General features: G+C 43.0%; 1 protein-coding gene, 1 long non-coding RNA gene, 2 other non-coding genes and 1 pseudogene across 4 annotated transcripts; 1 reads left to right on the top strand and 4 right to left on the bottom strand.

Moving 5' to 3' along the window:
- Positions 1–89,608: 89,608 nt before the first annotated feature.
- On the bottom strand, positions 89,609–89,750 carry LOC128574426 (U4 spliceosomal RNA). Its single transcript, XR_008376780.1, has one exon. It is a non-coding gene; the product is annotated as a U4 spliceosomal RNA (small nuclear RNA).
- Positions 89,751–117,828: 28,078 nt separating this feature from the next.
- On the bottom strand, positions 117,829–119,594 carry LOC128573308 (septin-2-like; annotated as a pseudogene).
- A 22,782-nt stretch (positions 119,595–142,376) lies between these two features.
- SHLD1 (shieldin complex subunit 1) lies at positions 142,377–264,706 on the top strand. The gene is made up of 4 exons (XM_053573399.1): positions 142,377–142,411; positions 155,700–155,881; positions 251,645–262,584; positions 262,783–264,706. The coding sequence occupies exons 2-3, from the start codon at positions 155,704–155,706 to the stop codon at positions 252,082–252,084; spliced, it is 618 nt and encodes a 205-aa protein (XP_053429374.1). The 5' UTR covers positions 142,377–142,411; positions 155,700–155,703; the 3' UTR covers positions 252,085–262,584; positions 262,783–264,706.
- LOC128574410 (small nucleolar RNA U13) lies at positions 151,478–151,581 on the bottom strand. Its single transcript, XR_008376773.1, has one exon. It is a non-coding gene; the product is annotated as a small nucleolar RNA U13 (small nucleolar RNA).
- Positions 206,156–212,347, bottom strand: LOC128573309 (uncharacterized). The gene is made up of 4 exons (XR_008376430.1): positions 212,272–212,347; positions 210,124–210,329; positions 209,546–209,611; positions 206,156–208,004 (listed from the first exon to the last, which is right to left on the bottom strand). It is a non-coding gene; the product is annotated as an uncharacterized LOC128573309 (long non-coding RNA).
- Positions 264,707–287,284: the final 22,578 nt, after the last annotated feature.

The raw sequence follows: 287,284 nt of genomic DNA, 5'->3' as shown, positions 1-287,284 counted from the left end.
GGCTGGTCTTGAACCATGCCCAAGGACATTCTTTTAAAAAGCAGTATTAGGCCATAAGCCAGGCACGGTGGCTCACACCTTTAATCCTAGCACTCTGGGAGGCTGAGGCAGGTGGATTGCCTAAACTCATGAGTTTGAGACCAGTCTGAGCAAAATGAGACACTGTCTCTACGAAAAATAGAAAAATTAGCTGGGCCTAATGATACATGCCTGTAGTTATAGCTACTTGGGAGGCTGACACAAGAGGATCACTTGAGCCCAAGGATTTGAAGTTGCTGTGAGCTATGATGCCACCATATTCAATCCAGGGCAACTGAGTGAGACTCTATAAAAATAATAATAAAATAAAATAAAAATAAAGAGGCTCAGTGCCCATAGCTTAGTGAGTAGGGCGCCAGCCACATAGACCAAGGCTGGCGGGTTCAAGTCTTGGTGTCATTGCTGCTAAACAACAATGACAACTGAGGCCAAAAAAATAGCTGGGTGTTATGACAGGCACCTGTAATCCCAGCTACTTGGGAGGCTGAGGCAAGAAAATCACTTAAGCCCAAGAGATGGAGGTTGCTGTGAGCTGTGATGCTATGCACTCTACCGTGGGCAACATAGTGAAACTCTACCTCAAAAATAAATAAATAAATAAAAAGATCATCAGTAGTATTGATTTCAAAAGCCCTAGACTTAGAAGCCAGACCTACACCTGAATCCTATCCCTCATAATCTGTAACATTTTAAATATAAATGTTTAGTAAACATTTTACTGTTATTCATGAATTTTGAGACTTTATTTCTTTTTTTTATTCATTTAATATTTATTAAGTGCTTATAATCATTGAGACATAGTTCTAAATGCTGGGGACTCAAAAATCTATTAAATACTTCAACATTTCTGTAAAAAAAGGAAAAATTGCTGAAAATATGACAATTTGCGAAAGAAAAGATGGAAGTGGCTAATACACACATAAAAAAAAAATACCCCTGGCTTCACACCACAATTCTATCAAACCTTCAAGGAAAAGCTTATTCCTGTACTGCAGAAATTATTCCAAAAAACTGAGGAAGAAGGAATCTTCCCCAACACATTTTTTTTTTTTTTTTGTAGAGACAGAGTCTCACTGTACCACCCTCGGGTAGAGTGCAGTGGCGTCACACGGCTCACAGCAACCTCTAACTCTTGGGCTTACGCGATTCTCTTGCCTCAGCCTCCCAAGCAGCTGGGACTACAGGCGCCCGCCACAACGCCTGGCTATTTTTTTGTTGCAGTTTGGCCAGGGCTGGGCCTGAACCCGCCACCCTCGGCATATGGGGCCGGCGCCCTACTCACTGAGCCACAGGCGCCGCCCAATTCCCCAACACATTTTATGAAGCAAACATCATCTTGATACCAAAACCAGGAAAAGACCCTACCAAAAAGGAGAATTTCAGACCAATCTCACTCATGAATATAGATGCAAAAATTCTCAACAAAATCCTAGCCAACAGATTACAGCTTATTATCAAAAAAGTCATACATCACGATCAAGTAGGTTTCATCCTAGAGATGCAAGGCTGGTTTAACATACGCAAGTCCATAAAGGTTATCCACCATATTAATAGAGGCAAAAATAAAGACCATATGATCCTCTCAATAAATGCAGAAAAAGCATTTGATAAAATCCAGCATCCTTTTCTAATTAGAACACTGAAGAGTATAGGCATAGTTGGCACATTTCTAAAACTGATTGAAGCTATCTATGACAAACCCACAGCCAATATTTTACTGAATGGAGTAAAACTGAAAGCTTTTTCTCTTAGAACTGGAACCAGACAAGGTTGTCCTCTGTCACCTTTACTTTTCAACGTAGTGCTGGAAGTTCTAGCCAATACAATTAGGCAAGACAAGGAAATAAAGGGAATCCAAATGGGAGCAGAGGAGGTCAAACTCTCCCTCTTTGCTGACGACATGATCTTATACTTAGATAACCCCAAAGACTCAACCACAAGACTCCTAGAAGTCATCAAAAAATACAGTAATGTTTCAGGATATAAAATCAATGTCGACAGTCAGTAGTCTTTGCATATGCCAATAACAGTGAAGATGAGAAGCTAATTAAGGACACAACTCCCTTCACCATAGTTTCAAAGAAAATGAAATACCTAGGAATATAACTAACGAAGGAGGTGAAGGACCTCTATAAAGAAAATTATGAAATCCTCAGAAAGGAAATAGCAGAGGATATTAACAAATGGAAGAATATACCATGCTCATGGATGGGAAGAATCAACATTGTTACTTCCCAAAGCAATCTACCTATTCAATGCCATTCCTATTAAAATACCAACATCATACTTTCAAGATTTGGAAAAAATGATTCTGCATTTTGTATGGAACCAGAAAAAAACCCATATAGCTAAGGCAGTTCTTAGTAATAAAAATAAAGCTGGGGGCATCAGCATACCAGATTTTAGTCTGTACTACAAAGCCACAGTGGTCAAGACAGCATGGTACTGGCACAAAAACAGAGACATAGACACTTGGAATTGAATAGAAAACCAGGAAATTAAACTAACGTCTTACAATCACCTAATCTTCGATAAACCAAATAAGAACATACCTTGGAGAATACCTTTACCTATTCAATAAATGGTGTTGGGAGAACTGGATATCCACATGTAAAAGACTGAAACTGCACCTACACCTTTCCCACTCACAAAAATTGATTCAAGATGGATAAAGGACTTAAATTTAAGGCATGAAACAATAAAAATCCTCCAAGAAAGCATAGGAAAAACACTGGAAGATTTTGGCCTGGGGAAAGACTTCATGAAGAAGACTGCCATGGCAATTGCAACAACAACAAAAATAAACAAATGGGACTTCATTAAACTGAAAAGCTTCTGTACAGCTAAGGAGACAATAACAAAAGCAAAGAGACAACCTACACAATGGGAAAGGATATTTGCATATTTTCAATCAGACAAAAGCTTGATAAGTAGGATCTATAGAGAATTCAAATTAATCCACATGAAAAAAGCCAACAGTCCCATATTTCAATGGGCAAGAGACATGAATAGAACCTTCTCTAAAGAAGACAGATGAATGGCTAACAAACATATGAAAAAATGTTCATCATCCCTATTTATTAGAGAAATGCAAATCAAAACCACCCTGAGATACCATCTAACCCCAGCGAGAATGGCCCACATCACAAAATCTCAAAACTGCAGATGCTGGTATGGATGTGGAGAGAAGGGAACACTTTTACACTGCTGGTGAGACTGCAAACTAGTACAACCTTTTTGGAAGGAAGTATGGAGAAACCTCAAAGCACTCAAGCTAGACCTCCCATTTGATCCTGCAATCCCATTACTGGGCATCTACCCAGAAGGAAAAAAATCCTTTTATCATAAGGACACTTGTACTAGATTGTTTATTGCAGCTCAATTTACAATCGCCAAAACGTGGAAACAGCCTAAATGCCTACCAACCCAGGAATGGATTAACAAGCTGTGGTATATGTATACCATGGAATACTATTCAGCCATTAAAAAAAATGGAGACTTTACATTCTTTGTATTAACCTGGATGGAAGTGGAAGACATTATTCTTAGTAAAGCATCACAAGAATGTAGAAGCATGAATCCTATGTACTCAATTTTGATATGAGGACAATTAATGACAATTAAGGTCATGGTGGGGTGTGGGGTAAGGGGAGAGCAGAGAGAGAAGGAGGGAGGGGTGAGGAAAGGAAGAGCAGAGAGAGGGAAGGAGGGAGGGGTGGGGCCTTGGTGTGTGCCACACCTTCTGGGGCAAGACATGATTGCAAGAGGGACTTTACCTAACAAATGCAATCACTGTAACCTGGCTTATTGTACCCTCAATGAATCCCCAACAATAAAAAAAAACAAAACCCTAACCTCTGAAATAATAACTAACATGCAAACGAGTTCAACAATGAGAAATAATGTTTTACTCTAAAATACTTAAAATGTTTAGGCCAATTGAACTGAATTTTGACCAGTTGAAGGGTAAATGGTGAAAACATTTTGGAGACATCTTAATAACAGTTTTTTTTTTTGTTTTTTTTTTTTAGCATTTTGCTGTATTTCCTTTTTATTCTGAATTATTTGAGAATTAATTGCAGATGTCACTGGACTTTCAACTTTCAATATTTTAGCATGTATCACCCAAGAACAAGGGCATTCTTCTATATCATCTTTGAATCACACTTGGAGAGTTTAACATTAATAAAATCCTGTTATTATTATTATTTTTTGAGACAGACTCTCACTTTGTCACCCTTGGTAGAATGCCGTGGCATTATACTTCATAGCAACCTCAAACTCTTGGGCTCAAGAGATCTGAGACTTTATTTCTTGAGAAAACACTGTTGAAACCATTTAATTTCTTAATTTTTCTGAGAGGTGTAACATGGCATCCACCTCTCCTCCCATAGATATGGAGGTTTAACAGTGGGGAATATGTAACAGAGGGAATGTCCTGGGGCGAGGAAAGTGACAAAAATGTTTTCTGTGTCTTTAAAACATTTCCCACTCTTTGGAAACTGAAATCTGCATACCTGCTTTGGGCAGTGGTAAAGAGGAGTGAGGGAGTGTTTTTGTTATTGTTGTTGTTTTCACTACAGAAGAGAGGGGTCTGGAGTGGTGAAGGTGCTGGTGGGCCTCCCTTGTCTTCCTCTGAGTGGGGAAGATTGAAATTATTTTATTTTTCTTTTTTTTTGTAGAGACAGAGTCTCACTTTATGGCCCTCGGTAGAGTGCCGTGGCCTCACACAGCTCACAGCAACCTCCAACTCCTGGGCTTAAGCGATTCTCTTGTCTCAGCCTCCCGAGTAGCTGGGACTACAGGCGCCCGCCACAACGCCCGGCTATTTTTTGGTTGCAGTTCAGTGGGGGCCGGGTTTGAACCCGCCACCCTCGGTATATGGGGCCGGCTCCTTACCAACTGAGCCACAGGCGCCGCCTGAAGATTGAAATTATTAACTGTAGTTGAAGGACAATAGGCCCTCCCCTTTAAAAGCTCTGTGTTTCTACTTATGTTCAGGAAAATTGGTATTTTAAGACAAAAGTTCTGGCATTTTTCCTCCTTTGCCAGTAAACTAATGAATTTTCTTTTTCTTCTTCTCAAAAACCACTTGTTCTAGGTTGGGAACAATGGTTCACATGTGTAATCCTAGCACTCTTGGGAGGTCAAGGCAGGTGGATCACCTGAGCTCACGAGTTTGAGACAACCCTGAGCCAGAGCAAAACCCCATCTCTAAAAATAGCCAGGCATTGTGGTGGGTGCCTGCAGTTCCAGCTACTCAGAAGGCTGAGGTAAGAGAATTACTTGAGCCTAAGAGTTTGAGGTTACTGTGAACTATGATACCATAGCACTCTAGTGAGTGGGGGATGACAAAGGGAGAATCTGTCTCAAAAAAAAAAGAAAAACCATTTGTTCTTGTTTTTCTGATGTAAGCTGTAGAACAAGTGCCGAACTTTCAATAACAGAAGTTTAGTTAAGTTTTTGCTAATTTGTTCCATTTTTTTACTAAAATTATTTTTATTAGATTAAATGTTTTTCATATGCATTTTACCACCAAAAAACTCCCTTATGTTGATACAATGATGTTTTAAACAAATTACTAACTATATCTTCTACCCTTGTGAGTTTCCTTTTGTGTTCGTTATCTTACCCAAGTCTAATTTTGCAAGTCTGTGTTGTATCACAAAATGTTGATTCTTCCAACAATGTTCAGATAATAACACTGTTCACCTTTGTGGTTTTAGCTATAATCAGCTTTGTTTTGCGCTGATTCTTCTCCCAGAAATATTCATTATGAGTTGAATAAAAGACTGATCACTTATACTTTATCTCTTCACCAATCCATGAAAATATTGTGACTATTCTCAGATAATTCCAAGATCTTTTATCAGACTCAAACACTATCAATTTTATGTGTTTTATGCACATCATTGGTGGTCTTGCTCAAAAGGACTGTCCATGCCTTTCATTCCCTTTGTTTGAGTCCATGGACAGTTTCCCAAATTATAGAACGAACTACTTATGCTTCATGTTGGTGAGGAAGTTGTTAGTGTTTGTTATTGATAGTTATTTTATTTTATTTTATTTTTTATTTTTTAGACAGAGTCTTACTTTGTCACCACAGGATAGAGCGCTTGTGGTGTCAGAGCTTATGGCAACCTCAGACTCTTAGGCTCAAGTGATCCTCTTGCCTCAGCCTCCTGAGTAGCTAGGACTACAATCACCGGCCACAACGCTGGGCTAGTTTTTTCTTTTTTTTTTTTTTTTTTTTTTTTTTGCAGTTTTTGGCCGGGGCTGGGTTTGAACCCACAACCTCCAGCATATGGGACCGGCGCCCTACTCTGTTGAGCCACAGGCGCCGCCTGGGCTAGTTTTTTCTATTTTTTTTTTTTTTTTTTTGTAGAGACAGAGTCTCACTGTACCGCCCCCGGGTAGAGTGCCGTGGCGTCACATGGCTCACAGCAACCTCTAACTCTTGGGCTTACGCGATTCTCTTGCCTCAGCCTCCCGAGCAGCTGGGACTACAGGCGCCTGCCACAACGCCCGGCTATTTTTGTTGTTGTTGTTGCAGTTTGGCCGGGGCTGGGTTCGAACCCGCCACCCTCGGCACATGGGGCCGGCGCCCTACTCACTGAGCCACAGGCGTCGCCCAGTTTTTTCTATTTTTAATAGAGACAGGGTCTCTCACTCTTGCTCAGGCTGGTCTAACTCCTGAATTTAAGCAATCCACCTGTCTCAGATTGCTAAGATTAGAAGTGTGAGCCACCCCCCAGGCCTTGATAGTTCTTTTAGATAAAGATCAATCCTACATGGAGAAAACCAAAGAAATTGCTAATTTCCAAAGCAATTTAGGTGCCTCACATGTGAACCGTTAAACCAATTTCAACTTAGCTGTAGATTTTTTGGTATATCCCTTTCCAAATTCTCGAATGCATTGTAACATCCAAATGTCTGGAACAAGAAAGGTTCAAATGATAAGGTCAAAATGTATCCTTTGCCTTATCTCTCTGCTGGTGAAATGGAAATTTAAAAACTACAGGGCATCTCAGATGAAGTTTAAGAAGGCTCCTGAACCTAGCACAGTGTCTACTGCTCCCTAAGGCTGATAGCCCTCTCAGGCCTTCTCTGAACCTCACTTCTATGAAGAAACTACCAATTTCATCATACTTAAGAAAGTCATTATGGCTCGGGCCCTGTAACACAGTGGTTATGGTGCTGGCCCTGGCCTAGGCCTGCTAAACAACGACAACTGCAACAAAAAAATAGCCAGGAGTTATGGTGGGCACCTATTGTCCCAGCTACTTGGGAGGCTGAGGCAAGAGAATCACTTAAGTCTAAGAGTTTGAGGTTGCTGTGAGCTGTGACATCACAGCACTCCACTGCGGGCAACTTAGTGAGACTCTGTCTAAAAAAAAAAAAATTATATACTGATTATAATACTAAGAATCAAGAAATGTTGTCTTTCATACTATGCCATAATACTTTTTTTTTTTTTTTGTGGATAGCCTTACTCTGTTCCCCTGATTAGAATGCTATAGTATCAGCCTAGCTCACAGCAACCTCAAATTCTTGGGCTCAAGTGATCCTCTTATCTCAGACTCCCGAGTAGGGAGACTACTGGTGCCTGCCACATTGTTGGCCTAGTTTTTCTATTTTTAGTAGAGAAACAGTGTCTCTCTCTTGTTCAGGCTGCTTTCAAATTCCTTAGCCCAAAGGATCCACCTGCCTCGGCCTCCCAGAATGGTGAGGTAAGCCACCACAGCTGGCTGATGCCATGATACTCTTAATTTAAAATTTTTAGTTTTACTTATTCTTTTCTTTTCTTTTTTGAGACAGAGCCTCAAGCTGTTGCCCTGGGTAGAGTGCCGTGGCGTCACAGCTCATAGCAACCTCCAACAGCTGGGCTTAAGCGATTCTCTTGCCTCAGCCTCCCAAGTAGCTGGGACTACAGGCACCCGCCACAATGCCCAGCTATTTTTTGGTTGCAGCTGTCATTGTTGTTTGGTGGGTCCAGGCTGGATTCAAACCCGCCAGCTCAGGTGTATGTGGCTGGCGCCTTAGCTACTTGAGCCACAGGCCCGAGCCTAGTTTTACTTATTAAAAGTGGTTTTTTGACCTATTTAGAGGTCAGTTTTACTATATGAGCATACCTAATTTTATTGTGCTTCACTTTATCTCACTTGATGGGTCTTGCATTGTTTTACAGATTGAAGATTTGTGGCCACTCTACATCCAGCAAGTCTGTTGGCAGCATTCTTCTAATACACAGGCTCATTTCCTGTCTCTATGTCACATTTTGGTCATTCTCCCAGTACCTGTATTTCAAACCTTTTCATTATTATTATGTCTCTTATGGTGATCTGTGATCTTTAATATTACTATTGTAATTGTTGGGGGTGTCATGAGCCATGCCCAAATAAGACAATGAACTTGATAAATGTGTGTTTTGCCAGCTCTACCATCCAGTTAATCCCCTGTCTCTCCCTCTTCCCAGGCTTCCCTATTCCCTGAGACATAACAATTTTGAAATTAGCTCAGTTAGTAACCTACAATGGCCTCTAAATGTACAGTTGAAAGAGAGAGATACACATCATTCACTTCACATCAAAAGCTAGAAAGGTTCAAAAGTTCAATGAGCAAGGCAAGTCAAAAACCAAGACGGGCTGAAAGCTAGGCCTCTCAGCCAAACAGTTAGCCAAATTGTGAATGCAAAGGAAATGTTCTTAAAGAAAATTTAAAGTGCTACCCCAGTGATCATGTCAATGATAAGAAAGTAAAACAGCCTCCTTGGTAATATGGAGAAAATTTTTATGGTCTGGATAGAAGCTGAAACCAGCCACAACATTCCCTTAAGCTAAAGCCTAATCCAGAGCAAGGCTCTAACTGTCTTCAATTCTATCAAGCTGGGGAGGAGCAAGAAAGCTGCAGAAGAAATATCTGCAACTAGCAGAGACTGGTTCATGAGGCTTAGAAAAAGAAGCCATCTCCATAACCTAAAAATGTAAGGTGAAGCAGCAAGTGCTGATTCAGAAGCTATAGCAAGTAATCCAGAAAATCTAGCTAAGGTAATTCATTAAGGTGGCTACACCAAATGACTTATTTGCAAGGCAGATGCAAAAGGAGATACCATGTAGGCATCTAGGACTTCCATATAGCTAGAGAGATGTCAAATACCTCATTTTATTGTGCCTGACTTGATTTCACTTCATGGGTATTACATTTTTTACAGATTGCAAGGATAGGTCAACACCTGACTTTAAAGGGAGAAACTTCAAGGGAGAAATTGACTCTCTTGTTAGAGGCTAATGCAACTGGTGACTTTAAAACAGTCGCATACCAACGGTGGGAGGGAGGAACACATGAGAACACACATACACACAAGCATACACACACCTTGTTGGTACGGAAGCCAGAGCTCATTTACCATTCCAAAATTCCTAGGACCCTTAAGAATGATGCTAAGTCTACTCTTCTTGTACTCTGTCAATAAAACAACGAAGGCTAGATTAGACCACATCTATTTACAGTATGGTTTACTAAGTATTTTTTTTTGTAAAGACAGAGTGTCTCTGTACCACCCTCGGGTAGAGTGCCGTGGCGTCACACGGCTCACAGCAACCTCTAACTCTTGGGCTTATGCGATTCTCTGGCCTCAGCATCCCGAGCAGCTGGGACTACAGGCGCCCACCACAACGCCCAGCTATTTTTTTGTTGCAGTTTGGCCGGGGCTGGGTTTGAACCCACCACCCTTGGCATATGGGGCCGGCGCCCTACTCACTGAGCCACAGGCGCCGCCCGGTTTACTAAGTATTTTAAGCCCACTGTGAAGATGCTAAGAAAAAAGTTTCCTTTCAAAATATTATTTTTGCAGAATATTATTCTCCCTTGACAATGCACCTCGACACCCAGGAGATGGGCAAGTACATTAATGTTGGTTGCATGCCTGCTGATGCAACATGCATTCTGCAGCCCATGGATCAAGAAGTCATTTCAACCTTCAAGTCTTATCATTTAAGGGCTGTGTTTTGTAAAGCTCTAGCTACCGCAGGTAGTGATGCCTCTAATGAATCTAGACAAAGTACATTGAAAACGTGTTGGATGGCTTGGCACCCGTATAGCATAGGAATTACGGCGCTGGTCACATGCACTGAGGCAGGCAGGTTGGAATCTGGCCCGGGCCCGCTAAACAACAATGACAACTGCAACAACAACAACAAAAATAGCCAGGCACTGTGGCAGGTGCCTGTAATTCCAGCTACTTGGGAGGCTGAGGCAAGAAAATTGCTTAAGTCCATAAGTTGGAGGTTGCTGTGAGCTGTGACGTAACAGTACTCTACCCAGGGCCACAGCTTGAGACTGTAAAAAAAAAAAAAAATGTTTTGGAAAGGAGTCTCCCTTCTAGATGTCACTTAGGACATTCATGATTCATGGAAGGAGGTCACCCTCATAGATGACATTGAGGAGTCCAAGAGTTAAATAGAGGAAACCACCACCACTGCAGATGTGGTGGAAACAGCAAGATAACTAAAATTAGAAGTGGAGCTTGAAAATATGAGTGAGTTGCTGCAGTCTCATGCTAAAAGTTAAGTAGATGTGGAGGGGCTTCTTACAAATGAGCAAAGAAAGGGGTTTCAAGAGATAAAATCTCTTGGGGAAGATGCTGTGAACACTGTTGAAATGACAACAAAGGACTTAGAATTATATACAATTAGTTGATAAAGCAGCAGCAGAGTTTAAGGAAATTAACTTCAATTTTGAAAGAAGTTGGTCTACTGTGAACAGAATGCTGTCAAACAGCATTAGATGCTACAAAGAAAATTTTTGTGTAAGAAAGAGTCAATCAAGGTGAACTTCACTGTTACTCTGCTTTCAGAAATTGCCACAGCCACCCCAGCCTTCAACAAACACCACCCTGATCAGTCAGCAGCCATCGACATCAAGGCAAGATCTTCTACTAGCAAAAAGATGATGACCTGCTGAAGGTTCAGATGATCGTTAGTACTTTTTTACCAATAAAATATTTTAAAATTGAAATTGTGCACAAAAAATTTAAAAATTTTTAAAAGGTATATATAGTATATTCATTCTTACAGACATGATGCTATTGCTCACGTAAGAGACTACAGTGTGGTATAAACACAAATGTCTGTTCTTTTATCAATATATAGCATCAGAAATATTTATGGGGTACTAGTGATGGTTTCATGCACAACATGCATAGTGATTGCATCAGAGTATTTAGGGCATCTGTTACCTTGAATATTTGTCTTTTTCTTTTTTTTAGAGACAGAGTCTCACTTTATTTCTCTCGGTAGAGTGCCATGGTGTCACAGCTCACAGCAACCTCCAACTCCTGGGCTTAGGCAATTCTCTTGCCTCTTCCTGAGGTGATACTCTTCCTGGGACTACAGATGCCTGCCACAATGCCCAGCTATTTTTTTGTTGTTGTTGCAGTTTGGCCAGGGTCAGGTTCGAACCCACCACCCTTGGTATATGGGGCCAGTGTTCTATTCACTGAGCCACAGGTGCCGCCCGTTTTAAGTATTTTCTATAAATTAATTTTTAAGATCTTTTTTAAAAAATCTGAGCTAGCTATGGTGGTTCACACCTATAATCCTAGCACTGTAGGAGGCCAACGCAGGTGACTTGCTTGAGCTCAGGAGTTCAAGATGAGCCTGAGCAAGAGCAAGACCTTGTCTCTAAAAAATAAATAAATAAATAAAAATAAATCTGATTTTTTTCTAAGCTACCAATACTATTGTGTGAGCTTTGGTAACATTACTATTTTTGATCCTAAGAGAAACTCTCAACAAAGGCTGACTAACAATAAGACTCCAGCTTTATCCTCCAGTGGTCCTCAAAGGGTTTGTTCATTCAAGTACCCCAGGGCTGTGGCTATTGTTCGTGGTACTAGGAAAAACAAACATATTCACAGTATGACCAGGGGATGACAACTATGTCAGGACTGCTGGTTGGCCATCAGTGATTTCAGAGAGGTTGAGTTTTTAAAGAAAGCCCTAAGAATAGATGAAATAATGTAATGCCCACTCTAATGCACAGAATTATGGCAGTAAAGCTGCTTGCTGAGAAAGAAAGACAGCAAGACAGAGAGAGAGGATCTCCAGTATTATTTACTCACTACATTTTCTTATCATATTTTAAAATCTATGTAGTAAAAAATGGAGAGCATCAGAGAACCAGGAGCAGTGGCACACATCTACAGTTACATACAGCTAAAGGAGGCTGAAGTGGGAGAGTCCCTTGAGTTCAGGAGTTCCAGACCAGTTTGAGCAACAGCGAGACCCTATGTCTATTAAAAATAGAAAAATTAGCCAGGCATCACAGCAGGTACCTACAAACCCAGCTACGTGGTAAGCAGAGGCAAGAGGATTAGGACACTGAGGCAGGATAGGGAGGCTGAGGCGGGACGATGGCTTGGACCCAGGAGTTTGAGGTTGCTGTGAGCTATGTTGGCCAGTGCTGTCTAGAGTAGACAACAGAGTGAGACTCTGTCTCAAAAGAGAGAGAGAGAGAGAAAGTCTCAGTTACTATACAAAGTCTCCTTTCCCATCAAAAGAGAAAGTGGCATAACTATCTTTTTGTTTTTTTTGAGACAACATCTCACTCAGAGTGTCCTGGCATCATAGCTCACAGCAATCTAAACTCTTGGGCTCAAGAGGTCCTTTTGCTTCAGCCTCCTGAGTAGGTGGAACTACAGGTGCCCGCCATGCCACCTGGATCATTTTTTTCTATTTTTTAGTAGAAAAGGTCTCTCTCTTGCTCAGGCTGGTCTGGAACTCTTGAGCTCAAGCATCCACTTGCCTCAGCCTCCCAGAGTGCTAGGATTACAGATGTGAGCCACAGGGCCCAGCTGGGGATAACTATTTTTCACAATCTTTTGGGAGAACCTTCCATTTAATTTTGACTAAAGTAACATTTCATCATTGTGTAGTACCTGCCCCACACAAGTATTAGTTGGAGTTTTCATGTTTTGTTAGTGTAGCATCGTAGAAACATCTTGCATAATAAGATACCACTTGACTATTATGTAGGCAAATCCAGATATCATGCAGCTTTAAAGAAAAATTACCATGTGTAACATAATTTGACATAATTGCAATATAAACTCTTTAGAAATCAAGACTTGATAAAACTAAGAAGCAAAAGTTACTTAAGAAAACACTAAACTGGGCAGCACCTATGGCTCAGTGAGTAGGGTGCTGGCCCCATATATCGAGGGTGGTGGGTTCAAACCCGGCCCCGGCCAAACTGCAACAAAAAAATGACCAGGCGTTGTAGTGGGCACCTGTAGTCCCAGCTACTCGTGAGGCTGAGACAAGAGAATCGCCTAAGCCCAAGAGCTGGTGGTTCCTGTGAGCTGTGATGTCATAGCACTCTACCAAGGGTGATAAAGTGAGACTCTGTCTCTTAAAAAAAAAAAAATAAAGAGGGCGGCGCCTGTGGCTCAAGCAGTAGGGCGCCGGTCCCATATGCCGGAGGTGGCGGGTTCAAACCCTGCCCCGGCCAAAGAAAAAAAAAAAAAGAAAGAAAGAAAAAAAAGAAAACACTAAACTGGCTCAGCGCCTATAGGTCAGTGGTTAGGGCTCCACTAAGGCAGGTGGGTTCAAACCTAGCCCGGGTCAGCTAAACAATGACAACTGCAACAAAAAATAGCCAGGCCTTGTGGCAGGAAACTGTAGTCCCAGCTACTTGGGAGGCTGAGGCAAGAGAATTGCATAAGCCCAAGAGCTGGACGTTGCTGTGAGCTGTGATGGCACAGCACTCTACTAAAGGTGACATAGTGAGACTCTGTCTCAAGAAAAAAAAACAAACAAACACAAAACTGAGCTGTTTTGTTTCCAGCCTGCTCCATTTATTATTGTTGTTGTTATCGTTTGTATCTTTCCAAATGCCTCTCAGTTTTCCTGGGGAATGTAATGCAGAAATAGATACCCCAAGAAAATTCTTTTTTCTGCTTCAATGTAGCAACAATTTACTGGCTACCATTTTATCATTTTAGTGAAAATATTGATGGCTATCTGTTGAATTAGGTGCTATTTTCAGGGAATATCCTTCCTGTGAACAAAAGTACTCGAACAGTGCAGTTACCAAGCAGCAGGCTCAAAAGCCCAGCTGCCAAGTCCAGGCTGGCTGCCAGCCCAGGGAGCTGGAACCAGAGTCAGGAAGGCAGGGTTTTTGGCAATGACACACAACTAATTATGTGCGCTATTTAGATAGGGCTGTTAAGAGTCCCTGAGTCTGCTCACTGTTTCTTTCCTGACTTCTGCCTCTCACTACCCCTTCATTATTTACCTATAAAATGAAAATGAGTGTCAGAATTAACCCTTCCTTAACTTCCTTAACTTCATCTGTTATGTCTCTATGTTACTTTCCTATGATCAGGTTGTCAAGGGCGAGAACCATGTTTCATCAATTTTCACACCTCAGCACAGTTCTTGGCACATAGTGGTCTAAAATGTTTACAGAGAACACTGAAAATTTCAGGAGAAAGGGTTACACTTGTCAATTCTAGATGTCAATGTTTTATTTATTCATAAAACAGGCTTGATGTGGTGATTCATGCCTGTAATCATGGCACTTTGAGAAGTCTCAGCAGGACAATCTCTTAAAGCCAGGAGTTTGAGACCAGTCTGGGCAACAGCAAGATATTCATCTCCAAAAAGATTTTCTTTTTTCTTTTTTCTTGTAGAGACAGAGTTTCACTTTATGGCCCTAGATAGAGTGCCATGGCATCACATAGCTCACAGCAACCTCCAACTCCTGGGCTTAAGCGATTCTCTTGCCTCAGCCTCCCAAGTAGCTGGGACTACAGGCGCCCACCACAACACCTGGCTATCTTTTTGTTGCAGTTTGGCCGGGGCCAGGTTTGAACCTACCACCCTCGGTATATGGGGCCGGCACCTTACCGACTGAGCCACAGGTGCCGCCCTCCAAAAAGATTTTCTAAGAATTAGCTGGGCATAGTGGTGTTTGTAGTCCTAGCTACCTGGAAGGCTGAGGTGGGACGGTTACTTGAACCTAGAAATTTAAGATTATATTGAGCTATGATCGTACCACTGTACTCCAGCCTAGGTTACAGAGCAAGACCTTATTTCTAAAATAATAATAATAATCCAATGTTGTGTGTCCCCACTGAAAAGATTTCTTTTTTAAATAAATAAATAATTATTTATTAAAATAAATTTAAAAATAAATAATTTATTTATTTTGAGACAGTCTCACTCTGTAACCTGGGCTAGAGTGCCGTAGCCTCAGCCTCATTGGTAGCAACCTCCAATTTCTGGGCTTAAGCCGTCCTCCTGCCTCAGCCTCCTGAGCAGCTAGGAGTACAGGTGTGCACCATCACACCCAGGTAATTAAAATATATTTATTTGTTTGTTTTATGATATAAAATTATAAGTTTATTCTATCTTAGATAGAAAGGGAATAAGAGAGTGAGAGAGGAAAAGACAGTTGGAGAAGAGAGAGAAGGAGGAGGAGGCAGATGGTGTGGCATCCCAACACAAGCCCCCAGATAGTAGAGATGGGGCCTTGCTGGGTTTTCCAGGCTGGTCTCAAACTCCTGGCCCTGTTACTCACCCACTGTCTTAATCATACATACTTTATTTCTCCAAGACCCACATAGACCTCAGTCTGGATCACAGGCTAACAGAACAAACCACTATTTATCTCAGTCCTGCTGAGTAAAGAGAACTTTACTTCCTTTCATGAAAATGGGAGGGCACCATGATTCCTTACTGTGTTTTCCTGCTAAAAGTGCAAATTAATTCCAAACCCATGGCACATGGAGGGAAGTTGGGTATTCATCAATGTTATCATACAATCAATTAATGTGACTAGATATAAAAATGCTAGATCAAAAATAATCAAAATATTTTCCTGAAGAAAATAGCAAAGACCTGTAAAAGTCATGACATTCAGAATTCTAAGGCCATTTATTTTTTCTCTAGATTTAACTAACTACAGGGCATCATTTATTTATTTATTCATTCATTCATTTTTGAAACAGATTCTCATTTGGTTGCCTGGGTTAGAGTGCCATAGTGTCAGCCTAGGTCAAAGCAACTTCAAATTCCTGGGTTCAAGCAATCCTCCTGCCTCAGCCTCTGAAGTACCTGGGACTACAGGCATCTGCCTGCCACAATGCCTGGCTGATTTTTCTTTTTCTTTTCTTTTTTTCTTCCCAGGGCCTCATTCTGCAAGAGACCCAGACAGAAGAATCACTTGAAGCCAGCAGTTTGAGACCAGCCTATTTCAAACAAGTCGCCCTGGGAAGAAAAACTAAGTCACCCTGGGAAGAGTGATGTGGTGTCATAGCTCACAGCAACTTCAAATTCCTAGGCTCAAGAGATCCTTTAGCCTTGGCCTCCAGAGTAGCTAGGACTATAGGTGCTGCCAGCTAGTTTTTTTATTTTTAGTAGAGACAAGGTCTCACTTTGCTCTGGCTGATCTCCAACTCCTGAGCTCAGGTGATTTACCTACCTCAGCCTCCTAGAGTGCTAGGATTACAGCAGTGAGCCACCATACTGGCATAATGTTTCCGACTATTAGTAGGTATGGGGTCTCACTCTTTCTCTGGCTGGTTTTGAACTCCTGAGCTCAAGGGATCCTCCCACCTGGGTCTCCAAGAGTACATGCATCAGCCACCCCACCAGGTGTGGACATTTTTTAGAGAGATCAAAATAAGTGGTCTTCTTTTATTTAATACAAAAATTTTTACCTATTATTCATGTTTAGAAGACTAAATTATAGCATGCGTAGTCAACCAACACTCATTAGAAATGAAAACTGTCAAGTTATTTTATTACCAAGCCAAGTACAGAAATGAGCATTGAGAAATTCCATTATTAGTTGATTTTAGAGACATTTATTTTACTGGATTGATCAGAGAAATTCCAGGTAGAGAGTTTTGTTTTGATTTTATTGAGATAGGGCGTGCTCCCTAGCCCAGGCTGGAGTGCAATAGCACCATCATAGCTCATTATAGGCTGGAACTCCTGGGATCAAGTGGTATTCCTGCCTCATCCTCCCAAAGCGCAGCGATTACAGATGTGAGCCACCATGCCTGGAGCCATGTGGAGAGTTTATTAAAATAAAAAGCTTCTATAGAGACTGGGTACAGTGGTTCACAAGAGCAGAGACTCAGACAGAAGAACCACTTGAAGCCAGCAGTTTGAGACCAGCCTATTTCAAACAATGTGGTGAGAATCCTGTCTCTACAAGAAATAATAAATCCAAGCAGAGAGTGACCTGGGGTATCAAGGGATGTGCAGAAAATCGAAAGGAAGATAAAGACATTATATCCATCAAGAAAATAAGAACCTGGCTTGGTGCCTGTAGCTCAGTAGCTAGGGCGCCAGCCACATACACAAGAGTTAGTGGGTTCGAATCCAGCCTGGGCTTGCCAAACAACAATGACAACTACAACCAAAAAATAGCTGGGTGTCATGGCAGGCGCCTGTAGTCCCAGCTACTTGGGAGGCTGAGGTAAGAGAATTGCTTAAGCCCAAGAGTTTGAGGTTGCCATGAGCTGTGACACCACAGCACTCTACCAAGGGCAACATAGTGAGCCTCTGTCTCAAAAAAAAAAAAAAATTCCAGGCAAGGTGGCATATGCCTGTAGTCCCAGCTACTTAGAAGCTAAGGCAGGAAAATTGCTTGAGCCCAGCTGTTTGAGGTTGATGTGAGCTATGCTCATCTGAATGTACTCCAGCGTGGGTGACACAGTATGAGAGTAGCTTGCCTCTTAAGAAATGGGAAAAAGAGGCAAGATGACCAACTGGAGCCAGCTTTCCATAGAGGCTCCCATCCAGAAGGAGATTTAAAGGACAGAAGTTTAGCAAGTAAGCTGATGGTTTGGAGCTGAGCCAAGAGAGAAGGTTGAAGAGCGCACATCAACCCTGCTGAGGCGAGCTGTGACCACAAGGAAACAAATAATAGGTACAAAATCCATTACCAAGCAGAAGGGAGTCCCCTCCTCCATGAGAACGCTTGCAGTATACTTTATACAAATAAGTGAACAGAGTTCAGGTCCCCTCCTAAGTCATGGAAGAAGCCCACGAATGGCTCAATAAATCGTGGTATATGCATACCATGGAATATTATGCAGCCTCTCCAAAAAGATGGAGATTTTACCTCTTTCATATTTACATGGATGGAGCTGGAACATAATCTTCTTAGCAAAGTATCTCAAGAATGGAAGAAAAAATATCCAATGTACTCAGCCCTACTATGAAACCAAGTTATAGCTTTCATATGAATATGAATTATATAGCCCAAAATATGGGGAAAGGGGGTGGGGGGAAGTATGGGTGGAGGGAGAGTAATTGGTGGGACCACACCTAAGGTGCATTTTACATGGGTACATGTGAAATTTACTAAACAGAGAACATAAATGTCTTAACACAATAACTAAGAAAATCTCGTGAAGGCTATGTTAACCAGTTTGATGAAAATATTTCCAATTCGGGCGGCGCCTGTGGCTCAAAGGGGTAGAGCGCCGGTCCCGTATGCCGAAGGTGGCGGGTTCAAACCCAGCCCCGGCCAAAAAAAAAAAAAAAGAAAATATTTCCAATTGTATATAAAACCACATTGTACCCCACAATTGCATTAATGCACACAGCTATGATTTAAAAAAAAAAGAAAGAAACTAACAAGACATTTTCAAGAAAAAAAAGACAAAAAGAGAAAAGAAAAGGTAGAAAAAAAGAGAATGATTCTATAGAAAAATAGCATAAAACTCACCATTACAATAAGTGATTATATCCTTAAGTTTTAGAGAAGCCATTTTCTGTCACCAACTATTCAACTCATAGAATTATGACCAAAGTAAGGACCTATTCTATAAGGAAAACAGCATTATAATGTAGACGATCAAAACTATCTTGGAAATTTTAAGGAATTTGAAGACCTAAGAATCTTGTAATACCCAGAAATCTCTATTTGTCTTCGAAATAGTGCTGATTCTGCAGTCTGCCATCAGGCTCAGTCAATCCAAGATTCTCACACTGATGTGTCTTTTTAAAAACTCTTGATGAGGGCGGCGCCTGTGGCTCAGTGAGTAGGGCGCCGGCCCCATATGCCAAGGGTGTCAGGTTCAAACCCAGCCCCGGCCAAACTGCAACAAAAAAATAGCCGGACGTTGTGGCGGGTGCCTGTAGTCCCAGCTACTCGGGAGGCTGAGGCAAGAGAATCGCGTAAGCCCAAGAGTTAGAGGTTGCTGTGAGCCGTGTGACGCCACGGCACTCTACCCGAGGGCAGTACAATGAGACTGTGTCTCTACAAAAAAAAAAAACTCTTGATGAGGGACAGTGCCTGTGGCTCAGTGGGTAGGACGCCAGCCCCATACACCAAGGGTGGTGGGTTTGAACCTGGCCCCGGCCAAACTGCAACAACAAAAATAGTGGGGCGTTGTGGTGGGCGCCTATAGTCCCAGCTACTCGGGTGGCTGAGGCAAGAGAATCACCTAAGCCCAGGAGTTGGAGGTTGCTGTGAGCTGTGATGCCCACAGCACTCTACTCAGGGTGACAGAATGAGACTCTATCTCTAAAAAAAAATAATAATAATAATAAAAACTCTTGATGTAAGTTCTATGTACCAAGGTCATGTCATAAACTATATTATGAATTTATAGTTTCAGAACGTTTCCTTTTTGCTTGCTTCAAGTCATTCTCCACTTTTACGACCCCAATACAGTGTGAGGAGGAGGAGGAAGAAAGTGGAAGGGGAGGAGGAAGAAGAGGATGATGAACACACAGTTCTAGTATCTGCGGAATCCCTGAAGAAGAGGCTTGGTGGTCCTTTTTAACACAACGCTCCCGGGAGCACCTACCAATAGGCTGGCCTGGGAAGAAACACATTTGCTTTCCCTGTCTAGCTGTGAATTTGTTCAATTCAGTTCTCGGTTTCTGTCTGTCTTGTGGAACTCATGAGAAATATCATTAACAGACACTGCTGAGTTCCCCCTGGTGTCTCATCCACAGGTGTTAAATGCTTGGGACCTTGACTGCTTCTCCTTTCTTAGTACTCCCATTCCAGAGAGAATATCACAGCACGAGTGAGTGACAACATTTTAATTCCTGCTCTAATTTAGTTTTTTAAAGTAATTCGCATTCATCAGTATACAACCTAAGCTTCCATTATGATTCAAACAGAATTGTATTCAGCAATTGTTCAAATGCTTAATCCTTGATCTTTTTTTTTTGTGTGTGTGTGTGTGTGTGTGGTTTTTTTGGCCGGTGCTGGGTTTGAACCCACCACCTTCAGCATATGGGACTGACGCCCTATCCCTTTGAGCCACAGGCACGGCCAAATGCTTAATCCTTGAAGAAACATTTTGTATGCTGGGATTAAGCTTCATCAGTATTGTAAAGCAGAACAGAATCTGCACCAAGATTGTTAGCAGTTAATAGTATTTAAGTTTTTTTTTTTTTTTGGCATACTGGTATTTTCTATAATGAACATTTATTGCATTTCAAAATATAGCAATGTGCTAAGAATTTTACATGCATTTTTATTTTAAGACACAGTCTCACTTTGTCACCCTCAGTAGAGTGCTGTAGTGTCATAGCTCACAGCAACTTCAAACTCTTGGGCTCAAGTGATTGTTGATTCTCTTGCTTCAGTCTCCCGAGTAGCTGGGACTACAGGCAACCACCACAACTCCCAGTTATTTTTAGACACCAGGTCTTACTCTTGCTCAGGCTGGTCTTGAACTCCTAAGCTCAGGCAATCCAGCTGTCTCTGGCTCCCAGAGTGCTAGGATTACAGGCGTGAACCACTGCACCTGGCCTACATGTATTATTTTATTAAATTTTCTCAGCCATCCTTGAGGAACTATTGTTAATCCTTTTTTACAAAAAAGAAAACAAAGGCCATTGAGGTTAAATAACTTACCCTGCTTAGTTTGGCTGCCTAGCTTTATATGAACTGCTAATTCTCTTAAGTTCTCAGTTTTATGGCTTATAAAACGGAGATAGTATCTCCCTCATCAAATGTAAAGATTAAAAAAAGAATGCCAAACACTAAGGCGTGCTTATGTGAAACACCTGGTCAAGAGAAAAAAAATGCACTTTTTCAAAGAGTATTTTTAAGTGTTCTTTACAGATGTCAAGTGCTATTAAAATAGATTCCTCAGCAATAGTGTTCTGGAGCTAGTTCAAATGCTAGCCATGTCTTCCCAACTTCAAATTCACTGTCTCAGCATAGGGACTTGAAATTGGCCATGATGCGAATTAGAAACCAGTAGTAAACATTATAAATCAGGGCCTTTCTCCTTGGAGAGACAGTTGTTCAATATGTACCAGCACATGTAGTTTCTAGATTGAAAGATGAAGGACTTACAAGTCTGGCTCAAATTCAGGCTTTATTTATTTATTTAGGTAGAATGATTCATAACTTGGCTCTGCACATTATGAGGCCTATTCTCAGCTGTATTGTAAAGGAATTCTAAGAATGGCAAAACAAATCAAAAAAAGTCTGCAGAAAAGGTTTTTTCCCCCCAATTTTAGCTGTTTCAATCTGATTAGAGAAACACAATAAGCTACATACAACATCTTTGAGTGGTGATGTGGGCTTCATTTTTTTTTTTTTCTTAATCTCTAGGCTGGCTGTTGGCACCATAAAGGGCTAGCTTAATAATTTTTATGAATAGCCCATTTTGTTTGGCATATTTTGCACATTGGAGTAGATATTTCATTAAGCAGAAAGTATTTCTTCTCTTAAGGGACCCTATCTTGTAAGAACTCTTGGCATAGAGAAATTAAGATATTTTGTCAAAATTAGGAGGCATTGGTCAACATTATTTCATTCAATCCTGAAAAGCTTCTCTTTTCTCCTCAATAAAATATCGAGATTCCCTCATTATGGCTGAAGAAATGGGGTTCTTTGTTAGTTCATTGTTCCCTCCTGAAACTCAAGCTTCAGTTAAATAGGAGAATCTGCTGCTTCCCCCACCCACCACATGTCTTCACTTACTGGCCGTAGCCACTGCGGTGGTATCCTGTGGGCCCTAGCCTGCCCACTTTTCTGTGGGCCGCACTGCTCCACCCTTGGGTACCTTGCTAGGAAGCAAAGCTAAGCGGGCCGCTGATTGGACCAGAGATAAACACCTGACTAGAAGGAAGCCAATCAGCTCATCTCAGCTACTTCACTTAGGATACTGGATTTGTTTCCTCGGACTCCTGTAACAAAGCACTGCAAACATAACAGTTTAAAACGAAATGTATCCTGTCACTGTTCTGGAGGTCAGATATCCAAAATCAAGGTGTCAGCAGAGCCATCTTCTCTGAGAAGGCTCTGGAGAAGAATCTATTCCATACCGTTCTCTCAGCTTCTGGTGTTGCTAGCAATCCTTGGCATTTCTTGATTTATAGAGGCATCGCTTTGTTGTGCCCATATCTTGAAATCCCCCACAAAGACCACCGACGAGCCAAAACCGATGCAAAAGCAAAAGAAGCCGTTTTATTGCAAGTCCGAACTTGGACTCCTGGGGTCTCTGTTACAACGGATCCAAGCCGGGAGCCCAGAGTTGTGGAGCAAGGGGTTTTTATGGTCCCGCGCAGCGGGTGGGTGTGCACAGCTTGAAACAAAGGGGGCGCTTCTGGATTGGTTAGGTGGGGTGGGCAGTTGTCTCATGATGCCTGGTCTTGCCTGGGCATGCCTGGAAAGTGAAACTAAATGGCGGGGGGTGGGGGTGAAGGGCCGAAACTTAACTCCTAAGATGGCGCTGGTTTGGTTCTTTCAGCTTCAGTCCTCTGCCTCTGACTTACCGAGGGTTCTCCCTGTGTATCTATCTTTCTCTTTTCTTTTCTGTGTGAGTGTCTGTCTATCTGTTTTTTCTTCTCTTTTTACAAGGACTCCAGTATGATGAGGGCTAGCCCTAATAACCTCATCTTAACTTGATTACAAAGTTACATCTGCAAAGACTCTTTCTAAATAATTAGGCCACCTTCACAGGTATGGGAGTTTGGGCTAAACCTATTTTGTTGAGGAGCGAGATTCATTCCATAACAGATACTGAGATAGAAGTTCTCAGTAAATGCTAAACATTTAGGGCAAAGGGTTGATTATTTAATCAGGTCAAGTTCAAAGTGAGTAAACCAAAGGAGAGATAGACAGAACAGATGTATAGAGGAAAGCTGAGAGAAAATAACCCCTGAAAGATTGAGAGGGTGGTCTCCCCTATATCCCTTCCCTTTAATATGGTTTGGGTGTTTGGCTCCTCCCAACATCAAGTTGAAATTTGATCCCCAGTGTTGAATGTGGGACCTAGTGGATCTGCCACCAGTGGCTTGGTACTCTTCCCACAATGCATGAGTTCTCTCAGGAAAGAGCTGATTGTTTTTGTTTTGTTTTGTTTGAGAGAGGGTCTCACTCTGTCACCTGGGCTAAAAGAGCCAATGAAGTGTCATCAAAGCTCATAGCAACCTCATACGCTTGGGCTCAAGGGATCCACCTGGGAGAAATAGCTGGGATTACAGGCCGTGTGCCCCATCACCTACCTAATTTTTCTATTTTTTGTAGGTACAAGGTCTCTCTGTACTGTTCAGGCTGGTCTCCAACAGCTTCCAGTGTACTGAGACCTCCCAAAGCGCTGAGATTGGTGACCTACCGCAGCTGGCCAGAGTGCTGATTGTTTACAAGAGCCTGGCACCTCCCCTCTTTCTTGCTGCTTCTCACCCTGTGTAATGTACCTGCTCGCCTTCATTTTCCACCTTGACTGGAAGCTGCCTGAGGCCCTCACCAGAAGCAAAAGCTTGTACAATGCTTCTTTTTTATTTTTTTTTATTTTGTAGAGACAGAGTGTCACTTTATGCCCTTCAGGTAGAGTGCCGTGGCATCACACAGCTCACAGCAACCTCCAACTCTGGGCTTAAGCGATTCTCTTGCCTCAGCCTCCCGAGTAGCTGGGACTACAGGCGCCCGCCACCATGCCCAACTATTTTTTGGTTGCAGTTGATCCGGGGCCGGGATTGAACCCGCCACCCTCGGTATATGGGGCCGGCGCCTTACCGACTGAGCCATAGGCGCCGCCCATTAATTTTTTTTTTTTTTGAGACAGAGTCTCACTCATTCATTCTGGGTAGAGTGATATGGAGTCATAACTCACAGCAACCTCACACTCTTGTGCTCAAGAGATGCCTCCGCCTCCCAAGTAGCTGGGACTACAGGAACCCATTACTAAGCCCAGCTAGTTTTTCTATCTGCAGTAGAGATGAGGTCCCCCTTTGCTCAGGCTGAACTCCTGAGCTCAGACCCTCCCCACACTTCGGCCTCCCTGAGTGCTAGGATCACAGGCATGAGCCACGGCACCCAGTCTGGCACAATGCTTCTTGTACAGCCTGTAGAACCATGAGCCAAATAAACCTCTTTTCTCTATAAAGTACCCAGCCTCAGATACTTCTTTATCTGAAGATAAAGCAACACAAAGGGGACCAACACACCTTTCTTCATTTTTGTTCACCTGAAAGACTTTCTCTTCTATACAGTAAAACCATTAGTACCTTGACCAGAAGAGTCGTTTTCCCAGGGTCACTGGAATGAGTAATGATTCTTGGAGGCATGCTTGAAGAAAAATGATAAATACAAAAGAAATGTAATAAAATTGTCCACAAAGAAAACTTTAGCCCATAAAAAGCTATCCTTTGATAAATACTCTTTGTTTCTACTTTTATTTATTTAATTTGTTTTGAGACGGCATCTCACTCTGTGTCCTGGGTGGAGTGCCGTAGAGGCCTAGCTCACGGAAACCTGAAATTCTTAGGTTTAAGTGATCCCCTTCTCTCAGTTCTCAGAGTAGCTGGAACTACAGGTACCTGCCACAATGCCCTGCTAGTTTTTCTATTTTTAGCAGAGATGGGGTCTCCCTCTGGCTCAGGCTGTTCTCAAACTCCTGAGCTTGGGTGATCCACCTGCCTTGGCCTCCCATAGTGCTAGGATTATAAGCATGAACCACAGTGCCTGGCCTATTTCTACCTTTTAAGTCAAAATATATGTTAAAATGGAAATAATAGGAGTTTGTTTTATTTATTTATTTTTTTTTTTCAGACGACTGTGTTTCTGTTTTTTTTTTTTTTTTTTTTTTTTATTGTTGGGGATTCATTGAGGGTACAATAAGCCAGTTACACTGATTGCAATTGTTAGGTAAAGTCCCTCTTGGGAGTTTGTTTTATTTTACAGTGTTCTCTGTGGCAAAATTAAAACTGGCAATGCTGTGTCTAGAACCAGAAATATTAAAAATTCAAAATGTCTGATCAAAATTCCTGAATATCTGATAACTACCAGCCTAAAGCTTTACTGAGTAAAGATGACATTCCTTTTTCTCCCAGAGCTTCTATCCTCTCCCATGTCTCTTTTCATATAAATTTTCACCAGCCTGAGAGTGCAGGACTCACAACAAACATTGATTGTTCAGAAGCCATCACTCTGTGGAGTGGATGCCCAGTGGCTAGCTCAGTACTAAGAGACACAGCCTCCCAGGCTGTACACAGTTGATCCAGGGATGAGCAACAGTGTTAACATGAACCAACCAGGTTTCTCACTCCTGGTATTTTGGTTTGCCTTGCCCAAAAGCAAACTCCAAGACAAAGATTTCTGTGCAAATAGTTCATTAATGCTGGGTGCTGTGGCTCATGCCTGTACTCACACTCCAGGAGGCCGAGGCAGGAGAATCCCTCGAGCTCAGGAGTTCCAGGACAGCCTGAGCAAGAATGAGACCCCATCTCTACCGAAAATAGAAAAATTAGCTGGGCATTATGGCAAGTGCCGATAGTCCCAGATGCTTAGGAGGCTGAAGCAGGAGTATTGCTTGGACCCAGGAGTTTGAGGTTACTTTGAGCTAGGCTGATACCACTCTGCTGCCTGGGCAGCAGAGTAAGACTCTGTCTCCCCAAAATCAAAACAAAATAAAAATAGTTGATTAATGATGTGACCTCAGGAAATATTGTATGGGAGTAGGGAAGGGGTCAGGGAAAGGAAAACAAAAACTAATAAAGAATGTGGTACAATGGTAAATATTTAACAATTGGCTCTCCAGAAGAAAAAAATATTTGCAGCACTTGCCAATTTCCATGGTGTAAATTCTCACATTGTGGCCATTTTCCAGCCATCAGTGTGACCTCACTGAATGCTGAATTAAAACAAGAGGTGCAGTTGCATACCATTATATAATATTTCCACCATACAAACACAATAGATGTAAAAAACTTTAAGAGCAATTAAAGGAAGTGATTGGCTTGAGTATTTATTACCTTTGTTTTTAATATAATTTATTTTGACCTGTGTGCAGTGGCTCACACTTGTAATCCCAGCACTTTGGGAGGGCAAGACAGGAATATTGCTTAAGGTCACAAGTTGTAGACCAGCCTATGCAACATAGTGAGACCTGTGTCTCTACAATATATTTATATTTTAAAATTTACCTGAGTGTAGTGTCATGCACTTGTAGTCCTAGCTATTCCAGAAGCTGAGACAAGAGGAACACTTGAGCCTAGGAGTTTGAGGTATGATCCATCACATCACTACACTACACTACAGCCTCAGTGACAGAGTATGATCCTGTCTCTAAATATAGATATCAGCTCTGTGCCTGTGGCTCAAGTGGCTAAGGTGCTAGCCACATACACCTGAGCTGGTGGGTTCGAATCCAGCCGGGATCCGCCAAACAACAATGACGGCTGCAACCAAAAAATAACTGGGTGTTGTGGCAGACACCTGTAGTCCCAACTACTTGGGAGGTGGAGGCAGGAGAATTGTTTAAGCCCAAGAGTTGGAGGTTGCTGTGAGCTGTGATGCCACAGCACTCTACCCAGGTTGACAGCTTGAGGCTGTCTCTCAAAAAATATATAGATATAGATATCGATATCGATATCTAGCAGATGCAGAGGGTGCCAAAAATATATGCATATTTTAAGAAAGGAAAAAACTGTATAAAAGTTGTGATACTCAAGTCACATTTGACTTCTGAAATTACAAGAGATACAAGATAACGACCATTACGAGAATGTATTGAGTATTACAAGTTTAATACATTGTTTTCCTTTCTTAAAATGTGTATACATTTTCTGACACTCACTATATATGTATTAGTGTCTATATATAACTGGCTTGCAAAATTTCTGAAAATTTAATAATTGGCTCTTGTAAATTAGTACAAACCAGACAAGAGACAGTCACTGCTGTGGGAAACTGGGATTCAATTCTCCTGGGTCCTGCCAAGAAACTATATAGACTGCATTGCTATCCAACTCCACCTCTTATTGTTTAAGGGCTGCGTGTATGGGCATGAACTTTGCATGCCTGGTGGTTTCCTCTATGCCAGGTGGTGGCCAGAGAGCACTTCTGGGCCAAGAAAGGGCTCAGGAAGCCATAAACATACAGGTGACTTGTATACAGGTGATCTCCAAAGCAGGCTGGGAATGATTGGCAGGACACTGACAGAATGTGCTTCATTGGCAACTGGGAATTTTGTACAGGAGACCTCAGCTGGGAAATAAATGTGCTGAGTTCCGTTAACAGTGAGCTGTCACAGGAAGGGCTGTGAACACCTGCAGTTGCTCCTACAGCTCCCAACCTGCCCTGGCTCTTGTGCTTCTCAAGGCTCAGTTTGCAGCTATTTCTCTGCAGTTATTTCCAGTTCATTTGGGTACCCCCATCTCCTTCACCCATGTTAATGAATTCAGGCTGGATAGAACAGATAGCTTATAAACAGCAGGAATTTATTTCTCACAGGTCTGGAGCCTGGGAAGTCTGAGATCAAGGCACCTGCAGATTCACATCTGCTTTTTGGGCATAGATGATGCCTTCTTGCTGTGCCCCCACAGTGCATAGTAAAAGGACAGGGCATTAACCCCATTCTTGCGGGTGCAGTGTTTTTGTTTGTTTGTTTTTTAGAGACAGAGTCTCACTTTATCACCCTCGGTAGAGTGCCATGGGGTTACAGCTCACAGCAACCTCCAACTCCTGGGCTTAGGCGATTCTCTTGCCTCAGCCTCCTGAGTAGCTGGGACTACAGGTGCCTGCCACAATGCTCCGCTGTTTTTTGTTGCAGTTTGGGTTCGAACCCGCCACCCTCGGTATATGGGACCAGCGCCCCATCCACTGAGCCACAGGTGCTGCCCAAGGGTGCAGTCTTATTGGCAAGACTCTTTCAACCACATGGAGTTTATGTCAATGAGCCTTGGAAAGACCCCTGATAACCACCAAATGGGGAACTAGTTGCCCTAACCAAGTAGTCAGAGGGTTAGAACTCACAGCCCCACTCCACCTCCAGAGGAGTGAGAGAGGCTGGAGGTTTTAGATGATCAACATCAGCCAATGATTTAATTAGTTGTACCTGTAAGGAAGTCTCCACAAAACCTAAAAGGACCATTTGGTGGTGGTGGGGTTTTCAGGAAGATAAATAAGAACACATCTGCATGCTAAGAGAGCGATACACCCATCTTAACTCCACGGGGACAGAAACTGCTAAGCGTAGGACCCCTCTGGACCTTGCTGCCATATTTCTCTTCATCTGGTTATTCATTTGCAGCCTTTAAAATACCAGTTATAATAAAACAGTAAGCCTAAGTGTTTTCCAGAGTTTTGTAAGCTGCCAAGGAGGGAACCCTGATCTATAGTCACCTGTCTGAAGCAGAGGTGAAACAACATAGAACTTGTTGACATTGACAAAGGAGGTGGGGGACAGTCCTGTGGGACTGAGCCCTCAACCTGTGAGATCTGACACTATGCGTGAAAGTGCATTAGTGAGAATCAGGGCTGGTCTGGCCGGTTTAGGTCCCATGTTACCTTCACCATATGTCTCCCATTCTTGTTGTTTTGTAAATTGAGCTATGATCTAAATATGCCTTGAGGAATTTAGGGCTATTGATTTTGGGGATTAACTTTTGAATTAGAAATGTTGTTTTGAGTCATGGGTTATGTCAATTATTGTTGTTTAAGATAAAGATTAAAGGCTGGGCATGGTGGATCACACCTATAATCCTAGCACTCTGAGACAGTCTGAGGTGGGTGGATTGCTTGAGCTCAGGAGTTTGAGACCAGCCTGAGCAAGAGTGAGACCTTGTCTTTAAAAATAGCTGGGCATTGGCTGGGTGCGTTGGCTCACGCCTGTAATGAGAGCTAGAGCTCACCAGTTCGAAACCAGTCTGAGCAAAAAGTGAGACCCCCATCTCTACTAAAAAAAATAGAAAAACTGAGTCAAGAGGATCACCTGAGCCCAATAGTTGGAGGTTGCTGTGAGCTATGACACCGTGGCACCCTATCCAGGGCGACAACATGACACTCTGTCTCAAAAAACAAACAAACAAACAAACAAACAAAACTAGCCAGGCATTGTGGCAGGCACCTGTAGTCCCAGCTACCTGGGAGGCTGAGGCAAGAGGATCGCTTGAGCCCAAGAGTTTAAGGTTGCTGTGAGCTGTGATGTCATTGGTATGGTATCCAGGGCACTATACCCAGAGTGAGACTCTTATCTTCAAAAAATATATAAATATATAAAGATTAATTATTGTTGTTTAAGATAAAGGTTAACATTGTTTTTGCTTTGAACATTTATGTATAAAACTGTGGTTTTGGAAATGGAAGAACATAATACTCTCGGAGAGGCTACTCTCCTGTTCTCCAGAATCCTGGCCTTCTGACAAATGAAATTTGGTGGACCTATCCCTGCCTCTGCATATTGGCTGACAGTGACATAATGGCCAGACCCTCTTTTTCCGGTAACATCCCCAGGTAGATAGTGTCAGAATAGAATTGAATGAGTGGACACTCTGCTTATGTTTACTGGAGAATTGCTTGCTTGGTGTTTGAGAAAAACACTACACATATCTGGGGTCACAGAAGCATTGTGCTGTTGTGAGAATTTAGTAGGAGAACAAACTATTTTTTCCACAGGTATTTATATTTATTTATTTATTTTTAAAGTAAATTTGTTTCTGGTTAATGTGAGACTACAAACAACCAGGTCAAAATATTTGATTTTGTTAGGTAGGTAATGTCCCACACACAAAAGGTGTGCTGTACACCCCTACACCATGCCCATTCAGTGAGAGCACCCCAACCTTTGCCCCTTCCCTCATTACTGCTCCCCACAATTTGAAATGAAATGACTTTTCACCCATGTTGTCATGAATCAGATCTACTAGCTTCATATCAGTATCGATTACATCAGATAATTGCTTTTCTATTCTCATGATACTTTACTAAGAAGATTGTTTGTCAACTCCATCCAGGATATTACAAAAGATGTGAAGTCACCATCTTTTTTCTGACTAAATAGTATTCCATGATGTGCATGTACCACAATTAGTTAATCTATTACAGATATTTATATTTAAATATATATAATTTGCCGGGCATAGTGGCTCACACTTGCAATCCTAGCACTCTGGGAGGCTGAGGAGGGTGGATTGCCTCAGCTCAGGAGTTCAAGACCATCCTGAGCAAGAGCAAGACTCCATCTCTATTAAAAATAGAAAAACTAGCAGGGTGTTGTGGTGGGTGCTTATAGTCCCAGCTACTTGGGAGGCTGAGGCAAGAGGATGGCTTATTGTGATCTATGAGGCCACGGCACTCTACCCCAGAGCTTTTGAATGAGACTCTGTCTCAAAAAAAGTTATATATGTAAAATCATAGTGTTACATGGTTAGCTAGGATTCTTGCTCTCCTTGGGAAGAAGGACAAGAAGGGTGCTCTGCCTTGGTGCTGCCCCAAGCAATTGTCCCACCTGGGAAGAAGGACAAGGGAAGGCCCAGTCTCAGAGCTGCCCCCATCTTAAGCTCATCCCCCTCAGACAACCCAGGCATAATAGGATTTAGCAAGTAACCCAGAGTACTTCAGACTGATTACCAAGACCTTAACTGTCCATCAGAGTGGTTCCATGGTAATGTGTGAACCACAAGGAGGACCCCACCTAGATGTTACAAAATGGGGCCCCAGACCATAACCAAAGCCTTTTTATCACAACAAGGGGGGCCCTGATTATTGTATATAGGAAACATATCTTGCTCTTGCTCCATAAACCCATTTTTCTCTTCCTCAATAAAATGTGTTGAATGCACTGCTTTTGGTGGATCTGGTCATTCTTTGACCAAGAGGACCCCAAGAACTGAGAATGCAGACAATAGCTTAAACCCCCAAAATAGCTTAGAATGTAAACATTTGCAATGTGATTTTTTTTTCGTATTTCAGATTGATATGAGGGTACAGATGTTTAGGTTTGAAGTTCTTTTCATTTCTAAGGTAAAGTTCAAGTTGTAGTTGAGCCCTTCATGCAGAGAGTATGCTGTATACCCTTAACCTTATGCCTATTAGGTGAGAACTTGCTAATCAGCAATGTAATGTATTAAAAATGTTGGGCGGTGCCTGTGGCTCAGTCAGTGGGGCGCCGGCCCCATATACCGAGGGTGGCAGGTTCAAACCTGGCCCCGGCCAAACTGCAACCAAAAACTAGCCGGGCGTTGTGGCAGGCGCCTGTAGTCCCAGCTACTCGGGAGGCTGAGGCCCAGGAGTTGGAGGTTGCTGTGAGCTGTGTGAGGCCACGGCACTCTACCGAGGGCCATAAAGTGAGACTCTGTCTCTACAAAAAAAAAAAAAAATGTTACTTAGGCCAGGTGAGGTGGTTCACACCTGTAATCCTAGCACTCTGGGAGTCTGAGGTAGGTGGAACACTTGAGCTCAGGAGTTTGAGACCAGCCTAAACAAGAGTGAGACCCGCCTCCCTATTAAAAATAGAAAAACTAGCCAGCCTTCAGAGCAGGTGCCTATAGTCCCAGCTACTTCAGAGACTGAGGCAAGAAGATCACTTGAGCCCAAAAGTTTGAGGTTGTTGTGAGCTATGATGATGTCATGGGACTCTACCCAGAGCAGCAAAGTGAGAGTCTGTCTCCAAAAAAAAAAAAAAAAAAAAAGTTATTCAAATAGATGGAGAGAGGTTGAAAGTTAATTTGAACTCCTAGATTTTATTTATTTTCTATTTTTATTTTATTGTATTTTATTTTTGAAACAGTTTTACTCTGTTGCATAGGCTATAGTGCCATGACCTTATCCTAGTTCATGGCAATGAACTCCTGAGTTCAAGCAATCCTCCTGCCTCAGCCTCCTAAGTCCCTAAGCTGGGACTACAGGTATGCACCACACCAGCTAAATTTTTTTTTGCTTTTTTGTAGAGAACAGGGGTTTCATCTTGCTCAAGCTGGTTTCAAACTCCTGGGCTTAAGCAATCTTCCCACCTTGGTTTCCCAAAGTGCTAGGATGACAAACATGAACTACTGTGCCCAGCCATATTTATCCCTCTTTAAAATGTTCTTTAAATGAAAAAAAAAAAAAAAAAAAGTTTTCCAAGTTGAATGACAGATTCACAAAATATCCTGCACATTTATTTCCTTCAATACAATGAGATTATAGAATTATGGCTTAAAAAAGGAATTCTAAAATATAGCTGCTGCTTTGGTTTTCAGGGTATTAAGTCATTCAGATTTATTTTTTTAGATGTGAGGAGCATAAACTTTCTTTACTTTTTCAGAGAAATGAAAGCCAATGTTTCGGGCGGCGCCTGTGGCTCAGTCAGTAAGGCGCCGGCCCCATATACCGAGGGTGGCGGGTTCAAACCCGGCCCCGGCCAAACTGCAGCCAAAAAATAGCCGGGCATTGTGGCGGGTGCCTGTAGTCCCAGCTACTGGGGAGGCTGAGGCAAGAGAATCGCTTAAGCCCAGGAGTTGGAGGTTGCTGTGAGCTGTGTGAGGCCACGGCACTCTACCAAGGGCCAGAAAGTGAGACTCTGTCTCTACAAAAAAAAAAAAAAAAAAAAGAAAGCCAATGTTTCCTGCCCAGTGCTCTGGCTTTGGTGTGGTAGGGTATTTACCTTTGATTTGTCTTCTGTTGAAGAGTTTCCAGATACTTAATGAGATGAAAAAAATTCAGCTTTGTAGACATCTGCCTGTTTCTTGTCTAGTCAACAAAGTTTTTGGGAAGAAAGCTTGGGCTCTTTTAGCATTTACTTGTCTCACTTTGTTTTGTGAAGTTGTAGCTATTTATCAGAAAGGATGGGTTTAGGCTTGTTTTAATGGCCTGGGAGTGGTTGCTGTGGAGTTAGCAACTTTCAGCAAACATTGGGATTGTGCCTTTGGAAACCAAACAATAATTCCCACTCTTTATTCTCCAATTAGAACAGACTCAGAAAAGTGGGTAGCATAAACCAAGAGAATAAACTTGAACCCTCCTGATGCCCTTAATAGTATGTCCTGCTTTCTGAGAGTAAATCTTTAATTCTTGCCCATCTAGTAGAAACATCCACCCAAGCTTTTTCTTCAATCTCTCAAATGCCATCTCTTTGCTAGAAGGAGGACTTTGCAAAGCCTCATTTTAGAAAAAAATTTTTGGTGTGTTCCTACATTTATGAAGATTAAGATTTTTCATTATTGGGCGGCGCCTGTGGCTCAGTGAGCAGGGTGCCGGCCCCATATACCGAGGGTGGCAGGTTCAAACCCAGCCCCGGCCAAACTGCAACAAAAAAATAGCCAGGCATTGTGGTGGGCGCCTGTAGTCCCAGCTACTTGGGAGGCTGAGGCAGGAGAATCACCTAAGCCCAGGAGTTGGAGGTTGCTGTGAGCTGTGTGATGCCACGGCACTCTACCGAGGGCAATAAAGTGAAACTCTGTCTCTACAAAAAAAAAAAAAAAAAGATTTTTAATTATTAAATGATACACATCCCAGTCCAAAATAGTTGCCATTGGAAATCTTCACCAAAGTCAAGAGCTACTCCGAGAATGAGGAGGTTGCCCTAACCAAGAGGATTCCTCCAAGTGAGCAAAGACAGTGGTGGGAAGCTTGTTCCCAGAGGTTTTAAAAGCTTCCAGTACTCTGCTTCATAATCAAGAACATTTCTTTTTATTAAAATGTCAAGATCTAGCAGCGTTACAAACTTGTTAGGCCTGCCTAAAGCATTAAGCGAGCTCTGTGCTGCAGGAATACTGAAGAATAAGTGAGCCCCGCCCCACTGGACGTCAGCAAGTGCCTAAGCAATTACAACAGAAGACACAAAATTATAAGCAAGGTGGCCAAAAGTTCACGACAGGAGATGCTAATGGTTAACTATTAGCTTTGGTTTGTTTGTTTTATTGTTTTTTTTTTACAACTTAATTATTTGGCCCTAGACGACAAGTCTTTTAGAACCACACCATCATTTTTTGGACTCCTTTTCTCCTTTCATAATCAAACCCAATTATTTTTTCTTTCTTTCTTTTTTTTTTTGGAGACAGATTCTCCCTCTGTTTTTATGGCATTTGCCTAGCTCACAGCAGCCTCAAACTCTTTCTGCCTCAGCCTCCCAAGTAGCTGGGACTAGAGGCCCCTGCTACCACACCCAGACAACTTCTCTATTTTTAGTAGAGATGGATGGGATTTCAATGTTGTTCAGGCTGGTGTTCAGCTCTTGAACTGAAATGATCCTCCTGCCTTGGCCTCCCAGAGTGCTATGATTATAGTATAAGCCACCACACTCAGCCATCCCCAAGGTGTTTGATGGCTCTTCAAGTCCTATGGTAAAATGAAAATCTTGCCTAAATCTTATGCTTCATACCTTCTGCTCCTGAACCTGATTGCCTGAGCTGGAGGAAGTCACACAGCTAGACAAATGGCTCCATTACAAACTAATGTTCATCAGTCTTTTTTTTTTTTTTTTTTAAAGAATAAGATTTATTTATTTATTTTTTTTGTAGAGACAGAGTCTCACTGTACCGCCCTCAGGTTGAGTGCTGTGGCGTCACACGGCTCACAGCAACCTCTAACTCTTGGTCTTACACAATTCTCTTGCCTCAGCCTCCCGAGCAGCTGGGACTACAGGCGCCCACCACAACGCCCGGCTATTTTATTTTTTGTTGCAGTTTGGCCGGGGCTGGGTTTGAACCCGCCACCCTCGGCATATGGGGCCGGCGCCCTACTCACTGAGCCACAGGCGCCGCCCTAATGTTCATCAGTCTTAACAAGGATCCCTAGCATTTTTCTGATCAATTCCTTCTTTCATTGTTCTGATCATTTTTGCTGCAAAATAAACTACTCTAAAACTTAGTGGTTTAAAACAGCCATTTTAGGCCAGTCATGGTGAGTCATGTCTATAATCCCAGCTTGAGACCAACCAGGGCAACACAGGGAGATTCCCAACCCTAAAAAAAAAAAAAAAAAAGCGACCATTTTATTATCTTTCTCAATTTGGTTGGCTTAGGACTTAAGTGGGAGGTTCTTGTTTAGGGTTTTGTAACTGGCTCCTTGAACAAATTTCAAGGACCCCTATATATTTTTTTTATAACCTTAACTTACTACTTAATCTTTGAGTTGTTTCACAGAAGGGATGAATTTTCTGCATGAGGAAGAAGTTGAGATTCTGAAGGCCCCAGGGCAGACTTCCAGAGGCCAGGACATATCATCTGTCTCTACCTACCCCAGGACATGTGGCCCTCCTTAAAAAGCCCATGATCTTGTCACAGAGGAGTAGTTGAGGCAATTTCTCCCATTCTCCAAACAAGATGTTTTCCATGTTAAAAATCCCTTTCTTCCTTAGCAATCCTCATTGTTTCAATAATTGGATCTTTGTACAAGGAGCAAATGGACCTTAGGACTGAAACCCCCTTGTTGTCTGAACAATAGTTTCTTTCTTTCTTTCTTTCTTTCAGTCAGGGCTGGGTTTGAACCCACCACCTCCAGTATATGGGGCCAGGGTCCTGCTCCTTTGAACCACAGGCGCTGTCCTGAACAACAACAACGCTGTTCTTATGCAGTTGCAGTCAAATGGCAGCTGGGGCTAGAATTAACAAAAGTGACTGAACCAGATGTCCAGATGTCCAAGATGGCTTCTTTTCTGACATATCTGGCACCTCAACTGGGGTGGGTGAAACAGCTGAGGCTGGCCGGGCATCTCTCCCTTTTCAAGTTCCTCTCCACATGGCTAACTTGGGCTTCCTCACAGCATGGTGGGCTAAAGAGAGTTAGATTTCCCACATGGTGAGTGGCTTCCCCTAGAGTGGTTATTTTTAATTAACCCTGATAACATAGTTTAATGTAAGATTGTTTTAAAAGTGTAATGAGAAAGAAAACTTCGATAAATATAAAGTAGAAAGAGTCTGATCTGAAAGGAAGCTCTCTGGACCTACTTAACTACATGTTAGATTCTTCTTCTCTTTCCTACATCTTAAAAGATATATATGCACAGGAAAAAAAAGTTCTCTTCTCCTTACTCCCTGCCTTTGATCTTTCATACCACTTTTTCTTTTTTCTGAAATTTATCAGTTACACATCTGAGTTTAAAACAACCCTCTTAAAAATGTGTAAGCTTTTCTTAGAGATTGTGGATCTGCTCTTTTGTAATTGAATCTCAGTGATATATTATCTATCTAGTGCTACATAAATTTTATCCCCAAAGGTAGTGACTTACAACAACACATTTTTTTTTCGAGACAGAGTCTCTTTCTGTTACCTTGAGTAGAACGCCATGACACCATAGCTCACAGCAACCTCAAACTCCTGGGCTCAAGTGAAATAAGTGTACTTATTTTCAGTTTCAGATGCTGATTGCCTTGTCAGATTTTAGCTATGGGTGCTACTGCGATGACCAGTGCATTTAGAGAAAAGCACTTCTTCTTCTTCTTTTTTTTTTTTTTTTTTGCAGTTTTTGCAATTTTTGGTCAGGGCTGGGTTGAAACCTACCACCTCCAGCATATGGAGCCAGAGCCCTGCTCCTTTGAGCCACAGGCACCACCCGAAAAGCATTTTTTATGTTGCTCTCAATTAGTCTCAAATTTAACAAGTTCCCTAAAAGTCTTCTAATTATCTCCTTTGTGGAAAAATTGGGCTGGCATTCTGACCATGAGAATAACTGTGATGATGGAAAGAAGCTAAGGCCAGGGGCAGTGGCTCATGTCTGTAATCCTAGCAGATTGTAATCCTTGAATTCAGTAGTTTGAGACCAGCCCGAGCAAGGGTAAGACCCCTATCTCTATTAAAAATAGAAAAATTAGCCAAGCCTGGTGGCACATCCCTGGTGGCATATCCCTGCAGCTACTCAGGAGGCGGAGGCAAGAGAATCATGTGAGCCCAAGAGTTTGAGGTTGCTGTGAGCTATGACACCAGAGCACTCTAACCTACGGCGACAGACTGAGACTCTCTCTCAAAAAACAACAACAACAATAACAAAAAAGGAGCTAAGAGAATAAGGGGAAAAAAGAGGATGGCCTGGAGGGTCAAGATGGCAGCCGAGTAACAGGGCACAGTGAGTATGGGGAGACAAGACTCCAGGCATCTCTGGCTGGTGGGATCTGCCCAGAAAAATCCCTTTGGGGACACAGAGAGTCAGTGTGAGACTTCTGGACCCCAGGAGGAGGACAAAAGCAGTGGAGAACTGGTGATTGATTGCGTGTGTTCGTTAGATCTGATCCTGCTAGCAGCTATAAGTAGAGCAGCACTGAGATTGCAAACTGGAAAGGCCTTACCCATGAGCTGTTTTGGTTTTTTTGGACTTGGCACTCAGTTGAATTAACTTGGGAGAATTTGGGTAAGAATGCAGAGGACTTTAAGCATTGTCTAGGGACCCAGACTGAGCCGCTGAGCCAGATGGAGCTAATAGTGTTCAGCTCTGGGCAGTGTGGAGCCATTGTGGGAGAAGTGCCCCAGCAAGCTCTGCCCTCAGGGTTGCAGAGCAAGGATGGGGCAGGAGCTAGTAACCTAGTGACTGAGCAGCCTAAAGGCAGGGACTGAAATGCCTTCCAGCCTTAGCCCTCAGGGGCATAGGGTGAGACTGGTTTTGGCATGCTGGGTCAGTGGATAGCCACTTCAGGAGTGATCGAAGTGACAAGTGCTTCCCTAGGAAAGCTTCTGCTTAGCCAAGGTTAGCAGTTTAAAGTGCCTTTTAAACGGGCTGAGGAGAGATTTAAGCTCTCCACTCTGCAGGGTTTGAGAAATCAGCAGAGGCATCCAGTCTCCATCTCATACAGTTGTATCAGTATTGTGATTAACATCTCATACCCCAAACCAGCGCATGGTGCCCCATGATTGCATTAACGTACACAGTTAAGATTTAATAACAACAACAACAAAAATCTTCTCATACCCCAGATCACCTGTTGCCCACACAATATCCAGCAACATATCAACATATCTATCTATATATATATACTGCTTTGTTTTTTGCTTTTTTTTAACATTTCCCTATAAACTTTTCTTTTCTTTTTTTCTCTTTCTTTTCTTTCTTCATTTTTCTAGTTTAAACACAATTTTCCATTGTTGCCTTTTTTAATAATTGGAACTTCATTTTTGCTAGTGTTTCTACCCCTATTATTTGGTTTTCCCCCCAATTTTATCCCATAAAGTTTTCTGTTTGCTTCTTTTGGTTTGATTTATAGCATTTTTGCATTTCCTCTCTACTTGGTGGAGGTGGAGTTCTGTGTCAGAACAGGTTAGCAAAGAGCTACTGACCTCAAGGGAACCACCCAAACCAGCACACCCAGAGGTTGGGGTTTTTAAGGTTGGGTCAAAGTACCCTACTCTATACCTATATTGCTCCTGTCTCCCTCTTTCTGTGCCTCTCTTCTTCTTGTCAATATTCCCTTTTATCCACCCCCTCTCCTTTCTCTCTCTTCTTTTTTTCTTTCTTTTTTCCCTTCTTGCTCTTCAATCTTCTCATCCATCTGGTCCTGTAACAAAAATACTCATTGAAACCCTAGTCCAGAGGCACAGCAACTTAAAGATCAAGAGGAAGTGAAAGGGGGGCGGTGCCTGTGGCTCAGTGAGCAGGGCACCGGCCCCATATGGAGAGGGTGGTGGGTTCAAACCCAGCCCCAGCCAAACTGCAACAACAAAAAAAAATAGCCGGGCGTTGTGGCGGGTGCCTGTAGTCCCAGCTACTCGGGAGGCTGAGGCAGGAGAATCGCCTAAGCCCAGGAGTTGGAGGTTGCTGTGAGCTGTGTGATGCCACGGCACTCTACCGAGGGCAATAAAGTGAGACTCTGTCTCTACAAAAAAAAAAAAAAGAGGAAGAGAAAGGAAAATTAGGGCAAGGGAATAGATAAAAGAAATTACTCATGAGGAAGAATCAGCAGAGAACTCCTGGCAACATGAAAAACCAGTCCAGAGCAACCCCTACAAGGGACTGTGAGGTAGCTACTGCAGAGGATTCCACCTATAAAGAAATGTTAGATATGACTGAAAGGGAATTTAGAATACAGATGATGAAAATAATGAAGGAAATGATGGAAACAATGAAGAAACTGCTGATAAAGTGGAAAATAACCAAAAGGAAATCCAAAAACAGAATCCAATAAGAGGTATTTGATTGATATGAAAAATATAGAAAGGATATAGCAGAGCTGAAGGAACTGAAGCAGTCAATTAGGGAACTTAAAGATGCAATAGAAAGTATCAACAACAGATTAGACCATGCAGAAGAAAGAATCTCAGAGGTAGAGGACAAAGCTCTTGAGATAATTCAGATAGTTAAAGAGGCAGAAAAGAAGAGAGAGAAAGCAGAACATTCACTGACAGAATTAGGAGGCTTTATGAAGCATTCAAACATACGAGTTATAGGTATCCCAGAAGGGAAAGAAGAATGCCCCAGGGGAATAGAAGCCATACTAGAGAATATTATAAATAAAAATTTCCCAAGTATCACCAAAGATTCTGACACACTCCTTTCAGAGGGATATCAGACCCCAGGTTGCCTCAATTCTAACTGAGCTTCTCCAAGACACATTGTGATGAACCTGTCCAAAGTCAAGACAAAAGAAAAGATTCTTAAAGCTGCCAGGAGTAAGCCCCAGTTGACCTACAGGGGCAAATCCATCAGGGTGACTGCAGACTTCTCTAATGAAACTTTCCAAGCAAGAAGACAATGGTCATCTATCTTTAATCTACTTAAACAGAACAATTTCCAGCCCAGAATTCTATATCCTGCTAAGCTAAGCTTTAAAATTGATGGAGAAATCAAATCATTTACTGATATACAAACATTAAGGAAATTTGCCACAGCAAGACCAGCTTTACAGGAAATACTTCAACCTGTTCTACACACTGACCATCACAATCGATCAACATCAAAGTAAGAACTCAGCAATTAAAGGACAGAACCTATCTGCCTACTTCTTTCCCTTCTGCTTCATATGTACCGCAAAATAGTCGTTGCACACGATGGTGAGTTCTGCAATTAGGGAAAAAAAGCTCTGGAAGCCCACTTTGCCATCTTGGCACTAGTCCAGGTCCTTCATTACTTTGTTCAAGGCCAGAGGGTCTTTTGATTTTCAAAAAATCCTAGAAATGCCTTTTCCATGAGTACTCAGGTCCTCCTTTGTTAAGTTGCTTTTATCCCCAGCAAACCTGTGAAACGTAAACATCATGGTTTCCATGGCATTTTCCATTTGAGATAGCATTTGGCTGGTGTGGTCTACTGAAGTCTGGGCCAAGAGGTGTGGTGGATGCTGGCGAGCTGGGGCACAGGGCAGCCAGCAGAGCCTGGTTAATTTCTTAATAACTGCCTATGAATCTGTAATTATCTCAATAAACTTCCCTTAAAAAGAAAAAAAAATAGAACAGAACCTAGCTTCCACATTGATGCAAAAGATGAAACTAAGCAATGGACTGTCACAAAATAAGATGAATAGAACAATACCACATTTATTGGTTACCTCAATAAATGGTTTTTTGTTTTTCTTGAATTAAATTGGTACTTTGTTTTTTATTTTATTTTATTTTTTTTCATTGTTGGGGATTCATTGAGGGTACAATAAGCCAGGTTACACTGATTGCATTTTTTAGGTAAAGTCCCTCTTGCAATAGTGTCTTGCCCCCAGAAGGTGTGGCACACACCAAGGCCCCACCCCATCCCTCCTTCCCTCTCTCTGGTCTTCTTTTCCCCACCTATCCCTCCTTCTTTCTCTCTCTGCTCTCCCCTTCCCCCACTGCCACCATGACCTTAATTGTCATTGATTGTCCTCATATCAAAATTGAGTACATAGGATTCATGCTTCTCCATTCTTGTGATGCTTTACTAAGAATAATGTCTTCCACTTCCATCCAGGTTAATATGAAGGATGTAAAGTCTCCATTTTTTTTTTTTTTTTTTTGTAGAGACAGAGTTTCACTTTATGGCCCTCGGTAGAGTGCCATGGCATCACACAGCTCACAGCAACCTCCAACTCCTGGGCTTAAGCGATTCTCTTGCCTCAGCCTCCTGAGTAGCTGGGACTACAGGCACCTACCACAACACCCGGCTATTTTTTTGTTGCAGTTCGGCTGGGGCCGGAGCCGGGATTGAACCCGCCACCCTAGGTATATGGGGCCGGCGCCTTACCAATTGAGCCACAGGCACCGCCCCATTTTTTTTTTTTAATAGCTCAATAGTATTCCCTGGTATACATATACCACAGCTTGTTAATTCATTCCTGGGTTGCTGGGCATTTAGGCTGTTTCCACATTTTGGCGATTGTAAATTGAGCTGCAAGAAACAGTTTAGTACAAGTGTCCTTATGATAAAAGGATTTTTTTCCTTCTGGGTAGATGCCCAGTAATGGGATTGCAGGATCAAATGGGAGGTCTAGCTTGAGTGCTTTGAGGTTTCTCCATACTTCCTTCCAGAAAGGTTGTACTAGTTTGCAGTCCCACCAGCAGTGTTAAAGTGTTCCCTTCTCTCCACATCCATGCCAGCATCTGCAGTTTTGAGATTTTGTGATGTGGGCCATTCTCACTGGGGTTAGATGATATCTCAGGGTGGTTTTGATTTGCATTTCTCTGATAGGCAATGAACGTTTTTTCATATGTTTATTAGCCATTCGTCTGTCTTCTTTAGAGAAGGTTCTATTCATGTCTCTTGCCCATTGATATATGGGATTGTTGGCTTTTTTCATATGGATTAATTTGAGTTCTCTATAGATCCTAGTTATCAAACTTTTGTCTGATTCAAAATATGCAAATATCCTTTCCCATTGTGTAGGTTGTCTCTTTGCTTTGGTTGTTGTCTCCTTAGCTGTACAGAAGATTTTCAGTTTAATGAAGTCCCATTTGTTTATTTTTGTTGTTGTTGCAATTGCCATGGCAGTCTTCTTCATGAAGTCTTTCCCCAGGCCAATATCTTCCAGTGTTTTTCCTATGCTTTCTTGGAGGATTTTTATTGTTTCATGCCTTAAATTTAAGTCTTTTATCCATCTTGAATCAATTTTTGTGAGTGGAGAAAGGTGTGGGTCCAGTTTCAGTCTTTTACATGTGGCTATCCGGTTCTCCCAGCACCATTTATTGAATAGGGAGTCTTTCCCCCAAGGTATGATCTTGTTAGGTTTATTGAAGATTAGGTGGTTGTAAGATACTAGTTTCATTTCCTGGTTTTCTATTCTATTCCAAATGTCTATGTCTCTATTTTTGTGCCAATACCATGCTGTCTTGACCACTATGGCTTTGTATACAGCCTAAAAACTGGTATGGTGATGCCCCCAACTTTATTTTTATTACTAAGAACTGCCTTAGCTATACGGGTTTTTTTCTGGTTCCATACAAAACACAGAATCATTTTTTCCAAATCTTGAAAGTATGATGTTGGTATTTTAATAGGAATGGCATTGAATAGGTAGATTGCTTTGGGAAGTATAGACATTTTAACAATGTTGATTCTTCCCATCCATGAGCATGGTATATTCTTCCATTTGTTAATATCCTCTGCTATTTCCTTTCTTAGGATTTCATAATCCCAGGAATGGATTAACAAGCTGTGGTATATGTACACTATGGAATACTATTCAGCTACTAAAAAATGGAGACTTTACAGCCTTTGTATTAACCTGGATGGAAGTGGAAGACATTATTCTTAGTAAAGCATCACAAGAATGGAGAAGCATGAATCCTATTTACTCAATTTTGATATGAGGACAATTAAGGACATGGTGGGGGTGGGGAAAGGAAGAGCAGAGAGAGGGAAGGAGGGAGTAGGGTGGGACCTTGGTGTGTGCCACACCTTTTGGGGCAAGACAGGATTGTAAAAGGGACTTTACCTAACATATGCAATCAGTGTAACCTGGTTTATTGTACCCTCAATGAATCCCCAACAATAAATTTAAAGAAAAAAAAAAAAAAGAGGTGGCCTGGGATACTGCTTTGATGGACAACAATTAAGCTAAGACTGGAGGAAAAGAAAAAGGCAGTATGAAAGAAGTTGGGAAGAGCCTCTAGGAAGAAGGAATACTATCGCTGAGAACCTGAGGCCAGGCAGAAGTAGGATAGTAAGCCAACCCAAGAGAGAACAAAGAAGAGGCCACAATGTTTTATGTCACCCATGGGTCACACTGACCACCCTGTTCAGTGAGAAAGGCTACCCAAGGGCAAGAACACCAAAATGTGGGGATCCTTGGGAGACTTAGGCAGGTCAAGGAACAGCTACTGTTGGGGAGAAAATTAAGAGGCGAAAGAGGTACGTAACACCAGGAGGACTTTAAGGAAAAATCCAGCACTAATTTGAGTCTAGGATCTGAGAACGGAGTGGAGGGTCTTGAGTCTTGGTGGTCCGTGATACTCTTGTAAAATGTAAGAGGAGGTGAAACAGAACTGAGAATGACAGACCAGTTTCTCCACTTTCCAACTTATTCCAGCGCTAGCAACAGCAATCTGTCCCTGCCCGTAAACGGTGATTTTCAATTTCTTGCCCAAACTATAAGGAGACTATTTCTCCTGAATAATTAATTGGTTTTATGAAGATGGAAAGATATTTTTAGCTTCTAAGAAGATATCCTGAATGATAAGAAGGTCCCCTGAATGATATCTTTATTCGACAAGGATACAGGCTTTTGGGAAGTGTACTTGTGCCAATGCAATTGGTAGTTACTTTACAGAACAATAATATGCAAGTTTCATGCTGTGATGAAAGGTGATTTTCCAGTTAGTGCTAATTGAAAATTGAAGCAAAGTGAACTTTGCAATCAAAACAGGAAGGGAAAACCAGACTGAAATACAATAACCTTGGAGCTTTGTTCTTTCACAACACGTAGAGAGGCAAAGGGTTTTTTAAACTTCTTTCATCTGGGCTGAATTTCTTGGAAGCATGCCCTCTGCCTGTTGTCTTTACTTCCCTCTGGCTGGCTTTTGCCCCACCACCTCACCCAACCTGCTTTCATCATGGTCAACATGGACCTCTGTGTTGCTCAATCCAATGGACACTTTTCTGTCTTGTATTTTCTGATCTCTAAGCAACATTGACTCAGTTGATCTCTCACCAACTGTTTCTGGAAGTACTTTCCTCCTGGTTTCTGGATATCATTTGCTCCTTGGCTGTCCAACTAATTGTTGGGGATCCCAGTCGCTTTGTTTCTTCTCTTTCTGCATAATTTTATCCAATCCCATGGCTCCAATCTCATCTAGATGACAATATTGCCAACATTTATATCTCCAGCCCTGATCTCTTCCTGGTACTTGAATCTCTTATTCTTCTACCTTCTCCATATTCCCACTAGGGAGTTTCACAGGTTTCACTGTATATCTTAGTGCTGTTGGTTCTCGCCTCCCAAACCTGTTCCTGCACCCTTGTCTTACTGTCTCGTAAGTGGCACTACCGCCCATTTTGCCTAGGGAGAAATTTCACTGTATCTGGAGTCTTTCCTTCTCTCTCTGCATCCAATTCATAAGAAGTTCTGTTGATTCTGTCTCCAAAGCCTATTTCAAACTCATCCATCCCTGTTACCACCTGATCTCTTTTCCTTTCCAATCCGTTCTCTACACAGAAAATAGTTTTGTCTTAAACAGTACAAGTCAGGCCAGGCACAGTGACTCACGGCTTTAATCCTTGCACTCTGGGAGGCCAAGGCAGGTGGATTGCCTGAGCTCATGAGTTAAGAGACCAGCCTGAGCCAGACCTCGTCTATAAAAATAGCCTTGCAAGGATGCGCCTGTGGCTCAGTGATTAGGGCGCCGGCCCAATATACCAAGGGTGGAGAGTTCAAACCTGGCCCCCGCCAAACTGCAACAAAAAATAGCCGGGTGTTGTGGCGGGTGCCTGTAGTCCCAGCTACTTGGGAGGCTGAAGCAAGAGATTCACCTAAGCCCAGGAACTGGAGGTTGCTGTGGGCTGTGTAACACCACGGCACTCTACCAAGGGCAATAAAGTGAGACTGTATCTACAAACAAACAAATAAACAAACAAAAAACCAGCATTGTGGCAGGTGCCTGTAGTCCCATCTACTTGGGAGGCTGAGGCAGGAGAATCGCTTGAGCCCAAGAGTTTGAGGTTGCTGTGAGCTGTGATGCTACAGCACTTTACCAAGGGCAACCAAGTGAGACTCTGTCTCAACAAACAAACAAAAAAAGTACAAATCAGATCATGCACAGTCTATGTAACATCTTTCAGTGGATTCCTACTATATTTATTTATTTATTATTTATTTATTATTATTATTTTTGAGACAGCCTCAAGCTGTCGCACTAGGTAGAGTGCCATGGCATCACAGCTCACAGCAACCTCCAACTCCTGGGTTCAAGCGATTCTCCTGCCTCCGCCTCCCAAATAGCTGGGACTAAGGCGCCTGCCACAATGCCCAGCTATTTTTTGGTTGCAGCCATCATTGTTGTTTGGCAGGCCCAGGCTGGATTTGAACCTGCCAGCTCAGGTGTATGTGGCTGGCACCTTAGCTGCTCAAGCCATAGGCGCTGAGCCCATTCTCACTATATTTAGGATTAAAAATAAACTCATAATGTCCTCTAAGCTGCCACAGACCTGGCTTTTACTTGCCTCCCCTGGCTCATTACCTGCCACTCTTGGGCTCATTATCTTAGTTCTGTCTGGCCTCAGGGTCTCAGCTATGGTATTCCTTCTTCCTAGAGGCTCTTCCTTACTTCTCTCATGCTGGCTCTTTCTTTTACTCTGGTCTTAACTTAATTATTGTCCATCAAAACAGCATCCCAGGCCATCCTTTTCCTGCACTTATTCTCTTAGCTCCTCTTTCTTTCTTTCTTTCTTTCTTTCTTTCTTTCTTTCTTTCTTTCTTTCTTTCTTTCTTTCTTTCTTTCTTTCTTTCTTTCTTTCTTTCCTTTCTTTCTTTCTTTTTTAGAGACAGAGTCTCACTTTATCTCTCTTGGTAGAGCGCTGTGGCATCACAGCTCACAGCAACCTCCAACTCCTGGGCTTAAGGCGATTCTCTTGCCTCAGCCTCCTGAGTAGCTGGGACTACAGGGGCCCGCCAAAATGCCTGGCTGTTTTGTTGTTGTTGTTGCAGTTTGGCCGGAGCCATGTTTGAACCTGCCACCCTTGGTATATGGGGCTGGTGCCCTATCCACTGAGCCACAGGTGCCGCCCCCTTTGTTGTTTTTTCTTGAGAGAGAGAGAGAGTCTCCATCTGTCACTCTGGGGTCGAGTGCCATGGTGTCATAACTCATAGCAACCTCAAACTCTTGGGCTCAAGCAATCCTCTTGCCTCAGCCTCCCGAGTAGCCATAGGCATGTGCCACTAGGCTCAGCTAATTTTTCTTTTTTTAGTAGAGACAGGGGTCTCAGTCTTGCTTGAACTACTGAATTCAAGCAATCCACCTGCCTTGGCCTTCTAGAGTGCTAGGATTACAGACATGAGCCACTGTCCCTGACCTTAGCTTCTTTTTTCTTTCCATTTTCACAGTTAATCCCATGGTCAGAATGCCAGCCCAATTTTTCCACAAAGGGAAGAATTAGAAGATTTTTAGGGAACTTGTTAGACTTGAGACTAATTGAGAGCAACATAAAAAATGAAGTGCTTCTCTCTAAATGGGAAATCTTGCTGGAAGTAACCAGTCACCCCAGTATTACCCATAGCTAAAATCTGACAAAGCAAATCAACATCTGAAACTGAAAATAAGTACACTCTTAAGACCACCTGGGGGAAAGTATTTAGTGACCCAGTTTCTGTTTTGTTTTAGTCTTGGCTTCAGGGACACAGCTGCATTCAACAGAGCACGTGAAGACTGGAAGAATTTTCTCACAAGCCTCATTTCCTGTGTTCTTCATTAGAGTTTACTGTTGTTCTTTGTTTTTTTTTTCCTTCTCTAAGACCAAAGTCCCATGAGATGGACATTCGTAGAATTAAGAGAAGATTTGAACTCAAATTCTTCTATCTGAATGTCGAAATAAAACTCTAGATTAGATTCTGATGCTTAAAAATTCTTACATTCATAAACAATATCAATGTTCAAAGGGCAAAAAAAAAAAAAAAAAAAGACAATATCCAGAAAATACACCCTTTAAAGTTCAACTTCTCCTTTTTGTTTCTATGGTGAGAACTTGTGTCATATAAACTGGTTTGACAACAGTTCTCATGATAATGGTGCACTTGAAATTGTCATTAATTTGGCTAAAACCTATTCAGGAATTTGAATTCTATGTTAACACTTCAAAATAGCATCTCTTGGCCGAGCGCTGTAATCCTAGCAGTCTTGGAGGCTGGAGTGTGTGGATTGCTTGAACTCAGGAGTTCAATACCAGTCTGAGCAAGAGTGAGATCCCATCTCTACTAAAAATAGAAAAAATTAGCTGGGTACAGGGACAGGTGCCTGTAGTCCCAGCTACTTGGGAAACTGAGGCAGGAGAATTGTTTGAGCCTAAGAGTTTGAGGTTGCTGTGAGCGGTGATAACACCACATCACTCTACTCCAGGGGCCACAGGGTGAGACTCTGTCTCAGAAACAAAAAACAACTTCTCTTCTGTTGTCAATAAATCACTAAATGCTGATCACACACATCAGCAGCAAGTTTTCAGTAGAATTTGACCCACTAAAACTCCTCCTTTCCAACATTCATAAAAGCCATAAATCCTTTTGCTGAATGATTATAGACCCTAAGATTCTAGATCACTCTTTTCTGATGAATGAATTCAAATCATCCCCCCAAGGAATCAAAAATATTTCTAGTGCTTCAAAATAAGTCATAAAACAGGGAGTGGATAAATAAAATTCTCTGGGAAGAAATCTATTTCTCTGAGGACAGACCTGTATCGGGACAAGTAAATTTTTTTTGCATATAGAAAGTGAGTCACCAGATTACCACAAGGGTCAAAGATCTCAGGGTCATCTATGCCTGAGGAAACAGTGAAGAAAAAAAATGTGCCAGTTGTTCATATTTGTTTCTATATGGAAGAAGGCTTAATTCAGAGCTGAAATACTTTATACATTTTCTCTCCTAGCACTATAATACAGTCCTTATTGAAGATCCAACTAAAAATTTAAACTGATTTCAAGACAAAGATTTTTGGGCCAGGCACAGTGGCTCATGTTTATAATCCTAACACTCTGGAAGGCTGAGGCAGGTGGATTCCTTGAGCTCAGGAATTTGAGACCAGCCTGAGTAAGAGTGAGACTCTATCTCTACTAAAAATGGAAAAAGCTAGCCCGGTGTTGTGGTGGGCACCTGTAGTTCAGCTACTTGGGAGGCTGGGGCAAGAGGATCCCTGGAGGCCAAGAGTTTGAGGTTGCTGTGAGCTAGGACACCACAGGACATTACCCAGGTGACAGAGTAAGACTCTCAAAAAAAAAAAAAAAAAGAGAGAAAATTGGGTTTTTTGTTGTTGTTGTTTGTTGTTTGTTTTTAACCATAATGATGAAATGATGGGGCCCAGAGATTTCCCTCAACTGTCTAAGCATGCTGTATCTGTGAGGACAGTTTTCTGGGCTGCTTCTAAAGGGACTTGTTTTGAGCCCTATACTGAGTTGCTCAGTCTAATGTCTATGTAGAAAATTACATCAGCTCCATCTCTAATTCACAGCAGCTGGAGAACTTCTGAAGGAAGTTATGAAATGCCGTGAGATACAAGACACAAGACAGTTTTCCCTCTATTGCTCAACAAATGCTAACAGGGTGTGTTTCTGATGTCAGTGAGTCAGTCCGATTGGCCAACTTGGAGCTCTGTGCTTTCCTCTTTACGTGGGTCCTGTGGCCTGGCCCCTCCTTCAGACATCCCCACTTTTAGGAAGTAAGGCAATACACATCAAAAACACCTCAGGGTTGGAAGGGTGCTATGGAGTCACCTCCTCTAATGCTCTTTCTTTGGGGGGGGGTTGTTTTTTGTAATCATTGATCTATTTATTTAAGTACTTATTTTTATTTTAGAGACAGGCCTTTGCTCTGTTTTCTTGGCTGGAGTGCAGTGTCATTATCACAGCTCATAGCAACCTCCAACTTCTGGGTTCAAGCAATCTTTCTGCCTCAGCCTCCTGAATAGCTACTGGCATGCGCCACCATGCTCAGCTAATTTTTCTGTTTTTTTGTTGAGATGGCACAGGGTGGTGGGAATCTCTCTGTGGTTCCCAGTCTGGTCTTGAACTCTGAGTGGCCTCAAGCAATCATGCTGACAGCCTGGGCCTCTCAAAGTACTGGGATCACAGGCATGAACCACCATATCTGGCCCCACTCTTTTATTTTAGAGGGGTTTTGTTTGTTTGTTTGTTTTGAGAGAGAGTCTCACTCTCTGTGTCCTGGGTAGAGTGCCGTGGCATCACAGCTCAAACTCTTGGACTCAAGTGGTGCTCTTGCCTCAGCCTCCAGAGTAGCTGAGACTATAGGTACCCACCACAGTGCCTGGCCAATTTTTCTACTTTTAGTAGCCTCTTGCTCAGGTTGGTCTTGACGTCCTGAGCTCAAGTAATTAGCCTATCTCAGCCTCCCAGAGTGGTAGGATTACAGGTGTGAGCCACCGCGCCCACCCATGTATTATTTTTGGTGTGTTGGGAACACTCAGAATCTGCTTTTCTAGATCTTTAAAAATATACAATAAATTTACATTAATTATGGTCACCCTACAGTGCATAGAATGGTAGAATATATCCCTCCTATCTATCTATAATTTTATATTTGCTAACCAATCTCTGGCATACGCTTAGGGGTATATGTGTTTCAGCAGGAGAAAAAAGTTTAGACCAAAAAAATGAATCCCCAGTGGTGGAATCTGCAATGTTCTCATGTTAAAGACAAGAAATCTGAGGTACCAAGAGGCCAGGGAGATGCACAGGGTGACACTGCTGGCTGGTGGTGGCTTGAGCGGGAGCCCTTCTTTTCCCATCCCACACCACACTCCTTTCTCTACCTGGATGTCCTGCCCTGCAGCAATATCTACCAAAAACTGTGCTTGGATGTCACTGACCCAGGCTACTTGCACAGTGAAACCTCTGCACTTAGTGGCTGTCTCTCTTGAAGACATAATAGTTCCCACAACTTCTACAGCCAACCCTAACAACACCATTTTCCATTTCTACTGCAGGAAATATTTTCTATTCTGTAGAGAAAAATGTTTGGAATGGATTTTTGATTACTCTCTTTTAAGTTAAAAGCTTTTTAAAACCCCATTTATGCTTATAACTCAAATTGGTTTTCTGGATCTCTGAAGGACAGCCCCCTCTGTCACACAAGGGGCACTCAAGCATTGACCGACTCCTGCATCCAGGATCTCACCAGCTCCTCTCCGAGGAGCCTGCCTTGGACAGCCACACCCTTTTGTGGCCTGTCCCCCATGTCCCATCCTCTCCCAATAGCTATGATTCACAGGTATGCAGGAGTATCAGATTTCATTAAATGTTTAAGGAAAACTCAAACTAGATAGGAAACATATGAGGGAAGCTATTTAAAATGCAAGAATTTTCTTTCAGTTTAAGGGAAAACCTTCTGAAAAGTTTAATTCTTCATCAGGATTTCTTTTTTTTTTTTTTCTTTTTTTTTTTTTGAGACAGAGCCTTAAGCTGTCATTCTGGGTAGAGTACTGTGACATTACAGCTCACAGCAACCTCAAACTCCTGGGCTCAAGCGATTCTCCTGCCTCCGCCTCCCAAGTAGCTGGGACTACAGGTGCCTGCCACAATGCCCGGCTATTTTTTGGTTGCAGCCATCATTGTTGTCTGGCAGGCCTGGGCTGGATTCGAACCCACCAGCTCAAGTGTATGTGGCTGGCACCTTAGCCACTTGAGCCACAGGCGCTGAGCCCATCAGGATTTCTTGTTGGCACACCTCACTTATGGAATCTGCCCCCATCAACCAACTTGTCTCCTGCTCTCTGCCACATCTATTTTTGATGCCCATTCAAAACCCCACCCCTAGCCCATAGGACTTAGTCTTGGGTCCTTCTCTCTGTGTCACCCTGAGTAGGGTCTGGGGCAAAACATTGAGGCAAGGGTGTCAGGACAGTTCCCTATGGTTTTGGTGTTTCAAGTCTTGCTAGAGAGTCTAGTGTGGATGTGATCCTCTAAGTCAGTAATTCTCAACCTTCCTAATACCGTGGCCCTTTAATACAGTTCCTGTGGTCAAGACGCATAGGTTGAGAACTGCTGCTCTCAGTCCTAATCCTGAACTCCAAATCTCCCTACCAGTATAGTTGCAGCTATAACTCTTAATTTCCTATCTGTTCTTTTGATGCCGTTAGTATCCAAAAATAAGGAACTAAATAAAACATTTCCTAATTGCTCACGAGGGAATTGAAGAATCATACACCCACAAACACATGTGCAGTCTCCCAACTACAGACATAAATTCTCAGATAGTGCAGTCTAAACCCAAAAGGGTAAAGTAAATTATTTTCCAAATACACTCTATAATTTACACAGTTGCCTCTTCCTAGTGAATGTAAAATTTCACATTTCTATATAAGGCAACATTCATTCTTTTCCTTAATCTGCATCCCTTTCCCTCTTTGCAATCATGTCTTTCTAGCCCTGTTTGCCATGTGAAAGTGGTCTGTGACTAATGTTGCATCTTTTCACAACTCTCTCAGCCACACAAAGATCCAGTTAAAGCTCTGAAATGAATATATTCTGTGTGTGGATAATTGTTCTAGTCTATTTGTGCTACATATATTCTATTTCCTGCTTTTGGGAAAAAAATATTTGTGACCCAAAGCTAGATTCGAACTATCCATTATTCAAAATAAATAGAGAGTCATAGTCATCAAATTCCACATGGGATCCTCTTTACTCTTGTGAATGCGTTGCAGAGTTCCCCAAGAACTACAATAGAGATAGTAACAGTGCTTACCTCACGGGGTTATCAGGAGATTTCAGTGAACTCAGACATCACATGGGCTATGTAAAGTGCTCAGCAGGCTACGTGGCATATTATAAGTAAGTGCTTTATAAGTTTTTTTGATGACTATTATTATGCCAATGTCTATGGTTTCCACAAGAGTTTTCAGTTTTTTAAAGTGCCTCTAGTTAAAAATTGTAGCTTTGGAAAAATCTCAGTTCTGGATCAAATTTCAAACTATAGGTTGAAGAAAAGCCAAAATTGTTGTCCAAGAAAGATCTCTGTAGCTTGAAGGAACCCCTGCTGAAAGGGGTTCTACCATCATGCAATTCAGCCATGAAGTGGGTTTTGAAAACCATATGAATCATTAACATCTTCAGGGCACTTTTTATGTGCTAGACATAGTGATAATTTATGCTTTTTTAATTTTTTTTTTTTGAGATAGAGTCTCACTCTGTCACCCTAGGTAGAGTGCTATGGTGTCATAGCTCACAGAGACCACAAACTGTTGGGCTCCAGCAAACCTCTTGTCTCAGCCTCCTGAGCACCTGGGGCTATAGTAGTGTGCCACCACACCTGCATTGTTCTATTTTTAGTAGAGACAGGGTCTTGCTCTTGCTTAGGCTGGTTTCAAAATCTTGAGCTCAAACAATCTACCTGCCTTGGCCTCCCAGAATGCTAGGATTACAGGCGTGAGCCACCACACCCAACCAACTTATGCTTCTAAAACATGAGCATGAGGTGGGCTGTGGTAACATCAGTGCTGTTTTACAGATGGGAAACTGGAAGTGTGCTAAACAATGATGCAGAGTAAGGCTGTCTCAGATGCAGCTGGGCCGGTGTAGTTTGAGCCAGTAACCTTGTGATTATATCTTGTCTCCACTCCCCCAGGGTGGCTGTAATTTCAGCAAGTTTCCCTCCTCATCTCAAGGTGTCTGTCAAAGTTCAAGGGCCCCATGCAAGTTCCTCATTCACATTCGATAACAGACAACATCTCTCTGGTAGATCTTTTGGAAAATTAAGTAAGCTGTTTTTGCAGAAACCTTCAGCAGACTTCTTATTTTTTGCCCTAATTCAGAAATCAGTATGGTCTAGGGATGGAGGAGAAAGTGGGCTTTTCCCAAATGCCTTCAGCCTAAGGCTGAGTATGGAATGAACCCTACCACAAGATAGGGGAGAGAAGGTCCTAAAGGAAGTTCAGAGTTGTTGCTGATATGTGACCTGAGAGGCTGATTCTGAGATGGACATTGATGTGCAGAGTTATTAAGGGAGTATCCTTGTGACCAGCACCTCTGGACAGGAAGGTGGGAAGGCAAGGCAGCAGGGTTGAGCAGGGGAAGAAGCTGGACAGTGAAGCAGGCCCAACAAAGGCTTTAGCTGACTGCAGTGACCATCAGAGGTTGCCTGAGTGGGAGCAGGGATGGTGGGAGTAAAGGGGCTGGGCCTTTGTTCCCCCAGGCCCAGGGACCAGGTATTGTCTATGGGATGTCCTGAAAGGAAACAGTGGTCCTGTTGAGGGCAACTCATTTTAGGAGAAGGCAGTTTCTGGAGAGGAACACAGCTGTCAGTAGACAACATTTCCAGCAGCTGGGAGAATAAGTCCTCCCCAATCATGGAAAAGGAAAGGGTTCACTTAGCTCAGGGGTCCTCAAACTGCGGCCTGGGGGCCACATGAGGTGGTGTGATTGTATTTGTTCCTGTTTTGTTTTTTTACTTTAAAATAAGATATGTCCGGTGTGCATAGGAATTTGTTCATAGTTTTTTTTTTTTTTAAACTATAGTCCAGCCCTCCAACCGTCTGAGGGACAGTGAACTGGCTCCCTGTTTAAAAAGTTTGAGGACACCTGACTTAGCTCCTAAAAGGCCACGTCTGGATTTGAACTTGGGCCTTCCAGCTCCCACCTGTTGTGTACTGGTCAGTATGTGCTGATTTCTACACACTGACCGCTGTAAGGCATTTCTGGAAAGAGGCCCAGATACACAATCTCTAAGTATCAGCTCCCATCCACGGGTGTTATGTGCATAACTAAGGGCCGAACGCAACAAGGAAATCAATGATGCTATACCTCATTGGGTGGTTAAGGAGACAAGACGTCTGGCCAGACTCTCACCAGAGAACTGTCCACTTTGAACAAATGAGGAACACAAAGAACTTGGAAAGGTTACAGAGAAGTCACAGCGATGATGAATGTGTTTCTGAACCAGCACAATCAGGAAAGAGCAAGAGCTGAAAATCAGTGATGGCCTTGGTGATCTTATACTGGGATACAAAATTCAGTGTGGACAATTTATAATCACAGCCTCCTTCTGGTAAATGTGCAAAATGATTTCCTTACTGACAAAATAATCAAAATTCTACCAACACTAGATTCACCTATTTAGCCAATTTATTTCTGCTGTTTTTGAGTGGTCATGGATAGGGAAATTACAAACACATGTATCAGAAGAAAATACCCTGGCAGCTTCCAAACACCTCACGTGAGGATGAATCCTGGCCGGGGCTTCAGATTTTCAGTCCACGGAGACCACATCCAAAAAACTACTTCATCACGTCTGGTTTCCATGGCAACAGACACTGAAGCGGCTTCCCTGAGCAAGACTGGATGTGATCAACTGCCAACACGGAAATATCAGTCCTCCTTGTTCTGTTTCTCAGCATTTCTCTCACCGACATATTCTGTGTTACAAAGCAGGACTTGTATGCTTCTATGCTTACCAAATTGCAATGGCAAGGCCCCTCTCTACTGTGTTGTCAGGATAGAATGTGGACAGGGGACTCCGCATACATTCTAAGAGCCACGGAAAGTAATTTCAGATAGTTCCTTCACCAAGAGCCCTGGTTTTTCCTCCAGGCAGCAATGCCTCTTTCTGTTGGACTCAAATCAGCATATTTGTGTTCGCGAGCAAGATAGATGTCCTGAGTAACAGAGAAACTATTTTTAGAGCATCTTGGGAAGGAGAAAATCTCAGAAATAACCTAAACTTAGATCCAGCTTTTAGAACAGTATGTCTCACAGGGACATAGCCTGCACATCCACAAGCATTTTGTGCAGCCTGTTATAAATTTCCTGAGATGTCTTCAAAGCCTGTGCTGGGAGCTGCCCCAGAAGCTTCCGTAGACCCTGTTTAAGAAAAATACACTGTCATAAACGGGCGTTGTGGCGGGCACCTGTAGTCCCAGCTGCTCGGGAGGCTGAGGCGAGAGAATTGCGTAAGCCCAAGAGCTGGAGGTTGCTGTGAGCCGTGTGACGCCACGGCACTCTACCCGAGGGCCGTACAGTGAGACTCTGTCTCTACAAAAAAAAAAAAAAAAAAAAAATTAAAAAAAAAAAGAAAGAAAAATACACTGTCAGTTCTCTAGCTCTAGAAAAACCTACAGTGAGGTCAGATTGTTCTGAAAATCAGCAGTCCCCAACTGGTACCGGTCTATGGCTTATTAGCAACTGGGCTGCATAGCATCTCTGCCTGAGCTCTGTGTCCTGTCCCATCCCTCCCCTCAGCCAGGTCTGTGGAAAAATTGTCTTCCATGAATTTGGTCCTGGTGCAAAAAAGTTTCCAGTCTATGACGTGTTAGGAACCAGCCTGGCTAACAAAGCTTCATCTGAGTTTATAGCTGCTCCCCACTCCACACATCACCACTTGAGCTCCACCTCCCGTCTCTTCCCCTTGCCCCACCAGTCTGTGGAAAAGCTGTCTTCCATGAAACTGATCTCTAATACTAGAAAGGTTGGGGACTACGGCTGAAAATGACCATATTGGTGATATGTCTGGGCTGTCTGTCAATAAATTTGGGTAAACTTGCTTTGAGGGAAGCAATGTCAGCAGTGGCAAATTTGTGGTTAGGGATTAGCTTGTAGATAAGAGTGTGGACTACGAATCTGCTTCCCAGATTTGTGGTCTAGGGTATGTGAAGAGGCCAAATGATACTTTGTGTTTCAATCCTGGGGATAAGGGATGAGCCATGCATAAATACTATACATGGTAATTCAGCAGAAAAATTTAAATGTTATTTTGCAAATTGTGGACTTTGGCTCAAACCAATAAACTACTAAAAATTATTTATGGTACAATTAGGAGAATCTGATGGTGTATTTGATGATTTCCATCTGGTTCAAACGCAGCCAGGTGTGAATACTTGGGGAGGTTCATGACAACTGTTCTCTCTACCATGATGGAGGCTGAGCATAAAAAGTACATATGGCCAGCTCTGGAGGAGTAACCTGAGGTTTTCTGGAAGAAGGATTCTCTCAACTGGGACCTCAAGGATGAAAGGAGGTAGCAGGCACAAACTGAGGATGAAGGGATAAGATGGGAAATATTGGTTGGATTAGGGTTCCAAGCAGAGGAAACTACATGGGCACAGACATGAAGGTAAAGGAGAATTCCTTGGGCCTGGGAGAAGCTCATAGGATGCATCAGGGTACGCTAGACAAAGTGCTAAGCCATGGAGTCCTGGTCAGCAGGCAATGATAGCCTCTGGGCATTCTCTTAAGGCCAAGGGGAAGCCACTGAAGAAGGGAGTCAGGGAGCAAGAGAGCTGCATGAATTTGTAGTCTAGAAAAATTGGGGTGGTACCTATAGCTCAAGTGCCTAAGCAGCCACATACACTGGAGCTGGTGGGTTTGAATCCAGCCTGGGCCTGCCAAACAATGACAAAGACAACCAAAAAATGGCCAGGCCTTGTAGCAGGCACCTGTAATCCCAGGTTCTAGGGAGGCTGAGGCAAGAGAATTGCTTAAACCCAGGAGTTTGAGGTTGCTGTGAGCTGTGATGCCAGGGCACTCTACCTGGGGCGATAGCTTGAGGCTCTGTCTCAAAAAAAAAAAAAAAAGGAAAAAAGAAAGAAAAAGAAAAATTGGGCTTCTTGATCACAAGAGAGTTCTAACTTTAGGAAGATTCCTTTGAGTACCCCAGCCCTCCCCAGCCTGAGCTGTAGATCCCACCTTCCTTGTCAGTTACTGCTGCCATACACACCATGGGTTCTATGGTAGGCAAATTGAAAGTCCCATGATGAGACAAAGGAGAGGCTCCTTTGTTGAGGATCAAATTGTGTTCTTCTCACATTTGCATGTTGAAGCCCTAACCCCAGTGATTATATTTGGAGACAGGGCTTGTATTTAATTTTTTTGAGACAGAGTCCCACTGTGTCAATCACTCAGACTGGAGTGCTATGACATCAGCCCAATTCACAGAAATCTCAAACTCCTGAGCTCCATTGGTCCTCTCACTTGAGCCTCCCAGATTGCTAGGATTACAGGCAGAAGCCACTGTATCTGGGCAGGAGCTAGGGCTTTTGGAAAGCAATGAAGGGTAAATGAATGCACAAAAATTAGGATAATAATCTGATAGAATTTATAAGGTGGCTTAATAAGGAAAGGAAGAGAGAGAGAGATTCCACAGAGGAAAGGTCACGTGATGAACACCCAGTGAGAAGGCAAACCAGTAAGATGGTCCTCACCAGAACCTGACCATGCCAGGACCCTGATCTTGGACTTCCCGCCTCCAGAACTTGCAGACAATAAATTTCTGTTGGTTAAGCCACCAATCTATGGTATTTTGTTATGGCAGCTAAGACGTTCTTCTAAGTTCCTCTCCATCCAGATAGTCTTCGGCTTAGACAAACCTTAGATATTTCAAAAGTTCTTAATCTACTGACTTGGACTTATCATTAAAGATCATAAACATTATAGTCACGGTTATATATTTTTGTATTTATATATGTAAGTGATTTTCCCTACTATCATGAAGCCAAGGTACAGTGTAGGGAGATGGTTCTATGGCAGCAATGAATAAGTATAATAATCTGATATTAATGTAATTATTTATCTCTCCAGTTTACTCTGAAAAGATAAATCTTGGGTTTGTTAGTTTTTTTCCTACTCAAAACCTTCAAATCACATTCTTTGAACTGTGAGCTGGTGAAAATAGATAAACAAACTTGCAATCATTACTTTAACTTGCAATTGCTGACTCCCAAGGTGGAGTAAGCTACATGCATGTGGTATTTAGGGCATATATTTGTAAGAAGATAGTCTTAGTTTATATTGATGCACTACAATGTTATTTTCCGCTGGCTGCTTTTCTTTTTGCTTTTTTTTTTTTTTTTTTTTTGTAGTTTTGGCAGGGGTCGGGCTTGAACCCACTACCCCTAGTATATGGGGTCCTTGCCCTACTCCTTGAGCCACAGGCGCCACCCACTGCTGGCTGCTTTTCATAGGAATAGCAACTGTTCAAAACAAATTGCTTTGCAAATGAAATTCTTTCATCTTGCAAATTTGGACATAATGTTTATGTTGCTTCAACCTTTTTTCTTTGGCAAAAAAAGAGGAAAATAATGCTTCTACCTTTTGACTATTTGCAAATAATGCTGCTATGAGCAGGGGTGTACAAATATCTCTCAAATATCTGCTTTCAATTCACTGAGGGTATATACTCAAAAGTGGAATTGCTGGATTATATGGTTATTCTATGTTCAATTTTTTTTAAGAATCACTATACTGTTTTCCATCATGGCTGCACCATTTTATGTTTTTCCACAGTACACAAAGTTTCCAAATTCTCCACGTCCTTGCCAACGCTTGTTATTTATTGTTTCTTTGTTTTGTTTTTAGTAATACTCATCATATTGGGGTGACATGGTGACCCATTGTTGTTTTGATTTGCATTTCCCTGATAATTAATGATGTTGAACATCTTGTCACATGCTTCTTGGCCATTGTGTGTCTTTTCTGGAGAAATGTTTAAGTACTTTGCCCGTCTTGTAACTAGGTTCTTGATGGTTGAAGGAACTCTGTTTTGGATATTAACCCTTTATCACATATATAAGTTCAAATAATTTCTCTCATTCTATAAGTTACCACTCTACTCTGTCAAGAGTGACCTTTAATATACAGAAGTTTTTTGTTTTTTGCTTTTTTGAGACAGGGTCACCCTTTTTTGCCCAAGTGAGAGTGCAGTGCTATGATCACAGCTCACAGCTACTTCAAATTCCCAGGCTCAAGCAATCTTCCTTCCTCAGCTTCCTGAGTAGATGGGACTATTGGCCAGTTGATTTTTCTGTTTTTTTTTTTTCATAGTGACAGTGTCGTGCTCTTGCTCATGCTTATCTTGAACTCCTGGGCTCATGCAATCCTCCTGCCTCAGCCTCCCAAATTGCTAGGATTACAGGTGTGAGCCACTGTGTCTGGCCTATCACACAGAAATTTTAAACTTTGGCATAGTCCAATTTATCTTCTTTTTTCTTTTGTTGCTTATGCTTTTGGTGTCATATCCAAGAAATCATTGCCAAATTTATTGTCATGAATCATTCTTCCTAAGTTTTCTTCTAAGAATTTTATAGCTGGGGAGTTTTAAGCAGTGAGGTGCTGTCAGTAGAATGTTCACAGGACAGGGATGTGCCAGGTCGCTTGTATGAAAGGCTCCAATTCTTCATCTCTCCTCTCATTTGTGCCCTGTGGTGTCCCATTGCAGCTCTTCTCAATAAGAGGCAACATCCATGTTCCCGAGAGCACATTAAGGGGAGTAAGATGAGTCAGTCAGGCGAGGGCCGGCATGACACAGCAGATCTGGTTGTTTTAGGTCCTGTATGACCTTTACTTCATGTCTCCCATTCTTGTTGTTTTGTAAACTCAGCTTTAAACTAAAAGGGTATATCGAGTAGTTTAGGGCAATTGATTTAGGAGATTAAATTTTAAATTAGAAATGTTTGGGGTCATGGCTTATGTCAATTATTGCTTGTTTTGGGTCATGGGTTATGTTAATTACTATTATTTAAGATAAAGGTTAGTACAATTCTTGCTTTTATGTATAAAACAGTGATTTTGGAAATGGAAGAACAGAACAGTCTTGGAGAAGCTACTCTCACTATTCTCCAGAATCACCAGCCTTCTCATAAAGTTTGGTGGACCTACCCCTATCTCTGTATATTGGCTGACAGTGGCAGGTGGTCAGACCCTCTTTGAAGGTAACATTCCTAACACTTGATTCTATTTCAGCCATGTACTTGGTGTTAGGCTCTTTGGGTCAGTCAAACAGAGTTGCAGGGAGACTAATTAGTGAAGCAGCATTTATTGGCATAAAGCTTCCACACAGTGAAGAGCTATGCCAAAACACAACAGTCCCAATGACAGTTTTGGGGTCAGGTTTTAGGGGTACAGGAGTAGGCAGTGGGGTGAGGTGTTGACCTGTTGATGGAATTGCTGTGTTTTCCATGTAACAGACAAGGCAGATGTTTTTTCTCATGGGACAGCAGGATATTTGCTCCAGCCATGGGTGGGAGTCTTCAGGTCCAGATTTCTGTTGCAGATGAGTGAGCATTGAAAAATGTTCTTGAAAAAACATCATGTAAACATGTTTGTTAGGCATAGAGCAATTCATCAGACATACTGGGGCATTACTGTACAGGAGTAATTGTCCTAACAGTAAGGAGCTTCTGCCAAGACTCGGGGATTGACTGTGTGACTTGCTTTGGCCAGCTTAATGAGGTAGAATTGATGGCACGGCAGCTCCAAGCCTAGGCTTCCGGGTGCCTTGCAGGTTTACATTTGCCGTCTTGTACCTCTGCCATCATCCTGAGAACTTGTCTAGGCAAGCCCACTGCCGGATGAAAAACACAGAGCAGAGCTGAGGAGCCTCAGTTAACCCAGCCAGCTGATCCCCAAACAACAAGGGTGGGAGCACTCAGTGTGCGCCCAGCTAACCCCACAGGCATCATTGTTGTATGCCACTAGATTTTGTGGTTGTTTTTTTTTTTTTTTCTTTTCTTCCTTTCTTTCTCGGTTTTATTTTTTTTTTTTGTAAGACAGAGTCTCACCCTGTTGCCCAGGCTAGAGTGCTGTGGCATCAGCCTAGCTCACAGCAACCTCAAACTCCTGGGATCCTGTTATCCTCCAACCTCAACCTCCCAAGTAGCTAGGACTGTAGGACCTGCTACAATTCCCAGCTAATTTTTCTTTCCTTTTCTTTTTTTTTTAGAGACAGAGTTTCACTTTGTCGCCCTCGGTAGAGTGCTGTGGCGTCACAGTTCACAGCAACCTCCAGCTCTTGGGCTTAGCAATTCCCTTGCCTCAGCCTCCCGAGTAGCTGGGACTACAGGTGCCCGCCACAACGCCCGGCTATTTTTTGGTTGCAGTTTGGCCGGGGCCGGGTTTGAACCCGCCACCCTCGTATATGGGGCTGGCGCCTTACGACTGAGCCACAGGCGCCGCCCCCCTTCTTTCTTTTTTAAGACAGAGTCTCCAGGCGGTACCTGAGGCAAGAGAATCGCTTAAGCCCAGGAGTTGGAGGTTGCTGTGAGCTGTGTGATGCCATGGCACTATACCTAGGGCCATAAAGTGAAACTCTGTCTCTATAAAAAAAAAAAAAAAAAAAGACAGAGTCTCACTCTGTCACCCTGGGTAGCATGCCAGTGGTGTCATAGCTCATGACCACCTCAAACTCTTGGGCTCAAGCAATCCTCTTGCCTCAGCCTCTTGAGTCACTGGCAGTATAGGTGCTCATCACAATACCTGGCTAGTTTTTTCTACTTTTAGTAGAGATGGGGTCTTACTCTTGCTCAGGCTGGTCTTGAACTTCCAAGCTCAAGTGATCCTCCTGCCTAGGCCTCCCAGAGTGTTAGGATTATAGGCATGAGCCACAGCATCTGGGCCTTGCTTATGTTGTTTCTTATGAAAAGTAATGCATAATAACCAAGTAAGATATCCAATTAGGACATTATGACATAGGATAACTGGTACCAAGAGAAACTGGAAGCATGGAGATGTGTTAGGATGGGCTTATAGTAACTCAGGTGAAAGACAATGATAGCGCTGAAAGGGGAGAGAAATGGTTGGATTCTGGATATATCTTGAAGCTAGAGCTAACAGAATTTGATCTTACATTGGCTATAGGTTGTGGGAAAAAGAGAACAGTCCAGAATGACTGTATGGGTTTTTCCAGAGCAATTGGAAGAATGGAATTTCCATTAGCTGAGATAGGAAGACTGCAGGAGAAACAGGCTTGGGAGGATCTTAGGGGCTCCATTTTGGATATTTGCATTTTGGGGGTTCTTTGGGGATTGTATGTCCTCTGGACTTTAGGGATCCTCATGAATTTAGAGACTGGCAGGGCTGCCTGAATAGAAAATTCTGAAATAGGGAGGCCTAATGAAGTAGCTGTGCTGAATAAGTATGCCTCAAAAGGGGAGAGTAAGGAGCTTCCCCCCACCCTGTCTGCTTAGCCTATGAAGGAGCATGAAGAGGAGGGACTGACAGCAATAGCTACACAGGTAGTTATCCAGCAAAAGACATGCTTCACCCAGGAAGAGGCTGGGTGTAGAGGCTGGCAGAGGCTTAGAGGAGATACAACTGTCTCCAACTGAGGGGGACCCTCCATGGCACAGAGGGTCCAGATAAAGTAATAAAGAACATCACATTCCATCTCAGCAGAACCACCACCTCTGTGAGGGCCACCAGCAGCAGAGGCAGTCTGAGGGAATCCTCTGCAAGGCTGGCCACTAGAGGAGGTCATAGCCTCTTCTCCTAACAAGTCTCAACAGCAGAGAATGAGGCTGAAGAGGTCCCTGGGTGGGAAGGGGAGTAGGGCAGATCCTGGAACACAGATTTCTGGCTCTTTGAGAGGATGAATCTATCTTTTCCATAGTCTGTGTTAATCTATTGTTTGGTAGTATGCAACAACTTACAGGTAGTCCCTGAGTTACAAGCTTCTGGCTTACATACAACTTGCACCTACAAACAGAGGCTAGAGGTAATAGGTAAATATACGTATTCTAACATACATACAAAGTCAACTTAAGAACAAACCTAGAGAACCTATCTCATTTGTCACCCAGGGACTGCCTGTATCTGAGCTGGCTTGAGAGATAAAGGGGAATGTGTTACACCTATATTGGCAAAGTTGTTAGCTGCGGCTCCTGAGTTAGTTCACATGGGAAGAGCTCCAGCCTCTTGCAGACACTGACCACCTTCCTCTCTCTTGGTATCTGAGAAGCTAGGAGAGAGAATTCAATTGGCACAGTCCGGAGCCCAGCTTGGGTGCAACCAGCTGGAGCCTGATGCTGGGAAGGAGTTTTATAAGCACTGCTGCTGGCTGTTCCCAGAAGCAGACTGGGAGACAAGGATGTGTGTGAACCCTGTTCATCTGGGAGATGATCTCAGGAAGCTCCTGCAGGATGGTGGGGAAGCAGCATAGAGACAGGTAGGGAGCCATGGAGGTAGGTGAGCCCCTGGGGCTCAGTCCCACGGGCACCTCTGGGACAGACTGTAGACCACAGCTCAGAGTGGTCTCATCCAAGTGGTGTGATGCACATGTTCCTGCTCCCCTCACCCTTGGTTGAGGCCTGTTCCCAGAGGCATTTATTCTCTACTGCTGGCTCTACGCCTGTAGCTTAGCGGCTAGGGCACCAGCCACATACACCAGAGCTGATGGGTTCAAATCCAGCCTGGGCCTGCCAAACAACAATAACAAATACAGCCAAAAAATATCAGGGTATTGTGGCAGGAGCCTGTAGTCCCAGCTACTTGGGAGGCTGAGGCAAGAGAATTGCTTAAGCCGAAGAGTGTAAGTTTGCTGTGAGCTGTGATGCAATGGCACTCTACCCAAGGTGACAGCTTGAGGCTCTGTCTCAAAAAAAAAAATTCTCTGCTGCTTCCCAGAGTTAGCTCAGGTAAAGTAACCAGGTACGTGCAGCAAGTAGCAGTTGGTGTGAATGGTGATAGCCACACAGTCAAAGCACCCATAATGCCTACCATAGATGTCATTGAGTAAGGGGGTACCCAAAGAATGTGATCAAATATATAACTGGAGGAAACAAATTTTTTGTTTTTTGAGACAGAGTCTCACTCTGTTGCCCTCAATAGAGTGTCTTGGCATCACAGCTCATAGCAACCTCAAACTCTTGGGCTCAAGCAATCCTCTTGCCTCAGCCTTCTGAGTAGCTGGGACTACAGGTGACTACCACAACCCCTGGATAGTCTTTACAGATGAGGTCTCACTCTTGCTCAGGCTGGTCTCGAACTCCTGAGCTCAAGCAATCCACCCGCCTTGGCCTCCCAGAGTGCTAGGATTACAGGCGTGAGCCACTACCTCTGGCCTGAGAAAATAGATTTTAATACTCTCCTGCCTTAGATCCAATGGATTAGCAAAAAATAGATAAATTAAACTGTGACTGCTTTAATAGATGGAGAGAGGTCATGAGTATACACAGAAAGGAATGCATGTGAAGGCCTCAGAGCAGGCATGTGGGATGTCAGAGGCTGAGGACGCAGGGACAAGCCGCTGTCTAGAACTTGCTTTCAGTGGATCTAAGACCTCATCGCCAGCTGATGGCCAAGACCACCCCTGAGAAACCCACTTTGTTCACATCCAAACAGTCCCTGTTGGTCCTATGCCCCGGACCTGACGTTCTGGACTCGTTCTGTTCTCAGTTGTGGTCTAATGTAGCAAGTATACAATAAATCAGAACCTTCCACTGTAAAGGCTGAAGAACAACAACAAAAGAAACAGTGATGCTGTTTTCATCTCTATTCTCATGCTAAAAATATTGACTTAGCATCTTTGTTCGTATGTGAGGAATAGGATTATACTTAGTATTTTTTTTTTTTTTTAAGACCAGGTCTCATTCTGTCTCCCTGGCTAGAGTGTAGTGGCTGTGTTATAGCTCACTGCACCTCAAATGTTTGGGCTCAAATAATCCTACAGCCTCAGCTTCCCAAGTGCTGGGACTACAGGTGTCTGTCACCAGGCCTGGATAATTTTTCTGTTTTTTATAGAGATGGGAATCTCTCTATGTTGCTTGGGCTGGTCTTGAACTCCTGAACTCAAGCAGTCCAACCCCCTCAGCCTCCCAGATTGCTAGGATTACATGTGTGAGCTATTGCACCTGGCCTACTGTTTACTTTTTACAGCAATAAAGTAACTTGTATAAATACAATAGAAAGCAATATAAATAGTTTAAAATCTTAAAGTCAGCATATTACAGGGACATGTGTGCGTGCACATGTGCACAAATATTCACCCACATACAGAGTTCTACTTAGGGCGAGGCAAGACAGGCTTTGACTCTAGACTCTAAGATTTAGAGAGTAAACTAGCCAGGCTTGGGGGCACATGCCTGTAGTCCCAGCTACTCAGGAGGCTGAAGCAAGAGCATCCCTTGGACCCAGGAGTTTGAGGCTGCTGTGAACTATGATGACATCACTGCACTCTACTCAGGGTGACAGAGTGAGACTTTATCTCAAAAAAAAAAAAATTTTTTTTTTTAAAGGGTACTGAATGTTTTACTCAAGGAATTTGCTTTTTTTTTTTTTTTTTTTGCAGTTTCTGGCTGGGGCTGAGTTTGAACCTGCCACCTCCGGCATATGGGGTTGGCGCCCTTCTCCTTTGAGCCACAGGCGCCGCCCTTATTCAAGGAATTTGAACAATTGTGCAATCATGCCGTTTTCAAGTGTTTTGTGTCTATTTTGGCTACATAGGCAAACATCCTCAGCAACGTGGAAATAAATGAGTTTAGGTCTTGGTTGACAAGAATGATTTGTAGACAGAAACATGTAAATAATTTGTTCTGTTAATAACACTCATCTGTCACCCAGTTGATGGGGAGCCAGTTCTGCGCTGCATTCATAGGCTGTCTGTCCTCTTTCTAGTGTGATCTTGTGATCTTACTCACAATCTGCAGGTGAAGAGGGTGGAACTGCCTCATCCGATGTGCAGAATTTACCTTGTGTCTTTGAAGAAGGTGCTGGGGAAGAGAGGATTGGGGAGGTCAAGGGAGAACTTTCCACCGTGTGCAGTTTGCCGTTGGCTGCCTGTGACACTCTCATATCATTCTGAATGAGAAAGCACTTCATTTTCTAAATATTAAAGGAAATATTTTCTAGAAATATTTCAATCAAAACAAAAATGATAATTATTATTATATGATACCCATGTATTAACAACTCCAATTTAACTGATACCATAGCTTCCGATATAATATTTAAAAATTAATTTTTAAAAATTGCTTGGACACTGGTTCACACATGTAATCACAGCACCTTGGGAGGCTGAGATGGGAGGATCACTTGAGGCCAGGAGTTAGAACCAGCCTGGGCAAACTTGTCTCGTACAAACACCTTTTTTAAAAAGTAGCCTTTATCATGGCTAGGTGCAGTGGGTCATGCCTGTAATCTCAGCACTCTGGGAGGCCAAGGTGGGTGGTTTGCCTGAGCTCACAAGCTCAGGACCAGCCTGAGCAAGAGTGAGACCCCGTCTCTAAAATAGCCTGGTGTTGTGGTGGATGCCTGTAGTCCCAGCTGCTACTCAGGAGGCTTAGGCAAGAGAATCACTTGAGCCCAAGAGTTTGAGGTTGCCACGGGCTATGATGCCACAGCACTCTACTGAGGGCAACAAAGTGCGACTGTCTCCAAAAAAATAAACAAACAAACAAATAAATAAAAGTAGCCATCGCCTCATTTTCATGTGTCTGACAACATCCTGAATGTTGCGTATATTTATGTAAGAAGATTTAAAACTAAGCTTTTTTTTATGATATATGCTCAGTTCAGGAAGTTAGTGGTCTCTAGAAAAAGAAGTAGAAGAGAAGATTTGGCAGAAGAGAAAATTTGCTGAAGGTAGGGTGGTGTTAACTGTATTTGCAAAGTTTTATTCTTTTATTTTCACGTTTTTAGAGATAGGGTTTTGCTCTGTCACCCAGACTAGAGTACAGTGGTGCTGTCATAGCTCACTGCAACCTTGAGCTCCTGGGCTCAGGTGATCCTGCTGCCTCAAGCCTCCTGTGAGGCTGGGACTACGGGTGTGCACCACCACACTTGGCTACTTTTTTTAAAATGTAACTCTATTCATGCATTCATCTTAACTTCTCTATAGCATTGCATTTTCCCTCTATCAGACAACATTGCAACAAGCAGGCTTATGTACACCTCACCCTTAAGCGCAAGAAACTTGCTTAGGGCTCAGTGAGTAGGGCGCTGGCCCCATATGCCGAGGGTGGCGGGTTCAAACCCAGCCCCGGCCAAACTGCAACAAAAAAATAGCCGGGCGTTGTGGCGGGCGTCTGTAGTCCCAGCTACTTGGGAGGCTGAGGCAAGAGAATCGCGTAAGCCCAAGAGTTAGAGGTTGCTGTGAGCCGTGTAACGCCACAGCACTCTACCGAGGGCGGTACAGTGAGACTCTGTCTCTACAAAAAAAAAAAAAAAAAAGAACTAAGTTTGTTAATAGCTGGGCATTGTGGTAGGCTCCTGTAGTCCCAGCTACTCAGGATGCTGAGGCAAGAGAATTGCCTAGAGCTGGAGGTTGCTGTGAGGGCCTCTACCCAGGGCGACAAAGCGAGACTCTCTAAAAAAAAAAAAAATTAGTTTGTTGCGTTGCAATTATGTACATATCAACTTTACTAAGTATTGCAAAATTATTCCCTATTGTAATTATTCCAATTTTCACTCCTATAGGCCGAGTATAAAAGCCCCCGTTTCTGGTTCAGCACCTGTGGCTCAAGCAGCTAAGGTGCCAGTCACATACACCTGAGCTGGCGGGTTCAAATCCAGCCTGGGCCTGCCAAACGACAATGACGGCTGCAACCAAAAAATAGCTGGGCATTGTGGAGGGCCCCTGTAGTCCCAGCTACTTGGGAGCCAGAGGCAGGAGACTCGCTTGAGCCCAGGAGTTGGAGGTTGCTATGAGCTGTAATGCCACAGCACTCTACCCAGGGCCACGGCTTGAAGCTCTGTTTCAAAAAAAAGAAGCCCCCGTTTCTGATTTTTCTGGCTAATCTAGAGTAATCTCCAACAGTGACGTTGAAATCATGGCAAAACAATTATGATTACAAAGTGCATATTAATATTACTAAATGTTCAGAGAGTCAAATGTCACTACAAGATACACTTTTCGTGATTTCTCACACTTTAGACTCCTTGAGTGCTCCATATATATAGCTGTAGAGTGTCAGAGCAGATGCTGGGTGGTGATTTCATGAAGAAACACTTCCCAATTAATTTTATAAGAAAATGACTCAAAACAGTGATGGTTCCCATGTTTTCTTGTCACTTTTGAGGAATTCTCTTGGCCCATGTAGAACGAACTCCAAGATTTTTTTTTTCCACATAAAGACAAAATATGAAACAGTAGGTGTTAGAAAGTTTGCATTTGTTTAAAATTTTAAAAACGTAGGGCGGCGCCTGTGGCTCAGTGAGTAGGGCGCCGGCCCCATATGCCGAGGGTGGCGGGTTCAAACCCAGCCCCGGCCAAACTGCAACCAAAAAAAAAAAAAATAAGCCGGGCGTTGTGGCGGGCGCCTGTAGTCCCAGCTGCTCGGGAGGCTGAGGCAAGAGAATCGCGTAAGCCCAAGAGTTAAGAGGTTGCTGTGAGCCGTGTGATGCCACGGCACTCTACCCGAGGGCGGTACAGTGAGACTCTGTCTCTACAAAAAAAAAAAAAAAAAAAAAAAGTGATGCCTCTCACCCTGACCCGCTGCTGGTTTCAGATAGACGTGGGTACTGCTGGGTCTGATAAATCCAAAATCAGTTTAAAAGAAAAATAAAGAAAAGAAGAGCCAGGTGTGGGTAGCACCCGTGGCTCAAAGGAGTAGGGCGCTGGCCCCATATGCCAGAGGTGGGGGGTTCAAACACAGCCCCAGCCAGAAACGGTAAAAAAAAAAAAAAAAATTTTAAAAACGTAATTTTTTAAAAAACATAACATACATGTGTGGAATATTTTAGGAACAATGTTGCAGTGCTTGCCTCTTGGGAGGAAACTGATAATTCCAGGCTTGTTGGGGGGGGGGGTACTAGAATTCTTGGTATTTTTGCTTGTGTTCTTGTCACTACTTTCCTCTTCTTCCTCTTTCTCCTCTTCCTTTTCTTCTTCTGATCTCTGCCACCTTCTGTGTTATCTTCAAGGAAACTAGCAAACAAACCAGAGAATATGACCTGAAAAAAATATAATTTGTGATCTTTTTTTTTTTTTGGAGAGACAGAGTTTCTACTTTGTTGCCCTCGGTAGAGTGCCCTGGCATCACACAGTTCACAGCAACCTCCAACTCCTGGGCTTAGGCGATTCTCTTGCCTCAGCCTCCCGAGTAGCTGGGACTATAGGCACTCACCACAACACCTGGCTATTTTTTTGTTGCAGTTTGGCCAGGGCCGGGTTTGAACCCGCCACTCTTGGTACACGGGGCTAACGCCCTACCTGCTAAGCCACAGGTGCTGCCCTAATTTGTGATTTATTCTTTCCTTTTGAGAAAAAGCAACCTCAAACTCCTGTGTTTAAGTGATCCTCCTCCCTCAATCTCCTAAGTAGCTGAGACTATAGGTGCAAGTCACCACATCTGGGTAATTTTTCTTATTTTTTATAGAGACAAGGTCTTGCTATGTTGCCCGGGCTAGTTATAAATTCTTGGCTTCAAGAAACAACACCTTGGCCTTCCAAAGTGTTAAGATTACAAGTGTGAGCCACCATGATTTGTGACTTTTTAAAATCCCAAGTACAGTAGAGCCTCTGTAAGTTGACCATCCAAGTGACAGTTACAAATTGGTCAACATACAGAGGTGGTCAATATAAGGAACTAGGCCTACTATACTGATAAGTACATGTGGTGTATATCTAGCCTATGAAAATTAGGTCAATTTAGGGAAGTGGTCAATGGAGGGACATGGTTGACTATAGAGGTTCTACTGTAATTTTCTTTTAGCATGTCATTAAATGGATTGTTAAATCCATTCCATCAGTCAATCTGTTTGGGTTGCTATAACAGAATATCATAGACTGAGTGGAAATCTATGTCTCACAGTTCTGGAGGCTGGGAAGTCCAAGATAAAGGTGCTAGGAGATCAGTGTCTAGTAAGGGTCCACATCCTGGTTTATAAACAGCCATCTGTTGCTATAACCTCATGTAGAGGAAGGGGGCAGGGGGATCTCCCTGGGGACTGCTTTATAAGGGCACTAATTCTGTTTATTAGATTCCACCCCCATAACCTAAACACCACTCCAAATCCCCAACTCCTAACACCATGGAGTTGGGGATTATACAAAGCTATATCAAAGGGAAATTACCTTTCTTTTTTTTTTTTCTTTTTAGAGACAGAGTCTCACTTTGTCACCCTCGGTGGAGTGCTGTGGTATCACACAGCTCACAGCAACCTCCAGCTATTGGGCTTGGGCGATTCTCTTGTCTCAGCCTCCTGAGTAGCTGGGACTATAGGAACCCGCCACAATGCCCAGCTATTTTTTGTTGTTGTTGTTGTTGCAGTTTGGCCAAGGCCAGGTTTGAACCCGCCACCCTCGGTATATGGGGCCGGTGCCCTACCCACTGAGCCACAGGCGCCACCCAGGGAAATTACCTTTCTAAAATTGTGAAGTAGAAATGTCACTGGGTGCAGTGGTACATGCTTATAATCCCAGCTACTTGGGAGGCTAAAGGCAAGAGGATTTTTGGAGCCAAAGAGTTCAAGATGAGGCTGGTCAACATAGCATGACCCTGTCTCAAAAAAAAAAAAAGAAAGAAAGAAAAAAGAGAAGAAAAGAAATGTCAACATTTTGATTTATTTCTTTTTTACCATCAGAAATTTCTTTTTACTGCAGACAATCCACACTATTCTTTCAGCTTAAAAATGAGTAATGGATGAAGGCCAGTTTAATACCCTCAAAAAGGACAAACAGCTGTCCAATTATTGCAAAATTGTTTGGAAAACTTTAGACCAGTCTCATGTATTCATTTCAGTGAAGTTGTGAGATTTACTTTTCCATTTATAAAATGGATAACAGTGTGACTATGCTATGTCAAAATCTATTTTTTTTAATATAAGAAAAGATCACATTGTATATTTCCCTCATATGGCTGAGATGTTTACCAAAGTAGACAGAAGATTTGTTTTGTCATCCTCAGTATCCACTTGGATGACTACTTTGTCCTCTGCCGTTGCCTTGAGATTACTCCCTCTGTGGTGCTGTAGTGCTTTGCTCTGGTGGAGTCCTGGTCTCCAGAGTGGGGATACATGCTTTTTGGATGAGTGAAAAAAAATTTATTAAAGCAAAGAAACTATCTTGATTAATCAAATCCCTATGAGCTCAAACCATAATTCCTACCTACTATATATATATATATATATATTATTTATTTATTTTTTTTTTTGAGATAGAGTCTCACTCTGTCACCCAGGCTAGAGTGCTCTGGCATTAGCCTAGCTCATAGCAACCTCAAGTTCCTAGGCTCAAGTGATCCTCCTACCTCAGCCTCCCAAGTAGCTGGGACACCACAGCTGGCTAATTTTCTATTTTTCTATTAGAGATGGTGGTCTTGCTTTGCTCATCCTGGTCTTGAACGCCTGACCTCAAACAATCCTCCTACCTTGGGCTCCCAAAGTGCTGGCATCATAGGTGTGAGCTCTCATGCTTTTTTCTTAGTGTCTGGAGTTGCTGGCCATTCTTGGCAATCTGGGGCTTGTCCATACATCACTTCAATCTGTTCTGTCATCATGAGGCACTCTCCTTATATGTCTCTCGTTTTCTAATAAGGACACCAGTCACATTGGATTAGAGCCCATCTGCAGAGACCCTGTTTTCAAATAAGGTCACATTCACAGGCACCAGGGTTTGTGACTTCAGCATAACTTTCTGAGTGACACAATTAAACCCTCAACAGTCATCATTCCCTACAGGCCTATCTTCTGCTGAGTGGCAGCTACTTTATTTTATTGAGGAGGATATCCGTCATTTTGCGTGCTCAGTATCCTTAGTCTGAGATTAATTCAGCTGCTACTAACATGGCATTTTAATGCAAAAAAAAATTTTAAAGGCACCCCTTTCGGGTAGACACATTGTAAAATTTGTGCCCACTCTATGTGAATGAATTACAAAGAGTTTGCTTTCTCACCCCTGTTTGTGTCTATACTGATTGGAGTTGAGTTTTGTCTTTTGCAACCAAAGAATCTTGACTGACATAGATGTTTCTGGATGTCATGCATTAAAGTGTTGCCTTTTATAATTAATTTCCTGGAGGCAATCCTTCAGTCTAACTGAAGTTTCTAAAGGTGGTGAATTTGGACCCTGTGAGGGTAGTGCAGCTTTCTGGCTTTGGCAGTTGGGGACTTCGAGGCCCCTCGAGGCACTCTTGTCTACCATCCTTCCTCCCTCTGACCCTTGATCAGGCAGGGCCCCACCTCTGGTTGCTCTGGGCTTCCACTTGCTGCCAGAGCCCATGTGCCCATCGATGTGGCCAGCTGGGGTGCCCAAGAATGGTAACCATTCTGGGCGTGGCCCTGATTGATGGTTGGTGGTACATTCAACACCCCAGTTCCCTGTGTCCCTGGGGGGTCACTCAGCAGTGCATTTCCCGAAGGTCCCCTGAGGACACAGCTCAGCTCCCATTCTCTGTTCTCTCCATGGCAACTCAATTGATAATATGCCTTCATTGTCTACTCTCTCTCCCCTGTCTCAGCCTCCACTCCATCTCCACACTGGTGTTTCCTGAGTTTGCCTCCTACATAAACTACTTGCAGGAGAATTCTTGTCTCAGAGATAACTTCTGCAGGATTCCATTTCAAGATTAGGCCCATGCCTGGGGTCAGACCAGGAGTACCCTAGTCAGCTACTAACTGGCCAGATGGCCACAGGTTAGCCACTCTGGACCTTGGTTTTTGTCTGGAAAGGTAGGTGGCTGGTCAGTCTTGAGGAGGACTTTTTTTTTTTGGATAGGGTGTTAAAGAGGCTGATCATGCTCGGCGCCTGTGGCTCAAGTGGCTAAGGCACCAGCCACATACACCTGAGCTAGAGGGTTCGAATCCAGCCCAGGCCACCAAACAATAATGATGGCTGCAAACAAAAAATAGCACGGCATTGTGGTGGACACCTGTAGTCCCAGCTACTTGGGAGGTGGAGGCAGGAGAATCGCTTAAGCCCAGGAGTTGGAGGTTGCTGTAAGCTGTGATGCCACAGCACTCTACCCAGGACGACAGCTTGAGGCTCTGTCTCAAAAAAAAAAAAAAGAGGCTGATCAGATGCTTGATTTTTTTTTTTTTAAAGATACCTCTTTTTTTTTTTTTTTTGGCTATCATGAGGGTCTTTATTAAGAAATATAGCAATATACTTACAAATGTTACATATTTATTCTAAACAAATCTTAAAAAACACCAAATGCATTCATTTTCTTCCAGACTATATTAAAAACAAAGCAACAAAATTTCCTTTGTCCTGGGTGGCACCTGTGGCTCAGTGAGTAGGGTGCCAACCCCATATATCGAGGGTGGCATATATCGGCCAAACTGCAACGACAACAAAAATTTCCTTTGTCCTCTTTAACATTTTCCTTCATTGTGTAAGGGAAAGGAGAAAATTTTTTTTTTCTTAAGTTATTGATTTTAGTTCGGGCCCAATGGCTCACACCTGTAACCCTAGCACTCTTGGAGACTGAGGCAGGAAGATCCCTTGAGCTAAAAGTTTGAGACCAGCCTGTGTAAGAGTGAGACCCTCGAGTCTACTAAAAATAGAAAAATTAGCTGGGCATTGTAGCATACACCTATAGTCCCAGCTACTTGGGAGGCTGAAGCAAGAGGATCACTTGAGCCCAGAAGTTGTTCTGAGCTATGATGCCATAGCACTCTATCCTGGACAACAAAGTAAGACTCTGTCTTGAAAGAAAGTAAGAAAGAAAGAGAGAAAGAAAGGAAGGAAGGAAGGAGGGAGAGAGGGAGGAAGAAGAGAGAGAAAGAAAGAAAGAGAGAAGGAAGATTAATTTTATTTAATTAATTTTTTATTTTGAAATATGGTGTTTTTCGGCTCAGCTCCTGTGGCTCAAGTCAGGCATCAGCCACAAACACCTAAGCTGGCAGGTTCGAATCCAGCCCAGGCTCGCCAAACAACAATGACAGCTGCAACCAAAAAATAGCTGGGCATTGTGGCGGGCCCCTGTAGTCCCAGGTACTTGGGAGGCAGAGGTAGGAGAATTGCTTGAGCCCAGGAGTTGGAGGTAGCTGTGAGCTGTAGTGCCACAGCACTCTACCCAGGGAGACAGCTTAAGGCTCTGTCTCAAAAAAAAAAAAAAAAAAAAGAAAGAAACAAAATGGTGTTTTTCATGCAAAGGGATGCAAGAGATAGTTGTATGGGGCCATACAAATATTGAAATGGGTGACTATTTACTCACCCTTTCTTGATATTTCTTAAATAAGGTATAAACTAAAATTCTGTTTAGGTAAAGAAACCTCTTTATCATTTCTTTTTTGGAGTATAAAAGTAAAACATGACCATTATAAAATTTTGGAAAGTAGGGTGGCGCCTGTGGCTCAAAGGGGTAGGGTGCTGGCCCCATATGCCAGAGGTGGCAATTCAAACCCAGCCCCAGCCAAAAACTGCAAAAAAAAAAAAAAAAAAAATTTGAGAGTAAAGAAAAATAGGATATTTTCTTTGAAAGTAGAGGGTACTTGTGTGGCCCCTCTAACCTTAACCCTGGCTATGCAGAGGAACTGTGATCTTAAGATTTCTGCAGTTGCTCTGTTGCTCAGTGGATGCAGCTTGAAATAAACTGCTTGTATATCATAAGGAGGAAATGTGACTGCAGAGCCCTTATGTAACAGAATAGGAAACCCTGGGTGTAAACAGGACTTTCTTTGTCAAGGAACGGAAATTGGTTGCCAACCTGTGCTTCCAACCACAGGAGTTTGGGTTAGGGGGGAAATAGAAAGTCATAGCATGTAGTAGAGAAAATTACGAAGTGAAAATATATAGCCTCAGCATGAAGTTCAATCAGATGATTGGACTATTTCTCAAACTGCAAAGAAACAAAGGACTAGTACAGGACACATCCAGCTAGAAAGATTGATTTCAGACCCTGAAAAGACCTGTTGTGTGGACACCAAGGCAGGCACAAGTGGGACCTGATTATATTGTTAATAACTGGAAAACTTTTGCAAAGATTCCCTGTATCTGTAGGGGGAATCGGAGGCCAGGCAGAAATACCATAAGAGGGCAACCCCAAGAAGGAACAAGAATGATAGCAAAAAGACTAAATTTGTGATGGTAGCAGCCTTAAGATAAAGACCTGGATTCAGTCCTTTTTGGGGAGGTAATCCTAGGAAGCACATGTTAGAAAGTGCAGAAGGTGAGAAAAAAATCTTTCAAGACAGCTTCCTGCTGTAGGTAACTAGGCCTGGATCCCCTGGGGACCTCACAAAGTGGGCGCACCCTAGAAACCCCCAGAGAAAAAGGCATTTATCCACCACACCCAGCCTCCACTAGTTGGTGTCCCTGGGGGCCTTAGCAACTCTACTTTTCTGGGGCACTCTGCACAGAGCTGCCCAGGCTGGTAATACTGCTGCGGGGCTGTCTAGTTCAGCTGCAGTAAACTCAGCTGCACCCAGGGGACTGGGTGGGGCTTCAACAGTGACTTCTAAACCACCCTACCCTACATTAAGGAGATGCACCTCCCCCCCCCCCACACACACATTTTCTATCACAGCACTCATTTCCTTCCTTCTTATTTGTCTTTTTTCCCCCCAAATATGTGAGCTCCCTAAGAATAAGTACAGGATCTTCCTTGTGTTAGTCAAGGTTCTTTATATGTATATGTGTCTATGTATACTTATGTATGTACATTTACAGAGGTAGAGATAAAGATGAAAGGAATTGGTTCATATAATTATGGAGGCTGAAAATTCCAGACCCAAGTAATAGTACAATTCTAATTCAAGTCCCAAATCCAAAGGTGAAAGATTGATGTCCCAGCTCAAAGACAGGCAGAGAGAAAAAAATCCTTTCTTACTCAGGTTTTTATTTTATCCAAGTATTCCATGGCTTGGATGAGGCCCACCTACAATGGGGAAGGCAATCTGTTTTACTCAGTCTACCAATTTAAAAGTTAGTCTCATACAGAAGAACCCTATAGTCTTTTCCCAGTAAGCTCTCAGCTCGTGCAACAAATGCTACAAAGGCCCTGCTAATATTCCCTGGGCCTCACTGAGTTAGTGCACATCAGCCAGACTTCCCACTGCCAGCATCTGCAGCATTTCTCCCAAGAGTTTTCTGAATCAGTGGGAGCCTGTGATGCATACACAGAGAATAATGTTTAACCAAATGTCTGGGAACCCCATGGCTCAGTCAAGTTGACACAAAATTAACCATCATATATACTATTTTACCACAAGCCTGCCATATAGCCCAATAAATACTTGTAGAGTGAAATTTCACAATAATATTTTGATGTTGCTATTTTTGTTTTTTTTTTTGAGACAGAATCTCACTCTGTTGTCCCAGGCTAAGGTGCCCTGGCATCAGAGCTCACAGCAACCTAAACTCCTGGGCCCAAGCAATCCTCTTGCCTCAGCCTCTGAATACCGGGGACTACAGGTGCCTGACACAATGCCCAGCTAATTTTTCTATTTTTAGTAGAGATGGGGTTTCAGTCTTGCTAAGGCTGGTCTTGAACTCCTGAGCTCAAGAGATCTTCCTGCTTTGGCCTTTCAGAGTGCTAGGATTATAGGCATGAGCCCCTGTGCTCACCCTTGATGTTGCTATTCCTAACTCCATTTTATAGTTGAAGACAATGAGAGGCTCAGTGACTACCTGCCCAGTGTCACACAGGTAGAAAGTTGCCCATAAAGTTGTTTTCTTTCTTTCTTTCTTTCTTTTTTTTTTGAGACAGAGTCTCACTTGTTGCCCTCAGTAGAGTGCTGTGGTGTCACAGCTCACAGCAACCTCAAACTCTTGGACTCAAGCAATTCTCTTGCCTCAGCCTCCCAAGTAGCTGGGACTATAGGAGTCTGCCACAATGCCTGGCTATTTTTAGAGACGGGGTCTCACTCTTGCTCAGGCTGGTCTTGAACCCGTGAACTCAGGAAATTCACCCACCTTGGCTTCCCAGAGTGCTAAGATTATAGGCATGAGCCACCATGCCTGGCCTAACCTAAAGTTGTTTTCATTTGGCTATCCCAACATTTTCCTAAAACTGAAACTCACTAGCAACCATTGTAAGCAGTTCTGGAATAGAGCCCTGTGCAGGCAGTGGGAATTTAAAAAGCTACATGGGCTGGGCACAGTGGCTCACAACTGTAATTCCAGCACTCTGGGAGGCTGAGTTGAGTGGATTGCCTGAGCTCAGGAGTTTGAGACCAGCCTGAGCAAGAGCAAGACCCTGTCTCTGCTAAAAATAGAAAAACTGAAGTAAGAGGATTGCTTGAACCCAAGAGTCCAAGGTTGCTGTGAGCTATGATTACACCATAGCACTATACCCAGAGCAACAGAGTGAGACTCTGTCTCAAAAACAAACAAACAAATAAATAAAGAAATAAACAAACAAACAAACAAACAAATAAATAAATAAATAAAAAGGGCTACACGACATTCTTTATGTCTTTAAGAATTTGGGATGTAAAAAGAGAGACAAGACTTGATCATCAAAAGATAAGATGATACTGATACAAAACTATAGAGTGTAAGGCCGTATTTATTCATTCCCATGGTATTACCTACTATGTGCAAGACAACGTTCTAAGACAGAAAGATACTATACTAATCAAAATTCAAACTCTGCCCTGAGTTGTTCCCCCCAATGATGGTGTGTTTGGATAAATTTAGACTGAAGTTATGACTTACTTTGACAGAAGTAACAGAATGAGCAAAAGTGATGCTATGCTAGTTCTGAGCCTGGAACTCCTAAGGCCTCTCAGTTTCCACTTTCTCTCTCCTTCAGTGGTCCTGCCAAAAGATGAGAGACCACATAGAGAGAAAGCCCAGCCAACAGCCAACATCAAGGTCTCAGACATAAGAGTGAGGCTTAAGTTAAGCTGGCAGATGAATTCAACCATGGTAGTAATGCAAGGCAAGGCCAGAAAAGAAATGCTGAGCTAAGCCCAGCGTTGGTTGCAGAATCATAAAGACACAAAAATAGTTGTTAGTTTAAGCCATTGTATTTTAGATAGTTTCTTTACCTTCTTTATTTATTTATTTATTTATTTATGTTTTGAGATGGGGACCCTAGGGACCCTCCTGCCTCCTGAGTAGTTGGGATTGTAGCTGTGCACTGGGTGGATGGTTTCATTAGGGAGAAATAGGTAACTGATACAGTGAGAGATCTGATGTGGTGAGCAGAATTATCCCCAAAGATATCCCTGCCTTAATTCCTGGAATTTGTACATATGTTACATCAGATGACAAAAGGGACTTTGCAGATGAAATTAAGGTTAAAGACTTAACATAGGCAGATTATTCTATATTATTTGAGTGGTTACAATTTAGTCATATGGTCCTATAAGCAGAGAATTATCTCCAGCTGGAGTCAGAGAGCTGTGGCAGAAGGAAAAGTCAGAGAGACTCCAAGTTTAAGAAAGACTTCAGGCCAGGGGCAGTGGCTCACACCTGTAATCCTAGCACTCTGGGAGGCCGAGGCAGGTGGATTACCTGAACTCACAGGTTTGAGACCAGCCTGAGAAAGAGCAAGACACAGTCTCTAAAACTAGCTAGGGGTTGTGGTGGGTGCCTATAATCCTAACTACTTGGGAGGCTGAGGCAAGAGAATCACTTGAACCCAAGAGTTTGAGGTTGCTGTGAGCTATGAGGCCACAATACTCTACTGAGGGAAATAAAGTGAGACTCTGTCTCAAAAAAAAAGAAGGACTTAACCAGCTTTTGTTGGAGGGAGTCACAAGGCAAGCATAAAAAGCAGGAAGCCTCTAGGGGCAAAGACTGGCTTTCAGCTCACAACCTACAAGGAAACTGGGAACCCAGTCCTACAACCACAAGGAACTAAATTTCGCCAACAATCTGAATGAACTTGGAAGGGGATCCATCCCCAGAGCTTCCAGAAGGGAGGAAAGCCCTGCCAACACCTTGCTTGCCACTTTGTGAGACTCATGTGGATAACCCAGCTGAGCCAGAAACTGGTCAGAGCCCAACTCTTACCCACAGAACTGTGAGATAATAAAGGGTTGTCACTTTAAGCCATTAAATTTGTGGTAATTTGTTACAGCAGCAATAGAAAACTTACACCCTGACATGTAAACTGACCACTGCAAGCAACCTTACCTTCAAGGAGTATATCCCTAACAAGGGGGAAAGAGGTGACAGTCAACTCTTGCTATGAGGAAAAGGGAAGAAGGCAAGGCTTCTCAGAGGAGGGTGCCTCAGGTCACCAAGAAGCAGACAAAGATTCTAGTGCAAGTGATAGTTGTAGGTGATGATTCTGGGAGACACCAGTAGGAAAATGAGAAAGTGAGACAGTGAAAGACAAAAGTGAATAAAAGTGACTTTTCAAACAGACATCTACAGAACATTTCATCCCAACAAAACTGAATACACATTCTTCTCATCAGCCCATGGAACATACTCCAAAATCGACCACATCCTAGGCCACAAATCTAACCTCAGCAAATTTAAAAAAATAGAAATTATTCCTTGCATCTTCTCAGACCATCATGGAATAAAAGTTGAACTCAATAACAACAGGAACCTGCATACCCATACAAGAACATGGAAGCTAAACAATCTTATGCTGAAGGATAGATGGGTTATAGACGAGATTAAGAAGGAAATCACCGAATTTTTGGAACAAAATAACAATCAAGACACGAATTACCAGAACCTCTGGGATACTGCAAAGGCAGTCCTAACAGGGAAATTTATAGCACTGCAAGCCTTCCTCAAGAAAACAAAAAGAGAGGAAGTTAATAACTTAATGGGACATCTCAAGCAACTGGAGAAGGAAGAACACTCCAACCCCAAACCCAGCAGAAGAAAAGAAATAACCAAAATCAGAGCAGAATTAAGTGAAATTGAAAACAAAAGAATTATACAACACATCAATAAATCCAAAAGTTGGTTTTTTGAAAAGATCAATAAAATAGATAAACCTTTGGCCAACGTAACCAGGAAAAAAAGAGTAAAATCTCTAATTTTCATCAATCAGAAATGGTAATGATGAAATAACAACACACCCCTCAGAAATTCAAAAAATCCATAATGAATACTACAAGAAACTCTACTCTCAGAAATATGAAAATCTGAAAGAAATAGACCAATACTTGGAAGTATGCCACCTACCAAGACTTAGCCAGAATGAAGTGGAAATGTTGAAGAGGCCTATATCAAGCTCTGAAATAGCATCAACTATACAAAATCTCCCTAAAAAGAAAAGCCCAGGACCAGATGGCTTTATGTCAGAATTCTACCAAACCTTTAAAGAAGAACTAGTACTTATACTACTAAACCTCTTCCAAAATATAGAAAAAGAAGGAATATTACCCAACACATTCTATGAAGCAAACATCACCTTGATCCAACAAGAAAAGAAAATTATAGACCAATATCACTAATGAATATTGATGATAAAATACTCAAAAAGATCCTAACAAACAGAATCCAACAACACATCAAAAAAATTATACACCACGACCAAGTGGGATTTATCCCAGGGTCTCAAGGCTGGTTCAATATATGTAAATCTATACATGTAATTCAGCACATAAACAAACTCAAAAATAAGGACCATATGATTCTTTCAATTGACGCAGAAAAAGCTTTTGATAATATCCAGCATCCCTTCATGATCAGGACACTTAAGAAAATTGGTATAGAAGGGACATTTCTTAAACTAATAGAGGCCATCTACAGCAAACCCACAGCCAATATCGTATTGAATGGAGTTAAATTGAAATCATTTCCACTTAGATCAGGAATCGGGCAAGGTTGCCCATTGTCTCCATTGCTCTTTAACATTGTAATGGAAGTTTTAGCCATTGCAATTAGGGAAGAAAAGGAGATCAAGGGTATCCACATAGGGTCAGAAGAAATCAAACTTTCACTCTTCGCAGATGACATGATTATATATCTGGAAAACACTAGGGATTCAAAACTTTTAGAAGTGATCAAGGAATATAGCAATGTCTCAGGCTACAAGATCAACACTCATAAATCTGTAGCCTTTTTATATACTAACAACAACCAAGCTGAGAAAACAGTCAAGGACTCTATTCCTTTCACAGTAGTGCCAAAGAAGATGAAATATTTGGGAGTATACCTAACAAAGGATGTGAAAGATCTCTACAAAGATAACTATGAAACTTTAAGAAAAGAATTAGCTGAAGATGTTAACAAATGGAAAAACATACCATGCTCATGGTTGGGAAGAATCAACATTGTTAAAATGTCTATACTACCCAAAGCAATATATAATTTTAATGCAATTCCTATTAAAGCTCCATTGTCATATTTTAAAGATCTTGAAAAAATAATACTTCGTTTTATATGGAATCAGAGAAAACCTCTAACAGCCAAAACTTTACTCAGCGATAAAAACACAGCAGGAGGAATCACGCTACCAGACCTGAGACTGTACTATAAATCGATAGTGATCAAAACAGCATGGTACTGGCACAAAAACAGAGAATTAGATGTCTGGAACAGAATAGAGAACCAAGAGATGAATCCAGCTACTTACCATTATTTGATCTTTGACGAGCCAATTAAAAACATTCAATGGGGGGGCGGCGCCTGTGGCTCAGTGAGTAGGGCGCCGGCCCCATATGCCGAGGGTGGCGGGTTCAAACCCAGCCCCGGCCAAACTGCAACAGAAAAATAGCCAGGCGTTGTGGCGGGCGCCTGTAGTCCCAGCTACTCGGGAGGCTGAGGCAAGAGAATCGCATAAGCCCAAGAGTTAGAGGTTGCTGTGAGCCATGTAACGCCACAGCACTCTACCAAGGGCGGTACAGTGAGACTCTGTCTCTACAAAAAAAAAAAAAAAAAAACATTCAGTGGGGAAAAGATTCCCTATTTAAAACAAATGGTGCTGGGTGAACTGGTGGCAACCTGTAGAAGATTGAAACTGGACCCACACCTTTCACCATTAACTAAGATAGACTCTCACTGGATAAAAGATTTAAACTTAAGACATGAAACTATAAAAATACTTGAAGAAAGTGCAGAGAAAACTCTTGAAGGAACCGGCCTGGGTGAATATTTTATGAGGACTCCCCAGGCAATTGAAGCAGTACCAAAAATACACTACTGGGACCTGATCAAACTAAAAAGCTTCTGCACAGCCAAGAACATAGTAAGTAAAGCAAGCAGACAGCCCTTAGAATGGGAGAAAATATTTGCAGGTTATACCTCTGATAAAGGTCTAATAGCCAGAATCCACAGAGAACTCAAACATATTAGCAAGAAAAGAACACATGACCCCATCTCAGGGTGGGCAAGGGACTTGAAGAGAAGCTTCTCTAAAGAAGACAGACACATGATCTACAAACACATGAAAAAAAGCTCATCATCCTTTATCATCAGAGAAATGCAAATTTAAACTACTTTGAGATATTACCTAACCCCAGTAAGGGTAGTCCACATAACAAAATCCCAAAACCAGAGATGTTGGCGTGGATGTGGAAAAAAGGGCACACTTCTACACTGCTGGTGGGAATACCCACTAATACGTTCCTTCTGGAAGGATGTTTGGAGAATACTTAGAGACCTAAAAATAGACCTGCCATTCGATCCTATAATCTTTTACTAGGTTTATACCCAGAAGACCAAAAATTATAACATAACAAAGACATCTGTACCAGAATGTTTATTGCAGCCCAATTCATAATTGCTAAGTTATGGAAGGAGCCCAAGTGCCCATTGACCCACGAATGGACTAGCAAATTGTGGTACATGTACACCATGGAATATTATGCAGCCTTAAAGAAAGATGGAGGCTTTACCTCTTTCATGTTTACATGGATGGAGATGGAACATATTCTTCTTAGCAAAGTATCTCAGGAATGGAAGAAAAAGTACCCAATGTACTCAGCCCTACTATGAAGCTAAATTATAGCTTTCACATGAAGGCTATAACCCAACTGTAGCACAAGACTATGAGGAAAGGGCCAAGGAAGGGGAAGGGAGGGCGGAGGTTATGGTGGAGGAAGGGTAATGGGTGGGGCCACACCTATGGTGCATCTTAGAATGGGTACAGGGGAAACTTACTAAAGGCAGAATACAAATGTCTACATACAATAACTAAGAAAATGCCATGAAGGCTACGTTGAACAGTTTGATGAGAATATTTCAGATTGTATATGAAACCAGTACATTGTAGCTCTTGATTGCACTAATGTACACAGCTATGAGTTAACAATAAAAAAAAAAAAGTGACTTTTCAAGCACATTATCACTGCAGGCTGCTGGAGCTTTATCCTTCTAGGGCAGTGGTTCTCAACCTTCCTAATAAATAAAAAATAAATAAAAATAATGTAGAGTGCCATGGCGTCACAGTTCATAGCAACCTCCAACTCCTGGGCTTAAGCAATTTTCTTGCCTCAGCCTCCCAAGTAGCTGGGACTACAGGTGCCCGCCACAACGCCCCAGCTATTTTGTTGTCGTTGTTTGGCAGGCCTGGGCTGGATTTAAACCCGCCAGCTCTGGTGTATGTGGTTGGTGCTTTAGCCTCTTGAGCTTCAGGCACCAAGCCCCACTGTCCTACTTCTATCTTGACTTGTTTGTTATAGTCTCAAAAGAATAAGAGGTGGGTGGCACCTGTGGCTCAGTGAGTAGGGTACTGGCCCCACATACCGAGGGTGGCTGGTTCAAACCCAGCCCCAGCCAAACTGCAAAACAAAAAAATAGCCAGGCATTGTGGTAGGTGCCTGTAGTCCCAGCTGCTCGGGTGGCTGAGGCAAGAGAATCGCCTAAGCCCAAGAGTTGGAGGTTGCTATGAGCTGTGATGCACAGCACTCTACTGAGGGTGGCAAAGTGAAACTCTGTCTCTAAAAAATAAATAAATAAATAAAAATAAAAAAGAATAATAACCCTGTAAAAGGAAAAGCAAAGCAAACAAACAAAAATCTTATTCTAAGCATTCCATTAAGTTTGTGCGTGTATGTAGTCAGTTGTACTATAAGTGGTCGGTTTGTATGAGATGGATAAAAAGGCCAAAGATGAAAGGTTTCTCTTTTGCTCTCTCTTATTTTGTCTATGAAGTTGCTGTTTATTTGTTTTTAAATGTTTTGGCTTGTTTGATGTGCATGTAAAACAGTGTTAAACAATTAACTGGAATTTTATTTTGTGGACTTATTCTTTAACAATAAAAAACACATGCAGTTATAATAACAGATAACAATTATAATACACTTACTCCGTGCCATGCATCATTCCAGGCTCCTTTCAATATTGATTCATTTGTCCTTACAACAACTCTATGATGTAGACAGTTGCAAAAATGGAGGCTCAGACAGGTTAAGTAACTCATCCAAGGTCACCTAGCCAGGAGTCATCTCTATGGCCAATTGAGAAATTATGACCTTGTATGGAAGTATCTCAGAATTAGCCCAAGACTATCAGAGACCCCTAAGTTCTAAAAGACAAAAAGCCATTCTCTTCTCTCTCTTTTTTATTTTTTAAAATAGCTTTGTATTATTTTAATGTTAAACTTCAATTATTCCTTTTTTTTTTTTTGGCAGAGTCTTACTTTGTCACCCTTGGTAGAGTGCTGTGGCATCATAGCTCACAGCAACCTCAAACTCTTGGGCTCAAGTGATCCTCTTACCTCAGCCTTCCCAAGTAGCTGAGACTTACAGGCACTTGCCACCTGGCCCAGCTAATTTTTCTATTTTGGGTAGATTTGGGGTTTCAGTCTTGCTCAGGTTGGTCCCAAACTCCTGAGCTCAAGCAATCCTCCTGCTTCATACTTCCAGAGTGCTTGCGTTGCAGGCATGAACCACCCTGGCCTGTCTTCTTATCATTTTTTAATTTGTACTTACTTATTTTTTTGAGACAGAGTCTCACTTTGATGCCCTTGGTAGAGTGCTGTGGTGTCATAGCTCACAAATCACTTGGGCTCAAGTGATTCCCTTGCCTTAGTCTTATGAGTAGCTGGGACTACGAGTACCCACCACAACGCCCGGCTGTTTTTAGATACAGGATCTTGCTCTTGCTCAGGCTGGTCTCGAACCCCTGAGCTCAGGTGATCTACTTGTCTCAGCCTCCCAGAGTGCTGTGATTACAGGAGTGAGCCACTGGCCTCATCTCTTTTTAACTGGAATTTGTTATGCCTCTATTTCTTGTTCTAAGAGTGTTGAAGAGAGTGTTCCTGTCCTGAGAATGGTTTCCCTGTGAAGACAGGGATTTTAAGAAGTGGACTGGAACACAACTCAATGGTGCCTGTAGGTTATAAATTGCATAAAGGTGTGGGTATCACTATACATTTCTTGAGCATGTCCATCAGAGCACAAGAATACTTGCTGAGCGGTGCCCGTAGCTCAGTGGGTAGGGTGCTGGCCACATACACTGAGTCTGGCGAGTTCGAACCCAGCCTGGGCCAGCTAAACAATGACAACTGCAACAACAATAACAAAAAAATAGCCAGGCGTTGTGGTGGGTGCCTGTAGTCCAAGCTACTTAGGAGGCTGAGGCAAGAGAATTATTTAAGCCCAAGAGTTTGAGGTCACTGTGAGGCTGTGATGTCATGGCACTCTACCCAGGGTGACAGCTTGAGACTCTGTCTCAAAAAAAAAAATTCAACCTACTTGTTGAACTGTAGGTCAGTGACCAAGTGAGTAGGGAATGACATCATCAAAGTAAAGCTGTCTGTGAGAGCCCTGGACAAGGCTCAGGGAGACCAGGTTCACAGCTTGGCCTTCATTCCCTACTCAACAAGTAATCACTAAGCTCGCTCAGGCTCCATGCTAGGCAAGGGGCTACCTCTGGACCAATTCAACAGGGATAAGCTACGATCTTTATTCACTCAGGTAAAAATGTATAACTGTCAGTCAACTTGTCACAGCAAGCACAGTGTTTGGTGCTGTCTAGGATTTGAAGAAACAATGATAAACAAGGCTGGGAGCTTGTCTTGAGCAATTTATAACCTAAAAAGGAAGACAGATAAAGTAATGGGTAGGAAGCTGATGCCATAATTCAGAAACATCAAGAGCCTGCATCTTCCATAGGAACTAAGGAGAATTCAAAATTAAGTAAATCTTTGTTTCTCTCTTAATAATGTTGATTATCTGTATCTAAAAGTTTTGGGTAAATGCCCCTGTGGTTAACAAGTAGTCATCCTTTACTTTCTTAAATGAAGCCATAGCCCTATGTGCAGGGGTATTTAGAAATAAACAGGAAACAAAGGAAGAAAAAGTGAGAAACCCTAATATATAGCACGCTGACCTACAAATTAATGGAGATTGTTTTTCCAAATTTCAAGAATTGTCCCGGAATACAAAAACGTTTATCGTTACATTGTTGTTAATTTTATATTCACGTCAATGTAGTCAGTGGCCTAAATGTCTGGCAGTATTTCCTGCTGATGCAGCTGTAGTGAGTGGAGCGCTTTATGCCCCAACCATCCAAAAGCAAAGCTAAGATAATGGATTCCAGGAATGTCATCCCACTGATATTTCCATAGCTTCAGTCTGGAAACTTCATCACTGGAGTTTCTGGAAGTAAGATTTGAGTTGAGATTTCTCCAGTGAAAATACCAAGGAGCCTTCCTATGAATAATTAAAATGGCTGTGCTAAGCCAAAGCAACAGCAAAAGATAAAAAACATCCATTTGTAATCAGCTGGATTTAAAGGGGCCAAGAGCAATTTGTGTTCAACCTACCTACTTCAAGTGAAACTGCAGCAGCCTTCCTCCCCTCAGGGAGAGGAAGATTTAGACATCAGATGCTTTTCCAGATGAGAATTGGTGGTCTACATAGGGAAACTGTGATGATAAAATTGATTTCAGGGTTTTTTTTTTAATCATTAAGATACAGAAGAGAAGAAGTAAAAATGGACATTGAAAATGGCAAAATGGGGTGGCGCCTATGGCTCAAAGGAGTAGGCCGCCAGCCCCATATACCCGAGGTGGCGGGTTCAAACCTGGCCCTGGCCTAAAACTGCAAAAAAGTAAAATAAAATTAAAAAGTTAGCTTCTTAAAAAAAAAAAAAAGAAAATGGCAAAATGAGTTAAAGGCCATAAAGCAAATGGAACTATGGTTGGTGTAAGGATCAAAGGAGTTAAAGTGCTCAGTTCTGCCTCACAGGAAAAATTACCATGTGTTAGCAATTTTTATTCCTGAGTACCCTACTATACTAGTTCCCTATGGATGCTGTGACGAATTACCAAATTAGTGGCTTAAAACATCACAAATTTATTATCCTGTAGTTCTGGGGGGCAGAAGTTCAGAACTGGTTGGCAGGCCTGCATTCCCTCTGGAGGCTGCAGAGGAAAATCTACTTTCTTGCCCTTTTCAGCTTCTAGAGGCCACCTGTGTTCCCTGGCTTTCAGCCCCATGTCACTCTAACCTCTGCGTCCATCACCACGGCTACTTTTCTGAACTCCAACCCACCTGCTTCTCTCTTATATGGACCTCTGTGATGTGATGACATTGTACCCACCTGGATAATTCGGGATATAGTCCCTCTCAAATCTTTAATTGAACCACACCTGCAAAGTCCCTTTTGTCCATGTGAAGTAGCGTTCACAGGTTCTGTACATTAGGATAGATGTGGACATCGTTGAGAAGGGGACCATTATTCACTTTACCACACCTCTCAACTTCCCTGCTCTATTTTGGCTGCAATGACAGCTGCTTCCATTGATTTGAGGGGCTACTATGTGTGAGCCCTGTGAGGGGTGTTTAGAAATGACAGAATCGCAGCTGGCTGTAGCAGACACTGTGCCGTTGTCCTTACACTTGCTATTTCTAGGCTCCCTGGCACCAGAGTTTCAAGTGCTCAGTGTATGATTTTTTGCCTGAGGGCTTTCTCTGGCTATCAGAGCTGCCCATGGTGTGGAATGGGAGAGCAAGCTACAAGTACCGAGGAATTAATGCTCCTCTTGGCCCCCAAGCAGCTCTTATTCAAGGATGGATGAAGACCCAACTCCCTCACCCTGGGCTGGGGGAGCTCTCAGATGCATGTCCTGTGCGGTCTTCCAGAGGTCCCCAGTGAAAATAAGCTGCAGCTGTCTGTAGAGGTAACTGCTTCGTAACACATCCTCTCCACTTTTTGTGTGCCTTCCCATTCTGATTTCATTTCCTCTGCTCCTCCACTAGGGTTTTCTGGAGCATCTGCCAAATAAACTGTTTATACTTGAATCTTTGCCTCATGATCAGCTTCCAGGAGGTTTTGAACTGGGATATTGGAGCAATCAAGTAACTTGTCCAAAACCCCATGGCCAGTTCGAACAGAAGCAGGGTTTGAACCTAGCACATGTCCTCGTCACTCATGATACCTAAGGGAGACTGTTGAGCCAGAGTATAATCAAGCTAAAAGGTACCTCTTTTCAGGTTCTTTCTTGAAAGAAGAGCAAATTCCCAAAGGGTGAGTGGAGGCTGCTATTCAGCCATCTGATGGAGGTGGGGATGCTGCAGCAGCCTTGTCGAAGCATCCTTGGGTACCATACACAGACTCCTGGGTCAGATGGAAGTGCTTAGATTTACATCATTACTGTATTGACTTCGAAATCTGCTTCAGGACATAGTAACAAGAAATTGATTTAAAAAGTATGCACACGCACATCCTTTATCAATACATACATGTGCTCAGGGTAATCTATACCAGGTCACAGACCTGTGACCCAGGCTGTAGGAGCCAGTTCCCCTGGAATTTAACTCCACTAGATATAATTTTCCTAGCTTGTGTTTTTTACATCATGAACTGCCTGTACAATTGAAGAAGAAAAAAAAGAAATAGGTGGGCTCTCTCTGCCCCTCAACCCCCATTTTTTGTTCATGTGTTTTTACCTTTTTTTTAACCTTTTAGGACTGATATTGATATTATTATTTTTTTTTTTTTTTATCGCCCAGGTAGAGGCTGTGGTGTCACAGCTCACAGCAATCTCAAACTCTTGAGCTCAAGTGATACTCTTGCCAGAGCCTCCCAAGTATCTGGGACTATAGGTCCCTGCCACAATGCCCGGCTATTTTTAGAGACAGGGTCTCACTCTTGCTCAGGCTGGTCTCGAACATGTGAGCTCAAACAATCCACTTACGCCAGCCTCTCAGAGTGCTAAGATTACAGGCATGAGCCACAATGCCTCACCCAATTGATATAATTTTAAATATGATTTCACCAGGATAAAAATTCATGGTGGGAGAAGAGACTGATTTTGCTGGGAAAAAAGCAAAAAAGGCTGTACTTTCTACCCCTAAAAGCTGTACTTTTACCAAAATCCTTTACCTTGTGAGGTTTATGTGTTTTATTTATTCTATGTTCAAACTTTTTAGTCTCTGGAGAGGAAAACCCTGAAAAACAAATCTACTTGGTTCGAATCCTTTACTCACAGTGTGAAACCTTAGGTGATCTGTGTAACCTCTATCGGTTACTTTACCAGTGAACCATAGATGAGGTTACAGCTGTTGGCTGCAGCCCTACTGGAAAGTCTGCAGAGTGGCCCAAGCTGGCACATTCTTAGTAAATTAATCTATCATTATGGCTGAACCATCTCAAGATGCCTAAAAAAATGTGAAGGCTTAAGAAATTGACACATTATTGACTTTTTTGTTCCTTAGCATCTTGTCATCCCTCAATTCTGACTTTCTCTTCTGTTATTGGTTTATAATCCATGGCTCTGTGTCTACCATAATAATGACATTATATTATATATTGTATATGTCATTATATACAATAATAAACATTATATCATATTTCCAATACTATGTGTAGTTTCATTATTTTTTTAAATAATTCAAAAATTGCCAATGCCGACTACATTTCAAGTTGTCATGGCAGGGTATTGGGCAAATTTTTCAATTAGCAATAAATTGCGCCTCGGATAAAGCTCATTGACTATGATATTGCCACTGAGCAAAGCTACTATGTGTAGTTTCATGGCATTTATACAAATGATTTGGGCACATTTTACTCAGAATATGTTTGAATCAACTTATTTATGTTGTTATGAACAGTTTGGTAATATCAGTACAATTCAGTGATAACAAAGAGAAGTAAAGTCAATTCCACTTTAGCCAAACTCTTCTTCACTTCTTTTAATCCTAAAGATTTTTGCACATTGCTGTTAAACCAACATATTGTTCTCAGAAAAGGTGAGCAAATTCAGTGTTGTTCTTGAACTATTTTTCTAAAAATTTTGATTTCATCTTGATCAAAGAGGGTGGAACTAAATATTTATCCCAGTAGAAAAATCTTTAAGGATTTATGTGGGGAAAAGGAAAAACACAGAAAATGGCAATAGTTTCACAGGGGTTCCCTAAACCTGAAAAACTGTTGTAACTTGTGCCTAGAAAAATAGCTGAAGCCAGGTGTGGTGGCACACATCTGTGGTCCTAGCTACTTGGGAGGCTGAGGCAGGAGGATCACTTGAGCCCAGAAGTTCTAGACTGTAGTGAGCTATAATTTTACCACTGTAACCTGGGCAACAGAACTGGATCTTGTCTCAAAATACAGAAAAAAAAAAAAAAAAAAAAAAAGAAAAGAAAAGGAAGAGGAAAGGAAAGAAAAGGAAAGGAAAAGAAAGGACACAAGAAAAGAAAAGAAAAGAGGGCGGCGCCTGTGGCTCAGTGAGTAGGGCGCCGGCCCCATATACCGAGGGTGGTGGGTTCAAACCCAGCCCCGGACAAACTGCAACTAAAAAATAGCCGGGCGTTGTGGCGGGCGCCTGTAGTCCCAGCTGCTCGGGAGGCTGAGGCAAGAGAATCACGTAAGCCCAAGAGCTGGAGGTTGCTGTGAGCCGTGTGACGCCACGGCACTTTACCCGAGGGCGGTACAGTGAGACTCTGTCTCTACAAAAAAAAAAAAAAAAGAAAAGAAAAGAAAAGAGGCGGCACCTGTGGCTCAGTGAGTAAGGCACCGGCCCCATATGCCGAGGGTAGCGGGTTCAAACCTGGCCCCAGTCAAACTGCAACAACAACAAAAAAATAGCCAGGCATTGTGGTGGGCGCCTGTAGTCCCAGCTACTCTGGAGGCTGAGGCAAGAGAATTGCCTAGGCCCCAGAGCTGGAGGTTGCTGTGAGCTGTGATGCCATAGCACTGTACCAAGGGCGACAAAGTAAGACAAAGTAAGACTCTGTCTCTAAAAAAAAAGAAAGAAAGAAAAGAGGCAGTGGATGTTAGAAGGTGGTAGGCAAGTAGTTGTCCTAAAACTGTCAAAAGAAGCTCAAGAGGGCTTGGGAATTGGAGAACCACATCCTTCACATGGTTGAGCCTCAAGAGTAGCTCATCCCTTTCTCCGATGCCGTTCCTCCTAGTCAGATGACATTTACCAAACTTTAACTCAATAAATAGAAAAATAAAATACGGGGCGGTGCCTGTGGCTCAGTGAGTAGGGCACAGGCCCATATGCCGAGGGTGGCAGGTTCAAACCCAGCCCGGGCTAAACTGCAACAACAACAAAAAAATAGCCGGGCGTTGTGGTGGGCGCCTGTAGTCCCAGCTGCTCTGGAGGCTGAGGCAGGAGAATCGCGTAAGCCCAAGAGTTAGAAGTTGCTGTGAGCCGTGTGACGCCACGGCACTCTACCCGAGGGCGGTACAGTGAGACTCTGTCTCTACAAAAAAAAAAAAAAAAAAGAAAGAAAAAAAATATGCAGGGTGGCGCCTGTGGCTCAGTGAGCAGGGCGCCGGCCCCGTATACCGAGGGTGGCGGGTTCAAAACCCGGCCCCGGCCAAACTGCAACAAAAAAATAGCCGGGCGTTGTGGCGGGCGCCTGTAGTCCCAGCTACTCCGGAGGCTGAGGCAGGAGAATCGCCTAAGCCCAGGAGTTGGAAGTTGCTGTGAGCTGTGTGAGGCCACGGCACTCTACCGAGGGCCATAAAGTGAAACTCTGTCTCTACAAAAAAAAAAAAAATATTCAGTTTTAGCGGCGCCTGTGGCTCAATGAGTAGGGCGCCGGCCCCATATGCCGGAGGTGGCAGGTTCAAACCTGGCCTCGGCCAAAAACTGCCAAAAAAAAAAATATGCAGTCATTTAAAAATATACCACATGCAGGACATAACTACAAAAGGGACTCTACCTAACAAATTCAAATATTGTGACTTGGTTGGTTCTTGGTCCCCTCACATTAACTGAAATTCAAAAAAATTAAAAGAATAAATAAAATAAAACTATACCACATGCAGATGTTGGGGACACCGGAATCTGTTGTGTACAGGGAGGGACGTAGCTGTCTGTCCTGAAAACAGAAGGGTGTTTTCCACCATAAGCTGTAGACGACCTTTTGACAGTTAACCCCATTGATGGAACAGATAAATCAGAAGGCCTGCTGGAAAGAAACCACTTGTTCACTTCTGTATTTGCAAAAGAACCCAGGTTATTCAAGTTAGCCTAAAATAGAACACCCCAGTAATGTAATCAACATGGAACAAAAACTCTGCATCTGAGAGAGGAGGACAGAGAGAAAATGATACCTCTGGCCAGCAACCCTGCAAAGAGTTCCAGGAATAAACAGGTACCAGGCTCAAAAATGCCACTGATCTCTGATGTGTCAGCAATTCCCAAAGACCCTGGCTGTTTCTTGGTTCTCTACCATTTTTTTGTGTCACTAGAAACTGACTCTTATATTGTGCAAATTTCTGAACAGAAATTGAATATAATCTCTATAGTTAGGGGACATGAGTTACAATCTATAGAATGCAAACTCAATGAAGAACTGTCACCTACACAAAAAAGAGGGATGTGCGTGCTCCATGGGCTCCCACCAATCATTTTATCTGTTGGGGTGGGCTGCTTAGTTGATACTTAGTTCTTTTGTTTATCAATGGTGGTTATGAATGAGGTTATACTTTATTCTTATTGGAGTTTTCAATTTAAATCTCATTTGTCTTTTGTTCTGTTTTCCTAATAATAGAAATTAAAGTTGAAAAGAACATAAAAAACAAATTGAAGAAATGCCCTACAGTTCTGGAAAAATGCCTAATGTACTCAAATGTTGGGTTTTTCTCTTTATTTTTAGGTTTTCTATTTTTACAGCTACAAAAATACTTCTACCATCAAAAGAAAATCCCTATGTTTAAAACAACCTAACTTGGTTATTGCAAATCTCAACTACTAATAGCTTCTTGTTTTTGATTGGAGGGCTTATCGATAACATAAACAGTTGCTTAATACATACTTAGTATGTCGTATGTATCATATAAAGTATTCTTACAATAAAATAAATTAGAGAAAATAAAATGTTTTTTTAGAAAGTCATATAGGCAGTGGCTCACACCTGTAATCCCAGCACTCTGGTAGGCCGAGGTGGGTGGATTGCTTGAGCTCAGGAGTTTGACCAGGCTGACCCATGTCCAAAAAATAGCCAGGTGTTGGGGCAGGCATCTGTAGTCCCAGCTATTTGGGAGGCTGAGGGAAGAGGATCACTTGAACCCGGGAGTTTGGGGTTGCTGTGAGCTATAATGCCACAGCACTGTACTGGGGGCAAGAAAGTGAGACTGTCTCAAAAAAAGAACAAAATCATAAAGACTAAGCAATGTGGCTCATGCCTGTAATCTTAGCACTCTGGGAGGCCAAAGCAGGAGGATTCATTGAGCTCAGAAGTTCAAGACCAGCTTGAGCAAGAGCCAAGACCCTGTCTCTATAAAAATAAAAAAGCTAGCAGGGCACTGTGGTGAGTGCCTGAAGTCCTAGCTACTCAGGAGGCTGAAGCAGGGAGATCACTTGAGCCCAGGACTTTGAGGTTGCTGTGAACGAGGCTAAACAATGTCACTCTAGCCTGGGTGACAGAGTGATACTGTCTCAAAAAAAAAAAAAAAAGCCATAAAGAAGAGAAAATATACTCACTGTTCATTAAATGGAAGTGGATCATCATAAAGGTCTTCAGCTTCATCGGCCTTACATTGTAGAGTGAGAAGGAGGAGAAGGGGTTGGGTTTGCTGTCTGAGAGCTGGCAGAGGTAGGTGTGAAAGGGGAGGCAGGAGAGGCAGGCGCACTCAGTGGAACTTCATTGAAAAATAATTCGCATAAAAGCTAACCTGCACAGTTCAAACTGGTGCTATTCAAGGCTCAACTGTAAGTACTTCCTTAAAGGTCCATCCCCACGTCTATTGATGTTTAGGACGTCAATATATGAACTGGGGGAATGGGTGTCACATAAACATTCAGTCCATACCCCTGGGCAGGGGAGTAACAACACCTGTCCTGCAGCCACCCAAGACCACACTGCTGCCAGTAAGTTCCCCGGCGCCTGTGGCTCAGTCAGTAAGGAACTGGCCCCATATACTGAGGGTGGCAGGTTCAAACCTGACCCCGGCCGAACTGCAACCAAAAAAAAAAAAAAGAAAGAAAGAAAATAGCCAGGCATTGTGGCAGACACCTGTGGTCCCAGCTGTTTGGGAGGCTGGGGTAAGAGAATGGCTTGGGCCCAGGAGTTGGAGGTTGCTGTGAGCTGTGATGCCACAGCACTCTACTGAGGGCAATAAAGTGAGACTCTGTCTCTAAATTTAAAAACAAAAAACACCCCATCCCCACGAACTTCATTTGTCTGCCTCATTCTTTGGTTTCTCTCTCAGCTACCTCTGGATTTGGGGGCCACTTTCAATATTCAGCCCCTTCATGAAACAGCGGCCCAAAGAAATGAAAACATGTATTCAGGCCCGCAGGCTATCCTGTATCCCTGGTACTGTGGCAGTGGTTCTTATACGTGTACGTTGATTCCTGCCAGTTGATACTACAGCATGAAGCAGACTGAAGTTGAAAAGACTCCAGAAATAGGGCTGCCCTGAAGAGGGGGTGAGGCAGGGAGCAGCAGGATGGACCCAGCAGCAAGTACCAGGAGAGAAGTACCAATCCAGAGGAGAGAAGACCATGTCTATCAAGCATGTCAGAGGCGACAGGCAGGACTCCTGGCTCCCACTGAACCAGAGGCATTCCTATGGAGGAGTGGGACTCGCACCCTTACAAGGCAGAGTTTGAAATTTGGAAATAACTGTTCTGTAGTAAATTGTGGTTGGAAAATTAGTTTTCTTTCTTTTTTTTTTTTTTTTAAGAGATAGAGTCTCACATGGTCGCCCTTGGTAAAGTGCTGTGGCATCACAGCTCACAGCAATCTCCAGCTCTTGGGCTTAGGCAATTCTTGCCTCAGCCTCCCAAGTAGCTGGGACTACAGGCACCTGCCACAGTGCCTGGTTGTTTTTTGTTGCAATTTGGCCGGGGCTGGGTTCGAACCTGCCACCCTTGGTTTAAGGGGCCGGTGCCCTACTCACTGAGCCATAGGTGCCACCCGAAGTTAGTTTTCTTTTCCTTTCTCTCTCTCTCTTTTTTTAGGAAGAATCTCACTCACTCTGTTACCCAGGCTAAAGTGGCATTGCATCAGCCTAGCTCACTGCAACCTCAAACTCCTGAGTTCAAACGACTCTCTTGCCTCAACCTCTTGAGTAGATGGTACAACAAGTGCCTACCACAAGGCCTGGCTAATTTTTCTATTTTTAGTAGAGATGGGTTCTTGCTCTTGCTCAGGCTGGTCTTGAACTCCTGAGCTCAAGGGATCCCTCTTGCCTCCACCTCCCAGAGTACTAGGATTACAGGTGTGAGCCATTGACCCCAGCCAACAGCTCAATATTTCTTGGTGGTCAAATCTCATATTGGCTTCTACCCTGTCAATCAGCCTTGCCATTTAAGTATTTCTGTCTTTCAGTCATAAAAAAAGCTTCAGGTGGGCGGCGCCTGTGGCTCAGTCGGTAAGGCGCCGGCCCCATATACTGAGTGTGACGGGTTCAAACCTGGCCCCAGCCAAACTGCAACCAAAAAATAGCCAGGCGTTGTGGCGGGCGCCTGTAGTCCCAGCTACTCGGGAGGCTGAGGCAAGAGAATCGCTTAAGCCCAGGAGTTGGAGGTTGCTGTGAGCTGTGTGAGGCCATGGCACTCTACCGAGGGCCATAAAGTGAGACTCTGTCTCTACAAAAAAAAAAAAAAAAAAAAGCTTCAGGTATTTCCAGATATTAGTAACAAACCTTGATTCTCCCTCTTCTGTTTTTTCTGTCTTGCAATCATATATTAGTATCAGAGCTAAGAATCTTTTCATTAATAATTTGAGGAAATTGACCTAATTATAAAGAGGTAAACCCCTCAACCCTGTAAACTACCAGTCACAGGCCTGCTAGCTATTATGCCTGTGTTGCAAGTTACTCTAAAACATAATTAACATACTCTAAAACAAGTTACTCTAAAACAACCATTTATTATGCTCACAGATTATTATGTTTGAGAACTGAGATGGAAATAATGATGATAATAATTATCATATAACAATATCAGGTAACAATAATGTCTGCCTTACAGAGTTAGGGCATTCGCTGTAAGATTCAAAGACTGGAGCTGCAATCATCTGAAGACTCATTCACTCATATCTCTAAAGGTTAATGCTGGCTATGGGCTGGGGGATCCCAGTTTCTTCCACATAGGCCTCTCCATGGGGTCTCTCTACACAGGCTAATTGGACTCCCTCACAACATGGTAGCTGGTTTCCCTGAAATAACCATCTCCAAAAGAGAGAGCCAGGCAGGGAGTTTTTATGAACTAGCCTTGGCAGTCACATAGCATCAGTTTCACTGAACTCTCTTGGGCAAAACATCCACAAGCCCAACTAGGTTCAAAGAAAGAAGAAGAAATATCTACCTTCTGGTGAGGGAGTTAAGTTCTGGAAGAGCATGTGGACTGGCAATATTATTGCTCTGGCCATTTTTGGGAAATACAAATTGACCTTACATCTTACATAGCATCCTATGTGGAAATCTTTAATATAATACGATAAATAAAGGAGGGATAGGCTGGAACACGATTTCAAGATTATATAAATAGTTTTGCTTTTACACACATATACATACATAATATGTATACATGTAATTCTAATGTACTAAGTGGGCTTTAGTATTTAATGAACAGGGCTTGGCGCCTGTGGCTCAAGCAGCTAAGGCACCAGCCACATACATCTGAGCTGGCAGGTTTGAATCCAGCCCAGGCCTGCTGAACAACAATGACAGCTGCAGCCGAACAACAACGACGGCTGCAACCAAAAAATAGCCGGGTGTTATGGCGGGCACCTGTAGTCCCAGCTACTTGGGAGGCGGAGGCAGGAGAATCGCTTGAGCCCAGGAGTTGGTTGCTGTGAGCTGTGATGTCATGGCACTCTACCCAGGGTGACAGCTTGAGGCTCTGTCTCAAAAAAAAAAAAGAGCAAAGAGCAGCACCTGTGGCTCAAGGAGTAGGGCGCTGGCCTCATATACCAGGGGTGGTGGGTTCAAATCTGGCCCTGGCCAAAAACTGCAAAAAAAAAAAAAAAAAAAGAATTCAATGAACAGCATCAACTCCTATCTTTGCCACTTTTTCAGGGGCAGGGTGTGTGTGTGTAGATTTCTTCCCCACTCTTTGCCCTGACTTCCTCAACTGTAAACTGTGAGAACCACCACTTACTCACCAGGGTTGTTGACATTTAGAGAGATAATTACTTTTAAAGTTCTCTGGGCATACTGCATTTTCCAGAAGTAGCTAAAGAATATCTTCTGTCCCACCTCTTTCTCTGTAACATGAACTCAGCACTCCCCCATCATGAGGTGGAGTCTAATTCTCCTTCCCAGGATCTGGATGGGTGGGCTGGTGACAGTTCCCATCAATGCTAGGTAACAGGAGTGAAGCTGTTTGTCCTCGGAGGCTGGCTCCTATAGGACATGCAGTTACTGCCTTGTTCTCGGGAACACTCACTTCTTGGAACCCTGTGCTGCTGGGCAAGAAGTCTGTGAGTCCTGAGGCTGCCGTGCTATAGCAGGAGCAAGGCCACATGTAGGCTCTCCATGGGTTATCTCTGTGCTCCTGTAATCCCAGCCCAGGTGTCAGACAGGCAAGTGAACGGAATTCCAGATGATTTCAGCCCCGGCTGTTAAGACACCCTACCAGCCTTCAAGTCTTCCCTGCTGAGACTCCGGACATCATCTCACTCTACCCTGTCTGAAATCCCATATGTATATGTAAGCAGAATAAAATAGTTGTTTTAAGCTGCTACATTTGGGGTCCTTTTTATTTTTTATTTATTATTTTTTTTGAGACAGAGCTCAAGCTGTCGTCCTGGGTAGAGTGCTGTCACATCACGGCTCACAGCAACGTCCAACTCCTGGGCTCAAGAGATTCTCCTGCCTCCGCCTCCCAAGTAGCTGGGACTACAGGTGCCCGCCACAACGCCCGGCTTTTTGGCTGCAGCTGTCATTGTTGTTTGGCGGGTCCAGGTTGGATTCGAACCCTCCAGCTCAAGTGTATGTGGCTGGTGCCTTAGCCACTTGAGCCACAGGAGTTGAGCCTTGGGGTCCTTTTTAATGCAGCATTTGTAACGGGAACACCTTTAAAGCAAGATTTGAGACATAGATACTGAAATTCGTTCTCTTTTTAGCTTTTTTCCCCTTCAATTGCTCTGAACATTTTTTTTTTTTTTTTTTAGAGACAGAGTTTCACTTTATTGCCCTTGGTAGAGTGCCTTGGCGTCACACAGCTCACAGCAACCTCCAACTCCTGGGCTTAGGCGATTCTCCTGCCTCAGCCTTCCGAGCAGCTGGGACTACAGGTGCCTGCCACAACGCCCAGCTATTTTTTTGTTGCAGTTTGGCCGGGGCTGGGTTTGAACCTGCCACCCTCGGTATATGGGGCTGGTGCCTTACCGACTGAGCCACAGGCGCCACCCCCTGAACAACTTATTAAGATGCCAAAGAAGGGTCAGGTATGGCGGCTCACAATGGCACTTTGTTTGCCCCCTGGGGCAAGCAAAAATGGACGATACTGTGCAAGGGGGTGAGCACACTGGGTGCCTGGCACTTTGGGAGGCTGAGGTGGGAGGATTACTTGAGGCCAGGAGTTAAAGGCTGCAGTGAACTATGATCTTGCCACTGCACTCCTCCAGACTGGACTATAGAGCAAGACCCCATCTCTAAAACAAAAAATGCCCAGAGAAGGCATCTGACAGTGTCGGAGATGTGTCTGAGCAGCACACTGGGAAGGAACTATAATAATAAGATGTCATATATGCACTGCAGTACAAGGCCGAGGGAGCAGGTCTCCAGACACAGTGTCTTCCTTGGCAAATCCCCAGTGGATTTTGTGCCAGCAGGCAGGTGCTCAGAGTTCAGAGCTGGGCAAAGGCTCAGGAAAGGATGGGTCATTTAAGTCCACCATGTGACAGCTCCGCAGGGAATGATCTTTGGGGCTTGCCCGCTCGGTAGCATGAAGCACTCGAGATGACTGAAGAACCTAGTGGTGTTTAACCCTGAGGTGTAGACTGGGGAGATGCAGGGTGGTGTGGGAGGAAGAGGAATTGACTTAGTGACCCACCTTCTAAGTGGAGTAACACCGGATCCAAAGGGGCATAGTGACGCAGTTTGTCTAGGGCTGTTGTTGCTATCAGGACAATCAAGCACAGTGGATGTAACAGAGAGCAGGTCTTTTTCGAAGTAAAGCAGATGGCAGTCTTGTGATTCCCAGTGTATATCCCAGCAAGAAATGGATGTCATGGACCCATGGGGCAATGGAGGAGGACTTCACAGACTATTTCCAAAGATGAGGGCAGGTTAAGGGAAACCAAAGTGGATGGTGCTGTGCAAGGGGGCGAGCAAAAGTGAAAAGCCACATGTCATACATTCCTAGGCCTGCAGTTACAGTTAGACAGACAGCAGCCTCCTGCTAGAAACCCTGAAAAGACACAGCTAGCTGGGTCCAGTGGCTCTCGCCTGTAAACCCAGCACTCTGGGAGGCTGAGGTGGGTGCATTACTTGAGCTCAGCTGTTCGAGACCAGCCTGAGCCAAGAGCGAGACCCCCGTCTCTAAAAATTATCCGGGCATTGTGGCCAGCACCTGTAGTCCCAGCTACTTGGGAGGCTGAGGCAAGAAAATGGCTTGAGCTCAGGAGTTTGAGGTTGCTGTGAGCTTTGACGCCACGGCCTTTACTGAGGGTGACAAAGTGAGACTCTTTCTCAAAAAGAAAAAAGAAAAAAAGACACACCCAACCTACAGCAGCCTGAGAGAGGAATCCAGGAAAATAAACTCTTTAGCATTACTCTCCTCATGTTGGCATGTTCATCGGCTGAACCCAAAGGGAAGTGAGACAGAAGGGGCCCATTGAAGTCATCCACAAAGGTCAGTTGTCCAGGACAGAGGAAAGAATGGAGAAAAGTCAAGATTGGATCTGGACGGGCAAATGTAAGATGCCCAGTACACCATGTCTTCTGCACGTCAAGTTCAGGGTGACAGTCTGAGGCTGGTACAGGGAGAGGACAGCAAGGACCCTGAAGCAGGTGGCCAGTAAGAGCTAGCCATGGGCAGTAAGTCCACTGTAGAACTGACAGTATCTTTTGGAAACCAAAGGTAACCAATTGAAATAAAGCTGAACAGCTAGGGAAAGTTATCATTCAGTGGACTCACAGGGGCAAGGCTATGACAACACAGTTTCACATCCCATTTGTTCATTCATTCATTCATTCATTCAGGGTTTCTCCAACTCAGCACTATTGACATTTGGGTCCAGGTCATTCCTTGTTGTAGAGGGCTGTCCTGTGCATTATAGGATGTTTAACAGCATCCCAGTCTCTACCCGTGACATGTCAGTAGCACCCTCTCCACTTGGGACAACAAAATTGTTCCCTAGGGGCAAAACTGCCCTTCCTTGAGAGTAACTGCATTCATTTAGTCAAGAAATATTTAAGGAGCATTGGTCACATGCAGGTACTATGCCACTTGGTCAGAGGACACAGTCTGCCCTGTGGGAATGGTCCTTGCCTTCTCAAGTCTCCTGATCCAGTGAGAGAGACCAATATTAAACATTTATCTACAAAAACAATTCATATTTCAGAGGAATTTATATTTAAAAGAAAATCTGAATGACATTTTCAAGCAGGGGCCAGTTTTGGAAAGTTCATCATTTATGGGAATACTAGGCTGTAGGGGGAATTCTTTTTATTTGTCATTAGCTTTTTTGTAAAGTTTAAATTTTCTTATACTTTGAATCCCAAAACATCACACTCCTTGAAGGTGAAATTTAAATAACACCTGTTAAAATCAGAAAACTTAGACCAGGTGAGGGAGCTCATGCCTGTAATCCCAGCACTCTGGGAGGGCGAGGCAGGAGGATTTCCTGGGCTCATGAATTCAAGACCAGTGTGAGCTAAAGCAAGACCCTATCTCTAAAAATAGCCACGTGTTGTGTGGGTGCCTGTAGTCCCAGCTACTCGAGAGGCTGAGGCAAGAGAATTGCTGGAGCCCAAGAGTTTGAGGTTGCGGTGAGCTATGACACCACGACACTCTACCCACGGCAATAAGACTCTATCTCAAAAAAAAAAAAAAAAGTCAGAAAACTTGTCTTATTGTGGAGGGTTAAAATGGCTGCAATTTCCTTGCTACTCTTAACATCGAGAGGTAACCTAATTCCCTGTCTTGGAATTGGAATGACCTTGTGACTGGCCTGGCCAGTAGAATGCAGTGGAAGTGATGCCATGTGGCTTCTAAGGAGATTTAATCTCTGAGAACATGTTTGGGGAGGCCAGATCTACTATGTAACTAGACTGGAAAGAGAAAAGCTGTTCATAGGCCCAGATGATGAGCTGTTACATGGAGGTAAAGACCATGTGGAGGAATCCTGAGCTGCCAAGTGTGTAAGAAGAAGCCATATTAGGTGTCTCAGCTAATGAAACCCAAGGAAGAGTTAACTCATTCAACTACAGAATTACTACGGATGAGGTTTAAGGATTTAAATGCCACCAGGGCATTTTCTCTTCGTCTCTCATTCCTGCTTTCTTCTCTCTTCATTTTCATTCACGCAGGCTACCACCCTTCACTTGGCAGGAAACATGGCTATGAGCAACTTCCCAGTTTTACATCTGGCAGATTCTACTATTAATAAGACAGAACTTCTTTTTCTTTGGTATGGTCTAAAATATCCAAGGGTTGGGATCTAATTGGCCAAGCTTGGGTCATTACCATCCCTGAACAAATCATCTGTGGCTGAGCATGAAATGGGAGGGAGAAGAGAAAATCAGTTCAGTTAAAGCAAGTTCCCAAATAGCCATGTGGGCAGGTAAGGATGGGTTTCATTTAGCTTTTCTTATCTCATAAACTACCTCCTGAATAGCAACCATTTTATTTATTCACAATTATGCTGGTCAACTTGGCATTTTTTCTGGTCCAGGTCAGCCCAGCTGGGGCTGGATGGTCTCAGATGCCCTCACTCAACTATCTGGTGGTTGGTGGGCTGTTTGATCTGGAGCAGAGGGATGGGGATTGGGAGAGGTGGCTCACTGACATGTTTGGTGCTTGATTCGGTATTGGCTGGGGTGACAGGATGACTTGGCTACATGTCATTCATCATTCAGCAGGCTAACCTGGGCTTTCTCATATGGTGGCAGAAGAGCTTCCAGCAACAGGAGGCAAGCCTCAATGTACAAGTGTTTTTCCAGCCTCTGTTGGCATCCTATTTGCTAATGTCCCACCAAACAAAGCAAGTTATACAGCCAAGCCTACATTAAAGGCTCGGTCTCTAAATGGAATAAGATATATTGTGCCCCTTACTTCCTACCTACCCATTATATGTGTATGAAGTAATGTCAAAGCTAACCAATTTCAACAAAACAAATAACTGAATTTACCCTGTTAGCAATAAATGCATAACCACCATGGAGGTATTATGTATAGTTGTAAATAGAGATATGATGGAATGAGAGAATCTACGTAAGTGACCAATTAAGTCCTCCCTGTTTGTTGCAGATGTTCATGAGAAAAATATCCACCAGTACATATTTCCGGTATGAGCATTATCCCAGGTTTTGTTTCTGAAGCCTTGGCAGCTTCTGAAAACTGACTGTTTCATTGGAAAATATTATACAAATCAGATCCAGTATGATCTGTATGCTAGTCATAAACAAGGTCTTTCCAAGAATAGTTTCACCAAAGCAATGCATTTTAATGCTTTCTGCGTCAAATTAAATACAAAAGACTAGAGGGCGGGGCCTGTGGCTCAGTCGGTAAAGGCGCCAGCCCCATATACCGAGGGTGGCGAGTTCAAGCCCAGCCCCTGCCAAACTGCAACCAAAAAATAGCTGGGCGTTGTGGCGGGTGCCTGTAGTCCCAGCTACTCGGGAGGCTGAGGCAAGAGAATCGCTTAAGCCCAGGAGTTGGAGGTTGCTGTGAGCTGTGTGAGGCCATGGCACTCTACCGAGGGCCATAAAGTGAAACTCTGTCTCTACAAAAAAAAAAAAAAAAAAAAATACAAAAGACTAGAATCCTTGCTTCGACCTAACAGTTAGTGGGTAGGTGAGCTTAGAACAAGGACCAAATACACCATCAATGTGGTGTCTTGGAATTTTTGTTTAGGCTAATTTATTATTTTTTTTTTGAGACAGAGTCATTTTCTGTCACCCTAGGTAGAATGCCACAGGGTCATAGCTCGCATCAACTTCAAACTCCTTGGCTTGAGCAATCCTCTTGCCCCAGCCTCCCACGTAGCTGGGACTACAGGTGCCGACCACAATGCCTGACTAGTTTTTCTGTATTTAGTAGATGAAGGGGCTTGCTCTTGCTCAGGCTGGTCTCGAACTCCTGAGCTCAAGTAATCCACCTGCCTCAGCTTCCCAGAGTCCTGAGGTTACAGGCATAGGCCATTGGGCCCTGCTGTAATTTTCTTTTTTTTTTAAGAAAGATAATACAAACTCTCAATAGGAACATCGTTTAATAGCTAACAGCATGGACTTTGGAGCCAGAGTTCAAATCCTGACTTTCTCACTCATCATGATTTTGGACAAGTTACTTAACCTACCTGTGCCTCAGTTTTATTGTCTGTATAATGGAGATGTAATAATAATATCTTCCCCTAACGATTGTTACAAGGACTAAACAATTTAATATTTCTGAAGTTCCAACTTCTGCTTGGGATAAAGGCAATGAGACAAAATTGGAAGCATTTTTAAGGATATAAGGGTGTCATCAGGATAATTATTTATGTCCTTCATCTTCATGAAAAGGCCATTGTTGTTTCCTTGTTGATTGTCAGTAGCAGCAGCTCAGGGAGATCAGGGTAGTAAAATACTACTTGGCCAGCGTAAGGTGAGGTGAGCCCCACCCATAATTCTAGCACTCTGGGAGGCCAAGGTGGGATGACTCCTGAGATCAAGAGTTCAAGACCAGCCTGAGTGAGAGCAAGGCCCCATCCCTACCAAAAGTAGAAATTAGCTGGGTGTTGTAACGGGTGCCTGTAGTCCCAGCTACTGGGGAAGGCTGAGGCAGGAGAATCGCGTAAGCCCAAGAGTTAGAGGTTGCTGTGAGCCGTGTGACGCCACGGCACTCTACCAAGGGCGGTACAGTGAGACTCTGTCTCTACAAAAAAAAAAAAAAAGAAGCAGCACTCAGCATACTTGAAGATCATAATTGCCTGTGTGAGGCTGGTGGAGAAGATGTGAGCAGTGTCAACAGTGTAATAGTGTGGTGTGTTTTAGAGAATTTCAATCATGCGTGCTTTCTCAGTCTCTTCTTTCTACAGCCTACGTTTTTTGTTTGTTTTTGTTTTTGTTTTTGTTTTATAGAGACAGAGTTTCACTTTATCGCCCATGGTAGAGTGCCGTGGCCTCACACAGCTCACAGCAACCTCCAGCTCCTGGGCTTAGGCAATTCTCTTGCCTCAGCGTCCCGAGTAGCAGGGACTACAGGCACCTGCCACAATGCCCGGCTATTTTATTGTTGCAGTTTTGGCCAGGGCTGGGTTTGAACCCACCACCCTCGGTATATGGGGCCGGCACCCTGCTCACTGAGCCACAGGCGCCACCCTCTACAGGCTACATTTTTAAGTGAAGTCAAGCATTAATAAAGTATGGAAAGTGCAGGCTGTAGCCATCAACCACACGTGTGGAGTGTAGCCATCACCGTACCAGCTAGCCTCACCTTTCTGGAATTGCCCACCAAAAAAGTAATGACATTTAAAAGAATAAGTAGCTGCCATTAAAGACAATAAGTACTTGTTATACAAAAATATTTGTGAGGTATTGTTAAATAACTAATTACTACTTCATTTTCTTTAACAGAATTTCAAAGAACACTTGGGAAGTTTAAATGACTACACAGAAGAATGAGCAAACTCCTTGGTGTTGGAGCACTTTGTTAAATCACAAGCATTTTATTCTTAGATTGATTAAATCAATTGTCTGCACACCCCCACCTGAAATTCCCAGCTCATCCATCATCTCTCTTCATTGTCCCTCTTGCCCACAGAGCCAACACAAATATTTGATGAATGAAAAAATGAATAGTTTCCTCCACGTAACTCACAACACATTTGCAGTAAACAATGACTCCCTGAAATCTGAGGCCACAGATATTTTTGAAAAATGGGTAAAGAGTTGAATTAGGATTTTAACTAGCAAAATAAATAAAAAGAATTATCTTATGGGCGGCACTTGTGGCTCAAGGAGTAGGGTGCCGGCCCCATGTACCAGGGGTGGTGGGTTCAAACTTGGCCCTGGCCAAAAACTGCAAAAAAAAAAAAAAATTATCTTATGAAAAAGCTCCATTCCAACATATCTGTAATTATTAACATTCTAAGGATGGAGAAACCCCAGAAAAGTGAAAATAAGTATTATTTTTCTACTGATTGGGCATTATTTGCAACCTCACTCTCAAGTTTGTCATCTGGTTCCACATGCCCCTCCCCCTGCTTTGTTGCCTCACTCACCACATTTTATAAGAACAAATTTTAAGAAGACTAAGTCTATCCTTTTAAATGGGATTTGTTTCCAAGTTCTAAGAAGGTTTATGAAATCTCTAGAGTATTGAACTCTGGCCTCATTAATTGCTTGGAAAAGATGAACTGTGTTAGAAGGAAAAAGGAAAGAGGTCAGTTCTGGGTTAGATTAATGGGACTGAGACATTTGTTATTCTCTCTTTTTAAGTCTGAGTCTCATTCTGTTGCCCCAGGCTAGCGTGCCATGGCATCATAACTCACAGCAACCTCAAATGTCTGGGCTAACACAATCCTCCTGCCTCAGCTTCCCAAGTAGCTGGCACTACAGGCACCCACCACAATACCCATTTAATTTTTCCATTTTTGGCAGAGACAGGGTCTTGCTCTTATTCAGGTTGGTCATGAACTCCTGAGCTCGAGCAGTCTACCAGTCTTGGCCTCCCAGAATTGTAGGATTATAGATCTGAGCCACCTCTTCTGGCCAATATTTGTTATTCTTAAGAAACAACCTGAGAGCTGGGTAGGTCCACAGTTTCACCTATTTGGGAGGGTACAGTAGGAGGATTGTTTGAGTGAGTCCAAGAGTTTGAATTTAGCCTGGGAAATATAGTGAGACCTCCATCTCTCTCATTAAAAAGGAAAGAAAAAGAAACAATCTAAGGAGCCATAACCACATCTTGTTATGATTATTGTGTTTGCTGGTAAGAATGCCTGCCACCCCTATAGTTACTGTTACTATAGTAATGAAATGAGCCCTGATGGAGAGAAAGAAACTCCCAAATATCCATTTTTAAAAGAGGAACAGTTTTATTTTACCCACCAGAGCCTCAGCAGACTCTCAGCTGACTAAAGTTCAAAAATGGCCGAGCCCCTGGACTGACTCTGTCTTTTCCCTTTTATCTCCAGCCAAAGGTCCATGGGGTTCTTCTCATTCATTAGTTTGAATTGAGATGGAGAAGGTGGCATGAGCTTTTACCGCAGCTGAAGCAAGCATTAGTTTCAAGGTCCCAAGAAGATAAGTTTCTACAAATTCTTAAGAGCTGAGTCACTACAGAGAAAACTTTATAGGTATGTCCTTGGGGCTTCTGTGAGAAGCCTTTTTTTTTTAAGACTTTATTTTTTCTGGGTATCCTCTCTCAACTGGAGCACACCTTCTCTAAGCTAAGGAGCATAAAACCACCAGCATTTTATAATAATGATGTATCCCATGGTTCAGGAATTCAGAAAGGTCATAGCAGAGACAGTTCATCGCTATTTCTCAATGCCTGGTCATCATCTGGGAAGAGTCAGACAGCAAGGAGTGACTTTGCAGGTTCATATTAAGCTCATCTAAATGTTAGCTTGTTTGCATGGCTGACAGTGCATGCTGGCTCTTGGCTGGGTGGCCTCTGCATGTCATGTCTCTGCTGGGGTTTCCTTACGCAAATTGTCTGGGTTCTAAGAGTGAATATGTTACAAGAATTTTCTTCTTCAGTAGGTCTTTGATCTTGGGGATTCAAAGAATGAATCCATTGACCATAGACCAGTGGTAAGGCAGAATTTATGAATACAGAAATAGTAACAGAGTTCCTGACAGAGGGAAAGACTCAAGTCCTAAAATCTTTGCCTGGGTCCTTTGTCTAGGGGTATATATAGTTGTGTGTGTCCTTTGTAGTTACATTTGGCCAGGACTTGGTAACAAATGAATGGGGCATCTTCCCCTAGGAGCAAGGTGAAGGGAGCCATTCCCTTCAAGAAATTGCCCAGGCCTACGAAACTTACATGAAATTGTCCAGGCCTAGGAAATGGGGGGTTCCTGTTCATCCCTGAATGGGAGAATCTTGTATGACCCTTAAGCCTGTGAAATGCTCACAGGGGAGTAGTGCAGCAAGAGGAGGCTCTCTAGGTCCAACGGTGGTTGTGGGGTTGGCATGGGCAGCACGTGCAGGCTATGCCGTGGTCTCCCTCAGGCTTCCACTGCTGGCAACCCCCTCTGCTGCACTTGGTTCTCCAGCCCTCACCTCCCTGCATCCAGCCACACCAACATCCCAGGGGAGCAACGCAGAAGGCGAGAGAAGGCGAGGGAGGTCTCCCGGGTGGCCCAGTGGGCACCACTTGCCCTGTATCAAGTATCCCCTGAAAAGCTGGAGTATCATATCTACCCTGGGGAGTCACATAGTGTCATTTCCACCACAGCCACAAGCCCACCCAACTTCAAGAAGAGGGAACATAGGCTGCACCTATCAGTGGGAAGAATAACAGATATATCATAAGAAGAGAGAGAAGGCAAATATTACTGTGGTCCTTTCTGAAAAATACAAGATGTCACCTTAGGCATAAAATACATTTTAATTTTTCTCAGGTAGTACAGAGGATAAAAATGGCTATTTAGCCTTTGAATCTGTTTGTATAGTTTGAAGAAATGTAACATTTTTTCCTGTAGATTAGTGAGGGGAAAAAATAAACTTTTGTTAAAATGAAGCCAAGATAGAGAAAATGAGCATTGTTGGTAAATACTTTGACAACAATGGGTCCTCCTTGAAACCCAAGAATATAGTAAATCTAAGCAGAGTGGGAGAGTGGGAGAGGAAACTCGATCAGATAAACAGCAGCCTGGGGGAGAAGCTTGAGAAAAAACAAATTTAGCCAAGCCAAATATCAATGAAGCAGGAAGTTTCTCTGCCGCATCAGCCTCAAACTAACAAGAGAATCCTTGTGTTTGATTAATGTGGCACTAATGCCTAACATCCTTTTCCCCCCTTCAAAAACCAAATTTTCTGTTGGGAAGGCTCAGTGCAACCACACTTTGCAAATGTCCATAGAGATTTCTCTGCTCCAATTTCTCCTTTTTCTTCTGCTTTTTCTAGCACCCAGCTCTATGTGGACCTGAGTTCAACCTCAACTCCAAAAGGGTGAATGCCTCTGGTAAATTCCTGGGACAGAATCCTCTTCTGCCCATAGCATTTCCAATACATTTCTACTAATGGTATGCTGGAACACTATCAGGAGCTCCTACCACCACCTGAATCTGTCACCCAGGCTGGAGTTCAGGAGTGTGATCATAGCTCACTGCAATGGCACACTTTTGAGCTTCAGTGAACCTCCTACCTTAGCCTTCCAAGTATCTGCACTACAGGCCTGCACCAGCACATCCAGCTAACTTTTTGTTTTTGTAAATATGGCAGTCTCAGTAAATTTCCCAGGCTGGTCTCAAACTCCTGACCTCAAGCAATCCTCCCTACCTCTGCCTCCCAGAGCACTGGAATTATAAACCCCAAGATCACTGTTCTAAAATCAACTTTTGTTCTGCTTAGGACATAATTACTCACATGGGGTGTAACATAAACATTGCATCTGACCCTTAAACTGGTTAAGTTTGCTATGGCCAATGCCCACCAACTCAGGAATGGATTAACAAGCTGTGGTATATGCATATCATGGAATACTATTCAGCCATTAAAAAAGTTGGAGACTTGGGCGGCGCCTGTGGCTCAGTCGGTAGGGCACCGGCCCCATATACCGAGGGTGGCGGGTTCTAAGCCCGGTCCCGGCCAAACTGTAGCCAAAAAATAGCCGGGCGTTGTGGCAGGCGCCTGTAGTCCCAGGTACTTGGGAGGCTGAGGCAAGAGAATTGCTTGAGCCCAGGAGTTGGAGGTTGCTGCGAGCTGTGTGAGGCCACGGCACTCTACCGAGGGCCATAAAGTGAGACTCTGTCTCTACAAAAAAAAAAAAAAAAAGTTGGAGACTTGGCTCGGTGCCTGTAGCTCAAGCAGCTAAGATGCCAGACACATACACCAGAGCTGGCGGGTTCAAATCCTGCCTGGGCCTGCCAAGCAACAATGATAACTACAACCAAAAAATAACCGGGTGTTGTGGCGGGCACATGTAGTCCCAGCTACTTGGGAGGCCGAGGCAAGAGAATCGCTTAAGCCCAGGTATTGAAGGTTGCTGTGAGTTGTGACACCACAGCACTCTACCCAGGGTGACAGCTTAAGGCTCTGTCTCAAAAAAAAAAAAAAAAAGTTGGAGACTTTACATCTTTTGTATTAACCTGGACAGAGTTAGAACACATTCTTCTTAGTAAAGTATCACAAGAGTGGAGAAGCAAGAATTAGAATGTACTCAATTCTAATGTGAAGCTAGTAGATGATCTAATATGTACCCTTAAAAGAGAAAAGCAAATCAATTCAAGATGGGGGGCAGGGAACCAAAGGAGAGGGCAAGGGGAGGAAGGAAGCAGAAGGAGGGTCACGTGTATGGCACACCTCTCGGGGTCAGGACACAATTATGAAAAGGGACTTTACCTAACAAATGCAATTAATGTAACCTAATTCTTTGTATCCTCAATGAACCCGAAACAATAAAAAAAAAAAAAAAGAGTTTGTTATGGCTGGGCTGGATTATATTTATATAAATCTAAACATGCTTATAATTTTTCCACAAATCTGTTGACACTTCTGACCCCAGGCTGTATGAAACCGTGATACATGTCAAGTGTTAATACCCTATCCAAATCTCACATACAAGGTTGGACAATTAAGTTCATGAACTCATCCTAGGAAAAGTGCTACATACCTCCTTGCTGAATATCACTATGGTCTTCTTCAAAGTACTTCTGTCCAACCTCATATGATAATTGTGAAATTGAGCCTGCCTAAATACTACAATGACCTATGATTTAAAAAATTGAATACTGGGCGGTGCCTGTGGCTCAAGGAGTAGGGCGCCAGTCCCATATGCCAGAGGTGGCAGGTTCAAACCCAGCCCTGGCCAAAAACCAAAAAAATAAAATAAAATAAAATAAAAAATTGAATATTTTATTTTTTTCAGCTCTGTATTGGAATATATAAATACTGAAATCTTGAGAAAAGCCTGAATTATTTCTTATGTTTGTCCCTATAGGCAAATGCTTGTTACTCTTTCCCACTTTTGTCTGTGCCCTGGGCTTCACTGCCATCTAACTTGAGAATCTGGAAAGCCCTGGTAGGCAATCAAAGGGAATGAAGAGGGTGACATTGAATTGGATGTTTTCTCAACTTCCTTCCAAATACACAAAAAGTCAAATCCTGGATTCAGGGTCTGTTTCTGGTCTGGGGGAACCCAGTCTAAGACAGCACAGTATCTAGGAACTCTCTCCTTCCTATACATGGGCCTGTGCAGCCTTGCTTATACTACCCATGGCTGGCAGAACTCAAGCTGGCCACCTGACCTAAGTTAGATGAATAAGACTCTCCCTCCCTAGATTCCTTTAATGGAGCAGAGGGCATGTTGATTCGTGTTGGCAGAAAGCCTTTCGCATGTGAACTTGGAAGCTTTGCAAGGTCATAGTGTATTATATAGGCAGGAGAAACAGAGAAAGCCTGTGTTCAGTAGAGGAGGGAGGGAGAGAGAAGAGAATGGGCAAGAGAATCGGAGATGAGAGATGGCTTCTTGTTCTAGGGTCCCTCCCATCCTGAAACCTTCCAACATCCAGGACCCAGTCTATGAATGATGCCAACATACACATAATCAGCTCCCTCCTGTCTCTCAAGCCAGCTCAGGTAACTTGTATTACATACTGCCAAAGAGTCAATCAATCCAGGAAAGCATCATAAAATCACAGACACTCTCCGTGACGCAGAAGGTTCTTCCACTACACTCCTTTGCGCCTTTCCTAGTAATGAATCTTCTCCTCACAGCCCTGAAAGCACAGTGAGTGTTAATCTCTCCCGTGGGTGAATGAACACTCCTTCTCCTCCCCTGTGGCATTTACAAAACCTGGCCTGGAGACCTGGCTGGTATAGAGAGCAAGGTGTTTGTGATCCCAGACAATTCAGAGTGGGATAATTTATGCTCTAATTACCTTAGCTGGGGCCACACAAGCTCAGATTTATAGATAGGAGGGAGTCAGGGAAGTCAAATACACATGAGCAGGAATAGACCGTGATGCCAGCTCTGTAAGCTACTCAACTCCTACTTTCTGTTTGTCAAGAGTTGCCAGACCCTCAGCCACTCTGTACTGGCAATCTGGATGCTCAAAAGGGGCGGACATATGAGGCCCCAAGATGATGCCACAATTGGGGTCAGTACCTTGACCCAGCACCTTGACCCAAAATATCTCCTTTCAACCAACCTGCCACAGTTAATAAAATTCTCTTTATCAACTTGTTCTTTTGGTTTCATTTCCCGAATGTCACAAAAACTCAATGTACTATGAAAGAAAAAAAGGCTAGGTGTCGTGTTTCACTACTGTAATCCTAGCACTCTGGGAGACCAGGTGGGTGGATTGCTTGAGCTCAGGAGTTGAAGAGCAGTTCTGAGCAAGAGCGAGATTCCATCTCTGCTAAAAATAGAAAAACTAGCCTGGCGTTGTGGTGGGTGCCTTGTAGTCCAGCTACTTGGAAGTCTGAGGCAAGAAGATTGCTCAAGCTCAATAGTTTGAGGTTGCTATGAGCTATGATGCCATGGCATTCTACCCAAGGTGACAAGTTGAAAATCTGTCTCAAAACTAAACAAAACAAAAACCCCAAAAACTGGCATGGATGTGTAGAGAAGGGAAGACTCCCACACTGCTGGTGGGACTGCAAACTAAGACAGCCCTTTTGGAGAGACGTATGGAGAATCCTCAAACATCTAAAAGTAGATCTTCCATTTGATCCTGTAATCCCATTACTAGGTATCTACCCAGAAGAACAAAAATCTTTTTACCACAAAGACATTTGCACCAGAACGTTTACTGTGGCTTCATTTAATTGCCAAGTTGTGGAAACAACCTAAGTGCTCATCAACCCATGAATGGAACAACAAACTGTGGTATATGTATACCATGGAATACTATTCAGCCATTAAAAAAAGATGGAGATGGGCGGCGCCTGTGGCTCAGTGAGTAGGGCGCCAGCCCCATATGCCGAGGGTGGCGGGTTCAAACCCAGCCCCGGCCAAACTGCAACCAAAAAATAGCCAGGCGTTGTGGCAGGAGGCTGAGGCCAGAGAATCGCGTAAGCCCAAGAGTTAGAGGTTGCTGTGAGCCGTGTGACATCATGGCACTCACCCGAGGGTGGTACAGTGAGACTCTGTCTCTACAAAAAAAAACAAAAAAGAGGGAGACATTACAGCTTTTACACTTACCTGGATGGAGTTGAAATGCATTCTTCTTAGTAAAGTATCACCAAGAATGGAAAAATAAATATCCAATGTACTCTATACTAATATGAAATCAATATATAAACAATTCCATGCTCATAAGAACAATTATACACTAATATAGTCTAGTTCATGGGTAGAGGGAAGCAGGAGGGGGAGAAAAGGGGGGAAGACCATTGGCAGACGGAGGGAAGGCGTGAGGTGGGATCTCACCTAATGTACACATTGTGAGGGTGTATAACATGCCCCCTGGGTGAGGGGCTCTTTTACCAATGGAACTTTACTCTGCAAGTGAGAACAATGTAACCTAAAAATTTGTATCCTCATATTAATTTGAAATAAAAAATAAATTATATATAAAAAAAAAGAATAGAAAAAAGGCTGGAACTCAGCTGCTAGGGCGCCGGCCATATACACTGGGGCTGGCAAGTTCAAACCTGGCCAGGGCCTGCCAAACAACAATGACAACAACAACAAAAAAAAAAAAACAGCTGGGCATTGTGGCAGGTGCCTGTAGTCCCAGCTACTTGGGAGGCTACGGCAAGAGAATCACTTAAACCCAAGAGTTGGAGGTTTCTGTGAGCTGTGACACCACGGCACTCTACCGAGGGCGACATAGTGAGACTCTTGTCTCAAAAAAACAAAACAAAACAAATAAACAAAAAGATTAGGGGACAGGTGTTGTGGGAAGAATGACAGAGATAAAGTTGTAGAGGATGGGAAGCTGAGGTAGCCCAGAAAGCTGAGAGCATCCACTCCCTCTGGGTTGTCAGAGTCAGACAGGACGAGGTTGCAGCAGAGGGTGAAAGTTCAGAACAGCCTCTGTGGGAGTGGGCAAGGGAGTTGACCAGGTACAGGTGCAGCATCGACTGAGGTGCAGCATCGACTGAGGTGCCACAGTCTTCAGTGCACTTCTTATGCAGTTGTGTAGTGCTCAGCAGTCTGGGTGTAGGAAATAAAAATGTGAAGATTGACTCAATCTATGGATTTTCTTTTTTTTTTTTTTTTTTTTTTGTGTTTTTTTTGGCCGGGGCTGGGTTTGAACCCGCCACCTCCGGCATATGGGACCAGCGCCCTACTCCTTGAGCCACAGGCACTGCCCGTCAATCTATGGATTTTCTAAACATTTCATTCCTGCAACATAAGTTCCTCTTTTTAAATTCATCTTATTATATGGTAGGGCAGAGACTATTACTTGAACTATTCCTTCTAACTTTTAGCTGGGAATATGGCTTCCTGAGTAAAGAGTACATTTCCAGGCAGTGCAGTGTCTCAAAGCAGTGGTGCAGTGGCTCACACCTATAACCCCAGAATTCTGGGAGGCCAAGGCAGGTGGATTGCTTGAACTCAGGAGTTTGAGACCAACCTAAGCAAGAGCTGGTCTCTACTAAAAATAGAAAAACTAGTCAGGGATAGAGGTGCGCACCTGTACTCACTGCTACTTGGGAGGCAGAGGCAAGAGGATTGCTCAAACCTAAGAGTTTGAGCCTGATGTGAACTACAACCTCACAGTGCTCTACCCAGGGCCATGGCACTCTACCGAGGGTGACAGAGTGAGACTGTCCCAAATTAAAAAAAAAAAAAAAGATTACATTTCCAAGCCCATCTTCCAGCTAGATGTGGTCACATGACTAAGTTCTCACTAATGGGAGATAGGTGGAAGTATTACAGTGACTGCTAGTAAGTGTCCTTAGTCCTTAAAGGGGCAGGCATGGCCAGGCTCAGTGGCTTATGACTGTAATCCTAGCACTCTGGGAGGCCAAGGCAGGAGGATCACTTGAGCTCAGGAGTTGGAGGACAGACTGAGCAAGAGCAAGATCCTGTCTCCACTAAAAATAGAAAAAGTTAACTGGGTGTTGTGGCGGGTACCTGTAGTCCCAGTTATTCGGGAGGTTGAGACAGAAGGAGTTTGAGGTTGCTCTGAGTTAGGCTGACAACATGGCATTCCAGCCTGGGGCAACAGAGTGAGACTTTGTGTCAAACTAAATAAAAAAATAAATTGTCCATCCTCACTGTCGTCTTGGAGAGACTCACTTACATTGATATTCTGTCAATTCCAGATGCCTATGTCTTCCTCAACTCCTTGTTTCAGCTTCCTCTAGATCTCTTTGAGCACCTACCTCATGGCTTGATCTGGCATAGCTCTGTTTGTTAAAAATCTCTGATCAAGGCTTATCATATTCGCCTTTGAGGCACATCTACTTATATTTTCCTTCTGATTAAATTTTTGTGGAGCTGGGTGCAGATAACTGTCATCCTAGCACTTTGGGAGGCTGAGGTAGGAGGATCGCTTGAGGCCAGGAGTTTGAAACAAGTCTGAGCAAGAATGAGATCCTGTCTCTCCAAAAAATACTAAAAAAAAATTAGCTAGGCGTGGTGATCAAGGCCTGTAGTCCCAGATTCCTGGGAAGCTAAGATGGGAGAATCACTTGAGCCCAGGAATTTGAAGTTGTAATGAGCTATGAGGAGCCCACTGCATTCTAGCCTGGGTGACAGAGTGAAACCTCGTCTCTCTCTCTCTCTCTCTTGCACACACAAACACACACACATACACATACATAAGAAATTAAGTAAGTAAAAAAAATTGCAGTGGAAATTCCCGAATTATTTTCTAATTTTTTTTAATCTATCCTGGTTCCTAATTGTTTTTAATATTACATCACTGTCATAGTGCTGTTAATAACCATGCTATCATATGCTATGCATTTATTAATTCATTTATAAAACATTGATAGATCCTCTATGTGCTTTGAAATAATGGAAACCATGGAGACACAAAAATTAATAAGACATATAGAGTTTCCCATCAATAATTTGACAATCCAATAGATGAGAGAAATAAGCAAGCAGCAAAAATAATGAAAATAGAAGAGAGGCATCCATATTTTGGAAACTTTAGGAAAGTCTATAATATTCAAAAACTTTTTTAATTCACCACTGTAATTTATAAGAATAGTGTACAGTGGCTCACGATTGTAATCCTAGCACTCTGGGAGCCCCAGGCAGGAGGATCCCATGAACTCAGGAGTTCCAAACCAGCCTGAGCAAGATTGAGACCTCAATCGCTACTAAAAATTGAAAAACTAGCTGGGCGTAGTAGTGAACAACTACAGTCCCAGCTACTTGGGAGGCTGAGGCAGGACGATGGTTTGAGTTCACGAGTTTGAGGTTGATGTGAGCTGTGACTCCACGGCACTCTACCCAGGGTGAAGAGTGAAACTCTGTCTCAAAATAAAAAATAAGAAAAAAGAAGATGACAACAACACTGGAGAGGTAGGTAGGAGCCAAACTGCAAAGGCTCCTATAGACTACATTATGATTTTGGTTTATCTTAAGAGCAATAGGAAGCAAATGAGGCAGTTTAATGTAAAATAGATCCTTCTGGATGCTGGGTGAAAACTGGACACCTAACCTTAGCCCAAGTGGTTGAGTGAGAAGTGGTTGAGTGAAGACTAGAATGTAGGAATCCATACAGTGAGAGGCAGGGGACTGATAGGCAGCTGTATCAGGAATCCAGCTATGAGGTGGAGGTAAGGAGACTGATGGGAGAAGTGGTGTGTGAGGAAGGAGCAGGTGTGAAGGTGGCACTCGGATTCTGTGTTCCCAGTGGATGGTGCTATTATTCGGGAGGTATGAAGAAGATGGATCAGATTTAGAGATAAGGGTAAGAGAAAATGAATCTTTGGCTTGGTGCCTGTGGTTCAAGCAGCTAAGGCACCAGCCACATACACCTGAGCTGGCAGGTTCAAATCCAGCCCGGGCCCGCCAAACAACAATGACGGCTGCAACAACAACAAAAAAATAGCCAGGTGTTGTGGCAGGCGCCTGTTGTCCCAGCTACTTGAGGGGAGGAGGCAGGAGAATCACTTGAGTCCAGGAGTTGGAGGTTTCTGTGAGCTGTGATGCCATAGCACTCTAACCAGGGCAACAGCTTGAAGCTCTGTCTCAAAAAAAAAAAAAAAGAAAGAAAATGAATCTTTATTGAGTCCAGTTTTGGATATACTAACTTTGAGATGCTTTTGAAATGCCCAAGTGGCAATGCCATAAAAGGGGCTGGATAAACAGGTCTATATTTGCTTAGAAGTGAGAACCACGTGGGAGATACATGGTTTTGAGTCATCTGTGGGTTGGTTAGAACAGAAACAATAGGTAGGGATGAGATTGGCCTGTGGGCCATATGCTGATTTTGTGAAGACTTATTTTATTCATCTGTGGCGTCAGATTTCATAAAAAGTATGCTTGGACTTTTTTTTTTTTTTTTGCTAATCAGTTTTCATTAGCGTTTGTGTATTTAACATGTGGCCCAAGGCAACTTTTCTTCTTCCAACCTGCAGCAGAGAAAAAAGAAAGAAAGAGAGAAAAAAACCTGCCCGGTGGCTCACACCTGTAATCCCACCTCTCTGGGAGGCTGAGGTGGGTGGATTGCTTGAGCTCACAAGTTTGAGAGTTTGAGACCAGCCTGAACAAGAACGAGACCCCGTTTCAAAAAAAATAGCTGGGCATTGTGGGCAGTTGCCCATAGTCTCAAGAGGATCTCTTGAGCCCAAGAATTTGAGGTTACTGTGAGCTATAACAACTCTACTGGGGGCAAGAAAGTGAGACTTTGTCTTCAAAAAAAGTGACACCCAGAATCACCAAGGCTTCCTGCCCAGGGGGGTAGTGTGAGCCTACAGAGGAAAGTGAGCCAGTTGGCAGAGAAAGAAGGAAGAAAACCAGGAAACAGCAGAGACCTGAAAGCGGAACAGGAGAGCGTTTCAAAGAGTATTCCACAATGTCAGATGCTACAGAGACATCAAAAGAAACCAGGCTTGAAACTGCCCATACAATTTAGCACGCCCATGGCTGAAGCCCAATGTGCTTCGATGGAATGATGAGGGGAAAAGCTAGACCAGAGGGACCTGAAAAGTCAATGAGAGATAGGATACAGGAGAGTAGAGACAACTCTTTTGAAATGTTTGTGTAGGAGGAGAGAGCTAGGGCAAAAGCTGGAGATGGTACAGGATTGGGGGAAGTTCGTTTTTTTTCAATGGCAGATACATGAATAGATAGAGCAAATAGGAAATCCACAATTAGCCTCAAATATGTATGTATACAGAAGTATAGAACATAATAATGGGGGCATCTCAAATCTTTGAGACTAAGATTTTTTCTTTTTTTTTTCTGGATAAACTACTTTAATCACTTCTTTATTCTCTTTATCAAAATATTTTCAGCATTAACAAATTTCCAATTGTAAGACTAAAATATTTTAATATATAATTTTTCTTCTAGTGTTTATCATATTTATAAGCTTAGAAAATATGAAAAATCTTTACTAGAAAGTAGGTGACAAAGTAGTGGCTTCTGCTTTTTAGGAGTAGTCCCTTTTCCTCTAAGGGTAGTAATGTTAGTTAATAACAGAGGTTCAAAAATACAAAACATTGATAAGATTTAAGTCGGACGAGCCTGTCATTATACACAAGTTGACATGATAATAATATCGGTTAGTAACAACTGCCTGGTCTCCTACTAACACGTGCATGTCACCTCACACGTGGTGCCCGAGCGCCCCGCCATCGCCATCCCAGCCCTGCATCTGCACCTGCATCCTCGCGATCATCTCCTGCATGCGGCCGAGCTCAGCTTTCTTTTCCAGCAAATCTGGTCTTTATTCATGTCCTCACTCTCCACTTTCCTGCCGCCTCTCTTCAACCTCTCGGAACGGAAGTTTTCATAGTGAAGGTCCTAGGTCACCTCCTGCTGGTCTTGCATGTGAGTTATGAGTATTGTTCTCAGCTTCAGAAATTCGTTATGCTCTGAGTTCTCCACCTCCACGACACCCCAGGGGTAAAGACGGCCTCTCACCTTCTTCCCTTTAGCTTTAATCAACTGATTGGACCACTGATTGGACCCACGGAGAAAGGGATACTGGCCTTGAGAAGTCTAGTCTGCTCTTTAAAGTCTTGGTCTTCATCTGATTCTGCATCGGGTAAGTGATAGATTTTGATGCTATGTTCTTCAATTTCATCCAGAATCCTTCTCTTCAACCTTTCCCGTTCCTTCAGAGTGAGAGTGTCTGCCTTTGCAATGACAGGTACGATGTTCACCTTATTGTGTACGGCCTTCATGAATGCAACATCTAAGGGTTTAAGTCCGTGGCCAAAGGGTGAGATGAGGTAGAAGCTGCAGTGCACCCTGTTGTCCACGATGTTGGCCGCCAGTTCAGCCAACTCTCGTCATGCAGGTACTGTTCAAACCACTCATCCATGTAGAAGATGATCGTTTTAAAACAATCCCTGCAGGGCGGCGCCTGTGGCTCAGTGAGTAGGGCGCCGGCCCCATATGCCGAGGGTGATGGGTTCAAACCCAGCCCCCAGCCTCGGCCAAACTGCAACAACAACAAAAAAAGAATAGCAGGGCGTTGTGGTGGGCGCCTGTAGTCCCAGCTGCTTGGGAGGCTGAGGCAGGAGAATCGCGTAAGCCCAAGAGTTGGAGGTTGCTGTGAGCCATGTGACACCACGGCACTCTACCCGAGGGCGGTACAGTGAGACTCTGTCTCTACAAAAAACAAACAAACAAACAAAAAACAATCCCTGCAGTTAATGGCATCACCATAGCTAGGGGTGTCCACCACTGTCAGGCGCAGCTTGACCCCCCGGCCCCCCGCTCTTCAATCTCAACAGTTGAAGCTTCAATTTGAACAGTTCTTTCAATTTTCTCTGCAGCTCCAGGTATGATTCTTTCTGGGTAGAGATCAGTCAGGAACAGGCTGTTTATGAGAGTTGATTTTCCTAGACCGGATTCACCAACCACCATTAATGTGAACTCAAAACCTTTTTTCATTGATTTTCGGTGAACTTGATTGGGAAGATTTGCAAATGCAACATAGCCAGGAGTTCGTGGATTTATAAATTGAGTTGGGTGTTACTTAGACATCTTTGGTGAAGTTTTCTGTTATCTCAATTCTGCTGCTAGAGTTTTGCTGTTTCCTCCCCTCTTCAGGGGAGTAGGCCCATAGCTCATGCATCCGCGACAGCTGGAGCCACCAGTGAAAACCGAAACTAAGATTTTTTCTTTTTTTTTTTTTGTAGAGACAGAGTCTCACTGTACCGCCCTTGGTAGAGTGCCGTGGCATCACACGGCTCACAGCAACCTCTAACTCTTGGGCTTACGCGATTCTCTTGCCTCAGCCTCCCGAGTAGCTGGGACTACAGGCGCCCGCCACAACGCCCGGCTATTTTTTTGTTGCAGTTTTGGCCGGGACCGGGTTTGAACCCGTCACCCTCGGCATATGGGGCTGGCGCCCTACCCGCTGAACCACAGGCTCCGCCCGAAACTAAGATTTTTTCAAATAAACAGTCTTAAAGGGCCTAAATAGCCATTCAGAGGCTATAAAATTGGACCCCATCCCTCACATCTTTTCTTTCTTCCTTTCCTGTTTTTTTTTTTTTTATTTTTTTGAGACAGAGCCTCAAGCTATCACCCTGGGTAGAGTGTTGTGGTGTCATAGTTCACAGCAACTCCTGGGCTTAAGCGATTCTCTTGCCTTAGCCTCCCAAGTAGCTGGGACTACAGCCCCCCGCCACAACACCTGGCTATTTTTTTTGGTTGTAGTTGTCATTGTTTGGCAGGCCCAGACTGGATTCAAACCCTCTAGCTCTGGTTTATGTGGCTGGTGCCTTAGCCACTTGAGCTACAGGTGCCAAGCCCCTCACGTCTTTTCTAAGAATAAATTACAAATGAATTGGATATCTAAATGTAAAAATAGGGCGGCACCTGTGGCTCAGTGAGTAGGGCGCCAGCCCCATATACCGAAGGTAGCAGGTTCGAACCCAGGCTCTGGCCAAACTGCAACAAAAAGAAAATAGCTGGGCGTTGTGGTGGGCGCCTGTGGTCCCAGCTACTCGGAAGCTGAGGCAAGAGAATCGCCTAAGCCCAGGAGTTGGAGGTTGCTGTGAGCTGTGATGCCACAGCACTCTACCAAGGGTGATAAAGTGAGACTGTCTCTAAAAAAAATAAATAAATAAACAAATACATGTAAAAATAAAAATCATACAAGTTCTAGATGAAATTATGTGTGAATTTCTTTGTATCTTGCATACGGAGAAAGATAATTCTGACTCAAAATCTAGAAGCTGTGAAAGAAAAGATTGATAAACCAGATTATTTAAAAAAGAAGACATTTTTGCAAGACAAGACACAGGACAGGTGAGCAAACGAAAAAGCAGCATTAAAAAAGGCAAAAGAGGGAGGGGCCTGTGGCTCAGTGAGTAGGGCCCCAGCCCCACATACTGAGGGTGGCCCAGGTTTGATCCTGGCCCCGGCCAAACTGCAAAACAAAAAAATAGCCGGGCATTGTGGTGGGTGCCTATAGTCTCAGCTCCTCAGGAGACTGAGGCAAGAGAAGGTTGCTGTTAGCTGTGAAGCCACAGCACTCTACTGAGGGCAGCAAAGTGAAACCTCTGTCTCTTTAAAAAAAAAAAAAAAGGCAAAAGACAAATGATTTGAAGGAGATATTTGCAACATTATAGTTTGGTAGATAAAGGGATCTATCTATCTGACTATCTGTCTATTGAACAAATTCAGGGGGGAAGCTGGCTGGAGAAAGAATGGAAGGGAAGAAGATCAATAGTGTGAGTGTCCTGTGAAAATGTTAGGACAGGGGCCGGATATAGAAGAACAAAAAGGGACTGTCATCAGCTTCTGTGCTAAACAGAGGGAAGGAGGAGCAGGTGGTCCGGATCTGGGGCCGTCTGAATGTTTAGTACCATCAAGAAGCAAGTGGCAGCTGAAAAGGAGAGGAGGGACATTTGAAATCATCCTGGTGGCGGGAGGAGCTGCCTAGAGTCATGCAGCCAAAGACCAGATCCTGGCCAGTGAGCACTTTTGGGGAGGGTGGTTTACAAAGGAGTCATTGTGCCCTGTGAGTGACTTCCCTGGCAGTTGTTGAGAACTGAGTTACTTCGCTTTTTATTGTCTTCCCAGGGAAAGGAGTTCCTTCTAATTTGACTCTTTCATCATGGGAATGTTTCTCCTACACATCCAGGGAAAGAGATGAGATAAAGAGACGGGCAGCAAGAAGCTACAAGAGGCATTTTAATTTATATTAAAAATGGCTCATTTGGCTCTTTGCTCGTAGCACAGTGGTTGCTAGCCACATGCACCGAGGGTGGAGGGTTTGAACCCGTCCCGGGCCAGCTAAACAATGACAACTGCAACAAAAAATAGCCAGGCGTTGTGGCAGGTGCCTGTAGTCCCAACTCCTCGGGAGGCTGAGGCAAGAGAATCGCCTAAGGCCAAGAGCTGGAGGTTGCTGTGAGCTGTGATGCCACAACACTCTACTGAGGGCGACAAAGTGAGACTCTGTCTCTAAAAAAAAATTATCTTCACCTAATGAGAGCAGAATACTGACTGATTCTCCCTGGAAAAGATGAGCAAATCTGTAACAACAATATAATTAAAAAAAAAAAAGCCAATCCTCTGGAGTTCAGGGGAAGGAAAAGGCTCAGTCTCAGGGGTCTTGCCTGGAAAGCTTCTGTCTGCATCTAAGCACTTCCAGAGCTCAGCTCTGGGTCTGTGGGGCCTCAAACCAGAAGAGTGAAATGATGCCATTGAGTCATTGCTGGGCTGCGATTGCTGGCTGTTTCCAGGTGGGGAGGGAGGTGATGGCAGAGGGAACCCAACCAGAATTGAGGTCTCCTTAGAATTGGAGAATAGATTGTCAGCCCGGCCTTGTATATACGGGATCTATTGACCTGGAAGTTTTTGAGCCCTCAGAGTCACAGGGCTGGTCCCAGATAAGATAGTCCATATCTCCCTCCTGAGGAGCCTCCTGACACGCCCTGACTCTGGCAGGGGGCGGAGTGAGTGCTCCTAGACATCAGTCCCAATAACCCAACTCTGGACTCACGGCCCGGACAGCTGATGTGAGAGTATAGCATTTGCATTTTCAAGGGAGACTCAATACAATGAAAAGGAATGCATTTCTAATAGTGAAAACATCAAGTACGACAAAGTGACAAAGATGCTTTGGTGCAAGCTGTTTTATCTTGTTCTGTTCAAATCGTCTGATGGGTAGCCACTCCACCCACTTCAGCTCCCTGAGAGGCTGGCTCTATCCTTTGGAACTTCAGAGACATCTGGCTTACTGTCTTTCTAGGAAGTTCTCTGACTTCAGTTAGCTGTAAGCACTTGCAGATAATGGGTTTTTTTTTTTGCAGTTTTTGGCCAGGGCTGGATTTGAACCCGCCACCTCTGGCATATGGGGCCAGAGCCCTACTCCTTTGAGCCACAGGCGCTGCCCGATAATGGGTATTTATAAGTGGATGTTTTCAGTGGACAGTAAGTAAGTGCTTCTCTCTTTCAGAGGAAAGGGAAAGAGTAAGCACAGTCATCCTTTGTTTGTTTGTTTATGTTTGTTTGTTTAATGAGACAAAGTCTCACTCTATTGCCACAGGCTAGAGTGCCCTAGCATCATAGATCACTGCAATCTCAAATTCCTGGGCTCAAGTGATCTTTTTGGCTCAGCCTTCTGAGTAGCTGGGACTACAGGCATATGCAACAATGTGCGGCTAATTTTTCTAATTTTAGTAGAGCCAGGGTCTCTCACTTGCTCAGGCTGGCCTTCAAGTTCTGAGCTCAAGCAATCCCCCACCTCAGCCTCTCATAGTGCTAGGATTACAGGAGTGAACCAGGGTCGGGCCTGGACTGTCTTCTTACTAGCAAAGGAAGAGTATAGCCCACCGCATGTCCCTGCCTTCAGGTACTTGACCAGATAGGTTTTATCACCTCCTTTCTATAGAACAAGAACAAATAGAGCCCTGGGAACTCACTGCAGACAGGAAGTTAGCACTTACCTCCTTTCTCTAATACAAGTACAATTAGAGCCCTGGGAACTGGCTACAGACAGAAGTTAGCACTTTGCCTGTCTCCTGAGTCTATGTGGCCACCCACAACAAAGGAGGAAGCCAATTTAAGATTATAAGCCCAAGGAAAGGAATGTCGTCCAGTTTCTATTTTGACATCAATCAGTGTGGGGCATTTGAGTTTCATGATTACACATTTCTCCTCATTTATGCTTTTATTAGTGATTTTCCTCTCCTGTCCTTTAAACAAGCCACTTAAGCAACCTGGCATTCTCACACTGGAGTTATAGCATACACACATGATATTTCTAAAACACACAAAAGATTTGGGTCACAGATACACAATGCAGGGCTGCCTGCTGTATCTGTTTTAATTTTTTTAAATAATTCATCAGTTCAATGTGTTCTGGTTCAATTTTTTTTTTCTTTATTTTCTTTTATTTTTTTTTTGAAACAGAGCCTCAAGCTGTCGCCCTGGGTAGGGTGCCACGGCATCACAGCTCACAGCAACCTCCAACTCCTGGGCTTAAGCGATTCTCTTGCCTCAGCCTCACAAGTAGCTAGAACTACAGGCACCCGCCAAAATGCCTGGCTATTTTTCAGTTGTAGTTGTCATTGTTCTTTGGCATGCCCGGGCTGGATTCGAACCTGCCAGCTCTGATGTATGTGGCTGGCACCTTAGCTGCTTGAGCTACAGGCACCAAGTCAATTTTTTTTCTTTAATTAATACCCCCTTTTAAATTATTTTCTTAAAAATTTTAAATAAATAAATACATAAATAATTTTCTAAGGCTGGAGGTTGGGCATGGTGGCTCACGCCTGTAATCCTAGCACTCTGGGAGGCAGATGCGGGTGGATTGCCCTGAGCAAGAGTGAGATCCCGTCTCTAAAAAATATAGCCAGGTGTTGTGCGGGCACCTGTAGTCCCAGCTACTTGGGAGGCTGAGGCAAGAGAATCCTTGAGCCCAAGAGTTTGAAGTTGTTGTGAGCTGTGACGCCATAGCACTCTACTGAGGGCAACAACAACAACAAAAAAGTAATATGGTCTTGTTGTAAAAGAAAAAACCCAAACAGAACAAACATTGTAGACGTTTATCAAGTAACAAGTATCCACTTCTGAACCAGCCCCACCCAATCCTGCTTTCCAGAGACAACCACGGTCCACAGACCACAGTCCTTCCTGCACCTTCATGCAAATATCTTGGGACTTAGCTTGTCCCATCTAACAAGATAACCAAAACATCTTTCCACAGCACTTCCTCAGGAGCCACCTGTTTACATAAAGTGGGGGTTACCTCCTTGTCTGATTTGTATATGGCTCCAGAGTGTGTTTAGGGCACCTTTCACATTTCTATGTAGTCAAATCTTCACTCTATTTTTGCACTTAGTGGATTTTGTATGTTTTCAAAGACCTTTCTAGTTGTCCAGATTTAGAAATACACTTGCCAGGACTAGAAAACAGAGCTGCACCACTCAGGAGAACTTTTGGAACACATACTAAACTTTGTGATTCATTACTCAAACGTTTTAGGCGTTGTGGGAAATGCTGCCTTAAGATAAAGATGAGAAAAGCAGGATGAGGACGTCACACAACCTGCACAGGTCTCTTCACTGCATGCCACAGGTTTCCTGTAGGGTGTGGTGAGTGGAGGAGAGGAGAGGGCCAATAATTTGATGCACAGTAATTTTCATGTATTTGAACCTGTGGTTTACCCAGCACAGAGTGTAAGAAGGTAGTTTTACCTTCTTCCCTTGTTTCAGAAAGTCACTGTTAAAAATAATGACAGTAAAATCTTTTGGAGACTTGACTACCCATCAAGCCAGCTGAAACCAGCAGTTCTTGTCGAGTTCCACCATGTCCTCTGTATACTTGCTCAGTCTAGGCAGTGAGGATATTACCTAAAAGTATTTGTCAAAAACACAAGTGGCGGCTCAGCGCCTGTGGCTCAAGCGGCTAAGGCGCCAGCCACATACACCTGAGCTGGCAGGTTCGAATCCAATCCAGCCAGGGCCCACTGGACAACAATGATAGCTGCAACCAAAAAATGGCTGGGCATTGCAGCAGACGCCTGTAGTCCCAGCTACTTGGGAGGCAGAGGCAGGAGAATCACTTGAGCCCAGGATTTGGAGGTTGCTGTGAGCTGTGATGCCACAGCACTCTACTCAGGGCAACAGCTTGAGGCTCTGTCTCAAAAAACAAAAACAAAAACAAACTAGTGGAGGCAGTGCCTGTAGCTCAGTGGGTAGGGCATCAGCCACATACACTGAGGCTGGTGGGTTCGAACCCAGCCCAGGCCTGCTAAAATCAATAATGACAACTGCAACAAAAGACCAGCCAGGCATTATGGCAGGTGCCTATAGTCCCAGCTACTTGGGAGGCTGAGGCAAGAGAAAAGCTTAAGCCCAAGAGTTTGAGGTTGCTGTGAGCTGTGACGCCATGGCATTCTACTGAGGGTGACATGGTGAGACTTTGTCTCAAAAAAAAAAAAAAAAAACACACATACACACATGGAAAAAAATGAGAGAGATTGTTATACCTTTGACAGGTGTTGACAGATAGAATTGTATGTATTTACTATATGCAACATGATGTATGTGATCATCATTCACTAAGTTACCATGCTGTACGACAGGTCTCTTGAACTTACTCCTCCTCAATAACCAAAAATGTGTATCCTTTGACCAACATCTCCCCAAACATTCCCCTCCTCCATTACCCTAACCCCTGGTAACCACCATTCTACTCTCCACTTCTATGAGATCAGCTTTTTTTTTTTTTAGAGACAGAGTTTCACCTTGTTACCCTCAGTAGAATGCTGTGGTGTCACTGCTCACAGCAACCTCCAGCTCTTGGGCTTAGGTGATTCTCTTGCCTCAGCCTCCTGAGTAGCTGGGACTATAGGTGCTCGCCACAATGCCTGGCTATTTTTTTGTAGCAATTTTGCTGGAGCTGGTTTTGAATCCACCACTCTCAGTATATGAGGCCAATGCCCTACTCACTGAGCCACAGGAGCCACCCCCAGGATCAGCTTTTTTAGATTCTGTGGATCAGTGAGATCACATGGTATTTATCTTTCTGGGCCTGGCTTATTTTACTTAATATAATGTCCTCCAGGTTCAGTTGTGTTGTCATAGAGGGTCTGACAATTTAGTTTGCAAACTTGTTGATAGCACTGTACAAACAACTTGGTTTATCAGTGACTCACAACTATGTTCTTGTCAACATGTGGCAGTCTCTTGCTGAGTAGCATTTGTTATTGTTGTTGCATGTTTTGTGACAACTCTGATGGTCTGATTTCAGAAAAAGAGTTCCAAAATTGTTTTGAAGGGTAGACTAGGTACTGGCATTGGTGTGTGGCTTCCCATGGGGAGTACTTCGAAGGTGACGAAAGCGATATTCAGCAATAAAGCATGTATAATAGCACTTTTTCTAGGATGAGTTGTCTTAGACTTTATGCATGTGTGTATGTGTATTTTTTAGGGACAGAGTTTTACTTTGTCACCCAGGCTGAAGTGTAGTGGGCTGATCATAGCTCACTGTAGCTTTGACCTCCTTGCCTCAGTGATCCTCTTGTCTCAACCTCCTGAGTAGCTGGGACTACAGGTGCACAGTAGCATGCCCACCTAATTTTTTATTTTTTGTAGAGATGGGGTCTTGCTATGTTGCCCAGGCTGATCTTGAACTGGCCTCAAGGGAGCCTCCTGCTTTGGCCTCCCAAAGTGCATAGATTATAGGCAGGAGCCACTCCTTCTGTCCAGTAGTATATTTTGAAGTCAGATAGCACAATGTTTCCAGCTTTGCTCTTTTCACTCAAAACTACTTTTGAGGTCTTTTTTGGTTCCAAATAAAATTTTAGAATTTTTGGCATTAAATCTGTTAATTACTTTGGGTAGTATGGACATTTTAACAACATTAATTCTTTCAATTAATATTGAAAGAACATGAACATGGAACATCTTCCCATTTATTTGTGTCTTCTTCAATTTCTTTAATAGATATTTTATAGTTTTCAACATAGAGTTTTTCACCTTCTTGGTTACTTCTAAGTATTTTTTTGTAGCTATTATAAATGAGATTATTTTATTTATTTCTTTTTTACATGATTCACTACTAGTGTATGGAAATGCTACTTATTTTTTGTATGTTGATTTTGTATCCTGCAACTTTACTGGGTTTGTTTGTTAATTCTAACAGTTTCTTGGTGGAATCTTTTAGGGTTTTCTGCATATAAGATTATGTCATCTGTAAGCAGGATGATTTTCTTTTTTCTTTCCAGTTTGAATGTCTTTTATTTCTTTGTTGCTTGTTGGTCTTTACAGATAAGACGTTTCTTCTGTGCTTTCTTGGCTTACTTACTCTAGGACAAGGTTCAGCAATTAGGGCCCACTGGCCAAATCCAGTTCATAGACTATTGTTTTATAATCTGTTAACCAAGAGTGGTTTTCATATTTTTTAAATATGGTTGCAAAGGCCTGTTACGGTGGCTCATGCCTGCAATCCTAGCACTCTGAGAGGATGAGGCAGGTGGATAGCCTGAGCTCAGGAGTTTGAGACTAGTCTGAGCAAGAGTGAGGCCCTGTCTCTAAAAATAGCCAGGCGTCGTGGCAGCCTCCTGTAGTCTCAGCTACTCAAGAGGCTGAGGCTACAGCATCAGTTTAGCCCAAGAGTTTGAGGTTTCTTAGAGATATGATGCCATGGCACCCTACCAAGGGTGACAATGTGAGACTCTGTCTCCTCCCCCCACAAAAGAAATCATGAATGATTATTGTCTTTTTTTTTTCTTTTTTTCTTTTTTTTTTTTTGTAGAGACAGAGTCTCACTTTATGGCCCTCGGTAGAGTGCCATGGCCTCACACAGCTCACAGCAACCTCCAACTCCTGGGCTTAAGCGACTCTCTTGCCTCAGCCTCCCGAGTAGCTGGGACTACAGGCGCCCGCCACAACACCCGGCTATTTTTTGGTTGCAGTTCGGCCGGGGCCGGGTTTGAACCTGTCACCCTCGGTATATGGGGCCGGCGCCCCACCGACTGAGCCACAGGCGCCACCCTGATTATTGTCTTTTTAAGCCTCTAAGTTTTAGAGTCATTTGTTATACAGCCATAGTAAATGGGTTATACTATATTATATATTGTCTGAAGTCCTCCAACACTTTCTTTAATAATTCTTGGAGATAGGTAGAATATAAGCACATAAAAATCTTCACTACCATATTACACCTGCTGACTTCTAAGGTTCACAGTGGTTCCCCTAAGACTTGAGATTTCAGGGTGGCGCCTGTGGCTCAACGGGTAGGGTGCCGGTCCCATATGCCGGAGGTGGCGGGTTCAAGCCCAGCCCTGGCCAAAAATAAAAAAAAAAAAAAAAAATAAGACTTGAGATTTCACATTTCAATAAATACATAAGAATCAAATTATTCTTTAGTATTCAGAAGTATCTAAATACTGATGGCTAAAGTCTCTTCAAACTGCAAATATTTTCTGCTGACATGTAATACTTCCATTACATCTGGCCCTTTTCAAGTCATTAATTTGGTAGGAAAATGAGTTTAAAATTGCTGGCATTTGGCTTGGCACCTATACCCCAAGTGGCTAGGGCACCAGCCACACACACCGGAGCTGGAAGGTTCAAATCCAGCCCAGACCCGCCAAACAATGACAACTATAACCAAAAAATAGCTGGGCATTGTGGCGGACACCTGCAGTCTCAGCTGCTTATGGGGCTGAGGCAAGAGGATCTCTTAAGCCCAACAGTTTGAGGTTGCTGTGAGCTGTGATGCCACAGCACTCTACCCAGGGTGACAGCTTGAGACTCTGTCTCAAAAAAAAAAAAAAAAATTGCTGGCATTTATTACATCAGGCAGTGTTGTTTTTTAAAAAAATAATCCTGAATGGCACTTATTGTCCCCTTTTTTACAGATAGAAAATTAAGATTAAATAGCTATAGTAAATAACTGGTTAGTGAGAGAGGCAAAGTTCAAGCCCAGCTTCCTGACCACACACTGATGGTGCTTGCAACTTCACTGTTAAACATGGCAGTCGAGGGTGGCCCTGTGCTGTGGGTCAAATACGTCTATCCCTAGAATCATGAAATTGCATGCTATTTAAGTTCTGACATCTTGAGGTGCCAGGAAATAGATTCTTTTTCATAGTATCATGGAATGTCCATTGAGTAACATTATTAAAGTCTTTACCATTTGCTCAACATTGTGCAAGTATTGATTTTTATCATCCAAGTTCTTATCATCCAAGCTTATGTTCTTTATAAATATACAAGATGTTACTGGGCAGTGCCTATGGCTCAAAGGGGTAGGGTGCAGGCCCCATATGCCGGAGGTGGCAGGTTCAAATCCAGCCCTAGCCAAAACACTGCAAAAAAAAAAAGAAGTTACTGGGTGAGACCCTGTCCAAATACTGAGTATTTGTTGGCAAATAAAACCCACAGTTCCATCCTCATCCTAGATCTTCCAATCTATTCAGGGAGCCCACAATCTGATATTTTGCATTTGGTTGTCAATTTATTGCTCAATTGTGGCTTTACAATAGTGTATGATTGAAAAAGCAATAAGATGAATGGAGACTCATTCATTACTTAGTCCTTGAACTTTTGTGATCTTTTCTTTCCTCTTTCTTAAGGACAAGTCCCCAGATGAAAAAGTAATTAGATCAAGGTTCAGAATAACAAAGAGAGATAAGATAATTGCAAACAATATCTTCCCACTTTGAAAGAGCTATTCTGGGCCGGGTGTGGTGGCTCACACCTGTAGTCCTAGTGCTGTGGGAGGCCTAGGCCGGTGGATTGCCTGAGCTCAGAGGTTCGAGACCTGTATGTAACAGCAGTGAGCCAGAGTAAGACCCCGTCTCTACTAACAACATCAAAAACAGCCAGCACCGCAGGAGAAAGAAGAAAATCAACAAAAATAGGAGTACTTCAAACAAAGATGAACAAGCACACTGAAATTAAAAAAAAAAGAGCTATTCTGGTTTTTCAACCAAAAGAAAAAATGTCTTCTTTCTGTCGAAAGAAATTTGACTGAAGTAGCTAACTTAGCTAATAGCCAAAATTCAACCATGAAATATAAAGAGGTACAAATTGTGACATAATCTAATTTATACAGCCATTGTATAATCAATAGCAAAATAGTAGGGAATCCAAAATAATTTATGCCTTACTTTTGGAATGCAAGAAGCTCTATTTTGCCATCTCTGCAGCGGTAAGCTTTTGTTTTGATGATTATTTCAACTGGTTTTGTTGTGCCCAGATCTCGAAATCCCCCACAAAGACCACCAGGGAGCTGAGTCCGATGCAAAAGCAAAAGGGCCTTTTATTGCAAGCTTGAGCTTGGGCTCCTGGGGACTCCCCTGCAACAGATCCGAGCCAGGAGCCTCGAGCTCTGGAGCAGGCGGTTCTCATGGTCTGGCAGAGCGGGTGGGCGTGCAAAGCTTGAAACAAAGGGGGCGCTTCTAGATTGGTTAGGTGGGGGGTCCCTGATTGGTGGGCGGTTGTCTCATGATTTCGGGGAATTGCCTGGGCTTGCCTGGGCTTGTCTGGGTTTGTCCGGAAAGTGAAACTTACTGAGTGAAATGGCAGGGAAAGTGAAACTTAACTCCTAAGATGGCGCTGGTCTGGTTCTTTCATTCCCCCCTCTACTTTTAAATCCAAGGGCCCAGTCATGGGTCCGGTACCGTGTGTGTCACCTCTAGCTTTCTGCCTGAAAGGGGCTGATACTGGCCTCTTAAGACCAGCAGTTGTATAGCTCTTACACATTCCTGTACAAAAGCAATGAGCCTATTGATAATGCAAGGGCCCACAGTCAGGAGTGGGAGTAATAACACTAGGGGACCAGCCAGGGCTGATAACAGAGTGGTTAGCCAAGAGAGACTTATACCAGCTCTGATTATTTTCTCTTTCTAATTTACGCTTGCGCAAGCTCTCCTGCACAAGGGCCATTGATTCTTTCATTATTCCTGAGTGATCAGTGTAAAAACAGAATTTTTCACTTAGAGCAGCGCACAACCCTCTTTTTTTCCCCAAAGTCTAAAGTTTAATTAAGGCAAGTTCCTCAAGGAGTTTCCTCAGGCTTCAGCCATGCGTTGACCAGCCAGCTTCTAGTATGTGGCTGGAGCAGTGCATGTTGGACGTCTTAAAAGTTACCTTTACTTCTCAAGGGGCAGTGAAGCTTTATTCAGCCAGCTGTGATGACTCCAGGTGAGGATTTTTCTCATCTTCACTGCCGTGCGTGTGGTCAGAATGATGGTGTAAAGTCCTTTTTACCTTGGTTTGAGGGGGACCAGGTTCTGATTCCAGATCTAAATTGATTCCTTGATCTGGAAATCCTTGAAGGGAGTTGCTCTACACGACTGGATTCCTGGGGGTACCGTTGGTCTTTGGCACATGTTGAACTGGCTGCAGGTGACACACTGTAGACTGACAGTTTTGGCCAGGGCTGCCAGGTGGGAGATGTAGAAGTACTGGCCCAGCAACTTCATCAAATACTCCTGTCACCACGGTGGCTCTTAGAATCTGGGGGACTGCTACTCATCTGTCTGGCATCTTTATTTATCCTCCCTCTGCTTCCTGGCTCCCCTCTGCTGCCAACCATTCTTCTCCTCCCGGAAGTAGATGGGGTGAGCTCCAGGACCCATGGGATGAGGGGAGCCACTCACAACACCTGGTACAGTTGGGATGCAGCCCTTTTTGCCTCAGTATCAGCTCTGGTGTTCCCCTTAGTGATGGTGGAAGCATCTCTTTGATGTCCACGACAGTGCATAACTGCTGGTACCTTCTGGAGTTTCCATACTGCCTCTAGTAACTGAAGTTATCTCCTGCTGATACTTAATGTCTTTTTTTCCAGAATTTAATAGTCCCTTCTCCTTGTACAATGTCCCACGTACTTGGAGAGTCAGAAAAGTATACTTAGAGTCAGTGTAAATATTTACACTTTTTCCTTGGCTTAATTCTAAGGCTTGGGTCAGGGCAATTAACTCAGCCTTCTGAGTCAATGTCCCTTGAGGTAGAGGCTTAGCCTCCACAGTCTCTGTTAAGGTGATCACTACATACTCAGCCCGCCGCTCACCTTGCATCATCACATAACTGCTTCCATCTACATACAAGTTCCAGTCTGCATCTGTCCAGAGCTGATCATGCAAGTCAGGTCTGCTAAAGTACACATTATCTATAACTTCCGTACAGTCATGCTCAGTCTCTCTTCCACTGACTGGAAGGAGCGTGGCTTGGTTCAGAGTGTTGCATTAGAGAGCCAAAAATGTCTCTTAGTGTCTATCAAATTGACCACAGAGTGCGGAACTTTCACTCTGAGATCTTGCCCTAGAGTCAGCTTATCAGCTTCTTGCACAAGGAGAGCAGTAGCGGCTAGAGCCCGTAAGCACGGTGGCCATCCTTTTGCCTCTCCATCCAACTGCTTAGAAAGGTAGGCTTACAGGCCTTGGCCGGGACCCAACCAGCTGGGTTAACACACCCACAGCCATTTTATCTCTCTCTGAGACATACAGAGTAAAGGGCTTGGCCAAGTCTGGCAGTCCCAATGCAGGTGCAACCATCAGCCTCATCTTTAGCTGGGAGAAGGCACGTTCCTGCTCTCCTCCCCACTCCAAGGGCTCTCCCTCCTCTCCTTTAGTTGCCTCATACAAGGGCTTAGCTAAGACGACAAAGCTGGGGATCCAAAGCCGACGGAAGCCGACCGGGCCTAAGAATTTCCAGACCTGCTTTGGCTCGTGGGGCTAAGGAAGCAATTAATGATTTGCCTCTATTTCATGCCTAGATACCTCTACCCCTGCTGGATAGTAAATCTTAGATAACGTACTTGGCTGCTGGCAAATCTGGGCCTTCCGTTTGGATACTTTATAGCTACATACCTCTAGATGTCATAAAAGACAGCCCATGCCTCAGGCACAGCTCTCCTGGGTAGGGTGTCCTGAAAGGAGGTCATCGACATATTGGAACAGCACACATTCTAATTCCTCAGCTGGGAATTTCTGGAGGTCACGAGCCAGTGCTTCTCCAAAAATCATGGGTGTTTTGAACCCCTGTGGCAACCTGGTCTATGTGTACTGTTTCCATGTCTGGTCTCTTCCACTGGAAAACAAACAGCCTCTGGCTTCCCAGAGAAGGCCTTATACTGAAAAAGACATCTTTTAAGTCCAGACAAGTGGGCCACTTGGCTTCTGCTGGCAGCAGATTCAGTGGAGTAGGATGCAGTGTTTACAGTAAAACCATTTACTGGGAAATTCTAGATAACATTTAATACTGCACAAATTTTTCCAGGGCAACCAACAAGTGACCTTTGTTCAGTCTTAAGGCTTCAGAGTAAATATAATTACTGTATATAATTCTATATTTTTTGGCCAGTCTTTCAGTCCCATTTAACAGATTAATTTAGTAAAACAGTTACGTCTCATTTTATGAGTAAAGACAAGGCTGGGATCTAAATACAGGTGGACTACAGCCTTTTTTTCTTTCTTTTAAGCTATTTTTTCTCTCAGGGAGCTAATTTTTCTCTTTATTAAAGGTAAATTATAGTAGAACTAACTTATTTGCCAAAATAAACTATACCTTCAGTATATGGGGTCTGATTATTTGCATAGAGTGCAGTAAGAATAATTAATTACTAGCCATCTAGGCTCTTTCTTTTAAAATTGGCTTTGCTGGAACCCTTTATAAGGAATCTCAGGCTAGACTTTCTGAAAACCTTTCAGAGCCCAGGTTTCATCTGTGCCAGTAGATACCTGTATGCATTGGGTAAATCTCTCTTCTCTTGAGGTCCCCAAGCACATTTCAATTCCCAGACCCATCAGCAAGTGACCTTCATTACTTACTACAGATCAGGAAATGTTACTGATGGGTATCTGGCTAGTTTTCTAAAGGGCTTTTATATTGGCCTTATAAAGTCAACCTTAATTCCTTAACGTAGTCTGGACATCTCTGGAAATGTTATTCCAGCCAAAGTCTTGGTAAAATAACTAGTGCCTTCATCATGTCCTATAGAACAAAACAGATTCTTATTGAACTTATGCAAATAACTGTATTGACTGAAATTAAGAATACTTACAAATGGCTTTCAAATTCTGGCGAGAAAAATATATACATTGCTTGAAAATACAAATAGCTCAAAAGACAGAAAAGTATTTTCTTGACTTCTGGAAAACAGAACACAGAAAGAATCAATAATATTTCGAACAAAAAGCTATTATAAACTAGCCCAGTTCCACATAACTGATTTTTGTTCTGTTGAAGTTAGGTTAGCAATACTTATAGACGTGTTAACTTTTCAATGAAAGTTCTAAAAATCTACTTTTTAGTCTAAAGGTATTAAATTTTTAAGGACATCAGAAATTTGAATTCGAGAGAATTTGTCAAATATCAAAGGCCTATAACATTTGTTCAAACAAGATTATAAGTTAAAAGATTTTAAAGGTAATACATAGTTAGCTGGATCACGTATAAATTTTTCACAAAATCTTTTATGAGCTTCATTTAACCTGCACAGACAATTTACAAACATTCTAAATTTTCTTTAACTTTTCCTCTACCTTCCACTTTCTTACACAACTATTCTGTTTCAGGACAACATTTATCACACAAGATTTTTTCTTTATATAATGCCATTCTTTTTTCTGTCTAATTTCTCTTACTCTCAAAAACTCACTTTTCACAAAACAGGATATCTTTTGATAAAGATTCAGTTTCCCCCAAAATTTAAACAACCAAATTATTACATTTTACAAATGAGAGACATTTATGAGATGTAACATTGATACAGGATTTTCTTACACAAGGCTGGACAGGGAATCCCTATTTTTTAGGCTCAGGGGAGCTCAGACATCAGACGCTTATCTTTAGGCACAAACACATCGCAAACCACACTTTCTGAGGAATAAAGTAGTTCTAAATCTTTTGGATGACTCCACCTTGAGTAGAGAGCACACACCCTAATTTTCTCCCAGATAAAAACTGCAAAGACTTAATCATTTGTCCAAGGTGCAGGGCTGCATTCATTTATGTGCTAGAATACCTATTCAGTTTGTAAAAATATTTTTCTATTTATACAAATCGTTAGTGGAAAAGGGCCAATAATAAAGGTTCTGAGCCTCACCCAGGCCCCGGGATTCAGTGGGTGCTGCTGCGGGGGGGTAGTGGGGTGGGGGCTGTAACACTTGGGAGGCAGCCCCGCCCTGCAAAGGGTGGGGGGGGGGTGAGCCACCTTTCCCGCCAGGCCTTCCCAGCCATCCCAGAGCCAGTTGTGGCACACTGCCACAGTGGAAATGCGCCTGGCAGCAGCGGGTCACCGGCAGGGGCAGTCCCCCGCAGCAGCTTTTGTGTAAGCCCCTGACTCATGCACGTGTTAGACTCCTTGGTCTGTGTTTCAAGATGGGTGGGGAGGGTAGCCGACGTCCGAGGACCCTGTGCGCTCCATTGGCTTTCTTCTCGCATGGCCCCTGGAGAGAAAAAGACAGTCCCCTGGGCCCGACAGCGTGATCTGCCCAGGGTGCACTAGGGACAGTCTGCCCCGCCCCCACCCACGCTGCATCCCCGCCCTGTCGCCAGGAGAGCACCAGCGCAACCCCCACAGTGGGGAGAGTGCGGGGATAGGTCTCGCTTCCTTGGCCCCTGGGGGTCCATGGCCCGCAAGGGTAGAACAACAATCAAGTCAGCTGCCGCCTCTCGGTGAGCTCACTGCCTGGCCACCAATGGCGGACTTGCAACGACAGGCCCCCCCTCTGCCACTTCACTGGGAGGTGGGTGTTTGCCCTATGGGGGGTTCAGCGAGGGGTGATACAGAGGAGGGCAAAGTAGATCTTGGTCTGCACTGTCCTGCAAAAAACGGGGTAAAGTGGCACAGAAGGTTTGTGGGGTTTCTTGTTAGGGGAGTTTGGAGATTCTCGAGCACTGCCAGAACTGAAGTGCTTGGGAAGTGCTTTCAGCCAGGGAGGGGGAGATGAAAAGTTCCCTTTGGAGGCCAGCCAACATTGAAGGTTGGCCACTAGCTCCTGCAAAAAGTAATAAGTTTAGCTTTTTTTTTTTCACCACGAGTTCCAAATTTTGAGGTCTGAGTTCAGCCACACTAAGATACCAACGTAACACAAAACACAACACACTGAGGACATACAAAATCAACGGTCCACAGAAACAATAGGACCACGGTCTCTGACCAGGCTGCGGGAGCAACCCGCTTCATCCACCCAGAAAAACCACAAGAGGGACTGCTTCCACACCATGCCCTGAAGATTCCACATCTCAGTCAGGGGAGCAAGGTCCCTTCCAGAAGGGGCCAGGATGTCTCCTCGGCACCCCTGGCTGGCAGCCTCCAGTGCATCTGCTTTGACTTCACGCCAATCACCTTTACAGATTCCAGATTTCCAAAAGCAACCACAGCAGACAAGACAGACATTTATCACATAGCAACCCTCAAGGGGTCTTGGGGGATTTCCCGGATGAGCCCCCAAATGTTGTGCCCAGATCTTGAAATCCCCCACAAAGACCACCAGGGAGCCGAGTCCGATGCAAAAGCAAAAGGGCCTTTTATTGCAAGCTCGAGCTTGGGTTCCTGGGGACTCCACTGCAACAGATCCGAGCCAGGAGCCTCAAGCTCTGGAGCAAGAGGTTCTTATGGTCCGGCAGAGCGGGTGGGCGTGCAAAGCTTGAAACAAAGGGGGCACTTCTGGATTGGTTAGGTGGGGGGGGGTCCCTGATTGGTGGGCGGTTGTCTCATAATTTTGGGGAATTGCCTGGGCTTGTCTGGAAAGTGAAACTTACGGAGTGAAATGGCGGGGAAAGTGAAAGTTAACTCCTAAGATGGTGCTGGTCTGGTTCTTTCAGTTTTCATTTCTTCTTCATTGACTAAAAGCGGTAAGAGAGGATGGTCAGAGGCATGACAGCCTAGACTTCAGAAATTTGCTCTAGGAAGCTCATTGGAAGGATAATCCCTAGCCTGGGAAAAATAAAGAAGAATAAGTGAGAGTTATACACAATTTTTTTTTAAGCAAAGGTGACAATGATAAAGTCCCCAAGGTTTGTTTCTCTGGTAACCTATTTTTGAGACTCTCAGAAAGTGCAGGGTGTAAGGACTGAGTGGGGTGTGGATGAGAAGTGGGGTATGGATGGAAAATGGAGAATGAAGACAGACCCGAGAAGAGACTTATTCATGAATGCATTTATTAATAAAAACACTTTCTGAGCACTTAGGAGCTGGGTTCTGAAATAAAGCATTAAAAAGATAAATGTGGTGCTTGCCCCTGAGACATTTTTAGTTGTGTAGGGAAAAACAGAAAAGGCAAATGAATTTAAAGTAATTCAGTAAACAGTGGAAAGTGAATGTTCCTGGAAAGAGGCAACTAACTCTTATTAGACAAGTCAGAGAAGTTTCCAGGAAGAACACTTTTTTCCCCTTGAGACAGTCTCACTCTGTTACCCTAGACAGAGAGCCATGGCATCACAGCTCACAGCAACCTCCAGCTCTTGGGATTAAGCGATTCTCTTGCCTCAGCCTCCCAAGTTGCTGGGACTACAAGCACCCACCACAACATCTGGCTATTTTTTTTTTGTTATAGTTATTGTTGTTCTTTTAGCAGGCCCGGGCTGGGCTCAATCCCACCAGTCCCGGTATATGTGGCCAGCACCCTAACCACTGAGCTACAGGTGCTGAGCCAAGGAACACTTTCCTAAATATGAAGGATGAGAAAGACCAAAGAAGAAAAAAGAGCATTCCTAAGGGAGAAAATTGTGTGGAGGAGAAAGCTCCAAGGGGAGAGAGGAGGACAAGCGTGGCATATTTAAGGAAAAGAATAGAGTATGGGTGGAGAGTTGGAGACTCTCAGTGGTGTCATCATAGCTCACTGCAATCTGAAACTCCTCAGTTTAAGCCTCCTGCCTCAGCCTCCTGGGTAGCTCTAGAACTACAGTTGTGTGCCACCACGCCTGACTAATCCTTTAATTTTTTTGTTGAGACAAGGTCTCACTACATTGCCCAGGCTAGTCTCAGCCTCCTGGCTTCAAGCAATCCTCCCTGCTTGGCCTCCCAAAATGTAAGGCCACCTCCCTGGGCAGGGTCAAGTCTCATGGAGAACGTTGGGCTGTGGTCTGAGGTCAGGTAAGTGATGTGATCAAAATTTCATTTTAAAAACATAACTCCCTTTTAAAGAAGGTGGGTAGATAACTGAGAAGTTACTGTCATCAGGAATCAGAAAATGGGGACTGTATGCACATTTCAGTGAGGTTGGAGACAATCAAGAGATAGTAGATGTTTAAAAGGAAGAAGCCATAGGAGAGGATGTGAGGGGTGATGACAGAGCAAGAAAAGGTTTCCGGCTTTGGTTACTAAATAGGCCAATTCACTGAGACAATGGACCTTGGGGTGGGGTAGTTTGATTAAGAAGTGGGAGAAATGCTGGGTTTTCTTTGGAAGCAGGTTGAATTTAAGGTGGCTGGAGGATCTATTGACTTGAATCTTAGGATTATTTTGGGTTGAGAGGGTTGGGAATCATCTGACAGAAGAGGTGACAAGAGAAGAGAAGAAGATTCAAGACCACACTGAGAGAGGCCCACACTGATGAGACAGAAGGGTGTAACGGAGATTTAGATGGAGTTTTCAGAGAGGAAAGAGGAAAACCAGGAGAAGATGATATCAGGGAATTCCAGGGACAAGAGCTTTCCAGAGGGAGGAAAGGAATGACCAACCAGAGAGGTTCGATACCATTGAGAACCAGCTGGAAGCATCAAACTCAAATTGAGGGACATTCACGAAATAACTACCATATACTCTTCCAAGGACGTCAATGAGAAGATTTAAACAAAAGACGCAGAACCCAAGATTAAAGGACACTAGAGACACATGAGAACTAGAAATGCAATGAAGGACCAATCATTTTTTTACTAAATGTTTTACCATTTTTAATGGCTGTATACTAATCCAGATAATTAATTTCGTTCAGATAATTGAATTGAATTTGTTATTTTCTCTTTCTTTCATTTTTTTTTTTTTGAGACAGAGCCTCAAGCTCTCACCCTGGGTAGAGTGCTGTGGCATCACAGCTCACAGCAACCTCCAACTCTAGGCTCAAGCGATTCTCTTGCCCCAGCCTCCCAAGTAGCTGGGACCACAGGCGCTCCGCCACAACACCCTGGCTATTTTTTATTGCAGCTGTCATTGTTGTTTGACGGGCCCAGGCTGGATTCAAACCCACCAGCTCAGGTGTATGTGGCTGGCAGCTTAGCTGCTTGAGCCACAGGTGCCAAGCCTTCTTTTTTTCATTTTTGACACAGAGTCTTACTATGTTGCCCTCAGTAGAGTACCTTGGCATCACAGTTCACAGCAACCTCAAACTCTTGGGTTTAAGCAATTCCCTTGCCTCAGCATCCCAAGTAGCTGGGACTACAGGCATGCATCACAATGCCTGGCTATTTTTTGGCTGCAGTTGTCATTGTTGTTTAGCAGGCACAGGCCAAGCTTGAACCCACCACCCTCGGTGTATGTGGCCAGGGCCCTACTCACTGAGCTACAGGCATTGAGCTTTCTTTCTGGTTCTTAACAGGTAAATAGCATAATGTTATTCTAGGTTTTCTCTAATCACAATCTCTTATGTTATTTTTTGAAGGCTGTTTTTATGAGATATAGTAAATTTAAAAAAGCGATCTGGTTTGATTGCTCATCAGTAACAACACTTTGATAACTATGAATACAGCTGTTAGAGAAAATGAGATCTATAGTTGCTGTGTTAGGTTGCCTGAAGGTGAAGGGAAGTTAAATTTTTCTTCAACATCTTCTTCAACATCTCCCAGGGTATCTTAAGTTCAGAGTCTGGCAGGAAGTTGGCCAAACCATATGTAGTGTTTTTTAAAATATTCATCTTAAGGGTGGCGTAGGAGATTGAGGTAGCTGGGGTAGGAGAATGAGGTAGCTGGGAGAGGGGAGGAGGATGGGGACATGGTGTATGGCACACCTCTTGGAGGTGGGACACAAGTAAAACAGGAACTTTCTCAACAAATGCAATCAATGCTACCCAGTTCTTTGTACCCTCAATGAATCCCAAACAAAAATCATATATATATATATATATATATATGTATGTATATGTATATGTATAATGGTGGTGCCTATGGTTCAGTGGGTAGGGCACCAGTCCCATATACTGAAGGTGGTGGGTTCGAAACTGACTCCAGCCAAACTGTAACAAAAAATAGCTGGGCGTTGTGATGGCACCTGTAGTCCCAGCTACTCAGGAGGCTGAGGCAAGAGAATAGCTTAAGCCCAAGAGCTGGAGGTTGCTGTGAGCTACTACACCACACCACTCTACCCAGGGCGACAAAGTGAAACTCTGTCTCTAAAAATAAAAAAAAAAATCTAGCTAGCTAGCTATTAATTTTAAATGCAGCGTTTGTAATTTGTAGGTCTTATCCCAACACAGGCATCTATAGGAGGCTATAAGTACATACTACTCTTTCAAGAATGGTGAAATGGAAAAATAGCCCTCAGTCTTTTTAAACAAAGTTTATGGAATGCCATGTTTTGGCCTGGCTTTTTGCCCTACCCCCAGCAAACCAGAGCAAGCCAAAACGGAGTCACCTGTGTTAAGCTCCTTGTAACCAAGACATTTTTTTGGAAATGGGTCAGTTAAAAAAACAAAAACAAAAACAAACAACCAGAGATTGCAGTCAACCTGAATAAGTGTAATAGGGAAGTTTTCTCTGTTTCTTGTAAGGAAAGAAACTTTGAAAAGATCAGTTGTTTTGCTGTTTCTGCTTTCATCAGCCTCTTTTTGCCTATAAAACTAACCACTTCTGCTTAGCTTACAGGAACACTCATTCTATTTTTATGAGAATGGGTTGTTGCCCAAATTCTAGCACTGCAAATAAAGACCAATTACATCATGAATCAAAGCTATAGTATTTGTCTTTTGACAGTTCTTTTCTGGGGTCCCGAAATTCTGGCAGTTGGGTACCTACCTGTATGTGCTAATATATTAAAATATTTACATCATGTGGGAGGCGCCTGTGGCTCAATGGGTAGGGCGTCAGCCCCATATACCGCGGATGGCAGGTTCAAACGTGGCCCCCGCCAAATTGCAACAAAAAACTAGCTGGGCGTTGTGATGGGCGCCTGTAGTCCCAGCTACTCGGGAGGCTGAGGCAAGAGAATTTCCTAAGCCCAGGATTTGGAGGTTGCTGTGAGCTGTGACGCCATGGCACCGTGGGCAATAAACTGAGACTCTGTCCCTCCCCCCCACATACAAAATTTACAACCTATGTTAATTTTTCTCTACTTTTTTTTTTTTTTTGTAGAGACAGAGTCTCGCTTTATGGCCCTCGGTAGAGTGCCGTGGCCTCACACAGCTCACAGCAACCTCCAGCTCCTGGGCTTAAGCGATTCTCTTGCCTCAGCCTCCCGAGTAGCTGGGACTACAGGCGCCCGCCACAACGCCTGGCTATTTTTTGGTTGCAGTTTGGCCGGGACCGGGTTTAGAACCCGCCACCCTCGGTATATGGGACCGGAGCCCTACCGACTGAGCCACAGGCGCCGCCCAATTTTTCTCTACTTTTAATGTAGACATTTTTAATGTCGATATTTACATTTTTATGGATTTGGCCAATGGGAAGCTAAAAGGTAAACATACTAACACATCTACACTTTGAAAAAATAATGCCCCCCCCCCTTCCTTAAAGTCTATAACCCTTCTCTAGAAATTGAACAAATTAGCCATGCGCTGCAAGCTTCATTGGCTGGGCAATGTCCTCAGTAAAGATGGCCGCTGCTGCCTTCCATTACCTTCCCCTGCCCTCATCAAAGATGGTTCCGGCGATTTTCTTTCAAACCTCGCTTTTCCCTAACAAAGATGGCGCCTGTGCTTCCGGTTCCGGGCCCTAGGCTGCTGTTGGGAGGTGAGTGTAATTGCGATTTCGCGGATTTTGTTGCGTTTTCTCTGTTGACTCAGGAGTGCCTTGCGAAGTGGGCTGAAAGGGGTTACAGCAACAAGGCATCCGATCGTTCTCTCACTTTGGGGAAGTTATGGCGGCTTCCCCAGGCACGTTACCGTTCCCTTCTGGTTACCTCCGCCCCTAACGCGGCCTCGGCAGCCTCTTCTTTGGTGAATCTCTGGAATTTGTAGGCAGTGGATTTGCATGAGCTTCGTTCTTGTTTTTCTTTCTTGCTTTTTTTTTTTTTTTTTGCAGTTTCTTTTTGGCCGAGGCTAGGTTTGAACCTGCCACCTCTGGCACATATGGGGCCGGTGCCCTACTCCTTAGAGCTACAGGGCGTTGTGATGGGCACCTGTGGTCCCAGGTACTTGGGAGGCTGAGTAGCCTCTCGTTCTTCTTTTTTAAAAAACAACTTTGTTGAAAATGTGTATTCATATACCATAGAATTTCCTTAAAGTGTAAAATTTCGTGTTTTTTTGTAACTTCACCGAACAGTGCATTCATCACCTCAAATCTAATTTTAGAATATTTTCATCTCCCTAAAGAAAAATGGTGCACCCAGTGGCAGTCTCCATTCCCCACGACCCCCCAATCCTAGGAAATAACTACAGTTGTCTACTTATCCCTGTAGATTTGCTGATTTGCACAGTTGATAGGAATGAAATCATACAATTAAGTGTAATATTTTCAGTTTTTGTCACTAGCTTCTTTTACTATATATAATGTCAAAGCTTGCCCTTTTATCATGTCTCAGAACCACATTCTTTTTTTTTTTCTTTTGGTTTCTAGAACCACATTCTTTTAATGTTGAAAAGTACCCTATATTTTGCATATATCAAATTTTATTTATTGATTAGTTGATGGATATTTGGATTACTTTCACTTTTGGCTATTATGAATTAAGCTGTCTCGAACATTTGTGTAAAGTTACTATGTCAACATATGTTTTTATTTCTCTTCAATTTAGGAGTGGAATTGCCAGGTCAAAGTGTAACTCTGCATTTAACCTTTGAGGACCTGCCAAACTATTGTCCAAAGTGCCTGCATTATTTTGCCTATTTGTATGTGGATATCCCATTGTCCCAGATGTTGTACAGACTGCCTTTTCCTCCACTGAAACTATCTTGGGACTTTGTGGAAAATCAATTGATCATATATGTAAAGTTTTACTTTTGGACTTGCACCTATAGTCCATTGATCTATATTTGTCTATCCTTATGCCTATTGTGGAAGCTAAAGCAATTTTGTCTTGGATGCTAACCTACTATGTTGAGTTATGATTAACCTCTGTTTCCAGGAATACCTGTAAGATTTCTATTTTATCTATTATTATCTAAATCCTGACCCTTAGGTCAATACAACCTTGACTGTAAGTCCTGCCCTCTGGCAGATTCACATAGCATTCTTGCCTTCCCAGAGGGATTGACTTCAATTGTCTTCATATTCCTTATTTACAGTCTATAAGTCCTAGGTCTAGGGCAGTGGTTCTCAACCTTCCTATACTGTCGACCTTTAATACAGTTCCTCATGTTGTGGTGACCCCCAACCATAAAATTATTTTTGTTGCTACTTCATAACTGTAATTTTGCTACTGTTATGAATCGTAATGTAAATATCTGATATGCAGGATGTATTTAGGTGACACCTGTGAAAGGGTTGTTCGACCCCCAAAGGGGTCACCACCCACAGGTTGAGAACTGCTGGTCTAGGGGATAATGTTGTAGGGATCCACCATCTTGTCTAGCCAGAGCCCAGGACATGGATTCTGTTTATATATCTCTATTAACTGTTTCTTTCTGAGAAATTGCATATGTCAGCCTCTTTCTTTGGCCTCTCAGCTTCCTTAGACTTTAGGGGTAGGTTTGCAAAGACCTGCTTGCCATGAAACACCTGTTCTGTCCAGTGTTAATTACCGAAGTTATGTAGCAACTTTTGAAATCAGAAAATATGAGTCCTCCAACTTTGTTCTTCTTTTCTGAAATTGTCTTGGTTACTGTGGATCCTTTACATTTCCATAAGAGGTTTTGGAACATTTTGCCAAAGTCTGCAAAAAAAGCCAACAGGGATCTTTTAGATCAATTTGGGGAATAAAATCTTTTTTTTTTTTTTGTAGAGACAGAGTCTCACTGTACCGCCCTCGGGTAGAGTGCCGTGGCGTCACACGGCTCACAGCAACCTCTAACTCTTGGGCTTACACGATTCTCTTGCCTCAGCCTCCGGAGCAGCTGGGACTACAGGCGTGCGCCACAACGCCCGGCTATTTTTCTGTTGCAGTTTGGCCGGGGCCGGGTCCGAACCCACCACCCTCGGCATATGGGGCCGGCGCCCTACTCACTGAGCCACAGGCGCCGCCTGGGGAATAAAATCTTAAAATATTAAGTCTTCTGATCCATGAACATGGGACATATTTCCATTCCTTTAGGTCTTTAATTTCTTCCAACATTTAAAAAATTGTCTGTGTAGGCTTGGCGCCTGTGGCTCAAGCGGCTAAGGTGCCAGCCACATACACCTGAGCTGGCGGGTTCAAATCCAGCCTGGGGCCTGCCAAACAACAATGACGGCTGTAAACAAAAAAAAAATAGCCGGGTGTTGTGGCGGGCGCCTGTAGTCCCAGCTACTTGGGAGGCTGAGGCAAGAGAATCGCTTAAGCCCAGGAGTTGGAGGTTTCTGTGAGCTAAGATGCCATGGCACTCTACCCAGGGTGACAGCTTGAGGCTCTGTCTCAAAAAAAAATTAAAATAAATAAATAAATAGTCAGTGTAAATGTCTTACACTTCTTTTACTAACTTATTTATTTTTAGAGACAGTGTTTTACTTTATCGCCCTCAGTAGAGTCCCATGGCATCACACAGCTCACAGCAACCTCCAACTGCGGGGCTTTGGTGATTGTCTTGCCTTAGCCTCCCGAGTAGCTGGGACTACAGGTGTCCGCCATAATGCCCAGCTATTTTTGTTGTTGTTGTTGTTGTTGTTGTTGCAGTTTGGTGAGGGCCAGGCTTGAACCCACCACCCTCAATGGAGCCAGCACCCTACCCACTGAGCCACAGGCACTGCCCATACATTTCTTTTATTTAGTATATCCTAATATTTTAATTCTATTGTAAATGGAATCGTGTTCTTCATTTCATTTTCGGAACATTTATTCCTAGTGTACATAATTACAAATGATTTTTCTATATTGATCTTGTATCTTATTGATCTCGTTTAACTAGTTCTGTTAGTTTTTTAAGTGGATTCTTTAGGATTTCTATACATAAGGTCATGTCTTCTACTAATAGTTTTATTGCTCTCTTTCCAATCTGAATGCTTTTCTTTTCTTGCCTAATTGTCCTAGCTAAACTTCCAGTACAATGTTGAATAGAAGTGATGAAAACAGACATCCTTATCTTGTTCCTGATCTGAGGGGGTAAAGCATTAGTTTTTTACCATGAAGTATGATGTTACCCTGTTTTCCCGAAAATAAGTCATCCTCCGAAAATAAGACCTACTTACAGGAAAGATAAGACGTCCCCTGAAAATAAGCCCTAGCGCATCTTTGGGAGCACACCTTTTCAGGGAAACAGGGTAGCTATGGGTTTTTCTTTCTTTCTTTCTTTTCTTTTTTTTTTTTTTGGGGGGGGTTTTTGGCCTGGGCTGGGTTTGAACCTGCCACCTCTGGCATATGGGACCAGCGCCCTACTCCTTGAGCCACAGGCACTGCCCTCTTTTTTTTTCTTCTTTCTTTTTCTTCTTCTTCTTTTTTAAAAATTACTTTTAGAAGTGGAGTCTTGCTTTGTTGTCCAGACTGAAGGGCAGTGAAGTCGTCATAGGTTGTTGTAGCCTTCAATCCCTGGGCTTAAGCAATCCTCCTGCCTCAACTTTAGCTGGGACTACAGGTTTGTGCCACCACACTGGATAATTTTTTTATTTTTTATACAGAGGGGGTTTTGCTTTGTTTACTAGGCTGGTTATGGGTTTTTAAAAAAATGCCTTTTATCAGGTCGAGAAAGTTCCTTTCTATTCCTAGTATGTATTGTAGTTTTTAATCCTTTATTCTTCTGATGTAGTGTATTACTTAGATTGATGTTAAAACAACTTTGAATTCCTGGGGTTGATTCCACTTAGTAATGGAGTATAATTCTTTTTGTATGTTGCCAGATTTGGTTTCTTGTGATGACTTTATTTGGTTTTGATGTCAGCGTAATACAGGAAGCATAAAGTGAATTGAGAAGTGTTCCATCCTCTTCCATTTGTTAGAAGAGTTATCCAGGACAGGAAGATGCAGTGGGGACCAGTGCAGAGGGCTTATTGGAGAACCTGGAGGAAAGCCATTGTGCCTGATGCATGGAAAGTGAGGGGGCCCTGAGGTTGGGGTATGTGGGCTATAGAGAAGCTTCTGGGTGGAAATTAATGTCTCAGAGAAGGAAAGAAAAGGAGTAGACTTTGAGCCAAGGCTCATAAAGTCTACTTGGACATGGAAAGTAGAAAGAGGAAAGAGGTGGGAGGACGATCAGGAGAGTGGTTTCTTGTAAAGAAAAGGAATGTTAGAAGAAGGAATTTCTTGGGTCCTGTTACAGTGGCTCATGCCTATAATCCTAACACTCTGGGAGGCCGAGGCAGGAGGATCACTTAAGTTCATAAATTCAAGACCAGCCTGAGCCCCACCTCTCCTAAAAATGAAAACAGAAGATTGCTTGAGCCCAAGAGTTTGAGTTTGCTGTAAGCTATGAGGCCAGAGCACTCTACCCAGGAAGACAGAGTGAGACTGTGTTTCAAAGAAAAAAAAAGAAGAAGGAATTTTTAGAAGTTCTGCACTAGAGTGATTGAGTTGGTGGAGGTGAGGAAATGAACCATTTGTAGGCTCTTCTGGGAAGTTTGTAGAGAAGAGACTGAATATGGGGAGAGCAGGTGTCAGAAGTTTTTGTTTTCTTTCTTGACAGCTTTGCATTTTGATATCATTTTTTTTTCTTTTTTCTTTTTTTTAAGACAGAGCCTCAAGCTGTTGCCCTGGATAAAGTACGTGGCATCATAGCTCACAGCAACCTCCAACTCCTAGGCTCAAGCGAGTCTCCTGCCTCCATCTCCCAAGTAGCTAAGACTACAGGTGCCCACCACAACGCCAGGCTATTTTTTGGTTGCAGCTGTCATTGTTGTTTGGTGGGCCTGGGCTGGATTGGAACCCGCCAGCTCTGGTGTTTGTAGCTGGCACCTTAGCCGCTTGAGCCACAGGCGCCGAGCCAAGCCTTGCAATTTTTAAAGGTATAAAATTGTATCAGGCGGGTGGCGCCTGTGGCTCAGTGAGTAGGGCACCGGCCCCATATGCCGAGGGTGGCGGGTTCAAACCCAGCCCCGGCCAAACTGCAACAAAAAAAAAATAGCCGGGACTTGTGGCGGGCGCCTGTAGTTCCAGCTACTCGGGAGACTGAGGCAAGAGAATCGTGTAAGCCCAAGAGTTAGAGATTGCTGTGAGCCGTGTGACGCCAGGGCACTCTACTGAGGGCGGTACAGTGAGACTCTGTCTCTATCAAAAAAAAAAAAAAAAATTGTATCAGGCGTGGCACCTGTGGCTCAAGCGGCTAAGGTGCCAGCCACATACACCAGAGCTGGCGGGTTCCAATCCAGCCCAGGCCCGCCAAACAACAATGACAGCTGCAACCAAAAAATAGCTGGGTGTTGTGGTGGGCGTCTGTAGTCCTAGCTACTTGGGAGGCTAAGGCAAGAAAATTGCCTAAGCCCAGGAGTTGGAGGTTGCTGTGAGCTGTGTGACGGCACAGCACTCTACTGAGGGTGATAAAGTGAGACTCTGTCTGTAAAACAACAACAACAAAAACAAAAACAAACAAACAAACAAAAAATAGTAGCTTGGTGGCTGGGCACCTCTGGCTCAAGCTGCTAAGGTGCCATATACCTGAGCTGGCTGGTTCAACTCCAGCCTGGGCCCGCCAAACAACAATGATGGCTACTACCAAAAAATAGCTGGGCTTTGTGGTGGGCAGCTGTAGTCCCAGCTACTTGGGAGGCGGAGTCTGGAGAATCGCTTGAGCCCAGGAGTTGGAGGTTGCTGTGAGCTGTGATGACGTAGCACTCTACCCAGGGCAACAGCTTAAGGCTCTGTCTCAAAAAATAAAAATTAAAAAAAAAAAAAGAGGAAAATCAGCACTTCTGGGAAGGAAGTTGAACCATAATCAAAAGGTATGGGGCGAAAGATAATCATGGGATTCTATGGGCCAGCTCAGGTTGTTTCAGACCATAAACAGGGTTTCATCTGCTCCCATTGCTTGCTTGCTTTTATACAAATTCACTGAGTCCAAATAATGCATTTTACATGCACAAATACTTACCATGTGATAAAAAGGATTCTGCCTTTCAGTAGGCATTTTTTTCATTACTTTTTTGGTCGAGTTCCCAGTTGAAAAGTATTTGGCATTTGATGTAAGAGATTCTAAAAACAAAGAAGCTAGAGGCATCACATCGATGTACTGAGGATACTCTCATTGATGGCTGGTTTCAAGGCACCTTTGCAGGGGGGCAGGATATGCCAGTGTCATTCACCAACCTGTTTGTTCCCTTCTGGAAGCCTCCAGAGCAGAGTGTTAGGCAACAAACACGAAGGAAGAAGGGGGAACCAAAGGTGCCCGCTACAGAGGTGTTTGTTGAAACTTCAGGCTTGATTGGCTAATATAGTACTTGTGAAAAGACAGGATGTTCTTGCTTCTTTGGGAACCTTGATCTCTCCACTCCTTTTAGGAGCAATCAGCTGGTATCTTGGCTCACAGTCTGCCTGAGCAAAAGTACACAACAGCATGTGACTGGGTGTCCTAAAACAAGAAGGATCTTGCCAGGCCTCACTGTTGATTTGTTTTTATATACTTCCTATCTTTGCCTAATCAGGTGGTGGCTTAGGCAGCAACGTTGAGGCTATGCAGACACAGGAGGCTGGGAGGACTTCGAACTGGGTTCATCTTAGCTTGGCGACTTTCTAGATGGTGTCTTTACTTTTCTCTGTGGCTGGATCTGACCATAAATGAGGGTAATAATAAGCTGCATAGAGTTATTGCATACGAAGCTCTTAACACAATGCCCGGCATCTAACAAGCACTCAATAAATGGACCCTACTCTTATTATTATATTGCTTGCATTCTTCTGAAATTACTTGTTTCCTTCACACACATACACGTATGTCCTTGAGATCTTTTAAGTTCTCACTGTCATTGTAAAAGCTGCACAGGATTCCATGATTTGGAATATTGCCTTTTCCTAAACCAATTGCTTCTCCTATCTTTCCTAAATAAGTTAATAACCTTCCCTAGTCACTAAACTGTCTCTTATTGATTCTCAGCTCTTCTTTGACACCTTTCTCCATTCAGTTATTAGGTTCTATTGTCATTTTAGTTCCTAAATATATTTTTTGTTTTTTGAGACAGAGCCTCAAGCTATTGCCCTGGGTAGAGGGCTGTGGTGTCACAGCTCATAGCAACGTGATTCTCTTGCCTCAGCTTCCCAGGTAGCTGGGACTACAGGTGCCCACCACAATGCCTGGCTATTTTTTGGTTGTAGTTGTCATTGTTTGGCAGGCCTGGAGTGGATTCGAACTCGCCAGCTCTGGTGTATGTGGCTGGCACCCTATCTGCTTGAGCTACAGGCACTGAGCCAGTTCCTAAATATATTCTTAATCTCTCTTAATCTATTCTTGACCCATGGGGCTCTGACCTAGTTCATTTACTCTTCCTTTCTCACATGGGCCGCTGCAGGTAAATAAAGGAGTCTTGCTGTTCATGAGATTGCCTACCACCAGGCTTACATCCTACAAACCCACCTGTTACCTAGCTGTCAGATCTGGATGTTTCATTATGGCCCATGGCACTCATGACACCCGGTGCCAGCTATGAGAAGATTTATTGATGATAGCAACTCACGAGGCAGAGGGTCCATAATCTCCCCAGCCCCATAGTTATTTCATAGAGAGGTAAGCAGGTCCAGATGCACTGCAGAGAGCCCTTCGATAGGGAATCTAGCCCCACAGGGGCTCCAGCAGGGTTAGAGGACACCTAGTTTTCTCCCAGAGTGTTAGGGGTATAGGCGTGAGCCACTGTGCCCAGCCAAGAACATCTAGTTTTAAACTAGAAATGTCCAAGCACCTAATCCAATAATCCACCTTGGGGAGAGTTTTGTATCCAACTTGCTGACAGCAGCCAGCCTTGCTGTCCTTCCTATAGCTGGGTACAGGAGGGAAGGCTCCAAAACCATCCAGCTGAGACCACATAGTTTGTCCTTCCCCAGCTACCCAGTGTGTGACAGTCCTTGAAACTCACTTTACATTCCTGACACTCCATTCCTCTCGTGACTGTCTGAGTTGGTTCTTCTTGAGTTTGTACTTTTCGCTTGGGGACAACTCCAGAAAGCCTACCCACCCTTCTGGGCTCTTCTCTGTTTTAACTCACGTGTTAACATGATATGTATCTGTGTTTGGATCATGCCAAACTAGGAGGGAAGTGTCTGTGTGACATTCCCCTTTGTGTTCCCAGTGCGTGGCACCAGGCCTGGCGTGTTAAATAATTGACCAAATGTATGTTTGAATAGGCCATGGAGGAAAATGCAAATCACATGTAATCATGTTATCCAGATAACCACTGAAATTAGCTTGGGATACACCCTCTGGTTTTATGTCTCTGTATTTCTCACACATACATCCTCCATGTGAAATTTTATTATTTATTTTATTATTTATCTTACCATAAATTTATTTTTAGTTATTTACATACAATAAATGATATTTTATTTTACAAAATCTGGGTCAAGGCTTACTCATTGTTTTGAAACATTTTTACATTTACTATACCATGTATTTAGCCTTTCTAATCACACGTCACCCTTGAATTACAGTACTATATGGTATTTCATGGGTTGGGGGCTCTGGGATTGAACCCTGCCCTTTGCAGACATGCACCTTATTTTCCCAGTTGAAATCAGTAACAGTTTCTTTCTGTGGAGACTGTTCCTTTCTCATAATGAAGAAAATATACAAAAACTGGATTGATTTCTTTTTTTCATACCTGATGGATAATGTGTCAACATTGTAATAAAGGTTGAGGGAGATGCATCTCACATAGGCTTGTGAAAACTCAATCATCATGCTCATGAACTATGAAAGGATCAAATACTGTGTTTAATAACAGAGGAGAGCATGGTGGTGCTCCCTTGACTACGCGGGAAACATTCTAAGACCCCAGTGGCTGCCTGAAACTGCACTGGTACTTGCAGTACTAGTGTTCTTTGTTTTCTCTTGTATGTGCACGCTCATGATAAAGGTTAATTTAAAGGTTAAAGCACTCTGGAAGGCTAAGGCAGATGGATTGCTTGAGCTCACAAATTCAAGACCAGCCTGAGCAAGAGCGAGACTTCTTCTCTACTAAAAACAGAAAAAGTAGCTGGGCATTGTGGGCATCTGTAGTCCCAGCTACTTGGGAGGCTGAAGAAAGATGATCACTTAAGCCAGGAATTTGAGGTTGCTGTGAGCTATGACAATGCCATGGCACTTTACCCAGGGTGACAGAGGAAGACTCTGTCTCAAAAAGAAAGAAAAAAAATACTTTTCGACAGCTTTCAATGTATTCTTCCATTTCTTCATCAAGCATGTTGGCAAATCCTTTTCTACCAATTTGTTTTGCTTGGTGAATGATTTTCCTAACTTCTTAGTTGATCCCCAGAATCCTTTAAAGCCATTCATGACTCCACTCCTTGAGTTCTTCCAGCAGACATTCATAGTTTCTGGTTTTAATTCATCCATTACAGCTTTGAGGAATGTTATTATGTCACCCATTAGCAAATCATTTCAGCATTGCATTTTGTCCGGATTGGGATCTACATCAATTGCTGATTGAATGACATCAAAGCAGGTGTATGTGGTGGCCATGACAAATGGAATGATGCCCTGGTCAAGAGTCTGAAGCAATAAGGTGGTTTGGAGGTAAAAATACAACCTCAGCATTTTCATTTTTATAGCATCAGATTCACCATGGCCAGGTGCATTGTCTGTTATTAATAGGATTTTACATTCTGACCTTTCCTCTTCTGGGTATTTTTCCACATCTGGGATGAAGCATTGGAGGAACCATTCTATAAACAGGATGGCTGTCACCCATGCTTTCTGATTAGGTTGCCAGAACATGGGGCACATAATTTTTGTTTTGTTTTTGAGAGCACGTGGCTTCTTCACTGTTCTCACTAGTCTGGCTTTTTCATGTGCCTTTCAGTATTGCTGCATGGTACCAGAGTTAATCTGCCCTGCCGTGCTTTCTGCCCTGGTGCCTGGTTTATACTTTTATGAATGTAGGTTCTAATTAGGGCCATCTTCCATAGGAACCGGCTGTGATCACAATTGAATACTGGCCTTGCATGGTATCTTTTCTCCTTAATCAATTTCTTCAACTCTGCCAGAAATGTGGCAGCAGCTTCTTCAATGGCAAATCCAGCCTCTTTATTTATTTATTTATTTATTTTTTTGAGACAGAGCCTCAAGCTGTTGCCCTGGGTAGAGTGCTATGGCATCACAGCTCACAGCAACCTCCAACTCCTGGGCTCAAGTGATTTTCCTGCCTCCGCCTCCAAAGTAACTGGGATTACAGGCACCTGCCACAACCCCCGGCTATTTTTTGTTTGCAGCCATCATTGTTGTTTGGCGGGCTTAGGCTGGATTCGAACCTGCCAGTTCAGGTGTATGTGGCTGTCACCTTAGCCGCTTGAGCCACAGGCGCCGAGCCTTTAAATTTAATTTCGAGCCTTTAAATTTAATTTTTTTTTTTTTTTTTTTTTTGAGACAGAGCCTCAAGCTGTCACCCTGGGTAGAGTGCTATGGCATCACAGCTCACAGCAACCTCCAACTCCTGGGCTCAAGCCATTCTCTTGCCCCAGCCTCCCAAGTAGCTGGGACTACAGATGCCCACCACAATGCCTGGCCATTTTTTGCTTGCAGCTGTCGTTGTTTGGCAGCCCCGGGCTGGATTCGAACCCGCCAGCTCAGGTGTATGTGGCTGACGCCCTAACCGCTTGAGCCACAGGCGCCGAGCCAAATTTAATTTTTAATTAAATCATAACTGTATACATTTGTGGGGTACAATATGATGATTTAATATATAATGTGGAATACTTTAAAATCAAACTGATAACATAACCATCACCTCACTTATTTTTTGAAGTAAGACATTTATAATTTACTCTTAGTTATTTGGAAATGTACCTTTGCATTGAGCACTTTAGGTGAGATCCCACCAGTTGAACTCAAGTAACTGAAACTGCAGAAAACAAAACTGTGGATAAGGGTGGACTACTATAAATTATTCTGGTTTTACTGTTCTTTTTTTTTTTTTTAAATATGTAGGTGCTATAATTTATCCAACCAGTTCTTTGTTATTAGACATGTGAGCAGTTTCCGATCTGTTGCTATTTATCCATACCATAAGGCATAGTCTTGTGCATAGTTTTTTTGTATTTTGCCCACATATCATAGTAGTCCTAAGATTAGACCTAGGTTTAGTGGGTCAAAGGGTAGATACATAAGTAATGTGGCTATATGTTGTCACATTTCCTTGAGAGCAGTTACATCCTTTTGCCTTCCCATCACCCTCAGGTGTATTTTGATACCATACTAGGCTGAGGAGGTTGCAGGGATGAATCGTAGACAAGGACCTCTCACTCCTGTAGGACAAGGTCTATGGGCAGACAAATGAAGAACAGTGTAATAAGCAGGGGCAGACTTACCCTGAAGCTAGTGACACTTAAGCTTCAGAGTCCCTCACTTTTTAGGACCCTTTCCAATGTTCCAGTAATGTGTTCAAAGGGCCATTTTGCAGTCTTTTTTCTAAAAAGGACACCACACATTGTTTAAACTTCAGACCCCACAAGACCCAAATCCACTTCACAGAATTTAGAGCCAGCCTATCTTGAGGGGGAGTGGGTTGGATTTCAAATCTCAGTTCTGCAGCCAGCTTGAGACATTTAACCACTGTGACATTTAAGGATGGAGACAAACAAAAGGACAAAGCTAATCTGATCAAAGGAGATGTCCCTCCCCTGATTCTGATCCATGTCCCCACACAAATAGCTAGCTGGCTCCACAGAGCCTCCATATTTGCCCTCTACCTTTTTTTTTTTTGAGACAGAATCTTACTATGTTGCCCTCGATAGAGTGCTGTGGAATCACAGATCACAGCAACCCCTAACTCTTGGGTGTAAGCTATTCTTTTGCCTCAGCATCCCAAGTAGCTGGACTACAGGTGCCCGCCACAACACCTGGCTATTTTTTTGTTGTAGTTGTCATTGTCGTTTAGCAGGCCTGGGCTGCGTTCGAACCCTTCAGCCTGTTTGTATGTGGCTGGCGCCCTAACCACTGTGCTACAGACCCCAAGCCATGCCCTCTACTAGAAAAAAATAATAATAATTAGGGTGGTGCCTTGGGTGGTGCATGTGGCTCAGAGAGTAGGGTGCCAGCCCCATATACGGAGGGTGGCAGGTTCAAACCCGGCCCCGGCCAAACTGCAACAACAACAAAAAATTTAAATAAATAAATAAACTTAATTAAAAAAAAAATTAGGGCGATGCCTATGGCTCAGAGAGTAGGGCCCTGGTCCCATATACGGAGGGTGGCAGGTTCAAACCTGGCCCTGGCCAAACTGCAACAACAACAACAAAAAAATACCTGGTGTTGTGGCGGGCACCTGTAATCCCAGCTACTCAGGAGGCTGAGGCAAGAGAATTGCCTGAGCCCAAGACCTGGAGGTTGCTGTGAGCTGTGATGCCACTGCAGTCCACTGAGGGCAACAAAGTGAGATTCTGTCTCAAAAAAAAAATAATAAAATTAATTTTTTATTGTTGTTGTTGAGACAGAGTCTCACTCTGTTGTCCAAGCTAGAGTGCCATGGCCTCAGCCTAGCTCACAGCAACCTCAAACTCCTGGGTTCAAGCGATCCTCTCTTAGCCTCCCAAGTAGCTAGGACTACTGGCGTCTGCCACAAAGCCCGGTTAAATGTTTAGTAGAGACCGGGTCTGGCTCTTGCACAGGCTGGTATCGAACTTATGATCTCAAGTCATCTGCCCGCCTTGGCCTCCCAGAATGCTAAGATTACAGTTGTAACCCACCATGCCCATTCTTTTCCCTCTGCTTTTGACAGCAGGCCCAGTTTTACTGTTTGGTAAGATTCCTCAAACCATGACTCCAATGAAGATTCTTGCTGTATAGCGCCTTTTGTACTGAGTTTAAAATTTTTTCCATGGCAGGACTATGGCGGCCTGGGAAGCTATGGCGAATAGCCACTCAGAAGACAGCAGTGCTTTGGACCTTCCATCAGCATGTGACATAAGAGATTATGTCCTGCAGAGACCCAGTGAAAAGGCCAACAGCGAGGCTTTTAGTTCTGTGGAATTATTTTCTTTGCCTTGCTCTTCTGATATGGATCCAGGTAATAAGCAGAGTTTTAAACAAACTAACTTAACAAAAAAACAACTAGCAGATATGCAGGTATGTGATATTGTTTCTGTCTTTTCCAATAGCAGATCTCCAAGAATGATTCATTGTCTTAGATAGAAAGAAATCTTAACTAAGCCAAGCCCTGGGGAGAGACTTCAAAGGGCAACCTCCTCTGGTGTGACAAGGAGCTGTTTCCTGGAGGTTGTTTTTTTGTTTTTTTTTTTAATCTTGGGTCCCTTTCTGATCTCTATCAAAATGCATTTAGAAGCAGGTAACACTTGGTTCAACAAAAAGAAAATGGAATTTTTTTGTTTTGTTCTTTTAAAACTTCAGAAAATAGCAATGTGGGCCTGTTAAATGCTATGAGTAATAAATAAAAATAGAGACTTTGGCCAGGCCTGGTGGCTCATACCTGTAATCCTAGCACTTTGGGAGGCTGAGGTGGGAAAATCCTAGCACTTTGGGAGGCCAGGAGTTTGAGACCAGCCTAGCAAGAGTGAGATGCCATCTCTACAACAAAACCCAGAAAAACTAGCCAGATGGGGTGGTGCATGCTTGTAGTCCCAGCAACTTGGGATGCTGAGGCAGGAGGATCACTTGAACACAGGAATTTGAGGTTGCAGTGAGCTATGATGATGCCACTTCATACTTAGCCTTGGTGAGAGAGCCAGACCCTGTCTCCAAAAAAAAAAAAAAAGAGAGAGAGAGACTTTAGTATTCCTCTTATGAACTTATGAACTCCCAATTTAACTACAACTTTTCTTGACTACATTGCCAAAATGTGTGCTATTTAAGCTTAATGATAATCGCCTGATGTAGGTAATGATGATCTTTAGTTGGAAAGTTCATTTTTTCTTGTTCATCACCCAGTCTGGGTATGGAGGTCCACAGACCTGTATTCAAAGTTTAGCTCTGCTACATTGGCTGTGCACATTGTTTCTTAAACCCTCGAAGGTCTATGGTCATTTGCAATGACAGTAAAATGCTTGCCTCATGAGGTTAGGTTGAATTCAGGGAAAAAACGTAAAGTGCTTAGCATGGGGTTGTCCATCTGTGGGTGCCCATCAATGTGGTTGTTGTTAATATTAAGAAATGCAAATACATATTTTTAATTTGTTTTAAACTCACAGATCAAATGAGCCTTAATAAATTTTTTTTCATATAGATTTCAAACAGTGATCGACTTGCCATTTTAATATACATCATTGGAGATCTGCTTATTTGTAAATAGCCTTTTGCTCATCTGGAAAAATAAACCAGTGAACAGTATTTTTCTATTGTAGTTTTCAGGACCATTTGTCTCATTAATTCCTGTTTCAGCTGAAGAATTGTATTACATTTGGAGATAAAAAACTTAAAACACGGGAAAAAAGGGCGGTGCCTGTGGCTCAAGGAGTAGGGCACCGGTCCCATATGCCGGAGGTGGCGGGTTCAAACCCATCCCTGGCCAAAAATACCACACACACACACACACAAAAACAACACGGGGGAAAAAAAAAAGAAAGAAATGCAAATACATTTTTTTTTTTTGTAGAGACAGAGTCTCACTTTATGGCCCTTGGTAGAGTGCCATGGCATCACACAGCTCACAGCAACCTCCAGCTCCTGGGCTTAAGCGATTCTCTTGCCTCAGCCTCCCGAGTAGCTGGGACTACAGGTGCCCGCCACAGCACCTGGCTATTTTTTTTTTGTTGCAGTTTGGCCAGGGCTGGGTTTGAACCCGCCACCCTCGGCATATGGGGCCAGCACCCTACTCACTGAGCCACAGGCGCCACCCGCAAATACATATTTTTAAAGGGAATTAGCTGGGTCCTAAGAAAATGTAGGCTTTAATGAATATGAATTCAATAATGACTATAGATTGAGTGTGTACCTGTCATTGTCTTTAAGAATTCTATGAAAATTTGTTTATCACAGCTCTATTTACAGTCACCAAGATGGGGAACTAATCCAAGTGCCCATCAACCCATGAATGGATTAATAAGCTTTGATATATATATATATATATGTACATACACCATGGAATACTATTCAGCCATAAAACAGATGGAGGCTTTACATCTTTTGTATTTGTCTAGATAGAGTTGGAGAACATTTTCTTTAGTAAAACATCACAAGAATGGAAAAGCACGTCTCCAATGTATTCAATACTGATATGAAGCCAGAAGATACACCAATACACATGTGGCGCACTAGAGAAAAACACAATTTAATTCAAGTTGTAGGGAGGGGAAAGAAGGGAGGGAGAAAAGGGAAAGAGGGAGAGGGATCGGCGTGCTCTCACCTAATGGGCACAATGTAAGGGCATATGGCACACCTCCTGGGTATGGGACAGGACCACAACAGGGACCTTACCTAACACATGCAGACATTGTAATCTAGTCATTTGTACCTTCCTATTAATCTGAAATTAAAAAACAAAATTCTATGAAAAAGACACTTTTAAACTTTCTCATGATTCTGTTCTGATTTTTAGGATATAGAGTAATCAGGATCAGTAAGCTTCCTGTTTAATTTAGTACCTGATCAAGAATTAGATCTTTTTTTACCCTTTTCTTTCTAGACTTAACTTTTAACCTTCTCCTTTCTCCTTTTTGTCCTGTTCCATGTTACTTTCCATTCCTAAAACTGATTTTATTCATCATCTCTGGTTATCAAAAGTATTTCCTAGAAGAAGTGAATAGACGCAACTGGACAGAACTTCAGAAGTATTGGCCTGTTGAAATACTTTGGGACAATCGCGTTATTCTTTTAGGGAATTCGTTGTAGACTTGGTTTTTATCTTTTATTTCCTGTTGGTTGAATAATCCATAGAAAAGCAACTACTGGCTTGGTGCCTGAAGCTCAGTGGTTAGGGCACCAGCCACATACACTCGGGCAGGCAGGTTCAAACCCATCCCTGGCCTGCTAAACAACAATCACAACTACAACAAAAAAATAGCCAGGTGTTGTGGCAGATATCTGTAGTCCCACCTACTTGGGAGGCTAAGGCAAGAGAATTGCTTAAGCCTAAGAGTTTGAGGTTGCTGTGAGCTGTGACGCAATGGCACTCTACCAAGGGTGACATAGTGAGACTGTCTCAAAAAAAAAAAATAAAAAGAAAGCAACTGTTACTAATTGGAATTTGGCTGACAGTACTAAAAATGAGAAGCATGTTGAAATGTTTATGTTGAAATACTTGTTAAAAAGTCTAGACATTTCATGCCAAAAAGCTTCTCGGGAAACTCTTATAAAGGCCTAAACCTGGGAAGGGATAGTCAGATGCTAAGGCAACCTTTTTACAGGGTTACGGGTGATGATGGTCATTCTGGGTCAGACTGTGTGGTTCGATTCTGGTTCTGCTTTTTCCTGTGTTTTAACCTTGAGCAAGGCACTTGGCCTCTCTGAGCCAGTCTCCTCCCTTGTGAAGTGGAGATAATGATGTCTGCCTCGTTGTGGCAGAGTCCATGAGGACACAGGGGCTAGTCCATGAGGCACAGTGCCTGGTACACAGTGGACTCTCGAGAAAGCCAGTTCCTCATCAACCGAGTTGCTCAGCATACTGCCCTCTGCCCAGTCAGCTCAAGCTGCTATAACAACTACCACAGACTATGTGGCTTAGACAATGAGCACTGATTTTTCATACTTCTGGAGGCTAGAAGTCAAGATCAAGGTGCCTGCAGATTTGGTATCTGGTGACGTCCCCTTACTGATTTATAAGACAGCTACCTTCTTGCTACGTCCTTATGTGGTCAGGAGGAGACCATCTCTCTCTTGTCTCTTACAGGACAGTAACCCCATTATGCGGGCCCTCACCCTCAAGATCTACTCACCTCCCAAAGGCCCCACCTCCAGTGCAGTCACATTGGGGAGCAGGATTTTAACACATGAATTTGGGGGGAGGAGACACAAACACAGTTCATAGCATATGCTGACTGTGCTCCCTTCCCAGAAATCCCAGCAGGTGGCAGGCAACGTGCAGGTAGCTTATCAGTGGGTATCCCAGCTTCAAGGTTGGAGTGAGCGTTACAGTTCTAACCTTTGGAAGAGGAGTAGTCCTCAGTTTTAGGAGGTGCAGAGACCTCCCAGAAATTTGGTTATAAGAATCTGAGCCCAGGGTGGCACCTGTGGCTCAGTGAGTAGGGCACCGGCCCCATAAACCAAGGTTGGCTGGTTCAAACCTGGCCCCGGCCAAACCACAACAAAAAAATAGCCGGGCGTTGTGGCGGGCACCCGTAGTCCCAGCTACTCGGGAGGCTGAGGCAAGAGAATCGCCTAAGCCCAGGAGTTGGAGGTTGCTGTGAGCTGTGTGATGCCACGGCACTCCATTGAGGGTGATAAAAATGAGACTCTGTCTCTACAAAAAAAAAAAAAAAAAAAATCTGAGCCCAGGCGTAAGCTTCCTTGTACAGGATTCCCCATGTCACCTTGCAGCGAGTTCTGGCCCCTCCCGGCCTTGTTGGTTGCAGAGTCCACCTACACTCCTCACTCCATGCCTCCATCTCACGGTTGTTCCTTATTTCCCGAGTGGCTTCTATATGTCCCACTAGAATAACCCTGTCTTTGCTCAGATGCCAGTGACTTTCTCCAGAACCCAAATCTGAATGAGCTTCTCTTTCCTTATCTTATCTACCCATCTCACTGCTCATGTCCTAGAGGAAGGTATTAGTGGCAAAAGGCATGAAATTTAAGAGCACTTTCCTAGAAACTAATGGATTGGTAAGAATCCTAGAGTATTAGAATAACTTCAACAGCCTTGGTCATTTCAGTCTGGTTATGCAAAGAAGGTTAGGCCAGGTCATTTGTGTCTAAATAAACAGAGTTCTTCTGTCCTGAAGTTACTGGTCCACTGGCCACTCCTCCTAAGGTGCTGGAAAAGCAAACAACTCCACCCAAGGCAGGCACAGGATTATGAAACTCCACCCCTCTGCCCTTCACGGTGAGATAAGGTAGAAGACCCACAGCTGCCAAAAAGGTCTCCCTGGAACACTTTTTCTATCATGTGCCTCTGTTTAAGTCTTTTTGAGATGTTGTCCTGGACTTCTTTCTTTCTAGCTCTTATTAAAGCTTCTCTGTTTGATTTTCAGGACTCTTGTATAATCTGGTGTCTGGGATATTTGTTCAAATATTTAACCGCCAATGTACTTGTAGCGCAATATTTTAGCAATTGGCAGGGCCATACAGGCTTGTGCTGGCTGAATATAGGCTCCTGCTGGTGTCTAACTTACTCATTAACACGGGCCTGCAATTCCTGTCCAGACTGTTTCCAGGCTGTGCCAACCCTTAGTGTCTTGTTCCCCTCTCTGGAATGTGCTCCCTTCCTGCTCAACTCCAGTCCATGCCACAAACCGCTGAATGGAATCCATCAATAGTCTCAAGTGTGGACTTCCTGATGGACTGGAACTCCCTGCCTGTCAGATACTTGTTTCCTTTCTCCTCTGCTGCTGGCCCCAAGGAAGCGTAGGGTATACAGAATGGAAGAGCCGAGTTAAGGACACAGGATCTGTGTTAAATCTGTCCAAGGCAAGGTCACAAAGGAATTTGGAGGCACAGTCCCCTGTGTACTACTGGGGCTTGATAAACTCTGAGTAACTGTGTGGCTTATCTCATCAGCACTGCGTGGGCCCTTTGTCCTGGAAAGCACCCAGGGTGCTTTCTAATACAGGACAAAGAGTTTCTCTGAAGTTGTTGTTCAGACATTACAATACAGATGTAGGAAATCTCAGCCCTTTCCTCAAACTTGAACTTCTGTCTAAGAGCAGTGATGGGGAAATTGGGTGAATGTATACAGCAGATTGAATGTCAAGAACACAATAAGTCTTTGATGATTAAAGGCCCTGGCTGGGAGCTAGCTATAAATTTAAAGTAAACAGTGGTTTAAAACCCTCTTATTCTTACTCTGGGAATCTGTCAACATCCCATTCTTCAAAGACCATTTTATAACCTGTATCTTCAGGCATTTCATCCAAAGAATTTAATATTTAAGAGCTGATAAATATGCTTGTCTTTTTTTCTTTCTGTAATTCATATGGTATCTCTTTGTAATACTATAAGCTTTTGTTTTTAAAAGAAAAGAATTATGAGCTCTTAAATCCAAAAACTCTTATCAAAAATAAGGCCAGGCATGGGAGGCCATGGCGGGTAGAATGCTTGAGCTCAGGAGTGAGACCTTCTTGAACAAGAGGGAGACCCCCATTTATACTAAAAGTAGAAAAATTAGCTGGTTGTTATGGCAGGCACCTGTAGTCCCAGCCACTCAGGAAGGCAAAAGGATCGCTTGCGCCCAAGAATTTGAGGTTACTGTGAGCTGGTGATGCCATGGCACTCTACCCAAAGCAACAGAGTGAAACTCAGACTTAAAAAAAAAGGGGGGTGGCGGTGCCTGTGGCTCAGTGGGTAGCACACTGGCCCCATATACTGAGGGTGTCGGGTTCAAACCCAGCCCCATCCAAACTGCAACAAAAAAATAGCCAGGCGTTGTGGTGGGTCCCTGTAGTCCCAGCTACTCGGGAGACTGAGGCAAGAGCATTGCCTGAGCCCAGGAGTTGGAGGTTGCTGTGAGCTGTGATGCCAAAGCACTCCACTGAGGGCGATAATGTGTGTCGTGAGGGCGATAAAGTGAGACTCTGTCTCTAAAAAAAAAAAAAAAAACAAAATCAAAAATTAAAATAAAATTTATACTTAGTATTATAATTGTAGAATTCTGGATGTGTCAATGATGTTTTCAAATAGGAATCAGAGTATATTTTAGACATGTAAATAATGTTGAGACATGTTTCTTTTTATAGGTGCATTAAGTGATATTGACCCAATACTCCCTAAACCAGACACAAAATATGGCAAGGAAACGCAAGGAGGGGACAGTGATTGTGGAACCAAGTCTCTAAGAAATGACTGAGAATAAAATGGGGCACTTCCTCTCAGATGCCAAGTCGATGGGTTTTGTTTGGAAGATTTGGGTACTGGGCATGGGCAGCACATCTCTGGTTTTGTTTCCTCTTGCTGGATTCAGTTATGCAGATTTGGCTATCGGGACTGAATGTTCAGCTCCCAAATAGGATTTTGATATCTCTGCATGCTGCTGTTGGAAGGCAGCAGCTCATTCTAATTGAGTAGTGAAGGATAAACTGAGTGTATTTGAGTGATGCTCACAGAGCTGGAGAAAGCCGGTTTCTGAGTAGGGGTCTTTGGAGCATGTTCCAGGCAGCTCTTTAGGAACTGTGGGTTTGAGATTATTGCCACACCAGTGCACTCTCTAGGCAAGCATTCATTTTTTTTTTTTTTTGTAGAGACAGAGTCTCACTTTATGGCCCTCGGTAGAGTGCCATGGCCTCACACAGCTCACAGCAACGTCCAACTCCTGGGCTTAAGCGATTCTCTTGCCTCAGCCTCCAGAGTAGCTGGGACTACAGGGCAAGCATTCATTCTTTAATCCTCTCCTTTGCCACTCGGGGAAGTTGAATCTCAGGATAATGAAGGAAATTACCCAAGTTCACATAATAACCTGGCAACTCCTACTTCCTTTCCCTCTGTGTAGACTTATTCTTTTTTATTTTTATTTATTAATTTATTTTTTGAGAGAGGGTCTCACTGTGTCACATGGGCTAGAGTGCAGGGGTATGATTAAGCTTGTAGCAACCTCAAACTCCAGAGCACAAGTGATCTTCCTGCTCAGCCTCCTGAGTACCTGGGACTATAGGCACCCACCACACCTAGCTAATTAAAAAAAATTTTTTGTGTCTGTGAAGATGGGATCTCACTATATTGCTAGGCTGGACTTGAATGCCTGACTTCAAACAGTCCTATGCCCCAGCCTCCCAAAGTGTTAGGATTACAGGCTTGAGCCACCATACCTGGCCCCCAGTTTAAGTGTAGAATTATTTTTAAAAGCTCAAGAATGCCATTTGCCATGGCTCTTCACTTTGAGTTTCAAAGACACCTGCTCTGGGATAAAAGACTTAATTACTTCTGTGTACTTTGCCTGCAGTTAGAATTTTAAAAAGTAATCTCAACTGAATTGAAAAACAGGCTGTGGTTCCTGCCCGAGCCACACCCTCAGGGACTTATCTGCTAGGTCAAAGCTTGGAGTGGTGACCTCAAGGTTTGGCTTGATAGCTTTCCTCAAGGGCTTCTCTGAGCGAGCAGGCATCTGTGACCTGCTACTCAGCTGTGTCTTCTTTTTTTTTTTTTTTTGAGTCAGAGTCTCACTTTGTCACCCTTGGTACAGTGCCATGGCATAGTGATACCGGAATTTCGCTCTTCAGTAGCTCCTTGGTCTTGGGGATTTGAAGAATGAACCCACGGACCACAGATCAGTGGTAAGATAGGACTTTTATCAGAAGTTAGAAAGGAATACAAAAGAAGTAAAAATCACCAAAGCTTCTGGAAGGGGGAAAGAACTGAAGAACTCACTCGGGAATCTCCAAATGGGCTCTTTTTTCTAGGGGTCTTAAGTAGAGGATTACACATGGCTGGCAGTTGGTCAATGAATGCAGTTTCTCCTTCACTTGGGTGAGGTTATCACGTCCTTTACAGTCTTTGTCCCTGAGACGGGGATTAGGGTGTGTGCTCCTACCCAAGGTGGAAGCACCCAAAAAACCATCACAGGCTGTTTTGTTCATGATCTTATCAGAGCCCAGAGGATATGTCCCGAAAAAGGCAGTCCGCTTGTGCCTGAAAATGGGGATCTGACCTTTGAGCTCACCTGGGCCTAGTGAATGGGGGGCTCCCTGTCTAGCCCTGAGTGGTGGAATTCTGTATCAATAGCTCACAGCAACCTCAAACTCTTGGGTGTAAGCGATTATCTTGCCTCAGCCTCCCAAGTAGCTGGGACTATAGGTGCCTGCCACAATGACTGGCTATTTTTAGAGACAGGATCTTGTTCTGGCTCAGGCTGGTCTTCAACCTGTGAGCTCAGGCAATCCACTCACCTTGGCCTCCCAGAGTGCTAGGATTATAGGCATGAGCCACCTCGCCCAGGCCTGTGTCTTCTTAAAATACAAGAAAACAACCTAATTATGATAGCCAAACAGACACTGTCCTAGTTTGATTCATTGTCATGTATTTATGAGACAAGGAAGACTATACTCAAATAAGGGAAAATGGGAAGATTGATGGTTTATCATTTATCATAACCTTACGTTTCAGGCATCGTAGTATGCATTTCATGTGCATTGTTTCATTAATTTCTGACAACCACCTTAAAGAAGCAAATCCTATTATAATTTCTGTGTTACCCATGAGGAAACAGAGTCTTCTAGAGGCTGTTTGCATGTTGATGTTAACCACAGAATGGTAGAAATCTGATACTCAAAACTGTCCTTAAAGTCAGAACTTCAAAGAAACAAAGCATCTAGGCATGATTAAATACTATGTATTTAGACTTAAATATTTGTAGTTACCTTTTTAGGGCTCTGCTAGCATCTTTTCATTAACTCTGAATATCTTTATTATTTATTTATTTATTTTATTTTATTTTTTTAGAGACAGAGTCTCACTTTGTTACCCTCAGTAGAGTGCTGTGGCGTCACAGTTCACAGCAACCTCCAGCTCTTGGTCTTAGGTGATTCTCTTGCCTCAGGCTCCCAAGTAGCTGGGACTACGGGCGCCTGTCACAACACGGCAGGCGTTGCAATTTGGCTGGGGCTGGGTTCGAACCTGCTACCCTCTGTATATGGGTCCAGCGCCCTAGTCACTGAGCCATAGGTGCCGCCCTGCTCTGAATATCTTCAAACCAATGTCAGTGCACTCTCAGGAGCAGCTATGACTCCCAGTTCACCGGACCAGTGTTGTGTCCACTGTGCACTGAGTTCTCCTTTCAACCTAGCGTCTTCCCAGTGTGGAAGAAGCCCTTCCTAGCTATGGACTAACTGGAGAGAAAACCTTGTTTTCTCAGTTAAGTTCTCATACCAGGTAAGATCAACTTTTTATGTTAAAACCCAGGAAAGAAAACAAGTCAGAAATTTTAACTGTTTTCTGAAATAAATGAAACTCTTGATAACTTTTTCTACTCAGAATGAATGTTCTCATCTGGTTCCAGAACACTTCTAATTCTTGGCCCTTTGCCTCTTGAAGTTGTTCTTTGCTGTGAGTGGCCTCTTTTGACCAACCTTTTAGCTCCTTAGAGTTTTTAATAGCTGAGCCTTGCTTGAATTTACAAAAACCCAGCTTATTGGAACAGAACTTTTTAATGCGTTCCTGGGTCCCCCGTGCCTGACTATCGGGTTCATGTTTTGCTGTCTACCTAGTCTAATCATGCAGTGCCGACAGCTGTCACACACAAAACCTAGACCCTGGTGTGTGAGTAGAGAGAGGACAGGGCCCTTGGCTCGCGATAGGTGCTCAGTAAAGGCTGGCTGAATAAATAAATGAAAAACACAAGCCAGTGAAAGGTGATAAGATTAAAAATAGATATATTTATCATAGTGCTTTGCTTATCAATTTGTTACTTTATCATCAAATTTAAGCTGTCCTTTATCTTATGTGTATTGAGTATGAGGAAGTATATATTCTTAAAAAAAAAAGTATACATTCTTACATTCCTGCAGATTTGTTTAATTCTCATCTGGAAAGTCTTCAGACTGAGTTCATTATAAGCTAGTTTTTCTCAAAAGTTGCTGGGTTTTTTTCTTTGAAAACAGAGGAAAGAGAAATGAAACACTGAAAGGAGATAAATGCTACTGAGAATAGAATATGTCTACATTTCTCCATCATGAAGAAAGGGTGATACGTTCCTAGTGGAGTTGTTTACCCAGCAAATATTTCTGTAATAACAGTGCATGTGATCGTGGCTTTAAGGATACTCTTAAAGATTGCCCTTAAAGCAATTTTCTTAAGAAAACTGTATTTCTATCATATTTTATAGTATTGTGAAGTTTTTTATACTTAAAAAATCCTACAATTGAATGGGAAAATTTTTTAAATTCTAGAAAACAAGCAGATATACTTCCAGTAGTCATCATTTTTATATAGAAATTTCTTTTAAGAAGTCTTGGAAAATATAATTAAAAAGATGAGGATGTTACTGAAGGGCTTTAGAAGTAGCGTTTGGGGGCGGTGCCTGTGGCTCAGTCGGTAGGGCGCCGGCCCCATATACTGAGGGTGGCGGGTTCAAACCCGGCCCCAGCCAAACTGCAACCAAAAAATAGCCGGGCGTTGTGGCGGACGCCTGTAGTCCCAGCTGCTCGGGAGGCTGAGGCAAGAGAATTGCTTAAGCCCAGAAGTTGGAGGTTGCTGTGAGCTGTGTGAAGCCACGACACTCTATTGAGGGCCATAAAGTGAGACTCTGTCTCTACAAAAAAAAAAAAAAAAGAAGTAGCGTTTGATGGAAAATTGGTTAAAATAATGACCCCAGGCAGCTGCTCTGAGTCTAGGCCTGGAGGTGGTGTCTGGCAAGTTCTTGCTGTAGAGCAGTGTTGGGGTCTACTGACCTCTAGTGGCTACTTTTTACACATTCCTGAGCCTTACTAAAAGAAGAATTTAACTGTACCAATGTATTTATTCTTTACGGAGTTCTGTGCCTATTAGAGGTAAAATGAGAACTTCTTGGAGATATTTTACTCAATTAAAATTTGAGAAGCTAATTTGTCTTAAGATCACTACTGTTAGATATACTTACTGCATGTTCATATATAATTCGAGGGAACCTTTTTCATTCATCCCACAAGGTTGAGTATAGGCTAGAATACTAACATTAATAGTGAAGTCTGATTTTTTTCTTTGTACATTTGCCAAGTAAAAGTTGTGCTTTCTTGGGCAAAAATAAGATAAAGGATTTAATTTCTTGTCCTTTGGCAAAATTATAGTAACATTAAAGGGTAATCATAAAATTAAAAAAATATATTGTGGGACCTCAAATCCAATAAGATGGCATGCATCTATTTCTCCTTGCATTTACCTGCCAAGTATAACTATGAACCCTAGAAACACAAGAGGTAACCAAAAGAGAACTCTGAGATTTGGTACGAAGAAGATGAATTGGTTTGGGGCCATGGGATTGGAGGAACAACTTAGTGGCAAGGGTGTCTTATGTCCTCCTACCAAACTGAAGAAAGGGACCTAGACCCAGTGCATCTTGACTTGAACCTGGCAACAAATGGGTGGCCCAGGCAGGCTCACTCTCCTCAGGGTTGACTGGTTGTCCAGCATGACCAGGAAAGCCTGGCACCTAGCCAGGGGGTCATAGGAGGCCACTGGCAATAAATGGCCAGGGGAAGCACTCACCTCCATAGGGCCTGAGATTTCCTTCTCCTGGTAAGTGGTACCTATGTGGTCAGGAGGCACCTGGAAGTGGATTCTGTCAATACAACAAATGATCCAGCCTGGGAAGTTTCTCTGTCCCCATGGGCCTGAGACTCTCTGCCCCTGCCCACATTCACTGGGGCAGTTGGGAGGAGGGTACCAGCAAAGGTGACCCTACCCCAGTAACGGGCAATCTGGTATGCCTCTTCCTCTCAGGGAGTCTGAGACTTAGTTCCCCCACTGAGAGATATGATACTCTAAGGCTTTAAGCAACACTAGCAGTGACTTACAGAAGACTCAGTTGTACCACATCAACCTAGCAGATCAAACTAAGCAGCAAAAACTCTGAAAATCAAACTTTCATTGAAACTACAACCCCTAAAAGTAGGCTAGAATCTACATGCTAAACCTAAACAGGATGACTACATGCTAAAATAAAGGATTTAAATGCACAAAATGTTCAGGATACAGCCAAAGATTACTTGTTAGACTAAGAACCAAAAAAATCACAACTTGAATGGAGAACAGAGAGTCACAGAAGCCAACATTGAGATGAATCAGACATTGGTGTTATCTGACCAGGATTTTAAAGCAGCTACCATAAAAATACTTTGGCAATCAGTGATAAATTCTCTTGAAACAAAGGAAAAATGGAACATCTCAGAGAAATAAAAGTGAAATGATAAAACTGAAAAATACAATAGAGATCGATATATTCGTTTTTGTATATGAAAGCCCATGTGAAGAGAATGAAAAGACAAGGTATAGAGTAGGAGAAAAAATCCACAAATCCGACATCTGACAAAGCTCTAGCGTCTACAGTATCCACATATTAAGAATCCTCAAAACTCAACTCTCAAAAACAAGACAATTCAGTTTTACAGAATAGCACAGTCCCCTTTCTCTATATCCTTGCTTGTTATGGTCTATTTGTTTCTTGATCATCACCATCCTGATGATCATGAAATGATATCTCATTGTGGTTTGGATTTGCATTTTGATGCAAATTAATCTGATGATTAGTGATGTCCAATATCTTTTCATATGCTTCTTGACCATTTTTATATTATCTTTGGAGAAATGTCTATTGAAGTCCTTTGCCATTTTAAAAATTGAGTTGATTTCTTATTATTGAGTTGTAGGAGTTTTTCATATATTCTGGATACTAATCCCTTGTCAGATCTGTGATTTGTCAATATTTTCTCCCTTTCTATAGCTTGACTTTTGCTCTGTTAATTGTGTCTTTTGATGCAAAGAAGTTTTCCAGTGTGATATAGTCCCATTTGTCTGTACTTCCTTCTGTTGCTTATGTTTTGGGTGTCACATTCAAGAAATCATTGTCAAGTCCAATGTCATGAAGTTTTTCTCTATTTTTGTCTTCTCTAAGTTTTATAGTTTTAGGTCTTATGTTTAGGTTTTTAATCCAGTTTGAGTTAATTTTTGTATATGGTGTAATAAAAGGATCCAACTTCATTCTTTTACATGTAAATACCCAGTTTTCTTGGCACCGTTTGTTGAGAAGACCTTCCTTTTCCTACTGAGTAGTCACGGCATCCTCATCAAAGATCATCTGACCATATACACAAGGTTTTTGTTTTTGTTTTTGTTTTTTTTTTAGCAACAGAGTCTCATTTTATCACCCTCAGTAGAGTGCCATGGTGTCATAGGTCAGAGCAACCTCCAACTCCTGGGCTTAGGCGATTCTTTTGCCTCAGCCTCTCGAGTAGCTGGTACTACAGGCACCCGCCACAATGCCCAGCTATTTTTTGTTGCAGTTTGGCTGGAGCCGGGTTTGAACCTGCCACCCTCGGGATATGGGGCTGGCGTCCTACCCTCTGAGCCACAGGCCCCGCTCATACACAAGGGTTTATTTTTGCATTCCATTGGTCTGTATGATTTTTGTCTTTATACTTGTACCATACTGTTTTGATTACTGTAGCTATGTTTAGAAATCAAGAAGTATGAGTCCTTAAACTTTTTCTTTCTCTGAATTGTTTGGGCTATCTGGGGTCTATGTGTGTTCTTTTTTGCTATCCCCATAAATATATCTCATTGTGGGTAAATATGTACATGTAAATTTATATATTTTAGTATATTTGTTTATATATAGATATAATAAAAAAATCTCTAACAAAACTATGGTGTTTTGCAACTTGCTTTTTAAAATTCATATCTGATCACAACTGACCTTTAATATCTACCAATCAGTACCTCAATCCTTTTAAGGCCTGCATAGTGTTCTGGAGTATGAGTCCATTATGATCTTTTTAACTATGTCTCTATTAATGGTCATTAGTTTGTCTCCACATTTTGGTAATTACAAATAAATATGTTGTGTTTTTTTGTTATTTTGAGATTGAGTTGCCCTGGGGTAGAGTGCCATGGAGTCATAGCTCATGGTAACCTCAAATTCTTGGGCTCAAGTGATTGTTTTGCCTCAGCCTCCTGAGTGGCTAGGGGTACAGTAACCTACCACAATGCCTGTCTGCTTTTGGAGATGGTTTTTCTGTCTTGCTCAGGCTGGTCTCGAACCCGTGAGCTCAGGCAATCCACCCAACTCAGCCTCCTAGAGTGCTAGAATTACAGGCATTCGCCACCACACCTGACACTGTTGTGTTTTTTGATGTGGAGAATTTAGATTCTTCTTTTTATTTAGACAGAATCTTGTTCTGTCACTCTGGCTAGAATACTGTGGTGTCATCATAGCTCACCACAACCTCAAACTCCTGGGCTCAAGTGATGCTCCTGTCTCAGTCTCTTGAGTAGCTGAGACCACAGGCACATGCCTGATGATATGCTAATCTTTTTTTCTTTATTTTTTTGTGAGACTCTGTCTCCCTTTATCACCCTCTGTAGAGTACTATGGCATCACAGCTCACAGCAACCTCCAACTCCTGGGCTTAGGCGATTCTCTTGCTTCAGCCTCCTGAGTAGCTGGGACTACAGGCACCTGCCACAACCCTGGGCTATTTTTTTTGTTGCAGTGTGCCTGGGGCTGGGTTTGAACCTGCCATCCTCAGTATATGGGGCCAGTGCCTACTGACTGAGCCACAGGCACAGCCTGCTAATTTTTTTCTAATTTTAGTAGAGACAGGGCTCACTCTTGCTTAGGCTGGTCTTGAACTCCTGAACTAAAGCAATCCTCCAGCATCAGCCTCCCAGGGTGCTAGAATTATAGGCATGAGCCACTGCACCCTACCAAGATTTTAGATTTTTTTTTTGTTTGTTTGTTTTTTGTTTTTGTGGTTTTTGGCTGGGGCTAGGTTTGAACCCGCCACCTCTGGCATATGGGACCGGCGCCCTACTCCTTGAGCCACAGGCGCCACCCAAGATTTTAGATTTTTAAATAGTCAGTTTTATTAGTCAGTGCTTCTGCTTTGGCATAATATTTCAAAAATCATTCTCATCTCCCAAGATTATATAAATAGGTTACTCCTAGTATTTTTAGAGATTAATTTTCTACTTTGAAGTTGTTTTTTTCCCCCCACAATTATATGCCATTGTATTATGAAGTCTTTATTTTAGCATAAGGTATGAGGCAAAGTGATAGCTTTCTTATTTTCCAAACAGGAGCCACTGGTCTTAAAAACTGTTTATTTAATTATAGTCTTTCCCCCTCTGGCTTTATTTATTTATTTATTTTTATTCTTTTGGAGAAAGAGTCTCACTTTGTCACCCTTGATGGAGTGCCATGGCATCATAGCTCACAGTAACTTCAAACTCTTGTGCTCAAGCAATTCTCTTGCCTTGGCCTCCTAAGTAGCTGGGACTACAGGTGCCTGCTACAATGCTCGGCTATTTTTAGAGACGAGGTCTTGCTCTGGATCAGGCTGATCTCAAACCTGTGAGCTCAGGCAATCCACCCGCCTCAGCCTCCCAGAGTGCTAGGATTGGAGGCGTGAGCCACCGCTCCAGGCCTATTTATTTATTTAGTGAGACAGACTATCACTTTGTCACCCTCAATAGAGTGCTGTGGCATCATAGTTCACAGCAACATCAAACTCTGGGCTCGACATCAATCCCCTTGCCTCAGCCTCCTGAGTAGCTGAGAGTATAGGGACCTGCCACAATGCCTGGTTAGTTTTTCTATTTTTAGTAGAGATGAGGTCTTGATCCTGCTCAGGCTGGTCTCTGACTCCTGAGCTCAAGCAGTCCACCTGCCTTGGCCTCCCAGACTTCTAGGATTACAGACAGAAGCTACCTTGTCCAGCTCCCCTCTGGCTTTAAATGTTTCCTTCAGTTTTTAAAAAGGCATTTCCCTGCCTTTTCCTTCCTTCCTTCCTTCCTTCCTCTCTCCTTCCCTTCCCTTTCCTTTCCTTTTTTTGACCTTGATTTTATACCTACTAGCTTACTGACCTCAGGCAAGCTCTTATACTTCACCTTGCTTAGTTTCCCCATCTGTAAAATGAGAATAATCATACCATTTGCTCCATAGATTGTCATGAGGATTGAGTGAGACCCCTGGAGCTTAGTCCAGTTAGTAAAGGCAGCTGTCATTACCACCGTAATGTAACTAGTTCTGCTGCTGGGGTTGGTTTCTGGCTTTCACTTCTCCTTTGTCTCGTTTCTTTCAAGAAACTAAACCTTCCACTTCTTCATGTTGCTTAATGCTGGGCGAATATGGGACTTGTACTAGACAGGCCCTTACGGAGAAGTTATTCTTATTAATACTGATCCAAAGTATTTATAGAATTACTTCTTAGCATTTGCTATTAATACATATATATTTTTTCAGCTAACTTTGGATATAATTGTGGGCATATTATTAATCCTATTCTGTAATGTCTTCATTGAGAATTTTGTGTTTGTCAACAGATAACTTTCTCATTTGCAAAATGATGTAATTTGTTTTTGAAAGGTATTCCTGTGTATTCTCTACAGATAATCTAAGGATGGAGGAGCCCAGTTAATTTGAGGGGATCTTTAATCAGAGCCATGTCTGTGAGAATGTATTAGATAGCCTGTTTATTAGACATCTAATCAGTGAAATGAAACAGTTTTTTAATTGTTTTCATTGCACCAAGCACCTTGCTACAGGTTGTGGGTGCTAAGAAAACAGTGACAACATATACTTCCTAAACTTGAGGAGTTGAGGGTTTAGATGAGCAAACTTAAAATATAAGGGGATAAAAATCAGGCTGTGTAAATTTCATAACTGCATAGAACAAAGAGATGTGAACAAATTCATTAAGGGAAAAAACAATGTGTTCAGGAAAAGGCAGATATCTGCTTATTATTTCCCTGTGTCAGAATCCTCTGTTATTATAATAAATTTATTATTATAATAAAATCAGTTATTGAAGCTATCACATTCTGTGTGATGCTAGAAACCATTATGTAAGAAATAGAAATTAGTCACCGAGTGTGGTGACTCCTGCCTGTAATCCCAGCACTCTGGGAAGCTAAGGCGGGCGGATCGCCTGAGCTCACGAGTTCAAGACCAGCCTATGCAAGAGCGAGACCCCCGTCTCTAAAAATAGCTGAGCACTGTGGCTGGTGCCTGTAGTCCCAGCTATTCAGGAGGCTGAGGCAAAAGAATCACTTGAGCCCAAGAGTTTGAGGTTGCTGTGAGTTGTAAGGCCCTGGCACTCTACCAAGGGCAACATAGTAAGACTCTGTCTCAAAGAAAAAAAAATAGAAATTAGTATGTTGTTTTACGTTTACCAAGGCAGAGAGCAATAATTCAAAATTTAATCAGATCTTAGAGGAAACATTTTTATAACTGTTTAATACTAGACCTCAGAGTTTTCTTATTATGAGCATTCTTAAGATTACCTATAAAGATTAAGAGTATTTTTTAAATTTGATCTATTGACCAAATTTAAATAGTTATATTAATAAGTTGTTAATAGTTATATTAATAAGAAGGTGTAGAAAAAAATCATAATAAGAAACAGAAAATTGCTCGACTTTGATTTTAGAGTTGTTCCCCTAGAGTGGTACAGTTAAGAGGTTACATGGAAATCTTGCAGTTTTTGGTAGCTTTATCTCTCTCTTGATTTGAATTTGAATTACTTTATGAGAATGAGCCTGTCATTGATATTTGTGGCCAATCCATGGCTAATCTAGATTTCTTCCTTCTAAGAATGAAGTTGATTGAAATGTGCTGTCTTTCAAACTTGGACCTTAAGCATATGGATTATGTGATAACTGCCTATAATCATCCCAAGACAATGGTCTAAGCAAAAATAGAAACTAACAAGATCCAGAAATGGGGGAAAAATACCAAATTTGGAACTGGCTATAAAATGCTATAAATGAGATTTTAAAAATAACACATTCAAGTAAATTTTATGGAGTCAGCATGAACTAATAATATCAGATAATCATACTTTATTCTACACAGTAGACATGACTGTCCTAAATTATTTCCACACTTCACACTGCTGTCTATGTAATGCTTTTTGTTCATCTAGTAAACACTAAGTGTATACTCTGAATCAGCTGGAGCTTCACAGAATGGTTGGAAGTAAATGTCTTCCCTGCTTTTAGATGGTTGCTGCAACCCTTGCCACTGCCTGAAACTGTTTATGTCCATCCAAAGAGTCTTCCTATTGTGATTTGTTTCCAGATTTCATCTCCTGAGGAGATGACATGGTGTTTACTCACAGGATAGGCACTCAGTAAACAAACACAAGGTGAGGAAGAACATGGGAGGCGAAATGAAGGACACTGGTCACTCCCAGTTTTAGACTGTAAATCTGCATATCACCTTTCATGTTTGTTGGTCTGTCTTCCTGGGGAAGGTTCTGTTCATGTCTCTTCCCCAGTGATAGATGGGATTGTTTGCTTATTTTTGTTGATTAATTTGAGTTCTTTTTTTTTTTTTTGTAGAGACAGAGTCTCATTTTATGGCCCTCGGTAGAGTGCCGTGGCATCACACAGCTCACAGCAACCTCCAGCTCCTGGGCTTAAGCGATTCTCTTGCCTCAGCCTCCCGAGTAGCTGGGACTACAGGCGCCCGCCACAACGCCCGGCTATTTTTTGGTTGCAGTTTGGCCAGGGCCGGGTTTGAACCCGCCACCCTCGGTATATGGGGCCGGTGCCTTACCGACTGAGCCACAGGCGCCGCCCTAATTTGAGTTCTTTATAGTTCCTAGTTATGAAATCTTTGTCAGATTTGTAACATGCAAATATCTTTTCCTATTCTGAAGGTTGTCTATTTGCTTTTATTGTTGTGTCCTTAGCTGTGCAGAAGCTTTTCCACTTAATTAAGTCCTATTTGTTTATTTTTGTTATTGCAATTGCCACAGAAGTCTTCTTTATAAAATCTTTCCCAAGTCCAATATCCTCAAGAATTTTTCCCACGCATTCTTCCAGGATTTTTATCATTTCATGCCTAAGATTTAAATCTTTTATCCATATTATATCAATTTTTGAAAGCGATGAAACGTGCGGGTCCAGTTTCAGTCTTTTACATGTGGTTATCCAGTTCTCCCAACACCATTTATTGAATGGTGAAGAATATTCTTTTCCCTAGTATATGCTTTTGTTTGTTTTATCAAAGATCAGATGGCTATAAGAGACTGGTTTCATCTTTTGATTTTTTATTTAATTCCAAATGTCAATGTCTCTATTTTTGTGCCAATACCATGCTGTTTTGATCACTGTGGACTTGTAATATAACCTAAAGTCTGGTAGAGTGATGCCTGTTGTTTTTTTTTTTTTGTAGAGACAGAGTCTCACTGTACCGCCCTCGGGTAGAGTGCCGTGGCGTCACACGGCTCACAGCAACCTCCAACTCCTGGGCTTACGCGATTCTCTTGCCTCAGCCTCCCGAGCAGCTGGGACTACAGGCACCTGCCACAACGCCCGGCTATTTTTCTGGGGCAGTTTGGCCGGGACTAGGTCTGAACCCGCCACCCTCGGCATATGGGGCCGGCGCCCTACTCACTGAGCCACAGGTGCCGCCCTTTTTTTTTTTTTTTTTAATTACTAAAAATTGCCTTGGCTTTATGGGTTTTTTCCTGGTTCTATACAAAATGAATAAGTATTTTTTCCAGTCCTTCAAAGTATGATGTTGGTATTTTAATGGATATTGCACTGAATCTTTAGATTGTTTTGGGTAGTGTAGACATTTTAACAATGTTTATATGTTTATTCTTCCTAGCCAGCAGCATGGTATGTTCTTTCATTTTTTTTTTTTACTTTTTAATTTGTTTTTATTTATTTATTTATTTGCAGTTTTTGGCCAGGGCTGTGTTTGAACCTGCCACCTCTGGTATTTGGGGCCCATGCTTTACTCTTTTGAGCCACAGGTGCTGCCCTGTTCTTTCATTTGTTAGTAATGTCTTCTGCTATCTCTTTTCTTAGGGTTTCATAATTCTCTTTGTAGAGGTTCTTCACCTCTTTTGTTGGGCATATTCCTAGGTATTTCATTTTCTTTGAAGCTACTGTGAAGGGAATTGTGTCTTTGATTAGCTTCAGTCCCCAAGGGTCCCAAAGCTCTTGCAATATTCCTTCAGAGACACATTAAACAGTGCCCTCTGCAACAAAGTGGCCTTCCCAAGAGTGCAGGGGCCACTCAGCTCGCCCCAAGGATGGATGCCTCAGCTTAGCAGGCACACCAAAGCCAGCCAGGGACTAGGACCCGGCAGACCATTTCTACCACACAGCCTATCTACAATGGCTGCACCCAGTTAGTAGCCAAGCTGATGGGAGATCCACCCGACCTGGTATTCAGTCCCAACCACTGGATGCTATTTGAGTCTACTTGCTTGTTTAAGTCTTCTAAGGCAGCTGCAGTGAGCAGGGTGGCCACAAATCAAAAAACTGCAGACAGCCCTTTCCTGTCCCCAGTCCTCTGTGGGCAGGCTGGGAGGCCAGCCCCTGCCCATTTCCAAGCACTTGCCTTCTGTGATGGTTTTCCTAAGCTCCAGACCTCCTCACTGGATCCTTGAGTCCACCACTGCTTCACTGTGTCCCTGGAGTGATGTTCCTGGGGAGATTCCTCCAGCCAGAGGTGGCTGGAATTTTCTTTCCCCTGCCTCGCTAGTAAGTGGCTAGTAAGATGTTTCTAGTCTGCCATCTTGCTCCATCCCTCCCTGAGACCAAATCTAATATCTCTACCTCTGTGACTTTGGGCAAGCTGCATAATCTTTCTGGGCCTCATTTTCCTCATTTGTAAAATTTGAATAATAGTAGTACTTACATCATCATGTGCTATGGTGGATATGAAATGGGATGATGCTTACAAAGTGTTGAGCACAGTGCCTGGCACTCGCAAGTATAGGATCTGCGTTGGTGAGCATCACTGTTGTCATCAGCTCCTCCCTTCTCCAAGTTAGATTACGTCCAGCTCTTGGGATTTCTTCCAGGAAGAGTCCTTATCATTGCCCCAGTGTGGCTGCCCTAGATGGTGAGTGGTCTCATTGGCATCATTATGTATTTTATTTTAAGTCAATTTTTCAATGTGTCAGAGTCCAAGGGTGTCATTTTTAGGGCTTGCTTAGTATCAGATCATTTCTAACTTTTCATCCCACATGCCTACAGAAAGCAATTTAGAGGCTCTGTCCCGCAATTTCTTTCTTTCTCTGTAAAATGAGAATAACACCAGGGTTTCTCTCTTCCTTGTTTCTGTCTTGGGTCTATCTTTATTTATTTATTTATTTATTTTAGAGACAGAGTCTCACTCTGTTGCCCCACATAGAGTGCAGTGGCGTCACAGATCACAGCAACTCCTGGGCTTAGGCGATTCTCTTGCCTAAGCCTCCCGATTAGCTGGGACTACAGGTGCCCACCACAATGCCCAGCTATTTTTTGTTGCAGGTTGTCCAGGGCCGGATTTGAACCTGCCACCTTCAGTATATGGGGCTGGCGCCCTACTCACTGAGCCACAGGTGCCTCCCAGCTCTATCTTTATTTAACAACTTGTCAACTTTTGTGTGTCCTTAAAACTACCTTCAGTCCTTAACATAACTGACATAAAGAATAGTTATGGGCTCAGTACCTGTGCTCAGGGGTTATAGTGCCAGCCACATACATCAGAGCTGGCAGGTTTGAGCCCAGTTCAGGCCTGCTAGACAACAATGACAACTGCAGCAAGAAAATAGCTAGGCGTTGTGGTGGGCACCTATAGTCCCAGCTACTAGGGAGGCTGAGGCAAGAGAATCACTTAAGCCCAAGAGTTTGAGGTTGCTGTGAACTGAGACACCACGGCACTCTACTGAAGGTGACATAATGAGACTCGGTTATGGAAAAAGAAAAAAAAAGAATAGTTATGGAAGCACTGAAAGAAATTCACACCGTTATATATATGTGAGACATTTTTAGCCAATAAGAGTTATCAGTGGTAGAGGCTAGAAAATCTACCTTGTCATTATATCTGTTGAGCTTAGAAGTGTCAGATCATTGTAGGCTTCCCGTGATAGCTACAGAAAATAGAACATAAGAAAAAAACGTGATAGTTAATTTTTTGTGTCCATTTGATTTAGCTAAGGAATATCCAGATAGCTGGTAAAACATTATTTTAAGTATAACTGGAGGTATTTCCAAAAGAGATTAGCATTTGAATCAGTGGATTGAGTAAAGAAGATTGTCCTTACCAATGTAGGCAGGCACCATCCAATCTGTTGAGTGCTTAAATAGAACAAAAAGATGAGGAAAGGCAAGTTCTCTCCCAGAGCTGAGATATCCATCATCTCTAGACCTTAGACAATAGTGCCTGGTTCTTGGGCCTTTAAACTTGGACCAAGATTTATTTCAGTGGATTCCAGATTCTTGGGCCTTTCAAATCATACTGAGACTTATACCATCGGCTCCCCCGGGTTCTCAGGCCTTCAAATTTAGACAGGAACTTTGACACCAGCTGCACATCAACTTGCAGATGGCAGATGGGACTTGTCAGCCTCTGTAATCACATAAGCTAATGCCACATGATAAATCTCTGTATCTCCTATTGGCTTGTTTTTCTGGAGACCCATGACTAATGCAAATGTGAAAAAGATAAACTTGCTTTGATTCATTGAAGTTAGAAGTTCTAAAATAGCTGTGTAGCAGAACCAAGAATGTACTTTTAAAACACGTGGCCACAACTTCTTAAATAGAAGAATGAACACAGAACTCATAATAGATCTCTCACTCTCTGAAAATATTCATTGCAAAGGTCATTAAAAAATGATTATGATGGAGTATAAAGTCACCTAAAAATAGTAATCTTGACAGCTGACATTTATTTAGTATCTACTTGGCATTATCACAGGTAATCCTTTGGTAAGCAAAGAAAGAGATAGCGTTTCCCCCTCATTTTAAAGTGAACTGAGGCCAGGCAATGTGGTTCATGCCTGTAATTCTAGGTCTCTGGGAGGCTGAGGCAGGTGGATTGCTTGAACTCAGAAGTTTGAGACCAGTCTGAGCAAGAGCGAGCTCCCATCTCTAAAAATAGCCAGGGAATGTGGAGGGTGCCTGTAGTCCCAGCTACTTGGGAGGCTTGAGCCCAGGAGTTTGAGGTTGCTGTGAGTGATGACACCATGGCACTCTGCCTAGGGTGACAGAATGAGACTTTGTTTAAAAAAATAATAAAAAAAGGAACTGAAACCCAGCTAGGTTATTTAACTGAGGCCACACAGAAGGTGGTAGAGCCAAGTAATCTGATTCTTGAGCTTTGTCAGAGGCTACTATGTCCAACAGTGCCTCTCAACCAAGTGGCCCCTTCAAGCCTATGAGACTGTGGTGCTTCTCAAGGTCTCTTTCTCTTCTTTTCTTCCTTTCTTTTGACACAGTCTTGTTCTGTCACCCAGGCTAGAGTACCATGGCATTGTCTAGCTCATAGCGATCTCAAACTCCTGGGCTCAAGTGATCCTCATTCCTTGGCCCTCCACCTCAACTATCTGGGACTATAGGCACCTGCCACCATGCCCAGCTAACTTTTCTATTTTTAGTAGAGACAGGGTCTTGCTCTTGCTCAGCCTGGTCTTGAACTCCTAGCCTCAGGGCTCCTCCTGCCTCGGCCTCCCAGAGTGCTAGAATTACAGGTATGAGCCACCACACATGACCACAAGGTTTCTTTTAATGGTTATACTAGGGATCTTCTGTCATTGACATTGCAGGGCCAGGGCCAGGACAAAGTGTGAAATGTGTTCCATTTTGCTCTGTCCCACATCGGGCTTGATGACCAGTCCTGGCACTCCTTGCCCACTGTCCTAGGCATAGTCTCTTCCCACCCTTAGTGTACAATCAGCAACTCAGGAGGGCCTGTATTTCTTTCTTTTTTTTTTGTGTGTGGTTTTTGGCCGGGGCTAGGTTTGAACCTGCCACCTGTGGCATATGGGACCGGCGCCCTACTCCTTGAGCCACAGGCGCCACCCTTGAGCCTGTATTTCAATACAGTGTTCTTGAAGACCAGCCTTTTGAAGATATTTGTTCTTCACTTTGTTTGATTGTGGATCTTTTTGACAATCTGATAGAAAGAATGAAAGCTTTCCCCAAATGTGGCAGCATGTGGTTTCAAGGGAGTCTCTGAATTTTAGGCTTCGGGTTTAACATTTAAAACATTAAACAAGAATGACAAAAATGTAGGTGGTAGTGGCCTTGCTATTTTGGGGGTGAGAGCATGTCTCCTGCCTCTTCAATCAAGGGGGGGCAGTTGTCTCCTGTGTGTGTTTTTATGTGACCTTGTGGTCCCTGCAGGCCAGTTGTGTTTTTTCAGGGTCTGCCACATCCTGTGATCTTTCATTACCTTAGAGCTGATCTGTGACTACACAAGAACATTTTGGTTGTGGCCTAACAATGTGCACACCCCAGGAATTCTGTCATAGGAATTGTCCTCGATGGAGGTGGCCATCAGCTGCTTCTGTGTCCTCCTCACGGAAATCAGTGCCACTTCACATTTTGGAACGAACACGGAAACTTGTGCCTGTGCATCTGACAGGAATTTGCATTAAGAAGCAGGATCTTGGCCCGGTGCCCGTGGCTCAAGTGGCTAAGGCGCCAGCCACATATGAACCCATATATGGGTTTGAATCCAGCCCAGGCCTGCCAAACAACAATGCCGGCTGCAACCAAAAAAATAGCCGGTCATTGTGACAGGCGCCTGTAGTCCCAGCTACTTGGGAGGCGGAGGCAGGAGAATCACTTGAGCCCAGGAATTGGAGGTTGTTGTGAGCTCCAATGTACATGTAGATGCCCTGGCACTCTATCCAGGGCAACAGCTTGAGGCTCTCTCTCAAATAAAAAAGCAGGATCTTGTTCAATTTTGCATGAGATGTTTGCTAGTGACTTTGAAAACTTGAAGTTAAGGCAAGGGGGGAAGAAAACGACCCAATAGAGTCTACGGATTCAATGTCTCCAGCAGTTTGTTTACTGGACTATATGCTGGTGGTGAAATAAAGCCTTTGCCCTGCCTGGGAAGTGGTGGTAGAGTCCTGGCTGCAGGAGCCCTGGCTACATTCCACAGTGATCAGCCAAAGGGAAGAACAGAAATCTCACAACACTAACCCCAGATGCCCTTTTTCCCTTCCAGAAGGCAGTATCATCTTGGCTTAGGAAGCCTGTATCTTCATGCTAAACTCTTGCTCTAACAGTCAGGAAGCTGCAGTAATAAGATTGTGTTTCCCGGGCGGCACCTGTGGCTCAAGGAGTAGGGCGCTGGTCCCATATGCCGGAGGTGGCGGGTTCAAACCCAGCCCCGGCCGAAAAAAAAAAAAAAAAAAAAGAAGATTGTGTTTCCCCATCTCCATTATCAGTCAGTGCCCTGCTCTTCCTTTTGATTTCTCTAAATTTTGAATTAGGTCATTCTAGAAGTGGTGCATTTTCCAATTTCTTAAAAAGAGGCAAAGGTCAATTACATGAGGTTGGACAACAAAAGAGGAATGTGAAAGCTTGAATTGTCTGCTGCATTTGTGCTTAATTAGGCAGGACTGATGGCTGGGCTTGGGGACCTCCATTTCTCTGTTGAATGGGCAGAAAATATAGCCTTGGGGGATTCAAAGAGCTTTATTGCTTTTACTTGGTGGTTTTTCTTCTGTTTTATGGAGATAATAATAACTACCTGATGGAGTTAGGCACACAGTAGGTGACGTAAGGACAGTCTCCATCCCACACTCTTGCTGAAGCATCACGCTCAGTGGTTTGTGGCATATGGATTTATGGATTGTACGTTCTCACTCCCTGTTGAAAACGAGAACATTTACATGTCTCCTTTTCTCCTGTCGCTTACTCCATCCTTTGTGATGGTTATGAGGCACTGATCATTTTTCTTTATTACCATGAAGAAATGGATTATCTGCAATATATGCCTTGTGTTCATTTATTCTCACCATTCAGGCATGCAGTTTTCATAAACTGCCTTCCAAACTGGGAAGGAATGTGCTTCAGCCTAAAAGAAACCAAACAAAAGAATGTTGACCTAAGTGGAACAGAGGCCTACAGTGTTTTCCTTGGAGCTGTGGAGGGGTACTGGTACCTGCTTCTGGCCAGGAACAGAGAGATTCCTCAAGCTCTGTCACTGCAGAATGAGTGGAGAGCTGGCTTTGTCATTCATCTGGCTGCCCAGGATATGCTGATCGGCTCAGATACAACATTTCTTATTTAAATCCTGTGCTGTTGTTTCTGTGTGCCCAGGGAATGTGAACAGAATAACCGAGGGGTGGGGGAGAGTGCCGAGTGATGCAGTGAGGGTGGCCTGCTCTCTGTCACTGCCCACTCCACTAGAATGAAATGTTTTGTGTCTTTCCACTAAAAGACTTGGTTTTATAGCTGGGCTTTGTGGTGGGCACCTATAGTCCCAGCTACTTGGGAGGCTGAGGCAAGAGAATCACTTAAGCCAAGAGTTTGAGGTTGCTGTGAGCACCCAGGGTGACAGCTTGAGGCTCTGTCTAAAAAATAAATAAATAAAGACATGGTTTTAGCACTGAGGAGTGAGTGAGTGGTCCTGTCGCCTGTACCTGCAGTTCTCATTTTATTCATGCACCAATTAGCTTAGAAATCAGTTGGCTGTGAGCCAGCCAGTGCCCCCTTCTGTCAGCTTGGTGGGCCTTCACCTTGTTGCAGCTCTTGGCCACATTTGATTATTGTTGAATCATGATTCAAAAATTGGCACAATTATAACACTTTGGCTTTAAAAAAATGGAAATGTACTATGAACTCGTAAGTTCTTATGAAAATATGTCTAATAATAATACCCATCCCAGTTCTTCAAAGTGGTTCATATGTTACACAGCCATATTTCTGTGGAATCTCCTGAGTTGGCAAGTCATGACCCCTAGAATTACTTTAACATTGTTGGGAAAGAGATACCCCTTAGGCTTCTTTTTGGAGATACTAGTCTTTGGGAGAAGGCTATATAATAGTTATAACATTTGTGATAAAGTTAGTCCTTTTTTTATTTTTTTATTTTTTTATTTTTTTTTGTAGAGACAGAGTCTCATTGTACCACCCTCAGTAGAGTACCGTGGCGTCACACGGCTCACAGCAACCTCCAGCTCTTGGGCTTACGTGATTCTCTTGCCTCAGCCTCCCGAGCAGCTGGGACTACAGGCGCCCGCCACAACGCCCGGCTATTTTTTGTTGCAGTTTGGCTGGGGCTGGGTTTGAACCCGCCACCCTCGGCATACGGGACCGGCGCCCTACTCACTGAGCCACAGGCGCTGCCCCCTTTTTTTATTTTTTATTTTTGGAGACAGAGTCTCACTTTTGTCTCCCTCGGTAGGGTGCTGTGGCGTCACAGCTCACAGCAACTTCCAACTCCTGGGCTTAGGTGATTCTCTTGCCTCAGCCTCCCGAGTAGCTGGGACTACAGGAGCCCGCCACAATGCCCAGCTATTTTTTTTGTTGTTGTTGCAGTTTGGCTGGAGCCGGGTTTGAACCTGCCACCCTCGGTATATGAAGCCGGTGCTCTACCCACTGAGCCACAGGCGCCACCCATAAAGTTAGTCTTTTTAATGGGAAATTATTAGTTATCTTTTTCTTTTAAAACTTAGTTAGAAAAGTAAATAATAGAGCAGAGTATGAAATGAAATGTAAAAATCCTAGGTCTCCTCAATGCTTCTCCCTTCTGATAATTTGTGTATCTTTCCACATTTTCTCCGCAGTTTTAAGCATATGTATACACACAGAGACAGACACTTATATTCCTAGGCACATACACACACATACATGCACATGTGTATGATACACACACAGAGAGCACATACTGGATTTTGCTGTGTATAATGTGCATTTTTTGCCCAAAATTTTTTTTTTTTTTTTTATTGTTGGGGATTCATTGAGGGTACAATAAGCCAGGTTACACTGATTGCAATTTTTTGCCCAAATTTTTAAGGGAAAAATAAGGGTGCACATTATACATGGGTAGTGCTATTTTTTATTGGTGCATACACTTTCTTGTACCTTGTATCTGTGTTTTGTAATTATTTGTTACATAGATTATCTTGTACTACAATATGTTAAAAAAATGCTAAAATGCCTTTATAATACAAAAAACAAGTACTTAAATATAAACAAATACAAATCTGAGATAAAGAATTAAAACAAAAGATTTTTTCCTGAAAGTCTGGGGCAAAAACATGGTTGCACATTATATATGGGAGCACATTATGCACAGCAAATATGGTATATCTTTTTTTTTTTTTTTTGAGACAGAGTCTTACTCTGTTGCCCCAGGCTAGTGTGCGGTGGTTCATGACTTACAGCAACCTCAAACTCTCGAGCTCCAGAGATCCTCTTGCCTCAGCCTCCCAAGTAGCTGGGACTATAGGCACTGGCCACTATGCCTGGTTAGTTGTTCTGTTTTTAGTAGAGATGAGAGTCTCCCTCTTGTTTAGTCTGGTCTCGAATTCCTGAGCTCAGGCGATCCACCTACTGTGTCCTCCCAGAGTGCTAGGATTATACGGGTGAGCTACTGTGCCCAGCCTGTGTATTTTTTTTTTTTTTTAATACAAATAGAATTTTACCATAATGCTGTTTTGTTTTTGGGGGTTTTTTGAGACAAGAGTCTCAAGTCTCACTTTGTCACCCTCAGTATAGCTCACAGCAACCTCAAATTCTTGGGCTCAAGTGATCCTCTTGCCTGAGCTTCCCGAGTAGCTGGGACTATGGCACCCGCCACAATGCCCAGCTATTTTTAGAGATGGGGTTTCGCTCTGGCTTAGTCTGGTCTCAAACTCATGGGCTGAGGCGATCCACCCACTTCAGCCTCCCAGAGTGCTGGGATTACAGGCGTGAGCCGCAGCACCTGGCCCCATTTTGTATCTTGCTCTTTTCACTTAATCTCTAATAAGGCATCTTACCAGGTTAGTACATGTAGATCTCTCATGTTTTCAGCAGCTGCACAGATTTCCATTGTATGGTTGGTCATACTGTATTTAACATGATGCCTGTTGATGGATTTACCCACTTTTTTACTTTCAAAAACAATCTGCTATTACTTGTCTTACCTGATGCATTTGGTGAATGAATATTCTCTTTACTGGAGTTAAACCTAAGAACTATATTAGTGTATTTTACCTTTTCTTTCTTTCTTTTTTTCTTTTTGTTATGAGGCCTGACAATTAAGTTCATGAACTTGCCACTGTGTGTTTATGTCAGCAGCACTGTACTAACAACTCACTAAGGTTTCATAACCTTGGTATATTAGTGTTTCACAGCTGTGTTCATGTTAACATGTGGAAGTGTGTTGCTGAGTGGCATTCATTAATGTCGTTGCCTGTTTTTGTGTGGTATTTCAAGAATGTTGAATTAGAGCAAAAACATAAATTTCTTGATAAACTTAGCAAGAGTGGAAGTGAAACCGGAGCATGTTAGTCCCAGTGTATGGGGAAATGCTATGAAGAAAATGGCAGTGTACAAATGGATTAAATGTTTTTCTGAAGGGAGAGAATGTGTCACTGCTGAAGATGACATTACAGAAATTCATCAGATTGTGTGTCAAAATCATTGGCTGACTGTGAGAAGCATAGTAGACTAAAGTATATATCAATAGAAAAGCAGGAAAATCTTTTTTTTATTTATTTGTTTGAGATAGAGTCTCATTTTATCACCCTCGGTAGAGTGCCATGGTGTCATAGCTCACAGCAACCTCCAACTCCTAGGCTTAGGCGATTCTCTTGCCTCAGCCTCCGGAGTAGCTGAGACTACAGGCACCTGCCACAACACTGGCTATTTTTTGTTGCAATTTGGCCGGGGCTGGGTTTGAACCTGCTACTCTTGGTCTATAGGGCTGATGCCCTACCCACTCAGCCAAAGGCGCCGCCTGAAACAGGAAAATCTTAACTGAAAATGATCTGAACTTTTTTCTTTCTTTCTTTTTTTTGAGACATAGCCTCAAGCTGTTGCCCTGTATAGAGTGCTGTGGTATCACAGCTCACAGCAACCTCCAACTCCTGTGCTCAAGCGAGTCTCCTGCCTCCGCCTCCCAAGTAGCTGGAACTACAGGCACCTGCCACAATGCTCGGCCATTTTTTGGTTGCAGCTGTCATTGTTGTCCGGTGGGCCCTGGCTGGATTCGAACCCACCAGCTCAGGTGTATGTGTCTGGCGCCTTAGCCACTTGAGCCACAGGCACAGAGCTGATCTGAACTTTTTGTCAACAACTCATGGTTCTTGCATCATAGCAGTGCACCAACTCACACAGCACTGTCTGTAAGTGAGTTTTCAGCCAGTAAACAAATAATTATATTTGAACACCCTCCCTACTCACTTGATCTGGCCCCCAATGACTTTTCTCTCTACCCAAAGGAAGGAAGACAGTTTGATGATGTTGAGGATATCAAGGGTAATATAATGATAACTCTGATGGCTATTCCAGAAAAAGAGTTCTGAAATTGCCTTGAAGGGTGCTGGCATCAATGTCTTGCTTCCCAAGGGAAGTATTTTGAAGTGACGAGAGTGATATTTAGCAATGAGGTATATAGCACGTTTTTTAGGATGAGTTTGGGAACTTAATTATCAGACCTTTTATTGCTGTATTTTAAATATCAGTAACTTAGTAAATTTTAGCAGAAAATATTTATAATGAAGATTAATTAACGATCTCTTAAAAATATTCTAGAAACATATTTTCAGATGGTGGAAGTGTTACAGGAGCCAGTTTAGTTAGTCTAATGTTATTTGTTAGGAATTAATTTATGGTAAAATACTTGTTTAGAACATCAAATCAATGTATCATGAAGGAATTTAAGGGAGTGGCATTATGTTTCTTTTCTTTTTTTTTTTTTAATGAGTTGCTATAGTGGCAGATACAGAGCTGTGGCACATACATCATTAGAATGTACTTCCAGAGGTGGAACTAAAAAAGAATAATTTCACATGAGAGGAGGTGAGAAAAGTTGGGGGTGGATTATTCTTTCTAAAACTGTATTCGTAGTGATTAAAATGACAGCTTTTAAAAATCACAAGAGAACTAAATGTCTGATTAGTAGAAAGGATCTGAGTGTACATGTTTGCACAAAAATAAGAAACCTTATTAATTCCATGAAATGAATACTAACTACTGTTTGGAGTGAATCTTAATAGTGTTAATACACATAGATATGGCTCTTCTTAAATAGATCCTTAGAATTATATTTATTAGCTCTGAGCTCACAGTTAAATCCGCTCTTCCCCTTATGTCACATCCCTACAGTCAACTGCCTGATTTAGCAAGATCCAGGTAAGAAAGCTGTCTGTCTCCTATGAGGTGAGCTTCCAGGGGGACTGCCACTCTGTCGCCAAGAATGACCTGGTGCAGACAAAGCTTCATCGCTTTAACCCATCAAAGAATTCCTTTAAACCCTCACTTCACATCTAACCTGTCATCCCCTGCTTGGAGATGTCCTTCTTTTTCAAGCAAAACCCAGGCAGGACTCCCCTGTATTAATTCTATGACTTTACACATAACCCCCAGCCCCTTAAAAATGTCAAAAACCAACTAAACTGTAACTCAACCACAGTGCGACCATTTGCTCAAGGCTTCTTGGGCATGGCTCTCCAACCATGGTCGGGGACATTCATTTTACAGAGGTTGGATTCTTTTTCATTGACATGTGAGTTTATTTAAAAATAAGGTGCACTAAGATGATGATAGACCAAAAACAATTTTAAAAATCACATAATAGGGGAGGCGCCTGTAGCTAAGTGGGTAAGGCGCCAACCACATATACCAAGGCTGGTGGGTTCGAAACTCACCCAGGCCAGCTTAACAACAAAGACAACTGCCAACAACAACAACAAAAATAGCCTGGCGTTGTGACGGGCGCCTGTAGTCCCAGCTACTTGGGAGGCTGAGACAAGAGAATCACTTGTGCCCAAGAGTTTGAGGTTGCTATGAGCTGTGACACCACAACCCTCTACTTAGGGCAACAGATTGAGACTCTGTCTCAAACAAACAAAAAATAATATAGTACATTTCCTGGACCAAGAACTCTCCCTCCTTCTCTCCCATTCCAGAAAAACTTCAGTCCATGTTTAATTTTTGATCTTTTATTTATTATTATTTATTTCTGATCTTTTCCATTTTACATGAGAGGTATGTACCGAACTGCCCAACTGAACCTTGATGGGGAAAATATTTAGCATCTCTCCCCTCCCCCCACCGCCTCCTCGCTGGGCTTTGGGAGTCATTCAGCCCTATCCTATAGGAGGGTGAATTTGCCCTCCATGGAACACCTCTATAGCTGTTTGGTGAATGAATATTCTCTTTACTGGAGTCAAACCTGAAAATTAAGGTATTTTACCTTTTCTTTCTTTCTTTTTTTTTTTTTTTTGTTATGAGGTTTGACAAGTTAAGTTTGCCACATAGAAAAATAAGTTAGAGGGCTGGGCATGGTGGCTCTCAGCTGTAATTCTAGCAGCATTCTGGGAGGCCAAGGCAGGTGGATTGCTTTAGTTTAGAGACCAGAGACCAGCCTGAGGAAGAGTGAGACCTCCTCTTCCCTGTAGACAAGAGGATCCCTTGAGCCCAAGAGTTTCAGGTTGCTGTGAGGTATGATGATGCCACAGCACTCTACCCAGGGAGATGGAGTGAGACTCTGTCTCATAAATAAATAAATAAATAAATATAAATAAAATGTTGATAATGAAGATAAAAAAAAATAAAAAGAATGACCTGGTGTCACTGACCATCAGCAGCTGCAGCTCCAGCTAGACAAGTTTTGTTCTAACTACTGTTACCTACATATGCAACCATCCTCCCTCAGTTGTGTAGGTCATTCGAGTATTTACTCTCCATCAGTGGTTCTCAACCAGGGGCAATTCTGCCCCCCAGGGGACACTAGGCAGAGTTTGGAAACATTTGTGGTTGTCACAGCCATGGGGAGATACTAGAACCTGGTGGGGAGAGGCCAGGGATGCCACCAAACTTCCTACAGTGCACAGAACACCTCCTCCTGCCCCCATGAAGAATTATCCAGCTCAACAGTGCTACAGTTACGAAACCCTTCTGTACACAAGGATGTCACATACTGACGTCTCATCACTACTTCAGTGTTTGGTTCAGTTTACCATCCAGTACTACATTTTTGTAAAAAAAAAAAAAAGGGTTTTATTCGTTAGACATGGAGTGACTAAGGGGAGTGCTATTGTGGTGGAGTGATATTAGCATTAGGAGATAGGAGGCTTAATCTCATTATTGCCTCTAATTAGCCGTGGGAACTTTGGCCAGCCATTTAATTATTTTTTTTTGTGAAATGAGGGCATTTTGTCTAAGTGATCTACAGAGTTACTCTAAGTCTTCCCCCATCACTGGCATTGCAGATGTATCTTTGAAGTGGGTCAAGGATAAACACTACATATGTACAGATAGATGTTTAATTGATTGTTTCCCCTGCCAACAGACTTATTTCTGTTATATAATCCCTTCCTAACTCTGCAGGTGTCTTGGCTTTTAAGATTATTTTGTAAGATCATCCAACACTGAAAGGCTCTGATGACCCAATAATAACTTATCACACACGATGTTTAGTTTTCTGTAACAGCGACATACAGCCATTAGTTCATTTGTTCATCCACTCTTTAAACAAACATTTACTGAGTCTCTGCCAACTATTTGATCTATATTCCAAGTCCAAGGCAGCCAGAAATTGCTTATTCTCTCCAGATTATAGACAAAACAACCATAGCTCAGAGAGATGTCCTGGATCATATGGCTCCATAAATGGCAGCTCCAGGACAGATGTTTTCTGGATCCCCTTAATTTTTGGAGAGTTCATCTTTTTTCAGTGATCTCACCCAGTCATAGTGAAATCACAGCCAGTACCTGAGAACTGAATCCTTTACTTATCAGATTAGAAAATGCATATTTCCAGAAAAGTGAAATCTTACAAAATGGACAAAAATCTCAGGACCTTTAAATCCTTCTCTTCCAGTTCCCTAAATAATGTGTCTCTGACAGTAAGGGTACAGAACTGGTTTCTCTTTGGCAATACAATGGTAGACAAAAAAACATGTACTTTGGAGCTGGAGACCTGCTTTAAATTCCATCCTCCCACTTGCCAGCTATATCACCCAATTAGAGTTTACCTTAAGCTCTAATTTTCTCAGCTATGAAATGGGCATCACTAATACTTCACTTCTAGGGTTGCTGTGAGAATAATATTAAGTGAGATCTGTGAATCCACACCTAAGGAATTTTCTTTCCCTCTTCTTTTTTTTTCCCCTTGAGGACCCATTTAGATTAGCCCAACTCAGCTGGGAATGGCAGCTCACGGCCTATAATCCCGGCACTCCAGGAGACCAAGGTGGGAGGATTGCTTGAGCTCAGAAGTTCCAGACCAACTTGAGCAAGAGGGAGACTCCATCTTTACTAAAAATTGGAAAAATTAGCTGAGCATTGTGGTGGGTGCCTGTAGTCCCAGCTACTCAGGAGGCTGAGGGAAAAGGATCACTTAAGCCCAAAAGTTTAAGGCTTCTGTGTGCTATGGGACCATAGCACTCTACCCAGAGCAACAGAGTGAGACTTTATCTCAGGGGAAAAAAAAAAGATTAGCCCAACTTTTTTATTTTGCCAGGGAAAGATCTCAAAAATACCTACCCTAGGGGGCACCCGTAGCTTAGTTGGCAAGGGCCCTGACCACATACACCTAGGGTGGTGGGTTTGAACCTGGCCCGGGTCTGCTAAGCAACAATGATAACTACAACAAAAAAATAGCCGGGTGTTGTGGCAGGCGCCTCTAGTCCCATCTACTTGGGAGGCTGAGGCAACAGAATCACTTAAGCCCAAGAGTTTGAGGTTGCTGTGAGCTGTGATGCCATGGCACTCTACCCAGGGCAACAGCTTGAGACTGTCTCAGAAAAACAAAAAAACAAACCTACCTTGTATCACTATCTCCACAAATCATCACTTTTGGAAGAAAGACTATTTTAACATCCAAAATGAGAGCAGGATCTAATCCTAAATAAAAATTAGCGTTCTGTAGTCCCTAGTGTTTTTCTCCCTTGGCTGTGGACTGGTAAGAATTTCCTCATGGCCTAATGTGAGTTTCTAATCCACTGCATGTGAAACCTGATGTGTGTAGCACTTAGAGCACTGATTTCCTGTGCTGAGTCCAGAGTAGGCAACTGGAAGATGGTAAGAAATATTATTAGTATTTAACAACTATTGCAGAGAGATTAAGATGCATGAAACTTGAGTCTTCTGTTTCTAAAATTTCTGATTTTCTTTTTTTTCTTAAACAGAGTCTTACTTTATTGCCCTTGGTAGAATGCCCTGCCTTCATAGTTCACCGCAAACTCTTGGGCTCAAGTGATCCTCTTGCCTCAGCCTCCTGAGTAGCTGGGACTACAGGTACTCGACACAATGCCTGGCTAGTTTTTCTGTTTTTCGTAGAGATGGAGTCTCCCTCTTGTTCAGGCTGATATCAAAGTCCTGAGCTCAGGTGATTACCCACCTTGACCTCCCAGAGTCCTGGGATTATAGGAGTGAGCCACTGCACTCAGGCCAAAATTCTGTTGATTTTTGAATAAGTGAATGGGTGGCCTCTCATGAGACAACAGGACTATTCTTTTCTGCAGATTTCTGTTCTTTGCTGCAGAGCTCACTAAAATTTCCTCTCTGCTTTATAAAAATAAATCATTGAGGTTAATGAGAAGCAGTTTTGCCACATTTTTTACTTTCACCAGGTATTAGGCCTCCCAAACGCTGAATTCTTTTCTGTTTTCTCCATATTATTGTGTGTTATTTACCCGAATCCCTGATCACTGGCTTCTTTACAGAGTAACAGAGGTTGTTCATTCAATAACCTTCATTAGAGAAGCATTTATTATGCATCTACTGTGCTCCAGGCCATGTTCCAGGCTCGAGGGATACACTGTGAACAAAACAAACAAAGGTGGAGGGCATAGTGGCTCTTGCCTATAATCCTAGCACTCTGGGAGGTGAGGCAGGAGGATCCCTTGAGGTCAGGATTTTGAGACCAGCTTGGGCAAGAACAAGACCCTATCTCTACTAAAAATGGAAAAATTAGCTGGGCGCCTGTAAGTCCCAGCTACTCAGGAGGCTGAGGCAGGAAGATCCCTTGAACCCAGGAATTTGAGGTTGCTGTGAGCTGGGCTAATGCCACGGCACTCTAGCCTGAGCAACACAATGAGACTCTTGTCTCAAAAAAAAGAAAAATTTATAGTGTGGTGCCCATAGCTCATGGGTAGGGCGCCAGCCGCATACACCCAGGCTGCAGGTTCAAACCCATCCAAGGCCTGCTAAACAACGACAACTGCAACAACAACAATAACAAAAATAGCCGGCGTTGTGGTGGGTGCCTATAGTCCTAGCTACTTGGGAGGCTAAAACAAGAGAATCGCTTAAGCCCAAGAGTAAGAGGTTGCTGTGAGCTGGGATGTCACAGCACTCTACTGAGGGCAACATAGTGAGACTCTGTCCCCCAAAAAAGAAATGTGTATATATATTATATATATAATAGACAAAGGTTCTGGCTTCAAGGAGCTTTTTATTTATTTTCTTTTATTATTTATTTATTTTGAGATAGTTTTACTATGTCACCTTCGGTAGAGTGCTGTGGCATAGCTCAAAGCAACCTCAAACTCCTGGGCTTAAGTGATTCTCTTGCCTCAGCCTCCCAAGTAACTGGGACTACAGGTGCCCGCCACAATACCCAGCTATTTTTTGGTTGCAGTTTTCATTTTTTAGCAGGCCCAGGCGAGGCTCGAACCTGCCACCCTCAAGTGTATGTGGCCGGCGTCCAGCCCACTGATCTACGGGCACCACCGTCAAGAAGCTTTTTAAATTCCAATTACTGAGGTCTTAGTTGAAGGGTAGACCTCAATAATTAGACTATCTCCCTTAGAGAAGGGATATATAGACAATAAAACAAATGTAAAATATATCAGCTAGTGCTATGTAGAAAAGGAAACCAATATTAGAGATAGGAGTGTGAATTAAACACAGTGAACTGGAAAGGCCTCTCTGATGAGGTGACATGTACATAGAGTCTGGAAGAATTTTGGCATTAAGGGAATAAATTAATAATTTTTTTTGTTTGTAAAGTTAATTATGTAGCAAAATGCCTCTACTACATCTTTCCATGGAAGAGGAGAAAATGCCAATATTGGAAAAGAGCAAAAGAAATACTCATATATTTATAGCACTGTTTCCTCAAATTACAAAGCAAAAAAGAAACCAAGAGAACTGAATTAAGTGATTGTTTTTGACTTTTTTTTTTTGCAGTTTTTGGCTGGGGCTGGGTTTGAACCCGCCACCTCTGGTTTATGGGGCAGGCACCCTACTCCTTTGAGCCACAGGCATCGCCCTGTTTTTGACTTTTTAATTTTCTTTCTTTTTTTTTGCAGTTTTTGGCTGGGGCTGGGTTTGAACATGCCACCTCTGGCATATGGGGCCCGCGCCCCACTCCTTTGAGCCACAGGCGCCGCCCGCCCCTGTTTTTGACTTTTTATCAAGAAATGAGCCAGCTTTTCTCAAAACACCTATTATTACTGCTTCTCGTCCATAGCTGCCTGGGTATTGATCCAGGCAGTGTCTTAAAAGGTGCTAAAATACACGCTAACACTGGCAAAAGTAAATCTCATCTGTGAAATTGTTGTATAGGACCCAAGAATCTTGAAGAAAAATATTGACCACTGAAGGATTGCTAATTTAAGAGTGTACTTTCTGTTAAGCATTCTCGAATTTTTTTTTTTTTTTTTTTGTAGAGATAGAGTCTCACCGCCCTAGGTAGAGTGCCATGACATCACACGGCTCACAGCAACCTCCAGCTCTTGCTTACACGATTCTCTTGCCTCAGCCTCCCGAGTAGCTGGGACTACAGGCGCCCGCCACAACACCTGGCTATTTTTTTGTTGCAGTTTGGCCGGGGCCGGGTTTGAACCCGCCACCCTCAGTATATGGGGCTGGCGCCCTACTCACTGAGCCACAGGCGCCGCCCGAGCATTCTAGAATTTTAAATGTTTCTGAGCACAGCCCTATAGAATTGAATCAATTTCTGCACATAATTTCAAAGTTGAAAAAGATTGATGAATTTTAAGCTAAATTTTAACTTTTGAGGTGAAATGGCTAACATCCTTTTAAGAACTTCTGTGTTTCCAAAATTACTTTCTCTAATGACACAAACCACCATTCTGTAGACATCAGGAATTTGTTGTCATATCCCTTTTCATCATTCATGCTCCTTGGGGGTTTCCGTGGTTCTAGAATCCATTCATCCCAAGAGCAAGTGAGCCTGGTGGAGAACTGGGGCTATGTTCTGGAAAAGCAGATAAGCTTGATGATTGTGCTAAGTGAGCCCCTTACGCCCCTGTGCTCAGTCTTGGGTGTGCACTGGCATCACCTGGAAGCACTAATAGTCTTGCTGACCAGATGCTTCTTCCAGAAGCTCCGATTTCATTGATGTGGAGGAAACCTGGGAATCAAGTTTTTTTTTTGTTTTTTTTATTGTGGGGATTTGTTGAGGGTACAATAAGCCAGGTTACACTGATTGCATTTGTTAGGTAAAGTCCCTTGTGCAATCATGTCTTGTCCCCAGAAGGTGTGGCACGCACCAAGGCCCCGCCCCCCCAATCAAGTTGGGTTTTTTTTTTAAGGCTCCCAGCCTGCTTCAACATGCAGCCAAGCTTGAAAACCACTGCTCTCAAAATGTAATGTGACCATCAATCACTCAGGAATCTCATTGAAATACTGATTCTAATTCAGTGAAGTCTGAGGCAGAGACTGGCAGGGGGTTGGTTGGCAGCCTATGACCGACTCTACCCCAAGGTCTATTTTGGTACAGCCTTCAAGCTAAGAATATCTTTTACATTTTTAAGGAATTCTTTAAAACAAAAGAAGACGAAGAATATGTAACAGAGAACATATATGGCCTAGAAAGCCTAAAATATTTACTATCTGGCCATTTATAGAAAAATTTTGCCAAGCCTGATAAATCTCACTGTAACCACTGAAAAATCTCATCTCAGTACTATCCCGCTTTATTGGATTCCGTGGCCCCTTGTTTTCCTGTAACTAGGAATTTGTTTTTATGTAGAAGAAAGGTCATAACTGGTAGAATATGTGGCCCATGAATTGTTGGTTCTGAAATTGACTACAAATATAAATATTATTATTTTATTGTTGGGGATTCATTGAGGGTACAAGAAACCAGGTACAAATATAAATATTATTTAAAAATTTCTACTCACTAATGATATTCTTTTTTAAAATAAGTTCTATAGTGATTTTATGGTAAATGTGGCTCGCCTCCCCCTCCCAAAAGGCACATTTTCCTTGAATGACAATTTTCTGTTTTTTTTTTTTTATTTTTTGTAGAGACAGAGTCTCACTTTATCGCCCGTGGTAGAGTGTTGTGGCATCACAGTTCACAGCAACCTCCAGCTCCTGGACTTAGGCGATTCTCTTGCCTCAGCCTCCCGAGCAGCTGGGACTACAGGCGCCTGCCACAACGCCCAGCTATTTTTTGTTGCAGTTTGGCCGGGGCTGGGTCTGAACCCGCCACCCTCGGCATATGGGGTCAGCACCCTATTCACTGAGCCACAGGCGCTGCCCGACAATTTTCTGGTTTTAAATAAGGATTACCAGGGCAGGTAGATGCAAGATTCACTAATGATTCCTCCCAATAAAGAGTAAAGTCCCACTGTGCAAATTCAGAGTTTCCCAACTATAATTTGATTGAAAAAAGCTGACTTCAAGTGAAATGCTGCATGAGTAAATTCTGGTGCATTTGGGATTCATTGTGGATAACGAGAGGCAGTATGCATCTAAAAAGTCAATTGTTGAGGTCAGCCTCTGCATTTCACAGAAGAGGAAGAGCTTTTGAAAATGCAGAAGGATGGGGGAACCACAGCAAGGGCAAGGTAGTGGCAAAATGAGAACCTGGGACTTTTTCTCCTGATTCGATTTTGGTTTATGCTTTTCCTGTGATCTTGCTTACATTCCTGTTTCTTCTCATATGACATTTATGCTTTCATTTAAAACCTTAAGGATATTTACAATACCTGCTTTCAAGTTCTGGTCTGCTAATTCCATCACCTTTGTCAATTCAAGATGTTTCTATTGACTGCTGTTTTTCACCTAGTTGTAGATCACATTTGCCTGATTTTTCTCATATCTAGCAATATTTATTGGATGCTGGACTTAATACTATTATAATGCATTGTAGAATGCCTGTATTTAGATGACTTTATTTATTTATTTTCTGAGACAGAGCCTCAAGCTGTCACCCTGAGTGGAATACTGTGGCATCACAGCTCACAGCAACCTCCAAATCCTGGGCTCAAGCGATTCTCCTGCCTCCGCCTCCCAAGTAGCTGGGACTACAGGCACCTGCCACAATGCCTGGCTATTTTTTTGGTTGCAGCCATCATTGTTTGGCTGTCTCAGGCTGGATTTGAACCTGCTAGCTCAGGTGTATGTGGCTGGCGCCTTAGCCACTTGAGCCACAGGTGCCAACCCTGTTGCCTTTTATTTTTTATTTTTATTTTTTTTGTTGCCTTTTAAACAAATGAATTGAAGTTTGTTTTTGTGGGTGGCACCTGTGGCTCAGTGAGTACAGCACCAGCCCCACATACCACCGGTGGCGGGTTCCAACCCGGCCCCGGCTAAACTGTAACAAAAAATAGCTGGGAGTTGTGGTGAGCGCCTGTAGTCCCATCTGAGGGCGACAAAGCGAGAGTCTGTGTCAAAAAAAAAAGGAGTTTGTTTTTGTACTCAGTTAAATTACTTGCTGATCAACTTTATCCTTTCAAGGGTTCTTTTTAAGCTCCCTAGGGAGATTTTAAAGGTACCTTCATGCTACAGCTAGTGTAGTTACCACCAAGATGAATACTCCAGGTGTTCCACAAAGCCGCCCCACTCTGGCTGTGTTTGAATTCTGGAAGTTGTTCAGCTCTCAGCTCCCCGCTTCCCTGGCTTTGCCTGGCTTTATGGAATTTCAGCCTGATCACACGCAGCTTAGTGTACACCAAAGAAATTCTTATGCTGATTTCTGGAGCTCTCTGTGTAGCTCCCTTGTTTCCAAGACTCTGCCTCACAGATTCTGGGCACCTGAAACTCGGATCTCTGTCTCCTGCCTGAGGAGCCCACTGTGAATCAGTGAGAGTACTGTCTCTGCTCTGGGTCCCCTTCTTGGCCCTATGGTCCAGAAGGTCAGAACATCACAGGTACATCCTGTTTCCCTTCCCTCAGGGATCAAAGTGCTATGCTACTTGTGTCCAGTATCTGAAGGCAGTTGATTCATACATTTTGTCATCTTCTAGTTATTTATAATAGAATGGCAAGTCTGGAGGCTGTTACTTTGTCATTGCCTGGAGCTATTTACTTAGAGTTGTCCTCTAATGTTTTTCTGTAGTGAGTAAAGGCGGGGATCCTGCCCCATTGTATAGGGTAGATAACACAGAGCTGCCAGGAGTGAGTAAGAAGTTTGGATGGGTTGGTAGGACGGGAGGAACCCCTGAATCACATGGCCTGGCTCACTGGTTGGTGTTACTGGTTACCATGGACAGAAACAAGACCAGTGGAACAAAAGAGCAGAGAAGAATCAAACGGGAAGGTGGTAGAAGAATGGGGAGGGGGGAGGGGCAGGAAGCTATAGTTGTGCCTCAGAGGAGAGATTTGGGACTGAGATGGTAACCGCAGGAGTTGTGTCAAATGTCACTCATAATAATATAGGAATGACAATAATGTAATGGTAGTAGAATAATATGGAAATATAGCCACCTTATGCTCCACTATTATCTGCCCAGACACACAGCTGACATACAGCAGTGCTGACACTTGAACCAGGGCCTCAGACTCGAAAGCTGGTGCTGTTCATCACAGTGCTTTCCCGTCAGGGGTTGCCTCTCCCTCGTTGCACGCATTTTGCTGACTTGCCCAATGTCTTTCCCCTTCTACCTCATTCCATCCCTGCCTGTGTATCTGTATCATTTATTTTCTTCTGACTTTAAAGCCAATACATGACCATTGTAGAACTTGAAAATGTAGAACCTTATAAAGAAAAAAAATCATCTGTACTCTTACCCTTATTATTATTATTTCCAGTTCCAAACTTTGCTTATTAACTGTATTGTTCACCTTGGTAATCACTTCACTTTCATCAAATGTAGTAAGCACTTGTTGAATGCTTATTGGTTTTAAGCACTATAGGAAACATGCAGCCTATTTAAAACATCCTGTAATTTGCTAAGAGAGCCACGTTATGTTTATGGGGGAGACCACCTCGTTTCTAGTGGCTACACAATGAGGATTTGACATTCCTTAAATGCTTCAAGTTTAAGTGCATTAAGTATTAAATTTCATGGCCCTTACAGCTCCTTGTACTGCCCTATACCATAGGCACACAACAGATAACTCTTCAGAAAATAGCTATGAGGTGTTAGGCTCTGAGCCAGCTCTTGGGGATAAGTGTAAGGATGAAATACAGCCTCTGCCCCCCTCCCCCCCCCCAGTAATAGATCACCCAAGAAACCAGCCTCAGAAATGTTTAGATTAGGAGAAATTCTCCCACAGTGACATTTTCACCAGGCACGCTCTAAGTTCTTTGGCATGAGAAGGTTTGAAAAAGGCTAGTTGTGAAAGGCCAGGTAAAGTTCATAAAGTAAAGAAGGGAAAATATTATTTCAGGCTGATATTAAAGGATGGCTTAGCCTGCTGTTGTATGGTCTCACAGGGGAAGGTTTATTTATGTCTCCTTTTCATATGTCCTTTTCTCCTTTTCATCTCTAGGTTTGATATAAAAGCTTTAGCTTGGGCCTTTGATTTACAGTGTTCTAGAGAAGGAGACCAGGGGTGACAAAGCCAGGTTGTACCTAAGCCCCGATACACTGTCCTAGATCTGGGCTGTCTTAGAATTACACAAAGGATTTCCAGCAGACTGCTCAGGGAGAGCCTGCTGGGAAGGCAGTTCCCCTAAAGTCCCATAAAATAGAGCTTCCTCATCCCCCTTTTTTTTTTTTCGGGTTCGGATTCTCTTGCTGAGCCTGCTCCTTCTTCGACATACACAATTTGCTTGGGTATTGGATGTTAAGGTAGCAATTTCTAGTTCTGTGAAAAATCTTTAAGTGCCTGAATTTCATCAACCAAGAAAATAAAAAAAAAATTGGATCCATCAAATATAAATATATTAAATATGGGGCTTAAAAATTGCATGGAAGTCTGTGCTTAACATTTTTTTTTTTTTTTTTTTTTTTTGTAGAGACAAAGTCTCACTTTATGGCCCTTGGTAGAGTGCCGTGGCCTCACACAGCTCACAGCAACCTCCAACTCCTGGGCTTAAGCAATTCTCTTGCCTCAGCCTCCCGAGTAGCTGGGACTACAGGCGCCCGCCACAACGCCGGGCTATTTTTTGGTTGCAGTTTGGCCGGGGCCGGGCTTGAACCCGCCACCCTCGGTATGTGGGACTGGCACCCTACCCACTGAGCCACAGGAGCCTCCCTCAACATTTTTTTTTTTTTTTTTTGTCACCCTCGGGAGAGTGCTGTGGCATCGCAGCTCACAGCAACCTCAAGCTCCTGGGCTCAAGCGATTCTCTTGCCTCAGCCTCCTGAATAGCTGGGACTATAGGCTCCCACCACAATACCCTGCTACTTTTAGAGACTGGGTCTTGCTGTTGCTCGGGCTGGTTTCAAGCCTGTGAGCTCAGGGCAATCCACCCGCCTCAGCCTCCCAGTGATCAACATTTTTTTTAACGTGTAAAATATAGTTTGGTTATGGCTTGGTGCCCGTAGCACAGTGACGATTCCAGCCACATACACTGAGGCTGGCGGGTTCAAACCCGGCCCCGGTAGCTAAACAACAATTTCAACTGGAACAAAAAATAGCCAGATATTGTGGCAGGTGCTTGTAGTCCCATCTACTTAGGAGGCTGAGGCAAGAGAATCGCTTAGGCCCAAGAGTTTGAGGTTGCTGTGAGCTGTGACACCGCAGTACTCTACTGAGGGCAACAGTGAGACTCTGTCTCAAAAAAAAAAAGAAGATATATATAAATGTAGTTTGATTAAAGCTTTATTAGATTATACTGGATATTGAGGCATAGGAACTTATCTATTGAGAGTAATAACAAATTACTCCAAAAGACGATATAAAAAAAAATTACTCCAAAATGCAGTGGCTTAAAACAACAAAGATGGATTATCTCAGAGTTTCTGAGGCTCAGAAATCCAGGGATGGCTTAGCTGGGTGGCTCCAGCTCAAAGCTTCTCATGAGGTTGCTGCCAAGCTGAAATCTTCCCTGGAGTCAAAGAACCTGCCTCTGAGAAGACTCACTGTGTGACTTTTGGCTGGAGTCTTCAATTCTCCACATGGCCCTCTCCACAGGGCCGCTGAATGTCCTTAAAACAAGCTAGTCAGCTTCTTCCACAATCAGTCATGAGAGAGTGAGAGAACAAAACAGAAGCTACAATGTCTTTTATGATCTAATCCCAGACGTGGGGAACCATCACTTGTACCATATTTTACTAGCCATACAGACCATGCTGGGATAAAGTGGAAGGGATTGCACCAGAATGTGAATACCGGCAGGTGGGCATCCTTGGAGGCCATCTCAGAGGCTGGCTACCCCATGGGCTATTTATTGGTCAGGCAACATTTTGTTCATTGTGTTGGCTCAAGTACACCAACATTTATTGTATACATTATTCGATTTTTTGAGAGATTTAAAGTGAATACCCAAAGATGGATGGCTGTTTATGGGGGTGTCCCTAATTCCCAGCATGAGACCAAAAGTATAGTTCCTTATTGTTCTGTGGAGTCAGACAGCTGATAACTAAGAGGCAGGGGTCAGCCACCCAGAGTACTTTTTATTTTATTTTATTTTATTTTATTGCAGTTTTTGGCAAGGGCCATATACCTGCCACCTCCAGTATATGGGGCCGGCACCCTACTCCTTGAGCCACAGGCGCCGCCCCACCAAGAGGACTTTTTAAAGTTTGGACAAGGCCAGTGATCCAAGTACAAGGGTCGAGCTCCTTCTCTTCCATTCCAAGGTCCAGTGAAGGAGGCACTGGGCAGGCTCAAGGCACAGAAAATGTGAGGAGGGAACCTTTTCTCAGTGGACCATGCTGTGAACACCTTCTTAAAGCCATGGTCTGGGTCCCTTCTAGTCTTCATTTTCTATAAAGGGAAAGGAAGGGTACCTAGGGCCAGGCCCTCGTGTTGGTCCTGGAGCCAGGTCTTGAGCAAGTTGCATGTTGGTTGGCCTTGAAAGGTGATCAGCACTGTCTTTCTCTCTTCCCCTTCGACTTGGTCATGTCATGACTACTGTTTCACCAGATATTGTTCCTCTGTACGGTTTCCTGGGCATTCAAATGTGACAGCTACTGGCTCCCAAAAGGCATTTTATTTAAGCTCAGAGCCCTATAACCAGTCAGTCCTACAGCGTGAAATTGAGATACTTGGCAGTGTTGTACCTTCTCCAATAACCAGTAGTCAGAGGGAATTTTCAAAGTTACCCAGACACAATGCAGTGTACAAACGATCTGCTTATTTATTGATTGATTTCTTCAGTGTTTATTAATTTTTTGAGACAGTGTTTTTCTGTTGCCCAGGCTAGAGTGCTGTGATCATCATAGCTTACAGCAACCTCAAACTCCTAGACTCAAATAATCCTCCTGCCTCAACTTCCCAAGTAGCTGGGACTGTAAGTGTGCACTGCAGCACCAGACTAGTTTTTCTATTTTTAGTTGTGACGGGGTCTCCCTCTTACACAGGCTGGTCTCAAACTCCTGAGCTCAAGTGATCCACCCCCCTTGGCCTCCCAGAGTGCTAGGATTACAAGCATGAGCCACTGCACCCAGCCTGATTTGGGTCAACATTTGTTCAGTCTTGATGGTGGGTACGTGGAGATTTACTCTATTCACTTCCGTATATTTTCTAGATGTTTGAGTATTTCATATATTTTTTAAAAGCAATGCAAAGGGGCGGCGCCTGTGGCTCAGTGAGTAGGGCGCCGGCCCCATATGCCTAGGGTGGCGGGTTCAAGCCCAGCCCCGGCCAAACTGCAACAAAAAAAAAAATAGCCGGGCGTTGTGGTGGGCGCCTGTAGTCCCAGCTGCTCGGGAGGCTGAGGCAGGAGAATCACGTAAGCCCAAGAGTTGGAGGTTGCTGTGAGCCGTGTGACGCCACGGCACTCTACCCGAGGGTGGTACAATGAGACTCTGTCTCTACAAAAAATAATAAAAAAAAAAAAAAAAAAAAAAAGCAATGCAAAGGAGAAAATGGTCTCCCTTTTATTTTTTATTTATTTATTTTTGAGACAGAGTCTCACTTTGTTGCCCTCTGTCATAGCTCACAGCAACCTGAAACTCCTGGGCTCAAGTGATTCTCTGGTCTCATCCTCCCAAGTAGCTGGGACTACAGGTGCCCGCCACAATGCCCGGCTATTTTTAGAGATGGGCTCTCCCTCTTGCTCAGGCTGGTCTTGAACTCCTGAGCTCAAGCAATCTGTCCATCTCGGCATACCAAAGTGCTAGGAAATAGGCATCAGCCACTGTACCCAGCAATGGTTTCCTTTTTAAAGCCTGGAGATAATCATTACTACCATTTCTGTAGTTTACTTATAGCTTTTTTTAGAAAAAAAAAAATAAGATCACATTCTACATTGACTTTGCATGCTGCATTTTTCACTCTTTAGAATGCATTCCTAGGAATGGAATTGCTACATCAAACCGCAAGCACATTTTCTAATTTGTTAGACAGCATCTGATAACTCTCCAAAGGCAATACAAAAAATGTCTGAGAGAGTCTGTTCTCCTACATCTTTGCTGACAGGGACAAAAACCAGAAACTTGTTCTAATTTGCATTTCTCTCCTTATCAGTAACAGTGAGCAGCGCCCGATACAATTTTGTTAGACATCTTTATTTTCCTGTGAATTGCCTGTGTATAGCTTTGCCTTTTTCTATTGGGTTATTTGCTTTTTAAATAAATTATACCCTCCCTTCATCCAGATTCTCCCATTGTTGACATTTGCCACATTCATTTCGTCATTCTCTCTGTGATTATTTTTTTCTCTTACTCATTTGAGAGTCAGTGTAGACATGAACCCCCTGAGTACTTCAGTGTAGTGTATGTTTCCTAAAAACGGGAACACTCTTATATAACTATAATCTAATCATCAAGTCAGGAGATTCGACACTGATACAGCACCATGATCTAACCCACAGACCTGATCCAAACTTTGTCAGTTGTCTCAATTTACTTTAAACATATGGTGAGCCTTTTCTTATGTCACTTAAATTCAAAGATACCATTTCCAATGTTGAATGACATTTTATCACATACATATACCATAATTTACTAACCATTTTTGCTGGCTACTTTTAATGTTTTTACTCTTACAAATAATACCACTGTAAACACAGATGTCCCATGAGTTTGCATTGCATTCTGCTAACACTTGCACACACCAGAGCTGGCAGCTCTGAGAGGATCCGTGTTTATGGCATGTCTTAGGGGCACCGGGCTGAGCTATTGTGATCCATTAAAGAATATACAGACAGGTCCCTGCTCCCTCCCCACTCTTTCTCTTCCCAACCCCTCTTGCTTCTGATTCTAGAAACATTTCAGATTTCTGCTGGGAGTCTTGCTTTGTGCCGCCCTGGTGTGTGGTCTTCTTTCAGCTGGGCAGGATTGTGGGTGCACTGGTATGCTGGGTTCCCGTGTTTCTTGTCCACTGTGCTTTGCATCTTCCAGACATTCCTTGCAAGTGCTGTCCACTGGTGGTGCCTTCCTGGCCCTCCATGATGGATTGATATGCGCCTTAGTCTGTTAGGCTGCTGTAGCAAAATACCATAGACTGGGTGGCTTATAAACAACAGGAATTTATTTCTCATGGTTCTGGAACCTGGGAAATCCAAGATCAAGGCAGGGCAGATTTGGAGTCTGGTGAGGGTCCACTTCTCCTTCATGGAGGGAGCTTTCTCACTGTGCTCGCATGGTGGAAGTCCCTGTTCTCTGGGACCTGTTTTATAAGGATATTAATCTCATTCAGGAGGGCTCTGTCCCCATGATTTAATCACTTCCCAAAGGCCTCCACCTCCTAGTATCATCATATCGGTGATTAAGTTTTAAAAACAAACACTTAGACCAAAGTAATGTGCATGCTTTGGCAGCTTGGCAGCTGCTCACTTCTTCAGAATAGACTCCTGACAGATAAAGTACAGGATCAAAGTATTTGAGTCATAGTTCTGGGAAGAAAACACCTGCTATCCTCTACCCAGCAGGCTAGGAGGGGCTCATCTCCCTCCACCCTGGTTAACATTTGCTTCTTTCCTGGCTATGGGAGTCACTTTGACCTCACTGAGGAGACTGTTTGAGTACAAACTGTGCTCTCATTATTTTAATTTGTATTTCTATGCCCATGAAAAGCAATTTTTTTTTCTTTTTCTTTTTTTTTTTTTAGACAGAGCCTCAAGCTATTGCCCTGGGTAGAGTGCCATGGCATCACAGCTCACAGCAACCTCCAACTCCTGGGCTTAAGCGAGTCTCTTGCCTCAGCCTCCCAAGTAGCTGGGACTACAGGCGCACACCACAATGCCTGGCTATTTTTTGGTCGTAGTTGTCATTGTTGTTTGGCAGGCCCAGGCTGGATTTGAACCCACCAGCTCAGGTGTATGTGGCTGGCGCCTTAGCTGCTTGAGCTACAGGTGCCGAGCCAGCAATTATTTTTAGCTTGAAAAAACACTTAAAGAAATACAATTTTTAAAAAATTTGTGGTAGGCCAGGCATGGTGGCTCATGCCTATAATTCTAGCACTCTGGGAGTCTGAGGTGGATCCCTTAAGCTCAGGAGTCAAGACCAGCCTAAGCAAAAGTGAGACCCCATCTGTACCCAAAACAGAAAAATTAGCCAGGCATTGTGTGGTAGGTGCCTGTAGTCTCAGCTACTGGGGGGGCACTAAGGCAAAAGGATTGCTTGAACTTAGGAGTTTAAGTTTGCTGTGAGCTATGACGACACCACTGCACTCCAGTCTGCGCAACAGAGTGAGACTGTCTCAAAAAAACAAAATTTATGGTAAAGTACACACAGTATAAAATGAACAGTATTAACCATTTTAAGTGACATCTAACCATTTGAGCTCAGTGGCATTAGATACATTTGCATTGTTGTGCAGCCATCACCACCATCCATCTCCAGAACTTTTTCACTTCCCACACTGAAACTCTGCCCCCATTAAACACTAACTCCCACTTCTCTCTTCTTCCAGCCTCTAGCAAGCCACCATTATATTTTATGTCTCTGTGGATGAAATGCATTTTTTTTTTAATGTATTGACCATTCACATTTCTTTACCTGTGAATTCTTTATAACTATCCTTAGCCTATTTTTCTATTTGGGACATTAGTATTTTTCTCATTTATCAGGAAGAATTTGCTAGGAAAACTGAACACTCATATAATTATATAAGAGTATAACAAATGGATCAATGATAATTAGTTTTTTGTTTTTTGTTTTTTGTTTTGTTTTTGTAGAGACAGAGTCTCACTTTATGGCCCTCGGTAGAGTGCCATGGCATCACACAGCTCACAGCAACCTCCAACTCCTGGGCTTAAGCGATTCTCTTGCCTCAGCCTCCTGAGTAGCTGGGACTACAGGCGCCCGCCACAGTGCCCGGCTATTTTTTGGTTGCAGTTCGGCCGTGGCCGGGTTTGAACCCGCCACCCTCGGTATATGGGGCCGGTGCCAGGTTTGAACCCGCCACCCTCAGTATATGGGGCCGGCGCCTTACCGACTGAGCCACAGGTGCCGCCCGATAATTAGTTTTTTAAGCATTGTTAAAAGGTTAGTGGTTTCTCTCTGCCTGGTCCTTACTCCTGAGAAATTTGCCTTCTTTTGCCCCCTCCTGGCTGCTAAATTCAATTTCTCCCAACTGTTCCCTTAGAAATGGGCTGGGCAGGTCTCTTGCTGGGAGCTGGGCGCCCCCTCTCGTCCATCCTAAGAATCATAGTTATCTGGGTCTAGAGCAGGGGTCTTCAAACTTTTTAAACAGGGGCCCAGTTCACTGTCCCTCAGACCATTGGAGGGGCGGACTATAGTTTAAAAAAAAACAACTATGAACAAATTCCTGTGCACACTGCACATATTTTGAAGTAAAAAAACAAAATGGGAACAAATACAATATTTAAAATGAAGAACAAGTAAAGTTAAATCAACAAACTTACCAGTATTTCAATGGGAACTATGGGCCTGCTTTTGGCTAATGAGATAGTCAATGTTCGGTTCCATATTTGTCACTGCTAGTCGTAACAAATGATGCAAGTGTGCATCCTTTAGTCTAGATCTGGTTGGAGATTTCAGATGTTTCATTCTGGAAAAAGTCTGTTCACAGACTTAAGTGCTACCAAAGATGGTTGCCATTTTGAGTGCATGGTTCCTGAGATTAGAATATGTCTCATAGGGGACAGATACATAGAAATTAGGAAGGCTGCTTCACTCGAATGCATCTTTCAGAGAGTCACAATTCTGCAGTACAGCCAGTTCATTTGGTAAATCGTATCCACATTTTCAATGTCAATAGAAAATGGGTTACGGAAAAGCTGTATGTCCTGTTCATGGAGATGAAGCTCTTTAAATCTAAATTGGAACTCCTTTTGCAACTTTTCCAGTGAATCCACACATGTTTTATTTGGGAATGCAACCAATGGATTTTCTGCTAACAGATTTTGCCTTGTGGGGAGATGGCAGAAATTTTTCTCCTTCACTTGTTTGAGGAGGAGGCCTAATTTTACTTCAAATACTTTCACATGTGATTGTGTATCACAGAAGGGCTTCCCCTTTCCTTGAAGTTGCACAGCAAAATTGTTGAGTAGCTCTGTTACATCTGTCAGAAAGGCAAGGTGCCATTTCCATTCTGCATCATTGAGCTCTGGTACTTGTTTTTTGAAAGCAGAAAAGCTGTAGTCTGTGGGAAGTAGGTCATAGAAATGTTTCAAAATTCTTCCTTGACTCAGCCAATGGACTTTTGTGTGGTATGGAACATCTTCACAGGCAACACTTAGCTCAGACAGAAATTCCTGAAATTGTCTGTAGTTTAGTGCATTACCTCTAATAAGTTAACATAAGATACCACAGTTTTCATAACAGAGTCCCAATTCAGTGATTTACGACACAGCGCTTATTGGTGGATGAGGCAGTGTATGGCTATTGGATGAGAATGGTTATGTTTGTCCATCTCTCGATTAATGCAAGCAATTACTCCTTTCTTAGACCCCACCATGTTAGGAGCACCATCAGTTGTCACGCTGGCTAGTTTTGCTCAGTCCAGCTCCAAACCATTCACAGTTTGGCAAACCTTTTCATAGATATCCTGTCCTGTAGTTGTTCCTTTGATGCTTTGCAGTGCAGCAAGCTCTTCTGTGACTTCGAAATAGTAATTTGTCCCACAAATAAAAATTAGAAGTTGTATAGAATCACGAACATCATTACTTTCGTCAAGTGCCAAAGAAAAATAGGAAAGGTTTTTTGTGGAGTTTTGCAAACGCTGATGCAAATTGTCTCTCATTTCTTCAATCCTTCGTGTAATTGAGGGTCCTGAAAGAATCACTGCACTAAATAAATCAGCCTTCTCTGGACATATCTCTTTGGCAACAGAAAGAAGGCATTCTTTAACAAATTCTCCCTCCACGAAATATCTGCCAGTGCACACTATTATCTTGGCAACTTGAAAACTTGCTCACAGTGATGAAGTATTTAGCTGTTTCTGCCTCACAAAAGTATTTTGCTGAGTTGTCAATGTATTTTTCAGTTTTAATATTTTATCTTTTCTCACTTCTCTGACCAAACTATCATATTTATCTTTATGTTGAGTTTGATAATATCGACGCAAATTGTATTCTTTGAACACAGACGCTATATTCTGGCATATCAAACACACAGCTCTTTCCTTGTACTGCATGAAAAAGTAATCATAAGTCCACTGTTCTTTGAATATCCTACACTCCGACTCAATTTTTCTCTTTCTTGATATCATTATTTCCTAGAGATTCCAAATTGCTATTAGTAAAATACCAATATATCAATACAGCGCTCCAAAAACAATATACCAGCAATAACTGCCCACACAGAGACATATAGACTGCACTGCCCATCAATACTGTCTGATCAGTGTCCATCAATGCAGCCTTGTCAGTCCACATCATTTCAGCCTCGCCAGTGCTCATATGGTGGAACTCCGCTTTTACCTCAGGTTCACACTGTTGTGGTGTGGGAACAGGCACGATTACAGAGCCGGTTCCTCTACCACCTTTCCAGTTCACACTACCCTGTGCGAACCACACTGCGATCTGTGAACTCACACAGGACTCTGATCGCATGGGTGAGAAGACCCATGTGATCAGATTCCACTGCAAGAAAAAAGAAGGCACGTATGCCATTCTTCTTCCAAATCTAATACAAGTTCAGCCGTATAATCATATGGCTGAACTTGCACTGTTCAGAGATCGCAACAGTGTGAACAGGGGCTTACACAGCACACAACATACAACATCATACACAACTGAATAGCAATCAGAATATAAATGCACTTACTGGCAATTAAATTGGGTTTCCTACTCTTTGGCTGTCTGCAGAGCCGGATTAAGTTCCCATGGAGCCCTAGGCAGATTTCCAGTTTGGGACTCGCATGCAATAACACTGATCATTTGCATTAACACCAACCACTGATCATTTGCGATAACACTGACTGCTGACAATTTGCATTAATACTGAGCGCTAACAATTTGCATTAACACTGAGCACTGACTATTTGCATTACCTCTGAGCTCTGACCATTTGCATTACCTCTGAGCACTAACAATTTGTATTAGCACTGAGCCCTGACTATTTGTGTTATCACTGTGATGTAACCCCCCTAGAAACTATCTCCAACCAACCACCCAACTTAAAAAAAAAGGCTTTCCCAATTTCAAAAAAAGGTGCCCCCATCTGCAAAAAAAAAAAAAAACCCTCCTAACTTCAGGAAAAAAAGGCCCCCCTTAACTGCAAAAAAAGGCCCTACTAACTGCAAAATAATTAAAAAAACAAAAAAGACCTCCTAACTTAAAAAAAAAAAAAAAATCCTAACTTGTTCTTACCTCAGTCCTTAGGCAGCAGCAGGCTCTGCACAGGCAACCTGGTGACTCCTACGATTACACCAGAGACTGAGATGAGGAGTCGAGAGACAGAGAGAAGGAGGGAGGGAGAGACAGACAGAAGGGGTGGAGTCGGAGAGTGGGAGAGTAGGAGGGGAATTGGAGAGGGTGGGGCACATTCCACACATGCGCACTGTGGCTGGACAATGGGTTGCTAAGCAGGACGACAATAACACCGTGGGGAGAGACAGAGAGAAGGAACGGAGTTGGAGAGTTGGCGCACATTCCACACATGTGCACTGTGGCCCAGGCAGACAAGTTGGCTACTAAGCAGGACAGGCAGCTGTGGCAAAAACACCCAGCAGGCGGGATAAATGTCCTCGGTGGGCCGCATGTGGCCCGCAGGCTGTAGTTTGAGGACCCCTGCCTTAGACAAATAATATTGATCAAGACATGCCTGATGATGTAAGTTTTCTTTCCAAGGACTGGCTATTATGCAGACTATGTGGGGACCAGAGTTTGAATTTCTGGACCACCAGCTGTTGGGATGTGAACACCATGGAGGGACCCTGGGCCCTCACCTAGCCGCTGTGTGGGGGTAGGAGGCCAGCTGACTTCAAGGGCTCTTCTGGACCCTTGGTGGGTGTGAACGTGGCTGGGAACATGTCTGTATTTTTCTGTGCTGTTCAGGTTTTGCTTTTAGTTCTTTTTTGCTAGTCTGTGGTCAAGCCATTCATTATCTCAGATGGTAACAAAATAGAATTAAATTCTTTGTTGTTTGAAGCTCCTACAGGAAAAATTATCAAATTTTATCAACTCTCTATAACCCACAACCTTCCTTTTCCCATTTTCAGATAACTATGCTATACCTTTTTTATATTGTGAGGTTTCTTAGGAAAATAAGTATGGATTATATAGCAGAACTAACTGTAATTTATTTGGTCATTTAATTGAGGATTATTCTCATTCCAATACTTGTACAAGATTATGCACTGTCCAAAAAGAAAAAGAAAAGATTATGCGTTATCATCCGGGCGGAATTTGTATAGGATAACAAGAGTTTCTCTAGGTGACTTTACTTGAACAAGCTGCACAGATGGCTTTCCGGGGAGTTGCCATCACCAGGGACTAAGTCACCAGGACTTTGTCTCCCCTAGATCTCAAATTCTGAAGTTCTCTTCTTTGGCCCTAATCAGAGTAGTTGGTCTAGCTCAGTCGCTGAGAACACAGCTCTGGAACCAAGACTTGCCTGTTGTTGACTCCAAGCTTCACCGCTTACTAGTCTGGGACCTTGAGCAAGTCACTTGGCCTCTCTGTGCCTCAGTTTCCTCATCTATTAAATGAGATGTCACATAAGGATGCTGTAAGGATTTCTTTTTTTTTTTTTTTTTTTTGTGGTTTTTGGCCGGGGCTGGGTTTGAACCCACCACCTCCGGCATATGGGACTGGCGCCCTACTCCTTGAGCCACAGGCGCCGCCCAGGATGCTGTAAGGATTAAATGAGTTCTGCTAAAGTGTGGAGAATAGGTTTGGCACCTGTAGCTTGGTGGCTAGGGAGCCAGCCACATACAATGGAGCTAGCAGGTTCTTGAACTCGGCCCAGGCCTGCCAAACAACGACAACTACAACAACAAAATAGCTGGGCATTGTGGTGGGCACCTTGTTGCTGTCCACTAGCCCAATCAATGACACAGAGGTAGCACTGTAGATAGAATGATTTATTTATTAAGGGAAGACTGGGGCTCACTCAGGCCCACGCGACTGCCCATCTTTATTCACTGTATTATATATCCAAACTCATCAGATAAGAATAACCAAGAATAAAGAACAAAAGCACTAGTTGAGACTGCCATAAAAAAATTTCTCCTTAGCATAAATGTTACAAAGCACGTACACGTCATTTCTAAGTCTTGAGCATTTAACTTAAAGATAAACCACAAGGACACCAGGCTGTCTGTTCTGTTCGCTCACCTCCCTAAAGGGTTAAATGAAACTTTTGTGTAACTTGAACTTAGGGAATGAAGAGCAACAGTTCAGCTCCAGACAGGTGCTAAATCTCCAGCTATGACTTGGCAGATCCTCTGGGATTCCTTTCTCAAGGTCTTTTCAACAAGCAGGGAGGAATTAGCTCCTGTGTCTCTGCTGTTTTAGCAAGCAGGGAGGAATTAACCCCAAGTCTTGCTTCTAGCCGAGAATGGAATTTTCCCTTCTCAGGGCCTCATACTTCAAGGAGCACATATGAGACAAAGCCACCGTTATGGGGTGCTGAAAACTGTGCCCCTTTAGCACCTGTAGTCCCAGCTACTTGGGAGGCTGAGGCAAGAGAATTGCTTAAGCTCAAGAGTTTGAGGTTGCTGTTAGCTGTAATGCCATTGCACACTACCGAGGGCAACATAATGAGACTCTCAAAAAAAAAAAAAAAAAGTCTCGAGAATAGAGCCTGGCACACAGTGGGATTCATACAGGTGCTGTGGTCTGTGGCTAATCTGCCTCCCTCCTCCCTCATGCCCCTCTCCACCACCTGAACCTCCCACCCCCCTCTTCTCCCAGACGCATCTCCCTCTCTGCATTTGCTTCAATGCCATCCTTAGATCCCCCCCGCCCCCCGGATTTTCTTGCTGCCTGACTGTGTCAGTTAAAGTCCTCATGGGAGAGAAGGAACATAGTCCAACCAGGTGTTTGAGGAGAGCTTAATAAAGAGGTTATATACTAAGCCATGAGCACAGTACCTGGGGAGTCAGCCCCTGAGAGAGAGCTGTGTTCACAGAGGCTCTGCAGGAGGCTGCCCGACAGGAATTGTGAGCTTGCTGGAGAGATACAGCTGCCCAGGAAGCGAGCTGGGAACATAAATAGCCTGACCTCACCTGCTCCCTCCCTCCACCTCTTGCCAGTCCTCTCCTTGGCTCTCAACTCAAAGCCAGAGGAGGGTGAGGGCGGACATCTACCTAGTCCCTGTAGTCAGTCTCTGAAGGACAGAGTGGGGTGGAGCCAGGGAGAGTGAATCTAGACCCAGGGGCAGGTAGAAAGTCTCTGCACAGGACCCCATGGCCCTGGTCTACAGCTCCATGCCACCTTGAATTCTCCTTGCAGTGAGGCCCACTCACCCCTCTCTGCCCCCACAGTCTCCTCCCCTGCTCACCAAGCATGCCATGATCTTTGCATATGTATTCAACTGCTCAGGGCACTTCCCTTTCCCAAGAGTGCCATACCCTCCTCTAGGCCTGGAGACTCAGTCTAGGATCCCAAATCCCGTGGTTCTCTCCAGCCTTTCCCTACCTCCAGTGGGGTCCCCTCACTGCAGCACACTTTGTGCTGCGGTCCTGCTGGTTATTTGTGGGACTCTTTTCTCCATACCCATCACTCATTCTTGCTGGGCAGAGACCATACCATAGTCACATCTGCATTTCTTTGTGTTGCCTCCAAGTAGCTGAAATTTAAAATGAGAGCTCAAAACATTAGTGGCCTTGAAATCACTGATATGATAAATGCCATTTACCTGGCTGAAAGTACTGTTAGCTATTAATAGTAGATTCGGCATATTTAACACTGATTAACTACGTCGCGTGTTGTATGTAACCAAGTCACTCCCTGACACACACGTATCCAAATTTAGTTGCTGTCATCTCCTCTGCAGATGCTCTGTACGTTGATCAGACATAGGTTCAAACCGGTATGTAGTTGGCTCTAGGAAAAGGAAAAAAAGGTGGGGGGGAGAATGTATCTATGTAATTCTTTATCCCCGTTTTACCTCCTCTGCTAGGACATTATCTTCATGAGGGCAGGAGCCATATTTCTGTTGTTCATCACAAAATCTCCAGCCTTTAGGACAGTGTGTGGTACTGTTAGGTCTTTTATAAATATTTGTTGAATAGATAAATATACTGGTCACAATATACTGTGACCCCCAAGAGGCCAGAAGACTGGGCACACTGGGTGCCATGGAAGGGCCTGGAAAGTTCCTTTCCTTGCTCCTCAAATCATTCCCTGCTGCCAGAAGTAATTATTTCTTTCTTTTCTTTTCTTTTTTTTTTTATGTTTAGGCAAGGGGATTTAATTTGACAGTGAAATATTAAGGTCTAACTTGTTTTTAGTTAGAAGTCTGAAGTACAAAGCATGTTTTTCTTGGTGACATCAAAATGTAATAAATAATCCTTTAATGTATACACAGGTTGACTCTGATGTATGAATATAAAAAATAATCATTAATTAGTAATGTGACAAATGGGCATCAGATTCTAATTGAGGGTGGCAAATGAATGGCTAATCACAAATGTTAGCTAAAGACAAATCCCAAATTTTTGAAAGGAAATAAAAGGAAATGAACTGGGGTTCACAGTAGACAGAATGTAATTTTCAAAAACTTTACATTTTTAGAAAATGGAGAAATGTGTGTAGGCAGATTAATTACGGACTTTATACTAAGCCACACAATTTTATACTTAAATGTAAATACATCTTAGATACTGTTGCCAAATTAATCTAAGTATTTTTGCCAATACAGAATGACAACAGAACACTGAAGGTTAGGAGTAGTTGTGGTAAAAACTGGTCCCTCTAACCTTTTGATCAAATCTGAATCTTAAAATAATTACATTGACACTTTTAACCTGCCACGTATAATTTTTTAATGTATCCTGCCATTTAAAAATACTGAGACAGCTAACATTTAAATAAATCCCTGCTGTTTGGGAAAGTTTAAATGACTGAAGCTGTGAACATATTTGCTAATTTATACCATATTTAGTATATGGTGTAAATGATTCTAAATGATATAGCCATTTAATATACATTATGTTGATTAATTGGTATTTGAAAATAAGTCTGTTTTTCTTTTGAGTAGCCTTTTGGAAAAAGTGCGCCCAGTATAATTTCCCATGGTATGTTACTTTCCTAACCTATACTTATTTCAAAATCTTCTAACACATTGGCTCGGTGCCTGTGGCTCAAGCTGCTCAAGTGGCTAAGGGCGCCAGCCACATAAACCTGAGCTGGTGGGTTCGAATCCAGCCCGGGCCCACCAAACAACAATGACAGCTGCAACCAAAAAATATCCGGGCATTGTGGCGGGAGCCTGTAGTCCCAGCTACTTGGGAGGCGGAGACAGAAGACTCGCTTGAACCCAGGAGTTTGAGGTTGCTCTGAGCTACGATGCCACGGCACTCTACCCAGGGCAACAGCTTGAGGCTCTGTCTCAAAAAAAAAAAAAAAAGAAAATCTTCTAACACAGTAGAGATAAACAGCTGAAGTAATTATTTCTATGACCCCACTCTCCCGCTGTTAGAACAGCTGCCCTTTCCACTCATATGGAAATAGATCTTACACCAAAAAGAACAAATTCCCTTTTCCTTCTGTCTCCATAGGGAATACGTAGTATAGTAATATTGGGGGAAATTATTCTTTTTCTGAAATTATTCTGTTTCTCATTTCTCTTTCGTCGTTGCGCTCATTTGTTGCTTCTTAATTTGATGGTACCAGAAAAATACATTAAATTGTCATTTGGGCCATTTCAAACCTAGCTTTGAAAATGTGTAATAGGCATTATCAGGTCTTAACATTCAAAGTTGGCATCAGTTTATATGATATCATTTTATAAACATTTCACTGATGTGATAATCCAACAAGATTTTATTAGTGAATAATTTCAGGGAGTTCTTTTTAAAGGTCACCAGTGATGTTTGATAACCTGAAGAAAGATTGCCTTTTGGAAACAGGAAGTAACAATATAGCCTGGAAGCCTTAATTTATTTGAGCCCTAACATCACTCAGTAATCTTTTCATCTGCTATTTTTTTTTTTTTGAAGTTTAATATTCTGAAAAACATGTTCTGGAAAGGAAATTAAACTTGGGGTTAGATAACAGAACTCTTATGAAGCTTATGTTCTGGAGATATTAGAAAAAGATACTGATCCCAAACAAACAAGAAAAAAAGGCAAAAAGCAATTAGTTTGGAGGGACTGTCTAAATAATATTGTTTAAAGTGAAAAACCTATAAAAATCGGGCAGATGGTCTTCATGAAGTTGGGGGAGATTAACTCTGGAGCAGTGTGGTAACAGGTTTTTACTGATGTATCTGTGTAGACTAATTGCCTCCTTCCTGCCTGACAGCCTAAGTTTGAGTTTTTCTTCTTTGTAACAGAAGCCATTAAGAGCTCAGTACTGTGGGGTGGTGCCTGTGGCTCAAGGAGTAGGGTGCCAGCCCCATATACCGGAGGTTCAAACCCAATCCCAGTCAAAAACAAAACGAAACAAACAAACAAAAAAGAGCTCAATACTGTCACATTTTTCTTTTCTTTTCTTTTTTCTTTTTGCAGTTTTTGACCAGGACTGGGCTTGAACCCACCACCTCCGGCATATGGGGCCAGCACCCTACTCCTTTGCGCCACCGGCGCCACCCTGTCATGTTTTTCATTAACTTACCAGTGAGTGGTTGGGTTTGTGGATAATTTGATTTATTTTGAAGTTAATTGTAATTACTGTGTTTTACTTAGCAGCCTGTCCTTTATAATAAAATTTGCCTTTAAATACAATATAATGTTTTCTTGGTTAACAGCCTCTTCTTTTGGGAAAAAAAAAAAGATGAAATAGACTTGCTTGGGGTTTCTCAAGGTCAAGTGATACAAGATTGGGTTTGGGCTCGGTGCCCGTGCTCAGTGGTTAGGCACCAGGCACATACACTAAAGCAGGCGGGTTTGAACCTGACCTGGGCCTGCTAAAAGCAATGACAACTACAACACAAGAAAAAAATAGCCAGGCATTGTGGTGGGCGACTGTAGTCCCCCTACTTGGAAGCCTGAGGCAAGAAACTCTCTTAAGTCCAAGAGTTTGAGGTTACTGTGAGCTGTGACGCCATGGCACTCTACCGAGGGTGACATAATGAGACTCTATCTCAAACAAACAAACAAAAAAAAGATTGGGTTTGGCAGAGGCCTGGCAGAGGACGCCATCATTACAGTTAGAAGTGGGCAAAAGGAAAACTGGACCCTTAATTCTCAGAGAAGCTATTACACCCATTTTCAGTATCTCTAAAAGCTGAACATAGGTCTACCCTGCAACCCAACTGCTCACTATCAGATATGCACTTAACATAGGCATCCGTGTGGGCGGCGCCTGTGGCTCAAGGAGTAGGGCGCCGGTCCCCTATGCCGGAGGTGGCGGGTTCAAACCCAGCCCCGGCCAAAAAAAAAAAACAAAGGCATCCGTGTGTTCATGGAAAAACGTGCACTGAAATAGTCACAGCAGCACTCATTGTAGCAGCCCTACCTAGAAACTGCCCCAGTGCCCATCATCAGTAGAATGGCTAAATGGTGGTGTATTCACACAATCAAATGCTAGTCATTATTAAAAATGAACAAACTTCCTATAGACAACATGGATGAATCCCACAAACATAAGATCAAGTAAAAGAAGCCAGGTATCAGAGAGTGCGTAATACACAATTTCATTTATATAAAATATAAAAAAGGTAAAGCACCAAAACTCTTGTGCCAGGCACTTGTGGAATTGTACCTGTGAACAGCCCCTGCACTCCAGCCTGAATAACATAGTGAGGTCTCAAAAAATATATATTAACAGATAAAAATTTAAAAAAAAAGACAAAGTTGGGCTGGAGGTGGTGGCTCACTCCCGTAATTCTAACACTCAGGGAAGCCAAGGTGGGTGGATTGCTTGAGCTCAGGAGTTAGAGACAAGCCTGAGCAAGAGTGAGACCCTGTCTCTTCTAAAATAGAAAAACTATCCAGTTGTCCATGGTGGGTGCCTATAGTCCCACCTACGTGGGAGGCTGAGGCAAAGAGGATCACTTGAGCCCAGGAGTATAAAGTTGCTGTGAGCTATGTCACCACGGTACTCTACCCAGGGCAATAGAATGAGACTCAAAGAAAAAAAGAGTAATCTAAAGATTAGAAATCAGAATGTAATTTTTAGAAGGGTAATAATTGGAAGGAGATACAAGGAGAGCTTACAGGGTTCTGGTGCTGTTCTATTTCTTGTTCTGGGTGTTGATCATACTGCATATGTTCAAATTTATGAAAGTTAATAGAGCTTATGATTTAGACACTTTGATATGTGCATGTTATAGTTTAATACAAAGTAAAAAATAAATATCAGTTAGAAAATATAGCATTGCAATAATTTAAGGAAGAGTTTGGCCAGGCACAGTGGCTCATACCTATAATTTTAGCACTCTGGGAGGCCAAGGTGGGAGGATCGCTTGAGATCAGGAGTTCAAGACCAGCATGAGCAAGAAAAAGACCCCATCTCTACCCAAAATTAAAAAAATTACCCAGGCAGGGTGGCACCTGTGGCTCAAAGAGTAGAGCGCTGGCCCTATATGCCAGAGGTGGTGGGTTCAAACCCAGCCTGGCCAAAAACTGCAAAAAAAGAAAAAAAAAAATTACCCAGGCATGGTGGCACATACCTGTAGTCTCAGCTATTTGGGAGGCTGAGGGAAGAGGATCCTTGAGCCTAGGATTTTGAAGTTCCAGGGAGCTGTGATGACAGCACTGTACTCTAAAAAGGGAGACAGAGCAAGACTGTCTCAAAACAACAAATAGAGGCTGGGTGCGATGGCTCATGCCTATAATACTAGCATTCTGGGAGGCCGAGGCGGGTGGATTGCTTGAGCTCAGGATTTCGAGACTAGCCTGAGCAATAGCAAGACCCTATCTCCAAAAAAAATAGTTGAGAGTTATGGTAGGCACCTGTAGTCCCAGCTATTCAGAAAGCAGAGGCAAGAGGATCACTTGAGCCCAAGAGTTTGAGCTTGCTGTGAGCTATGGCACTGTACAAAGGGTGACAAAGTGAGACTGTCTCAAAAATAAATAAAATTAAATAAATAAATAGGGCCGGGCGTGGTGGCTCATGCCTGTAATCCTAGTACTCTGGGAGGCGGAGGTAGGTGGACAGTCTGAGATCACAGCCTTGAGACCAGCCTGAGCCAGAGTGAGACCTCCTCTTAAAAAAAAAAAAAAAAGCAAAAATAGATAGTTGATCACTGTGGTGTCTGCTTAATCTTGAGACTCATATAAGAAAAATAAAAGTGCAAAGACCATTTAAAGTGACACTGACAAAAGGTTAGCGCTCATACAAGTATTATATTATCTTCAAGCAGAACTGTATTGTCTACCAGAAAGAACCCTTGAGATACATCAACCTGGCCATGACCTTTGTGCAAAGAACCATGAGAGTTTATCCAAATCCCTACCTCCTGTGGGAATCAACTCAGGTTTCCTGCTCCAGCGAAGTTTCTCTGGCACCTGTGACTTCTGTTCTCTATAAGCTGGTTGTAGCAATCATGTAAAGAACGTAGTTTAAGAGTGCTCTAAGTATTTTATTTCTTCTGCCTTTTTCTTGACAAGTTTGTTGACAGCCTCCCTTCCCAGTTCTCCATCCAGGCCAATAATTGGGGGGCATTTAATAAACACACGGACTTGACAAATGATTCACTGTTGCCTTTGAAGAAATAGGAAGATGAACAGAGGCCCCCGCCTGAGGCAGGGGCAAGCGTTTGCTTTTAAGTGGCAGTAACTGTGTTGCTTCCCTAGAGTGGTCTCAATTTGATTTCTCTAATCCCTTTGGCCTCTCTGTGTTAAAATTGTCTTGTTTACATGTTCATGGTAGAAGATTTGGAAATATGAAAAAGCACAAAGAAGGAAAAAGATAAACACATAATCTTTCCATACCTAGGGAAACTCTTTCACTCTTTTGTTATTTTTCTTCTTCTTTTTCTTTTCCTATAATACTATTGTTTACATGTTCTTTGTCCTCCCCTCCCCCTCCCCCACTAACCCAATGCTTTTTCTTAATCTCTGAAGAGTAATGAAGTCTAGAAAAGAAACTTCTCCACATTGTTAAAGCCTCCTTGGGCAGAGTGGAAGCACTGGGGTTGCTGCCTGGGTTTTCTTTACTTCGAATATGAAGGCATACGTTGAATTAAGACCTTTTGTGCTTTTGTGTCTCGCTAGGAAACGGTATGGCATGACTTATAGCTCAGGCTCCTCTTATTAACTGCTTAAATTTTGGAGATTAGCTCGGCTGGTGTATACATTATACTGCATATCACAAAAAGTGACTTAGAATTCTTCCAGGTTAGAACCATGCAGTTCAGGGGCTCTTCTATAAATGGAACTTTACCCTGCAAGTGTAAATACTTGCAGAAACAGAAGTTAGTTGTAACCTAACTATTGTACCCTCATATTAATTTGAATAAAGTTATTTTTAAAAAAAAAATGCCGTTACTGCCCATCATCCTCAATCTCAGGGATTCAGTATATTTTAGACTTTGAAATCTCATTAATCCCAGTTCTCTGTCTTGGAACAGAAGATACACCTCTCCAGGTAGAGGATTTCTGGGTAGGTGTCCAGGGCTATACTTTTTTTTTTTTTTTGAGACAGAGTCTCACTATGTTGCCCTGAGTAGAGTGCTGTGGCGTCACAACTCACAACAACCTCAAACTCTTGGGCTTAAGTGATTCTCTTGCCTCAGCCCCCAAGTAGCTGGAACTACAGGCGCCCGCCACAACACCTGGCTATTTTTTGGTTGTAGTTCTCATTGTTGTTTGGGAGGCCCAGGCTGGATTTGAACTTGCCAACTCCAGTGTATGTGGCTGGCACCCTAGCCACTGAGCTACAGGCGCCGAGCCAGGGCTGTGCTGTTCTTCACTCCATGTGGAAACCAGCCAGTTCTGGGTGGCCCATGTGTCCTCCTTGCCATGACCTGCAGCCCCTGGTCTATCACACTTCTGGTGCACACACTATTCCATGTTTGTACTCTTTCTCTTTCTTCCTAAAAATAGATTCCTAACATGATCGTAAAATAGAGTCCTAGGCTTCTCTTCTTCATGACTTTCTTCAGATTTTTTCCCCCCAGACTCCTCTGAGCTTTAGACTCCTGCAGTATTAAATGATATTCATTTAAAAGGGATTATTCATTGCTAAGAAGAAAAATCATCCTGTACCCCTGACGGCCTATGTTTCTCTTGACCTTTAAAATACCTTAATAGGTACGTTGTTTTGTTTGCTCTGCTCTGGTTGAGGATGATGTGACATTTGCATTATCTCCAGGCCTCTGCTAAACTGTATTGCTATAAATTATTGTCTGTCCTGAACAGTCCCTGTAAGTGATTACCCTGCTCTGTGTGTGTGTGTGTGTGTGTGTGTATGTGTGTGTAAGTGTGTCTGGGAGAGAGAAAAGGAGAGAGAGAGAGAGATTCTCACTGCTGGGCCTTCTCTTAGCCTTGGCACAGAATTGTTCGGGGGGGTTGTGAAGCTAGAGGAGGGGCAGCTGCTATATTTGAGAAAGATGCAAGGTGGTGGTTCAAATGTAAGCATTTCCTGTTTTTATTTTTATTTATTTATTTATTTCCTGTTTTTAGATTTCAGAAATCTTGCTGGGGCTTAGGGTTGGGAAGGGGTTATGCCTGGAAGGTGGAGTAAGAAGAGCTTCCAGGCTGGGTACAGTGGCCCACATCTATAATCCTAGCACTCTGGCTGCTGGGTGAGGCAGGTGGATTGCTTGAGCTCAGGCGTTCGAGACCAGACTCTATTAAAAATAGAAAAGCTAGCTGGGCATTGTGGCAGGTGCCTTTAGTCCCAGCTACTTGGGAGGCTGAGTCAGGAGGATCAGCTTAAGCTCAGGAGTTTGAGGTTACTGTAAGCACTGTCACCACAGCACTCTATTCAGGGTGACAGAGTGAGACTCTGTAAAAAAAAAAAAGAAAAAGAAACTGAAGGCTGTTGAGTGTGGCAGGATCTGGGGTGGGGCTGCCCAGCTCTACCTGGGGAACTGGGGAAAGCTGCCCAGAGGAGGGGACAGGCTTCTGTCCCCATGGAGCAGTGGCGTCCTTCAGGTAGAGAAAACACAGAAGGGGAGAATAGAGAACGTGTTGGGCAGCGTGAGAGTGTCAGGGCTTTCAGCAGCATGGCTGGTAGAGAAGCACAGATGGCGTTTAAAGGCAACTCTGAGTCACTCTCTGAAATGACAGAAATTCGGGGAAAAGGATCTGGAAACCGTCCAGTAAATTATTTGACCTTCTGGTCTCTCAATAACTATTTGGTTTCTAGCAAATAAATGGAAGTTCTCAGCAATGAGAACTGAGACATAAATTTCTTACCTACCATAATCATTATCATACAGGAAAAGTTGCAAGATAATTTGTAAATAAAGAAAATAGTTCTCATGCCACCTTCTGTAAAAGGGTTTTTGTTCCATCCCATAAGTTGCCCCTGTGCTATGGATTCTCTGTTCATGCCCCATCTACTAAAATAACCCACTAACGGTTAAATAAAACATCCAAAGCAGGGCTAGGAGATATTCAGCTTCTGTATGTGATAGTAGTTGAGGTGAAAACCGTATTTCCTGTCTAATTTTTTTTCTCATTGCTTTGACAACAGGTTGGGTTTTTTTTTCTTGTAATTTCCAAAAGCTTTTGATTTTTCTCAACAGCATGAACTGCTTTTTCTGGTTGAACCAAGACATGTGTGTATAGATTTATGTCTTATTCAGAGTTTCTAATCTATTTATGAGGTAGAGATTTTTTATTTTTCAGAATCTTCACAAGGTTGAACAGAGTAGATAATCTGACATAGCTATTAGCCTGCCTGACTAAGCAAACAAAGCCAAATCAATAGTGACTTCCTATGTCTAATGTCAAGTACTGTAAAAACAATGGCTTCATTTCTGTAAAGCGTCACAAAATAGTTTCATATTTGGCTTATTTTTTTAATATCCCAGCAAGGTCTGTGTGAAAATTGTTTTCATATAGCAGAAATGCACGGCCTTGCTCCTGCACATCCTTCACCCCCTGGGCCAGCCACTGTGTCCCCTTGTTGCCTCTTGTCCTTGCTGTTCCCATCTCAGGGCCTTTGCCGTTTCCTCTGTCTGAAACCTGCCTGCCCAGGTATTTACATTGCTCCCTTCCTCATAGAATTTAGGTCTCTAATCCAATGTCATCTTCTCAAGGAGATGCTAAAGCAGCATCTTCACCCGTTGCTCTCTGGCCAATCGGGAGGTAGCAGGATCCGCCTCTGGAAGAACTATCATCCCATAGGAAGCCCTTCAGTGGGTAAGCCCTACCCACAGAAATGCTTCCAATTAGCACCTTTAATTCCTCACCCTTAAATATGAACTCACAGCCAAAGATCACCAGCTATTTGAGGAAATCCTCTATTATAAAATATCAAGACCAAGACTGATAAGGACTGTTCTTCCAAAGAACCTGGAAGAAACAGAGGCAATGATGGAGCAAGAGAAATCTTCACGAAAGCAACAACAAAAGGAAACAAAAAGGCAGAGAAAATCATCAGACATGAAGCAAGAAATGGAGGAGAGGAACAGAGCAGAGACCAAGTCAACAGCCCTGGGGGAGATATGGAGGGCAACCAGGCAGACTGGAGCAAGAGGATAGAAAGTTCTCGGGGCGTGAAAAATTATGTTGAAAGGTTGTTGGAGGGTGTGAGTAGAGTCCGAGATACAGTTGACCCTTGAACAACACCCTGCCCCCTCTTCTGCCTGTGCAGTAAAAAATTCCCATATAACTTTTGACTCCTTGAAAAACTTAACTGCTAATAGCTTACTATTGACCTTATCAACAGCAGAAATAGCTGACTAACTCACTAATAGACTAGTATTTAATGTTTCATGCCTTTCTGACATTCCTAAATTTTTCTGAATTTTTTTCAATAGTTCTAGGCTATGTGGTTTTATCTTTTTTTTCAAACTGTCACAAATCTCCAAAATATTTTCCATTCTACTTATTGAAAAAAGATCTGTGTATTAGTGGATCTGGACAGTTTGACTTCATGATGTTCAAGGGTCAACTGTAGTTAAAAGCAAAGCAAGCGCATACAGAAAGGAGATTCCTATTTACCAAAGAAACAATAACGTTGTAAAATAAAGGACATATATTATTCTTAGTACATTTAGTAGTGATAAAGTTTTATATAGTTATAAACACTAAATGCTAAAAAGTTGACAAAACTTTATTGAGAGATCAGAGCAAGGGAAGCATCTGTGCATCTGGGCATGAGTGTGTGTGTGTTTGTGTGCACCCGAGACAAATTTCTTACCTACCGTAATAGGATATCAGCACATAATGTCTAAAACTGATACATTAGCATATATGAGCATATTAATTAGACATATAAAGGTTTTAAAAACCAGAAAGAATAATAAGTTGAAACAGTAGACTGTGTGGAATGGGAAGGAGTGGGGAACTACTGTTTTTCAAATTTTTAGTCTCATAGCTTTTAAAAGCTATAAGTATATAGTACATTGATTAAAATTAGTTATGGCTTAAAAGGTAAGTTTTAAGCAGTCCTCCTTCTGTGTTAGTCACTGATACAGTCTGATGTACATTTGACTAATATGAAATTTTGTCCAGCATGTGGCTGATATCCTTGGCTGGCAGGCTCCTTCATTTAACCAAATCTATTTTCACTCACACACACAGTAATTAACTGAGACTCACCTTGTCGGAAGTCAAGCTGAAGACATTTATCATTTCCTTCTACACCATGGAGATAGATTGGACTCTGGCTTGTGGATGTTGAGGCTGTATGCTTATTAAAAACAGAGTAGGTGCATGTAATAATTAAATTGAGCTTTTTAATTACTTTAGATTTAATGACGCACCTTTGCCAATGGGCTTAATCTTCAGCAAATATTGATCCTCCCCAAACCGGCAGATTTGCAATTCATAACTTATCATGACACATGGGGCGTTTTCTCTTTCTTTCATTTCCAGAAGGATCTCTGATCAAAATTATAATCTTTTAAAAAAATAGCTGACACATTTTCCTTTTTGGGGAGCATTCAACATTTCCATCCTGTGGTTCCCTTCTCCCCTCGGCCTTCCTATCCTTATTGATGTATTTATTTTGGATATAGCTTAATGTTTTTATTCTGATATCTGGCCACTTTCATAGAGAGATAAGTGGATGAATAGAAGAATGGATGAATGGATGAAGATAGATAACAGGCAGGCAGACTGACAGGCCAGACTACATGAAGGGTGTGTGGCAACACAGTTTCAGAGATCAGAGAATATGCCACAAGCTCTATTCTCAAAGTTCTTAGGTCATTAGACCTATATGCTGGTCACCTTTCCAAGCAGGGGCTAAATAACTATCCATCTCTCACATCCAACATAGCTTTCCAAACTTATTAATGTAGAAATCAGTAAAAGTACTAAAATAACCTCAGGATACTTTTAATTGTTCTTTTAACCCGTGCCATGGAACCAATGTGACAAGCTGGAGCCTGGGGGTGGATGTCTTCACTCACTGTTTAGAGGTGGAACCTTTTTTAAGGTTTTTCCCACTGCTAGTATTTGAGCATACTTTATAAATCAAAAACAAATGATCAAGTAAATAAATGGTATCTTTGAATTTTGAAGATAAGAAACTTCAAATCTTAGGCAGCACCTGTGGCTCAGTGGGTAGGGCACTGGCCCCATATACCAAGAGTGGCGGGTTCAAACCCGGCCCTGGCCAAACTGCAACAAAAAATAGCCGGGCATTGTGGCAGGCGCCTGTAGTCCCAGCTACTCAGGAGGCTGAGGCAAGAGAATCGCCTAAACCCAGGAGTTGGAGGTTGCTGTGAGCTGTGATGCCATGGCACTCTACTGAGGGTGATAAAGTGAGACTCTGTCTCTAAAAAAAATGAAAAAGAAAAAAACTACAAGTCTTTCAAGTTCTAGAGATGATATCATGATTAGTACAGTAAATTAGAAGTTGCTGGTAATGAGCACAAAAGTTTGTATGTAGGACAGGAGACCTCGTACCAGGGGCTTGCCTGTATACTGCACTGTTAGTTTCTTACATGCTTTATTCATCTTTGGGGCCATATATATTGAGTTTGAATCTTGGCTCTGCTCTTTTTGTTTGTTTGTTTGTTCGTTTTGACAGTCTCACTCTGTTGCGCAAGCTAGAGTGCCGTGGTGTTATAACTCATAGTAACCTTACTCCTCCTACCTCAGCCTCCCAAATAGCAGGGACTACAGGCACCCACCACAACTCTTAGCTAATTTTTCTGTTTTTGATAGTGATGGGGCTTTGCTCTTGCTCAGGCTGGTCTCGAGCTTCTGAGCTCCTGAGCTCCTGAAGCTCAAGCAATCCTCCCGTCTCCAGAGTGCTAGGATTACAGTCACAAGTCACCAAACTGGGCCCTGCTGTCCGTCTTTGAACAAATTTCTTAACCTCTGTACCTCAGTTTCATCATCTGGGAAGTTGTTAGTTAATCCACTCAATACCTGCATGATTTCTTATCTTACAGAAGGAGGAAATTTCCATTTCCAGAATCCCTTGCAGCTAGTGTTCTGGATATAAGTTAAGGTTTGCTAATCAAATGCATTTTCATAATCCTCCAAATTCAAACCTAAATTATGTGGGAAGATAGATGGGGCATAAGACCTTCATTTTCCACTGATATAGTGGCAGAGGTAGCATGGTCCCTAAACTAGCCACTGGAGTGATAGCTTTCTGATTTAACAACTTCCTGATTAGGAACCTTCCAGATTGTTGCAGAAACTATGCTAGTTTAAAGCAACATCTGAAACAGATGCTTCCTATTTAAGTTCCCAAGAGTGATGGAGGCAGCAGCCCTTTGGCTGACCAGTTCTACTGAATGATTTGAGGATGAATCCTTAAAATCTCAGCCTAAAATCTGTTTCTGCAAGCTCTCCTAACAATGATATGAATGGTAATAAAATGTGTTTAAAGTAGCCAAAGTGATTTATGTTGGTTGCAAATAAAAACCAGAATAGTCAACTTATCTCATAGGGTTTTTGTGAGATTTAATAAGGTCAGACAGTAAAGTGCTTAGAACATTATCTGGAATGCTTTGGGTTTTGTTTGTTTGTTTGTTTGTTTGGTTTGTTTGTTTTGTTTTGAGACAGAATCTTTCTCTGTCACCCCTGGCAGAGTTTAGAATGCCGTGGTGTCATCATAGCTCACTGGAATCTCAAACTCTTGAGCTCAAGTGATCCTCCTCCCCCAGTTTCCCAAGTAACTGGGACTATAGGCACATGCATAACGCCTGTATAATTTTTTCATTTTTAATAGAGACAGGGTCTCACTCTTGCTCAGGCTGATCTTGAAATCCTGAACTACAGCAATGCTTTGGCCTCCCAGATTAGAGGCATGAGTAACCATGTCTGGCCCTGAAATACTTTTCTTTTTAAAAATATTCTTAGGGCTTGTTCATTACTTGGCATTACTCAGTGGTACATCTACAATCACGAATAACATAAATGTTTGTTAGTTTGTTGGTTTGTTCATTCATTCATCACTAAAACCAGTATTTGCTGACTGTCGATTCTAACTGAGACATGTTCCAGTTGTCTCAGGGCAGTGGTTACCAACCTAACTGAACTCTAGAACCATGTGGGAATCTTTCTGAAAAAAGTTAACTTCTATGCCACATCCAAAATTTACTGAAGACAGGGAATGTGTGTGTGTGTGTATACATGGGTATATTTTTAATTGAAATATAATTTACATACAGTAAAGTATACCTTTACTGTAAATCTTATGTGGTACAGCTTGGTAAATTTTTGCATATGTATATATCTCTGTAACCACAACCCGGATCAAGATATAGAAAAATAGAAATGTGCATGAAAGATTTATTGTGGCATGAGTTTCTTGGCGCACCTTTGAGAAGCTGAAGTTTCTTTTTTTTTTTTGAGACAGAGCCTCAAGCTGTCACCCTGGGTAGAGTGCTGTGGCATCACAGCTCACAGCAACCTCCAACTCCTGAGCTCAAGCGATTCTCCTGCCTCCGCTACCCAAGTAGCTGGGATTACAGGCACCTGCCACAACGCCCGGCTATTTTTTTGTTGCAGCTGTCATTGTTGTTTGGCGGGCCCAGGCTGGATTCAAACCCATCAGATCAGGTGTAAGTGGCTGGTGCCTTAGCCGCTTGAGCCACAGGTGCTGAGAAGCTGAAGTTTCTAATGCATTTGAGGTTTTGCCACGTAGAGGTCAAACAAATTTAGTCATCTAGAATGACCAATATAATTAAGTCATTTTTCTATTTTTTTTTCTTCATAGTACCCTTCTAATTTGTATTCCTTTTTAGGTTTATGCATTTATATGTGAAATAAAATTTAAGGAGGATCTTAGGGAAAGTTTATTGGCTAAAAGAAATTAAACTACTTTCTTAAAACTAAGCTCTACAGGTTCTTTTCTGTAATCTCTTCAAAGAGAGTGAATATTGTGAGAGAGAAATAATTATTTCTTAATTTTTCAAGAGTGTTGGAACAGACATCATGGTCTATAAGCCAATAATTGCACACTTAGTATTGCAATGCAGAGGCCATTAGAGAGATAAAGTTAGTAATTATTTGCAAAACAAATGGAAATAGTTGATTACAGAGAGAGAAATGTTATCTGTAAAGCAGTAAGAGCATTTGCATTTTTTATAAAACTAACCTAGAACAACTTTGAAGTTGAATTATTTTGTATAATTATGCAAAATTGGCTTATTGAGGAATGAAACTTTCAGAAACAAAATGAAGGATGACATGAACTATAATTTTAAGATGATCACATGATTTGGAATCAAAATCTAGCATTGATCCCAAAGGATAACTGAGTTACCTTGGTGAATTAAGCAGACTCATATCTCCAAAGGAATAGAAAACATTAAAATTCCATATAGTTCTTTCCTCTCTACCTTCAGGCATAATGTCCATAAATCAACTTATGTGATAAGAATATCACCTATTTTTGTGAGTGGTATCACAGCAACAACTAAAATAAATACATGGGACCCGATTAAATTAAAAGGCTTTTGTATCACTGAGGAAACAGTCAATAGAGGGAATAGACAACCTACAGAGTGGGAGAAAATATTCATCCAATAAAGGGCTAATAACCAGAATCTACAGAGAACTCATACAAATAAGCAAGAAGACATCAAACAACCCCATTCAAAAGTGGGCAAAAGACGTGAACAGAAGCTTTTCAAAAGACTAGTGGCCAATAAACATATGAGAAAATGCTCAACGTCTCTAGTCATCAGGGAAATGCAAGTCAAAACCACAATGAGATATCATCTAACTCCAGTGAAAATGAGTTTTATCCAAAAGTCCCAAAACAAGTAGATACTGCTGGCATGAGAGAAAGGAACACTTACACACTGTTGGTGGGAATGCAAACTAATGCAACCTCTATGGAAAGTAGTGTGGAGATTCCTCAAAGAACTAAAAGGAGACCTACCATTTGATCCAGAAATTCTACTGCTGGGTATTTACTCAAGGAAAAAAGGTGATTCTACAAAAAAGACACTTGACTTTGAATGTTTATAGTAGCACAATTCACAATCGCAAAGGTGTAGAAACAGCCCAAGTGCTCATCAATACATGAATGGATTAATACAATCTGGTATATGAATACTAGAGCTGAGAGTATTACTCAGCTCTAAAAAATGGTGAATTAATACCTTTTGTAGCAACCTGTATGGAACTGGAGACCATCTTCCTGAATGAAATATCACAAGAATGGAAAAACAAGACACCACATGTGCTTACTTTTAAATTGGAACTAAAGGACCAATATCTATGTATACATAGGATAGTGAAGTTCTATGGGAATCAGACAGGTGGGAGAGGTGAGGGACGGGTAAATTCACACCTAATATGCACACCATATAGGGGATGGACATAATTATAACCTTGACTCAACCTGTATGAAAGTAATGCCTGTCACCAAAACATTTGTATCCCTGTAAGATTCTGAAATAAAATATAAAAATTAAGAATATTGCCTATTTTAAGCCACTCTTAGAAAATGAGCTTTGGGTATAAGGGCAGTCTTGGCTATAACATTTATTATTTTGTGGATTGGGCCCATTCATAGACTGATATCTTCCTCACCATTTCTTGAATGGTGTTAAGTTGTAATTATTTCCTTGAAACTCCGAAATTATTATTTCACTGCCTTCTCGTTTGCATTGCCACTATTGGGGGGCATCTCCTACAACTTAATTGTTATTCCTTTATGGATAATTTGTCTCGCCTTTCTGTTGGTTGTAGGATTTTTATCTTTGCCTTTGCTAATCTGTGGTTTTACATAGGGCCTAGGTATAGATTTCTTTTTATTTATCCACATCAAAAGATTGTCATTGTTAAATTTGAGGATTTATGTTTTTCATCAGTTCTGGGAAACTCCCACCCATTAATTTATTGTCCATTGCTGTAACTCTATTCTCTCTCTTATCTCTGTCTAAAATTCCAGTTATATTCATGTCAGGCTATTTTACTTTGCCTTATGTATCTCTTAATTTTTTTGCTCCAATTTTTTGTGTAAATTCTAATACCTTCAACTCTGATCTCCACTTTCTACTTCTCTTTCCACTTGCATCTAGTCTTGTTTTACCCATTTACAGACACATAAATATCTATTATTTTATTATAAGTTTTCATTTTTCTATAGTTTAACATTTTTCATTGTCTTTTATTGTTTTTTTTCCATTGACCTATTCATTTTTTGTAGTCTCTCATTCCTCATTCAAACTTTAGATTCACCATTTTATTTCTCTAATGTATTTGTTTTATATTCTGTTTCCATTAACTCTGGTATCTAAAGTTTCTGTGGTTCTTGTTTTGGTGCTGGCTCTTTTTGTTTCTCCCTCTCAAAAAAAGGTACATTTTTTTCACTGTGTATTATTATTATTGTTTTGTGAGTATTATTTTTATTGTGAGCTCATGTTCAATGGAATTTTGCATGTAGGTTTTTGTTTGTTTGTTTATTTTAGGTTTGGGTTGAAAGTACATTCCTCTAAGAATGTACTTTTTTTTGCTTTTACTAGACATACAAGGGCACATCAGCCTGGAACCATGTGAAAATAAATACCTGACTTGGAGGTTTTTAGGCCACAAAAATAGTCTCAGTTCAGACCACAAACACATGAGTTCTGGCTTGTAGTTAAATCTCAGGGAGGTCTCTCTTTTCTCTCTATCAAGAGCCAAGGCTAAGACAAACAAATTTTCCGTGACTCTCTAAAGCATACTCATTTATAGCTCACCTTTTCTCTAAGGGTGTAGCTTCAGGTCTCCCACTTTAGGTGGTGATTTCTTTTTAAGAGCCCCATCTTGCCAAGACTTTGTGTCCTAAACTCTCGTGGCCATTAAAGGTGACATACTGAGTCTAGACACCAGCTCATGTGTCACTGACCTTGTGGAATTCTTACTTTCATTTTGCTTTTGGTCTCCAAGGACTTTCCTTATATTATTACCAGCTCAGTCATGCATTTCAAAAGATTTAAAACAATATTTTATCCAGCACATTTAGAAATTTACTGACATGGAGGATTTTCATAGTATCTTATCTACCATATTCTTTTTGTCAAAACATGTTACTATTTGGCTGGGCATGGTGGCTTATGCCTAGCACCCTGGAAGGCTGAGGTGGGAGGATCACTTGAGCTCAAGAGTTTGAGGACAGCCTGAGCAAGAGTGAGACTCCATCTTACTAAAAATAGAAAAAACTTAGCCTGACAGAGATAGCATGTCCCTCTAGTCCCAGCTACTTGGAAGGTAGGAGGATTACTTCAACCCAGGAGTTTGAGGTTGCTGTAAGCTAGGCTAATGCCATGGCCCTCTACCCAGAGAAAAAGAATGAGATTAGGTCTCAAATACCCCCCCCAACACCCCCCCCATATAACAACTCTACGACTTTACTAGAAGTGTCCTTGCAAAGATGGAAATTCAATTCCATATTTGCCACAACTCCTAGCCCTTAATTCATGTTAGAGAAACTTTCAAAAAAATGCATCTCCAGCCCCTCATGGCCATATTTTCTGTCATTGTGTCAGCCTCAGTTTCTACTTCTCTGCTGTCTTTTGCTACATAGATTGTATTATGCAAATTTAAGATTTTGTTTGTGGCTTTTTCCCAGTTTGTCTGAGTTTTTTGTGTTCTCTAAAGTTCTGTGTTTCAGAAGAGAAGGCACAAATCTTAGCCTTCCTTAAATTCAAATGCAAATAGGGGGAAGGAGAATTAAGAGTGATCTCCCAGAACTGTTTTCGTTGTATTTCCCAACTGCATCTTGCCTTGTCGGTTTAATCAGTACTGCAATTCCTACTCAGCCCACAGTCATTCTGTGAACACTGCATCTTTGCTGCCTGTTTTCACAATCTTTTATTTTTAAAAGCAGCCTGTTTCTCCTTCTTCAATATATTTACTAACTCAAACTTTTCTTCGAAGCTCTTTTCTTGATTATTATAGTGGTCTTCAAGAAACAAAAACCTCCACCTCCACCATCATTAGACTCCCTGGAGGTTGAGTCATTTCAGTTGCACCCACACACTGGTGCTGCTCGCTGGTGGAGGGATGTGTCTTGGGACAGCTGGAGGGCTCTATCAGCCGGGGCTTCTGTGTTTAACACTCCCACACACCAAGGTTCCTGCTGTTGCCACCCACACCGGGATGATGTTTGCTTTGCAGAAGGTGCACTTGGGACCTGTGTGTAGTCACAGTCCTCTTGCTGTGAGATGGAGAATGTTCACTGTGATTCATTCCTTCACCTCTGCTGCCAGGATGGGGCAGTAACTATTGGTAAAGGTGAAGTTCTTCCCAGTCACAAATGAATGCTTAATCATCTGGCCTTCCTTTATGATCTGTATTATCTGTCACTGTGTAGTAGACATAGGAGCATTTGCAATTCACTGTTTAAAATCCCAGATGTTAAAAGATGAACACCTTAATACTTAGATGTAACAACTCTGCTGTAGGTAGTGTTCTGGCTACTATGATAATACATAGAACCTCTGTAAGTTGACCATCCAAGGAACCGTAACAAACTGGTCAACCTATAGAAATGGGCCTATTGCATACTGATACATACATGTGATGCGTGTTCAGCCTATGAAAATTAGGTCAACTTAAGCAGGTGATCAATGTAGGGAGACGGTCTGCTCTGGACATTCTACTATAATTATAAAGTAGTTTTTCTTTTTTTTTTTTTGAGACAATGTGTCGCTTTATCGCCCTTGGTAGAGTGCCATGGCATCATAGCTTACAGTAACCTCAGATTCTTGGGTTCAAACTGATTCCCTTGCCTCAGCTTCCCTGATAGCTGGTACTGCAGGCACCCATCACAATGCCCAGCTATTGTTTTGGAGACGGAGTCTCCCTCTTGTTCAGGCTGGTCTTGCACTCTTAAGCTCAATCAATCCACCCACCTGAGCCTCCCAGAGTGCTAGGATTATAGGCGTGAACCACCTCTGCCTGGACGTGTAGCTTTTATTTCTTGAGCACTTACTATGTGCTAAGCTTATACTAATGAATCATTTACTCCTTATAAATCTCTATGAGGTAGGAGCTATTATTATCCCCAGTTTACAGATGAGGACATGGAAATTCAAAGATTTTAAGTAACTTGCCAAGATCACATAGCCTGGTAATTGGCCATGCTAGAGACTCAAACTCAAATCTTCTAAATTCAAAGTTCACACCTGCAAACATCTCTTCTGTGAGCACAAAAACAGATTTCTGATCTATGAGTATGAGGTTTTATAAATCTACCTCATAAGGTAATACATTAGAAAGTGTATACACATTGAAACTACACTGCTGGCATTGCATGGAACTGATTTTGGAATTCCTTTGTAAAACTGCTGTCAGAACCAGCATGTGTAATATAAGAAAGTCACTTTTTTTGTGTGGATAAACCTTGCTTCTTACCCATGCTTCTGATCCATGCCATGATCCTTGCTGATCACCTACATTCTTTAGGTGATTTCACTTTTAGTGCCTCTTGACAATTGCCAAAAAGGAGATTGGTCTCTTATGGAGATTGGTCACCAATGAGGACATTTAGACATTAAAGACATTTAAAAGAAGCTTCCAGAGAGAGTGAAGACACTTGCTAAGAGGCTCCTACATGTTCTGAGCAGGGTTAGCATTTTACAATGAGAGGTTAGAGTGATTACTTTGAAATTATGTGGCCTGCTGTAGAATTACATTCTGGTGTGTTTGTTTACAGTTCGATCTGTGGACCTCATAAATGAACTTCACATTGATGTGATATAGAGTGAAATTTGCATCTAACAAAAATTCTACCACATATAGAAAATGCCAGACTTTCCTTATCTATCACAAATGTTACCTTCTCTTGGAGAGTCTTTTTTTTTTTTTTTCTGTACAGATGATATTATCACTATATTGTTCAGGATGGTCTCAAACTCATGGCCTCCAGCACCACACCTAGCCTTCTCTTAGAAAGTCTTACTGCTGATGTCACCACTGGAACTGGCTCTCTTTCAATAGGAATCCTGTTCTGTTCCTCTTTATATCTTAAAATTACCAAATATTGACTTGTTGATTTGAAGAGATTGAGGGAGGCCCTATAATCTCCTCTTCAAGGAAAGAGTCAGTTTTCTGCTTCTCCACAAACAGGAAAGATCTTCCTGCTAAGTATGTATCCAGCCGTGCTTCCAGCAATCTTTTTAAAGTGCTTATATTTATCTTACAGGTAAAGTTTCATGCATTATCTTAATTAACTATTCATTTAACTGAACTCTGCAGAAGTAAATAGCAGTCATCAAAAATAGCCATGTTGCCATAGCCACCAAGATCCAACTTGCTTGCTTTTCCTCTCTGCTCATAAGAAAGAAAAGGAAGAAAAGAAGGGAGGGAGGGAGGAAAGATTAAAACAACTTTCCCTTCATCCAGTAATTCTGGAGACTTGGTTTTTATCTGAAAATTAAGACATGGTACAGCCAGATGTTTTCTCTGCTCTTGGATACAGCTTTGTACACAACTTCTTTATTAAAAAAAGTTGAAACATAGTCTCCCTCTATCACAGTGTTAAGCTGAGGCTGTGAAGATTGTTTTGAGAAGTTTTGCCATTAAAACAAAAAAAAACCTGGTTTCTCAGACGTCTTTGTTTCACTCTCCCTTTTTTTTTTTTTTTTTTTTGCAGTTTTTGGCCAGGCCTGGTTTTGAACCCACCACCTCCAGCATATGGGGCCAGCGCCCTACTCCTTTGAGCCACAGGCACCACATTCTTTTTATCCCCTTTAGTGTGAGAGACTAGAATGACCTAGTCTTGGTATTAATCAAGGAAAAGTCAGACAAAAATGTTCTTGTGGGTTTTTTTTGTTTGTTTGGTAATTTATTTTTTGTTTACCATAACAAGAAATAAGATAAAATGAGAGAGGGAGAGGAAAAAATAACCAATAGAAGAAAATGGTAAAGAATATGAATAAACAGTTCACAGAATAGGAAATCTGAATAATGGCCTGTAAGTAGATGAAAAGCAACTAGGCCATGCTGGTTATCAGGGAAACACAAATCCAAAGACAGAGATTTAGCTTTAAACATCTGACAATACCAGGATTTGGCAAAGACAGAGAAACAGGAAAACTCAAACACTGCTAGTGGGAGTGTAATTGTTACAACTACTTTGTAATCGTTGCAACTAATTTGCCAGGATCTAGTAAAATTGAACATGTGCATTTCCTTCAACTCAGTAATTCCTTTTCTGAATGTATTTCTAGAGAAAGTCCTTCACATGTACACAAGGAGGTATATGTCGGGAGGCTGACTGAGGCCTTGCTGTGATAGTGAAAAATTAGATTCAACCTACTTGTCCATCAGCAAGAGAATGGATGAAAATGTTGCATGTAGCATGTTTCTATGTTAGAATATTACAAAGTAGATTTACATATGCATGTATTAACAATAGCTAGAAGTAAAAAATCATAAAGTAGGATGTAAAACGTTATATACAGAAAGTAAAAATAATTTAAAAGAAAATGCAAAATTTTGTACATAGAAAATTAAATTTGTATTTATTATTTATTTATTTACAGAGACAAGATCTCTCTCTGTTGCCCAGGCCTCAGTGCAGTGGTACAGTCATAGCTCACTGCAGTCTCAAACTTGCTCCTGAGGTCAAATAAGCCTCCTGCCTCAGCCTCCCAAGTAGCTGGAACTACAGGCTCACATCACTATGCCTGGCTAATTTTTTATAGCGACAGGGTGTGTTGCCCAGGCTGGAAAAATTTTTTATTAAAAGTAAGATGCAAAACTTTGTATTTTGAAAGCTAAATTAAAATGTCCACCACACATAGAACAACAGTCTATTGCTTATGAGTATAGATATATATATGTTGAAAGACTTGGGGCAGAACCCCCCCACTCTGCCCGGAGCTCTGACAACCCCAATCAACCACAAGAGACGGCACTTGTTGCAAAATGCAAGAGGATTTTTATTCCTGCATGCCGGGGCTTGACCCACAACTCTTTTAGAAGCCGAGGAGTCAAGCCCCGCACAGCAGTTTTTACAAGCTTATAAAGGCAAAAACTACAAAGTAGGCGGGAATAGCAGACATAGCAGGGGCTTTAACCATAAAGTAGGAGGGGGAGCAGACATAGCAGGGGCTTTAACCATAAAGTAGGAGGGGGAGCAGACATAGCAGGGGCTTTCCAGATAAGAACAACTCTGGTTCATTATTCAACTGTCTTAAGACAAGACTAACAGTCAAATATTTGTCTTTAACAATAAACATTCGCTTTAGCTCGGGGAGCTATCTTCTGGAACAGTTACAAAAGGTCACATTCTCATGGTAGGGGGTGAGAGGTGGTCACATTCCTATGGTAGGGGGTGAGAGGTGGTCACATTCTCATGGTAATACTTTCTTTCATTCCCCCATTTGTTTTTTGGGAGTTCTAATCATGGAACTTCTGGCTCTATGTATTCATTCTCATGGCTATTGTCCCGGCGGAGAGACTGGTAATGCTGTCTGAGCATTAACACTTGTACAGCACTCACTCTCTCCCGGACGAAGGTGACTATACGGTTGAAAATGTAGGGCCCAAAGGTAAGAATTAGAAGCAGTATAATAAGAGGGCCTATTAAACTGGAAACGAGAGTGGTGAACCAAGGTGATCGGCTGTACCAACTTTCAAACCACCCTTGATGGGCCTCCCGATCTCGTTGTCTTTTTTCTAGTCTCTCCCTGAGTTTAGACATGGAGTCTTTTACCATACCAGAGTGATCTACATAGAAACAGCATTCTTCTCTTAGTGCAGCGCATAACCCTCCATCTTTTAGGAACAGGAGATCGAGTCCCTGTCTATTCTGCAATACTACTTCAGATAAGGATGTTAGTGACTCTTCTAATTTTGTGATCGATTGTTCTATGGCTTTTAGGTCCTCATCTACGGCTGCTCTCAGTTCTTCGAGATACTGTGGGGTCTGGACAAGCGCAGCCGTTCCTGTTCCTACTCCGGCTGCCACCCCTATACCCATCAGGACAGCTAGGGTAATAGAGACTGGTTCCCTCTTCTGTCTACGGGGTCTGAGATCGAATTCTGCCTCGAAGGAACTTGCCTCGTGATAGATAACTCTAGGTATTAATTGTACGAGGATACAGTAGTCTGCAGTGGAGTTAAACACTGATGAGGAAATGCACGGGGTTAGCCCGGTGCTGCAAGCCCACCATCCTCCTTTAGGGGGCACTAGATAATAATTGATAGTGGTTGACGGGCTTGTAATGGTCTGATTACACAGATGCTGGCGATTTCGGGGATCGTGCCTAGGCAAATGCCTTGCCCAGAGACTGCTGTAAGGGTGATCTTGGATCCCCAGTCACAGGAATTATGGGAGGTGGTATTTTGGAAGATACCTGAGAAGGCGATCCCTTCATAATAGGGCGGGCCTGAGGCTAGACACAACCAGCAAGATTCGGTAAGATTAGGGTTGGAAGTATTGAGGACATTGAAAGCCCCCTGTATTAAGTTAAGAAGTCTCTGCCCGGTGCTTGGAGTCTCCGGGGATATTACCTGGGGAGACAGTTTCACAGGCGATGGGGCTGTGCTGGCCTCAGTAAATTGGGTGCTCCCCGGGGTCTGGGGCATACGGGGGGAAATAGCCTGGCTGGCGGCTGCTGTCCTAAGAGTACAATGTTGGTTGGGTCCTATCTGGACAGCGATGGGGGTCTCTATTTTTAATTTGCTGAAGAAGGTAAATCCTTTATCCCACCCTGACATATAGAAACGGAATCCCCATGTTCTTCCTTTTATCCAATCTCGGGCTTGTTTCCCCCTCTCCGTGAAGGAAATATTTGGGGGGTTTGACCCTGCCCCGGTACTGCTCCTCTTTACGGTTATTAAGTTCCAAGAGGAGAAGGGGTGCCAGAAGGCCTGCCCAGTCGTCTCACATCCCCATTGTTTACAATAGAAATTTTCTACCCCCCCACATCTGTTGGCTTGGCTTCTCGTTCTCCCGTCCCGGGGACAGATATAGAACTCTGTTTGTCACATCCGGCGCTGGGCGGGCAAGTTGCCACAGCCAGGGGTGTCTGCAACGTACTGGCCTTGGGATGTGGAGCCTTGGGTAAGCGAGCGCTTTGTTAAATGGTGATCAAGGCTTGATGGAACCTCCTTAAAGGTCTCATTGGAGATATCCCAATTATCTAGCCCTGCTATTAAGGTGCAAATATCTGGGGTGAGGGACGGCCACCAGGTCCAAGGAGGGTCTTCTTTTGTAGTACTCCATACTACATCACCAGTCTGAGAGAGAACCTGCCAGGTCTGAGAGAGAACCTGCCCCCCTCTGGGGGGGATGGGGGTTGGGACCAGAGCTACTTATCACCGGGAGTTGTATCAGCAGGGGCAGGGCTACTGCGGCAAATGCGGAGCTTGAGGGGGTTGTCCGTCTTTTCCACTTTCCACCCGGAGTCTGGCGGCGGTGCTGGTTTGACATGAGACGCGTGGATCCAGGCTGCGATGCCATCAACTTTTATTGCCGTCGGGGTTGTGAGCAGTACTAGGTATGGTCCTTTCCACCGTGGTTCAAGGTTGGCTGTCCGGTGGCGCCGGATGTACACCGAATCTCCAACCTGGAACTGGTGAGGTATTTGCAGATCCCCGGGCTTGTAGGCCTCGATCAGCCGGCTCCACACCTCCTTTTGCACAGTTTCAAGGGCTTTTAATCTGGTGTATAGAGATTGAGAGGAGTAAGATTCTGGGGAAGGGAGGTGCTGCATGGCAACGAGTGGGGGGTGAGCTCCATATAGGATTTCAAAGGGGGTCAGCTTGAGAGTGCTAGGGGTGTTGCGCACACGGAACAGGGCAAAGGGAAGGAGGACTGTCCAGTCAGTAATGCCAGTCTCTAAGGATAATTTAGTCATGGCCTCTTTTAGGGTTCTATTCATCCTCTCTACTTGCCCTGAGCTTTGGGGCCGATAAGCACAATGTAATTTCCACTCAAACCCCAGGATTTTGGCTAAACCTTGATTAACCTGGGCAACAAAAGCGGGACCGTTGTCGGATCCGATTACCTTGGGTAGCCCAAATCTTGGAAAAATTTCTTCTAATATTATTTTGGCTACGACTTGAGCAGTCTCCCTTTTTGTAGGAAAAGCCTCGACCCATCCTGAGAAAGTATCTATGAACACCAGCAAGTACTTGTATCCATATTTGGCCGGCTTAATCTCTGTAAAATCTGTTTCCCAGTAGCTTCCAGGACAATCTCCTCAGAGTCGTTTTCCCTGAGGTAATGTGCTAGGCTGGGTGTTTACTAATTGGCAAGGTCTGCACTCTTTTGCAGCTGCGTCAACGAGTTTACTTAATTCCATAATATAGTATGGGGAGGACTGAACAATAGTTCTTAGATGCTTGGGGCCCAAATGAGTTAATTTATGAAGTTGTCTGAGAAAGGTGATCGCCTGCTCCTCAGGGAGGATGATTTTTCTTTCCGGAGTTTCTCGGATCCCCTCTGGGGATTCTAAGTGGAGGCCTAATCTGTTCATTCTCTCGAGATCCCGCTCCGAATATTTAAAGTGTTTGACAAGGGGGGGTGCTATTTCTTTAAGGCTAGGCCTTAAAGTGTTTTCATATAGCGGCAGGATGTTGAGCCTTTGAGCTGCTAGCTTAGCTTCTCGGTCGGCTCTTTGGTTTCCCTCGGCAACTCTGGACCCCCCTTTCTGATGCCCAGGGCAGTGGATAATGGCCACTTTCTTAGGGAGGTGAACAGCCTCCAGTAGACTTAGTATTTCTTCCTTGTGTTTAATTTCTTTTCCTGCTGAAGTCAGCAGTCCTCGCTGCCTGTAAATGGCCCCATGAACATGGGCTGTAGCAAAAGCATACCTGCTATCGGTGTATATGTTAACTTTTTTCCCTTCTGCCAAACGTAAGGCCTGGGTCAAGGCGACCAGCTCGGCCTTCTGGGCCGACGTCCCTTCAGGCAGACTACTTGCCCAGATGGTCTGCTTATCGTCCACTACCACCGCCCCGGCCACCCTTTTACCTTCTATTATGGAGCTGCTCCCATCAGTGAACCAGGTCAGCTGGGCATCCGGCAGGGGCTGATCACAGAGGTCCTTCCGAGTTCCAGTTTCCTCAGCCAGTACTTCTTGGCATGTGTGTAATACATCTTTCTGGACAGAGGTATCAGGTAATAGGGTAGCTGGGTTGAGGATGACAGGCGGGCCAAACTGGACTCTGTCTCCGTTTAATAGGAGACTCTGGTAATGTGTCATGCGGGCATTAGACAGCCACCGGTCAGGGGGCTGTCTGATGATGCTTTCTAAAGCATGGGGGGCAATGACTGTCAACTTCTGCCCCATAGTCAATTTGTCTGCATCTTTTACCAGTACCGCTACTGCCGCCACAGACCTCAGACAGGCTGTCCAACCACCAGCGACGGGGTCCAATTTCTTGGAGAGGTATGCTACCAGTCTTTTCCATGGCCCTAAAGGCTGCATCAGCACCCCTCGGGCCACTCCTCTCTTCTCATCTACGTATAGGACAAAGGGCTTTGTTACATCTGGTAGAGCCAGGGCCGGGGCTGATAATAATGCCTTTTTAATGTTGTCAAAGGCCCGCTGTTGGCTGGCACCCCACTCGAAGGGAGTGCCTTCCTTGGTCAAAGGGTAGAGGGGAGCTGCCAGAGTAGCAAACCCCGGTATCCATAAGCGGCAGAACCCCGCAGTTCCTAAGAATTCTCGCACCTGGCAGGGCGAGCGGGGAACTGGAATCTGAGTCACAGTATGCTTCCTGGCTTCCGTTAACCATCTCTGCCCTCCTTTTAAGGTGTAACCCAGGTACGTTACCTCTTTCTGGCAGATCTGGGCTTTTTTAGCAGAGGCTCGATATCCTAAGCGGGCTAGTTCTTTTAGCAACAGTTCTGTGCCCCGATAGCACTCTTCTTTTGTTGTTCCAGCTAGTAGTAAGTCATCTACATATTGTAGGAGCGTTACCTGGGGGTGGCTGGTGCGAAAGTGAGCTAGGTCTTGGTGGAGGGCTTCATCAAAGATGGTTGGGGAGTTCTTAAACCCCTGTGGAAGTCGGGTCCATGTCAATTGCCCCGTTGTTCCAGAGTCCGGGTCTCTCCATTCAAATGCGAAGATGTTCTGGCTAGAGGAGTGTAGTCGGAGGCAGAAGAAGGCATCCTTTAAATCCAGGACAGTGTACCAGATATGGTTCAGAGGGAGAGAGCTTAACAGATTATAAGGGTTAGGCACGGTGGGGTGGATGTCTTGCGCCCGCTTGTTTACTTCTCTTAAGTCCTGCACAGGGCGATAGTCTCCTGTGCCGGGTTTCTTGACGGGTAATAAGGGCGTGTTCCATGGTGACTGGCATTTTACTAGTATGCCCAGCTGTAGGAGACGCTGAATGTGAGGCTTAATTCCTTCCCGAGCTTCCTTAGTCATAGGATATTGGCGCACTGCCACAGGAGTGGAAGTAGCTTTGAGTTCTATGACTATAGGCGGCCTTTCTGCGGCCAGTCCCATTCCAGCAGTTTCGGCCCATGCCCCGGGATATTTTTCTAGCCAGTCATTTACGAGACTAGTCCCTTTCTCCCGCTGCTTTTCACAGAGTCTATGTTCATCCTCTAAACGCATGGTCAGGGCTGTTACCCTCTTATTTTGGGTTACCTCTGGGCCATCAGGAGTAAAAGTGATTTGGGTTTCCATTTTGGTGAGTAAATCTCTCCTGAGGAGGGGCGCAGGGCACTCAGGGATAATTAAGAACGAGTGGGTTACCCGTCCCACTCCCAGATCTACTGATCTTCGGGTAGTCCATGAGTACTGCTGATGCCCTGTGGCCCCTACAACCCAGGATTTTTTCTTGGAGACGGGTCCTGATGGTTCGAGTAGGACTGAGTGTTGAGCTCCGGTGTCTACAAGGAACTCAACTGGCTTCCCCTCCACCTTAAGTATTACCCTAGGCTCGGGGAGGGGTTCCGAGCCCCGTCCCCGCTAATCTTCTTCTTCCTCTAAGGCCAGTACTTTCTTGGAGAGTTCTTTCTTCTTTTTTTAGGACATTCCCTGGCCCAGTGCCCCTTTTCCTTACAGTAGGCACATTGATCTTTATCTAACGGGATGCAGTTGCCCAGGCTACCTGACTTCTTAGTTCTACCTTGGGTCTGTTCCTGGCTCTTCTCCCCTACTACTGCGGCCAAAATCCGTGTTAAGTTTTTCTCCTGTCTTCGGTCTCTCTTATTTTCCCTTTCTTCTCTGTCTTTCTCCTTTCTCTGCTCTTTTTCTTCCTCAGTTTCTCTTTTATGGTATACTTTCTCAGCTTCCTTAACTAAATCCTGCAAGGTATAGTCCTGCAATCCTTCAATTCTCTGCAGCTTTCTTTTAATGTCTACAGCTGACTGCCCTATGAAAGTCATAGCCACGGAAGCCCTCTGTCCTTCAGAGGCAGGGTCAAATGGGGTGTAACGCCTAAAAGCTTCCATTAGACGCTCAAGAAACACAGAGGGGGGTTCCGTGGCCCCCTGTATTACTTCTCTTACCTTAGCCAAATTAGTGGGGCATCTTGCCGCCCCACGGAGGCCAGCCACTAGAGCCTGGCGATAGACTGACAGTCGCTCCCTACCTTCTGCCATGTTGAAATCCCAGTCAGGTCTGGAGAGGGGAAAGGCAGCCTCGATGATGTTGGGAGCTGGGTAGGACGCCCATCCGCCCCGAGTACATTCTTCCTAGCTTCTAGTAAAATCCTCTCCCTCTCTTCAGTAGTGAAGAGAGTCTGTATGAGCTGCTGGCAGTCATCCCATGTGGGCTGATGAGAGAACATCAGGGACTCTACCAGCCCAGTCAGGCGTTGGGGGTCTTCTGAAAAAGGGGGGTGATTAATCTTCCAGTTATACAGGTCTGCGGAAGAAAATGGCCAGTACTGGAGGGGCTGGAGAGGAGGTGGTCCCTCATCTGTTGCCACCGGCAGGGGGCCGTATGCCCTCAGGGGTAGGGCAACAGTAGTGTCGGGAGACACTCCTCCCCGGTGGTGACTCCTGGTACCTTGTGCGGGCCCCAGTGAAGGTTCCCCCGGGGGTGCAGAGGGGGCAATCGCCGGATCCGGCGATGCTGGTCCTCCCTGCCCCCCGACAGGAGCCAAGGCGGGAGGGTATGGGGGAGGAGGGGGTGGAGGGTCGAGGAGAAGATGATCAGTCTGGTATTCCGGGTAGATCTTCTTAGGGGGATCCGAACTGTCGCCCCCTTTTCTGGGACTGGAAGATTGGACAGCGAGCACCTGAGGATTAGACGGGGGTCTGGATGTGGCAGTCCACGGCCGAACCCAGGGGGGCGGATTCTGCACCAGGTCCTGCCAGACTATGATGTAAGGTTGTTGATCCAGATGGGCTCCCGGTCCTCTCTGAAAAACAATCTCTTTAATAGCAAAAATAAGAGATAAGTCAAAGGTTCCTCCTGAGGGCCAGCCGACGTTAAAAGTAGGCCACTCCGAGGAGCAGAAAGTCTGCCATGGGCCTTTTTTAACCTCTACTGACAGATCACGACCTCTTCTCTTCACTTCAGTCCAATGATCTAGAGTTAAACTCAGAGGGGTTGTCACAGTCTGTCCCATCGTCAGTGGATATGTCAGAAACACAAATAACAGGAATAACAGAAATATTACAGGTACAAGGACCCACCTACCACACTTGGTCCTTCACAAGCCTATAACAGAATCAGACGGGCGCGTTTCCCGTAATTTTTGATCGAACAACTGGACTCGATCAGCGCCCTTACAGCAGGAGACAACCAGGCATCCCTGGTTCTCCTCAGTTCCTGGGGCATCCCCCAGTATTTCAGCCTGTGGTCCTCCGGGCACGTCTACCGACCACTGTCCGGCCACTCTCATGAGGTGCCGAACGGCTGCGAAATCGAAAGCGCGCACACAAAGTCAAACAAAAGGACTGAAGACACAGACTAGACAGTTTTCGGGGTACCCCTTTCTTACCTCCAAGGTCGACTCTGCAGGTGAGGGGTGGTCGTTATCTCCCGGACGAGCCCCCAAATGAAAGACTTGGGGCAGAACCCCCCACTCTGCCCGGAGCTCTGACAACCCCAATCAACCACAAGAGACGGCACTTGATGCAAAACGCAAGAGGATTTTTATTCCTGCATGCCGGGGCTTGACCCACAACTCTTTTAGAAGCCGAGGAGTCAAGCCCCGCACAGCAGTTTTTACAAGCTTATAAAGGCAAAAACTACAAAGTAGGCGGGAATAGCAGACATAGCAGGGGCTCTAACCATAAAGTAAGAGGGAGTAGACATAGCAGGGGCTCTAACCATAAAGTAAGAGGGAGTAGACATAGCAGGGGCTCTCCAGATAAGAAGAACTCTGGTTCATTATTCAACTGTCTTAAGATAAGATCAACAGTCAAATATTTGTCTTTAACAATAAACATTCGCTTTAGCTCGGGGAGCTATCTTCTGGAACAGTTACAAAAGGTCACATTCTCATGGTAGGGGGTGAGAGGTGGTCACATTCCTATGTTAGGGGGTGAGAGGTGGTCACATTCTCATGGTAATACTTTCTTTCAATGTAAGGTATAAAAATGGGCTGGAAGGAACCAAATTATTATCTATGAAGAAGCAGTCAACTGTAATTGGAATGTTTGATAAGAAGAAAGGTTTCAAGCAAATATGACTAGATGTGAATTGTCAGTTTGGGGTTGTCTGAGCTTAGGCCTTAACATTCTCCGTGGTTTTTAGAACACTGTAATTTCTTAAGAAAAATATAAAATGACAAGGTAAGAGTAAGATAGCTTACAAATCAGAACATTGGCCTTATTAAATTGCCCTGGCACCCAAATTTAGGGCTATTCACTGTCACGAGTACCTTTGTTTGAGACAGAACCTCAAGCTGTCGTCCTGGGTAGGGTGCTGTGGCATCACAGCTCACAGCAACCTCAAACTTCTGGGCTCAAGCGATTCTCCTGCCTCTGCCTCCCAAGTAGCTGGGACTACAGGCACCTGCCACAACGCCTGGCTGTTTTTGGTTGCAGCCATCATTGTTGTTTGGCAGGCCCAGGCTGGATTCGAACCCCCCAGCTCCATTGTATGTGGCTAGACCTTAGCCGCTTGAGCCACAGGCGCTGAGCCCCTACCTTTGTTTTTTTCCAGCATTCATTTCATTCCCCAGCAGTGGCCTCTCTGAGGACCCTGTCCTCTACCTGTCTCATCTCTTTGTCATTAGGATGAAAGGTGACAGCATATGCCATTTCCCCTCTGAGTGATTCATCTTTCAGATGTAAACAAGTACAGACAGAGACTGTGGTTTCACAAGCACCTGACCCAACCATTTGTCCTTTTGAAATGTTAATTTGGGTCAAATAGCTTGATATCTACACACCCTCTTTTTTGTGCAGATTCTAAAATGTATAAACCATGGACTGTAGGGTTGTTATCAGGGAAAAAGAGGCTTAAGCTCATTGATTTTATTCTTCTTGTTGTCGTTAACTTTATGTTATTAATAAAATAGGACATCAGGTGCCTTTGAAATCCAATTCTGGTTATTGCAGAGCAGAGAAAAGCCAGAAGAAACCAGAAAGAGGAATCAAGCTAGCTGTGGATGGCCAGGGCGAGTTAAGGCCCTGCCCTTGGCAGGCAATAACCAGAAGGTTCTTGGACAGCAGGGAGTAGGAGAGATGCTGGTTGTGAAAAGAAGGAAAAGCAAAGGAGGGTCGTCTTGGAGAATAGCAGAACAAATCCAGAGAAGGCTCAGCAAAAAACAAAAGAAAACCAAAATCTGTAGATGCCTTATTATTTATACCACAAGCTGGGATGATTTTCAGTGTCAAATCTCAGCCCCTTGGGAGCCCCCACCTGTGTGATGGGAACTTTTTATTGTTAACCCAGGTGTATCTGCCCCACACCACCAGTACCAGGTTACATGTATACAATTCATGTGATCCAGGGCCCTCTAGAGTGAAAGAGGATGCTATCATGAACTAAAATAAGATCTTAAGCCTCCCCCATCCTGAGGCTAACTGGCTGGACCCCCTCTTGGCCAAGGGGATCTCCTAAAACTGAGTTGCGAGCCATGAGGAAGGAGATCAGACACGCCTCATCACGTCCTCTGCCTTCCTAGAGATGTAGTTTGTGACCTGCAGGTCCTCAAACTACTTGAGCCTGGTCATATGTCCTGTAGTTTGTCTCTTATTAAGACCCTCATCTTAACTCAGCATTTCTTTTCCCTGACTCCTGGTCTATCAGACAAAGCCTAACTCCTTCAGCCAATTGTCAGCTAAAGAATCTTTAACCTATAAACCTCTAAGCCCCCACTTTGAGTTATCCTACCTTTTTGGGCCAAACCAATGTATGCCTTCCACATGCTGATTTCTGACTTTGCCTGTAATTCCTGTCTTCCTGAAATGTATAAAGCCCAACTGAACCCCACTACCATGAGTCCACTTGTTCAAAGCTTCCTGGGTATGGCTGCAGGTCATGGCCCTCAAATTTGACTCCAAATAAACCTCTTTAAATTATTTTACAGAGTAAGGCTTCTTTTCCATCAAAAAGATAATTAATTGATAAAATAAGCCTAAATCAGCACAGTCTTGGGCAAGTCCCAGTCACCCTCATGAATAGGGGCATCCTAACAATCACACACATTCCAGGAGGGAGTGCCTTAGGCTGCACGCTTGTTAGAAATGCCTCTCTGGCTCCTGGGCCTGGCCTTTGAGCCCCCAGCCTCTCCTCTCTTGTAAGATGTCTCCGCCCTGCTAGACAACCCTCCCCACCCTCAAGCTCTCAGGCATTTCTGTCTCATCACCTTGCTTTACTCTCCCACCAAGGGTAGGTAACTTTCTTCCTCTGCCTTATCTGTCTGAAGATGCCTCATTTTTCTAGCCCCAGCATTCTGGCTCATCCTGGCTTTCCTTGGCTTTTACCTCTTGCCTCTCAGCCACTAGCACTGGGCTGATTTCTGTGTCTTGGGCTGTAAATGCTCCATAATTATTGATTATGAGAGGCAGCAGCAATGAGGCCACTTTGTAGGCTTGGTCCTCATTTCATTGCAGGAGTGGTCACCAGGGACAGCTGGCAGAAGCAGATGATACAGCACTGACCAACTGGGACGGACATCTCATGCTTTCTTGGCAGTGTGGGGCATCATGGTCCAGCACGTTTTCATTCTGGCTGCCTTCGGAATTGCCACCTGACCTCCAGGAGGCCTCCGGTTTTCCTGCTGCCTGTATGGATGGGCTGGAGGTGGGACTGAATCTTGTTCACCTGGTGGTCCTGTTCACCCCTCTTTCCTCCATAGAGCAGGGGATGAGGAGGACAGAAGAGGGGGCAAAGGGAAAAAACTTGAGCTCTGGAGCAGGATGGTACAGCCGAGCCCAAACCTGTGGTCCATGGCCCCTTGTACACTAAAAGTGGCAGTGCCACCATGGAGGGGCCTTATCCAGGGCACTGTGAAGCCTCTGGAGTCTGGCTGCTGTCACAAAGATAAGCAGTACATCAAAAGCATGCTGACAAGTGACCATTATCGATGACCAGGACATGCCCTTCAGTCCCCCATTTGCCTTGTTTTTCTCATACCCACAATTATTTTAGAGCCACAGAAAACCCGAGGGGTCACAGACCAAGGCAGCAGGACCTGGGACCTTAGGTGTGTGCCATGCAATGCCCTGAAGAAGGGACAGCTTCCTACTCGAGCATCATGGAAGAAGACCTTATAAGTCATGTATTTCATCTTTCCTTAAATCCTGATTCTTTTCCATAATTTTAAATTAAATTTAGATTTCTTTGCACTCTGTACAGCCTTGAAACCACAGACTCTCCTAGTGAGCAATTGATTGTAAAATAAGGCAGGACGGATGGCTATTGAATCAGATGCATGAAGGGGGCAGAATTCTAAATATCGAATCTATTTAGCAAAAACTTGTTAAAGGTAAAGGCTAAAATGTTCCACAGAGATAAAATCCTGCTGTGCATTCCTCAGCCACAGAAAGAGCCATGGAAAGTTCCTTAGAAGAAACTCCCGGGTGGCGCCTGTGGCTCAGTGAGTAGGGCGCCAGCCCCGTATGCCGAGGGTGGTGGGTTCAAGCCCAGCCCCGGCCAAACTGCAACAAAAAAATAGCCGAGCGTTGTGGCGGGCGCCTGTAGTCCCAGCTGCTCGGGAGGCTGAGGCAAGAGAATCGCGTAAGCCCAAGAGTTAGAGGTTGCTGTGAGCCGTGTGACGCCACGGCACTCTACCCGAGGGCGGTACAGTGAGACTCTGTCTCTACAAAAAAAAAAAAAAGAAGAAACTCCCATTAGACATCTGGGTTTCTAAAGGCTAATGGCACCTCTCACAGAACACAACCATTAATCTCCAATGCTCCATGCAAATTCATTGTCTCAGATAACCAAATTCAAATAAGCACCTGTAAGTTCTGAAGATATAAAAGTATTTTTAGTTTTATAAGAATCTCAAGTATCTATGTGTTTCTCTTCTCTCATTGGCCAAGAGAAAATTTAATAATTGGATGCTCTGGGGAAATAGGTTACCTTGAAACAGCATGCGAAAGCATTGTGGTTGATACCAAGCCCTGTCCTCCTGCTTTTCTTCTTGTAAATTCCCAAAGAAATCCTATTCAAGATGGAAAGCTTATTGAAATAAGAAGGGAAGTTCCACCTAATTTGGAGAATTCCAGAATCATTAGGAATGGGGCCCTTGCTGGGAAAAAAAATTACCCTAATGTCTGAGAAGGGAAGACTGAATAACTCAAATGGGTACTCACATCGTGGGTGTTGTGCAGGGAATAGTGATCAGTTGCAAAGGCCTCTTAGGGCAGTAGTCTCCAGTGTTTTTGGTCCGAGGGACCTGTTTCATGAAAGACAATTTTTTTTTTTTGGCGGTTTTTTTTTGGCCGGGGCTGGGTTTGAACCCGCCACCTCTGGCATATGGGGCTGGCACCCTACTCCTTTGAGCCACAGGTGCCGCCCCCTCATGAAAGACAATTTTTCCATGGACTCGGGGAGTGGGAGTGGAGGAGAGATGGTTTCAGGATGATTGAAGCACATTATATCTCCACCTCAGATCATCAGGCATTAGATTCTTATAAGAGGCATGCAACCTAGATCCCTCAGGTGCTCTGTTTAAATCAGCATTTTTGCTTTTATGAGAATCTAATGCTGCCACTTATCCGCGAGGAGACAGAGATCAGGCAGTGATCCAAGCAATGGGGAGTGGCTGTAAATACAGATGAAGCATCTGCTCACTCACCCACCTCTCACCTCCTGCTGTGCAGCCCATTTCCTAATAGGCCATGGACAAGGTACTGGTCTTCGGCTTGGGGGTTGGAGGACATAGCCTTAGGGAGCTCAAGGCAAATCAACATATCACAATGCAGTGGGATTCAGCCTTCAGCTCACCATCCATCCTCTGGGCTCCTCTTCAGGACAGGAGTGACGGTGGTGGGACCTTATTGTCATTTGGGGGAAGGACAATTCATCCTGGAGCTGTTCTGTGTACTGCTGGATGTTGACATCCTTGACCCTGCTCACTAAATGCAGGTAGCACTTTGCAATCACTAAACACAAAAAACCTGCACAGACTCACTAGACTAGACATTATAGCCTCCACTGGAGAGCTCTGTAAGTCTGGACTCTGTCAACGTGGAGAATCAGGTGGAGTTTGGACACAGCTGGGAGGATGCACTGCTGAGCAGGAGTGGGCTGAGTTAGGAGAGAGCCGTCACTCTCCCCACACGTGTGTGCAGTAGGAAAGGGGGAGAAACTGTGACATCCAAAAGGCACAGCAGCCACAGAAGGCTTTGTTGTTGGTAGGAAAGCAGATTTTAAAGGGAAATTGGAGACTGAAATGGACTTCAGACCGTGTTCAAAACAACTGACTCAGCCAGGTGTCACTGCTCTTTTGAAGGCAATGGCAGCTTTTTAGGCTGTATTGTGGGCACTGGATTTCAAAAATTAAAACTAAATGAAACTAAGATGAAAATTTAAAATCCTGCATATCCATGTTTACTGGCCAGTTCCTTTTTTTTTTTAGAGACAGAGTCTCACTTTATGGCCCTTGGTAGAGTGCCGTGGCCTCACACAGCTCACAGCAATCTCCAGCTCCTGGGCTTAAGCGATTCTCTTGCCTTAACCAAGTACATGCTGGGCTACTTGGCGTGCCTTGGGCGGGTGGTTTCAGGAATTCTCCAGCTTTCTCAGTGTGGCTGCTGGGATCTCCCTGTTCTCTCCCATCCTTCCCAGCCTCCTTATCCCTACCTTCCCACAGAGGGACCAGGCCATCTGTGGGAAGGAGGTGGGGAGGGACTTCATCCTGCCCTGTGGGACCCCACTCCTCTCCCTTCTCTCCTTGCCACTCTATAGCAACACCGTTAGTTAGGCAAATACTATTCTCCAAGCCCTGGGCTTTTTGTTTGGTAAACTTGATACTAAGGCCGCCAAAGAAAGACTTAACAATTTTCCCTCCAGAGGTTTGTTTTAAATTGTTTTTAAACAAAGAGCCTTTTCCCCCCATGAATTGAGAGTAAGTTGCCAACTTGATATCTACCACCTCTGATTCCCCTGCAAACTTGGACATTCTCTTCCCTAACACAATGGAACCATCAAAATCAGGAAATCAACAGTGATGCATAACCACTGTCTAATCCTCAGATGTCACTCACAGCTCTCCAGTTGTCCCAGTAATGAGCTTTATAGCAAAAAGATGCTGTTCAAAATCGCCTGTCGTGTTCAGCTGTGTTCATGGCTCTTTCTAGCCTCCTTCAGTAGCTCAGTCCTTCCCTTAGTTTTCACGGGCTTGGTGCTTCTGAAGAGTGTGGGCCAGGAATCCCTCTCCTGCTGTTTCTGTGCTTCACCACCCCCCCAGGTGGCTTCTGTGCAGTGATGAGGTTGTTGGGAGGAGCTCAGAAGAGCTGGCAGGAGCGCTAAGCATAACAGGGTAAAGGAAACTTCCTTTACCACTCCTTTAAAGAAAAATAATAATAGAGAGACCTGGAGCATGGTTTTAAGCTTTCTGGAAACTAGTGTGGCATAAACACCATCCCTGCTATCGAAATATGTAAAAAGCATGGTCTCTGTTGTGGGTCCTGTATCCTCTCTGGCCACTCTGTGAGCTCTTGCTCCAGGTTAGGCCTGGGGCTAAAGATATGGCCAGCTGGCAGAGGAGGGTAACTGGAACCAGCTGAGGAGTAGTTTAGTGTGTTTCTTCTTGCCATTGGCCTTTGTTTACTTACCCTCCTCTGTTTTCATTGCTCGTCTTTTCAGAATAAAATCGCAAGTAACTGCCTCCCAAGAGGCACCCCTTGCTGATTCTAGTACCCTCACCCTGCATTTGTCCACCAAATGCACACTGTCGCAGTTAATGTCGTCACATCACTGTATATCTCTGTGTATCCTGTGAGGATTTTTCAGTTGTTTGATGTCTAGAAATACATCTTGAGGAGATATAATTCAGTCTATAACATAGTACTAAGCACACATATTTGAAAACATTTTCAACACATTATAATCTGATATGAGAATAACTGTTATCTATTGGCGACAAAATCACCAGGACTGCTGTTAATACTGTGGTTTACTGCCTATGTGCATCATGGAAGGAAATGTTTTAATTTCAGACAGTGGTTAGTGAAAATAAAGGTATGATTTTTTTTCACCTAAGTTCACAGCTACATTGCATTTCTGTAGAGAGACCCTACTTGCAAGTAGGATGTTCTTGTTGTGAGCAGACAAGTGGCAGAACCCCAGGATGGTGGGGACAGCTTCTGAAATCAGCTGCTTCTGCCCTTTGCCAGTCACTGGAGGAGTGAGTGTGTTGAACTTAACAGACATCATCTGCTCTTGGCTTGCCTTTGATATGTTTCATTGTGTGGTCCAGTAGAATGTGTTTTGTCTTGCAGACACCAGTAATCCAAACATTGAACCAAGTGACTCCCGGGCCTCTGAGAACTTCTGGCTGGACCATTCTGTAAAAAGCCAGCCAGTGACCAAAGAAGACAGTGATGGACTTCGGGAATCCCTGGATAGATTCTACGAAGGATTTGGCCGTCTGCAGCCAGCCTCTGAGAATCCACTTTCTGCATCTGTGTGCCAGTGCTTGTCTCAAAAAATCAGTCACCTGAGAGACCAGGAGAGCCAAAAGTACGTCCTCCGCAGTTTTCAAATGGCCCAAGTCATCTTCAGCCGGGACGGCTGCTCAGTCTTAGAGAAGCATTCCAGGGATCTCCACTTCTACCCACTGGAGGAAGGAAGTACATCTCTGGATGATGAAAAGCCAATTCCAGGCCTTTCCAAAGATATTATTCATTTCCTCTTGCAGCAGAATGTGGTGAAAGACTGATAGTTGGTACCTGGCAGAGTGCGCAGGTAGGCCTGGAGGGGCAGCACCATGGCAGGTCCTGCTGGTGGGCCACCCAGCTCCCCTGGGGTCTCTTGTCAGCTCTGTGTACCCAATCCCAACTCAGTGCTTTGTGACCTGTGACCTGGTATTGGAGCCAGTTGGCCTATACAGAGAGCCAGCAGGGTCTGGGAGTTGGATGTCCCCGTGGCTGCCCCACCCACAACTCCCCTTGGCCAAGGCCACCAACTACAGAGGTTCGGAGTCAACTGCCCAGCTTGCCTGCCTCAAGAAATGAGGTGTCATTTATCCTCCAGAGCTCCCTCCCCTCCTGATCAGGCTGAGGCCGGACTTTACATTAACTACGCCTTTGCTGGGCTTCCTCCACTCCTGTTCATGCACTGGTGTGTCCAGGACCTTCTCCTTAATAACCTCTTAGATCTGAATCCTTCACTCAGCACCTTCTGGGAGAACCCGACCTACGATAAGAGGTTGTTATGAGATGAGGTTTTGGAAGTAAAAGACTGACACCACGTTGTAAAATTGAGGCTGTGTGATGGATGGGGTTTTGTCTTTAAATGTGGTTCCAAAAAGTACATCACATCTTAATCACACTTATCCTGCTTCCTCTCTTAAGCCAGAATTCCCTGCTTTATCCTACCAGCTAGATGCAGAAGGAATGTTTGGACCATCTACAATAACAGCTAAAATTTACAAAATTAAAAAAAAACAAAAAAAACTCTTTGCCTCCACCAGATGCAAATGTGAAAGGTGAGCAGACAAATGTGCCCCACCCACCAAAGCCTGCGCAATAAGCACAGTACCCAGTTCTGATACTTGAGGCTGTCAGTTTGATGGTGAAGAGGATAAGGAATCCTTTACCCAGGTGGGGTCCTCCTTCCTCTCATTATTCTTGTCTTCTGCCTGCACACTGCAAGCAAGCTGTGTCACCCTCTGAGCAGGTGGCCCTCACCCTTTGCCTTGGTCCTTGCCTCCAACACCCTGGGCTCCCCTCTGGTAAAGCCTGCTCACATCAGGGCCACTCTTCCACTCAGTCCCTGTCCTTCAGGGCTGAGCCCTGCCTTGCCAGGGAGTTCAGTCAATAGCCAGTACAGGCTTGCCGGCAGATGCTCAGCTCTGTGGGTCGTGTCCTGAACCCCCATTTGAGACTCAGCTTGGTGGAATTACATCACCTGGCACCAGGCTTTCCGAAACTGCAATCGGAAGCCTCATGCTAATCCCTACCTGGACATTCCTCCAAACAGATGACATTGACAGAAGGGGTTATTTTGCTCGTTTGGGGGAAACAAAAGAAGCTGGCAACCCTGTGCAATTAGATTTTGAGAAAATTGAGGTGAAATTTAATTGGTCTAAGACTCCAAAAGCTTTCCAGAAAATGGATTATGCAAATGGATCAACCTAAAAGTGTTGACCTGGGACTCTTGGATGGAGAGAGGCGCCTTTTAAAGGTTAAAAATGACATGCTCAGGCCTCTGGTGTGGGAAGATCAGAGGTAAGAAACAATGTTCCATACTGAAATGTAAGGCACTCCTGGAAGGGGACCCCCCTGCTAGGAAATGGGGAACAAGTAGGTCTTGGGGAGACACTTGAGGAAACCTGACTCCAGCTTTTTTTCTGACAAGCAATCATCTTGCTTGTTTCACGTGGGCTACTTGTATTCAACCGGCCCCCAAATAATCTTAAACCCAGTGGGACTTAGAATTTAAAATCTGACAACTAAATTTTAAGGTTGCTAGTTTTATTATTTTTTAATGTGAAGTATATTAATACTCTTGGAGAATGCTGTCGTTCTTAGTATTATCCAATCACTGAAATATTTGTACCTAGTCGTCTCCATGGCTACCAACTGAATGAAACTGGATTATTTTATACTGTTTTCAAAGGCTGTTGGAATCTCCATGTTGAAAAGCAGCAGCATGGCGGCGCCTGTGGCTCAGTGAGCAGGGCGCCGGCCCCATATACCAAGGGTGGCAGGTTCAAACCCAGCCCCGGCCAAACTGCAACAAAAAAATAGCTGGGCATTGTGGCGGGTGCTTGTAGTCCCAGCTACTCGGGAGGCTGAGGCAGGAGAATCGCGTAAGCCCAGGAGTTGGAGGTTGCTGTGAGCTGTGTGACGCCATGACACTCTACCGAGGGCAATAAAGTGAAACTCTGTCTCTACAAAAAAAAAAAAAAAAGAAAAGCAGCAGCTACTGTTTCATGGAGAGATTTTAGTGCAGGAAATTTTGTAATCTTCACTAATGTTAGTGCTGAGGGCGTTCTCAGAAAGAGGTAAACTCTGAAGGCCAAGAATTTAGAGGTCTAAAAGCCACCTTAGGGTGGAAGAGTGTGGTGTGTGTTTACTTGCATCTGAGTAAGTGTTTTTGACAGATCAGTACAAGATATTTGGTTCCTGCCTCCTCACTCCTTAATTTGATCTCTGTGAGGTTAGGATGGCATTTTCTATTTATCTCTGTAAACCTTTAATAAAGACTGAGGATAAGGATTCTGAGGCTCGGCCTTTAGCGTTAGTGTTTAATTCTGCCCTGCAGATAAATTCACCAGCATCCTACCATCCCATGAATGTTATGACTGGCTTGTGATGTTTTCATCTGTGGCCCTTCTCATACTGACTGGAGTCTTGGTGAGGATGGATTTGCCGGCAGAAACATTAGAACTCTATAGGAGAGAGCTGCTGGGGTGTCTTAAATTCATATGTCATTATCCATCTTGTTAGTCTATTTCTTTGCATAGCTTATGTAAGGGCGCAGATAACAGATATTATTACCAGTAATTAGCAAAAAAAAAAAAAAAACCTCTACCTTTAAGAATTTTTACTGGATTATAGTAATTACGCGGAAAAGTACATATACAGATATCATATAAGTGAACAACTCAATGATTTTCACAAACTGAACAAACACACCAGCATCCCGATGGAGAAACAGACATTATAGATAGTACCAGTCCAGCCCAGGCAACCCCCTGTAACTGGAGATTTTCTTTTTTTGTTGTTGTTGCAATTTGGCCGGGGCTGGGTTTGAACCCGTCACCCTCGGTATATGGGGCTGGCGCCCTACTCACTGAGCCACAGGCGCCGCCCGTAACTGGAGATTTTCATCTGGACAACTGGTAGGAACAATTTGTTCTGACCAGTATTTCTCAACCTGCTGACAGCACACAAAATAATTTCAGATGCTACCTGGACAATGTTTATTTTAATTGTTAATCTATTCAGTTAAAATTATATAGGATAAGCTTAACATACGTATTTGAGATTTAAAATTAGGCTGAATTAATGAAAAATTAAATCAATAAATTAATAATTTAATAAATCAAATTAATATTGCATAGATATGTCAAAAAATTACAAAAGTTGTATACCTGGAAATGACTGAAGTTTGGACTTCAGTGGGAAAGATAATCCATCCTACCCTGCTCGTCTTTTCTACTGCAAGAAACTTCCATTGGGTCAACTCGTATCTACCTTTGCCTCTCTTATCTGGAGCCATAATGCAAATTATTTTTAAAAGCTAAACATGAATGGCCAAGAAATTAGAAAGGATTAGACTTATCAAATATGAAAATATTTTTAACAGTATAATAATTAAAGCAGAAACAAAACAAAAATGCAGGATGTCTCAAAGGTCACCCATACATAGAAAAATCAACAAATTCATATTTTATATTTTTAATTTTTTTTTTTTTTTGTTTGTAGAGACAGAGTTTCACTTTATCACCCTCGGTAGAGTGCCGTGGCGTCACACAGCTCACAGTAACCTCCAACTCCTGGGCTTAGGCGATTCTCCTGCCTCAGCCTCCCGAGTAGCTGGGACTACAGGTGCCCGCCACAACGCCCGGCTATTTTTTTGTTGCAGTTTGGCTGGGGCCGAGTTTGAACCCGCCACCCTCGGTATATGGGGCCGGCGCCCTGCTCACTGAGCCACAGACGCCACCCTATATTTTTAATTTTTTATATTTCAACATGTAGAGAAATATTTTATAAATATTTATAAAAATTTTTAATGAATATTTTGTAAATAAAGCTACATGTAGCTGCAATTGCCCATTTTTTCTGTATATGTATGGCCATCTTTGGGATACCCTGCAGAAAAAGGAAAAGAGTTGAGTCCATAAATAGATATACAAGCATATAGAGAAACTTAGTATAGGATGAAGGCAGCATTTCAGATCTACAAGGAAAAGATAGAGTTTTTAGCAGGTGGTCTTCAAATCATTGTCACACATTGGGGAAGAGAGAGTAAATGGCTGGATTCTCACCCCACTTCTTATGTCAAAATGAATGTATAATGATTTAAAAATTTCAATGTAAGTCCAGGTGTGGTGGCTCATGCCTGTAATCCCAGCAGTCTGGGAGGCTGAGACGGAAAGGTCGCTTGAGGTTAGAAGTTTGAGAGCAGCCTGAGCAAGAGTGAGACCCCGTCTCTAAAAAAAAAAATTCAATGTAAAAAATATAATCATAAAAATGCTAGAATAAAACTCATGTGATATAGACACATAAGTAGAGATATCTAGTTATCTTGAAATAGGGAAGATTTTTTTTAGAATGATACAAAACCTAAAAATCATAAAGGACAAATTTGATGAAAATGACTGTCTAACCACAAACTAGATCGAAACTAGGAAAAATAATTTGAGCACACCCAACAGATAGACCTTTCCTTCAACAAACAAAATTCGGGTGGCGCCTATGGCTCAAGGAGTGGGGTGCCGGTCCCATATGCCAGAGGTGGCGGGTTCAAACTCAGCCCCGGCCAAAAACCACAAAAAAAAAATTAAAAAATCATAAAAATCAGTAGAGAAACAACCAAATAGAAAAATTGGCAAAGACATGAACTGGTAGTGGGGGGAAGATAGATAGATAGATAGATAGATAGATAGATACCCCGTTTCCCTGAAAATAAGACATCCTCCGAAAATAAGACCCACTTACAGGAAAGAAAAGACGTCCCCTGAAAATAAGACCTAGCGCATCTTTGGGAGCACACCTTAAAATAAGACACTGTCTTATTTTCAGGGAAACAGGGTAGATACACATACATACATATATATATGGTTGATAAACATGAAATCATGTACAACTACATTCAAACACAAAACTGCAATTTAGACCACCAATAGATATCCTTTGTTATTTTTTGTTGGTTTTTGTTTCTTGATCTTTGTATTTTGGAGGACAGTAAAAGGTCAGAAGGAATGTAGCATTGGCCAGAGTGCCGGGAAACATGTTCACTATCAGTGGGAAGGTAAATTGGGGAAACCTTCCTCAGGGCAATTTGGCAGCCTCTATCAAAATCATAAAAGCCTGGCTTCTCTGACCCACCAATTCATTCATCCCACAACTAGGACTGAGTACATTCCATAGCTGCGGTTCATTCATCCCACAACTAGGACTGAGTACATTCTATAGACCTTCCAGACCTGGAAGGTCTCCTGCTAGTGAGTGGTGACAAAAACAAAGTCATTTCAAATAGAAGTGCTCCGAGATGATAAAAGGTGATGCGGCACTCTGGACTATTGGTCTGAGGGACACTCTGGAGAAGGGGCATTTGAACTGAAATCTACAGAAGTCACAAGAGCCAGCCACACAAAGTGTATCACATCCAGAGAGAGGGAACAGCAGGTGTAAGGTTAGCAATAAAACACAACCTGGGATGAGTTTGAAGTGTCTGTACAGAAGAGTCCCATGTGGCTGGAGCAGAGTCCACTGAGAGCAGAGTGGGAGATGAATTTCAGAAGCAGGCTGCACTCTTCTAGGCCAGGGTAAGGACCTTGAATATTCTTCTTTTTTTTTTTTTCTTTAGACAGAGTCTCACTATGTCACCCTCAGAAGAGTGCTGTGGCATCACAGCTCACAGCAACCTCAAACCCTTGGGCTTTAAATGATTCTCTTGCCTCAGCCTCCCAAGTATCCGGGACTACAGGCGCCTGCCACAACACCCGGCTATTTTGTTGTTGTTGTTGTGGTTGTCATTGTCGTTTAGCCAGCCCAGACCAGGTTTGAACCCTCCAGCCTTGGTGTATGTGGCTGGCACCATAACGACTGTGCTACGGGCGCCAAGCCACCTTGAATATTATTCTAAGGCAGTGGGAAGTGACTTTAAGATTTTAAGCAAGAGAATAAGAAGACAGATGGTCATATTCATGGAAATTTAGTATGTGTCAAGCATAATATCTTTGCCATATGTGATGGCTCCCACCTGTAGTCTGAGCCACTCAGGAGGCTGAGGTAGGAGGATTACTTGAGCCCAGGAGTTCGAGGCTGACCTGGGCGACATAGTGAGAGTTTGCCTCTAAATAAGCGAATGAATGAATGAAAAACAATGTTGAAAGATATGAGTCAAATTTGGAGAAGAAAGTTTGCTCCAGACATTAACAAAAAAGAGTTTAATGCCACAATATATGAAGAGCTTTGCTAAATAAATGCTGAAATGGCAAACAAATAGAAAAATGAATGAAGAATATGAATAGGCATTTCACAATAGAACTGCAGATTGTCAAGAAATATGAACAGGGCGGCGCCTGTGGCTCAGAGGGGTGGGGTGCCGGCCCCATATGCCAGAGGTGGTGGGTTCAAACCCAGCCCTGGCCAGAAACTGAAAAAAATAAAAAATAAATATGAACAAATGCTCAAACTATGTCATAAGGAAATGCAGTATTATTTATTTATTTATCTTTGGCTCTCACTTTGTCATCCTGGCTAGAGTGCGGTGGTGTCATAGCCCACAGCAACCTCAAACTCTTGGGCTTAAGCGATCCTCTTGCCTCAGTAGCTGGGACTACAGGCATCTGCCACAATGCCAGGCTATTTTTTAGAGCTGGGGTGTTGTCTTGCTCAGGTTGGTCTTGAACTCATGAGCCACTCTGCCTGGCCTAGAAATGGAGTTTTTAAAAGATGTCACAATTTTTAATTTTATATGGTTGGCAAAAAATCGAAACCTTCGTTCCTAGCTCGTGTGGACAAAGTTGTGGGGATGTGGGCACCCTAATACAAACATGTGCATCACGTTTGTAATTAAATTAATGGCTGAAACATTACAAATGTTGACTGACCTTGCCACATAAAGCCTTCCTGTGCTTATCTCTTTGCTGTTGTGTTAGCAGCAGCCTCTGCCCACATGCTGCCTCCTGAAACAACATGTTTTAAGATAGAAGAGTTGAGTGCTTGTGATCATTAAGCGTCAGCCATCATCACTTCAGACACCACGGTTACCATTTTATGGATGTATAAACTGAGGCAAAGAGATATCGACAAGCAGTAGAGGTTGTGCCCACGCTTAAGTCCCTGGTTAGGGATTCTGCCCCTGCTGGCACCTCATGGCCACTCCAGTGGCTGTTTGTTCTGCCTGGATGGTCTCTTTCTTGGAGACCACTTCTTCACCCCCTTTCTTTCTGTCCCATCAACACTGGGAAGGTGTCCCTTTTGTATACTCTGCCAGCACCACGAGCTTCCCTTCCTAATTTAATTACACCAAACAAATGTGATAACATAGTGCATGGTTTGAGTCTCCTCCTACCTCCCCATGTCCCACCCCTGCCAAAGCCGTGAGAGCTCTGTCTTGTGTGCCTGCGCCTGGCACACCCAGTCCGTCAGGCACTAATGCTCAAATATTTGTGTTTATCAAACAAAATGTAGGAAGATGACCTTATTTTTTTGAGATACATGCTGGAGGATTTAGGGGTAAAATATCTTAATACCTCTAATTTACTTTAAAATACTTCAAAAGAAGCAAAACGAAACAGACACGAATTTTGTGTGCATGTTTGTGTATATCCAAGTGACAAGCCACCTTTCTTTTTGCTGCATTTTGACTCCAAATAGTTGTTTAATCTTTTTCCTCTCTCTATTCCTGTTCCCTCAGGCCACTTTGCAGGGCTTGGCTCTCTTGGGGCCAATTGTCTAGGAGAGAATTGTCTTCCCTGTGGGGGTGAGAACTCAGTTCTCATGGGTCAGGCCACATTCAGAGATGAGCCCTTTGGGATAGATGATTCTCTTGGCAAATACGCTATGGACCAGACCAGGCCTCTTTGCTTATCGGAATCCCATAGAACTTATTCATTCTCTCATTGCTTTTTTCTTAAATCCCTGAGAGCATCAGAGATGGCAACTGAACTGAGAATTCTCCAAATCCTCCCAAGTGAATCCTTTCCATCTGCTGCCTCAATGGGCAGCGTATTCATGGAGGACTGGAGATTTAGCATCTCTGCCCTCTCCGGTATTTTCTCCGCTGCTTCCTTCAGCTTTTGCAGCTTCATGTCACATGCCTTAAGCCCACTTTATTATTTCATGAGAATGTAATTCATGTATATTCAAACTATGAAAGTTTTCTGGTTGCCTTTGCAAGCTCCCCCTGGGATCCTGACTGATTCTTGCAGCACTGAGTCTCTAGAAGGTAAGAGGAACGTTAGGGCACCAAATGTGCAACTGCCAAGTGCTCTGGTTACAATCCCTGGCAGGAAGGATACGATAATACCTAACCTTGACCCGATTTTCACACTTTCTCCCTTGTGTCGTATCCTCAGCCATTTTTACTCCCTGCTTTTCCATCATATATTTACAGATCTATTTTACCTTAAAAACTTGTATGCATATGGGCACACATGAACACACACACACCTCCATGCACTAAAAGTATAATCATAGTTTGCTTCTGTCCAGCTCCTCCTCTTCCCATTGCTCCCATCTTCTAGACCTAGGAAATAGCTAAGACACAAGACGCTGGAATCTGGAGACCTGAAAGACCTAGGTTTGATATCTAGCCCTGCCACTGTGCACCCTCAGATAAGTCACTCAACCTTACTGGACTTGAGTTTCTTTATCTGCAAATTGGAGATAATAGTGATTGCTATGTCCCAGGGTCATTTTAAGGCTCTCATAAGTTAATGACTGTTCAGTACATATGTACACAAAACATGCCTGGAAATACTTTGTAAATTACATAGCACAGTGAAATTGTGAGGTGGCTGCATTTGCTCCATGCTCACTAGTGCCTTCTCCTCCGTGGCCACTGCTCCTCAAGGGACGCCCCTCTCAGCCATGACAGTGACTAGAATCATCTCCCTTGAAAATAAAGTCTTTGGGGCAGCGCCTGTGGCTCAAGGAGTAGGGCGCCGGTCCCATATGCCGGAGGTGGCGGGTTCAAACCCAGCCCCAGCCAAAACCACAAAAAAAAAAAAAAAAAGAAAATAAGGTCTTTGTCAGGTTCCCCTCAAATCCCAGCAGGAACTTGCAAAAGCCCTCTGGTGTCCCAGATTTGGAGGATATTTGAAAAAGCAAAAGATTTAAATTTAAGTTTCTACTTCAAGAAATTGGAAAAAGAAGAGCAAAATAAATCCAAAGTAAGCAAAAAGTAGAAGATAATAAAAATAAAGCAGAAGTGAAAAAAACTAAGAACAACATGGATGGAGCTGGAACATATTCTTCTTAATAGAGTATCTCAAGAATGGAAGAAAAAGTATCCAATGTACTCAGCCCTACTATGAAACTAATTTATAGCTTTCATATGAAAGCTATAACCCAATTATAGCCTAAGAATATGGGTAAAGGGGAGAGGGAGGGGAGGGGAGAGACTCAGAAGTGACCTATGAAGAAACGGAGCATGGGGCATCCATTTTCTTGGGGCTAGTGTAGAATTGGAAGCAGCATATTTCTATTCCTTTTTTTTTTTTTTTCTGTTTTTGGTCAGGACTGGATTTGAACCTGCCACCTCCAGCATATGGGGCCAGCACTCCACTCCTTTGAGCCACAGGCGCCACCCGGAAGCAGCATATTTCTGGGGTTAGCAGGAGTAGCAACATCCTGACTGTGACAGAGACCATGTGATTCAGGGCTTGCGAGGATGGAGGGAGCAGTTTCCTGACTTCAGCTGAGGACCCTCCCCCAACCCCAACCAGGCACTGTCCTGGAGTCAGCTCCATCCCCCTTGTCATTCTAGTTCTGTGGTGCAGCTTGAGTTGTTCCTGAAATCCCAGCCTATAGCTTATTCCTTTAGCCTAGTGTTTCTCAACCTTCCTAATGCTGCGATCCTTTAATACAGTTCCTCATGTTGTGGAAAGATAAAATTATTTTCATTGCTACTTCATAACTGTAATTTTGCTACTGTTATGAATCATAATGTAAATATCTGATATGCAGTATGTATTTTCATTGTTACAAAGGGGTCACGACCCACAGGTTGAGAACCGCTACTCTAGCCATTTCAACATTTTGGTGCATTTCTAGCAAATCCCTTCCTGCTTAAATTAGCTAGAGTGCTGTGGGAGACCAAGATATGCCACCTCAAAATAGGCTTCTTTGGCAATTTTCATTGGTTATTCAGAGAAACTACAGACAGGAATAGCTCTGACAAGCTATCCTTTTGTAAAGGAAATTTACAGCTATCTATGTTAGTGTAGCAAACAGAAGATCTAGGAAGAGGCTTTCTCCAGAGTTCCCCTTATCCATGTCCAGGAAAGTGTAACTCACAGGAAAAGAGACTAAAGGTTCTGACATTTTTATTTATTTTTTTTATTTTATTTTATTTTTTTTTGTAGAGACAGAGTCTCACTTTATGGCCCTCGGTAGAGTGCCGTGGCATCACACAGCTCACAGCAACCTCCAACTCCTGGGCTTAAGCGATTCTCTTGCCTCAGCCTCCCGAGTAGCTGGGACTACAGGCGCCCGCCTCAACGCCCGGCTAGGTCCGACATTTTTAAAGGTTTGACAGAGAAGCCTTTGCCACAGGCTGCCATCTGTTCTTTCTGGGGACTGCTGCCTGAGAACCTCGTCTGCATAACAAGGCAGCCCTTGTTCCCGTTACATCTTCAATTTATGATGGGGTCTTCAGGATGTTGTCCCACCTTAAATCAAGGAGCATCTGTGTAGTGTTTACGACAGGTCTTGGCATGAGTGCTATTTTCCTTTAAAAAAAAAAAAAAAAGCCAAGTGGCGCCTGTGGCTCAAGGAGTAGGGCACCGGTCCCATATGCTGGAGGTGGCGGGTTCAAACCCAGCCCTGGCCAAAAACCACAAAAAAAAAAAAAAAAAAAAAAAAAAAGCCCTCTTACCTATGCCTATTCTTCTCCTTCCCACTACCACTGTCTGTGTGTCGTTTGTCATCTTCATCTCCAGAGGGACATCCTCAAGGTTCTTCCTGATGCCAATTCTCCCCTGTCCAGCCTCTTCCATGTGCTGTGGCTACCACATTCCATATACGGTGGCTATACGTGGATCTCCCTAATCACTGAGGCGATTCCATCCCATTGCCCACAGAGAGCTCCTTAATAACCAACAGGATGAAACACTACCTTGGTGTAAAGAAAAGATCTAACCCGGTGTTCTGCCCTCTCCACATTCCTTAAACCTGACCTTCTCCAGCCCTTGGGGCTCTGCCTGACTACTCATTGGCATTTTTATTTTATTCTTATTTTTTGAGAAGGAAAAAGAAGTTTATTAATTTGCTGACAAATGAGGAGTCAGCACCATCTCACAGCACCAGTATCCTTAATGCTCAATTTTAAAGAAAAACTTATAATGTCCTTCTAATTTCAGTTAACTTGATCACACTCAAAATTCCTTTCAGATTATATTCCACAAACCTTCTACAACTTTCTTCAGTTTTATCCTATACTGTTAAGACAGAACCAGAAGGCTCTCTCTGCTCTAAAGAGTTGTAAGCTCTGAATCAAGGTCTCTGATAAGACAGGAGGTGGTGGAGAAACTAACCCCAAACCAGCTAGAACCAAGATGGCCACAAAAAATCTCATTTGCATTTTTAATCCTGCACAGCAGGACCACCGTTAACTGTTCACATGTGTACATCTTCCTTCCCCGAATAGACAGAAAGCTCCTGAAGGTCAGAGAGCTTGTACTTCCTGGGCCAGGCATCAACAAATGACCATGAATTGGTTATGTATTTACAACTCCCATTCAGACTCTTACTGGAGCAAGCTTAATAGTTTCCTTCCCTTTCTTACAACTGAAACTGTGTAATTTTAAAACCAAAAGCAAAGAGCCAGAGTGACAGGTGAGTTTGTACCTTCTATGAGACATTACGGCAGAAGGAAGAGTCCAGTTGCAGACGTAGGGGCAACAGCTCTGCCATTAACAAGCAGGATGTCCAGTGAGGCTCACGAACCTCCCTCACACCTCACTTCTGAGTCTGCAAAATGAGGACATTAGCAAAGCTCCACATTCTCCTTAGGCTTAAACATTCTGTGCCAAATCTCTAAAAGGGTGGATTTGGGAAACTAATTTTTAAATTGATTGCGCAGTGTGGAGTTATTGTGTGAAGAATTAAACTGCTGTCCGTAACAATTCATTTCCTGAGTTTAGTTCATTGTAAACCAATACTAATCAAGCACCATTTAGTCTGCAGTACCCTGCAGAGTGCTGTGGAGACACAGAAGTGGTATCTCACAGGATTCAAGGCCTTTAGGATTTTGTTATACAATCAGTGTTTGTTATATAATAAAACCTCACCAAGTTCATGATCCAGCAAATTACTTTGCTTACATAAAACTTCTGTAAAATAAAGTTCTATGTGAATCATTTCATATAATCCTGATGTGAGCTAAATGTTTTGTGTATCATTTCCATGTTATTTGAAACACACACACATACTGTATGTTTTGATATAAATATATGCACTTAAAATGTCTTCTCCATTGACAGGCTGATTTTTAAATTTTTTGATATACCAAATGACGTGAGCTTTCAAAAATTTACAAAAATAGAGACAACTGTGTTTACTATGATGAACCCCATGTGCTGATCACCTAGCTTCATTAGCCATAAGATTTCTGTCATTCTTTTTCATCACCCTGTTTTGTGTGTGTGTGCTAAAGCATTACTTCTGGAGCTGTCAGTTGCAATTTCCAATCTGACATGGACCAATATCAGCATACAGCTCATGTCCAAATCACACACAACTTACCAAGCAAGTTCAACACCCAAACTGGGCTCTACCCTCGTCAGAGTCCACTAATCACTGCTTAGACAGTATGGCCATATACGGGTACTAAAACCATTAATAAATGTTTGTCAATTTCTGCACTTGTTACAGGCCAACAACTCACAATTGGGAAACTAGAAGGATCCCCAGACCGCGCTGAGTAGTAATGTCCTAGACTCTTTTAAATCAAATCCAAGGCATTATTTTATTGCACCTGTAAATTCCAGAATGTATCTCTAATGGATAAGGGTGTGTTTTTTATTTAATTTTTTTTGTTATTGTTGCAGTTTGGCTGGGGCTGGGCTCAAACCCACCACCCTCAGTATATGGGGCTGGTGCCTTACTCACTGAGCCACAGCTGCCACCAAGGATGTGTTTTTTTTGTTTGTTTTTTTTTGTAGAGACAGTCTCACTTTATGGCCCTCGGTAGAGTGCCGTGGCCTCACACAGCCCACAGCAACCACCAACTCCTGGGCTCAAGCGATTCTCTTGCCTCAGCCTCCCGAGCAGCTGGGACCACAGGCGCCCGCCACAACGCCCAGCTATTTTTTGGTTGCAGTTTGGCCGGGGCCGGGCCTGAACCTGCCACCCTCGGTATGTGGGGCCGGCGCCTTACCGACTGAGCCACAGGCGCCACCCAAGGATGTGTTTTAAACAACCAGAATACAACTAATACTCCCAAGAATATAATCGATGATTCCTACTACATTATCTAAGATTTAGTCCATGTTTCATTTCCCCCAATTGTCTCAAATATGCCTTCTTACAGTTCGTTTGTTTGAATCACTATCCAAACGAGATTTACTGTTACATTTTGTTGAAATACTCTTAAGACTCTTTCTAACTGTAATAGTCTCCCTCTCCCTTCAAAGCTGTTTTTGAACCACCCTCCAAATACATTGGTTTACCATGGATGTAAAAGTTTCCTTTTCTTTTTTAGTTTTTTTGAGACAAAGTCTTACTTTGAGGGCCCAGGTAGAGTGCCCTGGCATCTTAGCTCACAGCAAACTCTAACTCTTAGGCTCAAGTGATTCTCTTGCCTCAGCCTCCTCAGTACCTGGGACTGTGCCTGGCTATGTTTAGGGATGGGGTCTTGCTCTAGACTAGGCTGATCATGAGCTCAGGCGATCCGCCCACGTTGGCCTCCCAAAGTGCTGGGATTACAGGTATGAGCCATGGAGCCCTGTGATGTAATAGTTTTCTTGACTCATAATGTCTCAGGTGTTTTTTTTTCCCCTGTGTTTGCTATAGTTGGCTGTGGGAAGGCTTAAAAAACAAATGACTCCTTTCCCCCACAGAAAACTCCATGATCTATACATGTTACAACCACATTTTCTACTCCCAAGACTTGTTTTCAGGACTGAAAAACTATTTAGATTACTGTGTACATAAGAGTTTCGTCTTTCATCTCTGATTTCTCTTTTCTCCAGTGGGCCCATTCACAGACCAGACATGTGCTACTAAATGAACTATGGACTTTTCTTGCCATGAACATGCCAAACTAGTATTTACTAGGTCCATTCACTTCTTTGAGGATCTACACATACATATCATGACTCGAGACACTCAGGTGGTTCGATCTGGACAAGATCCATCTGTGGCCGTCACACAATGACATCTTTTTCCACACCCCTCACTAAGGATGCAGAAACCCACGTAGATTTCACTGGTCAACACTTCTTGTAGAATCGCAGAAAGAGAAAATAACCTTATCAACTAAGCAGGCAGCTACCCTACAGGGAAGGAGACAAAGGCCCTCACAGCTATCTAGATGCCCCCTGGATAAGAGCCAAAGTCTCTGAACTTCCAAGGAGACTCTGTATGATGGGATATCAATTTCTGTGCCAGTCAGAATTCTGGGTTGCCCACAACAGATGTGGGCTCTGGTTGACTTTAATAGAAGGATGGTGGGTGGCTAACAGAATTGATCAGAAGGATGGAGAACCAGGTTTTGAAATCAAGCAGGGTATAAGGGAGACAAGGCAGCAGAGACACAGTTTAGATCATGCTCCAGGGACAGTCTGGTTAGACTGTCCCTAACTGGCCCTGCTGCCATTCTGGCTATTGGACATCACTACTCACAGGAACCAAATGCCACTGCTGCTATGAAATTCTAAACTGTCCCTGAGTCTAAATTAAAGTCTTAGGTGTGAGCCTTTGATCTGCTGAGTCTGGATAATATGACTGTCCCCTAGTGGCCAGGGACCATGGAAAGGTCATCTGGCTGGGCCCCTTTCTATAGTAGGAAGGGGATCTTGCTTCCCTTCATAACCCACATCTTGGAGGGAAGAGCATTAAAATACTAAGTAATGTTGCACAGTGACAAATGACCATTCCACCTTTCCACTTAAACTTCTATTAGCATATAGTCATAATCACCAGTAGTTACAGGCAGTCCTCAGGTTACGAATAAGATGGGTTCCGTAGTTTTGTTAAGTTGAATTTGTATATAAGTTGGAACAGGTAGATTCACCTTGTATAGCCCCTGTTCATAACTGTAAGTTGTGTGTAAGTCAGATGTTTATAACTCAGGGACTGCCTGTCTTTGGTTTCTACGAAATGCAGAGGCATTTGCTATTATCCCCCAAAATGTGTTATGCTGCCCCCCTCCCAAAATACCACTATTCTAAGTGCTGGGTTCATTGAAGGGGAACCAGTTTCTTTTTCAGGCTTGGGAGCTCACTAATTGTCTTCTTCCTGGTCCAATTTCTGGGGGAAAACCAAAGATTAATCTGTCCACTTGACTTTTACTCAGATATTAAATATGAGCACATTAGCCTCTAGGGGCATTGAAACTTCTGCAAGGATTTCATTAGTGCATAGACTTCCATGCACTTCAGAGTGTTCTATGCTGCCAAGTATCAGACTGGGGCAGAGATGAACTGGAACACAGGAGATTTGTTGAGGCAACAGCTAGGATTCCACTGCTGTTCTTTCGGTGTAGTTCTGGTGGCTCTCAAATTCCTTAAGGGGAGGTGGTGTTGTGTGGGTAAGTAATATTAGACCAGAGCTGACACGGTGACAGCTGTTCCCAAAGTCACAGTTTCTTCATTACCAGGAAAAGATACCCTTGAATTTTCTGGGCTGAGGTGAGAGTGTTGGGCAGACCCTGCCTTATCCACTTCCCAATTGCCTTAATGGCTTACAAGGTGGAGAATGGCGAGCCAGGAGGACCTTCAGAGGATGTCCGCTGCCTGTGTGCCGTCTTTCAGGGTCCCCCCAGAAATAGACACTGAGACACAAATTCAAGTGCAAGTTGACGGGAGTGGGGAACTGAGACAGGTGAGGGAAGGGACCCAGTGAGAGGTGCATTATCAAGTAAGTTACCACCATGGGCACCTGGAGTTTGACCCTACCAGGAAACTCTGGAAGCCAGAGCAGAATGTAAGCCTCAGAGGAGAAGGCTTATCCTGCACCAGGAGGAGCTGGGGATCTGAAATACCACTTCACGTCAGTCTTTGTTTGAAGGCCACAACTGGGAGGGCACTAATTCTCCAGCACTGTTGGCCTGCTGTGTAAATGGACAGAGCAGGCCCTGCCACCAGGCAAAGCCCTCATGCAAAGAGACATATGCTGGCAGGTGGAAGTCAGGCGCTGTGCACAAAATACTAATGGCAGGGCACCCACAGTCTCCCCTACTCTGGGTTCACTCACATCCTCCAGACTTGTGGAAAAACTCTGCTCCCAGCTCATCCCAAGTCCAACATAAATCTTCCCCAAATCAATCAGGAGGTGCACATCCTCCACCACCCCTAAAACCAAATCTCTAATTGGTACAGATTGCATATTTCACTATTTGCTGATCAGGATTACTCTCTGCCTACATTACAGGCTCACTCCATGGTTTAATCGTCTTTCTGCCCTGCCCAGTAACTGAACAGACTGACCCCTGCCCTGTAATCATGGAATAAATACTCACAGGATAAGTGCTCACTGGCTGACTAACTCCCACTTCCTTCCACTCAGAAAAAGTCTTATTTGGAAATGCCCCGGGTGACAGCGAGTGTTCTTTCAGTAGGTCCTTGTCAGTTTTGATGGTTTGGAGAGATTTACAATTTGCTAAACAGTCTTGAATAGGTAGAGAAATGTGGTCTTGAGGGAATAGATTATTTCTTTTCTCTGGGGGAAAAGGTCAGATTCCTTCAGGACTTTGGATACCATTTGCTTAAAACAGTGGCTCAGCCAGCTGTGAGTTGGCAATGTGGTGATTCTGTGAGAGGCTGGGATGTTGGTACAGAAACACTTGCTCAGTTTTGTCTGGGGTATAAACATCCCACTAGGATTTGAACAATTTAAAGAGCATCTGAAGTTTGCCATGTGATTTTATATTAATGAAGGGATATCTTCAAGTCTGCTATCTTTCTGGTTTTCATCATTCTTTTTTTTTTTCTTTTTTCAACCCAAGTACCAGCTTTAAGTAGAAACTAAGCTATTTCAAGAGCAGAGGGCTCCATCAAAAGGGACCTTAGCCAGACATGGTGGCAACACCTATAGTCCCTGCTATGTGGGAGGCTGAGACAGGGGAATCACTTGAGCCCAGGAGTTCTGGGATGTAGTGCACCATGTCAAGCAGGTATCCATACGAAGTGCAGAATCAATACGGTGACTTCCTGGGAGTGGGGGACCCTACAGAGAGTGAAATGGTCCAGGTCAGAAATGGAACAGGTCAAAACTCCTGTGCTGGTCAGTAGTGGGATTGTGCCTGTCAATATCCACTGCATTGCAGCCTGGGCAACATAGCAAGACCCTGTCTCTTAAAAAAGGATCTTAGTAGGTCATTTGGGCATCTCCTCTGCCTCCAAACAACACTATACATAAACCATTCCTAACAGAATGCTATTTTCCCATAGTTTGAAAATTCTGCCAAACCAGAAGTCAGAGAAATCCCATGTGCAGTATCAGCACATACATTTTCCTTGCCAGATAATAAAATTTATATTTACAACATCTACATTATCTATATCAAATATGTCTTCTCCATCTATGTGTAAAGATATATCATTTATCTATAAACTATATATATATATATATATATATTTTTTTTTTTTTAGAGACAGAGTCTCACTTTGTCACCCTGGGTAGAGTGCCGTACATCCCAGTTCACAGCAACCTCCAGCTCTTGAGCTTAAGTGATTCTCTTGCCTCAGCCTCCCAAGTAGCTGGGACTACAGGCGCCTTCCACAATGCCTGGCTATTTTTTTTTTGTTGTTGTTGTTGTAGTTTGGCTGAGGCTGGGTTTGAACCTGCCACCCTCGGTATATGGGTCCAGGGCCCTACTCACTGAGCCGCAGGTGCCACCCTATAAGCTGTATCTTAGATCTGTGGTCCTTGACCTTTTTGGCACCAGGGACCAGTCTCATGGAAGACAATTTTTCCACACATCATTGGCAGCTTGTTCACACCTAGAGTCTCCTAGGAAGTGCACAGCCTAGATCCTCACACGCACAGTTTGAGGTCAGGCTTTTGCTCCTCTGAGAATCTAATGCCGCAGCTGATATGACCCAAGGCAGAGCTCAGGCAGTGATGTGCAGGATGAAGAGCAGCTGTAAATGCAGATGAAGCTTCACTCATTCGCTCACTGCTCACCTCCTGTTGTGTGGCCAATTCATAACAAGCCACAACCTGGAGATTGGGGACCGCAGTCTTAGATCATCATCTACCTCTATATTTATACATACTTTACACCTATATTTATACCTTTATTGTCCACAGCTACATTTTCATCTTCATTATCTGCATCTTCTATACCTGTGCAGTCTGATCAGTGTATGCTTGTATGGCTGAACTCGCATTAGATTCGGAAGAAAAAAAGACATATGTGCCTTCATTTTTCCTGCGAGTTCACAGATCGCAGTGTGGCTCACACAGGGTAGTGTGAACTGGAAAGGTAGTGGAGGAACTAACTCTGTAATCCTGCCCATTCCCGCACCACACCAGTGTGAGCCTGAGGTAAAAGTGGACTTCCACCAATATGGGCACTGGTGAGGCTGAAATGATGTGGACTGGCAAGGCTGCATTGATGGACACTGATCAGACTGCATTGATGGGCACTGATCAGACTGCATTGATGGGCAGTGCAGTCTATATTTCTCTGTGTGGGCAAAGTTTTTGCTGGTATATTGTTTTTGTAGCGCTGTATACATAGATTGGTATTTTACTGATAGCAATTTGGAATCCCTAGGAAACAATGATATCAAGAAAGAGAAAAATTGAGTCAGAGTGTAGATATTCAAAAAACACTGGACTTATGATTACTTTTTCATGCAGTACAAGGAAAAAGCTGTGTGTTTGATATGCCAGAATATAGTGTCTGTGTTCAAAGAATACAATTTGCGTTGACATTATCGAACTCAACATAAAATAAATATAATTGGTTGGAGAAGCGAGAAAAGATAAAATATTAAAACTGAAAAATACATTGACAACTCAGCAAAATACTTTTGTGAAGCAGAAGCAGCTAAATATTTCATCACTGTGAGCAAGTTTTCAAGTTGCCAAGCTAATAGCGTGCACTGGCAGACCATTCGTGGAGGGAGAGAATTTGTTAAAGAATGCCTTCTTTCTGTTGCCAAAGAGATGTATCCAGAGAAGGCCAATTTATTTAGTACAGTGAGTCTTTAAGGACCTACAATTACACAAAGGATTGAAGAAATGGGAGACAATTTGCATCAGCATTTGCAAAACTCTGCAAAAAAACTTTCCTATTTTTCCTTGGCACTTGACAAAAGTAATGAAGTTCGTGATTCTACACAACTTCTAATTTTTATTTGTGGGACGAATGACTATTTCAAAGTCACGGAAGAGCTTGCTGCACTGCAAGCATCAAAGGAACAACTACAGGACAGGATATCTATGAAAAGGTTTGCCAAACTGTGAATAGTTTGGAGCTGGACTGGGCTAAACTAGCCAGTGTGACAACTGATGGTGCTCCTAGCATGGTGGGGCCTAAGAAAGGAGTAATTGCTTACATTAGCCAAGAGATGGACAAACATAACCATTCTCATCCAATAGCCATACACTGCCTCATCCACCAATAAGCACTGTGTAGTAAATCACTGAAGTGGGACTCTGTTATGAAAATTGTGGTATCCTGTGTTAATTTCATTAGAGGTAATGCACTAAACCACAATTTCAGGAATTTCTGTCTGAGCTAAATGTTGCCTATGAAGATGTTCCATACCATACAGAAGTCCATTGGCTGAGTTGAGGGAGAGTTTTGAGACATTTCTATGACTTACTTCCATAGATTACAGCTTTTCTGCTTTCAAAAAACAAAGAAGTACTAGAGCTCAATGATGCAGAATGGAAATGGCACCTTGCCTTTCTGATAGATGTAACAGAGCTACTCAACAGTTTCAATGTGCAACTTCAAGGAAAGGGGAAGCGCTTCTGTGATACACAATCACATGTGAAAGCACTTGAAGTAAAATTAGGCCTCCTCATCAAACAAGTGAAGGAGGAAAATTTCTGCTGTCTCCCCACAACTTAAAATCTGTTAGCGGAAAATCCATTGGTTGCATTCCCAAATAAAATGTGTGTGGATTCACTGGAAAAGTTACAAAAGTAGTTCCAATTTAGATTTAAAGAGCTTCATCTCCATGAACAGGACATACAGCTTTTCCGTAACCCATTTTCTATTGACATTGAAAATGTGGATACGATTTACCAAATGGAACTGGCTGAACTACAGAATTGTGACTCTCTGAAAGACGCATTCAAGTCAAGCAGCCTTCCAATTTTCTATGCATCTCTGCCCTCTGAGACATGTTCTAATCTCAGGAACCATGCACTCAAAATGGCAACCATCTTTGGCAGCACTTATGTCTGTGAACAGACTTTTTCCAGAATGAAACATCTGAAATCTCCAACCAGATCTCGACTAACTGATGCACACTTGCATCATTTGTTATGACTAGCAGTGACAAATATGGAACAGGACATTGACCATCTCATTATCCAAAAGCAGGCCCATAGTTCCCATTGAAGTACTGGTAAGTTTGTTGATTTAACTTTACTTGTTCTTCATTTTAAATATTGTATTTGTTCCCATTTTGTTTTTTTACTTCAAAATAAGATATATGTAGTGTGCATAGGAATTTGTTCATAGTTTTTTGTTTGTTTTTTTTAACTATAGTCCGGCCCTCCAATGGTCTGAGGGACAGTGAACTGGCACCCTATTTAAAAAGTTTGAGGAACCTTGCTGTTAACTGTTTTTTCATTCACTGTATGTTTCTAAATTTTCAATAAATATCAATATTTGGGACTTAGACATGAAATTTTTATCAGACATTATTTACTCTTGTTAGGGATTTTTAAACTTTTTTTTTTGGCGGGGGCAGAGTTTGAACCTGCCACCTCTGGCATATGGGGTCTATGCCTTACTCCTTTGAGCCACAGGCACTACCTGGATTTTTAAACATTTTTTTAATAAGAAATATTCTCTTTAGTATTTACAGGCTGGGCACAGTGGTTCACGCTTGTAATTCCAGCACTCTGGGAGGCTGAGGTGGATGTACTGCTTGAGCTCAAGAGTTCAAGACCAGCCTGGGCAAAAGTGAGATCCTATCTCTATTAAAAATAGAAAAATTTGCCAGGTGTTGTGGTATACAACTGTAGTCCCAGCTGCTCAGGAGGCTGACGCAAGAGGATTGCTTTTTCTTGAGCCTGAGAGTTTGAGGTTGCTATGAGCTGTGATAATGCCATGGGATTCTACCCAGGATGACAAAATAAGACTCAGTATCCAAAAAAAAACTAGCAGTATTTACAAAGAATTGTAGCCTATAGAACATATCCCAACATTGTCATTTTGGAATAATCTAACATTCCAATCTAACCCAGAAAAATGTTTGTGTAATGTTTTTGTGTAATTACGCAAAGTTTGTAATTAATTAATTAATTACACAAAAAAATCGCTTTTCAATTTTGCCAATTTGTAGACTTTTTGCTTCCAAAGGTTTTTATCCCTTGGAACTTCACTCTTAGGCTCTGTATAAAGTCTACTATTAAAAGTATAAAGCTATTGAATGGGTACAGGCGAAACTTACTAAATGCAGAATACACATGCCTACATACAGTAACTAAGAAAATGCCATGAAGGCTATGTTGAACAGTTTGATGAGAATATTTCAGATTGTATATGAAACCCGCACATTGTACCCCTTGATTGCACTAATGTACACAGCTATGATTTAACAATAATAAATAAATAAATAAATAAATAAAAGTATAAAGCTATTAACTTGGGTGCAGTGGCTTATGCCTGTAATCCTAACACTATGGGAGGCTGAGGTAGGAGGATCGCTTGAGCTCAGGAGTTTGAAGTTATAGTGAGCTATGATGATGCCACTGCACTCTAGCCAGGGTAGAAGAGTGAGACTCTGTCTCAAAAAGTAATAATAATAACTTTTTAAAAGTATATAGCTATCAATATTTATTTCATTTACTACAACGCCTCTTAGCAACAGACAGTGTCAGGAACACCCACTTGTAACATGGTATCAACTACAAGCAAGACAGATTGATCAATGCCTGTGCTCCTCCCCTCCTTCCCAGGAATGTTCACCTTGACCTTTGACTCCTGTGTCAGCATTTCCTGATCGTCTTTTCAGTGAGCCCATCAGTGGATCCCTTTAAACCAGTAGTGTCATTGTGGGTTGTTCAGCTTTAATCCTTCCAGGAGAATTATAATACTTTCTCCTATTTTTCCATTTCCTCAACTGATTTTTCTCGGCATTTGGGATTTGGAAAAGTACATAAATTGTCCAGGAAATGCTGGGAAGGGATTTTTCTCATGAACACTACTCATCTGCTCCTGAGCAGGAACTCCCTCTCTCCCGGCCCTGTGCCTTGACTGCCCAAACTCTTTCTACCTGGTCCCACTTGGCTTATCCTTTTCCCTACATTATTTAAGCTTAAAGGATACACACTCCCCACCAGTAAAACTCCACTTGGCCTGGACTGACTTTAGAGTTGAAGAGAAAAGCAATCCTACTGAACCCTGAGGTATGACAAGTGACTATGTCTCCCTTGGGGATTAGAAGCTCAGTCAAGATAATTGCAACATTTGTCCAAGTGTGCGAAAAAATAGTCCAAAGCATTCCCTTCAAGGATCACAGAAATAAATGCTTTCAAGGACCACTTAGGTGGTTGATTAACTGTGGGAACTGGGCTGGATATAAAACTGAAAGGAGTCTCAACTCTTTAACCTCAACTAAAGGTATTTAATTCAAATATTTAAAACAACCAACCAGTACACATGCAAGCCACACATAACCCTTCTGAGGGTTGGACTTGGCCCTCAGCCTACCGGTTTCTGATCTCTTTATGGTGAGGTATGGGCCTAATGGAAACCAATTCCTGTTGTTAAGCTGACTTTAGACCCCAGGGAGTTAGACTCACAGATTCTAACCACCAAACTCTTTTACAAAATAATTTAAAAATTAATGAGTAGGTAAATGCCAGCATTATTAATATCTGACTTAAAGGTTTAGTGATAAGATGAGAAATCATATCCCATATGTAGACTGTGTTTTTATGCACAGGTAAGGTAGGGAGTTCATGAAATTGTCACATGCCCTTCCCCCATTCAACAAGTATGCCTATGTTAGGAATACTCCCTTTTATTATATATACATTTAAATGTAATCCTAATATTGTATTTAATATTATTTTTTACCTGTATCTACTGGAGGAAAAAACCATTGGCTTTTTATCAATGCAATATATTCTAAATACAGTTGCAATACTAACCATAATTGGTGAATGTGATTCTTCCTTTATCACGTTGGTGGAAATATTTTTAAGTCAAAATTTAAAAAATAGAGAATTTTTGCATCTATATTCATTAGTGAAATTGGTTTGAAATTCTCCTTTTTAGTTGGTTCTTTTTCTGGATTTGGTATCAGAGTGGGTGATGTTTGCTTCATAGAATGTGTTAGGGAAGATTCCTTCCTTATTAATTTTTTGGAATAATTTCTTCAGTATCAGTATAAACTCTTCTTTCAAGGTTTGATAGAATTTTGGGGTGAAGCCATCTGGACTAGAGCATTTTATTTTGTTGGGAGTTTTTTTTTATTGTTTTTTGGATCTCAGTTCTTGAAATTGGTCTGTTCAAGAGATCTATTTCTTCTTGGTTAAGTCTAGGGAGAGAGTGTGATTTCAATATAGATGCAAAAATTCTCAATAAAATCCTAGCCAATAGATTACAGCTACACATTAAAAAATAATCATTCATCACGATCAAGTAGATTTCATTCCAGGATGGAAGGCTAGTTTAACATATGCAAATCCATAAATACATTTCACCATATCAACAGAAGCAAGTCAAAGACCATATGATCCTCTCAATAGATGCAGAAAAATCATTCAATAAAATTCAGCATCCTTTTCTAATTAGAACACTTAAGAATATAGGCCTAGGTGGTAAGGTGAAATACCTAATGCCATTTCTTAATCTGATCGAAGCCATCTACAAAAAACCTACTACTAATATTATACTGAGTAAAACTGAAATTTTTTCCACTCAGAACTGGAATCAGACAAGGTTGTCCTTTAGCTCCACTACTATTCAACATAGTGCTGGAAGTTCCAGCCAACACAATCAGGCAAGAGAAGGAAAAAAGGGCATCCAGGTGGGGGGTAGAGGAGGTCAAACTCTAGTTCTTTGCTGAAGATATAATCTTACACTTAGAGAACCCCAAAGATTCAACCCCAAGACTCCTGAAAGTGATCAAAAAATACAGCAATGTCACAGGCTATAAAATCAATGCCCACGAATCAGTAGCCTGAAGTTCTCCTTTTTAGTTGAGTATTTTCCTGTAAGCCAGTAACAGCCAAGATGAGAAGCTAATCAAGGACACAATTCCCTTCACAGTAGCTTTAAAAAAAAAAAGAAAGAAAGAAAAAAAGAAAAAAAGAAATATCTAGGAATATAAATAACAAAAGAGGTGAAGGACCTTTACAAAGAAAATTGTAAAACCCTAAGAAAGAAATAGCAGAAGATATTAACAAATGTAAAAAACACACCATGCTCATGGCTGGGAATAATCAACATTGTCAAAATGTCTATACTTCCCAAAGCAATCTATAGATTCAATGGAATCCCCATCAAAATACTGTCATCATACTTTCAAGATTCAGAAAAAATAATTCTTCGTTTTGTATGGAACCAGAAGAAACCCTTTATAGCCAAGGCAATTCTTAGTAACAAAAACAAAGGCAGGGATATCACCCTACTAGACTTTTGGCTATATTACAAGGCCATAGTGATCAAAACAGCATGATGTTGGCACAAAAATAGAGACACTGACATTGGGAACCAAATTAAAAACCAAGAGATGAAACTAACATTTTATAGCCACTTGGTTTTTTTTTTTTGGTTTTTGGCCAGGGCTGGGTTTGAACCCACCACCTCTAGCATATGGGACCGGCACCCTACCCCTTGAGCCACAGGCACCACCAGCCACTTGGTTTTTGATAGACCAAACAAGAGGATAAACGGGGAAAAAGAATTCCTATTCAATAAATGGTGTTGGGAGAACTGGATAACCACATGTAAAAGACTGAAACTGGATCTGCACCTCTCACCACTTACAAAAATTGATTCAAGATGGCTGAAAGGTTTATATCTAAGGCATGAAACAATAAAAATCCTCTAAGAAAGTGTGGGGAAAACACTTGAAGATATTGGCCTGGGAAAGATTTTATGAAGAAGACTTCTGTGGCAATTGCAACAACCAAAAAAATAAACAAATGGGACTTAATTAAGCTGAAAAGCTTCTGTACAGCTATGGAAACAACACCCAAAGCAAACAGACAGCCTTCAGAATGGGAAAAGATATGTGTATTTATGAATAGGACAAAAGTTTGATAACTAGGATCTATAAAGAACTCAAATTAATCAACAAAAAAGATCCAAATCCCATGTATCACTGGCAAGAGACATGAGTAGAACCTTCTCTAAAGAAGACAGACAAATGGCTAACATATGAAAAAAATGCTAATTGTCCCTATTTATCAGAGAAATGTAAATCAAAACTACCCTGAGATATCACCTAACCCCAGTGAGAATGGCCCACCTCACGAATTCTCAAAGCTGCAGATGCTGGCGTGGATGTGGAAAGAAGGGAACACTTTCACACTGCTGTGGGACTGCAAACTAATACAACCTTTTTGGAAGGAAGTATGGAATTTGATCCTGTAATCCCATTATGAGGCATCTACCCAAAAGAAAAAAATCCTTTTATCTTTTGCACTAGACTGTTTATCGCATCTCAATTTACAATCATCAAAATGTGGAAACAGCCTAAATGCCCACCAAGCCAGGAATGGATTAACACACTGTGGTGTATGTATGCCATGGAATACTATTCAGCCACTAGAAAAGATGGAGATTTTACATCTTTTATGTTAACCTGGATGGAGGCAGAACACATTTCTTCCTAGTAAAGTTTCACAAGAATGGAGAAGCAAGAATCCAATGTACTCAATTCTAATATAAAGGCAGTAGATGAGTTAATACAAGGGTGGGTAGGGGACTGAGGAAGTGGGGAGAGGGGGATGGGACAGTGTATAGCACACCTCTTGGGGGGGACACAATCATAAGAGGGACTTTATCTAACAAATGCAATCAGTGTAACCTAATTCTTTGTACCCTCAATGAATCCCAAACAATAAAAAAATTAATAAAAATTTTTTTTTAAATACAGAAAAACATATTTAAAGAACAAAATAATAAAAAAGAGGAAAACATTTAAAAAATATAAAACAAAACAGCTGGGCATTGTGGTAGGCACCTGCAGTCCCAGCTACTTGGGAGCCTGAGGCAAGAGGATCATTTGAGCCCAAAAGTTTGAGGTTGCTGTGAGCTATGATGCTATGGCACTTTACTAAGTGTGACAAAGTGAGACCCTATCTCAAAGATGAAAAAAATACAAAACAAAAAAGGGATAAAAAAAGAAAAAGAGGAAAAAACTTTAAAAATAAAATTAAAATTAAAAAAATATCAAAAGTCCTTTTTTAAGTTTGTCCTATGTGTGCAATGTTTTCTGACTATTGCCTGGTGTTCTAGTAGCTAGATCTTTATTCCTTTAATCATGATGTGTGACTGTCATGCTAAATAAAAAGCACCCTTTTGGGGGTGGGCAGATTTTAACCAACATAAACATCAACTATTTGAATCTTTTCTGAATGTGATGGTATTTTTCCTCCATAGAAAGGGTCTCAGTTTTCTTGTAGCATTTTTCTTAGTATGTCTGATTATTTGAAATTTCATTCTCTGATAATTGCTGAATCTTTCAACCAGCTTCAGGTGACCTTTGCGATGCAAAAAGCATAGAATTCTATGTGGGTCCTAAGTGGATCCAAAATCCAAAATCTCCTTGTCCAGCCTCCTCATTCTACATACTGAGGAATTTAAAATTTCATCCCTGTCTCCATCACCTGAGGTTGCAGAGATGGTTCTTGCCCTCCTGGGAGAGAACCTTAGCCAGGCAGAGTGTCACAGAGGAAGAAATGCCAACATTAAAAGCCAACAAGCTTGGACCAGACTTGGTGGTTCACATCTTTAATCCTAGCACTCTGGAGAACTAGGTGGGAGGATCCCTTGAGCTCTGGAGTTTGAAACAAGCCTAATATAGAAAAATTAGCCGGGCATGGTGGTAGGTGCCTATAGTCCCAATTACTTGGTAGGCTGAGACAGGGTGATCACCTGAGCCCAGGAGTTTGAGGTTGCAGTGAGTTATGATGACATCAGTGCACACTAGCCTAGGCAATGGAAAAGAAAAAGTCAATTGTCTTAAATCTCACTTCTATCATTGATAGATGTGTGACTTTAATCAAATTGCTTAACTTCTCTTCTCTGAATTGTGGTATTCTGATTTTCGTGTGTGTGTGTGTGTGTTTTTTTTTTTTTTGGCTGGGGCTGGGTTTGAACCCACCACCTCCAGCATATGGGACCAGCGCCCTACTCCTTGAGCCACAGGCGCTGCCCCAGTATTCTGATTTTCAAAATGAGAATGATGACCCCTGCCTCACTGTAGTATTTCAGGGATTAACAGAAATGACGTTCCCAATGCAGGAAGCACATCCTGGAAGGGAGGAGGCTTCCTCAGGCCGTCAATTCATGGCAATATTCTTTGGCTTCCCTGTCCCTCAGACATTCCTCCCTTACACATCTCCACCTCTTTGTCCTTAATCCTGCAGCTCTGTGTTCATTTCCCAGGGCTGTGACAATGAATCACCACAAATATGGTGACTTAAAATAACAGAAATGGATTTTCTCACAGTTCTGGAGCCAGAAGTCTAAAATCTAGTTGTCTGCAGAGCTGTGGTTGCTCCGAGTGCTCTAGGGAAGAATTCTTCTTGCCTTTTCCCAGTTTCCGATGGTTGACAGCAATTCTTGGCATTTCTTGGCTTTGTAGCTGGCTGACTTCAATTTCTTTGTCCCTCTTTACCTGGTGCTCTCCCCTTGGTCTCTTCTGTGTGTCCATATCAAAATCTCCCTCCCTTTTCTCTTATAAAGATACCACTCATTGGATCTAGGGCCCACCCTAATCCAACATGACCTTACCTTACCTGATCACATCTGCAAAGATTCTCTTTCCAAAATAAGTCACATTCTGAAGTTCCTGGTTAACATGAATTTGAGAGGACGGACCACATTGCACCCAGTATGTTCACTTTGGCATGTCCAGCCCTTGTCCACCATGAAGGCCCAGCTCAGATTCCATCACTTGGGTGTGTTGTTCCTACCTGAAAGCTGCTGTGACCATCCCATCATGCAAACCATGGGAGTCAGTCTGTCTTGTGCCCAGAGGTGTGCTGGTAAATGTTTAGCAAAAAGCTCCCTTGGATAGGTGCAGGGAGGGCAATGATGCATATACAGCAATTCTGTGTTGTAAATTTTCTCACTTTGGCCAAGTTCAAGCTACCAAATTGATGTTAATCAACCCTTGAAATTCCTGGTAATTTACCCATCTGCTCTCTCAAGCTGCTATGAGCTAACTCTAGCATGAGTGGCACACTGCCTTGTAACTTCTGTTTTGTCTTTAATGTTACTCATCATCCTATGAAATAATAAGTTTTTCTGACATATGTTTACTTAACAGGCAGCTCAAAATCACCTCCAATGGAAAACTTGAAGGCATCCCTGCCAACCTTTGAAATCTTTTTTTTTTTTTGTAGAGACAGAGTCTCACTTTACTGCCCTCGGTAGAGTACCATGGCATCACACGGCTCACAGCAACCTCCAGCTCTTGGGCTTAAGCGATTCTCTTGCCTCAGCCTCCCGAGCAGCTGGGACTACAGGCGCCCGCCACAACGCCTGGCTATGTTTTTTTGTTGTTGTTGCAGTTTGACCGGGGCTGGGTTTGAACCCACCACCCTCGGCATATGGGGCCAGCGCCCTACTCACTGAGCCACAGGCGCCGCCCCCTTTGAAATCTTTATTGTCCCTGTTTTGTATTTTCCTCCAAGGAAGCACTCAGAATCCTGTATTAGAATTATTTGCTTCTCTGAATTCCTAATAGGCTCATTGAGGGCAGGTGCCATGTGTCCTAAGTGTCCTCAAATCCTAATAGCTTGCACAACGTCAAGGGCTCACTTGTCAAACTGAGTTGATCAGCAGGGTTAGGGTCCAATCTGAATCTTCTTTTGTCTTAGTGTCATAGTTTTGGGCCCAGGGGTAGACTACCTACCTTCCTGTTGGTTGAATGCCCTCTCTAATAACAGTTTTCATATCTAGTTGTGCATCATTCATTCATACATGTGCGATATACTCATGCATGTTGGATGAATGAATGATGCACAACCAGATATAGGAACTATCATAGCAGCTACTGTGAGCCAGGTACTGTTCTAGGTTCTATAAGCAGAGAATGAAGCTGGCAAACACCCTTACCCTCAGGGAGCTTAGACTCTAGGGGCAGAGATGGACAACAAACAAATAAATAAAATGCATATGGCATTTTACCAGTGGTAATAAGTGCTTTGGAGAACAGCAAAGGAGGATAAAGGATAGGCAATGCTGGAAGAGGGAGAAGGAGCAGCTTTCAAAAGACCTCTCTGGAAAGGTGTGTTGAAGGAAGGAGGGAGGCAGGGAGCATGTGCATCTGTGGCCCTGTGTGATAGCACATTAAGTGCAAAGGCCCTGAGGCAGAAGGATGCTTGGCATGTTTCAGGAGCAGCATAGAGGCCAGTATCGCTGGGGAAGAGTGTGTGAGGGGGAAAGTGGGAGGAGAAGGAAGAGAGGTAAAAGTAGCCAAGTGGGAAAAGAAGGAAGAAAAGGTAGTCAAGTCTTGAAGGCCAAGAGCCATTGTATGGACTGCGGCTTTATAAGTGAGTCAGGAGCTGCTGAAGCACTTTTAGTAAAGAAATGATTAGAACTGGAGCTATAAATTTGTGAGAAGTCACCATAACATGATATTTAAAGCCAAGAGATTGGATGAGAGTGCCAAGAAGAGAGAATAGAAAAGAGAAGAGCGGGTGGCGCCTGTGGCTCAAGGAGTAGGGCGCCGGCCCCATATACCAGGGGTGGCAGGTTCAAGCCCAGCCCTAGCCAAAAACTGCAAAAAAATAAAAAAAAAGAGAGAGCTAAGCGGTCGGAGGACTGAGGACTGGGACATTCTGATGTTTAGAGATTGTTGAAATGAGAAACCCATCAAAGAAACTGAGATTAAGAGTTCAGAAAAACAGGCAGATGAAAAGAGTTCAGTGCCCAAGAAACTAAGCAAAGAAAGGATTTCAAGGTGGAAGAAATGATCAGCCATGTCATAAGCTACTCATGGTTCCAGAAAGCTGAGTATTATTTTATACCCAGTCAAATGGCTATAATCAAAATGTCACACCAGAAGAAGTGTTAGTGAGGATGTAGAGAAATTGGAGCCCTCATGCATTGCTGATGGGATTGTAAAATGTGCAACCACTGTGGGAAACACATAGGTAATTCCTCAAAAAGTTAAACATAATAGTTAACATATAACCTGGCAATTTCCCTCCAAAGTATACACTCAAAAGAACTGAAAGTATATGTTGCCCAAAAACTTGTACAAAAACATTCATAGCAGCACTATTCATAATAGCCAAAAAGTAAAACTCTAACAAAACTTAAAAGAAGTGAGCAGGGTGTGGTGGCCCATGCCTGTAATCCCAGCACTTTGGGAGACTGAAACAAGGGAATGGCTTGAGGACAGGATTTTGACACCAGCCTGAACAATGTTTTGAGACTCTGAAAAATTTTCCAAAAATTTTTTTTAAAACCATATGAGAAATGGCCCATTATACATGTATATCTTTGTTACACAGAACAAAAATATAGGCAATTACATCTGAAGTATTTACTTAACAATAATGGCTCCTCAAGGACCGTTACGAATTATTGGAAAATAAAATATTCATAGTTGTAAAACTGAAATTAACTTACATGAAGTCTTCCTGGAGGTTATATCTACAGAATAAATTTTTTGCTGAGGAGAGGCCTGCCAGGGAGTTGGTATGCTCTAATATTCACTATAAATAATTAAAACTTTAGCATCAGCAAAAGAATGCCTCCTCTCAGAGCAAAGTCAGCCAAATCTCTCAGAACCACAGAGACAGAGCCAGCTTACACTTAAGGATGCTTAAGGATGAGCACAAAGAGCAAGGCTGGAGAGATTCAGCAGGCAGAGGAGAAGGAACCTTCAAACCACTCTGCACAGGACCGTTTCTGACTATCAGCCACCATGGCCTGAAGGCAGGGGGTTTCAAGGTTAAGACTGAAATTTCTGGCTTTGTGCTGGAAATTCCACATATAGTCGAACCTCCGTGGTTGACCACCTCCCTGCATTGACCACTTCTATGACCTAATTTTCATAGATCGGACATGCACCACACACAGGGTGGCCTGTACATGAACTTTATGGTCACCTTGTATATACATTAGTACAGTACACCTAGTTCCTTAGTTGACCACCTCTGTATGTTGACTAGTTGGTTACAGTCCCTTGAGTGGTCAACTTGCCGAGGTTCTTCTGTATTTATATACATATTTTGGAATAACGGTTAACTATTCATTAAATAATAATAGTAAACTATTTCATTAAGCTATTTTAAATTGCACATGAGGGGGGTGGCGCCTGTGGCTCAAGGAGTAGGGTGCCAGTCCCATATGCCGGAGGTGGTGGGTTCAAACCCAGCCCTGGCCAAAAACCACAAAAAAAAAAAAATAAATAAATAAAATAAATAAATTGCACATGAGGCTGGGCATGGTGGCTTATGTCTGTATTCCTAGCACTCTGGGGGGCCAAGGTGGGTGGATTGCTTGAGCTCAGAAGTTTATGACCAGCCTGAGCAAGAGTGAGACCCCAGTCTCTACGAAACATAGAAAAACTGAAGCAAGAGGTTCACTTGAGCCCAAGAGTTGGAGGTTGCTGTGAGCTATGATGACACCATGGTACACTACCCAGGGTGACAGCTTGAGACTCTGTCTCAAAATAATAAATTAATTAGTTAAATAAATTAAATTGCACATGAACATTATGGGCACCCTGTTTAGAGGGCTTTCTGAGAGGAAGAGGAGAAAGAGGCACCATAAGTAAAGAGAAGTTGCTGCCAAGAGGTAAAAAGAAACTAACTGAACAGGACACAGACCTTATATGTCAGCCACTCACTGCTTGACACAAGTGCTGGAGAGGGGATGGGCCACACCTTCTACCAGGTCAACTCAGATTCCTTAACTGTCACCCCTGGGTGCCCTTCTGCTTCTAGGTTTACAGTAGCCCCAAAGCTCCTCTGATCTTTTGCATTAGTCCTACTGAGGAGCTGTGATCTTTCTCCGTGGGTGTGAACTCACCTACTTTTTATCTTTTGGGAATGTTCCATGAATACTCATCCAATAGGAACCTTCTCTCTTATGTTGCAGCATGGGTACGTGTAAACAATGTGCAAACATTTTGCAATCCTGTCTCACACACATGCCATTTTGAACATGCTAGACTTGGAAAGTACACTCAGGATATAGCTTCCCCCTTCTTGCACAGCTGCCTTCAGGTGCATTCTGTCAAATCTCCTCTCCTGATCCCTGAATAATATCTCAGGCTTTTCATTAACTCTGGACCATTAGAAAATTCATATCTAAACCCAGATATTTATTTCTAGCCATGAGGAAGAAGGAAGGGCTGGCCCACGTTTTCATTTTCTTTTTTTTTTTTTTCTTACTGCCCCACTGCATGGGGCAGAAAAATATTCTTTATATTTCATTTTCTAGTATCTTAAACTACAGAGGATGGCACAACAGAATTGTTTGGAGGTCACGTAATCAGTCATCTTCATCAGAGATAAGGTTGACCAAAACCACCAACTATGGTTAAACATTAATAGCCCAAAGCTATAACAAGTGACACTGGTCACATAAACTGGAGCCCAACCTCTGAAATTCTCCCTTTAGAAAGCCATATGTTTCTGCTTGAATGCGGGGTGGTGGTCTTTTGAGACACTGGTTTGCCACCCTCCTCATTTGCAGGCAAATTAATAAACTTCCCTTTCCTGTTCCTCAAACCACTTGCCCTCATTCTTCATTCTCACTGATTTGGCCTTGGGGACAAGTACCAAACTTTTTGTAACAGTGGGAGTATTGCTTGAGCCCAGTCTTACATTGCAGCATGGGTATGTGTAAACAACGTGCAAACATTTTGCAAGAGTTTGAGGTTGCCGAGAGCTATGATAAAACTGCACTCTAGCTCCAGCAACAGAGTGAGACACTCTCCCCCCACCAAAAAGAAGTGAACCACGAAGAAATCTCAATTGTGCCTCTTAACACCATGTGATTTTGGAAAAGACATGCTGTGCTTTTAATTTAACCTTATTTTTCTCACCTGTGAAGTGGATATTAGCGGCCTGAGCAGTCCATCTCATAAGATTTTTTTTTTTGTAAAAATTCAATGTGCAGCATTTGTGAAAGTGCTTTCAGGATTTCCTGTCACTCATTTCCAGGTAGGGTCAGCCACTAAGAGGTACTAGTATTAAAGGAAGGAGAAGTCAAGTTATTTCTCCTCCTTCCTTTTCTTGGGTTGAGGAGATTGCATCTCTAGCAGTGCCTGCTTCTCTTCTGTGAGTCCAGCTCTTACCAGAGGCCCTTGCTTCCCAAGGCCCCAAATCCTTTCTATCTAGCTAGCAAAAGTGCCCGCTCCTACTCAGGGGCCTCTGTTGGTGTGGGAGCTGCCTGTAGTTGCCCGTCTCTGGGTATTCTCACCTGCCTCTATTTTGCTTGCTCAACTTTTCTAATCACTGCGCATTATTTTCTGTATCAAATTTCCCCTGTTGGTTTCATCTTTCAGGCTAGATCCTGATGGATAACCTATTTCAGGAGTCATGTACAAAACTATGGTTTATTAAACTGTAGTTCCATAAAGAGAGCTGTTCGTTTTCCTCCTTAATTCTTTGAGAGTATTCTGGAGAGATACTGAGAGAAGATCCCGTGTCTTTTCTTCCCCCTGGTAATATTTTTTCCTTTGTAATATTTGAGGTAAGATTACATCCAGAAAATTATCAGTAATCAAAAACCTAAGTCCGCCCAGTATTGTAAAGATGCCAGCTGTTTTTCAATTGATCTGTAGATTTGATATAACTCTTATCAAAATCCTAACAAGTTTTTTTTTCCATGATAATTGATTACAAGATTTCCATAGAAATGTAAAGGGCCAAAATGGACAATGTGCTCCTGAAGAAACACAAGGTAGGAAGATCTCTTTCCACCAAATATCAAGACTTATTAAAAATATACGATGGTAGGCCAGGCACAGTGGCTCGTGCCTGTAATCCCAGCATTTTAACAGGCTGAGGCAGGAGGATTGCTTAAGGCCAAAAGTTCAAGACCAGCCTCATCAATATAGTGAGATCCTGTCTCTACAAAAATTTAAATAATTTAGTTGGGTGTGGTGGTATGTGCCTGTAGTCCCAGCTACTCAGGAGGATTGCTTGAGCCCAGGAGTTTGAGGTTGCTGTGAGCTATGATGAGACCACTGCAGTCTAGCTCAGGCAACAGAGCAAGACCTTGTCTCAAAACAAAACAAAACGAAAAAGATATGATGACAGAGGAAGTGTGTGGTACTGCTCCAAAAGGGACAAACAGTCCAACAAAATGAAATAGACTGATGTTCTGGAAGAGTCCAGCAACATAACTCATGTATATATAGACTCTATATATTTTTTTCAAAATGACATTGTAAATCGTGTGGAAAAGGATGATTACGTCAGTAAACATTCCCAGGACAATTTGGT

The sequence above is a fragment of the Nycticebus coucang genome, chromosome 21 (assembly GCF_027406575.1).
Source record: "Nycticebus coucang isolate mNycCou1 chromosome 21, mNycCou1.pri, whole genome shotgun sequence".
NCBI lineage: Eukaryota > Metazoa > Chordata > Mammalia > Primates > Lorisidae > Nycticebus > Nycticebus coucang.
This window is presented reverse-complemented; position numbering and strand designations above follow the sequence as displayed.

What these genes read in the sequence shown, in the direction of transcription:
- SHLD1 (XM_053573399.1), top strand. Translation starts at nt 155,704, where the DNA reads ATGGCGGCCTGGGAAGCTATGGCGAATAGCCACTCAGAAGACAGCAGT. An exon ending in CTCTTCTGATATGGATCCAG is followed by an intron (nt 155,882 to 251,644) that starts GTAATAAGCAGA and finishes TTTGTCTTGCAG; the next exon opens with ACACCAGTAATCCAAACATT.